Here is a 288,358-nt window from a genome sequence, read left to right as displayed (position 1 = left end):
AAACATTGCTTCTAAATTTATTTTAATCTTATTAAAATTAATTTAGTTAAGTTAAACCCAAAAGAATAACACTTGGGTAAATTGGATTACCGCACCGCAACTTACTAATATAGAATATGCGCTTCACGGAGGCAAAACCCACATATTCGATATTAGTCTTGAAGGGTGTTAAACTTTTGGAAAGCATTAAACTTAATATTTCATTTGAAGCAAATATATATATATATATATATATATATATATATATTTTAATCTTATTAAAATAATCTAGTTAAGTTAGATCCAAAAATAACAATCGGTAATTAGAATTACCGTACCACAACTTACTAGTATAGAAAGTGCACCTCGCGGAGACGAAACCTGCACATTTCGATATTAGTCTTGAAGTGTGTTATACTTTGGAAAACAATTTACTTCATATTCTATTTGAAGGGTTTTTATTTAGTTTAATCTTATTGACATGTATATCTCATACACGAGTCTTTAAAGATGCATGACATTCCTGCTCATAGAAAGCAAGTATATAAAACATACATGCTAACATACATCTAAAACATGTTAAGCATACATCACATACATGAGCTAAATAAGCATACATTTCATGCATCACATACATAAAATAAATTAGGTAGTATGGTTATGACCTCCTAATCCGTAAGAATTAAATAAACTACTTTATTACAATTCTTTGACCCACGAGCAAACTTTACAAGCTCTCCAATTGGAATCATCATTTGGCGTCATCTTCTCTTCAACTTGAGCAATTACATTATTTAACACTTAAATAAAATAATTAAAATAAACCACGACATGCAGGTCGTATTTAAATAAAATAAATCACGACACGCTGGCCATATTTAAATGAAATAAATCACGACACGCAGGTCGTATTTAACTAAACGCCAAAATTCTAAGGTCATAATCATGTACCATGCATTTTAATTAATTAAGAAAAATAATAATAAACTATTTTGTTATTATTTATCATCTATTAATTAAATAATTAAAGTGAAAGATATATAACGTTGTACGGAAATCGCAAAGCCTAAAGTCATTCAAAATATTTTGCTTTATTTATCTTATAACAATTTTGTAGCAAAATTTAGTTACTATGACTAACAAGGCAAGACCATTAAGCGGCACAATTCAACCGAACTGATTTTGCTCTTATTATGTAAAGCCAATCTCTGAAAATATCATATATTAAAATTTGGCAATATATTTCCCTCACATATATACTTTACTACGAGACCTTAGTGTTCACATTTGAGACCCAATTATAACAAAAAACATAGTTCTTCAATGCTGACAAGGGGGAACAACCGTGCACCCCTAGAGCACGACCGTGCTCGTGCCCAGGATGGAAAAGGGAATTTAGGCAGAGAAGGCAACATTCATGCTGCCCATGTGCACGACCGTGCGCCCCCTATCAGGTTTTACATAAATCACAGTTTTTCTACGATTTCAGTCGTAGGAGCCTTTTCGAGCTCCATTTTCGACCCCAAACTCACCCAATTTGTCCCTAAACATCACCCTAAGGTTACCCTAGCATTTAAACATTTTTTTTACACAATCCACCTATTTACAAAAAATTCTAATATGTTTAATTTTCTAATCAAAACAACTAATTAACTTCAATCTTCCTCTTACAACCTATACTCACCAACACCTCTCCTCAACACCATTCATCACCAATTCTCTATACATATTTTCTATGATAACATCATAACACCATAAGGTTCATATCAACTCTAAATTTTAGAATCAATAGGCACAACAAGACGAGGGTTCGAGAACCCTCTTCTCCCCTTTTTAATATTAAAACTCAAAGATGAAGAATTTCCCACCCTTACCTCGAATTCTTCAAAGATTGCAGTTTTGGCTTGATTCCTTGGCTAATGCTCTTCTCTCTTTCTCCTAAGTTTTCCCTTTCTTTTTTTTTTTTTTTTTTTTTTTTTTTTTTTTTTGTGTTCTGACTTCCTATTCTTCTTTTATAAGAAATTAGGTTACCTATTATTATTATTATTATTATTATTATTATTATTATTATTATTATTATTATTATTATTATTATTATTATTATTATTATTTTCCTCCCCTTCACTTATCACAATTTACTCCTTTCTCCACCACTTATTTTATTATTTATGTTTCTCACCTCCCACCTCTAATATTTATTATATTACTCCTCTTCCTATTATTATAATGCCTTAAAATCACTGAAATTCTACATTTTCTCAATAATGGCCTTTTACTTCAAGTAAGGTGCCTCATCGCCATAAGAAATAATAGGAAGCGTAATTTAATTTTATTAAATTAAATAAATGGAAAAATTGGGGTGTTACAGTTTGTAAACAATGTCCAAGGCCTTGTCGCAACATGATGTTGTAAATGCTGAGGGCCAAATGGTCAAACTAAAACATCATTTATTAATTTTTATCGTAACAAAGTATGATGTGTGACACATTAAATGAATATATGGTCAGCCCAAGTTGATCTCACACAAATATTACCACGTTAGAGACTAATTTATCTATGAAAATAATATATGTAAAAGATTAAATTGTCATTGTTGAGAAATATGCCTCTAAGGTAACCTGAATTTTTTAAACAAGTTAATTCATTAGGAACCGACACTGATGTGAGATCAATGTGAATTTCAACATGTCTTGTTGATGTGTAATATAATTGCCGCTAATGACAAAATTTAATTAAGAATTTATTTTAAACGACATTTTCAATTTTAATGATGTATTTGTCAATTCACAAAACCGGGACTATTTTGAGCGACACTTACAATTTCGAATATCAGTCGACTTAATTACTTAATATTTAAATCAAGTTATTGTTAAATGTTGGTTGTTAACATTGTTGTTGTTGGGTGGACATGTTTTCCTTACCATTGACATGACTAGGAAGGCGAAATAATATCAAAGAAACAAGATAAAGTATATGAGAGATTATTTTGGTGAGTGAACTCTTAGGTTTTCTGGTTGTTTTCTGTTTTGTTTCATTTTTGGGGTTGCTGGCCTTCTCTAGTTTTCATATCGGAAAGAACCAGCTTTTATACAGACCTTTATTGGTGCCTTCATATATATATATATATATATATATATATATATATATATATATATATATATATATATATATATATATATATATATGAGTCAAGATCCGTTGACACTAGGTGTCATCGAATTCATTGACACCAAATCACAACCGTCTATTTTTTTAATCCAATGGCTAACATTTATCCACTTAAAATCTCACGTGAGTGGTTTTTTTTTTTTTTTCTTTCTATTGCCCAATATATTTTTCTTCTTTCTTTCGCCAAATCCCTAGGTTGTTCATATGTGTTTGTTTCTCACCCATCATTGAAAACCTTGTACCGATTGATCTGGGGCTACATTTTTCTCCCAATTCTCAGCTACATCCACTCATCAATATTCTTTCTACGCTAATTATTCAAATAACATGAGTTTCCTCTTAGATTAATTCCTCATATTTATTGATTAAATTTATGAAATCAATAACAATTGGATGAAGGTAGGAAATCGATGGGTATTATTCTCGGATTTGCATCCTTTTGTGCAATTTTAGGTGAGAAAAAGAAATTGCATAATATAAAATAAAAAATTGTGGGCTTGTTAAAATGAAAAACTATGTAAATTAAATCGAATTGTCTCCAGTTTTTGGTGTACAGAAATCAAGAGTTGTTGCCTTTGCTTGGGTATGGATAAGGAAAAAGCCGCGTAGTTCATAACTGTGAGAAGACATATTTCCATCATTGTACACATATACTTTGTTCAGCAAGATTGAAAAGGAACAAAGATAAAACACTGCACACGTTACTGCGAGAAAGCCCATGTGAGTTGATTTAGTAAACAATTATTTGCCTTTATGATTTTAAAAAATAGACGGCTGAGATTTGGTGTCAACGGATCCTGACTATTTATATATATGATGCTATTCAAAATAAATATGAGAAACTATTATGTAACTTAAAAACTTTGCATTAGTGGCTAGTGTTTAACCTTTTGAGTTGTTAATTACAAGCATCATATGTGAAAATTGTAAAATTATTTTATATATCAACCCGCAATAGATTTATGTGTTCTTGTTTGTCAATAATTATGAATATATATATATATATATATATATATATATATATATATATATATATATATATATATATATATATATGGGAACCCCTAATATGGACCCTAAAAATAAAGGTCCACCAATGGACCCCTTCAAATGACCTCCTATAACCAGTTACCAAATTTAGTTTTTAATTTTTACTTTTTTTATCAAGTGGCCTCCACTGTTGGTTCTTCAACTATGCACCTCTCATTGCAGCCTCACCCAAAATCGCCATGGTCACAATGATACGCACACCTTGAGAAGCTTGTGGATCCAACAGGAGAGAATATTTCCAATGCAAGGGCTGCAATTCGATTCGATATGCGAGGTTGTGTTTGAGTGTGTATTTAATTTCAAGTTTATCAGGGTGGTTCTAATGGAAATTAGTAACTTAACCACCGAACTCATTTTTCTCAACTGTCGTTAAAATTAAAATAACAAAATACTGTTTTGTTGAGTAAATTTTTTTTTTGTTTGTCATGAAGCCAAGAGATGGTGGAAAAAAAAAATAATAGGCCTGGCATATACGATGTAAATGTTGCAAAAATCTCAACATCCATGGCAAATTTATGTACAAAATGATGAGCCCAGTAGATCTGTATAAAGAGACTTCGATGGTTATTTCCACTACTTGATTCAACCAAAACTCACAAACTTAGGGGAGGTTTAACAACAGTCACAGAAGCTTGAACATGAAAACCGCAAATCCAGGATATAGAATGAACATATGATAAGATTGGTACCATTTAGTATTCACACAGAAAACTATTAACCAAGTTTGAGGGCAACCGGTAATGGGAGGTCATTTACATAGGTCCACCAATGGACCCTTGTTTTTGAGGTGCATACTAGGGGCTCCCTATATGGGAACCCCTAATATATATATGTGTGTGTGTGTGTGTGTCAAAAAAATGAATATATATATATATATATATATATATATATATATATATATATATATATATATATATATATATATATATATATATATATATATTCTTCTGAAAAAATTATGAATATATTTTCTTTAATTCAAAAATTGATTGTTTGATGGAATGAGTGAGACGACTCTACTAAGACTGTTGGATCATGAGAAAAATTTAAACATTGAGAAAACATCCTATTAGACTAAAAGCCACATAAATGATTTAAATATCAAATGTTCATACAAAATCTTAAGGCACTATGTATACATGGCTCTCTACGTTCATATGTTTTCCCCGCAAACATTAGTTTTCTCATCCACAGAAAATTGCATTATCGCTGGCTCACATGCATCAATGAAATATGTTGTCGCACCACTGTTGTCAAAAAGACTTTTGATACAATGAATCGGTCACTTTTTTTGTGTCAAATCATTCATTATTTCATTTTGGCAATATCCTAATCAATGGAGATCATCATAACAGACTAGGGGCAACCACAAGAGTGATTTGGACAATATATATTCACTCAAAACTTTAAAATCTCTGTAAATAAATTTTTGTTGAACATCTTTTTTTCATACAATGTGAGACTCTTACTCACACTTAAAAATAAGCAAAAACATATTATCATACAAAATTATACTTACAATTTCTAATAGACATTGAAATATTTGATAAACAATTCAAAAAATACAAAAATTCTAAATGTTAAACATATGTAAGATTTTTTTTAAGTGCAAAGTTTTTAGTTGGATTTTTTTGTTGTAAAACATTGAAAAACTTATAGATATTGTTTCCAAATTAGATTGAACTTGTATGTAGAAGATACATAAGGGGGTTATGAAATTTCCTAGATTGATGTACTCCCTCCGGTCCTAAATATAAGTAAATTTGACTTTTTAGATTCATTCAATTAATGATGTATGTGGTCCATAATATGAACCACATACATTATTCATTGAATGAACCTAAAAAGTTAAATTTGCTTATATTTAGGACCGGAGGGAGTATTATTTACGTGAATGTGCTTGCACTATAAAGTTACAATTAAATGGATCGAGCATGTTCAAATTATTGTAACATTAAAGCTATTAAATCATGTATCAATATTAAATATCATTCCTACTGTCAAATGACAAGTTTGTAGCAATTACCCAATTAATGATGATGTTGTTCTTTTGCTGACTCAAAATTTAGTCATAAATTCAGTCATATTATGAGCGAAAAAGACCTAAGCTGTAGGGTAACTTAGGACGCCTACTAGTGACTAAAGACTAATATGAAGTATTAGCAACGAAAACAAAGATGAATCTATTGTCCAATCTTTAAATTTTTTTTTGAGCAACATGTCTTTTCTTTTCTTCTAAAATTCTTTATTTTTTTTAAAACATGTAAAAAATATAGAACCTACGTGACCAAATGACATCTCTAAAAAAAAAGTGACCAAATGACTCATTAATTGAGTACAAACATAATAAGATCGAACATTTAATTCTCACTACATACCAAATCAGAACTTTAATCAACAAATAAGATCAATAATTCTCAAACGAAGATACAAGAATAACAATAACACAAAAACTTTTGTAGCGGCCACCATAAAGTTTTTGTAAGTACTTTTGAAATTATAGCACATGAACTTGCAAACTAATCCATTCTTATTTTATCACAAAAGCAAAGCAAAATCATTCGTTGAATTATTTATTATTGATACCTCCAGTTTCCTCTGCAGTCAAACCCGAAGGAGAACATATTTCTACAATATAATCATCAGCTATCATTTGATTTTCTCGACATTTAAGAGAGCAAAATGCAGAAAAGTCGCTGCAATATTAAAATTAGAGCAATGCTATATCTCTAGAAAAATAACATCAAGAATTCTTCAAGAATAAAGAATAGCCAATCACAATGCACTATTTGCCACAATTCAAGGAGGTGTGGCTGAAAAATAGGAAGTTGACAAATAAATCATCCAATTAAAATTTGCCAACTATTTCTTGAAAAATTCTTGAAGCTATTTTTCTTGAGAAGTAGCATTTTCCTTAAAATTAATGAGTCAGTTGGCATACATGCATATAAGAAGTTTATAAACACCACTCATCAATATGATTGTGCGTGTGTTTGTATATAATCAAGTTGAAGACAACTATATATATATATACACACACACACACAATTGATATAAAAAACAGTTAATCTTGTAATCTAGTGATTGTTGTGGCCCTAAAATATTATCATGGAATGATATACAAATGTTATATGGCAATAAAAAGTTTGATAAATTTTTAATTAATAGATAACTATATATAAGGTTGAAATATTTTAAACTTAATATATATGTTATTTCATGAAAAATAGATAGTTTTCAAGTAGGAAATTTTTGCGATGAAGATACACGAGTGACTCACAATATTGCTTATAAATGATACTAGATTAAGTATTAATATATGGTTCACTCGTGTATGACCATAAAATACGTGATTGGAAGCATTAATTAAAAAATATGATTTTATATTATAAAAAAATAACTCAGAAAAATTAATTCCAAAACAATTCAGATCTAAAATGGCTTAACACATGCAACTCTTATCTAGAGTCCATTCAAGAAGTGCTAGGACAAGCTTTTGAGATAGATAGACAATGAAGTTTGTCTCTTAAATCTTTTGCTCTAAAGTGATTGATTACATAACAGAAAATATGAGAGATGTGGTTTTAGAATATGTATGATTAATTGTATAAATATTATTGTTATTATGTACATATAAATCGAATTTCCTCGCATTAGTTTTTGTTGGAGGGTTCGTTGGCGTTACATCATATGATTAGGTGGGCGAGGACATGTTAGACGCACAAAAAATGATAAGACTCTTAAATTTTCTAAAAAAAATAATTATATAAAAATTTATAAAATGTTTTACATATCACCCTCCAAAAATTTTCAATTTACTAGTCATTGATTATCTCAGATGATTTATCTTGATAATGGATACTTGGATTTGAATCACTGAAGTGAAAGAAAAAAAATGACGTAGTTAGTGTAAGTAATAGCTTTCTAGTATGGTAAAGATCACAATATATACAAAATTTGAATTAAAAAAAGATCATATTTAGAACGTATTAGGATCTTATTCCAACACCTGTAATTTATTGAACGTATGATTTGATTATTTCACAAAATTTGAATTTATAGAAATCCACAGTTTTTTGTATGGTAGAGATTAATTGATGTTTTACATGAAGGTAATTTTGGTGATGAGAATTTAACTTAGGATGGTTTTCATAACTAAAATATGTGATGATGATTTACAGAAATTCCCAAGTAGAACTTTCAGCCAATTTTTTGTGTGTGAAGATTTGATAATAATTATAATACTGGAATAGGTATTGTTGGAGAAGGATCTAATGATAATTACTAGTTTTTTTTTTTTTTGGTTACAAAGATAAATACTGGTTGTTTCTTTGGTGATTCAAAATACACAAAAAAAAAATAAAAAATACAAATCTAATGCTTTGTTGGAGAATTTGAAAATTTTGCTCTAATTAATATTCATCATTTATGCCTTTGATATTGGTGTTCACTTTTCACTTCACCTTCTAGATATATGCATGACTAATGATGTAAATCTATGAAATGTGGGAAGAATAAAGAGAAGAGAAACAATACATACCCATACATAAACCTATCCATTTCGATCTTCTTCTTGCACCAGCGGCAAGCTTGTAGGAATCCCCCTAGCAATGTTGATGATGACCTTTTGGTTGGAGAATCTAAGGCGGGCAAACCCAGTGAGAATAATCGTTGACCTAGTGGCGCCTTAACAAAGTTTGAGGTTGGTTTTTCAACGATTCTTTGATCATTAGTATTCACATCAGTAGCATTTTCATCTGAAGATAGACCATCGAGGCAAATGATTGATTGTGACTTATATAAACGACGACGTTTGAGACCAGTCTCCATTAGAGTTAAATGTTGAAGGTAGATCGTGAGGAGTTCTCAATGAATGAGAAGTTAGGTGTTTGTGATGATAAATCTATATGTTTTCAACTAGTATTTATAAACTCAAATGATTCCATTTAATTTTAGATTTTCAATAAATATTATCATTAATGACTGTTTGACCTACATGGTACATATGATCTTTTTTTTTTTTTTTTTGTGAACCAGGTATCTTCCACGCGCGTAAATGTGGAGACTAATCACTCGAGTCTTGTGGAACCCAAATGGGCAGTAAACTCTCCGTAAGAGTTTTAACAATGTTGCTTGCCCAATGATGGATTCAAACCCAGGACCTTGGTTAAGTAAGAAGAGACCCGTTTCATCTCATCTAAACGCTCTTGGGGTACACTAGATATTTAATATTGTAAAACTTTTAAAATTTATTTTTCATTTCAATATTAATATGCATTTAGTTTTTACGAAGTAAAATTAAATATTATTATATTTAATTATATTTAATAGTAATAATTAACTTCCTTTTAATTTTTCAAAAAAAATTCCTTTTATAAATTATAATTAGTTTAAGTTCTTAAATATGTGTGTATTAAATTTTAAAAGAATTATAAGAATGTGCATGAACCAAATTAAACAAAAAAACATAAATATAATAATATTATAAAACCTCTATTTTTTTTGTTACCCCATCTTCTTTTGAGGAAAATATTAATAATATTATTTTCTTTAATGAGTCCATATTAAATTTTAAAAGAATAATAAGTTTGTGCGTGAACCAAATTAAAAAAAGAATATCATACTATTATACTATATTCATTCACAAAAAACATAATAATAATAATAGAATTAATAATAATAATAATAATAATATGGCATATGAGAAGGTGTATTTGCTTAAATGAGAACATATTAAATTTTAAAAGAATAATAAGCTTGTGCATGAACCAAATGTAGGATTATTAATATAGATTCAAAATTTTAATAGAGGATAATACGAACAAATTGAGATAATACTTTCTTCGATCTTTTCTATATGAAAAAATGAGTCAAGAAAAATTAATGTATTTGGTCTTTATTATAAACCAAATGCATAAATTTGATTAACCGATTAGTCTCTTATAAAAAGAACCAAATAGATTATGATTCAAAACATAAAGATTATTAATATAAAATACAAAAACATATTTTAATTCAAACGATTTAAACTAATAATTTTTTATTAAAAAATTGAAAAATGTATTGTTGCAACAAATCCTTTATTTTTTTATAAATAAATCTAAGCATTTAATTCTATCTACGTTTTTCTTGTAACATCATATAAACTAGCGCCCAAACGGATACGGTGTGTTAACGTATGTATGTACTTGATTATGTTTCTTTGTATAAATTAATACTCACTCCGTCCCAAATTATACGTTGCTTTGAAAAAAAAATTGTCTCAAATTATAAGTCGCTTTACATTACAAATGAAGGATTAATATTAATTTTTCTGTTATACTCATAACTATTTATTACTCAATCTTCTTTCAGTTATTTAATTTATCTTTTTCGTATCATTTATTAAAGACATTTTTTGTTAAACAACTCGTAACATGTCTTTTTCATACGAAATTAATTACTTTTCTTAATACATGTAAAATGACATAAACGACTTATAATTTAGGATAGACGTATATAATAAGTCATATACAAATATAACGAAAGTTTGATATAACCCAACCCAACCACTCAAATATGCATTTCATTTAATTACCTTCAAGGAAAAGTATTCATATATTCATTTCAAATATATAGACGTAAAAATGTTTATTCTAAATGTGATTTATTGACTCATATCTCTTTCAATTTATACTCTCTGGGTTTGTATCCTTTAATTTTTTTTCTCGTCTATTCACTTTTTCCAATGTGTTAAAGTATTCATATACTTAACTATGTTTTTTTTTTATAAATAATAATAATATCCTCTTGTCATTCATATATCTTCATCCTATCATTTAAACATATACTTTTGACATAGTTACTTTTGACATTGTTCCCATGATACTTTATCATTTATATATCTTCATCCTATCATTTCTAGGCCTTTATCCTTCATCATGTGTTTGTTTTCCTTTTCTTTTTAAGAATGTTTTTTTTACTTTATATGCACCTTATATTCAAATTTTTAATTATCTAATTCCTCCTTTCTCAAATTTTCTCTCTCGCTCAAGAAAATTAAATATTATGACACCATTCAATTTTGTTAAGACCATCCACAACAGAGAATTGAGTGTTTAAATAGGTCCAATCTAACACCAATTTTACGGCAATACTTAATAAACACCAATTTTCTCCAATCTAACACTTCAAAATAAATTATTAAACATGTCTCACAAATAATTATATATAATTACATTTCAACAAAATTGATTTATTTTATTAAGATTTATTAAATGAGACCCGCAAAAAATAGAGAGAGAGAGAGAGAGAGAGAGAGAGAGAGAGAGAGAGAGAGAGAGAGAGAGAGAGAGAGAGTACTTCCATAACCACCCTTATCCATAGGCACCCATATATTATTCTTCACAATGGGCGTGCCTATTTAATGTAGTTCTAAATAGGTGAAGTACCCACCATTATGGATGGTCTAAGTTTCGATGGAAACAATGAATAAACCCCTGTCTCAACCTCTGGCGCAGCTTTCTCCCTTCCATCATCTTGTGTAACTTCCAAAAAAGTCTGAGTTTAGACCGTCGGAGGAAGATGACCTTCATGGTCATATATTTTCTGACCATTTTTCTTACTCACATGCCCATCTACCCACATTTTTTTAGTACGTTAAAATTTTAGAGCAATTTTGGTTTTGACATAAATTATTTATTTCATAGGCACGTAGACGTAGACTATAACATATACCTAGTCCTTCACCTCAAACTAGTATGAAACCTATGTCAAGCACGGGAAATTAACATACTTATTAAAAAATATTATTTTAAATTGAATTGAAAGTTAATTTTCTCAGTTACACTTAATTGTACCATCACCCTCTCCACCTAAAATTCAAATCAATTGTTACTAATGCAACCACTATTTCGTGGTGGTGTGATCGTTCCTCAAGGCTATGTCACCATCAAACCTAAATTGGGTTGCATAACACCTTATAAAGCTACGAAGATGCCTCATCGCCAACAATATCATTTTTTGCTCTAGTGGCTATCTAAATGTGTCTATGCTTGTTGGCTAGGTCACAATATATTTTTGTGTGATCACAAATCGGGCCAGTGTTCGTTCATGTTTATAGGTGTAGTTTGTTTCATATACGAGTTCATTATTATTCTTCTCCCATCTTGGGGTTACTTGCTACACTTCTGCTCTCTCATCTGATTTGATTTACCCCTTTTCTGATCTGACTTTTATTTGTGTTGAGAAACTGAGTTTTGGTTAATTATGATGACTTCATAACATGTAATTAAGGTTTTAGAGTAAAGCATCTCTGTCTCTGTAGCTCATGCCACCATCTTTAGTTAGTTTTTTTTTTTTTTTATTTTTTTTTTTTTTTTTTTATTTTGTTGGGATTGCAAGCTTCATGACTTGTACAATTATGTCGTGTTGTTATTTTGTTGTTCAGTTCGTTGTTGCGATTGTTGGGTTCCTTCCTTCATATTGACTTCAGACTCTTTGCCTCTAAAAGACTTTGGTTTCACTCTATGTATTTTTTTTCCCGACTCATTTGATGGTCGTTGATGCTTGTTGTTGTCTTTTTCCTAACCGTGAGTTGTTGGTTAGCGGGTCTGTTTCAATGTTGGTGGACGGGTTCATTCGATAATTTTAAAGATTTAGGTATAGTTTTTTTTGGGTTTGTCTCTAGTTTATTGATTGCGAACTTTAACAAGCCAAATTTTTCGCAATCCAGTTTCACGTCTGTATACGATTTTTTTTTAATCCTTCCTTCATATTACAGTTAATACCAAAGACTTAAGACTAATTAACTATTTTTAATATAAAATTATAATTATAGTATATATTTTGTTGGTGTAAATCCTCCGTACGCAATTGCTGAGAATAATCTCTCGAGCTTTGTGGGGCCCAAATGAGCGGAAAACTTTCCTTAATAGTTTTAACATTGTTGCATGCCCAAAGGTTGAATTCTCCGAGTACCTTGGTTAAGCTAGAATATATAATGTGCAAGAGTGGTCATAATAACCATATTTGAGGAGGTAATTCTCTAACAATTAACTATAGTGCAGTAGTTAGTCGCAAAGTTGTAGCCGTGCTTGTTTTATCCTTGAGGCGGCATATTTGATAGTCTGTCTTGCACAATTTCGGATAGTGTCACAAAACGTCTTAATTAGTAACAACTTTGGTAGATGAAAATTCCTTTTCAAAATAGATTTTGAAAATCCAAATATAACAATTAGAAAATCCAAAAACCAACAATTTTAAGACGGTTCAAATTCCAACAATTTTAAAACATTTCGTTATGCTAAGTCTACCAAATAAATTACTTATTGAGGTTTTGTTGTCCCTAATTACAACAAGGATAAATAAGGCTATATATATATATATATATATATATATATATATATATATATATATATATATATACACACACATATATACATATATATACATATATACATATTTAGACTGAAACGATGAAGTGCTTGTTGTTGTAAACAACATTAAGAAATTCACATACGCAGCTCTGAATTTGATTGAAATTTATTGTGAATAAGAACTCCAACGGTACCTAATTAAAATTATCATTGATAATGATAAAATTGACAAGTTTGTTACAAAACATAAGAAAAGGTTTGGACCGAAAAAGAAAACAATGTGAGGTTGTTATTTTTTGTTGTTGTTGAAGTCTAAAGTTTTTTTGGATGAAACTTAATGTCACATACTTACGTGATGTTTTTCATATCAGTACCATGAAATGCTTGTAATATCCCGCCTGACAGTATCGGTATATTACCCGTTGACCGTGTCAGATGAATTTAATTCATGGAAAGTAAGTTATTGGAAATATTTTATGAGATGTCAGCTTTTACAGGGAAAGTATCAGAGTCGTTTTAAACACGTTCAAGGCAAGGGCAAAATGGTAAGTTCACGAGGAAAGGATATTTATTTGGAATTGGCCCAAAATATCTCACTTTCTCCTTTCCTTTCTCACTCTAGGTTTTTGGGAAAGACTTCTCTCCTCCTTCTCTCTACCTCCCACGCCCTTTTCTCTCTTCTTCTCCACCAAATCTTCTTCTTTCCACTAGCAAGTGAACTAATATTGCTCTCTCTTAATTTCTTAAGTTTGAGGAAGCTTGGGTTTTGCTTGGTTACTATATTTCTTCTCTCAAGAATGGATCCAAGAAGTTAGGGTTTGGATTTAAGCAAGAAGTTATGGCTTTTGGTTGTTGATTTGGAGCTTATGTTGATTATATTTCATGGAAGTGGAGAGGGTTAAGCAAGGAACAACCTTGAGTTGAGGTCCTTTTGAAATCAAGGGTTAGGGTTGGTTCATGGTAAGTTGGAGGATGAATCAAGGTATGGTTTCTTCATGGTCAAGGATCATGATGCTTAGATGACAAGAAAGGACAACAAGTTTGAATGGTTTGAGCCAAAGAAGCAAGTGGATTAAGCTAGGGTTTTGGGCTAGTTGAGCTTGGGACTTGGAGATGTTGCAAGAACTTTGCTAGGTGAGTTCCATAGATAGCTATCCTACCCTTTGGGTTTATGTTTATATCTCGTAAGATAATATGAAAATTCTAGGGTTTATGAATGAATTGATTACCCCTTTTTATGCCATGCATGCTAAATATGTTTTATACTTGTCATATGAATGTTTTACAAGTTTTCTATGGCCTCTAGTGTCATGTTATGCATATGGATGTTTGGTTTTGAGGTTTTTGGGTCAAAAACACCAATTATGCAAGTGCTGGACTGTCATAACTCGCCTCGCGAGTAAGCTACTCGCCACAGCGAGTATGAATGTCGATTGGGGGGTGCTGCTCGCCCCAAGCTCGCCTCGCGAGCAAAACAACTCACCACAGCGAGTGATACTACTCGCCTCGCGAGTAAGTCTAGGCACAAGAGCACAGCTTGCTTGCCTCAGTCCCTGTTGTTATCCTTTGAGCTGGTGTTACCCATTCAATCTTTTATAAAAACAAACCCCTCAAACCAAGGTTTTATAGGATGATTTTTAAAAGAGTTTCCATACGAAATGAGGCAAGTATTTAATAGGTTTAGCAATGCATGGTACATGAAAAATTGGCATTTATGATATGATATGAGTTGGGGTAGCAAGTTATGAATTAAGCAAGGGAAAAACTAGAGCCTTGACATAGTTGTCAAGAACTAGCATGTTAGCAAGAATCCCTAGAATGTTCATACGCGAAGTATATATCTTCGCACATGATTAAGAATAAGATTGCAAGTATGTTAAGCCATGGATTGATTAGTTAATCTCTCCACTAAGACTAAGTATGTACAAGTATGAACATTTACCGCTAATCGGATCGATTAAGGTTCCGAGGTAAACATGTATGCATGATTAGGTTTAACCTATACGCACGACAAGACTATGATTATTAAGTAGGTGGCATGTCTCTTGCTATCCACATCAGGGGGATACAAGAGGTTCTCAATCTAAGGGGAACGATTCAAGCCGTAAGGGACCCGCATGCCACTGAAATTAACAAGACGTAGTGCTCGTGTCTCTTGTTATCCACGCCAGGGGGATACGGGAGGTTCTCGACCTAAGGGGAATGGTTCAAGCCGCAAGGGACCCGCACGACACCGAGGGAGTCCGATGTACGTACATCGGTCATGTATGGGATTGATCTCGAGGTTACTCCACCCGGGACTATCCGTAAAATGAATCAAGATAATAATTGTTTGTTCAACGCTAACCTAATGAATGAACTTAGATACGTTTATGCATGGTATGAATACGATTATGTTCCTTATGATTATGTTATGGCATGTAGTATGATTCATGCAAGACCATGTTAAGGACAAGAGCATTAGATGCTATAAGACAAGTACAAGTTATGTATAGAGCAATATATGAACATGATACCGATGACGATCTTAGGTTTCCCCTAATCGTCCGGTTTAGAATCGTGCCATGATTATGTTAGGTTTAGGCCTTGATACATAGAGTGTATTCGGCAATGCGGTTTTAGGTTCCTTCGACCGCCATGACACGTGTAGGAAGTGAAACCTATAACAAGTTAAGATAAGATTATGACGGCTCTAGTATGCACAACCGTCTAAGTATGCAAGTCCCCACACACGTATAATCAACCGTCAGGTTGTAATGTAGACACGTGGTGACCGTAGGTTTCCCCTTGAGGTTGCCCATAGCCTAGGATTTAGGGGAACTCACTGAGACATTATGTCTCATCCCAATCCTTATTTGTTTTAGATAAGCAGGACGTTATGCAAGCTTGAAGTCGGATGGATGTTTCAGCAACTGTGCGTTTGTGTCGCTGCAGGATGCTTTGGATTTTGAAGGATGGAATTATATGTATAGTTGAGATGTTTATGTGATTTATGTATGAACGCAATTTGTTGTATAAATATTCATTCGTGTGTAAATTATGTTGTATATTTTAATGTATCCAGTACTAAATTTCGACGCTCGTGCTAGACTTTCTAGATACGTCTAGTATGGGTGTTACAATGCTTATGAAAAGTTTTATACAATTATCATGATAAGAAACAAATGGTCTAAAGTTTTTGATCCATCATGTTATAATCAAAGCCTCTTTATTGAATAGTTGGAATGTAATGTGAAACAAGAGGACAATTTTACCATCCAAATGGTCCTTGCTATTTGTAGAAAAATGAGAACACTGAAAAATAAAAAAAAATGGATCAATTGAAAAAGTCTTTTTCTGGTGAACAAGAAATTATATGAGAAATATGTTCCAAATGTTTAGTACAAACATAAGAAAGAATTTGAATTTCAGATTTCTAAATAAGATTGAACTCACTCATACTTAAAGAGAGACTTATGCATCATTTATTCTTGTTGGGAGATACGACACCATTGAAGGAATTGAAAATTATTTCAAGATGAAAATTAATATTTTCATGGTGATAGTAGAGATGGTCGGATTTAGGCAAGTGTAGCAAATCGTTTACCAAGTAATAAAGTGTAAGTAGAGTATCATATCCACATGGATTATCGTTCCAACTAGGCAATTCATGTTACTTATTTGGGAGCAATAAACAAAAAAAATAAATAAAAGATAGGGAGTGTTTGAAATTTAGGCTTTGCTTGAGAGTTTGGAGGGGAGGGGAAGAGAAGGCTTTAGAGGGTTGGAATATAGGAAAAAAATGGTAAAATCCTTCACATTTTTTGAAAGAGTAACTTTTTAGAGAATGATAAATTAATGCATATGATTAATATATTTTTTAACTTTAAGAATATTATAATTACATAGATTAAATATCAAGAATTCATGTAAACCTTCCAAAACCCTCCTCTAATACAAATTTTGGGTTTCCCCAAATAGGAATGATTTTGTATTATGAAGAAAAATTAACCCCTCACAACCTTCCCCTATCAATGTTATCTATTTCTTCCACTTGCTTCTTCCTTTTTTTCGAAACTCCTCCATCCCTTGCCCTCCAAACTTGCACAAAACCTTAGTCTGTTTGCAGTAGAGCAAGGGTTTATGAGTTAGCATGTTTTTGATTGCAGAATGTTAGCAGTAGTTAGGATTCTTCGAATCCCTTATACTCATTTGTTTAAATTAATTAATGGTCAAACATTATTCAGTTTATTATGACTTCTATTTAACTGACGAGTTCATGGGGTTTTACTACCCACTAGCTGTCAAGTTGCACCTATTGATAACTCAAGTTTGTGCGTGTGGGGACTTACTCTCAAAGAAGTCTCGTTCATTTCCTTCTAGCTGTCAGTTGCAACCTTACACCATAGTTTCTACACGGTTCGGTGTTTAGGGCCGACAATCCTGTAGGGAGAAACACTTTCCCACATAAAGGTACATGTAGCTAGGTTCTTACTGTAACAGCCCAGGTGGGTCCCGGCTAGGCACTGTACCCCCGACACTGTTACTCACAAGCTTAATCACTACCCCCCTATAGTAGTGTTTTTGCCTTCCGTGGGAATAGAACATAGTACCTGGGGTGTAGTACTACTTCAATGCATTCCCACTACCAATTGAGCTTAGCTCAATTGGCAGTGGGAATGCATTGAAGTAGTACTACACCCCAGGTACTATGTTCGATTCCCACGGAAGGCAAAAACACTACTATAGGGGGGTAGTGATTAAGCTTGTGAGTAACAGTGCCGGGGGGTACAGTGCCTAGCCGGGACCCACCTGGGCTGTTACAATAAAAGGCAACTCAATTGGTAGTGGGAATGCATTGAAGTAGTACTTAACCCCAGGTACTATGTTCGATTCCCACGGAAGGCAAAAACACTACTATGGGGGGGGGGGGTAGTGATTAAGTTTGTGAGTAACAGTGCCGGGGGGTACAGTGCCTAGCCGAGACCCGCCTGGGCTACTACACTTACTTTCACAGAGGTATTTGAAACAATGACGGATATTAGGGTTCCTTAATTCTTAATGTCCTAAGGTATCCTCATCTATTGAATCTTAGAAGGACATTAACATACTCTCCCTCTCGGTAGTTCTATAAGCGGGCATTCCTATCTCGTCTAGCTTACCAAGGATGAAAGATGAATAAAGTTACTATGCTAATTTAATTCTTGTAGTCACTATATTTCCTTAATTACGTGGTCTGTTATTAGTTAATTCCTGATTTGGGTAGGTTTGCACCAATATTAGGTATGTCATCTTCCTAAGTACCGTTATCTCAGAGTGGTTCGCTTCAGAGGAGGCAAATCTTACGTTGTAGTAAAATTAAATAGGATTCTTAAAATAACTAGATAAAGAACTTAAATTAAAATAATCCAACAAAAAATTAAAGGTTCATCTTAGAACCCTACCTTAATAGGTTTTGTTACTCATGGTAAATAAAGACATGTTACAAAAGAAATAAAACATACCCTAGAGACTTAGAGTGAGAAGAGAGATTTCTTCCTTGAAGCTCTTAGTGATTGGCTTCCTCTTGAACCACTTCGTTCTGAATGAGAAATAATGAGTGAGAGGCTTGATATTTATAGGAAAATTTCCAATTGGGTCGAAAAACTGAGCTTTTTCCACTTAAAAAGTGGAAAAAGCAGTTCTGACCCTCCCCAGCATGCTTAAGGCGCATGGCTGGGGCACATATGACATTTTTGTGTGCTCAAGGCACATGATCAATGCTCATGGCACATGGCACACACTCAAGGCACCTTTCAGCATGCTCAAGGTGCATGACTGTGTGTTTCTAGGCATGACAATAGGGCGGGGGTGGGGACGGGTTTTACCTCCCTCGGCCCCATACCCTACTCACATATACTTACCTGTTACCCTACTCATATCCAACGAGGATGAGAAATCGAATCGCATCCTCGTCCCCGTCGGGTTCGGGTATCTCCGCCCCATCCCCACAATGGATAATTGTTTTTAATAAAAATAAAAGTATTTTTGAGCCCCGAGCACAATGTTGTAATGCATTATCCAACAAAGAGATGACGACAATCAATGACTATGGTGATTGAAAAGAGAGAAGCCGAGAGTGTGAGATATGGAAGGAGAAAAGAGAGAACTATGAGAAGTGAATGTCATCTAAAAGAATGAATGTATGATTGTGTGAATGAAATGATTTAGGGTTTGAGTTTTTATATAATAAAATGGGTAATAAATTGATTTTCTACATTTGGGATGAGTTTGGGTATGAGTTCGGGGTGGGTATCTATATCCCCGTTACCCATCCCGTACCCGTGTTTTGAAATCGGGGAAAACCCAAACCCACACCCAAACCCAGTCAAAGCGGGGAAAACCCGTCAAATTGGGTTTGGTTCAGGCGGGTTCTCGCGGGTATGAGTTTTGATGCCATGCCTATGTGTTTCTGTGCGTAATCGCTTGTTTCTTCGTCTTTTTTGTGTTTGCTTCCATATAAGATGTCTTGGGACTTTGGAACAAAATTCATCTCTTTGTAATGTCTTCTAAGGCCCTCTTAGATCTTCATTCATTGTCTTCCCAAGGTCTTCACAATTCTTCAATATGTTTTACTTTGCCGATATGCATGATTTCTTCTTGAATTACATCAAAACACCCTATAATTGCTATGTTTTGAGAAAAACTAGAATTACATGGCTCAAATAGAAAACGTTACAAATGTCCCAAAAACCATAGACAATTGTTTTAATACTAATTGAAAATTACTGAAAAACATGCTAATAATAACGTAAGATGACCTGTCATCAAGAAACACATAGTATAATCCCCACATTTTCAATGACTTTTATTTAGAGTACAAAATTATTCATGAAACAACTACATCTTATTATCCTAAAATGAACGGTAAAGCTGAAAAAGAAAAAAATTAGAACCTTTATCGAGCTAGTTGTTTAATCATTTCTACTTATGAAATTTTAATGAAAAGACGACCCAACTTGCCTTATAATCGAACTTAGGGTTGTCTGGACTATGTTCGGATTTCAAACCCAAGATAGTTAAACACATTAATAGAGCCTATGAATGTATATTCATTAAGTACTCCACAGATAGAAAAACATCTAGGTTTATGACCAAAATGCTAAAATGATCATAGAATCAAATGATATTGATATCTATGAAAAGAAATATCCCTCTAAATCAAAGAATAATGAGGGGCACTAGTGGGGGAAAAATAAATTCCCTTTTAAATTAAGAACTAGTGGGGGCACTATATATGATCACATTCCAGTAATTAGAAATAGTTATGAAAACATCGTACGAGATATTATAGAACCTCGAATAGGTAAGAAAGCAATAATTGATAAAGAGTATGGAACCTATTATATGGCTTATACATTGGAAGATGATCCATTAAGCTTTAAAGAAGCTATATCCACATATTGGATGTTGAATTATGGCAAAAAGCTATAAACGATGAAATGGATTATCTAGAGTCTAACTGAACATCACACTTAGTAGACTTGCATCATGGCTTCAAAACAATAAACTATTTTTGGATTTAGGAAAAAATGAACTAAAACCTGATGGCTTGGTTGCTAAGTACAAGGCTCACGTGTAGAAAAAGGTATAGATAAAAAGGAAAAAACATAGTTTTGTTTTACACTCATTCATCAGTCACTAAAATCATAAGGGTGCTAGACTTTTCGGCCGCTGTTCATAACTTGATAGTACACCCAATGGATGTGCAAGCTGCCTTTTTTTAATGGTGAACTAGAATAAGAAATCTATATGGAACAACCTACAAGTTTTGTGATTCATAGACAAGAAAACAAGGTCAGTAAGTTAGATAATTATTTGTATGGTCTAAAATAAACTCCTAAGAAATGACATGAAAATTTGACAACCTAATTACATCAAATGAAAGTGAATGAAAGTGACAAATGTATTTACTACAACATCATTTGCACGATCATATGTCTCCATGTAAACAACTTGCTCATATTTGGTTCAATGATTCATGCTATAAATTATTTGAAATCATAGTTTAGAAACAACACTAATAAGATGACCTGGGCAGAGTTGAAGTAATTATTGGTATAAAGATTATTAGATCATAAAAGAGAACCTCTTGGATCAATCTCACGATGTTGAGACGATCTTAAGGAAATGTAATCATTTTGATTATAAACTTGCAAGCACACCTTATGATCCAAGTGTAAAATTCTTCAAGAAGACTTTTGAGATGGTGTAAGACAAATAGAATATGCGAGCATCATTGGCAGTCTAAGGTATGCCACTGACTGTATTAGACCCGACATTTCCTATGTCATGGGGCTGTTATGCAAGTTTACAAGTAGACAGATTAAGGAGCAATGACATGCTATGTCATCGGACTGTTATGAATCTAGGATTACATTATGAGAAGTATTTTAATGTACTTGAATGATACGATGATACAAAATGGAACATCTTTTCAGGTCATTCCTATGCAACCAATGTCTATACATTGAGTATCTGGAGGAGTTATTTCTTGGAAAAAAAATATGAAATAGACAATATTGACCCAGTCCACAATGAAATTTGAGAAGAGATGACCTGAAAAAACTAGTGAAGAATCAAGTTGATAAGATTCTTGCTAGTTGAGATCCCCCTGTGGGAAAAACCGTTGCCATATGTGTTAATTCACTGTGATAGTACCGCAACTATTGAAAAATTGAGAATCATTACTACAACGATAAGAGACGAGAATTAAGGCACAAACACAAAACAATTAGAAAGCTAGCTATTCTTTCATGAAGTGGTTAAAATAGAGAAAATACGTTACTAATGATAAATTAGCAATTCCTTTGACGAAATGATTAGCTTGAAAGAAAGTCTTAAACACATCCAATAAGATGAGACTAATGCGTAAAGATCATGAGTGATGGTAACCCGACCTAAATGACTGGAGATCCTAAGAAATAGGTTCAAATGGGTAATAACAAGTCATGGAATGATACAATATGTTATGATAGATCTAGAGAAGCACGTGTCTTGCAGTCACAGAAGGATGAGATAATAAAAACTCTTAATGAGATCTATACTCTATTTGGAGTGGAATACATAGCTACAAGAGTACTCTTGATAGACTCACCTATACGAATGTGGAACTGAGGTAGGTTCCTATGAGATTTTGAGGCAGAATACCTAGAGCGTTCGTCAAACTGGGACAAACGTGCAAGTCCATAAACACACAGGCTTTTAGTATACACCTTAGGAAAATGTTGTGTGCGGGTTCTATGTCTAAGATTGAGTTCAATGATACGAGAAACTCTTGTTAATCAGAATTTTACTCGCTATGCAGAGGTTCAAGTTACAAGCAACACCTTTGTCTATTAGCAACCTTATAGAAACGTCTTTGGCGTTATTTCTGAAACTATTTTTTAAATTCATGTGGGGGATTGTTGGAACATTGATGTGAAGTTGGAAGAAAATTGGAAGGTTGGAATATTAAACACCGAGTAATTTGACTTTGATTTAATGTTCTGTGAATTGAAAAAATAGTGTGGGGGTCCCACATAAAATAGAACATACACATTGGTGGTGTTTAAATTGTGGTATTTAATTTTTAAATACCTAATAATGATAAAAGTAATAGTAATTATTATTATTTTTATCCATGGATATCACTTTCCACAATTTTAGTATAAGTTGATTGTGGTAAGATTTTGAATCCAATTGATTTCATATATTTTCCTTGATTCATATCCAATTAGTTTGTTTATTCCACTTTTATGAGTTTGTTTCCTTTTGAACTTATCTGATTCGTTTATTACTTGAGCTGAGATGTGGGTTGTGTAATTTTTAAGTTTACTCAATTCTCAAGTATCTCCAAATTAGTTACGAACTCTCTCTATAAAATGAGAGCTCACCTAGCTCATTTGACACTCTGAAAAGTATTATGAAACTTCAAATACTTTTCTTCTCTATCCCTCCCTCCTTTGACTTGTGTTGATGAGTTTTTTTTCTCTTCATATTTTTTTTTTCTTGTCTCTCGGAATTGAGAGTGTTCTTACGACCATAGTCACTTTTTTGGTATAATGTCCCTTCGGAATTAAGAATGGTCTTAAGAGCATAGTACCTTCGATAATTTATGCCCCTTTGAAATAAAGAGTATTTTTAAAATCATAGTCCCTTTTCAGGAATAACGGAATTAAAAATGATTTTAAAGGTATAGTTGTTGGAACAAAATGTGTTTAACAATGAACCTTAAAGAGTTTTGATGATAACATGGTATTAAAAATTGTAAATTGGATTAGCTAATATTTGTAAGTGTACAGGACCATAATTAAAAGTTACATCATTTATTGGTTCTGAATGAGCAAATAAAGAGCAAAAGGAATCAACAAAATTGAAGCTTAGACGCTCCTGAAGGCAACTTGCTTCTGAAGAGAATAAGCGCTCCTGGAGTAAAGCCGCTCCTGAAGTTAGTAAAGTGCTCCTGAAGAATAGTGCTCCTGAAGACAAGAGGTCCAGAAGCTGCATCATCAGAAGCTACATTATCAGAAGCTGCGTTATCAGAAGCTGCATCATCAGAAGCTGCGTTATCAGAAGCTGCCTCATCAGAAGCCATTTCACCAGAAGCTGAAGATCAACTGAATTTGAGAAATTCAATGATTCAAGAGCTGTGTCATGGATCGAAATTCATCAAAGGACAACAAAAGATCAGTGGAATTTTGCAACGGTTATTTCAAAAGTGTGTGAAGACATGTGGTTGCAATTTTGGACGAAAGCGTTGACATTGTACGAACTGTACAACCACCTTCTCCACTACTCTGTTTTGTGTCCACGCTACAAGATAAGAAAACAGCTCCAGAATACGGCTTCGCCTGCATAGATGTTCCTTTGGATAAGGAATGGATTTCAAATTAGTTCTTCATAGGACAACAACCAAATCAGGCAAAAGATCATTGGTGAAAGATCAAGCTTCAACAACGACTCTTTGATGTGCTGGCAATTTCACAACGTCTCTTTCACACCTCTATATAAAGGAGTGAAGACTTAGAGATTTGGTAATGCTGAACAAAAGACTCACAACATTTTTACAAGTGCCAAACCTCTGCTGAAATTGTTCTGCAATCACTTAGAATTTCTGTGTCTCAAAGTTTCATCTTAGAAATTCTTAAGTTATTGAGTGTGTATCTGATTTGTATTGGGAGCACCTCTGATTGTATATCAAGTGTTCAACCTTAAACAATTTTCTGTGTAATTTTGTTTAGTTAGAAGTCTCTTGCAGTTGTGCTTGAGCAGGGAAGTCTCTTGATTGTGTTCTTGAGCAAAGGAAGACTCTTGCAAAGTGTGCTTGAGCAAAGTAAGTCTCTTGCAGGTTTGCTTGAGCAATTGTAATCAGATATTACTCTTAGTGAAATCTCCTTGGAAGTGCAAGAGGGACTGGACTACTTCCGGATTGTGGAAGGAACCAGTATAATTGCTTTGTGTCGTTCTTCTTCTCTCTCTGTTTTATTCTGCTGCATTTAGATTCTGATTACCACTTCAGAAGCTGTTTCACTTAGCTTCTGATCAGTGTGTTCAGTTTTAGGAGAAACGAAGAATTTTTCAAAACACAATTCAACCCCCCTTCTTGTGTTTTTCTCACCTTCAATTGGTATCTAGAGCCTTGGTTCTGTTGATAACACCTAACAGTGTAACAGTCCAAGATCAGAGAAAAACATGTTTGACGAATCTGTTTCTGGAAATGGATCTGGCAACAACAACAAAAGTGTTGCATATGATTACAATGTTGACAAGAAATCCAGTGTTGGAAAGATTCCAAAGTTCAATGGAGATGCTGAAGAATTTTCTTGGTGGAAAACCAACTTCTATAGTTATATCATGAGCTTAGATGAAGAACTATGGGATATACTAGAAGATGGTGTTGGTGACTTAGTTCTTGATGAAGAAGGAGCTGCTGTGGATAGAAAGAAACATACTCCTGAGTTGAAGAAACTCTATAAGAAGCATCATATTATAAGAGGAGCCCTTGTCACTACCATACCCAAAGTAGAGTACATGAAGATGAGTGACAAATCCACTGCTAAAGCTATGTTTGCTTCTCTCTGTTCTAACTACGAAGGCAGCAAGAAGGTCAAAGAAGCTAAAGCTCTCATGCTTGTACATCAGTACGAGTTATTCAAGATGAAGGATGAAGAAACTATTTAGGAGATGTACTCAAGGTTTCAAACCTTAGTCTCTGGGCTACAAATTCTAAAGAAGAGCTATGTTGCTTCTGATCATGTGAGCAAGATACTCAGAAGCTTGCCTGCAAGATGGGGACCAAAGGTGACTGCCATTGAGGAAGCTAAAGATTTAAACACTTTAAGTGTCGAAGATCTTGTTCGTCTTAATGAACATGAGTCTACTAAGAAGAGTAAATCAATAGCTCTTCCATCCAAATGCAAGTCATCAAAAGCTCTCAAAGTGGTTGAATCTGAAGAGGAAGAACAATCAAGTTCAGATTCTGAACCAGATGCTGCTGAAATGGCCATGCTCTCCAATAGACTTCAGTATCTGGCCAAGAAGAACAGAAAGTTTCTAGCCAGAAGGAGTAACTCCAGAAGCTCAAGGAAAGAAGATCAGAAGGGATGCTTCAACTGTAAGAAGCCTGGACACTTCATTGCTGAATGCCCTGATCTTCAGAAGGAAAAGTCAAAGGACAAGTCAAAGAAGTCAACGTTCAAACCAAGCAAATTCAAGAAGCAGATCAAGCAGAGTTTAGTGGCAACCTGGGATGATTTGGGAAGTGAATCTGGATCTGATAAAGAGGAAGCTGATGAAGATGCAAAGGTAGCAGTTGGGTTAGTTGCCACAGCAACTTCAGAAGCTGGATCAGAATCAGATTCTGAAGATGAAAATGAGGTATATTCTAAGATTCCCAGAGATGAACTTGTTGAGTCACTTAAAGAGCTTCTTATACATTTTGAAGTAAGAACCAATGAGTTGAAGGATTTAAAAGAAAAATATGCTGATTTGGTAAAACAGCAAAAATCAACTCTATTGGATCTGAAAACTTCTGAACAAGGACTTAGGGGCTTTGACTTCATGTGTAAAACTTATAAAGATCAGCTCAGGTTCTTATGTCAGAAGCTACAAGAAAAGTGTAATGAAAAACCTTTAAGCAACCATGAAATTGCTCTTGAAGATTTTATCATATATGGCATTGACAGAAGCATAGTGGCTTCTATGATTTATAGCATTTACAAGAACAATGGCAGAGGAATTGGTTTTCCAGAAGTTAAACTTGAGAAAACCAATCTTAAATCTTGTTGTGAAAGCATCAAGGAAGGTCTGAAAACCTTTTTTGTACCTGAAGGTGCTGAGTTGGAAACTGTTGTTCAATCAGAACCTGAAGCTTCTGGCTCTAAGGCTAAGATTACTTCAAAGCCAAAAAACTCTAAGCCAAAGGCTATGATCAAATCTGAATCCAAAACTTCAAAGATCAGGATCCTGAAAAGATCAGAACCTGTTCCTCAGAGTCTGGTGAAACCAAAATCTGAGGTTCTGAAGTCTAAGTTTCAGAAGAAGACAGTTACTGCTTCTGAAGTACCAAAACCTATGGTGATGGTTAATCAGAAGCAATCCAACTCACAGCACAAGGTACAGGAAGTGAAGAGTAAAACCCCAAGTACTAACCTTTCAGGACCCATAGGACAATGGGTACCTAAATCTGAAAATGTCAATGTTGCAGGTATGTCTAAGAGCAGCACCAAAGAAAAAATCATGGTACCTAGACAGCGGTTGCTCAAGACACATGACAGGAGAAAATTCCAGCTTCCTCAGCCTAACATTGAAGGAAGGAGGAAGTGTGAAATTTGGAGGCAACCAAACTGGCAAGATCATAGGTACGGGAACTATTGGTAATTCCTCTACCTCAATTAATAATGTATGGTTGGTAGATGGTCTTGAACATAATCTTTTGAGCATTAGTCAATTTTGTGATAATGGTTATGATGTGCTTTTTGAGAAAACCAACTGTACTGTAATCAACAAGGAAGACAAATCCATTGTGTTCAAGGGAAAGAGAGTTGATAATGTCTACAAAATCAATTTTTCTAAACTGGCTGATCAGAAGGTGATTTGCCTTCTATCAGTGAATGATAAGAAATGGATGTGGTACAGAAGGTTGGGACATGCTAACTGGAGATTAATCTCTAAGCTTAGTAAGTTACAACTTGTCAAAGGGCTACCAGACATTGACTATCATTCAGATGCACTCTGTGGTGCATGTCAGAGAGGGAAAATTGTGAAATCATCTTTTAAAACCAAAGACATTGTTTCAACCTCCAGACCCTTAGAACTACTCCATATTGATTTATTTGGACCAGTAAGTACTGCATCCTTATATGGAAGTAAATATGGATTAGTCATTGTTGATGATTATAGCTGATGGACTTGGGTGAAATTCATAAAGAGTAAAGATGTTGCTTGTGATGTATTCAGTAGTTTCTGCACTCAAATTCAATCTGAAAAAGAATTAAAGATTTTGAAAGTCAGAAGTGATCATGGTGGAGAGTTTGAAAATGAGCCATTTGAAGCTTTTTGTGAAAAACATGGAATTGTCCATGAATTCTCTTCTCCTAGAACTCCACAACAAAATGGGGTTGTAGAGAGAAAGAATAGAACTTTACAAGAAATGGCCAGAACCATGATCCATGAAAACAATTTACCAAAACATTTTTGGGCAGAAGCAGTGAATACAACATGTTATGTCCAGAACAGGATCTATATCAGACCTATTTTTGAGAAAACAGCATATGAACTCTTTAAAGGAAGGAAACCCAATATCTCTTACTTTCATCAATTTGGATGTACATGTTACATTCTAAATAACAAGCTCTACCTAAAGAAATTTGATGCCAAGGTCCAAAGAGGAATCTTCCTAGGTTACTCTGAAAGGTCAAAGGCACACATAGTGTATAATTCAGAGACACTATGTGTTGAAGAATCTATGCACGTTAAATTTGATGACAAAGAGCTTGAAGATAAAACTTCAAAGCAAGGTGAAAGTGTTGCAGAGATACAGGTTCCTGAAGCTACTCCAGAACCTGATCAGATAGCTGAATCTGAAGAAAGTCCAGAAGCTGAACCCACATCAGAAGCGCAAGATGAAGCAACTTCTGATGAAGCACAAGATGGCTCATATCAAGCAGATCCCCCCAGAAACACATTCAAGCACAAGGCTTCACATCCTGAGGAATTAATCATTGGAAACAAAGATAGTCCAAGAAGAACAAGATCATACTTCAGACAAGAAGAATCAATGATTGGACTGATCTCAATGATTGAACCTACAACAGTTGATGAAGCACTTTCAGATGATGGATGGATCTTAGCTATGCAAGAAGAACTGAATCAATTTCAAAGAAATGATGTGTGGGATCTGGTACCCAAACCTCAGCACAAGAACATTATTGGAACAAAATGGGTATTCAGAAACAAGTTGAATGAGCAAGGAGAAGTAACAAGAAACAAAGCCAGACTTGTTGCACAAGGGTATAGTCAACAAGAAGGCATTGATTACACTGAAACATTTGCTCCAGTTGCAAGATTGGAAGCAATCAAGTTACTTCTGTCCTATGCAGTTAATCATGGCATAATATTATATCAGATGGATGTCAAGAGTGCATTTCTTAATGGTGTCATTGAAGAAGAAGTGTATGTCAAGCAACCTCCTGGATTTGAGGATATTAAATATCCTGACCATGTTTTTAAACTGAAGAAATCACTATATGGCTTGAAACAAGCTCCCAGAGCTTGGTATGATAGACTGAGTAATTTCTTAATCAAGAATGATTTTAAAAGAGGACAGGTTGATACAACACTCTTCAGAAGGACCCTTGGGAAAGATATTCTTGTGGTGCAAATATATGTTGATGATATAATATTTGGTTCTACTAATGCATCTCTTTGCAAGGAATTTTCTAAGTTAATGCAGGATGAATTTGAAATGAGCATGATGGGAGAGCTGAAGTTCTTCCTGGGCATTCAAATTAATCAATGCAAAGATGGAGTCTATGTTCATCAATCAAAGTATACAAAGGAGCTTCTGAAGAAGTTCAAGCTTGAAGATTGTAAAGTGATGAACACTCTAATGCACCCTACGTGCACCTTAAGCAAAGAAGATGAAGGAGCTAAAGTAGATCAGAAGCTGTATAGAGGTATGATTGGTTCTTTGTTATACCTCACTGCATCTAGGCCAGATATTTTATTTAGTGTATGCTTGTGTGCAAGATTCCAATCAGATCCTAGAGAATCTCATATGACTGTTGTCAAGAGAATCTTCGGGTATTTGAAAGGAACAACTAATCTTGGACTCCTTTATAGGAAATCCTTAGATTATAAGCTAATTGCAGATTGGTCCTTTTAGTTTTTAAATTTGCAGAAAGGTCCCTATGACCAAAACAATCCAAGGCCGAGCCATTTTCAATCCAGTCCAGGTGTCAAGTTGTTATTGGTCCAGTGGTACACATGGCAGCCTATATAAAGGCCACCTAATCAATGCAACAAAAAAGATCACCATTCATTCAGTGCCAACTCAACAAACACCAATCCCATCTCTCTCTCTTCTCCATAGAATCAAACCCTAACCGTTTTCCAGAAATCACCAAGAACACGATGAAGTTCATGAAGAACTTCATCCCCAAATCATATACCCTAACTGTCCAGAATCAAAATCCACACCAATTCATCACAAATTCGTATCAATTTCATCACAAACAAACTCAATTCAACAGTTATTGCACCAAACTAGTTCGAATTTACAAAAATTCTCAGAGATTCTCTGAAGAATCTTCATCATCGAATTTTTACCTTCGCAATTCTAGCGTAGATCCATCACCAACGGTGACGACTCCAACGCGATCACGAAGGATTTGGTAAGAAAAGAAGAAGAAGGATTGAATTCGAATTGAACCAGAGAAGAAGAGGAACGTGTTCACCTATTCATTTTCAGTTCGAAACAACAACGAAGCATTCACCAGAAGACCAGGGAAAATATTCAAGAAGCTTCTTTCATCTTCTCCTTCGAATCTCCAAATTAAATCACAGGTAAACACGTAAAACTTCTCAGTTTTTCTTTAAACACATCAACGAAGTTAGATCGAAGTAGATCGGTGCCTTTTGGAAAACATATGTGAAAAAGATTAAAAATCGAAAAGTTCTTGAAGAAGCCGTAAGTTTAAACCCCGATCTACTCCGTTTTAGTCGCAGTTTCAAAAAACTAATTCCAGAATCATAAAGAGGAGTCAAAGACGAACACAACGATGTAAATTTTTTTCAGAAAACGTTCAGGTGCGGCGGCGCCGCCGGCGAACCACCGCACCTCCGCCGTTGTGTTCGTCGGAGAAGATGAATGGAGAAGAAGATAGAAGTTGCAGAGCTTCTCTCTCTAAAAACACTTAGAGAGAGAAAGGAGAAGAGGAAATGAAACCAGACCGGTTTCAAACCCTTATAAAACCAGTGAATCGGCCTGGTTCACTCCTGGTTCACTCTTCTCTCAATCTTCACCGTCAGATCTAGGTCTGATCCATCTGGATCGATCTGACGGCTCCTGTAGTTCCCTGGTGATTTGGATCCGTTCTCCCTTGGGCTTGGGCCTGTTCGTTGCAGATCTTGTGGTTTGTTTGTTTTTTTTTTTTGCTATTTTCATACTGCTTGTTTGATATTTACACCACTGTTTACCAAAAAACTTTGATAAAGAGTTCCTAAAAAATTTCCTAATGTTTTTCTTGATATTTTTGTTGATTCTTGGTGATTTTTATCTGTTAATATTGGCTAGAAAAATATAGGTGAAAATGTTGATTTCTTGATTAGTTTAGTACTTTTAATTTTGTTGAAATCTTGTTAAAACTTCCAAAAATTGTGTGAAAGTTCTTGTGATTGTTATTGATACTTGAAACTTGTTTCTTGTGATATTTTTGCATGGTGGAAGCTATAAAAAATATATGTGATGTTTCTCATTAGTATTTTCACTTGTTTTGTTAAATTTTGGGGACTTTTGCTATGTTCTTAATTCTACTACTTTGATATATGATGGTGCTACTTGGTGAGCGATTCTATGATATATATGCCTCTGAATTTGTGGTTATTTTAGTGATTGGTGTGCTGATTTGTGACTTACTTGTGTTACAAGTTATGTAAATAGTTCTAAGTGGAATTAAAGTGTAAAATAGGTCTAAAAATGTATCATAATTGCTTAGTTTGATACTTTTCTCTAATCCTCATTGTTAAAACTGAAATGAAATCTTTGAAAATTAATTGAGATATGAGGATTATGAGTCATGTATTGGCTTTGCTTTTGTGGTCAAATTTTAGGTATATTTTACCTTTGTTTTGGTGTATTTTGAAGTTTTTTGTGATGTTTACTTGCTTACATTTTTCACCAAACCCTCTCATTCATGGTTCATTCATAGCATTCTCATCTCTTTCCTCTAGATTTAATTTTCTTGCAATTTATATTTCTTACAAAGAATTAGCACGTGAAAACTTAGGGTTTTTGTACTTTTCTTTGTACTATTAATTTCTTGCAAGACCATAGAATGTAAATTAGGGCATATGTAAAGGACAATGAACTCTAATGATGTACACCGACACAAGCACCGACACATGCACACACATCACATGGATACTTTAGATGTATGTTTAGGGAATGTATGCTTTAGATGTATGCTTAGGAATCACGATACCTAGAAAAATTCTCTTTTCCAAAAAACATGAACAACTTCACTCAAATAATTTTCTAAAGAAACCTTGGGATCAAAATCCCATTGAATTTTCCCTTTATTTTCTTAAACAAAAACTTTAATGAATTTTAATCATACTTAGACTCTTTTTTTTTTGCAAAATGACTAATTCCACCTCACATTTTCCAAATCTTATGCCCTTGAGGCCTCTCTCTCTTATTCTTCAAAATTCCATTTTCAAAATTAAAATCAACCAACAAAAACAAAAACATTTTTGGAAGAGAACTACATGGAGTTTGATCCCTTAAAAGGGTATGTAGGCAAGAAGTCAAAACTTCTCCAAGTCCAATAAAACAAAAATCCAAACACATTCTTCTCCCTCCAATTCTTAACCTAGCAAACCCTTAGGTGTAAATAACATTTTCAAATAGCATTTAAAAATAAAGCGCGTGCGTAGAAAGTAAAGACGGTTCCTATGGAATACTATAGTTGCTATAGGTGCCTAACACCTTCCTATGGCAAAACCAACTCCCGGACCTCAATTCTCAAGGGTTTTTCTTATTTTTCCCTTCCCAAGAAAAATGAGATATCAAAGGTTAAAAAGGTTCAAACTTAATCAATGTTTGACACCCAAAAAACCAAGATAAAACAGCTGGCGACTTCACTGGGGAGATTCGAGAGTTACGCCTAGTCTTTATTTCCACGCTTGCGCTTTTGTTTTAACTTGCTTCTTTTTGCTTTCTTTTGTGAATAAATGTTTAAATTCTTGCTAACGTGTGGGGGTGTGGATATCAAAAGACCTACACCCGGGCTGAGTGAACTTAGGATTTAGGGGGGATATAGTCGACAATTCATTCCGAGGGTTGCCTCGTGCATTGGATTATGCGATCAATCCCACATAGCTGAGGCATTTTGGGGGTGATGTTGTCGGCGCGTGTTGTCGCGTTTAGGTACTTTACTTCTCATTGTTCTATGATGCTATGAACCGTAGATAACCGAACCCATCCATGGCCATTTTCTAGGATGTAGTGCGGAGGCTAAACCGAGTGTTGTCTCGAATTTTAGTCGTCACGCGATACTACACTCAAGTTAGACCTTCTTACGGATAATCATGGAGCGAGTGTTTGTCTCGTGACACCATGATATACGTGAGAGAGGTTGCGACTTGGGAACTTTTTAGAACCCGGTTACTATTATCCAAAGCCCTAGTTTCACCGGACACCGTGTCCACCCATGACTCCTTGACTTTGAATCTCAACCCACCATGTTTTCTCCGTACTTGAATGTGATCATGCATACATGCATACATGCATACATGCATAAACTTTTTTCCATGCATTTATCGAAGGGCTTAGACAAATTGAATTTGTAAATATTGTAGGAATGGGGAAGACTAAGTCCTACAAGTTCAAGGAAGTGGATTTAGCTAGTTTGAGAGATTTGACACTCAAGATCAAGGATCCAACCGGTTTCCGACATCGTTACGGGGACTTACTTACTCTTCTTCGGACTAATGTGGATGAGAAGCTTGTGCACACTCTAGTGCAATTCTATGATCGGGATTATCGGTGCTTCACTTTTCCTGACTTTCAGTTGATGCCTACTCTTGAGGCTTATTCTTCCTTGACAGGTTTACCCATAGCCGAAGGGACACCTTTCGCGGGACTTGAGAATCCTCCTACACCTTTGGTTATTGCCCGTGATCTTCATCTCAAGACCACCGATGTCTCCAAGAATCTTGTCACTAAGGCTCACATCCGAGGGTTCACTTCGAGGTATCTACTTGAGAAAGCCAATCTCAAGACTACTTGTCAGGACACTCTTGAGGCTATTCTTGCACTACTCATCTATGGGCTTATTCTCTTTCCAAATCTTGATGACTTCGTGGATATGAATGCTATCATGATCTTCCGTTCCAAGAATCTGGTTCCTACTTTGCTAGCTGACACATACCATGCTATTCACGATCGATCCGGCAAGGGTCGGGGATACATTCTTTGCTGTGTACCTCTCCTCTACAGGTGGTTTATTTCGCACCTTCCGAAGTCTTTCCATGATAATCCAGAGAATTGGACTATTTCACAGAGGATCATGGCTCTCACCCCTAATGAAGTGGTTTGGCTTACTCCCGCTGCTAGAGTCAAAGAAATTATCTTCGGTGGTGGGAAGTTTCTTAATGTACCTCTTCTTGGTACCCGAGGTGGAATCAACTATAACCCAGAGCTCGCCTTGCGTCAATTTGGTTTCCCGACGAAAGAGAAGCCCATCTATCTTGCTACAGCTCCTTACTTCTTCCATTCCTCTAATGCTCCTACAGGAATAAGAGAAGATTTCATAGAGGCTTGGTCCAAGATTCGGAAGAAAGATGTGAAGCATATGGGTGTGAGATCCGGTATTGCTCATGAGGCCTATACTCAATGAGTAATAAACCAGGTCGAGAAGATTGGCATGCCTTACCCTGCCATGAGATATGTGTCTGTATCTACTCCAACCATGTCTATACCCCTACCTCTGCCTACTCAGGAGATGTATCAGGAGCATCTAGCTATGGAGAGCCGAGAGAAGCATCAGTGGAAGACTAGATACTATGAGGCTGAGAATTTGATCATGACTTTGGATGGAAAAGATGAACAGAAGACTCATGAGGTTTTGACGTTGAAGAAAGAGTTGGCAAAGGCTAGAGAAGAAATTGAAGAAAAAGATAAGTTGCTTATGAGGGATTCCAAGAGGGTTAGGGGTGCCCGTGACTTCTATGCCCGATACTGTAGCTACGAGTCTGAGTCTGAGGATGATCCTTCCACTTCCTACGCTTGAGGATTACTGTTTCCTGTTGTTGTTTCCAGTTGTTATTGTTATTTTACATTTCAAAGTCTATCCCTTGGCTTAGCATTTCAAATGGAATTATCTTGTAAGACCTTGTGATGTTTGATTGTGTCGCCTGGTTATGATGTTTCAGTTGTTTAGTAATGTTTACAAATTTCTAATTTGTCTAAAACCTTTCGATAACACAAAAAGAGTCTTTTGCATATGCATTTATACATCTCATGCATCATATGCATTCATTGGTCACAAAAAACTTCCCTCGTGCTCATTGCTTCCTGGTTTTCCCGCCGCAGTCTGAAAGGTGGCTCGTGCACGCAAGGTTTACCAACCAGCTAGAATTCATCATACAAGATTGTACAAGAGAAGAAACATGGCTAACTTTGAAGAGGAGAATGCTCAGCTCCGTGCCGAATTGGCTGCTATGAAAGAAGACTTGGCTAAGGCTCATGACGCTATGTCTACTCTGATGGCTGCACAAGAACAACCGGTCACGTCTGTTCCGGTTACTACTGAAATGATTTCATCCATCCCATTATCCACTGTGGCTTCTGATGCTCGGTTTGTTATGCCCAATGGGCGCCCTTATGGACTCTCAGCTTTCTATGCTCCTAATACTGCGGCTGGTATTTCTGGTATTGCTAATCAAGGACAGATTCCTGTGACAACTTTTGCTTCCACAAGTACCTCTATGCCTCAAGTAACTACTGTTGTTACCGATCCTGTTGTACACATTGTGCGACAGGTAATCGATGTTGATTCTCCGCGTGGACAGGACCCCATAATGGAGGCTATGAGAGAACAGTTAAGAGAGCTAGCTGGAGACCTCCATGAGGTCAAAGCTAGCCGTGGGAACGGTGTCTCTGCTAAGGCTCGTGATCTGTGCCTGGTATCCCGATTTGAGGTTCCTAAGAAGTTTAAAGTGCCAGATTTTGACAAATACAATGGATCTTCTTGTCCACATAGCCATGTCATTCGGTACATCCGGAAGATGGCCAACTATGCAGATAATGATGCGCTGATGATCCACCGCTTCCAGGATAGCTTGATGGAAGATGCGGCAGACTGGTACACTGGTTTGAGCAAAGACAATATCCATACTTTTGAAGAACTCGCTGCTGCTTTTGAAAATCATTACGAGTTTAACACCCGCTTGAAGCCGAATAGGGATTCTCTTAAGTCTTTGTCTCAGAAGTTAGATGAAACCTTCCGTGAATATGCTCAGAGATGGAGAGGGGCAGCTGCCCGTGTTTCTCCTCGGCTCGATGAGGAAAAACTGACACAGACATTCCTGAAAACTTTGAAAAAGGAATATGTTGAAAGAATGATAGTCTCTGCACCAAATAATTTCTCCGACATGGTTACTATGGGAACTCGTCTGGAGAAGGCTGTCAGAGAAGGCGTCATTGTTCTTGAAAAAGGCGAGTCCTCAGCCAGTGCGCCAAAGAAATATGGTAACGGCCACCATAAGAAGAAGGAATCCGAAGTAGGGATGGTGTCTGGTAATTAGTCTACAGCTGTTGTCGCTCCCATTAATGCTGCTCAGTTACCCCTACCTTACCAATATATGCAGTACTCTCAATATCCCTTCTTCCCACCATTCTACCAGCAATATCCTCTGCCACCGGGTCAACCACCAATGCCCGTTAATGCCATTGCCCAGCAGGTACAACAACATCCTCCTGCTCAACAACAGCAGCCACAACAACAGGGTCCTCGGCCCAGGCCTTATTTTCCACCCATACCAATGCGGTATGTTGATCTGCTCCCAACTCTACTTGCTAAGGGGCACTGCGTCAACAGGCCAGGTAAGCCTCCGCCTACGCCATTGCCTCCCAGGTTCCGACAGGACCTCAGATGTGAATTCCATCAGGGCGCTCAGGGCCACAATGTTGAAGGGTGCTATGCTTTGAAGTACGTTGTAAAGGATCTAATAGACAAAGGACGATTGACTTTTGAAAATAGTGTTCCACACGTCCTTGACAACCCGCTTCCAGATCATGCAGCTGTTAACATGATTGAGGCTTTTGATAAAGTTGAAACATCTCGGGTTTTTCGAGAAGTCCCCGCTTTAGATGTCTGTAATGTTGCTACTCCTCTGGTGCCACTACATGTCAAGCTTTGCCAAGCTGCCTTGTTTAACCACGATCATGCTTCCTGTTCAGAGTGTCTTCAGAATCCTATGGGTTGTTGGATTGTACAAAGTGATATACAGAGTCTAATGGACAACAAGCATTTGGTTGTTAGTGACGTTTGTATGATAATGCCAGTATTTCATGATACTCCTGCTGGGAGTGTGCCTCAGACAAGGAATGTTGAACCTTTGGTGATCAGGCTACCTGGCCCGGTATCTTATGCCTCCACTAAGGCAATCCCTTACAAGTACGATGCCACTATGATTGAGAATGGGGTAGAAGTGCCTCTGGTATCCCCAGCTGCGGTTGGTAACATTACTGAAGAAACTACAACTCTGAGAATTGGAAGGGTCCGTCCACCCTTGTTCCAAAAGAAGGTTGTTACACCTGCTGCCACAGTAACTCCACCAGTTGCTCCTCCTGTTGACAAGAATGCTAGCCCATCGGGCCAGTCTATTGAAGAGTCTAATCTGGACGAAATTTTGAGGCTTATTTAAAGGAGCGATTATAAGATTGTAGACCAGCTGCTGCAAACTCCATCAAAAATATCCATCTTGTCTTTGCTCCTGAGCTCAGAAGCTCACAGGAAAGTGTTGATGAAAGTGCTGGAACAGGCCTATATTGATCATGAAGTCTCTGTGGATCAGTTCGATGGAATAGTGGGTAACATTACTGCTTGTAATAACTTGTGGTTTGGTGACGATGAACTTCCTGAAGCAGGGAAATACCACAACTTAGCTTTGCATATCTCAGTGCACTGTAAGTCTGACATGATATCCAACGTGTTGGTGGACACCGGATCGTCCTTAAATGTAATGCCTGAGTCTACGCTGAGACAGCTGAGTCATCATGGAATTTCTCTAAGGGGAAGTAGTTATTTGGTTAAGGCTTTTGACGGATCTCGTAAAGATGTTCTTGGAGAAGTAGATCTGCCAATTACCATTGGTCCTGAGACATTCCAGATCACTTTCCAGGTCATGGACATCAATGCTTCTTATAGCTGCCTCCTCGGAAGACCGTGGATTCACGATGCTGGGGCAGTAACTTCCACTCTGCATCAAAAGCTCAAGTTTGTGAGGAATGGTAAGCTTGTCAACATGGTGAAGAAGCGTATCTGGTTAGCCAAGTGTCATCTTTCTCTTGTGTTGAAGCAGGGTCCGCTGAAGGGACGTCATTTCAAGGTTTGACTGTTGAAGGGGCAGAACCCCAGAGAGCTAATGCTAGTATGGCTTCATTGAAAGACGTCCAAAAAGCTGTTCAAGAAGGGCAAGCTGCTGGCTGGGGCAAAGTGATACAGATTTTGGAGAACAGGCGCAATGAGGGCCTTGGGTTTCCCCGACCTCAGGCATTTCAACAGGAACTTTCTATAGTGCTGGGGTTATCAATGTTATTGATGAAGATGCTGCTGAAAGTAGTTATGTGCCTACGTTTGTTGTGCCAGGAGGCACCGTGAGAAATTGGGAGGCCGTTGATATTCCTTTAGTCATGCATGCTTCCATGTAATGTGTCGTGTTGCTCATGCTTTTCTTTGTTTTCAAAATAACAATCCTTTCGCTCTGCCCAAGGCGAAAGTGATGTCTTTGTAAGGGCATGTTTGTTTCGGCATTGCCATTATCAATAAAAGTTGTCGTCTTTCCCACGACTCTTTGTTTTTTTTACTTTTTAGTGCCTTTTTCTTGGAAATAATGGTAATACCAGAAAGAACCAAAACATCTGTATTTTCTTATTAATTTCAAAAATCTGCATTAAAAACATTTTTCTAAAATCATCTCAATCATATTATGCAGATTGAACCATCATAAACCCGTTGAACACAGTGACCCTATGGTTCCTCCAAATTTTGAATTCCCTGTATATGAAGCCGAAGATGAGGAGGATGATGAAGAGATATCGTATGAGATCACTCGACTGCTTGAGCAAGAAAGAAGAGCCATTCAGCCCCACCAGGAAGAGATTGAGCTTGTCAACCTGGGTACTGAAGAGAACAAGCGAGAGATCAAAATTGGTGCTGCACTTGAGCCAGAGGTGAAAAAGAAGATTACTCAGCTTCTCCATGATTATCCAGATGTCTTTGCATGGTCCTATGAAGATATGCCGTGTCTAGATCCCAAGATTGTGGAGCATCGGATACCGACAAGACCCGAATGCCCTCCCGTCAAACAGAAATTGAGAAGATCTCGTCCAGACATGGCTCTTAAGATTAAGGCTGAGGTGCAAAAGCAAATTGATGCGGGTTTCCTCATGACAACTGCATATCCTGAGTGGATTGCCAACATTGTACCTGTACCAAAGAAAGATGGGAAAGTTCGAATGTGTGTTGATTACAGAGATCTGAACAAAGCCAGTCCAAAAGATAACTTCCCATTGCCTCATATTGATGTGCTTGTTGACAGTACTGCTCAATCAAAAGTGTTCTCCTTTATGGATGGTTTCTCCAGCTATAACCAGATACGGATGTCGCCTGAAGATAGAGAACAGACGTCCTTCATCACTCCATGGGGAACGTTCTGTTATAAAGTGATGTCGTTCGGCTTGATAAATGTTGTAACACCCCGTTCTCCCAACAAATTAATATTAATTATTAAATCAGAGTCATCACACAACGGAGTGTCACACTACTTTTCAAAATTTCATAAATAGAAAATATCTATTTATTTAAATCCAACATTTAGAATATCTTAATAAACTGCAGCGGAATAATTCTTTAAAAATATAATTGCAACCAAAATTCAACATCAATGAAAATCTTGGCACAAAGGCCCCAACATAATTCAACTTTATTTTCAACAACGATAAACTCTAATAGCAAGTCTTTTCCAAAATATGTGATACATAAAAGAAATGAGAAGACATTCGCAACGATTTCCCCATCCTAGTATGTATCAGAGCCCTAGACACTGAGCCGACCAAACCTACAAGTCATCAGTACCTGCACATTACCCACGGTCGAGGCAACATATACGCAGAAGGGGTGAGAAACTTATCCAATAATAATAATATATAATTCATCAAATTAATGAAAACAACAAGCATATCACAATAGACATCATTAATAACGTATATAAATAAACACATAAGCAACGACATAATTATTTTCAGCAAAAAGGTACAGCAACAACAACAACAACAACAACGTTATCCACAACGACACCGACAACTCGACAATGCGACAACGACAACAACTCGACAATGCTACAACGACAACAACTCGACAATGCTACAACGACAACAACAACTAATGCATCATGCAGGTGGTACCAATCTACGCGTGTTGAATGCTAAGCATTCAAGGGCATAAGCCCCCAACAAATTGGATGGTTAAAGCATCCCAGGGCATAAGCCCCCAACAGGTGAATGATAAACATTCCAGGGCATAAGCCCCCAACGGGTGAATGATAAACATTCCAGGGCATGAGCCCCCAACAGATGTGAGTATGCAAATGGACTCAACTTGTGTATATCAACATACAACTCCAACAACGACTACAACAACAACATATGTGCCTACAACAATTATGACACACTCCCCAACTTCGACATTAGATGATACAACAACGTCAACAACGGAGAACAACAACATATGTGCCTACAACAATTATGACACACTCCCCAACTTAGACATTAGATGATACAACAACGTCAACAACGGAGAACAACAACATAGCATATATATAAGATCAATTACATTCATCTCAAGGTTCAAAACATCCTTCAAAAGCAATTAAGTTTTGATCAATATCACATAATCCAAATACTCATAAAACATCTCAACTAAGTCCCTAACACTTAAGTTTGAAGTTGGGAAACCAACCATAAGTTTTGGACTAACTTGGGAATAGTTATGCTAAGTTTTCTTAAATTTTTCTGAAGACCCACCTGGACTATTTTTATCATAACTCAAAATCTACAAATCTTTTCCACTCCAACCCAAGGCCATTATAAAGCTAACTTAATTGTCTACAACTTTCATGTTTACATCAAAAGCCAATTCAAAACAGAAATGGGTGAAAAAGCACAAAAAACGCAGAAACCGAAGTTCTGTCAGCACGAAGGAAACAGAACGTTGGCACGGCCCGTGCCATGCATGGCACGGCCGTGCTCGATTGACAGCACAGCTTTTTCTTCATTTTTTTTGTTTTCACCATTTCGCGCATAAAATTCAAACCGTTAGGCGGATTTCAGTGCCGTTTTCGCCTACACGCTCCTGACATTTCCCTCTATCATAATCTACAGAAACATTCAATTTTCCACCACTCAAAAAAATCGATTTTCCAAACCTCACATAATCACTTGTCTGTAGAACATTCAGACACCGACGTTTCAATCGAAAATCCCAATTTTCAATCCCTGATTACCCAAAATACGTTTCAACAGAAGTTTTCAGGTTCAATTAGGCAATATAACAATCAAATAACATAGAAACATGCTTCAACATCACAACTCATCATATTAAAGCAATTTAACCTAAAACTTTCTAACCCTAATACCAAAACACCACAATCATCAAAAATCAGAATTATACATATTATTAGTGAAAGGAATCCCACCCTTACCTTAGTTTAGATGAATCAAAAGCTTACAGAATCGATCCTCCTCTTCTCTTTGCCTCTTTTAGGTTTTCTCTTCTTCTCCCAAAACTTATGTTTTCTTTTGTACGTGAAAAATGTTTCTGCCTTCTCTCTATTCTATTTCCCAATAAACAAAACCTCTCCTTTATTTTTCTTAACTCCCTTAAACTAACATAATTACTAATTAACTCCCATTAACCAAGATATTAATATTTTACTCCTATTTTTATTTCTCCTAATATTTCCACAAATAATAAAGTCATATTCATTTAAATAATATACAACTACATAAATCATATATTTCACATAAAATCACATATAGATATAACAAATAAAATTATATAAAAATACTCACACATCTACTAAAATATTAGAACAAAAATGGGGCGTTACAACTCTCCCCAACTTAGAGAATTTCGTCCTCGAAATATTACCTCAAGCAAACAACTCAGGATATGATTCTTGCATCTTACTCTCCAACTCCCAAGTAAGGCTTTAACCAGTTGCTCCTCCCCAAACAACTCTCACTAGAGGTATCTCTTTACCTCTCAACGTCTTCACCTTGCGATCATCAATCCTCAAAGGTAAAGTTTCTACCGTAAGGTTGTCTCTAACTTGCACATCATCTCTAGGAATGACATGTGAAGGATCCGCTACATACTTCCGGAGTTGCGACACATGAAACACATCATGCAAGTTTGAAAGATGTGGTGGCAAACCAACTCTATAAGCCACCGTGCCAATTCTCTCAAATATTTGATAAGGACCAATAAACTTCGGAGTCAACTTCTTGGACTTCAATGCACGACCCACACCGGTCATAGGAGTGACTCTCAAGAACACATGGTCACCCTCTTGAAACTCAAGGTCCTTCCTACGCTTGTCATGATAGCTCTTCTGTCGACTCTGCGACGCTTTCATATGCTCTCTTATCATCTTGACCTTCTCCGTAGTCTGCTGAACTATTTCAGGTCCCAACACGATACTTTCGCCCGACTCAAACCAACATAAAGGAGTCCTACACCTTCGACCATATAAAGCTTCGAAAGGTGCCATACCAATACTTGAATGGTAACTATTGTTGTACGTGAACTCTATCAATGGCAGGTGACTGTCCCAAGCTCCACCTTGCTCAAGTACACACACCCTCAACAAGTCTTCTAATGATTGAATCGTTCTTTCTGACTGACCATCTGTTTGCGGATGATAAGCCGAACTCAACTTCAACTGAGAGCCCAAAGCTTCTTGCAAGCTTTTCCAAAATCTCGAAGTGAACCTCGGATCTCTATCCGACACAATACTCGACGGGACACCATGCAACTTCACAATATTATGAATATAAATCTCCGCCAACTGAGCTACTGAATAAGTGATATTAATAGAATAAAATGTGCCGACTTCGTCAATCTATCGACAACGACCCAAATGGCATCATGCCCTCTTTGAGTGTTTGGCAAACTCGTCACAAAATCCATGGAGATGCTATCCCATTTCCATTCCGGCACATCTAATGGTGTCAACAAACCAGCAGGCTTCTGATGTTCAACTTTCGATTTCTGATAAGTTAAACAAGCATAAACAAATTGCGCGACATCACGCTTCAATCCAGACCACCAAAACAGTTTCTTCAAGTCATGATACATCTTTGTAGCTCCCGGATGGATACTCAAGCTACTTCTGTGACTTTCTTCTAAAATCAACTTTTTCAATTCATTATTATCAGGGATACAAATCCTGCCTCGGAATCTCAACACTTCTTGATCATCAACCTGAAAATCACCATCTGCAGTCTGATTACTGGCAACCATTAAGTCTACGAATTTCACATCAACCTCCTGGGCTTCTTTTATACTCTTCAAGAACTCATTATTAATTTTTAACATACCCAACTGCACACTCTGAGGTGCCAATTCACAAACAAGACTTAAGTCTCTAAACTGTTCCAGCAATTCAAATTCTTTCACCATCATAGCCGACATGTGCAACGTTTTCCTACTCAAGGCATCTGCAACCACATTAGCTTTACCCGGATGGTAATTCAAGCCAAAATCATAATCTTTCAACAACTCTAGCCACCTTCTCTGCATCATATTTAACTCCTTTTGATCAAATAAATATTTCAGACTTTTATGATCACTAAACACTTCAAATCTGGAACCGTACAAATAGTGTCTCCAAATTTTCAACACAAAAACCACAGCAGCCAACTCTAAATCATGCGTAGGGTAATTCTTCTCATGAATTCTCAACTGTCTAGAAGCATAAGCCACTACCTTACCATCTTGCATAAGCACACCACCTAAGCCCAACTTGGACGCATCACAATATACAACAAAAGGTTTATCTGGCTCTGGCAAAATTAAAATTGGAGCCGTCGTCAATCTTTGCTTCAACTCATTGAAGTTATTCTCACACTGAGCATCCCACACAAAAGCTTTACCTTTACAGGTCAACTGAGTCAATGGAAGTGCCAACTTCGAAAATCCTTCGATAAATCTTCTGTAATAACCAGCCAAACCAAGAAAACTTCTAATCTCCGTAACTGACTGAGGAGTCTCCCACTGTGATACCGCTTCAACCTTCGACGGGTCTACAGCAATACCACTACCGGAAATAATATGGCCAAGGAAACTTACTTCACTTAACCAGAACTCACACTTTGATAGTTTTGCATACAACTTCTTTTCTTTCAGCACCTGTAAGACAATCTTCAAATGTTCTGCATGCTCTTCTTCATTCTTAGAATAAATCAAAATATCATCAATAAATACAACAACAAACTTATCCAGAAACGCATGAAAAATTCTGTTCATATACTCCATGAACACACCCGGCGCATTAGTAACACCGAAAGGCATCACTTTATATTCATAGTGTCCATACCGTGTCCTAAAGGCCGTCTTCTGCATATCTTCATCCTTCACCTTAATCTGATGGTAACCTGACCTCAAATCAATTTTACTAAACATGCGAGCACCCACTAATTGATCCATCAAGTCGTCAATTCTCGGAAGTGGATACCTATTCTTTATCGTCACTTTATTCAGCTGACGGTAATCTATGCACAATCTCATGCTACCATCCTTCTTCTTAACTAGCAACACAGGTGCTCCCCAAGGTGACACACTTGGCCTTATAAACTTCTTATCAAGCAAGTCTTCTAATTGTTTCTTCAACTCTACCAACTCCGAAGCTGACATACGGTAAGGAGCCATCGACACCGGCTTCGTACCCGGCACTAGTTCAATCGAAAATTCAACCTCCCTCTCCGGTGGCACATCTGGAATCTCATCAGGAAAAACTTCAGGAAATTCATTCACAACGGGCAATCTATCAATTATCGACTGATTCTCTACAGACAAATACGCCATCAAGGAAAACATCAAGTTTCCATCATGCTCTAACTGCTTCAGCTGCTTGGTAGATAAAAATTCTGCTCCACTCTCTTCTTCAGCAGAAAAAAAGTACACCGTCTTCCTAAAACAATTAATATGAACATGGTTGTATTCCAACCAGTTCGTACTAAGGGTTACACAACAAACAACAAACAGGACAACAAGGACAATACAAAATTGTCACACAACACTACTAGGCTCGACACGACTCTACTAATTGGCCGGACGGACCAACTTGCTCTGATACCAATTGTAACACCCCGTTCTCCCAACAACGTAATATTAATTATTAAATCAGAGTCATCACACAACGGAGTGTCACACTACTTTTCAAAATTTCATAAATAGAAAATATCTATTTATTTAAATCCAACATTTAGAATATCTTAATAAACTGCAGCGGAATAATTCTTTAAAAATATAATTGCAACCAAAATTCAACATCAATGAAAATCTTGGCACAAAGGCCCCAACATAATTCAACTTTATTTTCAACAACGATAAACTCTAATAGCAAGTCTTTTCCAAAATATGTGATACATAAAAGAAATGAGAAGACATTCGCAACGATTTCCCCATCCTAGTATGTATCAGAGCCCTAGACACTGAGCCGACCAAACCTACAAGTCATCAGTACCTGCACATTACCCACGGTCGAGGCAACATATACGCGGAAGGGGTGAGAAACTTATCCAATAATAATAATATATAATTCATCAAATTAATGAAAACAACAAGCATATCACAATAGACATCATTAATAATGTATATAAATAAACACATAAGCAACGACATAATTATTTTCAGCAACAAGGTACAGCAACAACAACAACAACAACAACGTTATCCACAACGACACCGACAACTCGACAATGCGACAACGACAACAACTCGACAATGCTACAACGACAACAGCTCGACAATGCTACAACGACAACAACAACTAATGCATCATGCAGGTGGTACCAATCTACGCGCGTTGAATGCTAAGCATTACAGGGCATAAGCCCCCAACAAATTGGATGGTTAAAGCATCCCAGGGCATAAGCCCCAACAGGTGAATGATAAACATTCCAGGGCATAAGCCCCCAACGGGTGAATGATAAACATTCCAGGGCATGAGCCCCCAACAGATGTGAGTATGCAAATGGACTCAACTTGTGTATATCAACATACAACTCCAACAACGACTACAACAACAACATATGTGCCTACAACAATTATGACACACTCCCCAACTTAGACATTAGATGATACAACAACGTCAACAACGGAGAACAACAACATAGCATATATATAAGATCAATTACATTCATCTCAAGGTTCAAAACATCCTTCAAAAGCAATTAAGTTTTGATCAATATCACATAATCCAAATACTCATAAAACATCTCAACTAAGTCCCTAACACTTAAGTTTGAAGTTGGGAAACCAACCATAAGTTTTGGACTAACTTGGGAATAGTTATGCTAAGTTTTCTTAAATTTTTCTGAAGACCCACCTGGACTATTTTTATCATAACTCAAAATCTACAAATCTTTTCCACTCCAACCCAAGGCCATTATAAAGCTAACTTAATTGTCTACAACTTTCATGTTTACATCAAAAGCCAATTCAAAACAGAAAGGCTAAAATATGGTTTTGATCCCTGCAAAATAGGCCAGTTTTGGTTTTAGTCCCTGCAAATTTTTTTTATAGTTTTTGGTCCCTGCAAAAATAAGTCAGTTTTGGTTTTAGTCCCTGCAAAATTTTTTTATAGCTTTTGGTCCTTGCAAAAATAGGTCAGTTTTGGTTTTAGTCTCTGCAATTTTTTTTTTATAGTTTTTGGTCCCTGCAAAATTATGCCAGTTTTGCTTTTAGTCCCTGCAAATCTTTTATAATTTTTTTTATAAATTAAAAAATTCTGGAAAATTGAAAAATTAATAAAAAAATTATGGAAAAATTAAAAATTATTAAAAAATTGAAAAAAATATTAAAAAAATTCTGAAAAATCGAAAAATTAATAAAAAAATTTAAAAATTCTGGAAAAACTAAAAATTAATAAAAAATTGAAAAAAAATATTAAAAAATTCTGGAAAAATGAAAAATCAATAAAAAATCTGAAAAAAATAATAAAAAATTGAAAAAAATATAAAAAAATTCTGGAAAATTGAAAAATTAATAAAAATGAAAAAAAAGGAAAAAATTAAAAAAATCTGGAAAAAATAAAAAAGATTAAAAAATTCTGGAAAAAATAAAATTTCAAAAATTTTCTAAAAATATTAAAATTCTGGAAAAATGAAATTTTCGAAATTTTAAATTTTAATGAAAGTCTGGAAAATAAATTTTAATGAAATTTTAAATTTTCGAAAATAAAAGTGAAATTCTTGAAAAATGAAATTTTAATGAAAAATTTTCGAAATTTTCATTAGTATTTTTTCCGGGAATTTTTGTGTATTTATAAAGCGGGAACTTTTGGGTATTTATAAACCGAGAATAAGGGAAAAATACACTGAAAAAACCTAAGCTCGACATATATACTAATCAGAATATTTTTTATTTTCCAGAATTTTTTCATTATTTTTCATTTAAATAGATTATTTTATTTTTTTAATCATTTTTTATTTTTATTAATTTTTCCAGATTTTTTTAATTTTTTCCGTTTTTTTCAATATTTTTCATTTTTATTAATTTTTCAATTTTCCAGAATTTTTTATTATTTTTTTTTCAATTTTTTTTATTGATTTTTCATTTTTCCAGAATTTTTTAATATTTTTTTATTAATTTTTAATTTTTCCAGAATTTTTTTAAATTTTTTTATTTATTTTTCGATTTTCCAAAATTTTTAAATATTTTTTTCAATTTTTTATTAATTTTTAATTTTTCCAGAATTTTTTTAATTTTTTTATTAATTTTTCAATTTTCCATAATTTTTTAATTTATAAAAAAAATTATAAAAGATTTGCAGGGACTAAAAGCAAATCTGGCATAATTTTGTAGGGATCAAAAACTATAAAAAAAAATTGCAGGGACTAAAACCAAAACTGACCTATTTTTGCAGGGACCAAAAGCTATAAATTTTTTTTTGCAGGGACTAAAACCAAAACTGACCTATTTTTGCAGGGACCAAAAGCTATAAAATTTTTTTGCAGGGACTAAAACCAAAACTGGCCTATTTTGCAGGGATCAAAACCATATTTTAGCCAAACAGAAATGGGTGAAAAAGCACAAAAAACGCAGAAACCGAAGTTCTGTCAGCACGAAGGAAACAGAACGTTGGCACGGCCCGTGCCATGCATGGCACGGCCGTGCTCGATTGACAGCACAGCTTTTTCTTCATTTTTTTTGTTTTCACCATTTCGCGCATAAAATTCAAACCGTTAGGTGGATTTCAGTGCCGTTTTCGCCTACACGCTCCTGACATTTCCCTCTATCATAATCTACAGAAACATTAAATTTTCCACCACTCAAAAAAATCGATTTTCCAAACCTCACATAATCACTTGTCTGTAGAACATTCAGACACCGACGTTTCAATCGAAAATCCCAATTTTCAATCCCTGATTACCCAAAATACGTTTCAACAGAAGTTTTCAGGTTCAATTAGGCAATATAACAATCAAATAACATAGAAACATGCTTCAACATCACAACTCATCATATTAAAGCAATTTAACCTAAAACTTTCTAACCCTAATACCAAAACACCACAATCATCAAAAATCAGAATTATACATATTATTAGTGAAAGGAATCCCACCCTTACCTTAGTTTAGATGAATCAAAAGCTTACAGAATCGATCCTCCTCTTCTCTTTGCCTCTTTTAGGTTTTCTCTTCTTCTCCCAAAACTTATGTTTTCTTTTGTACGTGAAAAATGTTTCTGCCTTCTCTCTATTCTATTTCCCAATAAACATAACCTCTCCTTTATTTTTCTTAACTCCCTTAAACTAACATAATTACTAATTAACTCCCATTAACCAAGATATTAATATTTTACTCCTATTTTTATTTCTCCTAATATTTCCACAAATAATAAAGTCATATTCATTTAAATAATATACAACTACATAAATCATATATTTCACATAAAATCACATATAGATATAACAAATAAAATTATATAAAAATACTCACACATCTACTAAAATATTAGAACAAAAATGGGGCGTTACAAATGCGGGTGCAACGTATCAAAGAGGTATGACTACTCTGTTTCATGATATGATCCACAAAGAGATTGAAGTATATGTTGATGACATGATTGTGAAATCAAGTGATGAAGAGCAGCATGTTGTGTATTTGAAAAAGATGTTTGAAAGATTGAGAAAGTACAAGCTGCGGTTGAATCCTAACAAGTGCACATTTGGTGTAAGATTTGGAAAGTTTCTAGGCTTCATTGTCAGTCAAAGAGGCATTGAAGTTGATCCTGACAAAGTCCGAGCCATCAGAGAGATGCCGGCCCCTCAAACTGAAAAGCAAGTCAGAGGTTTCCTCGGACGCCTGAATTATATTTCAAGATTTATATCTCACATGACTACTACCTGTGGACCAATTTTCAAATTGCTCAGAAAGAATCAGCCTGTTGTATGGAATGATGAGTGCCAGGAAGCTTTTGATAGCATTAAAGAATACTTGTTGGAACCACCTATCCTTGTCCTGTCAGTGGAAGGAAGGCCTTTGATTATGTACCTGTCAGTGTTAGATGAGTCTGTGGGTTGTGTTCTCGGTCAACAAGACGAGACTGGAAAGAAAGAACATGCTATCTATTATCTAAGCAAGAAATTCACCGATTGTGAGACTCGGTATACAATGCTTGAAAAGACTTGTTGTGTTTTAGCTTGGGCTGCCAAACGCCTGCGTCATTATATGGTGAATCATACAACTTGGTTGATATCCCGAATGGATCCAATCAAGTACATCTTTGAGAAGCCTGCTGTTACTGGAAAGATTGCACGTTGGCAAATGTTGTTATCTGAATATGATATTGTGTACAAAGCTCAGAAAGCAATCAAAGGAAGTATCCTTGCTGAGCATATTACTTGTCAACCTCTTGATGATTACCAGCCGATCAAGTTTGATTTCCCTGATGAAGAGATTATGTATCTAAAAGCAAAAGACTGTGAAGAACCACTGATCAATGAAGGGCCGGATCCCAATAGCAAATGGGGATTGGTATTTGATGGTGCTGTCAATGCTTATGGTAAAGGGATTGGGGCCATTATTATAACTCCGCAAGGGCACCACATTCCTTTCACCGCACGAATAACTTTTGAATGCACGAATAACGTGGCTGAATATGAAGCATGCATCTTGGGCATTGAAGAAGCCATTGATATGAGAATTAAGCATCTTGACATCTATGGAGATTCTGCGCTTGTTATTAATCAGATAAAAGGTGAATGAGAGACTCATCATGAGAAGTTGATCCCTTACCGTGACTATGCAAGACGTATGTTGACATACTTTACAAAGGTTGAGCTGCATCATATCCCTCGGGATGAAAACCAGATGGCTGATGCTCTTGCTACTTTGTCTTCCATGTTTCGTGTGAACCACTGGAATGATGTGCCCGTAATCAAGGTGCAGCGTCTTGATAGACCCGCTCATGTGTTTACTATTGAAAGTATTCCCGATCAGGCCGATGAAGATGCGAATGATGGAAAACCTTCATATTATAACATCAAACATTTCTTGCAGAATCATGAATATCCACCTGGTGCTTCCAACAGGGATAAAAAGACCTTGAGGAGATGGGCTAGTAGATTCCTTCTGGACGGAGAAATCCTATACAAGAGGAACTATGACATGGTCTTGTTGAGATGTGTTGATGAACAAGAAGATGAGAAATTGATGCACGATGTACACGACGGTACTTTTGGGACCCATGCTACAGGTCACACTATGTCAAGGAAACTGTTAAGAGCCGGCTATTACTGGATGACTATGGAGCGTGACTGCTACAGACATGCCAAGAGATGCCACAAATGTCAAATCTATGCTGACAAGATTCATGTGCCTCCACATGCCCTCAATGTTATATCTTCCCCATGGCCTTTCTCTATGTGGGGCATTGACATGATCGGAAGAATTGAACCAAAAGCTTCTAATGGGCATCGTTTCATTCTGGTGGCAATTGACTACTTCACCAAGTGGGTTGAAGCTGCTTCCTATGTGAATGTGACCAAGCAAGTAGTAGTAAAGTTTATCAAGAATAACATCATCTGCCGATACGGTGTTCCCAACAAGATCATCACTGACAATGGTTCCAATCTGAACAATGGCATGATGCAGGCTTTATGTGAAGAATTCAAAATTGAACATCACAACTCTTCTCCTTATAGACCTCAGATGAATGGTGCAGTCGAGGCCGCTAACAAGAATATCAAGAAGATCGTTTAAAAGATGGTCACTACTTACAAAGACTGGCATGAGATGCTACCGTTTGCCTTGCATGGTTACCGTACTACGGTGTGTAGTTCAACCGGGGCAACTCCTTTCTCTCTGGTGTATGGCATGGAAGCAGTTCTCCCTCTGGAAGTGGAGATTCCGTCTCTTCGAGTGATCATGGAAGCAAAATTAACTGAGGCTGAATGGTGTCAAAGTCGGTATAATCAGTTGAATTTGATTGAAGAGAAACGTATGGATGCTATGGCTCATGGACAGTTGTATCAAGTGCGACTGAAGAATGCTTTTGACAAGAAAGTCCGACCTCGAGAATTCAAGGAAGGCGAACTTGTATTGAAAAGAAGGATAAGCCAACAACCTGACCCAAGGGGCAAGTGGACAACTAACTATGAAGGTCCTTATGTTGTCAAGAAGGCTTTCTCTGGTGGTGCTTTGATCCTTACACACATGGATGGTGTTGAACTTCCGAATCCTGTGAATGCCGATATAGTCAAGAAATACTTTGTCTAAAAATATGAAAAGAACAGCGTGGTAGGTCGAAAACCCGAAAGGGCGGCCTAGGCAAAAATGCGTTTCCCGGTGGATCGAAAACCCGAAAGGGCGATCCAGGCAAAAGTTAGGGAAAAAAATGAATATGAAGAAGCTCGCTGAGATTGTACGCAACTCAGGCAAAAATGAGCGTCTCGATGAGCCGAAAACCCGAAAGGGCGGTTCATGCAAAAATGAGATTGATAATAAAAGACAAGTAACTATATCTGGCAAATCACCATCACCCCTTGGGGCATCTGCAACTGTCAATGATCATCTTCATCAGAGGCTTCTGTACTTGTGAATTCAAAATTTCTATGAAATGTAGCGGTCATCTTGTTCAATGTACCACCAACCAATAAAATTACCATTTTCCAAGCTTTGTAAATCCGTGGAGTTATGCCTTTGGCTGACTCTCACTCTTATACATCGATTTGAGCCTATGCTGTTGTTTGAAACTCTACTTTCTTTCTATTTTCAATGCTATGTACAAAATATTTTCTTTCTATTTGATAATGTCAACGTCTGAAACAAACATTTTTGAAAATTGAAAAAATCTTTTCCGTCTATTTTGAAAGCAAACATGAGCAATAGGGTACATTCCAGTGAAACATGCACGAATAAATGAGTGTCAATGTCTATTTCAATACATGTTACAAGCAGGTTGTTCCCCAGGATGATCTGTGGTCAATGGCAAGAATGAAAAAACAGAATGAAAGTGAAAAATGAAAATGAAAGTGAAAAGCTCGCTAAGTCGAAAACCCGAAAGGGCGGCTTAGGCAAAAATGAGCACCCCGCTGATTGACAACCTATGAAGGCAATTCAGGCAAAAATGGGGCAATGAAAAGAATTTATTCCCGGTGAATTGAAAACCCGAAAGGGCGCTTTAGGCAAAAATGGGATTGAAAAATGAAAGAATGAAAAACGAAAGAATGAAAAATAACATGAAAAGCATTGACCACAGATGTGAACATCCAATTTACCCAGCACTGACACGCCTAACAATGGCGACCTGTATCAAAAAAATCTTCCAAGGTTCCCTCCTCTACAAGTTTTGTATATGGGATGTGAGATATTACCCTCAGCCATGGTTTCGATACGTCTCTCAACGACGGTCTCTCCAAAGAGGATGACCATGTATATATGTTATAGCACGAGCCACCACGTGCCCAATCTTCCAATGTTTTGTCTGTCTCTGTGAAACTTTCCTGCCAAACTATAAACCAATCATGCGTTTCCAAGCATTCATACATGCATAATCGTGCATTTTATGTGCTCATACATTCGATGATATTGTTATACCATACATACATGTTGCAATTCCAATCTCAATTTCAATTCAACCCAATCTCAACTTCCAATTCAATTCAATTTCAACTCTCAATTCAATGTCTATGTCTCTGTTAAACTCTCAGTTCAATTCCATGTCTATGTCTATGCTTGTGTCTCTGATTATTTTCAACTTTCAATGTCTCGTTCAATGTCAACTTTCAATCCAATTCAACGTCTCCATCAATGCTAATCCACTCTCAATTTGCTTTTGGACCAACAATAATGGTCTTGTCTATCTTCAAATTAAGTCAATGTCGATCTACCCTCAATTTGTATCTTGATTTAAACCTTCAATGTATCTTGATATATGTCTTGTTATTGGTCAAGTGGCTAGTTCGATCCAAAGAACAGCTTGTACCTGCTCATATGCCTATGTTTCCGGTCAAACGACAAGTTCGATCCAAAGAACAGTTTGTACCCGGCTTATGTTTTGTTACCGGTCAAACGACAAGTTCGATCCAAAGAACAATTTGCACCTGCCTGCATGTTGTGATATTGATCAAGCAGCAAGTTCGATCCAAAGAACAGCTTGTATCAGCCTTTTGTCAATGTCTCCAGGTCACACAGCAAGTTCGATCCAAAGAACAGTTTGTACCTGCCTATTTGTTTGTGTTTTTGATCAAGTAGCAAGTTCGATCCAAAGAACAGCTTGTATTTGCCTATATGTTTATGTTCCCGGTCAAGTGACAAGTTCGATCCAAAGAACAGCTTGTACCTGTCTTGTATTTCTATTCCCAGTCAAGTGACAAGTTCGATCCAAAGAACAGCTTGTACCCACCTCTTGTTTGTATTACTTGGTCAAGTGGCTAGTTCGATCCAAAGAACAGCTTGTACCTATCTTTTGTCCCCTGGTTTGTCTACCCTGTTAATGTCTACCTAGATCCCCAGTGATATGACATGCTCTGTAGACTCCAGTTGTTTGTCTTGCATTCATAATCGAAATGTTGCATGGCATTTATGTTTTTGAAAATGTGAGAGCGTATTTTTATGTCCAAAAACAGTGCAAATGTTAATATTTAAGTATCTTCGTCCTGTCAAATCAAAGACTTCGTCTCTTGACTCTCCGGACAAAGAAACTTAAATAGGGGCAGCTGTTATACCCTAATTTTGGACCTAAAAATACTTGCTCAAAATGTTTTTCCATCTCTGATATGTGTCTATTACTATTGAGTAATTGTCAATTTGATAATGTCTACCCTGATATTTTACTATGCTTCAGCTGCATGTCTTACTGTCTTTGTTTTGAAATTTTTTTTCAATTGTGACTTTGTCTATGTTTTCTTGCATTTCAAGCCATCCAAAATGTTTTCTTGCATATCAAGTCATTTGAAATTGTCTCTGATCAATTGCATATTTCTCTGCATCTTATTTCAATGTTATTTGCAAAATTCATGAAAAAGGGTATTTTAGTCATTTCCTGCATTCAGACTCATTCTAGTCCTTGAAAATTGTTTCTGAGTTTTTTCAATTTGTTTGTATAAATCCTTGTTTCAATTCCATGTTAAAGTCCATTTCAAAGATTGCATCTGAGCCATTTTGGGCCAATTTAGTCCCTAAGGGCATTTTAGTTATTTCCTGTGTTAAAACTCTTTTTAATCCCTAAAAATTGTCTCTGAGTCTTTTCAAATTGCTTGTATAAACTCCTGCTTTAATTCCCTGTTAAAAACCATTTTAAAGATGCCTTTGAGTCATTTTGAGTCATTTTAGTCCCTAGGGGTATTTTGGTCATTTCACACAAAAATTTGACAGAGAGAGGTTACTTTGAAGTACCTCATTTATGTAGTTGGTTCATTTTAGTCCATTTTGTGTTTTTTTATTGGTTTCACTTTATGTTATTTTCAAAATTACATTTTTGACCAATTTTATTAATTTTTCATTTTTTAGTCCTTTTTGATTAATTGCACTTTAGTCCTTTTTCCATTTTGTTTTCCTTTCAAGTCTTTTTCAATTTAGTCCCCTGACTGTTTAAAATTGTTTCTTTAGTCCTTTCTTAAAATTGCAGATTGGTCCTTTTAGTTTTTAAATTTGCAGAAAGGTCCCTATGACTAAAACAATCCAAGGTCGAGCCATTTTCAATCCAGTCCAGGTGTCAAGTTGTTATTGGTCCAGTGGTACACATGGCAGCCTATATAAAGGCCACCTAATCAATGCAACAAAAAAGATCACCATTCATTCAGTGCCAACTCAACAAACACCAATCCCATTTCTCTCTCTTCTCCACGGAATCAAACCCTAACCGTTTTCCAGAAATCACCAAGAACACGATGAAGTTCATGAAGAACTTCATCCCCAAATCATAAACCCTAACTGTCCAGAATCAAAATCCACACCAATTCATCACAAATTCGTATCAATTTCATCACAAACAAACTCAATTCAACAGTTATTGCACCAAACTAGTTCGAATTTACAAAAATTCTCAGAGATTCTCTGAAGAATCTTCATCATCGAATTTTTACCTTCACAATTCTAGCGTAGATCCATCACCAACGTGACGAATCCAACGCGATCATGAAGGATTTGGTAAGAAAAGAAGAAGAAGGATTGAATTCGAATTGAACCAGAGAAGAAGAGGAACGTGTTCACCTATTCATTTTCAGTTCGAAACAACAACGAAGCATTCACCAGAAGACCAGGGAAAAGATTCAAGAAGCTTCTTTCATCTTATCCTTCGAATCTCCAAATTAAATCACAGGTAAACACGTAAAACTTCTCAGTTTTTCTTTAAACACATCAACGAATTTAGATCGAAGTAGATCGGTGCCTTCTGGAAAACATATGTGAAAAAGATTCAAAATCGAAAAGTTCTTGAAGAAGCCGTAAGTTTAAACCCCGATCTACTCCGTTTTAGTCACAGTTTCAAAAAACTAATTCCAGAATCATAAAGAGGAGTCAAAAACGAACACAACGATGTCAATTTTTTTCATAAAACGTTCAGGTGCGGCGGCGCCGCCGGCGAACCACCGCACCTCCGCCGTTGTGTTCGTCGGAGAAGATGAACGGAGAAGAAGATAGAAGTTGCAGAGCTTCTCTCTCTAAAAACACTTAGAGAGAGAAAGGAGAAGAGGAAATGAAACCAGACCGGTTTCAAATGTAACACCCCGTTTTCCCAACGTGAAAATTTCATAATAAATTATCAGAGTAATTCACATAAACTGAATGCTACATCTCTTTATCATAAAATCTTAACAAAATAGATAATAATTTATCCTTCAAAAATTCATCAACATAATATTTAAAAAACTTCGTAGCGGATTTAGTTTAACAATAGAAATAGTCTCGGAACGCAGGCCTCATCATAAAAGTCTCATAAATCTTAATTCAATAATAATTCTTAAACTTCAAAAGCAATACGTAAAGGAACAAAAAATAGTATTAAAATCCCCATCCCGTTACGTATCAGAGCCCCTGAGGACACAGTGAGAGATAGTCACCCACGACCGCAGCTAATCTTGATTACCTGCAAGTTACCCATACGAAGAGCAACATTTTCAAGCAGAAGGGGTGAGATTTCTCAAACAATGATATTAAGCTTATAAATCATAAATTACATTTAACAACTTAAATATCATCACATATCTTAACAATAATCATGTAACATCATAGGATTATCTAAACATAGCATTATCATAAACATAACATTATCATAATCAACTTCATAATCAAATTCATAAACAACTTCATATTCAAATTCAGAATCAATTCCATATTCGTTCAGCAACATCACTTGATAAATCGGCTTAGCACTTGACTCGACAATGCAACTCAACTTGACTATGCAACTCAACTCGACTATGCAACTCTTACTCATCGTAAATCATCTTGATATGCAAATGCATGTGGTACCAATCCAGGGCATCAAGCCCTCAACATAATTGAGCGTAAAAAGGCTCCAGGGCATCAAGCCCTCAACATAATTGAGCGAAAGCTCCAGGGCATCAAGCCCTCAACATATTTGAACAATAGCTCCAGGGCATCAAGCCCTCAACTTGAATGAGTATGCATGGACTCAACATCTAACAACTTTGACTCGACATCTTAACATCTTATAACTTGAACTTCTTGAACAACTTATATGATTCCAAAAATTTGGACAACTTCTTACGACTTTACAACTTAGACCGACACTTACAACTTTATGACATTGACGACAACAGCGACGACGACAACAACAACATCTTCTCATGATAATATCATAATTCATCAATTATAGACAACATCTTAAACATCGCATCATCATAAGCATCATAATTAACACATATAGTGCATAAATAACAAGATCACATCTTTATATAACACATGGTCAATTATATTATTATTTACACATTGTCAAATAACACATCAATTACATTATTAAATAACACATCAATACACATCATCAACTAACACATCAATTGATTTCATCATAACATTATACACGACACATACATCCTTACGGTAATCTTAATATTTATTTAAATTAAAGATCCAATCCTTATAATAGTAATGACTAAATTCTCATTCTCGCTAAAGTTTCAATTACCTTCTCTACCTATATTCCCTCGTTCCTGGTTATGGTCTTTTTAATGTCTCTTCACTAACTTCGCCTAATTTCCTCGAAGCCTCGGTATATTATCATATTTTTCTTCATATAATCTAATTTATAAATCCAATAAAATACAAAAAGGGGTTAACATAGCGTCTAGGTCATGCTTCATGTTAATTCCTTAAGGTTATGTGAGTCCCTTCCTCAGCTGCGTCTTTGTACCTTTTTCTTTTCTTTTCCTATTTAATTGGAGGTAGTTTGCTAAAATTTCTAGTAGCGTGCCATCTATAACTCAAATTTATACTATTTTTCCTCAATTGCTCTAACACTAAATTGTCCAATTTCTATAATTAATTATAAAGCGGGTCACCTGTAACATAAGTTTCCAAGGTACAGATAAAATTCTTGGCCATCACTTTATAATGAAATTGTAGAATCTTACTAATTAATATGTTATACAGCCAGATATCAAATTTGTGGCTATAATAATTGGATATAGCAATCAGACTAATTTATAGCTAAGTAAACACATTAGTCCGTGATAGTGCAAAATCTTTCTCTTAGTTCACATCTCAGGTGCTAGTGTACTCGAAGTCTAGGGATTAACATGACTCACGCTTTCTTATAATCACATCGACATAGAAAACAAGAATTTAACGAAAAATCATCAAGAGGATAAAAAAAACACAACGGAGGTTAAGGACCCCTTCACTACCCACATAGATACACAACCCTTATGATGAATAAAATTTCTCCCTTACAAACTCATCCTAAAGCATGTTAGATGCAATCTAATGATTCACAAACCTAATATTAGTGAAAGATAGTCTCACCCTTACCTTAGATTGTTTTTCTGGAATCAAAAGCAGCGTTCTTCGTTCCTAGGTTCTTTCTCTCTGAGTTCTCCTCTTTCTTCACCGTCAGATCTATGTCTGATCCATCTGGATCGATCTGACGGCTCCTGTAGTTCCCTGGTGATTTGGATCCGTTCTCCCTTGGGCTTGGGCCTGTTCGTTGCAGATCTTGTGGTTTGTTTGTTTTTTTTTTGCTATTTTCATACTGCTTGTTTGATATTTACACCACTGTTTACCAAAAAACTTTGATAAAGAGTTCCTAAAAAATTTCCTAATGTTTTTCTTGATATTTTTGTTGATTCTTGGTGATTTTTATCTGTTAATATTGGCTAGAAAAATATAGGTGAAAATGTTGATTTCTTGATTAGTTTAGTACTTTTAATTTTGTTGAAATCTTGTTAAAACTTCCAAAAATTGTGTGAAAGTTCTTGTGATTGTTATTGATACTTGAAACTTGTTTCTTGTGATATTTTTGCATGGTGGAAGCTATAAAAAATATATGTGATGTTTCTCATTAGTATTTTCACTTGTTTTGTTAAATTTTGGGGACTTTTGCTATGTTCTTAATTCTAATACTTTGATATATGATGGTTCTACTTGGTGTGTGATTCTATGATATATATGCCTCTGAATTTGTGGTTATTTTAGTGATTGGTGTGCTGATTTGTGACTTACTTGTGTTACAAGTTATGTAAATAGTTCTATGTGGAATTAAAGTGTAAAATAGGTCTAAAAATGTATCATAATTGCTTAGTTTGATACTTTTCTCTAATCCTCATTGTTAAAACTGAAATGAAATCTTTGAAAATTAATTGAGATATGAGGATTATGAGTCATGTATTGGCTTTGCTTTTGTGGTCAAATTTTAGGTATATTTTACCTTTGTTTTGGTGTATTTTGAAGTTTTTTGTGATGTTTACTTGCTTACATTTTTCACCATATTACATATTATGCTACTAACCCTCTCATTCATGGTTCATTCATAGCATTCTCATCTCTTTCCTCTAGATTTAATTTTCTTGCAATTTATATTTCTTACAAAGAATTAGCACGTGAAAACTTAGGGTTTTTGTACTTTTCTTTGTACTATTAATTTCTTGCAAGACCATAGAATGTAAATTAGGGCATATGTAAAGGACAATGGACTCTAATGATGTACACCGACACAAGCACCGACACATGCACACACATCACACGGATACTTTAGATGTATGTTTAGGGAATGTATGCTTTAGATGTATGCTTAGGAATCACGATACCTAGAAAAATTCTCTTTTCCAAAAAACATGAACAGCTTCACTGAAATAATTTTCTAAAGAAACCTTGGGATCAAAATCCCATTGAATTTTCCCTTTATTTTCTTAAACAAAAACTTTAATGAATTTTAATCATACTTAGACTCTTTTTTTTGCAAAATGACTAATTCCACCTCACATTTTCCAAATCTTATGCCCTTGAGGCCTCTCTCTCTTATTCTTCAAAATTCCATTTTCAAAATTAAAATCAACCAACAAAAACAAAAACATTTTTGGAAGAGAACTACATGGAGTTTGATCCCTTAAAAGGGTATGTAGGCAAGAAGTCAAAACTTCTCCAAGTCCAATAAAACAAAAATCCACACACATTCTTCTCCGTCCAATTCTTAACCTAGCAAACCCTTAGGTGTAAATAACATTTTCAAATAGCATTTAAAAATAAAGCGCGTGCATAGAAAGTAAAGACGGTTCCTATAGAATACTATAGTTGCTATAGGTGCCTAACACCTTCATATGGCAAAACCAACTCCCGGACCTCGATTCTCAAGGGTTTTTCTTATTTTTCCCTTCCCAAGAAAAATGAGATATCAAAGGTTAAAAAGGTTCAAACTTAATCAATGTTTGACACCCGAAAAACCAAGATAAAACACTTATGGAAGACTCTTATCAGAAATATTCTATCAAGGAGGAGTTTTGGACAGGTTAAGCAGTGTTGAAGCCTTCACAAATAAGATGATTGACACTAAAACTGGGAAGTTCATCCATGCTCATACACTCTTGCATATGAAGCTAATCGGTGAGGTCACCAAGCTTCAAACTGATTTAAGTGAATCCCATGTCAGATCTGATCTTATGAGAGATTTTCCACCCATCTGCAAAAAGGATCATATTGAGGTGCAGATGTACTACATCAAAGATCACTATGAGGCAACCAACAAGGTCATCAGGTTGGATGAGGTACCTGAGGAAATGTATGGTGGTGCGGTGCCTCTAGCAAAAGGCAGAAGATCAAAAAGAAAAATGACTGCAGAAGAGTACATGGAAGTTGAAAAATCTGCAAAGAAGGCAAAGGTCACTTCTGATAAGCTTAAAATTGGTGGTTCTGCAATGCCACCAATTGAAGAAGCTATTGAAGACATGGATTCAAGGTTGATCCTGGATGATGGTATTGCTCTTGATCAACCTGCAATACCAAAGAAGGAGAGGAAGCCAGCAATAAGGAGGACCAAGGACTTTCCTCATGTTACTGAGAAAGCAGAAGCTGCTACTACTGCTTCTGAAGCTATTGGAAAAGCTTTAGAGATTGCTTCTAATCTTCAAGAGATGGTTATGCCAGAGGCTTCACAACTTCTCAACATACCTGGTACTGCTGAAGATGATCAGAAGAGAACAGCTGAACATTCAGAACCGGTAATACATGAGATATCCAATGACTCTCCTTTAACTTCCTTAGAAACCCCATTATCATCATCTTCTGATTCTGATGATGATATACCCATAGGACTTCTTTTTCGAAAACCAGTAAAAAGTCATCCAACATCAACCAAGACCAACACAAAACCCTCTCAGTCAAGCTCTTATGAACCAGTTAGTCATATAATCAATCAGAAGTTAGAAGAAATGGCTGAGCAGAGAGATAGAGTCATCGATACTATCCTCCGCCATAACCCTCAACCTCTTAACATTCAACCGCTCAACATGATCATACCAGAAAATGTTGAACCCACCTCAGAGAAAGCCTCTGAGACAACCTCAGAAGCAGTTGCTTCTGAAAAAGTTGTTTCAGAAAGCCCCCAACAACAAACACCAGAACCACACAAACCCTCCTCACCTCGACAACAACAATCACCCATAGCTGACATTGACCCCCAACCTAACATTCAAACTCAACAAACTTCACCACAACAACCACCTTAATCTAACCCACAACCAGAGCATACTGAACCATAAGAAGAACAAGCTTTACCCAAACCCACTCCCATGGATATTGACAACCATCAATTCAATCTCCAAGCTTCAACCTCAAACGCACACATTGCTTCTGACCAACCATCCTCTTCAACTCAATCTGATCATAACCTCACTATTATAACACCTGAACCTGTTCAGGATCTGTCCCTTAGTGAATCTGACCAATCCTCAGACCTAGAAATCCTTGAACAACCACCTCTAAATATACTAGAATCTGAGTACATTGACGTTGAGTTACTCAAGATACTCTCAGAGATGCAAGGTCTTGTACAGAACAGAAGGATGATTGATCTGTCATCAGCCTATGAGGAACAATGGGAATCCTTGCAGAAGAGAGCTACTGATCTGACAGCATCTGTAAGAAGAAAATGCATCAGAATCAAGACTTTTGCTGTAAGGAAGTTTTTGAAGAATGTGGAGTCAATCAAGAAAGGTTCTAGGCTGCTTCTGACAAATGAGCCGTTCTATTCAGAAGCTGACTACATGACTAGAGAGGCCAGGATGTTCAAGCTACTAAGACAGAAGATGGCACAGCAACAGCAGGAAGCTAAAGCAAGGGAACTGGAACTTCTCCAGAGGCAACAAGTTCTTGAAGATCTGTTGAAGAAACAAGCAGAACAAATGGAGAAGATGATGAAACAACAACAAACCAAACCTTAGTTGCACACCCTAGTGTTTATTTTTGTTTGTTGTTTGTTTTAACTGTTTCAGTTCTTGCTTCTGAACATCTTTTGTTTCTGAATGTTAGTAACTTGCTTAGTTGGTTCTGATCCATCTTGCTTGATATTCTGCTCATACATTGCTCATACTTTATATTCATGATTATATTTTTGATAAGTTTATAGGTTCTGATTATAGTTATACTCTCTTCATGTTTGAGTTTTTCTCAAATCTTTTTGTCTTTATTGCTTATTTGTTTTTTTTTTTTTTTTTGCTAATGACAAAAGGGGGAGTATATGTGATAGTATTTAAAAAGGCTCTGAGCCCCATTAATGATATTTGAAAATTTTGAAAAACTTCTATCCTTTCATTTTACCTAAAAATGGGTGTATCAAAAAGGGAAAGTATCAAATTTCAAATAAAAATTAATTGAACCATTATTCTTATCTATAAGTTAATTCTTTCAATTTTAAGCTCTGATATTATTATTGCGCGCTAAATGAATTTAATTAACCTGGATAGAAATTAGGGGGAGCTTACAAACCTCACCTTAAAGACTATCAGACTCAGAGGGAGTTTGAGCTTACAAACCTCAGATTCTGAGCTTACAAACCTCAGAACCCCAAAGTCAACTTGTTAATTAGATTAACAACAATTGATCAATTTTAAATACTATTGTTTGTCATCATCAAAAAGGGGGAGATTGTTGGAACAAAATGTGTTTAACAATGAACCTTAAAGAGTTTTGATGATAACAAGGTATTAAAAATTGTAAATTGGACTAGCTAATATTTGTTCAAGTGTACAGGACCATAATTAAAAGTTACATCATTTATTGGTTCTGAATGAGCAAATAAAGAGCAAAAGGAATCACCAAAATTGAAGCTTAGACGCTCCTGAAGGCAACTTGCTTCTGAAGAGAATAAGCGCTCCTGAAGTAAAGCCGCTCCTGAAGTTAGTAAAGTGCTCCTGAAGACAAGAGGTCCAGAAGCTGCATCATCAGAAGCTACATTATCAGAAGCTGCGTTATCAGAAGCTGCATCATCAGAAGCTGCGTTATCAGAAGCTGCCTCATCAGAAGCCATTTCACCAGAAGCTGGAGATCAACTGAATTTGAGAAATACAATGATTCAAGAGCTGTGTCATGGATCGAAATTCATCAAAGGACAACAAAAGATCAGTGGAATTTTGCAACGGTCATTTCAAAAGTGTTTGAAGACATGCGGTTGCAATTTTGGACGAAAGCGTTGACATTGTACGAACTGTACAACCACTTTCTCCACTACTCTGTTTTGTGTCCACGCTACAAGACAAGAAAACAGCTCCAGAATACGGCTTCGCCTGCATAGATGTTCCTTTGGATAAGGAATGGATTTCAAATTGGTTCTTCATAGGACAACAACCAAATCAGGCAAAAGATCATTGGTGAAAGATCAAGCTTCAACAACGACTCTTTGATGTGCTGGCAATTTCACAACGTCTCTTTCACACCTCTATATAAAGGAGTGAAGACTTAGAGATTTGGTAATGCTGAACGAAAGACTCACAACATTTTTACAAGTGTCAAACCTCTGCTGAAATTGTTATGCATTCACTTAGAATTTCTGTGTCTCAAAGTTTCATCTTAGAAATTCTTAAGTTATTGAGTCTGTATCTGATTTGTATTGGGAGCACCTCTGATTGTATATCAAGTGTTCAACCTTAAACAATTTTCTGTGTAATTTTGTTTAGTTAGAAGTCTCTTGCAGTTGTGCTTGAGCAAGGAAGTCTCTTGATTGTGTTCTTGAGCAAAGGAAGACTCTTGCAAAGTGTGCTTGAGCAAAGGAAGTCTCTTGCAGGTGTGCTTGAGCAATTGTAATCAGATATTACTCTTAGTGAAATCTCCTTGGAAGTGCAAGGGGGACTGGACTACTTCCGGATTGTGAAAGGAACCAGTATAATTGCTTTGTGTCGTTCTTCTTCTCTCTCTCTGTTTTATTCCGCTGCATTTAGATTCTGATTACCACTTCAGAAGCTGTTTCACTTAGCTTCTGATCAGTGTGTTCAGTTTTAGGAGAAACGAAGAATTTTTCAAAACACAATTCAACCCCCCTTCTTGTGTTTTTCTCACCTTCAATAGTCTATTTCGATATTTTCTTCCGTTGGAGAAATTATGTGTTAGAATGGTGGTATCACCATATTTGAGTGGTCTTAGTATCATAGTTGGAGAAGTTAAAAATTAGAATGGTGATAACACTATATTTGATTGATCATAATTCCATAGTAGAGTTATCACAACACCATATTATAGTGGTTTCAGTAGTAAATTAGAGTGGTCTTAATGGCCACATTTAAGGATGTAATTCTCTAACAATTAGCTATAGTGCAGTAGTTAGTCGCACAGTTGTAGATGAGCTTATTTTATCCTGGAGGCGGTGTGGTTGATAGTCTGTTTTGCATAATTTTAGGTAGCGCCACGAAACATCTTAAAGAGAGTGATCTGGTCGTGACTCAACCTAGTAACAACTTCGGTAGATGAAAATTCCTTTTCAAAATATATTTAGAAACTCCAAATATAACAATATGGAAATATGAAAACCAACAATTTTAAGACGGAATAAATTCCAATTCCAACAATTTAATAGTGATCAATTTATTGATCTAATGATAAAAACAACTTTGTGTATAATATAAGACATATGTCCCTTATGGACCAAAGACTTGACCTCAAAACATAACTAAACTCAAGGTGCATATAATTTTAGAGCTCAAATCATATGATTCAGTCCGATTCATTATAAGAAAATTTAAAATAAAAACTAAAACATTTTATTTAAGCCTTCTATGCGATTCAATACGTGACTGTTCGACTTCGACCAAAGACCTTGTGACCAAGTACTCTTTTCAAATTGATTATTGAGTTGATTTTCAAAACACAAGTACTAAACTCATGTTGCCCACATGAGCTGGAGAAGTGTCATGAAAGTGGCCTCTTTAAAGTTCAATGCTGAGTGTTGGCGATAAGCTAGCTGCAGTGTGTCATGTATGTCTCTCAAACTATATGCGATCCCACATAATGTCCACAACTACTCATAATAATTTAAGGAAAATCATATGATTTTTTTTTTATATATAAATAATATCTTCATGTAAGAGACAAACTACAATTCCAAAAAATTTCGTACTCTTTGTTCCCTATTCACTGCAAGCCAGCATGCTCAGTGAGGACTTGAAAGCTCAACTGGCTGATGATAGTTACTTGTAAAGGGTCCACAACCAAAAATAGAAACTATCATTAATGTACCTTACAAACCCATGAAACCTTTCCCTAATTAGTAACCTCTAACTACCCCACCTTCTATCGTTTTGCAATAGACCCTATACCTAAGGATAAGTAATTTGATATTTTTAACATTATTGGACCCCACATATAGAGAAAATTATGAGTCACTTTAATGTCATGTGACTTCTCACACTTTGTTTACTCCTTTTATCTTTTTTCAACTCTTTTCCTATTCTCACACCCTTTGTGGTAAAACCTTGTTCTTGGAGGTGGTTGGTTTATAGAGTTCTTGTGGATTGGAAAAGGTTTTGTTTATGGTAGTGCCTATTTTGTTATAGTCACAACAAATATGTCCCAACCATGTGACACCTCATAAAGAAGAAATGTGCTATGAGTGCATTTGACACTATAGCTAGGGTTAACCTTGCCAAGGTTATAAATCCATACTGATTACATTGTAAAAGAAAGTGTACCAAAGAGAGATAGTTTTTCTTCTCCTCTGATTTCTCTCTTTGTATATTCGTTTTTAGAAGAGGTGTTGGGTACACGTTTTTGCCTTCAGAATTGCATGTGTTGTCAGAACTGAATAAAAGGAGAAGCAAATTAAAGAAGAGAAAAGAAAATAATTATAGGACTCTTTTATTATGTCTCCATCGTTACACTCTATGATTTGAATTTTGATAACGTTTTATGCAATGCCTAGGATTGGTCTCATATTTTCACCCTTCTCTCTGCCAGTGTGAGTGTGTTTGGCTCATCCATATAAAAAAAGTTACCCCATTTTTTCAATTGAATGATAAAATAGTAAAATGTTAACCACACTCAAATTATAATCTTATTTATAAAAGGTCTTAAGTCTTTTGGACAACTTTTTGGAGCCAAAAATATTGTTGCACTTTTCCTTCTAATTTTTTGCCGTTTGTTTATATTTTTAGAAAATGATCGTGTATCTTATTTATAAAAGGTCTTAAGTCTTTTAGACATCTTTCTGGAGCCAAAAATGTTGTTCCCCTTTTCCTTCTTAATTTTTTGCTTTTTATTTATATTTTTAAAAAATGACGTGTATCTTATTTATAAAAGGTCTTAAGTCTTTTGGACAACTTTTTGGAGCCAAAAATATTGTTGCACTTTTCCTTCCTAATTTTTTGCCGTTTGTTTATATTTTTAGAAAATGATCGTGTATCTTATTTATCTTATTTATAAAAGGTCTTAAGTCTTTTGGACATCTTTTTGGAGCCAAAAATGTTGTTCCCCTTTTCCTTCTTAATTTTTTGCTCTTTATTTATATTTTTTAAAAATGATCGTGTATCTTATTTATAAAAGGTCTGGAGTCTTTTGGACAACTTTTTGGAGCCAAGAATGTTGTTGCACTTTTCCTTCCTAATTTTTTGCTGTTTATTTTTATTTTTAGAAAATGATCATGTATCTTATCTTATTTATAAAGGTTCTTAAGTCTGTTAGACAACTTTTTGGAGCCAAAAATGTTGTTGCACCTTTCCTTTCTAATTTTTTGGTGTCTCTCTATTTTTTTAGAAAATGATCGCGTATCTTACTTATTTATAAAAGTTCTTAATTTCTTAGACAACTTTTTGGAGCCAATCAAATTGTTGCACATTTCCTTCCTTTTTTTTTTTGTGTTTCTTTCTTTTTTTAGAAAATGATCGCGAATCTTATTTATATTATTTATAAAAGTTCGTAACTACAACTTTTTGGAAACAAAAAAGTTGTTGCACATTTCGTTCCGAATTTTTTGGTGTTTCTCTATTTTTTTAGAAAATGATTGTGTATCTTACTTATTTATAGAAGTTCTTAAGTCTCTTAGACAACTTTTTGAGCCAAAAATGTTGTTGAAGTCTAAATTACTTCGGGGTTTTTTTTATTTTTCTTTTGGAAGCATTATCAATGACTTTTATATAACAAGGATTGGACCAAGGGTCAACCCTAATCCCTATCATTGTATTTTTCATAACAAGGATTGGACCAAGGGTAAACCATAATCCCTTATCTTTTTACATTAGTTTTGGATGTAGTTAAAAAATACATCTGATAGCTAGCACCAAGATGTATGGGTTTTGTAGATGAAATAGTCTTATTTAGAGAGTCAATGGAAGAATTGAATGGGATGTTGGAAACTTGGAGCCAAGTCTTAGAAACGTAAGACCTTCGTTCCAGTAGAAGCAAGATATGGTATATGAATGTAATTTCAGCAAAAGATGAAGTAGAGGTGAAAGTTGGAGATCATTTCATACAAGTTACACAGTTTAAATATCTTAATTAATTTCATTCTTTCAACAAAAAAATCTTGGGTTCATAATACAAAATGACAGAGAAATAAAAGAAGATGTAAATCAATGTATTCAAGTTGGATGGTTGAAACGGAGAAAAGCCTCATGTGTTTTTTGTGATACAAATGTGTCGTTTAAGTTGAAGTGACAAAATACCAAACAGCAGTCAGAACAACAATGTTTTATGGAACAAAGTATTAGCGGCTAAGAACCAACGAGAAGAAAGTAAGTGTGCGGAGATGAGAATATTGTGTTAGATGTGTGGTAAGATTAGATGAGATAAGATTAGAAATGACAACATTGTAGAAATAGTTGGAGTAGCACCTATAGTATAAATGTTGTGGAAAATAGTTTTAGGTGGTTTGGACATGTATAGAGAAAACATGTAGGTTCTATAGTAAGAAGGGTAGATTAATTAGAGGATGGTCATATTACAAGAGGTATAGGAAGACTTAAAAGAACTATAAGAGAAACTATCACGAAAGATTTATAGATTAATGAGTTGGATCTAAATATGGTTTATGATAGAACAATATGACATATTTTGATCCATGTAGTCAATCCCAATTAGTGGGATAATGTTTGGTTGTTATTGTTGTTGTCGTCGTCTTTTCGAAGCATTAACTCATGCTAAACAACAACTACTATTTCATTTCATGATCAACTACCATATTTATTAGTCAATGAGATAATTAACTTCCTGTGCATCGCACGGGTCCAAATACTAGTCTTATTTATAAAAGGTCTTAAGTCTTTTGGACAACATTTTGGAGCCAAAAAAGTTGTTCCACATTTTGTTCTTAATTTTTTGTTGTTTATTTATATTTTTAGAAAATGATCGTGTATCTTAGTTATAAAAGGTCTTAAGTCTTATGGACAACTTTTTGGAGCAAAAATGTTTTTGCACTTTTCCTTCCTAATTTTTTGCTGTTTATTTATATTTTTAGAAAATGATCATGTATCTTATCTTATTTATAAAAGGTCTTAAGTCTCTTAGACAACTTTATGGAGCTGAAAAAGTTGTTGCACATTTTCTTCCTAATTTTTTGTTGTTTCTTTATATTGTTAGAAAATGATCGAGTATCTTATCTTATTTATAAAAGGTCTTAAGTCTCTTAGACAACTTTTTGGAGCCGAAAAAGTTGATCCGCATTTCCTTTCTAATTTTTTTCCTGTTTCCTTATAATTCACATATCTTATCTTATTTATAAAAGTTCGGAATTCATTTAGACATCTTTTTGGACCCAAAAATGTTCTTAAAGTCTAAATTACTTCGGGGGTTTTAGGATTTGTCTATTGGAACTATTATCAATTATTTTTTTTCATAACAAGGATTGGACCATCATCCCTATCAATGTATTTCTCATTACAAGGATTGGACCAAGGGTCAACCTTAATCCCTTATCTTTTTACGTTAGTTTTGGATGTACTTATAAAACACATCCAATAGCTAGCACTAAGATGTATGGGTTTTGTGGATGATGTAGTCTTAATTGGAGAGTCGAGGCAGGAATTGAATGGGATGTCGAAGACCTGGAGTCAAGTCTTAGAAGCGTAAGACTTTTGTTTGAGTAGAAGCAAGACATGGTATATGTAATGTAACTTCAACAAAAGACGAAGTAGTTCAAACTTAGAGGTGAAAGTTGGAGATCGTATCATAGAAGTTACACAGTTTAGATATCTTGGGTTCATTCTTTCAACAAAAAAATCTTGGGTTCATAGTACAAAATGATGAAGAAATAAAATCAGATGTAATTCATTGTATTCAAGTCGGATGGTTGAAATGTAGAAGAGTCTCATGTGTTTTTTGTTATACAAACGTGCCGTTTAAGTTGAAATGAAAAAATACCAGTCAATTGTCAGAAAAAAGATGTTTTATGGAACAAAGTATTGGCAGTTAAGAACCAACACGAGAATAAAGTAAGTGTGTGGAGATGGGGATGTTGTGTTGGATGTGTGGTGATATTAGATGGGATAAGATTAGAAATGGCAACATTGTAGGGATAGTTGGGGTAGCACCTATAGTATAAATATTGTGGAAAATAGGTTTAGGTGGTTTGGACATGTATAGAGAAAACCTGTAGATTCTATAGTAAGAAGAGTAGATCAAATAGAGGATAGTCATATCACAAGAGGTATAGGAAAACCTAGAAGAACTATAAGAGAAACTATCAAGAAAGGTTTATAGATTAAGGAGTTGAATTTAAATATGGTTTATGATAGAACAATACGACTTACTTCAATCCGTGGAGTCAAGCCCACTTAATATGGGATAATGTTTGGTTGTTGTTGTTGTCGTCATCTTTTGGAAGCATTAACTCATGCTCAACAACAACTATTATACATTTCATGATCAACTACCACATTTAATTGTCAATGAGATAATCAACTTTTCGTGCATCGCACGGGTCCAAAATCTAGTTTAGTTTAAACTATATTAGTGATCTTAAATTATTTTTTTTGTATGCAACAATGTAGTTATTTTTCTTTTAGAAAGATAACAACATTACATTGGCCTCATTTTCTATTATGTATGGTATAACAAATCTTACATTCTTACTTGATAACTTAAAGTGGCAAATTGCATCCTCAATTCGGCAAATAATATCTAAATTACACCAAAATATATGACAATTGTAAACCCTAATATCTCAAAATAACATTAACATTAATATGATCTCGTAAACCCACATTATGAGTTGGTTTAATGGTGTAGGCTTAACTTGTAGGTATCATCATTGTCATCTCGGGTCTAATAGTGTTGTTGAGTGGTTAAACATTTTTTGTACTCCCTCCGGTTTAGCAACTGTGTTGATGGCTAACATATACTCCCTCCGGTTCTTAAAATAAGAAAACTTAAAAAAAAATAAAAATTGGTCATATTTATAAAAAAAAAATGTCACAATTTTTAAGGTGTAATTATTGCTTACAAGACTTGTTTATCCCTTATCTAATGAGTGTTGCCATAAAAAAATAATAATTATATTTAAATCGGTTGTAAATATAACGGGTTTAAAAGAGTGTTAAAACAAGTATTTTTGAAGTGTGCGAAATTTTTGAAGTATTTTATAATTTGGGACGTGTCGGAAGTATTAATGTAGAAACTAGAGAGTAAGAATTCCTTTGACGTGTAACCATATCTCTCTTGAAAATGCACAGGAAAAACCCTTTCCTATTAAACAAAGGAACCATTGTTCTTAATGCAATTCCTAAATTGGGCACGATCATGACATGAAACCGTCCAACCAAAATTAAATACTTTTAAAAGTGAAAACCGACAATTTTACAATTGCACCAATATAAGAAAAGCATTCAACATTCGTTTAGTACGTAACATAACGAGTTGTGGGCCCTTAGTGGTTTTCCTATATCATGTTTGCTAAAAGTAGCAATTAAGAGGATAATAAAGCATAATGAAATTTTCAACAAAATAAATACACATCATACTAAATTGAAATTTTCTTTTGAAATAACAAACAAAATAGTTTTATTTTGAAGGTTTGAACTTTTATTTTTAAGATACTTTTTATAAAATTTGTTTTTAATGATAATTTCTTTTACTAAATTAATATTAATAAAAAAGAGTATCACAATCCCCGCGAGCTTAGCTCAGTTGGTAGAGATATTGAATATTATATGCAGGGGCCGGGGTTCGAACCCCGGACACTCCACTTCTCCACATTTAAATGTGTGAGCTTTAAATGTGTGAGCTCTAGCCACAAGGCTTCTTGACCAAAAAAAAAAAAAAGAGTATCACAAAATGAATTTGTTCATGACAAATCTATGTGGATAAGTTGGCGCATTGTGTCGAAGGTCTTCATGGCGAAGATGATCAGGCGGCGTGTTCCCTGATGTGGTGGGTACAGTGTCAACTATGGTGCAAGTACAAATACACAACCTAAGTGTATGTAGATGAAAAAGCTTTCGCTTTAAAGGAAACATTAATGAATTGATGAACTCATACTTAAGAGATATATTGCGTAGCTACTGTGAGTTGGAGGTCTCACATTGCTTGAAAATGCAGTGATTAAACACTTTATAAGTGAGATGATTTAGAAACTTAATATCTTAAGATTTAAGGTATAGTTGTGGCGTTTCGCTCATGACCCAACTAGCAATCCAAAGTTGTATATCCTTTTTAGTTTTCACCTGCATTTTCAATGATTCTTTTTCACAATCATAACTATGTTTTTTTTTTTTTTGGAGAAACTAAAATGATATATAAACAACAATGGTTTACCCTGCACAAGTAGTGCAATGGACAAACCACCCAACAATATTTACAACAGTCAAGGTGCCAGCAAACTCAAGCACCGTCCAAACCAGACTACAACGAAACAAACAGAATTACAAGAGAACTCCCATGCAAGGGAACGGGTTCTTACACCAATCATGATAACTATACGTGAAAGTAACCTGTCTTGCTTTAATCCACATAAAAGAATTTAATTTCACCTTTTCAAGTAACACAGAAGGAGTAGAGGCCACCTGTTGAAAGACCTGGTTGTTCCTTTCCTTCCATATTAACCACAAAGAAGCGAACCAAATAATTTTAAGAAACAAATGAGTAACTCTTGGTAACCCTGCCATATAGATAAATTGATGAAAATGTTGTCTAATATCTCCAGAACTAACAGAAGAGATTCCTAACCAATGCCAAACGTAATACCAAATAGAACTGAAAAACACACAATCAAGGAATAAATGTTTGGCCGTTTCTGGATGACTGCACCCTGATACACACGCTGCATTGGATGATGTAATAACACTCCGACACACCAAGTTGTCTTTAGTTGGCAACCTGTTACGAAGAAGCCGCCAAGCAAACACTGAAACCTTAGACGGAATATGATTATGCCAAACATTAACGTCTTGATTTTTGACCGCCGGAGCACCTGAATCAGTAAGAAAATGGTATGCACTCCTAACTGAATAACCATGAGTAGGATCTAAAAACCACCGCCATCTATCAGAAGCGCGATCCTGCAAAATAGTGTTATGAAATAAAGATGAACCCTCCCTCACACTTTCCTCCTCCCAGGCCAACAACCGCCGCCGCCATAACCATGCTCCACCCCCCTCCTCCCACCCGAGCCTACACATCTCCTCCACCGTGCACTCCTTATCCACTGCCAAATCATAAAGACGGGGGAATTTGTCATGCAATGGAATGTCTCCCAACCATGTATCATGCCAAAATAAAGTGTCCCGTCCGTCACCTAAAACCCGCTGAATGTTGTTATCAAACCACCTCCCAACTCCCTCACCAACCCCCTTACGAACCCTACACAACATCCTCCACCAAGGCGAGCTAAGGCTGCCCCCCTCTACCAACCGCCCCCCAACCTCACCATACCGGGATTTCAGAACACGATACAATAACCCCTCCTTATCTGACAACAACCTCCAACACCACTTCCCCAGCAAAGCTAAATTAAAAGCACCTATCAGCCTAACCCCCAAACCACCATCCTCCTTTGGAGTACAAATAGACTCCCATTTTATCCAAGCTATTTTCCTCACTACTCCCCCCCCCCCCCCCCCCCCCCCCCCCCAAAAAAAAATCTTATAAACAAAGATTCAATAGAAGAGATTATACCTGCAGGAGCCTTGAAGAAGGAAAGAAAGTAAACCGGCAGAGAGGATATGACAGATTTCAAGAGAACCAAACGGCCACCGAAAGACAGGAATTTATTGTTCCACGACGACAGGCGAGAGGAAATGCGATCGACAACAGGTTTCCAGAAACTGAGTTTCCTTGAATCACCGCCGATAGGCAAACCCAAGTAAGTAAACGGAACAGTACCCCTTCGACAATTCATAACCAATGCCGCCTCTGAAAACCAAGAATCGGAAATATTAACACCTGTCAACATACTTTTATTGAAATTAACCTTCAAACCCGACACTATGTTTGTATATTATTGAAAATGAACTACCCTTCCTCCCCATATTTATTTGGACCGCATTCCTTGGAGTCAGCAGAACCCTCATTCACACAGTTTATCAAGATTGAAAGGCTTAAATATTCAAGATCATTATTTTAATTTTTAAAATAATAAAAAATTCCTTTTCCTGAACCGTCCAATCAAGAATGAACTGCCCGAATCGTCCTGATTATGTGATTTCGGGTTCTTGTTGACTTCCAAGGATTATGGATTATATGTATTTCTTTTATTTATTTATTTTTGAAAAAACACGATTAAATGTATTCTACGTACTTGTATTAAAGGTGCTTATGAAGATGTTAGCCTGTGTTTTTAATGATTGTTTTTGACAAGAAATTATTTAGTTGAAGTTAGGTTCTATTCATGGTGTCAAGCTGGAGGCAAATTATGTTCAACAAATTGTGATGAATCTTGACATTTTGAAAGTATTCAATTTCAACAAGAAAGAATTCAGATGCTTTGTGAAGAGACAAAGTCAAGGGTTGAAGACACGTGAAAGCAAGTTGAATATGTTGAAGACTTATAGTTTAAGACCGTTTGTTTTAGTTATTTCTATTCGTGTATACATATAAGTTTTTCATAAGAAACAAGGGTCACAAATCATAAACAGAATTCTTACGCTCGAATTATCCAAACATACGGAGAGAAAAGATTAACAAGAATGTATGTACTTGATTGATGTACCATTTTACTTAATGCAATGCAAATTCATTCCTTTTAAATCTTGTGCTTTTATCTTTAAAGTCTAGTTTTACAAGTCAATTTCTAAAAACTTGTTGGATTCTGCCGAACAAGGCAACAATCTTCATCTTCTTCATGTTTAATCTCAAGAACATGATGAACATTCAAACATTTTCTAAAAAAATAATTGCACAACTTGTCCTAAGATTTCTAGTTTGATCCTGCAAGCAATAAACTTAAAACTAGCAGTTTGTTTACCAAAAACGACGGTAAACAAAAGGTTGGTACTTCTTTTCACAATACATGATCAGTCCAACAAGTTTAGAAGCTTAAAAGAGTTGACTACGTCAAAGAGAATATGGAGCCTTAACCTATATATATAAAGTTAACTAGGAAAATATTCATAATTTTTTTTTTTTTAAAGAAGGAAAATATTCATTATTAAATAGTCATATTATATATTTCCTTTAAAAAAATAAAAAGCCAAATTGAACTTTTTCAAAGCCTTTTTTGGCTCAAAATTATGTGGCTTAAAGCCCTATCTTGGACCGCTTGACCATTGGATGAGTCATGTACCTGTACCATTGCATAAAGACAACTCTAAAATTAACTATCATTTAATTACTTTTAGGTCAGATTTTTTCCTCGATTAATTTACTCTCAGCAACTCAGTTCTTTTTCAAATTAAAATTAAAATCTACACCAAATCTACACCGTGTGAACTCCTTTAGAGAGTAGAAACACATGAGGTGAACTTAAAGATGTTCAACGTATATGATAGAAGTTGTGGTCTTAAATATGACTCATTTATTTTTTTGCACATGAGATTCCTTAGAAATCGCACATATATACACTCACACACATCAACACATATTATGTAAAGGTATTGTCAATTCATGGATAGGTCTATGTATTAAGTAGTACCATAGCGTTTTACTTTTGAAGCCAAGTGAACATCTTTCATATTGCTTTCAATGCTTTATATAAGGCTTTGTGGGGTTGAAGTGACCATACTGTCAAGGAATCCCAACAATTTTCTTTCTGTGTTGGAAAGAGACCTAATAAATTAATAATAGTAGTCAATCACATATTATCATATATTAAGCAACATTTTATTTGAAATTTTAGATAAACTTGACAAGTGCACGGCTATGTTGTTTTAGTATAAAAAGGGATATCGTATCCACAGAGATCAATTTAACAATTACCAAAGTTCGTTGTTACTGTGTTTATCTAAGGCAAAATCAAAATAGTTTAGAATTTGCGCGGAATAAAATAGTTTTTAATTAATTAATAAATGAGTAGAGGCCAAAACGACGGTTTCCGTCGACTGTCGACTTCCGTCACTCAAGTAAATTGTTGCGCAAATTAAATGGTAACGAGAGAATTAAAGCTGCTTGTAAAATTTATTGAACAAGAGACAATGTTTGCTTTCACAACACGTTGGATTTTTTAGACGTGTAACAACCTACTTTCGTAGCGTATAACTACAGGCCTAAAAATTCCTTTTTCTAAATTCAATAAACAATTAATAATTAAAAGAAAAGAAGTGCAAAATAATTGAATATTACTTTTTGCTAGTTGATCTAATTATTTTAAATTCAAGACATGTGTATCATATGCTTATCGTGATTCATGTCTCATGATGCATACTATTGATGTTGCTATTATGATTGAAACAGATTCGTTTGTAAGATATAAATGTGTTGTTCTACTTTTCCTTTCATGTCTATCGAAATTTAGTTTTTTATTTTATTATGACTCTTTTATTTTTCTTGATTTATAGTTCAATATTCTTAGAATTTGAATTTAGGTATGATTTTATCCTACAAAATCATCATAGAAACTAAATGTGGTAGTTCTTTATACACTATTTACGATCCTTATTTCTGATCAAGGTTTGAGTCGTTTTTCAATAATATTTTTATTAAATCTCTCAATGTTTTATTTACGGCATAATTTTAATCATATCTTCTTTTTTCTCCTCTAAATTGGAAAAATGTAGGGGGATATAAGAATGGCTTGGGGTTGGGTGAGGAGTTAAAGAATAAACAGATAAGGAGTTCATGAATAAAGAAGGAATATGTATTAAAGGTACTCTTCAATAAACACATTATGAAGTTAAATTTCTTTTAAAAAGATTCACAGACAAATAATTTAGAGAGAAATGATATTTGAACAACTATTTTTTGACAATTTTTGTTGTGATAACTTTCCCTCTCATACTCACATTATGTTTTCAATTTCTCTCTCTATTGTCTTGGTTTTTCTGCAAATACACTTTAATTTTTGTAATGGTTGTCTCAAAAGTTGTCATGTAAATGAATGTTCAAATAACACAACTCTAATTTAAATAGTAGCTCCATTTCTTGTTTTTGATAGTTGCTAAAGGTTTAAAGATAGAGCTGTCAAACCATGTTAACTCATATGGATCAGTCTATCAATCTAGATAAAACACATGACTTGTGCTTTAAAATTTCATCTCGATTTTTTTTAGTGATTTTAGACCGATCATAAATAAACCCGCTACCCGTTAGGGCTAACATGTACGAGACACAAGTAGCCCATTTGGATGACATAGCTAAAAGTACTAAACTAAATTAGTAACATCTATGAAGCACTAAATTAGTAACATTTAAGTGTACTTTCTCTGATAGTTTTTCTTACAAAAAAAATGTGGCACAAAAACTAGACTTGTTACTTGTATATTGTTAAGAGTCCCACATCAGTTAGGAGTTGGCCTGACAATTTGTTTATAAGTGGGGGCAATCCTCACCTCACAAGCCGGTTTTGTGGGGTTGTGTTAGGCCCAACCACCATTTCTAATATGGTATCAGAGCCTCTTCACAATTCTTTGGGCCACCTGTTATCAGGTTTCCGTTATCGGACCACCCGTCATTTATGGTCACGCTTCAGATGTGCAATCCTGAGCGTGAGGGGGTGTGTTAAGAGTCCCACATCGGTTAAGAGTTGGCCTGACAATTTGTTTATAAGTGGGGGCAATCCTCACCTCACAAGCCGGTTTTGTGGGGTTGTCTCACCTCACAAGCCGGTTTTGTGGGGTTGTGTTAGACCCAACCACCATTTCTAGGTTTCCGTTATCGGACCACCCGTCATTTATGTTCACGCTTCAGATGTGCAATCCTGAGCGTGAGGGGATGTATTAAGAGTCCTACATCGGTTAGGAGTTGGCCTGACAATTTGTTTATAAGTGGGGGCAATCCTCACCTCACAAGCCGGTTTTGTGGGGTTGTGTTAGGCCCAACCACCATTTCTAATATATATCTTTTAATTTTGTATAAAAAATGACTTGTATTGTTATTTACACTTTTTAATTAATTAAACAATCATTAAATCTAGTGTAAATTCCTCTCTTTGGTGTTCTAACCCTTTGTCTTGTTTTCAAAGTGGTTAACACTACTTTGTAATGGGATTGAGTACCTTTGTATTATCCAGTGCAAGTTCAAAAACTACCATTATTTTTCCTCGTCTCATAGTCTTCAATGTTGTAATCCTTTGATTCTCTAACAATCACCATATAGATTGGTCCCAAGAGAGCAACATATATGGAACATGCATGGTCATGTCCACGTATCATAAAGTTGAAATAAGACTGGACATTTTGAACATAATCCATGTGTCAATTATAAATTTACTTCCTGGTCATATAAATGATGTGGTCACTTCAAATTATGGCATTGATCAACATCATGGTTCTTTATCAAACCAACTAAGTATAATTTTTTTGTTTTCCATAATTTTGCAAAAGGGAAAAAAAACAAAAAATTGTAAGCTTATAATAATTTGATACTTAATATCAAACATATAAAATAATAGCATCATGCAACAAAAAAAAAATTGCTAATCCACTTCTTAAAAAAGTGATCATGAGTTAGATCATGATTCTTGCATATGGTGATTAATACATATGAATCATACAAAGATATTGTAACCAATTTTTCTACAAAGATATTGGTCAAAACCTGCAAAATTTCATCATCACTATTGTAACCAGACTCATCAGAAGGTGGTTAGTACATTTCCACAAATACTGCCATCTGATGTTGAAATCTAAAGACCTATCACATGGGCGCGTGAACACACACAGGCGCGTGACTCAATGAATCATACACCTTATATAATTTCCTTGCCCTAAACTGCAACAATTAAAGTGTGCATCAAGAGAAAAATGAGATGATAGTAACTTATAACTTATATAAGAGCCCACATTATACTATAATTAAATAGGTAAAAGAGAATAATATCAAAAATTAAGAATAATTTTTGTTTCCATTTTTTTGTTAAAAAAAGTTCAAGTGTGTGTGTGTCCCTTTTTATATAGCACACAAACTTTCATTTCTCACTACAAAAAATTATATTCTCTCTCTTTTTTTCCATATTGCACTAACTCACACAACACAAGAAATTCCTAATATAAATAACAAAGTTAGAGTTTATTTCTTGGAGACACAGAAAAAGAGAAAGAGAGTGAAAAAATGGGAAGAGGAAGAGTTGAATTGAAGAGAATAGAGAACAAAATAAACCGGCAGGTAACTTTCTCAAAAAGAAGAAATGGTTTGCTCAAGAAAGCTTATGAACTGTCTGTTCTCTGTGATGCTGAAGTTGCCCTTATCATTTTCTCTAGCCGTGGCAAACTCTATGAATTTGGAAGTGTTGGGTAATTTTTTTTTCTCTCTCAACATTTTTTTATAGATCCATTTATTAATTTTTTGAAAGTTTCAATTTTATTGTCTATTTTTGTGAGGTCCAAATCCCAATGGTTAATAGAATCATTTTTTTTCTTTCTTATAGTTTTGTATTTTGGGTTTTGTGATGATGTGAACTAAGATATTGTCATGTATAACTTCTTCTTTCCTTTCTTCTTTGAATCAGTTTCTTTCACCAAAATGGTTACTGGTTTTCTGCTTCTTGTTTACTTGCCACAACTGAATTGTATGCTTTTAAGATTTAATTACACAAGTACTTTTGACACATTGAGTTTTTATTGATAAAAAATATTTTTCATTTTTTCATTCTTTTTCTTTATCATAACACATATGCATCAAACCCTCATCTCTCTCCTTTTCTGGATCAGTTGATGGATCTTAAATCCTCCATGACACATTAATAATTTTTTTATTAATTGTAGTTTTAGGGTTCTAATTTTTTTTAGGGGATTTTTTTATTTAGATTTGATAAGTTAGAGAATATATATGAATATTATGAGGTTTGGTATTTTCCAATCATAGATCGACATATTTAATTAATATATAGTCCTTTTTTTTGTTGATGAAAACGTTTAATAGTCCTTTACAACACCTGAAAGATAATGTAATGTTTAAAGGTTTCAGCTTAGAAATAATGGAACAGTACAACCTAGATATTTCTTGTTTCTCAGAAGAGAGTCAGAAAAAAGAAAAACAGAAAAGGAAGAAAACAATCATATGACAATATTAGTCGTACTAGACTATGCAATTTTGTATCATATGATCTATTATTATATAAAATAATATATAATTATGTGTTTGTGTGTTCACTCTTATGTACTGTTGTGTAAGATCTAGGGCTTTTTCCAAAATCATGTTTTAAATAATTGAAGGTTAAAAAAGCTTTAAACTTTTTAATTCTCACAACAAAATATGGAGTTTTTAAAGTTTTTTCTATAACCCTTTTAAACGTTTAATCTTTTGGTTCTATCACTGTGTCTCTCCACTAAAAAAATACTCTAATAATATCTTCCATCTTTATTTCCAGCTTTATTACAAGGTGGAGCAGGGTTTAGAATTTGGAAGTACTCTTTGGCTTTTTAGATCAATTTGAGGAATGACAAAATCTTTTTTTTTTTTTTTTTACTTTACAACTATCAGTAATTATGTGTAACTAAGTTTCTTTTGTCTCTCAATGAAAAAAAAGTTTCTTTTGTAAACAAAATTTAGTTTCTGAGCAAGATGATTTTGATGCTAAGGTCTTACAAATCATTGGTAAACTTTAATTTAAAATGTAAAACCATTCAAAAGTTTCCTTCCCTTTCTTTGGACCAATTTAAGACTAATTTCCATTCAAAAAAAGGAAAAGTATAAATTAAATTAAAAATATGAAAATTAAGACCAAATTAATCAGCTTCACTTTTTTTATTTTTTTTGTTTTAATTTTTTACATCTAACTTCTCATTGAAACTCATAACACATTATGGTGTGAATGTGTTGACTTCCATGGCATATAATTTTCATAGAAAAACATATATCTTGTAGAAAAGAAAAGCCCTATGAAATCCTTGTGGTTGAAATTTGGGTTATTTATCTAAGTCAGTATTTTGAGTAAAGTAATTAATTGTTCCTATGAAAGAATATTTCTTTTACTATAAGTGTTACAAAAAAGAAAATTTATAATAATCTGCACAAGAGTAAAGAAACACAGTAGGTACCTGGGTGTGTAATTTTGTCCACATATAAATTCCACTAATCCAGAAATATTTGAATTTTCCTAGTTTGTTCTTTTATTATGTACATTCTTAATTTATAGGTTATCATTTACATATATATGATTGTTGTTGTGTATATTTCATATTACATATCCCAAACTAAATTTTTTTTCTCACTAATACTTTTTTTAATGGTTATTTGTACTAATACTAAGCAAGTTTATTTGACAGAACTACCAAAACCATTGAACGATACCAACGGTGCTCATTTAATCCTCAGCAAGATGACCACCAAATTGATTGTGACACACAGGTATGTCATCAACAATGCTCAATAATGTAAGAAACTTAGTACATGTTTGAATGAACAATCAGATTCAAATTGAAAATCACGATGAACCACCGTGATTTTGTGAAGTTACATGCATGTTTAATACTACGGTGGTTTTGTTGAAATTATAGTGGCTTACTGTGATTTCGTCTAACCCACCATCTTACTAAATTAACAATCACATAACTTTTGTCAAAATCATAGTAGTTTGCCAATCTCAATGCACTAGAGAGATAAAAATGCAAAATTTGTTTCAATTTCCGTAATCTTTTTTTCCAACCCTAAAACGAAAATACTTTACAAGTCCCACATACTATGAGTATTATTTATCTAAATGCCCAAATTTCTCAAGTTTTTTTTTCGTTTTAGGAGCGGGACAACCATTAGATGACAAAAAAAAAAAAACTCGAGAAAGTGGGGAAATTAGAGAAATAACACTCATAGTATGTTGGACTTGTACATTATTTTTGTTTTAGGGTCGGCAAAAAAAATCAATTTCCGTTGCTAATTTTATTGCTTTTTCAACTTTTTTCGGTATGTTAAATGTAATATAAATTCTAAGTAATTCTGTTCAAAAAAAAAAATTCTAAGTAATTCTAGATGATATGATTTATCTATCAGTTCATAATTTTATTTTATAGGTTAATAATATTCTTAGTACTATATCAATTTATATAATTCTGTTTTGGCAAGCAGAGTTGGTACCAAGAGGTTTCTAAGCTGAAGGCAAAGTATGAATCTCTTCAAAGGACTCAGAGGTACTACTAACACTCACTTATGCCCCTTTTACATAAATATAGAACTTAGTTTTTTTTTTTTTTTAGGAATAAAATTTTAATTTATCTAGCTAGTAAATATATTGTCTTGTTTTTAATTCAATTGTCATATACTCCCTCCGTCCCAAATTAATTGAGCCCTTGGCTCATTTCACACTTATTAAGAAAAATGTATAAATAAAGGGGAAAGTGTAATGTATTGAATTGAGAATGATGAAAGTAGTATTAATTAGAGTTATAAAGGGGAAAAAGTGGAATATATTGAATTGGGAATGATGAAAGTAATATTGAAAATTAAAATGACTCAGTTATTTTGGGACACTTTTTTTTAGTAAATGACTCAGTTAATCCGGGACGGAGGGAGTATATGTTAATCAATGACAACAACTACAAACCAGTAACAATGATTGAAAAAAAATCATAACAAAACAAAATGTGAAACTTTACTTTCCAATATGTAATGTCATTTCAGGCAGTTGCTTGGGGAAGATCTTGGACCTTTGAACATAAAGGAGTTGCAGAATCTTGAAAAACAGCTTGAAGGTGCATTAGCACAAGCTAGGCAAAGAAAGGTGTAGTGTGCACGCATCTACATATATATATGCATGGTCTTTTATATACATATATATGGTTGCTCTTTATCTATTTTTGTTCATTGATATAACTATTAAAAATTGAATTAGGTCTTGCTTCTCTAGAAGTTTAATTAACTTTATTAAAATAAGATCAATATGGCAATTGCATTTGTGATACAATTTAGAACAATGGTTGTGAATGTATATAAAACAATGATTTGGGATGATCATAGCTGAATTTTTATTTAAATTGCAGACAGAAATTATGATTGAACAAATGGAAGAGCTTCGTAAAAGGGTAAGAGTAATCATCAATTTTATTTTTTTCAATAGCTGAATTCATGAAAATTTGTTTGGTCCTATGATTTTATTTCAATTATTATCCAAGTCAAAATTTATTAGTTAAGTTCAATTATTGTCCAAGTTAAGCACTTCAATTATTAGATCAATAGAATTTCTCAATTTTTCTTATTTTCAATTTCAACCATTTTCCAGGAACGTCATCTAGGAGAATTGAACAAGCAACTAAGGATCAAGGTTAAATATATAAAGGATTCTATACCATTATACATATATGCCTTTTTTTAATTTCAATTAGTATAGGTTATCCTAATTTCTCTAATAATTATCTGCTTTAAAACTCCATTTTCAGCTCGAGGGAGAGGGATTTAATCTTAAGGCAATGGAAAGTTTGTGGAGCTCTAATTCAGTTGCTGGAAATAGCAACTTTACCTTTCAGACACCTCAAACCAACCCTATGAATATGAGTATGGATATCCAAGCAGAACCCTTTTTGCAAATAGGGTACATGAAGTTTCCTTCATCTTTTTGCATATATTTATTTACTACATTTGGAATTAATTAGATGAGTATATATATGATCTTTAATATTCATAAAAATTGATGTAAGATAATGTTTTAGTAGCATTAAAACAATATTATTTGTTACTAATTTGTAAATTTATGTACTAAAAAAAATCCAATTAGTTTTGGGTTAGAGTTTTTAATGGTAAAATATATAATTCTAATGTTAACCTCTTTTATTGGACAGATACCAACAGTACCAGTATGTTCAAGCTGAGCCATCTAATGTTTCCAAGAGCATGGCTTGTGAGACTAACTTCATGCAGGGATGGATGCTTTGATGATAACTTTAATCAATCAAGTATAAGATTAATTTACCTTATTAATTATATGATTTCTAGATTTATGTTTTGGCAATTATTATAAGCACAAAATTGGAGTATCTTTTGTGACTAGCATGGGAAACTGCAGACTCCTATATATAGTTTCTTTTGTAATTGGATACAAGTATAGATAGTGGTATTTAACTTATATTTAAAACAATGTTTTTTATTACTACAATATTTAAAATAACATTACACACGCATGTGTATAATGCATCTATCTCTTTTCCTACCTCCCCACATAATCCCTTCTCCTATCTTCATATGCATTTTGAACTTGGATGTATGATCTTTTTTTTTTTTTTTTTTTTATCATTTTCAACATTTAAAGAAAATAAAAGAAGAAAAAAAAACAAAGTCGTGGTTCAAAAAAAGGAGAACACACATGCCTTGGTGGAGTTAGTTACCAGTGGAGAATGTACATGGGAATGGTTGATATCACAATGTCAAAATACCATTCTTTCCGAATGGTAAATACTTAGGGTTTAAGTGGTTAATTTAGTAGATTTGACAAAGAACCAAAAAGTTGATTAAAGTAGAGTTTGATGAGTCCAAGGTCTAATGAGATTAGGGGAAATGGATGAGGTCGTTGGATTATTGGACATACTCAAATGTGGAGTAATAAGCTAGTTTCTTTATGTGTGGAGGTCTATAGATTCAAAAGTTTGAATCGATGGACTCGAACACTCTACCACTTATCAACATCTTATTTTCTTTGTTCCGACCTATGTGAAACTTTTTAATTTCCAACACTCTTTAAATTGAAATGGGACTTTCTTTTTTCCTCTTTACTCGTTTATGACTTGTATAATATTCTTTTTATTTTAGTTTTTTCTCAATAGTATCAGCCGTTTAACTACATGAACCCTCTCTATTTATTTAGTAGTTGTTGAGTCTCAAGACCCAGTTCATTAATTAGTTTTTTGATTATTACTTTTCCCACCCTATGCCTTTCCTCGCACGCCCTATTTTTTTTTCCAATTTTACCCTCGGGACATTCCAGATTATATATTCCGGAATGCACCAGTGCACAGAACTGAAACAGATTTGCATGTCATTGTGGTTTTTATCTTTTTTTTTCAATAAACCATTATATATGTTTGTATAAAAGACAATTAACTTAAATATTATATCAAAAAATGATTATATATATATATATATATATATATATATATACCAAAAAATAGTTGAATTTATATCATTACACATTTCACCTAATGATATACATTTCAACTAAACTAATGATATATATCTAATCTATGGCGCCGAAAGATCAATGGGACTATTATCCATTTCAACCTTCACACCAGGAGCAGGACCAACACCAACCCTCTCATCGGGATCAAGATTTTCAACAGTACAATTCCTCATCATCTTCTATGACCGCTACACCCGCCGCCCGACTTAGCTCATTATAATCTGTCATCCGGCTGACATATCTATCAGGTCAGCTGTCTGCATCCTCTCGATGGTATTGTCTCCATAGAGCGGAAGTGGGAGGAATCGGACAACCATCCTTCAATTTCAATGCCATAAAATGGTTGTCATTCACATATGCCAGACACATCAACGGATCGATAGTTGGCGGCGGGGGTGGACCACATATAGGGAAAAAAGTTTCTGATTTCCCAATGGACAACACAACAACCGTTTGGCTGAATTTCTGTGCGATGAGGAACCCCATATCCGGCATTGTCATCCATTTATCCGGTGGTACATTGCCAATACCGAAGTAGGATAGAGCATCCAAGACCTCGTTATACCGCCTATCATCATTAATCATCCTCTAATATCGGTCATTTTCTACACCGATAAGCTCTTTGTAAAGGTTGTACCGGACTAATACGTGATCATCAATAGTCAAGTTACGTAGGACTACAACTACTCGGAACCCACAATGGCCATCACCGAGTACATCCGTAACCTTTTCAATAAAGCCATGCATCCAAATTGGGATTTGGTCTTTGTTTGGTATGTGGACTTCAACGGGTGTTGGCTTCTTCGATTTTTTGGAATTGGCTTAGGAGGAGTAGGAGACATGTTGTTTTTCCGTGCTCTCTTTCTACTTGTCCCTGTTGACCGTGTCTGTGAACCCTGTGTTTCTTGCTCCTAGGAGTCAACAATCTCCCATAGGGAAGAGGACCGCCTTGTCGATCGAATGCTTTGCTTATCTTTCTTTGGAGCTCCTTTGGTGGTGACCTTATTTGGCGGTGGACGCATAGAGGTGGTTTCCGGTAAAACAAATTGTCGGAACTGTTCTTTCAAATGCACCTTCATGTTGTAATCGGTGTCCTTGAACCGGGCCTACAATGTGTAAAAAACTGTCATTATTGTTGTTAATGGAAAACAGCTAGAAACATGCACTCTGGTACCACTACTGATATAGTCCGGATTTTATTTTCCGAAATACATACGGACATCCGGATTATAAAATCTGGAATTTCGCGATAAACCCTATGCATGAGTCTTAAATGCACTTGCATGGGGCGTAAATGCTACCTCTCCGGATTATATTTTCCAGAACCCATCAATTATGTCCGGAGTATATAATCCGGATTGCACTAGTACAGAATACAGAAACATAAATCCTGGGCAGAACTTAAACAGAGACAATTTTGAAAAAAAATACCTGGAGAATATCCCATTCTGGCAATAGAGAGATGTCTTCTTTTTGAAGCTTCGGGTCAACCTCGTACTCGAACCTCAACCTCTTCCAGTGGGTGTGAATTTCTTCCAAACGGATGGCGGTGCCGTTCTTGATCTTCAAAGCTATCATACATGCAAACGATAATCCGTAAGTGATCAAACTCAAACAACCACATCTTGATTTATCCGTACCAATTTCAAGTGCTTTATTGTACTCCACTACGAGATGATGCAAAGCTTCCCTTGAAATGTTCCGGATCAACCTAGACCACAACACCTTGTCTTTGAACCGATGTTCAAGCATGATAATGCTTGTCTGAAACGAAGCATGTATTGCGGTATGTTGCAACTCTAGCATGTCATGAACGGATTTCCAGTTTGTGCTCAAATCACCCATACTACTACTCAGATACTTTTTCAACCGAGCGTGTACAGATTCAACTCTATTTGTTGTAGTATTCCCCATATGAAGGTTTTTGTCAACCCAAAACCTCACAAACTTCTCCTTAACCGGATCCAAAATTGTTTTTTCAACATATTCCAAAAACTTGGGAAATTTTGCGCATACAACTTTGAACCGGGTCCAATTATCAATATATGCTTCCTCCGTTTCGGAGTCCACAATATCCATCCATGCAGCCATCACAGTCTTCACCACCGAAGCAGGCTTGATCGCTTTCCCATTCTTGCCTTTGAGATTCGTCACTTTGCAATCCAATTTACACTTTGCTCTCACATTTTGTCCAATGTGATATGAGCACAACAAAGTAGTAGCTTTAGGGAAAACCTTTTCCACAGCATTGATCAAAGCATTGTCCCGATCACTAACAACTACTTTGGGATAGAGATCTTTGGAGTGCAACATCTCACGACACCTCTCAAGAGCCAATACACATTGTCTTGCCTCTCAGACAACATATAGGCAAAAGCAATAGAGTATGTTTTCATGGTAGAGGTATTACCGACAAACTCAAGCAATGAAAGACGATACTTGTTTGTCTTGTATGTTGAATCCAACACAAGCACCTTGAAGAACGTGTTAAACAACTTGATAGAATCTGGATGTGCCCAAAAAACATCACTAACTTCATCAGAATCATGATACTTCCTACAATGATAAACATAACCATTATCAACCAAAGACTTCAAGAGATGTTGCATGTCAATCCTCGTACCCCTAATGGACCGCATATACCTGTAAGTAGCATTATACACATGTTTGATGGTAGTTGAAGTGGTACGGTTCCTCTTCTTTAAGTTGGTAAGCATTTGCCTCGGAGGAACCTTTGATTCCACCATCTCTTCAAGGTGAACACGTTCATTTGGGTTTAGACGACCGGCGGTTTTATGACCTTTCAACACATCTGTCATGTCATTGTTGTGTTTACCATCACCAACTTTGAGGCTCCAATCACCACCAGTCAACAAGTAACCTCTCAGCCTAAACGGACACTCGCATTTAACCAAACCAGCTATCTCGCGTCGACTCTTTCTCTTGTACTCGGTGTATGAACCTCCCCTTTCACATATCAAAGTAACAAATGTGTTTCTTCCGTTGCCACCGTTATCGGATTTACCAATAACAGTGGAAAATCCAAGCTTCCTAGCTTTCTCTCGAACCCACTCCAACAAATCACTGCGTGTTGCAAACCTGTGTTTGGTGGTAAAATGTTCTCGCTGGTCAATACAAACAGCAACAACTGGAGGTGGTACAACAGGAGGAATAGGAGGAGGAGCATCCTCTACTTTCGGGGGTGGTGGTGGGGAATTCTCGGATTTGGCATTTCCGGAATCATGCGCATCTTCAACTAAAAGAAGCGGCAACACAACAAGAGGTTCATTTTGAGGTAGATCATCATTTGGGGATCAACAGGAACATCCATGACTGAAAACAGTGTGAAGCAGAGTCAGAAAATAAACACAGTTTCTGCACTGGTACAGTTCGGATTACGAAATTCGGAACGCGTGAATACAATCCGGATTTCAAATTCCGAAAAAGTACAGTAAAGATCATACAACGTGATCAAATGTTAATCGCCTAAAAATCGACTAGGGAAAGGTTTATATACATATTACCTTTGCATTCAGACGAAAATGATGATGTTAACCCCCCTTGATGGCCAGATTGCTGCTCCAAACCATGATTTCGCCCAAATGGAGTGTTTTTTAGAGGTATAGGGAGTGTTTTTGATAAAGGTGGTCTGCTTCAGCTAGGTTCTGGAGAACTATATATAACCTAGCTGTCCGGATTACGTTTTTCGGGAATAAAACGACTACTTTTCCCGCCTGGTTTAAATACAGGGCGTGCGGACTTTCTACTCCAGAATACAACCATTGTGTTCGGATTATGTTTTCCGGATTGTATTTCACCCTGCCCAAAGCCAAGTTTCGCAAGTCCCATGGGGCAGGGTGATTTCCAAATCATTTCGGATTATATGATCCGAATATTGTCCGGATTACATAGTCCGGATAAAGGGTATTTTGGTCAAAAAAGCAGGGCGCGCGAGAAGGCCATAGGGTGGGAAAAGTAATACTCTAGTTTTTTAGTTAATTCTTGACTTTGATGCTAGTTGAAATATGACGCCGACCCAATTGAATGTACTTGAGTAATGAGCTAGTTAGGGTTCAAGTGCGGAGACCCATAATCCAAAAATTCGACCATGGACTCAAACACTTCACCACTTATGTTGGAGTTATCTATTTCCAAAGAGCGTGTAAATGGGAGTTATGCTGATGAATGTGTAACATAAAAGGAGATAGTGGCATCAAGACCCTTAACTCAATTTTTATTTGGCTTAATTTCACATTTAGGCCATCTATTTTATCAAATTTACAAAAATAGTCTCATTTTTGAAAAAAAATCAAACTTTTTGGTCCCTCTATTTTTATATTTGTTACAATTTTAATCCTAACCCATATTTTTATATTTACTGATTATTGGTCTCAAAAGTGATTTTTGGTCTGGATAGATTATGCGTGTGTTATCTAAAAGTGAATTTTCTAAACGTAAAATAATTGGTCTTGAACCTACAAGTAGGGATGGGAATAGGCTAGGCCGAGTTAGGCTTTGCAAGACCTAAGCCTGGCCTGCCATATTTTTTTAAAGCCTAAGCCTGGCCTGCGGCCTGTCATAGGCCTAATTTTTAGGCCTGAGCCTGGCCTTCTGAAAGCCTGTTACGGTCTGCTAGCCTGTTTAAAAGCCTATATCTTATGAACATCTTTAAATAAGCAATGTGATCTAATTTTAAATGGACTAGCGAACTAATAGTTCAATTAGTTAAACTCTCTTTTGGTAATCAACACAAGGTTTTAGAGAATTTGACTATATATTGTATCATATTTCTATTATAGTTTATAATAATACATTTATATATGCAACAAATTAATGTATACTAATAAAACTTAAATTATTGAAAAAGTTTACATATTTATATTTTAATTCAAAGTACAAAATATAATATAATAATAAATAATATTATTCATATTACTTAAATAGGCCGGCCTAATAGGCTTAAAAGGCTTTTTGAGAGGCCTGTGGCCTGGCCTATTAAGCTAAATAGGCTTAAAAAAAAGCCTAGGCCTTCTCTATTTAAGAAAAAAGCCTGGCCTGGCCTGGCCTGTCGTAGGCTAGGCCGTAGGCCCCTGTAGGCCGGCCTGACCTATTCCCATCCCTACCTACAAGATGTCACCTACTTAGTGGCTGCATCACTATTTTTGTCCTAAAGGTACATTTTAAGGAGTTTATAAAAAGAAATTATGTCTTCAAAGAAAAAATATTTTACATTTGGAAAAATAAATGCACAATTTTCCATCCTTAATACATAAGCATATGTCAGCATTTCTCAATATTTATTCTTGAAGGTGCTCGATGAAGCCTCTAGTGGTGGAAGTGATAAAAAATTGAATGGCCAGTTAGAAAAAATATTTTAACAAAAGTTTCATTGACTCTACAACGATTCAACATACAAAAAAATGTTCAGGTTCCTAGTTTACTTCCGTTTAGTAATATATATTTTTTTGGGGTTGACACATGGGGAATTAGCCTAACACCTCCATAGACATTCTACTAAGATGAATTCTACTACGTAATCTTCTAACTCCAAAATATATTCATTCATGTAAGAAAAAAAGTCGAGGATATCCAAATAACATATCTACCAGGCTTAATATTTAGTAGTAATTGTGAAGTTTATTATATACCCATTTTAATGTCAACGAACCTGTGAAGCTGGATGGTTTTCTTTTCATCTAGGTTTTGTTAATTATATACCCATTTTAATTGATTTTTATTTTATGGTTTGGTGTGGTTCATTTTATTATATTGTTAAGTTAATCATATATATTTGCACACCTCATCTGAAAAATGGTGCAAGTGGAGTGGATTTATTAAGTTTTTTTTTTTTTTTTTATACTTTTCTTTTTTTTGGAGTAGTAAGTGTACTTTGCTTTGGAGACAATTTATTTTTAAAACATGGATGGATTGTGTTTAGATAAAAAAAAAAGGTGGTGCAAAAAAGAACCGTCCACAATTGCTGTTGCTCATACTGAGAATTTTGGTCTACTTTGTGACTTTTGTAGCTGATTCTCCCGTCATGGGCCTGCCTATCCACAAAACCAATCAATTTTTGGAAATTGCTCTTTCGATACCTAGTGTTTGCTGATATCACCTCAAACTATAGAAAATACACTATCATCTTTAAGCATCTCTGGATGATAGACAATAGTTCATTTGTCGTTATTATCCCTCAGATCTATGTGTGGCACCTGAATACCAACATGACATGCGGTATGATTTTCACAAACATGAAAAAAATATTGGTTAAGTTGTATCTTCAACTCATCCAACTTGCCGGTGGTGGTTAAATGAGTGTAGAAACCCTATAACAATCCTTCTTTGATGATTTTTTGAACTTTTAGATATGGAAGGAATATGGTAGAAAGTTTGTGAGGGAGAAGTGAGGTTCAATTGAACCATGTCGGATATATGATCAATTTGGAACAACAAATAATAACTGTTCGTGAGTGAACAGAAATTAAATATCGTTTAGTAGCAAACAGTAGTTAATTGCCGGTGGGGTATTTTTGTTAGTTGATGCGCCTAAAGAGCAATTTCCTAAAAGAAAATTGGTTACAAAAAGTTTAGATGAATTAGGCTCAGGGCACTCACCAGGATTAATTAGGGGTAGACCTCAAGGCTCAAATAGCGTTTATAGAAGTACTAACAAATCATCCACCAAAGAGATCCTCACATTAGTAACGAGAGTTGAACCCACGACCTTTATGGTAAGTCAACTCTTTATCAACTGAGTCAACATTCATTGATGAATCAATAAATGATAGCGGGTCTTTTATTTTATTTTATTTTATTTTGTGTTATTTTATTATTTTACGGTTGTGAAAGATGAGATGAATACAAGCCATAGATGAAGAGAACAAAAACTATTGAGAAATACTACAATATCATTTCTTCTTAGCCAATAAATGAATTAAGATTAGGCTTCATTAGATCAAGATCGCACAAACTAGATTTCAAGTTTTTATCATAAAAACTAATCAATATTTACGTTGAAATCTAGATTTTCTGTTATCAATTCAAAGGTCACAAATGCACTAACTACATAAATGCGTCAAATTCCATCACATGGAGTCTCGTTTTTACATTTTAGGAGGGAAAACGTCAAATTTGTTCAAAATAAGATAAAAGATAGGGCAAATTTAACGATGATAGTGTAAGAAAAAAAAAACTTGTTCATTCAGTAATACTATATCACTTCTATGATGTCATACTATATTGAATTTTTTTTTAATTTTTTTATGGCAAAACTTAGGATTAGTCTAAGGATAAAGAGGTAGCTATGCTCGCCAATTCAACTGAAGAACAAGGGCACTTTGATCAATTGTTTTCAAGTAGGGGCAGGCATATCATTTTTTGGTGATAGGGGCAGAAAATTTTTTTCCCAAAGAAGACAACTTAATAGACAAGGGAAAGAACAATCACATCCAGGACTATCTTAGCAGGCAGAGGTTTTATTATCCAATGATAGAAAATGCAAGTAGACATTGATGACTTACCCAAAAATCATATCCAGAATTGAATTCAATATATTCTACCAATTGGTAGTATATACTTTCTAAAACATCTCAAAAATGAAATATCTATATGTTTATCTACAATTAGATGCATGTGCAAATTTTTTACATGGTCTCTGAACTCTTGACCTATAATCAACTTAATATTTATCTTTCTTTCTCCTCATTTAACATGTATTTTATTAATTCTATTAGTCATAGCATATTAAAATTTCTATATTTTTTTTAACGACAATTTTTTTATTAATAGCTAAATCTCTGCACAAGGCTAACAGATACCGACGGATAGAAACTACATAGCAAATAGCGCCGTATGTATATATGCGAAACAACCAAGATAAAATTCAAACACCCAAATTAAACTTTCTATTATGGAATCAGAAAAGTCCTACATTCAAACCCTAAAAGCCTTGCAACAATCATATAGTGCAATGGAAGTCTTTACTTATGAGTCTGACATAAAAGTATCAACACAACCACAGGTTTGAAAATACAACCATAAAAGTATCAATACTCTCACAATTCACCACTTATATGAATGAGAGCATAATCAAGGAAACATGATCCAATATACATTGATGAGACAATTTGCCTCACCCTTATTTTCAATTGCATAGTCATGGATTAATTAATCCTCAACTAGCTACACCTTTGGTGAAATGCGCCTTGATCTTGTTTCTGGAAGACCAATGAACAATTCAGTCTCCACATCTGAACTTGGACTACTTTGATCTGCATAAGGTTCAGCCTCAGCTATATTTTCTATCTGATCCTTTTTTTCTGCCGGTGACGAATAGTTACCATACTGCACACAAATTTGGTTTCTCATTCCATAATTTAAAGATTTGTATATTTCAGTTTCGAATTCAAATGTTAAAGTTACAACTAGAAAAAGTTTAAATAACGACAGAAATAGAGACAGAAGAAAATCAAACATGTCTCTAAATTCCGCGGTCTCTAACCCTTAACTATGAAATTAGAGACAGGTTTAGCCTTTTTACATGGCTAAGTTTCCGGCGTCATTTTAGCTTTTGCTAGAAGTTTCAAGAACTCTATGAACTTAGATGCTTCAAATGATTAAATTAGGGGGGAATAATTCCAGATAGAAAGTAAATTCACCTTCTCAGAGAGCCTGACATTTTCAGCTGCTAGGGCTTTTCCCTGAATTGTATTCAAATTCAAATTTGGTCAGAAATGTATATTAGTCTGAATTTGACCACATATATTATAAGATATTTGATGAATTTTATGCAGCTGTGGCCAGCTTGTTTTTGGGATTTCAGTTATGTACATGACTGACATTAATTAATACTAACTAGGGTTTTAAATAAAGGTTCAAAACCACAATCTATCCCATACATAATGGTTTTTTAGGTTGCCAAAACCACAAGGCAGCCGCGACTGAGTCCGCATTTGACTACGATTCTATGCAGTATCAAGGATCACGATACGACCACTATTTATCGCGACAACTATTTATAGAGAGAGAGCATACCTTTTCTTTTAGCTGATCAATTTTTTCCCTGAAAACCTGAGTCTGCAAGATAGAAAGTTCAGATTTAAAAACTACCTATAAACTTTAAAATTGTATAGGCTTTGATCATGCTACTAACCTTTTTGACTCGAATTTTGTTTATGCTTTTCTCCAACTGTTGTTCTATCTTTTGTAGTTCATCAATGGAACAAGACGCTAAACCTTCTCCTAAGAGTTTCCTGAGGGTATGAAATTATTGCAAATGCCAGCATATTCTTTTCAGAGAAATTAGACATTGAATATTGCAAAATGAAAAAAAATAGTCATCATGAATAGAATTCAAGATCTTTAATTAACCGTTTTGAAGTCTCAAGAAGGTCAATCTTCTTCCTCATGTTTTCTGCTTCTTCCTTCAATTGCTGTCATATATAAAGAAATTTTATTCAAACTTGAAGTCTCTTAAGTTGAATATGAGTGTTTAGATAAACTAATATAGTAAACAAATTAAAAAAAGAAAAGTGAACTCCAAATTTCAATGTACACTAATTAATTAGAATTAACATTTGGAATATAAATTACACTGAAAATGTTTCAAATTTTAGGAATTCTTTGTGCTAAGAAAGACAGCAATAATAAGAGGTATATGTAATAAACCTGAGTATTTTCAACTGATTCAGATGTTGTTGGAGTATTATTAATCCTGGTATGACTGTGGTATCGTTCAATTGTTTCTGGAATGCTGTAACATTAAAGCCATTGTTACGGACTAATTCAGGCTCCAAATATTAAGAAAATATATAGGTACTTGCTAAATAGTTAAAAAATGAGAAAACACACAAGGGTACATGTGAAAAAATGAAAATGGGAATTAGTTAAACATATATTTTTGAAGTAAAAATGAAATATCAATAGGATAAGTAAAATGAAGAGAAAATAGATAAGACAGATATTTTTCTGTAATTTAGAAAGGAATTATTAATGCCCTAATTTTATTTCATTTTTCGAGAGATTATATTATAGAGTAAGGTACTCATTTTCATTCCCTAGAGTCATTGGAGAAACAATCCAAATAATGAAATTCTAACATAGAGAGAAATGATTAATGCCTATATATATATATATATAGCTTTTAGGAAAACCAGTTACTTTTTTAATTAAAAAATAAATAAACAAGTCGAAAATTCTGAAAATCAGCTATTAATTAGTAATTGTAGCAGAAAACATGCACACTTATTCAAAGTTTCTGATAAGTTTGGTTGGGAGTTTATATGGATATAGACTAAGATCAATATACCAGTGAGTTTGGTAAATGTTATAATGCACTCTGTTACGTGTAGAGACTAATGTGAAATGGAATGGAGGTAGAACAAAGTATTTTCGTCCCCTACGGAGAATTCGCCAAGGTGACCCATTATCTCCTTACCTTTATGTTATGCTTAGAAAACTTTCATATCGGTACTTGGCGAACGCTTAGAGCAGGAGTAAATGGTCCGCTGATTTTTCACTTGATGTTTTCGGATGATTTACTACTATTTAGAGAAGCAACAGACCCTTAAACATGTCAGGGCAAGAAATCAATCAAGAAAAAACAAGTATTACATTCTCCAAAAATATGAATAGAACCATGAGGGAGCAAGCAGCTAGGTCAAGTATTGGGGTTTCGAGAAACTAATGATATTGGGAAATATCTTGGTGTTCCATTGACTGAAAAAGCACCAAAGTGGCATGACTTCCCATATTTAATTGACCATGTTAGTTCCAAACCTATGGCTTGGAAGGCTAATCAATTATCGCTCGCTGGAAGAGTGGTCGATGTTCACTAAAAGTGTTATTGCTAAAATCCCAAAGGTGTGTTTGGAGGAAATTCAACGAATGCACATGAACATTACCAAAAAATATCATGCAGTTGGTTGGGAGATGATAACTAAACCCAAAGAGTTGGGAGGTCTTGGTTTAAGAAGACTTGACATTATGAACCAAGCTTGTCTTCTTAAGTTAGGATGGAAATTTTTTTTAGGTGCTAATGATTTGTGGTTTGAAGTGTTGTGAGGCGAGTATACGTGTCACAATTTGAGAGGGGATGTTGTTGTTAGAGCCTAAGATTCTAGCTTATGGAAGTCAATTGTCAAACTGAAAACACATCTGAGCTACTATTGTTTCTGGTATGTTCGAGATGACAGAGATATTGAGGCGTGGAGTAATGCATGGATTGAAGCTATACAAAGAGAGAAAGTTTGTGATTTGGTTGATTCCAATGGTAATTGGAATTGGAGCATATTTGAAGGCTGATTACCGAGTGTTATAGTCCAAAAATTGCAAGGACTATGCCCCGACAATGAAAATGAAAAAAAAAAAATGAGATTGTAGGGGCTTATAGTGAACTTGGATAAAAGTCACACCAATACTTTGACGTGTGGAGCAAAATTAGTGCAACGAAAACCAAAGTAATTAAACAAACACAAACAATAAAATAAGATAAAAGGAGAAGAACACAACGATATTTGTTCACCCAATTAGGTCTAAATTTGACATACGTCTTGAGAAATAGAGATTTCTCCAATTCACTATCAATGAGTTTCTTACAAAGAGATTCAAGGGTTAGGACCCCTCAGTTTCTTGACAAGTATCTTTTGTAAAAACAAATTGTTGTTGTATATCTATGGATTGAGATTAGTAATCCCTCAAGGTTGAGGCAAGGAAATATAGGGAAAGGTTGTCTTAGTACGGTTGTTGTAATCAGGTTTTGATTATAATAAAAATTTCTTGAAAGTGCAAGGGGACTGAAAATAATCTCAGGTTGTGGGGTGAACCAAGATTAATTCTTTTTGTTGTGTCTTTCCCTTATCTCTTTACGTTTTGCTATCATCTGTGTTATTGAAAGAGTTGCAAAAGCGTCAAACACAATTCAAGACCCCCCCCCCCCCTCTCGTGTTCTTCTCACCGTCAGTTGGCATAACTGCAAGATCTTTGAAATTTCACTTAACCGTGTCAGAGAATAGATCCTGAGAAAAACATGTCTTCCTCTGTGTCTTCTTCCTCCACTTCCAAGAGTGATTCCAAGAATGATTCTTATCTGTCTAGACCACCTATGTTTAATGGTTATATAAAACAATTTGCTTGGTGGAAAAACAAGTTATACAGTTTCTGCATTACTCAAGATGGAGACATTTGGGATGTCATTAAGGATGATACAACTGTTGATGTGGATAATTATGTTAAATCAGTTAACAGGAAAGGTTTTACTGTTGATGAAAAAAATAATACAAAAAGCGTCATAAAGCTAGAAACATTTTGGTGAATGCTTTAGAATTGAAGGAATTCAACAAGATTGTTGATAAATCTACTCCCTAGAGTATCATTGATGCTATATGTGCTACTTATGGAGGAAATCAGGAAATCAAATAGGCAAAAGCCAATCTGCTGGTGCAGCAGTATGAAGCCCTCAAGATGAAGATGAAGATATTGAAACCATGTTCTCCAGGTTTCTAGTCCTGATATCTGGCATGCAGGTACTTGACAAGAGTTATTATACTAAGGATCATGTTAGCAAGATTCTTAGAAGTTTACCAGTCAAGTGGAGACCCAAGGTTACAGCCATTCAGAAAGCTAAAGATTTGAACAAACTAGGATTGTAGTCCCTCATTAGCAACCTGATGAGTCGGTAGCTAGAGCTTAATCATGATGAGGCTAAAATAATGTTTATAAAATCAATTTTTTGGCCTGGTACAAGATAAAGTAAAATGTCTCTTGTTTATGAATGAAGAGAAATGGGTATGGCACAAACGGTTATGCCATGCTAACATGAGGTTAATCTCCAAGCTTAGCAAACTAAAACTTGTCAGAGGCTTGTCTAATCTGAACTATAAGTCAGATACTCTTTGTGAGGCATGTCAAAAGGGAAAATTGGTTAAAACAACTTTCAACATCAAAAACATTGTTTCCACCTACATACCATTGGAGCTTCTGCACATTGATTTCTTTGGGCTATTGGATACTGCCTAGATCAATGGAAATAAATATGGATTAGTCATTGTTGATGACTTTAGCAGATGGACTTGAGTAAAATTCCTAAGAAGATACGATGAGGCTTGTGACGTGTTTAGTGTCTTCTCAAACAAATTCAAAATGAAAAGGAAACAACCATTTTGAAAATCAAGAGTGACCATGGTGGTGAATTTGACAACAAACCTTTAGAAAATTTATGTGAAACACATGGAATTTTCCATGATTTTTCTTCTCCTAGAACTCCACAACAAAATAGGGTGGTAGAAAGGAAAAATAAATCTTTGCAAGAAATGGTGTAACGCCCGTCTTAATTATTTAATTGATTCAATGAGGTTTAGAATATATTTGTAAATATATGCTTATACGATTTATGATTTAAGTGATTTACATAATTTATATGTGTGAATTATATGATTCATGAAGCTGAGTGGTTTATATGAATTATAGATAATTTATGTGAAGAATATGTTTTGTGAAGTTATGATGTTGGTGTGACTTATTTTATTATTAAATAAAATAAGATATGAGAAATAAAATAAAAATATTAGAATTTGGGCTATGATGTGAAAAGAGTATTCTCAGAGGTGTAAAGAGAAATTAGAAGTGAGGTTATAAATAAAAGGAGTTAGGTTGAGAAAAGTTTTAGGCAGAACGTACGTTTTTGGAGAAAAAGGGAGAAAAAGTCAGAAGAGAGGAGAACAAGAGGAGAGCTGCGATTTTCTGCAATAACCAGGTAAGGGTGAGACTAATTTTCAATATTATTAAGGGTATAATTCTATAGGATGAATTTAGCATGATTAGGTTAAGTTTTGGTGAGAATTGAGAATTAGGTTAAAGATCAATTTTGATGATTGAATCATGAACAGATGTTAGATTGATGCAAAATTAGTGTACAGACCTTAGATATTACTCAAGATGATAATTAGATGCTATTTGGATGAAAGAATCATGAAGTTAGGTGAAAAGTTGTGATTTTTAGGTTTCTGGCCGTACTGACATTCATCGCTCGCATCTGCGAGCAAGGACACTCGCAACTGCGAGCTAGAACCCAGAGCTCGCAACTGCGAGCAATGCAACTCACAACTGCGAGTGACCTGTAAGCTCGCCATTGCGAGCAAAATAACTCGCCACTGCAAGTAAGGACTTAGGAACCCAGAATGCACGCTTTGCTCGCCATTGCGAGCAAAGTTACTCGCCACTGCGAGTTAGGCTGATAGTTGCCCAAAATTGTCCCGATGCGATCCTTTTCGCACGTGTAGTCTTGAGTTGACCTTAGAAGTAAGTAAGAGAGCTGTTTAGGATACTTTCATAAGCTCCAGAAGTTTGTTCAGGTGACTGAGATTAGTAGTGTTGTTGCATGAATGTTATAATGATGCTTTATGATACTTATGTTGCTGTAATTTATTCCTAGATGATGTTAACGCATTCAAGTGTTATTAAATGCTGTATCTTGTTGTTGTTCCCTGCTATTGACTGTTAATGTCTTGAAGTTGCATGAGTCGGTCTATGTTGTTGGAATTTAAGAAGTTGTCCATGATTATGAGTCGTATGAGTTGTTCATGTTGTTGTCTAAGTTGTTGGAAGATTTGAGTTCATTGCATACTCATTAAAGTTGGGGGCTTTAGGCCCGGCAGCCCTTGTGCTCATTAAAGTTGGGGGCTTTAGGCCCGGCAGCCTTTGTGCTCACACGTTGAAGAGCCTAATTACGCTCATTTATGTTGTTGGCTGGTACCACATGCATATGTACGATGTTAAGTTGAAGTTGTTGTCGTTGCATTTGTCGTTGATGTTGAAGTTGTCGTCGTTGCATTTGTTGTTGATGTTAAAGTTGTTGTTGTTGCATTTGTCGTTGATGATAAGTTGTTAAGTTGATAAGAGTTGTTTTGTCAAGTTGGGTCGTGTTGTTGAGTCAAGTGTTAAGCTGAACATGATGTCTTATGATGATTATTAGGTGATAAATGATAATTGTTGTTGATGTTCATGATGCCCTGATGATGATATTTTGATGATGATGTTTGATTATGATTTAATGATGATTTTTGCTTATGAATTAGAGTTGATAATTGTTTACGAACTAATGATGATATTTGAAAATGATAATTGAATATGATTTGATAAAATGCTAAATGATAAATGTTTTATATGTAAATGATGATTTATGTTGTTAAATGCACTTTGATGAATTATATGTTTAATTTATTGACTGTGAAATCTCACCCCTTCTGCGTATATGTTGCCTCGACCGTGGGTAATGTGCAGGTATTAAAGACTAGAGGCGTTCTTGAGTGGACTCCTCACTTTGTGTCTAGGTGCTATGATATGTAACGGGATGGGGCTTGCTTTCATGAACTTTTATGAAAAACATTAACTAAGACTTATGAGATTTCTGATAAGGCCTGTGTGCCAAGATTTTTATTATGTTGAACTATTTTCCGCTGCAACAGTTTAAGATTTTTATGATGTTGAATTTGAAGGATAATTATTATTATCTGTTTTTAAGATTTTTAAGTAGTATGTGACATTCCGTTATGAATTAAATACTCTGATTTAAATGAGATTTTCAAGTTGGGAAAAACGGGGTGTTACAATTGGTATCAGAGCAGGTCGGTCCGTCCGGCCAAGTAGATGAGTCGATGTGTCGTTTTACAGTTTTGCACTGTATTTGAGTTGTATTGTTTGTTGTTTGTTGTGTAACCCGTCGTATGGACTGGTTGGAGTACAACCATGTCTATATTAATTGTTTTAGTAAGTCGGTGTAATTCTCTTCTGCCGAAGAAGAAAGTGGAGCGGAGTTTGGTCTATTAAACTGCTGAAGCAATTAGCACGTGATGGAATTTTGATGGTTTCGTTGATGGCGTCACTATCTATTGAGAATCAAGCAGTGAGTGATAAGTTGCAAATTGTGTGAGGATTTCCCGAAGTTTTCCCGAAGAGATTGTTGTTGATCTTACTGGCACATCAGGAAGTGTCTGCCGCCAGAGAGAGAGAGGTTGAATTTTCCATTGATCTTATTCTGGGAACGAAGCCTGTGTCTATGACACCTTACCGTATGTCGGCATCTGAATTAGCTGAGTTGAAGAAACAGTTGGAGGATTTACTTGATAAGCAGTTTATAAGACCAGGTGTTTCACCTTGGGGAGCGCCGGTATTATTGGTTAAGAAGAAGGATGGTAGTATGAGGTTATGCATTGACTATCGACAGTAGAACAAAGTAACTATAAAGGATAGATATCCACTTCCAAGAATTGATGACTTGATGGACCAGCTAGGGGGTGCACGTGTGTTCAGCAAGATTGACTTGAGGTCGGGTTATCACCAGATTAAAGTAAAAGATGAAGATATGCAGAAGACGGCCTTTAGGACGCGATATGGACATTATGAATATAAGGTGATGCCTTTTGGTGTTAGTAATGCACCTGGTGAGTTTATGGAGTATATGAATCGCGTTTTCCATGCATTTTTGAATCGCTTTGTGGTTGTGTTCATCGATGATATTTTGATTTACTCTAAGACAGAAGAAGAACATGCGGGACATTTGAAGATTGTTTTGCAAGTGCTGAAAGAGGAGAAGTTGTATGCTAAATTGTCTAAGTGTGAATTCTGGTTGAATGAGGTTACTATCGAAGATTTATAGAAGGATTTTCTAAGTTAGCACTTCCGTTAACACAGTTGACGTGTAAAGGTAAAACCTTTGTGTGGGATGTTCATTGTGAGAACAGTTTTAATGAATTGAAGAAGCGGTTGACGACGGCTCCAGTTTTGATTTTGTCGAGACCTGATGAACCTCTTGTGGTGTATTGTGATGCGTCCAAGTTGGGCTTAGGCAGTGTGCTTATGCAAGATGGTAAAGTGGTTGCTTATGCATCAAGACAGTTGATAATTCATGAACGAAACTATCCTACTCATGATCTTGAATTAGCTGCAGTTGTATTTGTGCTTAAGATTTGGAGACATTACTTGCATGGTTCGAGATTTGAGGTGTTTAGTGATCACAAGAGCTTGAAGTATTTGTTCGATCAGAAGGAATTGAATATGAGACGGCGAAGGTGGCTCGAATTGTTGAAAGATTATGACTTTAGTTTGAATTACCATCCGGGTAAAGCCAATGTTATTGCGGATGCCTTAAGTAGGAAGACCTTACACATGTCTGCTATGATGGTTAAAGAGTTTGAATTGCTTGAACAGTTTAGAGATTTGAGCTTAGTTTGTGAAATGTCGTCTCGGAGTGTTAAGCTAAGAATGCTGAAAATTGATAATGATTTCTTGAAAAGTATTAGAGAGGCGCAGAAGTTGATGTTAAGTTGTGGACTTGTTGGTTGCTAGTAATCAAACTAAAGATGGTGACTTTAAGGTCGATGATCAAGGTGTGTTGAGGTTTCGAGCTAGTATTTGTATTCCAGACAATGATGAGATGAAGAAAATGATTCTTGAAGAGAGTCATAGGGGTAGATTGAGTATTCATCCGGGAGCTACAAAGATGTAACATGACTTAAAGAAGTTGTTTTGGTGGTCTGGATTGAAACGTGATGTAGCACAATTTGTGTATTCATGTTTGATTTGTCAGAAGTCGAAGGTAGAACATCAGAAACCTGCTGGGTTGATAACACCGTTAGATGTACCAGAATGGAAATGGGATAGTATATCCATGGATTTTGTGACGAGTTTGTCTAATACTCCTAAAGGGAATGACGCTATTTGGGTAATTGTTGATAGATTGACGAAGTCAGCACACTTCATCCGATTAATATTAGTTTTTCTGTAGCTCAGTTGGCGGAGATTTATATTCGGGACATTGTGAAGCTGCATGGTGTTCCTTTACGCATCGTGTCAGATAGAGATCCAAGATTTACTTCTAGATTTTGGAAGAGTTTGCAAGAGGCGTTAGGCTCTAAGTTGAGATTGAGTTCGGCTTATCATCCTCAAACAGATGGTCAGTCGGAAAGAACGATTCAGTCACTCGAAGACTTGTTGAGAGTTTGTGTACTTGAGCAAGGTGGAACATAGGATAGTCATCTTCCGTTGATAGAGTTCACATATAATAATAGTTATCATTCAAGTATTGGGATGGCACCTTTTGAGGCTTGGTATGGTCGGAGGTGTAGGACTCCGTTGTGTTGATTTGAAACAGGTGAAAGCTTGACGTGGAAACTAGAGACTAAGATGCTGAAGTCTTATCCAGAGTTGTTTGCTTGAAGTAAATTTTCGAGGACGAAAATTCTATAAGTTGGGGAGAGTTATAACGCCTGTCTTAATTATTTAATTGATTCAATGAGGTTTAGAATATATTTGTAAATATATGCTTATACGATTTATGATTTAAGTGATTTACATAATTTATATGTGTGAATTATATGATTCATGAAGCTGAGTGGTTTATATGAATTATAGATAATTTATGTGAAGAATATGTTTTGTGAAGTTATGATGTTGGTGTGACTTATTTTATTATTAAATAAAATAAGATATGAGAAATAAAATAAAAATATTAGAATTTGGGATGTGATGTGAAAAGAGTATTCTTAGAGGTGTAAAGAGAAATTAGAAGTGAGGTTATAAATAAAAGGAGTTAGGTTGAGAAAAGTTTTAGGCAGAACGTACGTTTTTGGAGAAAAGGGAGAAAAAGTCAGAAGAGAGGAGAACAAGAGGAGAGCTGCGATTTTCTGCAATAACCAGGTAAGGGTGAGACTAATTTTCAATATTATTAAGGGTATAATTCTATAGGATGAATTTAGCATGATTAGGTTAAATTTTGGTGAGAATTGAGAATTAGGTTAAAGATCAATTTTGATGATTGAATCATGAACAGATGTTAGATTGATGCAAAATTAGTGTACAGACCTTATATATTACTCAAGATGATAATTAGATGCTATTTGGATGAAAGAATCATGAAGTTAGGTGAAAAGTTGTGATTTTTAGGTTTCTGGCCGTACTGACATTCATCGCTCGCATCTGCGAGCAAGGACACTCGCAACTGCGAGCTAGAACCCAGAGCTCGCAACTGCGAGCAATGCAACTCGCAACTGCGAGTGACCTGTAAGCTCGCCATTGCGAGCAGAATAACTCGCCACTGCGAGTAAGGACTTAGGAACCCAGAATGCACGCTTTGCTCGCCATTGCGAGCAAAGTTACTCGCCACTGCGAGTTAGGCTGATAGTTGCCCAAAATTGTCCCGATGCGATCCTTTTCGCACGTGTAGTCTTGAGTTGACCTTAGAAGTAAGTAAGAGAGCTGTTTAAGATACTTTCATAAGCTCCAGAAGTTTGTTCAGGTGACTGAGATTAGTAGTGTTGTTGCATGAATGTTATAATGATGCATTATGATACTTATGTTGATGTAATTCATTCCTATATGATGTTAACGCATTCAAGTGTTATTAAATGCTGTATCTTGTTGTTGTTCCCTGCTATTGACTGTTAGTGTCTTGAAGTTGCATGAGTCGGTCTATGTTGTTGGAATTTAAGAAGTTGTCCATGATTATGAGTCGTATGAGTTGTTCATGTTGTTGTCTAAGTTGTTGGAAGATTTGAGTTCATTGCATACTCATTAAAGTTGGGGGCTTTAGGCCCGGCAGCCCTTGTGCTCATTAAAGTTGGGGGCTTTAGGCCCGGCAGCCTTTGTGCTCACACGTTGAAGAGCCTAATTACGCTCATTTATGTTGTTGGCTGGTACCACATGCATATGTACGATGTTAAGTTGAAGTTGTTGTCGTTGCATTTGTCGTTGATGTTGAAGTTGTCGTCGTTGCATTTGTTGTTGATGTTAAAGTTGTTGTTGTTGCATTTGTCGTTGATGATAAGTTGTTAAGTTGATAAGAGTTGTTTTGTCAAGTTGGGTCGTGTTGTTGAGTCAAGTGTTAAGCTGAACATGATGTCTTATGATGATTATTAGGTGATAAATGATAATTGTTGTTGATGTTCATGATGCCCTGATGATGATATTTTGATGATGATGTTTGATTATGATTTAATGATGATTTTTGCTTATGAATTAGAGTTGATAATTGTTTACGAACTAATGATGATATTTGAAAATGATAATTGAATATGATTTGATAAAATGCTAAATGATAAATGTTTTATATGTAAATGATGATTTATGTTGTTAAATGCACTTTGATGAATTATATGTTTAATTTATTGACTGTGAAATCTCACCCCTTCTGCGTATATGTTGCCTCGACCGTGGGTAATGTGCAGGTATTAAAGACTAGAGGCGTTCTTGAGTGGACTCCTCACTTTGTGTCTAGGTGCTATGATATGTAACGGGATGGGGCTTGCTTTCATGAACTTTTATGAAAAACATTAACTAAGACTTATGAGATTTCTGATAAGGCCTGTGTGCCAAGACTTTTATTATGTTGAATTATTTTCCGCTGCAACAGTTTAAGATTTTTATGATGTTGAATTTGAAGGATAATTATGATTATCTGTTTTTAAGATTTTTAAGTAGTATGTGACATTCCGTTATGAATTAAATACTCTGATTTAAATGAGATTTTCAAGTTGGGAAAAACGGGGTGTTACAATTGGTATCAGAGCAGGTCGGTCCGTCCGGCCAAGTAGATGAGTCGATGTGTCGTTTTACAGTTTTGCACTGTATTTGAGTTGTATTGTTTGTTGTTTGTTGTGTAACCCGTCGTATGGACTGGTTGGAGTACAACCATGTCTATATTAATTGTTTTAGTAAGTCGGTGTAATTCTCTTCTGCCGAAGAAGAAAGTGGAGCGGAGTTTGGTCTATTAAACTGCTGAAGCAATTAGCACGTGATGGAATTTTGATGGTTTCGTTGATGGCGTCACTATCTATTGAGAATCAAGCAGTGAGTGATAAGTTGCAAATTGTGTGAGGATTTCCCGAAGTTTTCCCGAAGAGATTGTTGTTGATCTTACTGGCACATCAGGAAGTGTCTGCCGCCAGAGAGAGAGAGGTTGAATTTTCCATTGATCTTATTCTGGGAACGAAGCCTGTGTCTATGACACCTTACCGTATGTCGGCATCTGAATTAGCTGAGTTGAAGAAACAGTTGAACGAAGCCTGTGTCTATGCACTTTGATGAATTATATGTTTAATTTATTGACTGTGAAATCTCACCCCTTCTGCGTATATGTTGCCTCGACCGTGGGTAATGTGCAGGTATTAAAGACTAGAGGCGTTCGTGAGTGGACTCCTCACTTTGTGTCTAGGTGCTATGATATGTAATGGGATGGGGCTTGCTTTCATGAACTTTTATGAAAAACATTAACTAAGACATATGAGATTTCTGATAAGGCCTGTGTGCCAAGACTTTTATTTTGTTGAACTATTTTCCGCTGCAACAGTTTAAGATTTTTATGATGTTGAATTTGAAGGATAATTATTATTATCTGTTTTTAAGATTTTTAAGTAGTATGTGACATTCCGTTATGAATTAAATACTCTGATTTAAATGAGATTTTCAAGTTGGGAAAAACGGGGTGTTCATAACTGTCACCCACTTGATTTGGTTGCTTGATTATTTTGCTCCACACATCAAGTATTTTATTGGTGTGATTTTTTCAACAAATTAACAACAATTGGCGCCCACCGTGGGAAAGGATCAAACAATAATCAAGTACCATGGGTTCGAAGTGGGATATTGTGAAATTTACCGAAGATAATTATTTTAGGTTATGGAAGGTAAAGATGAATGCGGTTTTAATACAGGAAAAGTGTGAGATAGCTTTGAAGGGTGAAGGTGTGTTACCGGTCACCATGTCACGAACGGAGAAGACTGAGATGGTGGCCAAGACCAGGAGTGCCATAGTCTTGTGCCTCGGGGATAATGTTTTGAGATATGCAGCAAAGGAACTAACCGCGACATCGATGTGGTCAAAGTTGGAGTCTTTGTATATGACAAAGTCTTTGGCTCATCGACAATTCCTAATAGAGCAACAACTTTACTCATTCAAGAAGGTAAATTCAAAGGCCATCATGGAGCAACTTATGGAGTTCAACAAAATCCTTGATGACTTGGAGAATATTGAAGTGCATCTTGAGGATGAAGATAAAGATATACTCTTGTTGTGTACTCTACCGAGATCTTTTTAATCTTTCAATGATACCATGCTCTATGGCAAAGAAGACACTGTTACCTTGGAAGAAGTTCAAGCGGCTTTGAGAACCATGGAGTTGACCAAGTCCAAGCACTTGAGATTTGATGAAAACGGTGAAGGCCTAAGTGTTTCAAGTGGGAATGGTGGAGGTAGTGGTTGTAACGCCCACTTTGATATTTAATTATTTTTTATTAAGTTAGAATCTATTTATGTGATTTATTTATATATATGAGGTGTTAGTATTTTATTATGTGGCATTATTCTATTATTTATTAGAATATGAGAATTATTTGTGTAAGTAGAATTGGAGGTTAGAATAGAAATAAGAATAAGTTATTGGGCCTAAATAGATTTAGGAAGAGTGATTAGTATTATAAATAAGGAAGCTTAGGTTAGAAAGAGTTTTTACGTTAAACCGCTTTTTGGAGAAAGAGGAGAAAGAGGAGAACTCAGAGAGAGAGAACCCTAGGAACGAAGAACGCTGCTTTTGATTTCAGAAAAACAATCTAAGGTAAGGGTGAGACTATCTTGCACTAATATTAAGTCTGTAGATCATTAGATTGCATCTAACGTGTTTTAGGATGAGTTTCGTAAGATTATGAGAATTAGGGTTTGAGTGAGAATTGATGATTAGGTGATGAAAAACCGTTGAATTGATGTAAGGGGGGAGTCTCTATTCACCATAAGAGTTGTATGATCATATGGGTTGTGAAGGGTTTTGTTTTTCATTATTTTCGACTATCTTTTGATAAATTCATGTTAAATCCGTGTTCTAATTTACTCCTATGATTGTATGTTTGATTTATTGAGATTTATGTTCATATTATATTTCAGTGGCTTTATTTTATCTATCAATCGATTAATATAATTTATGCCCGATTGATAATTTCATCTATAGTTTTGCTTGATATACATATATGTTTATCGAATGCCTACATATATTTCTAATTTTATTAATCGATGTCTACTTGTAAATTGATGAATCCAATCCTTACGTGACTTTGTTTTAGGACATTGTTTTCATATTTTCTCATAGAAACTATACATGGTGGTACCGCATGCATATTGAAGATGTCTAAGATGATTTAAGATGATTTAAGATGTTGAGATGTCAAGTTGCCGAGTTATTAAGTTGTTAAGATGTGAAGATGTCAAGTTGTCGAGTCGTTAAGATGTTAAGATGTCAAGTTGATGAGCTATTAATGAAGTGTTTTATGAATGATTATGGTGTTTAAGATTAGTAATTGATGATATATGAAGATGTTTATGATTAGTATTATGATAGTTTTATGACTAATATAAGAAGATTAATGATACTAGTTAAAAAAGTTAAGTTGTTAGATATAATTAATGAATTATATATGTTGTTAAATGTAGTTTATGAGTTACCTGCTTAATATTATTGCTTGAGAAATCTCACCCCTTTGCTTGGAAATGTTGCTCTTCGTATGGGTAATTTGCAGGTAACCAGGATTAGTTGCGGTCGTGAATGGACTCCTCACAAGTGTGTCTTAGGTGCTCTGATACGTAACAGGATGGGGATTTTGATACTATTTTCTGTTCCTTTACGTATTGCTTTTGAAGTTTAAGAATTATTATTGAACTAAGATTTATGAGACTTTTATGATGAGGCCTGCGTGCCAAGATTTTTTTATTGTTGAACTAATTCCGCTGCAAGGTTTTTGAATTACTTATGTTAAATGATTTTGAAGAATAAATTGTTATTTATTCAGTTTATGAATTTTTAAGAAGTGTAGCATTCCGTTTAAAGTTGTTAAACTCTGACTTATATTTAAGAAATTTTTATGTTGGAAAAAACGGGGTGTTACAGTGGTAACCGAGGAAAGAGTGGTACCAAGTCAAAGTTTAAGTGTTTTAACTATAACAAGATGTGTCACTTCAAGAAGGATTGTTTGGAGATTAATGGTAACTCCGCACAAATTGTCTTTGAGGGTTATGAGGATGCAAGTGCTTTGGTGGTGTGTTGTTGGGAGGATGAAGAAGGTGATGTTTCTCACCTTGGGAATGATGCCTTGTAGAGCGGTGGTCATCTGGAGAGACGTTAAACACTCAACATCAGCCTGGAGAGGCGGTGGTAAGAATACTCATGGTCAGCCTGGAGAGGCGGTGGTAATAATACTTGTGATTTACCTTTGAGGTGGAGTTTCAAGGTGGAAGACATAGTGGGATGTACACATTTGCTAGTTGAGGTAGAGAAAGCTCAGCTTGAGGTGGAGTTGAACACACCGGGAATGGTACAACTATGGAGGACCTTTGGTGCTATGCTCTAGTGGTGAGCAAGGGAATTCTTCATGAAGACGGAAGACATTCCAGAGTTTGAAGAATGTATAGCATGCATGGCTTGTGGGATTACCCTAAAAGACCAAGGGTGATTGGATGCAAGGAGATCTTCAAGGAAGCGGGAGATGTTCCGTGGTTGAAGAGGTTATGGTGTATACTTGTGGAACTACCTAAAATTCCTAATGTAGTTGGATGCAAGGATCTTCGAGAAGGCGGAAGACATTCCGATGGCTAAAGAGGTTAATGTCTAGACTTGTGGAACTGCCTAAAATTCCTAGTGTAGTTGGATGCAAGAATCTTCAAGAAGGCGGAAGGCATTCCGATGGTTGAAAAGGTTAGGTGGAAACTTTGTGAATATATGCCTTGACAGGAACACTTTAGTTTTGATGATTGACAAATGAAATCCTGCAAGAGCATCGATGCCAAAAGCGGAAAAGAAGATTCAAACTTTCTAGTCTTGGATTTTATTTTTATTTATATTAGGACTTTATGTAAGTAGTGGAAAAAGCTCTCATGAAAATAAATCACACACTCAAATAATTTTCATATAAATGTGATTTTACATGAAAATATTTTTCCATGAAAAACCATAAGTTATCATGGAAATTGCATAATTATTTTTTTGACCATTAAAATCATTTTAGCATGCATTTGTTTTGTTCTCTAAATGGTAAACAATATGTTGATGCTTTCAAAGGAAGATGCTAACCATGTTTTCAAAGGACAGAGTATAATTGATTATGATTTCTATACAATCAATTATCATTAAAATTGTTTCAGCAAGCTTCCTTTTCATATAAATGTAATCGATTATAATAATGGATTACATAAGTCATAGGCTGCAACGTGATTTATTTTCATAACAAAATTGATTATGCATTGACACAATTAATTATGGTCAATCAAATTTGTTTCCCTTGGAGTTAATTATTTCTTACCGTTGGAAACATTTTGATATGCCATAAACGGCTAGTTTTCTTTTAAGACATCTCATTACCTTTTTTCCTATAAATAGGTGTCTTGCACTAGCTCTTTGAACAACTAATATCTGCACTAAACATTGTCAAACATATTATTCACTATTATTATTTTTACACTTGCTAATTTATTTTATTGAGAGCTATTTTATACTACATAGTTGAGTTGTAGTACTTGTGCTTTAATTTGTTATATTTACACATTTGGGGTATTATTTAATTATTGTAACTCTTATTTGTATTGGGTGTGATCCCAAGGTTTCAAGAGAGGTGATATTTCTTGGTTTTAGAGACTCTTCTAGAAAGGATTGTTTTGTTTGGAGAGTGCTCGTTATTTGTAAAGGTTACCAGCTTATCCTAATTAAAAGCTAGAGCAGTGAAAATCTCAAGGGACTTTTCCTTGGGGACTAGACTAGGCCTTGTTGTTTTAGGCCGAACTAGTATAAATTTCTTGTGTCTTTTCTCTCATCCGTTTATCTCTTTTACTTTGTTTGTCATTTATTTTTATCTCATCATATATATTTTTATATTTATTTAAACCTTTTATAAGCACTTTATTTTCATTGGTTAAAACATTTTTTAAGTGCTTATTTTAAATCGTTTTCTAAAGAATACAATTCACCCTCCCTCTTGTGTGTTTGAAGTCGCTTGTTTGACAAGTGGCATCAGAGCTTGAACTCTTGTTAAGGACTAATCGTCTCAAGAGGCAAGTTGACTTCAAACATCAATTCCATTAATTGTCCCCCATTTTCAATGGTGAAGGGTATGATTATTGGAAAGAGAGAATGAAAATTTTCATCGAGGGAATTGATTGTGATATTTGGGATGCTATTGAAAATGGTCCATTTATTCCCACTCATTTAGTCAATAATGTTGTGGTGAATAAACCAAGATCCCTTTGGACCAAAAATGAAAAGAAAAAGGTTCAATACAATTTGAAAGCTAAGAACATTATCACAACTTCATTAAGCATTGATGAATTCTATCGTGTATCAAATTGTACAACTGCCAAAGAAATGTGGGACACATATAGTGTATCATATAGTGACCATATAGTGACCATATAATTGTACAACTTCATTAAGCATTGATGAATTCTATCGTGTATCATATAGTGACCATATAGTGACCATATAATTGACCTATGAAGGTACTACCGAGGTTAAAAGGGCTCGAATGAACACATTGACTCATGAGTATGAATTATTTAGGATGAAATTTGGAGAAAGCATTCAAGATATGCAAAAATGATTTATCCATATCATAAATCATCTCAGAGATCTTGGAAAATCTTTCGATAATGAAATTTAATTAATAAAGTTCTTAGATGCTTGAGTCGAAGTTGGCTACCTAAAGTGACGGCTATTTGTGAATCTAAAGATTTATCTTTTATGTCTTTGGCAACTTTGTTTGGAAAATTGCAAGAACATGAGCTTGAATTGAATCGACTCGTTGAAAGTGAAGAAGGTGAAAAGAAGAAGAATGGTCTTGCACTCAAAGCTAGGAACAATGAAGAACTTCCTTCAATCCAAAATGCTATAAGTGTGGTGAAAAGGGTCACATAAAATCCAGTTGTCCTTTAAGTCAAAAAAGATATACAAAAGGAAAGAAGGCTTACATCGCTTGGGATGACAAAGACACAAACTCATCCAATGAATCAGAAAATGAAGTAGCATATTCATGTTTCATGGCAAACCATGAGGAAGATGAGGTAAATTCTATTGAATCTGAATATGATTTAACTTATGATGAGTTATTTACTATTTGTAAAGAATTAAATGATGAGTCAAATAAGCTTAGAAAAATTGTTTCTTCCTCTAAGAAAACTATTTATACTCTTGAATCAAAAATTGATATTTTAAATAAGGAAATATAAATTCTTAAAGAGAAACAAGTTTTTGTAAGTGAAGTTTCTTCTTGTACCTCTTGTGAAAATAAAAAGGAAAATATTTTAAAGTGCAATGATTGCAATATTTTGAAAATTGAAATTGAGGATTTGCAAAACACACTTGCAAAATTCACAATGGGAAGAGAAAACTTGAACATCATTTTGGCGAATCAAAAGGGAACTTATAATAAAGCCGGTTTGGGCTATCATCCGAAAAATCATGAAAAACTTTTTAGAAAATTCTTTCGTCCAAACAAAACATCAAGTTCCCCTTTTGTTAAATGTTTATTGTGGAAGAGATGGTCATACATCCTCTATTTGTAATTTAAGAAAGAACAATGATATGAATGGTAAATGGAAGTGGATTCCAAAGGGCACTTTGCCTAATGCTAACTCTCAAGGACCCAAAATGTTTTGGGTACCAAAAGCGAAAATTTGATTTTGTTTTTTAGGTGTGCTTGAAGGCCAAGAACTAAAATTGGTACAATTATCGAGGCTATTCAAAGCACATGAAAGGGGGGAGAAAAAGAAATTCTCCTATTATTACTACAATATTGGCTATGCATCATATGGTGAGCTTATCAAAAGTTCTTCTCCAAAATGAAATTGCAAATTCAAGAGAAGCAAATATGGGTTACACTTTTCGCTTAATTCTTTTTTGGCATATGCTTTAAATTTTCTTGAATATATGCCTTGCCATGATTATTTCTTTCCCGCTTTTTGATAATGCCAAAAGGGGGAGAGTTATGTGATTTGCATGTTTAAGGGGGAGTAGATTTTACTCCCTCCGTCCCTATATGTAAACACCCTTTTATTAGAGGGAAAGGGTGGTTACATATAGGGACGGAGGGAGTAATTGTTTGCATATAGTGAGGGGGAGCTAAATTTGCGCTTATCTCTGTCATATATTTTATTACTGATTGTTATTGAACTAACCCCTTCATTAAACAAATCAATCCAAGAGATGTTTGTCATCATAAAAAAGGGGGAGAATGTGAATATATGCCTTGACAGGAACACTTTAGTTTTGATGATTGACAAATGAAGTCCTGGAAGAGCAACAATGCAAAAAGCGGAAAAGAAGATTCAAACTTTCTAGTCTTGGATTTTATTTTTATTTATATTAGGACTTTATGTAAGTAGTAGAAAAAGCTCTCATGAAAATAAATCACACACTCACAATAATTTTTATATAAATGTGATTTTAACAGAAAATATTTTTGCATGAAAAACCATAAGTTATCATGGAAATTGCATAATTATTTTTTTGACCATTAAAATCATTTTAGCATGCATTTGTTTTGTTCTCTAAATGGTAAACAATATGTTGATGCTTTCAAAGGAAGATGCTAACCATGTTTTCAAAGGACGGAGTATAATTGATTATGATTTCTGTACAATCAATTATCATTAAAATTGTTTCAGCAAGCTTCCTTTTCAAGTAAATGTAATCGATTATAATAATGGATTACATAAGTCATAGGCTGCAACGTGATTTATTTTCATAACAAAATTGATTATGCATTGACACAATTAATTATGGTCAATCAAATTTGTTTCCGTTGGAGTTAATTATTTCTTACCGTTGGAAACATTTTGATATGCCATAAACGGCTAGTTTTCTTTTAAGACATCTCATTACCTTTTTTCCCATAAATAGGTGTCTTGCACTAGCTCTTTGAACAACTAATATCTGCACTAAACATTGTCAAACATATTATTCACTCTTATTATTTTTACACTTGCTAATTTATTTTATTGAGAGCTATTTTATACTACATAGTTGAGTTGTAGTACTTGTGCTTCAATTTGTTATATTTGCACATTTGGTGTATTATTTAATTATTGTAACTCTTATTTGTATTGGGTGCGATCCCAAGGTTTAAAGAGAGGTGATATCTTTTGGTTTTAGAGACTCTTCTACAAAGGATTGTTTTGTTTGGAGAGTGCTCATTATTTGTAAAGGTTACCAGCTTATCCTAATTAAAAGCTAGAGCAGTGAAAATCTCAAGGAGCTTTTCCTTGGGGACTAGACTAGGCCTTGTTGTTTTAGGCCGAACTAGTATAAATTTCTTGTGTCTTTTCTCTCATCCCTTTATCTCTTTTACTTTGTTTGTCATTTATTTTTATCTCACCATATCTATTTTAATATTTATTTAAACCTTTTATAAGCACTTTATTTTCATTGGTTAATTTTTTTTTTAAGTGCTTATTTTAAATCGTTTTCTAAAGAACACAATTCACCCCCCTCTTGTGTGTTTGAAGTCGCTTGTTCAACAAACTTGTGGAGCTACATGGTGTAGTGGGAAGCAAGAGAAAGAGCAGCAAGGTGTTTGATGGTTAAATTGGCATCTTCACTAATTTAGAGTCAATGTGGAGAATGTTGTGAAAGTGACTCAAAATTGAGGATCAGAAATCTGTTAAAACCGAGCCTCGATTTGGAGAAATCGAGCAACGATTTTGGGTGTTGTTTTGGGAGTTTTGCTTCTACGAAAATCGAGCCACGATTTGCAGAAATCGAGCGTCGATTTTGCGCTGATGCATAAAAATAAAACGTATTTTTATGGGTGAGATTTGTTCCAATTTTTGAGGGATTCTTTTACTATAAATATAGACCTTGTATCAGATGAAACCTTGAGAGAGAGGGGGCTGAAACAAGGGTTTAGAAACAAACAACAAACTAGGGTTTAGAGAGAGACACTAGGGTTGGGATTGTTTGATTCACCTTGGGAAACACTGTTAGGATTGAGTCTCTTGGTCATATGAAGAGATTGAGACTTTGGGTAGAATTAGGTTTGAAAACTAATTCTTGTAACCCTTCGATATCTGTTTTGTAAAGTTACTCATCATTATAGTGGAACGGAGAGTATCTCTCTCCCCTTTGATGTTTTTCTACCTTTGCTTGTGTTTATAAGTGTCACCCACTTGATTTGGTTGCTTGATTATTTTGCTCCACACATCAAGTATTTTATTGGTGTGATTTTTTCAACGAATTAACAACATGATCTACTAATAATACTCTATATCGAGAATTTTCCAAGATAATTCACTACTAAATAGCGGTGGAACTACGTACCATACCATGGTAACCCTGATTATTTTTGGAGTTATGAGCATGAATGATGACTTGTTCATAATCTTTGCATTTTCCAACAAAAACAAAACGATAGATGACTTGGGATTACATGAAAACAATAATCATCAAAAAAAAAGTTATAAAACATATGCACTTAGAAAATATCACTATATTGTAACTAAAAAAAATAATCACTATGAAAGATATGTACATGTCATTGTAAAATAAAAACAAAGGTATGCACCACTCACGTTTTTCTTGGTGCTGAAAGATGTACAAATATAATATGTACTCTAACAAAGTTTTAAAAGCAGAAATTTACTATTTTTAATAAATTTTTAAAACATATTAAATTATTTATCTTTTGTTACTATTATAAAATTCATATTTTCCCAAAATTGATATCTTTGAGTGGTTCATAACAAACTCAATTTCTAATGTAACAAAATTGGTCATTTTCATTTGAGATTTTCTTTTTGTTGATAATATATCAGTTGAGACTTGTCACTCATGCATGTAAAAAGGAACAAAAGAATATCATAAATAAGTTTAATTTAAGTACATTATCAAAGTAAAAAACTGTCTTACATGTATCAAATAATGTATTGTCACGTCAATTAATGAGTTAAAAACATGATATTTTTTAGGGTAAATTACATTCACCTCCCTCGAGGTATGCTATAATGTCATTCACATCCCCTCTAGTTTTACATTTAACAATAACCTCCCTTCCCCTTTCACGGTGTTAAAGTACTGTTCAGAAAAAGTAATGAAAGAAAAACTCAATTTTCTATTGCCTTTATCTACACAAATTTTCAGAACCAAAATTTGCATATTTGTTGTTTGCATCGTTCTTAATAGAGCGGTGTAATAGCGAAATAGATAGAGTGAGAGAGATTGCAATCGTTCCCTCACCTCACTATAACTCTACCTCTTTTTCTCACATCCATCACTCAATTTTTGTCTCAGTTATTATCAAATGCAATTCTCAATCTGAAACAGAATTGGTGATGCTACTCCAACTTGTCTTTATTTAATTCAAAAGCATTATTATGTATTTTTTTTCTTGCATTATGCATTTTCAGATTTATTTCACAGTAATTGTATTTTCTTTATTTCGTATTGATGTGGGTAGCATTTTCGAATTTGAGGAACAAAAAATAGATTCATGGATTTATTTTATGGTCTCATGAAAATGTAATTTTTTCATTACAATATGTCTTTTTGGCTTTGCTTCCATGGGTGGTGCATGGTGGATCATTGAAGGAGAAAAGATGGGGTTGAGATAGATTGAATCTTTGGACTGTTAATATACTTTAACAGAGCATGAACGGAGTTAACTTATAAGGGATGCGTGTGACACATGTGGAAAGAAATAAGGGAGGTTTGTGTTGATGTTAAAACTAGAGGGGGTCTCATTGTCATTTAGATAAACCTTAAGGGAGGTGAGTGCAAATTCCCCTATTTTTTACTCATAAAATGAGTGACAACATATTATTAAATGGATGCATAATTTTTTTACATTAATAATGTACGTAAATTAAATATTTATTCAATTGTTTTTAGGGTTTGAAACAGGTTAAGGGAAACCGCCCCCCCCCCCCCCCCCCCCCCCAAAACTAAGACATAACAAGAGACTATTAATTAATTAAAAAAATGGACGTTTGTGATCAATTGAAATAAACAATGTGTTACTAAATATTCATATTCATATTCATAATTTTTCTTTCCAAAGTCAGTTTTCTGACAAATTAAACTAGTATATCACTAATCCAAAATACACAGCACCTATAAATCCAATGGATCTGAAACAGAAACAAATCCCTTAAAAAAAAAAAAATCCAATGGTTCTTAAAGGTGAAGCTCCAAGTTCAAATTTCAGCTAGAATGTATATTGTCTCTTGACACTAATATTTTTAATGGCGGATTAATTTATCAAAGAAGATAAAAATGAAGTTCAAAAAAGTCAAGAGCTAACAGAAATGGCTGCCTCAACAAGGGCAAGAACGGTGAGCAAAATTACAAAACAACATGAACTAACAAACAACTATACAAAGGAGCCTAAAGCATTGGACAACCACTTAATTGATTCCGATATCACATGTTACCCAAAATCTTAAGTTATCTCAATATGTAATTTCATTTATATGTGTTCAACATCCATTTTTATCAAATGGAATGGTCCTCTATAAAGATACACCCAATCCAACGGTTGATTTGATTGAATGAGAAAGAAGAAATTATTAAAAACAAAAATCGTATACCATACGTTGTTGGGTGTCAAAGTAACATTTTTTATGAATATAATAATGGAATTCAAAATCACATGTTCAAATAATTCATGTTCATTTGCCTCAAACTAACAAATGATGGTTAATTATTTTATTTTGTTAATTTATAAATGTTGTACGTATATGTCATGATGATAGCTTCATGCCTTCACCAATATTGTTACTATTAATGATATTGATCCCCATAGTTTAGGTTATGATTAATTTCAACCTAATAATACAAGAGTATGATTGTAATACATGACAACATAAAAAAATTACATTGTCAACACATTACAACAAATTATACATATGACTTTTTGAGAATAATTATTATTAAAAACAAACTATACTATTTTAATGATCTGACGATTATGATTAATTGAACGTGTATAAAGATTCTTTACATTTACGGTGTTTATCAATTAAATCCATAATATAATAAAGGAATTTGATATTAAAATTAAAGGTAACAGAATTATATAACAACCTTTGGAAATGAGGTTATTATTTGTGATCTCTTGTTATATATGCTAAAAAATGTTTTGATCACACTGCACATTATTTAAGTTACATTTTCATTTTGGAACACCGCATTATATCTGTAATGGTAAAAGAAAAGTACTAAAGTACGACCCTTTACGAAAACCAAAATATAATAATTACAGTATTGATCATACGATATTGCAGGAGGTGCAAGTAATTATATATTAATATTACACTTTTTTTTTTGAAGAAACTATATTAATATTACACTTATAAGAATAGTAACTCTCTTAACTGTGTATATGATCTCTCATTTTATTCTAATATAGTGAACATTGTGTGTCAGTGCTTATAATACATATATATGATACACCAAGTACACATTATTTTTTAAATGCAAATATATATATCAAAGGTAACAACTACAAATGTTCTCCTTCAAAAAAAAAAAAAAAGTACAAATGTTCTAGTGCTTTCCGTGCTACTTCAACCCTATATAACTTAATGTTATCAGAACAGATATAACTTGATGTTATGGTTGGGGGTGCAAAGGGTACTTTTGATTTTATTTATGTGTTTGATGCATATATCAAGTTTTGATTTCGGTCTTCGATTGTGTGAAAAGTTAGTAGCTTCATGCTAATCTTTTATTGTTGGTGTGACCTTAGGGTGTGTTTGGATGAGGGTTTAGGAGGGGAAGGGATGGGAGGGTTTATTTTTCATTTTTAAATTACGGATATTATGAAATGTTTTTTAAAAAGTTAACATATTAACATGATAAATGATCATATAATACTTCAATCACACTAAATTTATTTTAGAAAAACATGTTATATAGTATGGAATTTAAAAAAGAAAAGTAAACTCTCCCCTTCATTCCCCTCCTAAACTCTCAATCCAAACACACCCTAAGAGATTTATTTGTGATTTATATAATCGAAGGAAATTTATATATATGAGTTGGAGTGTTGTATACTCCTATTTGTTTAGTCAATAAAAAAGATTATATAGAAAGATAATGATATATATCATCTTATGATTCCAATATAACATTGGAATTAGAAAAGCCACAAAAAATTTCAGGCTCCTCTTATTAGCCCTCTTAAATATTTAATCTAACAATTTAGTTTTAAAAATAGATATATATACACACAAAAACAAAAATGATTGCAAAAAATTACTAGCTCAATCAAAATTAAAGAAACCCTTGATGTATAAAATTATTATTAGATGCAATCACACAATTTGAGGATAAAAAAATTAATTAAGTCGAAAAAAAAGGACTTACCTAGAGCTAGCAAATTCATAAAGCCTCCCTCTTGGTGAGAAAACAATAAGAGCAACCTCAGCATCACACAACACTGATAACTCAAAGGCTTTCTTCAACAAACCATTTCTCCTCTTTGAGAATGTTACTTGCCTACTTGTTGCGTTCTCTATACGCTTCATTTGTGTCTTTCCTCTCACCATTTTTTCTTTTCTTTTCTCTGCTGAAATCACAACACAACAACAAAAATTAGGTATACAAATACTTATAGCAAAAAAAAATTTAAAAAAAAAATCGAAGCCTATTTCAATTCATAACAAAAAAGTCCTAACCAAGAAGGAAAAACACAATTTAAACCTTGTAAGGAAAAGGGATGAAAATATTGGCCTTTTTAAGATCTAGAAAACTATAAGGAAATAGAAAGAAAAAGATTAGAATCACTTACCACTCAATAAAACCAAATGGACGGAAAATTTTAAGGGTGATTATATGAATGATGGAAGAAACAAAGAAATGAGAAAATAAATATTTTTTATACAGATTTCAATGAAAAGAAAATGACACAATTGTCAAAGTATTTTCTTGAAAAAATTAAATGGTGTAAAATAGATTCCTAGAAAAAGGGTCTAAACACCTACCAAGAATTATATCTCATAAAAGAAGGTGGGTTTTCTGATTAATTGATATAGTTGAACTTACCAGCAACAAAATGAAGCAGATTTGCACCAAATTGGAAAAATAAAAGAAAAAATGAACCAAGGTACGGATAGGAGGAATAAAGGGTTGTGCCTAGAAAAGGAAAAGAATGGAAGAAAAGGGTAAAAAATAAATAAGAGTCAAGGAATCAAATGAAAGTATAAACTAAGCACACCCCCAAAAAAGTAGTGATACATAATTGAGGTAAATTCAAGGAAAAGGATTGGATTTGGAATTGACTATCTTTTTTAGCTAAGATAGAAAGCAATGACACAAACCTACCTTTCCTCATTAATCAACCTGACCCCATCTTACCCCACCATATTAAGAAATAAATGATTGTTTCGTATTAGAAAATCGAAACCTCATAATTGCTTGTTTTGGTAAAATCAGGCTCTACTTGCCCAAAAAGAGAAATTTCTAGATTAAAGTCAATAAATTTGAAAATGAAAGGAAAAGGAAAATATATTTTGTGGAAAGAAAGGACAGGTATTTGGTAGTAGTGTTATTAATAAATTAATCAAATGCCAGGTTTCGACTTTCAATTGCTTGATGGAGAATTGTCATTTGTACTTTTACCAAAAATAGAATCTACTAATACTATACTATGCATCTGATTGGTATTTAAAATTGTATATAACTGCTATAGCTACATTCGCTCACTACAATTCAAATGTGATTATATAAAGAATTTAAAGTACAAACCATTATTTTGGGTGTTTATATTGCAAGTGTCTGACAATTCAAGTATATAAAATGTCAAATTGTTCTCATAAATTTCCTAAAGTTAGTTACAACATTCTTCAGTCGAGTAATTCTAATAAAGGTGATGATGTGTTATGTAATACATCACCACCTCTAATAGAGATATTATACAGAAGAGTATTTTGACCGATGTTAGATAATTTGAGGAGAAATTTGCTTTTTCATAAATTTAGGGTTTCAAAACCCCATAATGACGATTTTCTCTTTATTAAACAAAAATTGATTTGGAATTTCATGAATAAAAGTATGGTTGGGTGAATAGAATTGGGTATCATAGTCAATTATGGCAATTTTAACAAAACTTATTCATCAAGTAACATTTATAATAATATATTTAAAATGCTAAAAATACTAAGTTTAACAAGAAAAATCTTAATTTTTTTTTATAGGATGGACTATAGGTTATGTTCTTTTTAAAAGGCTAAAAATACTATATTTACATAATTAAGATAGTAAAATATAATAAATATTTATTAGAAAAAAGATGGATTAAATTAAGAAGGAAACGATCAGAAATACCTTAGTTCGATAATACTTGGACAATGATTGAACAAATTTTACTTACATTCAATAGAATTGCTAATTAGAGCAGGTGACACATTATCGCCCCTAGATAGCTAATAGTGGCGGTTCTATGACTATTTGCGGCAGGTGTGTCAACATGACTACTAATTGCAACCGGCTATATAAACAAAATTTGGTCAATAAAAATTAATATATTTGATTTTTAATTTAATTATAACAAATACATGTTGATCTATTTTTGTTTATATTTTGGAACGGAGAAAGTATGTATCTACTTTCACCGGCATGGTTTCTTTGATCCAGCCACTACATATTCATTTTCCTTGTTTGCATAACTTCTATTTTTATTTGACACTTGGCAAAGTTTCTTTGAACCTGGTTTTTAGAAAACCAGATCTAAGTTTAACATGAGTTTACGGTTCATTAGTTCAACCGGGTTATAACTTTTTTTTTTTAATATTGGTGAACACAGTAACTGTACTTCACTTAATGATCTAAAGAACCTTTAAATACATGTAGGGATGGCAATTGGACCTAGGCCCGATGGACATCCGCAAAAAATACCCACAATGGGTAGGGTAAAACCCCGTTTTTATGGGTATGGGCTTGGGTCCGGGTAATTACCCGCAAATGTAGATGGGTATGGGTGCGGGTTATTGCACTATACTACTCAGCCCTGCAACCCGCATATACATATTTATATAATATAATAAATATTTTATTTAATTTTGGTGCACAATTATTTAATTTATTTAGCTATTTAAGCATAAAGCTAAACCTAAAAACTAATACGGTGGTTGTCTCATCCTTATCTTCATAAGCTCACGAGCTACAAATTTATGATTTAAATCAATTTGATGTTTATTTTAGCATGCACTTGTTTATATGTATTTTGAATGTTTTTATTTTAATTTTCAAGGAATATTTTGGATGTCTTTTTATTTGGCTAAATACTATAATTTCTACTATTTTATGAGTTGCTTTTAAAAAAATTGGATCATAGTTTTATTTCAATTGTGATGTTTTTTATTGTCTTTTTATAATTAAAGTGCGAGTAATGGGTACGGGTATGGACACTTAGGTGCCCATAGGGTATGGGGAAGGGCACTGAAGTTGTTACCCACGAGGGTATGGGCTCGGGTACGGACATTTTTTACAAACACGGGTATGGGGATGGGTACTATAGTACCCTATCTATTGGGTACCCATTGCCATCCTTAATTATACAAGAGAAAAATTTATTTAACAAAGGAAAGATTTTAAAATAGTGGTAGTGGTGCCAAAACTGTGCGGCAAAAACAAAGGAAAATGGTACAACGTTTTTTTTTTTTTTTTTACGTTGGGAAATAGTACAATTTTAGAAACATGTCATTGTCGTTCGTACAACAACGTACGTGAAGTAACCAATAAGAAGTCGTAAACGAAGCACCTTTGTCTTCAAGTGTTATCATGACTATTATGTCCCATCGAGATACCTCTTGTATTTTTTTTCATCAGTAATGCCTTTCCTGTTTTCTTAGGAATAAATACTTTTAAATTCTTATATACTCGTCGCGTATCTCATTTGAGTTTTATAAAGTTATTAAGAAAATGATTAGTAATGTTAATTTTAATAGTAAATCCATAAAGTTAGGTGGATTCCGGCAAACTATTAACAAAGTCTAGTGAATTCTGGCAAATTTCCATAAAGTCCGGTGGATTCCGACAAACTTTTAACAAAGCCCAGTGCATTCTAGTAAATTTCCATAAAACCCGGTAGATTCAGGCAAACTTTTACAAAGCCCAGTGGATTCTGGCGAACCTTTTACAAAGTCCGATGGATTCCAACAAACTTTTTACAAAGCCCGGTGGATTCTGGCGAATTTCCATAACGCCCAGTGGATTTTGGCGAACTTTTACAAAGACCTGTGGATTCCGGCAAACTTTCACAAAGCCCAGTGGATTCTGGCGAACTTTTTACAAAGCCCAGTGGATTCTGGCAAACTTTTTGTAAAGCTCGGTGGATTCCGCAAAACTTTCACAAGCCAAGCGGATAGCTTGCAAATTCTTATCTTATCAAAAGTGTCATCCCAGTGTGTCTAGTCAAATGGTGCCACTAAAAAGTTTTGTCTCTCGATTAAGCTATCTTCACCGATAGTAGACAAATTTCAAATCATGTGTTGTCTCTCGATTAAGCTATCTTCGCACCGATAGTAGACAATATCATCATCTTTTTACATTTTACCTCGATTAAGCTATCTTATACTGAAAGTAGGTAAAACCTATCAAACTCTTGTCTTCATTAAGTTATTGCTCTGAACCGATATGATAGTAGACAACCATTTTCCCCAGTGAAACTACATTACCCTAGTAGAGTCGGATCCCTTTCTCAACAAATTTGGGTATCCCGTTGTTATCTCCCGTTACAGTCAAATCATCTTTGTCGTCCTGCATTATACTTGCGTCACGAGCATTTCACATCATCTTAGGTAAAAAAATGGTGTACTCTGTATTTAAGTCTCTTCGGCCCGTCAACTCAAATATTCCATCTTCAAATCTCCAGACGAAGAAACTTAAATAGGGGCATCTGTCATACCCCAATTTTTGACCTAAGATCCAACATTCATACGCCATTTAACCCTGAATAGTCTTTGACTTTTCAAAGAAATTTTTTGCAGAGAGGTATTTTAAAATACCTCATTTTTTGTTCCGATTCGGGCCCTCTTCTCACTTTATTTTTATTTATTTCCACCTTTTATCTTTATTTATTTTTTTATTTTATTTTATTTTCTCTTTATCATTTTAGTTTATTATTTTATTTTTATTAAAATGTCCAAAAGTGGCTAATGGGTCAAGATACGTCCATGGGGTCCAAAATTTTTCTCAACAACATGCTACAATTCCAGGAATCAGTCAAAAGGTCAGCTTATTGTTTCTATTTTCATGAAGAATGCGTTTCACCATTCAATGTCCTCTTTATTCTCAATAAACGTTTTTCTTTTTGGAAAATTGTTATGGCCTTAAAATGGGTTGACAGGAACAGAAGAAAAAAAACAATTTTCTTTTTTCCTTTGATCACCACTTTGATTCCATTTTCTACGCAAGTAAGTTATAACAAAAAATGAATAAAATCAAGAGTAGGGCTGACAATGAACCGAACCAAATCGATTAAAGTTCGTAATTTGATTCGACAATTGATTCATTGAACTTGGTTCATGAACCAAATGAGCCGAACTTGAGGTAAAAATTAAGGTCGTCAACTAATTGAGTTGAACTTGACTATATGTAGTTCGACTCGTTTGGTTCACGAGATTACTCGATTATATATATATATATATATATATATATATATATATATATATATATATATATATATATATATATATATATATAGGACATATCTTTATATGAGAATGGTGAGAATGATTATGTACCATTAGATTAAAATAGAAGGCTTAGATTAAAAGGATCCACTTAATGAGTAACGTGGACATCATCATTTTTCTTACTGTCGTGAAAAACCACCTCACCAGTTCCTTCGGACCAGGAGTTGCTGCTGTTAAAAAATAACGCAGTTACACGCTGTTTTTCATTTAAGCCATTGGATTAGATTACAACATTGGGAAGTTTTATGGCACAACTTCATCCAACGGCTGACATTAAAACTACGGGAAAAGTTAGAGCACCAAATCCCAATCCAGTTCCTCTCTATCAGTTTCTCTTACTCTTAGTATCCCAAATAAATAAATCTCTCTTGAATTGCAATCCTTTTAATTTAAACCAGAAAATTGTCGAATGGAATGAAGCTTTGGAAAATCAATTCTATTTGAAACAGAAAACTGTTGTGTTCAGTACAAAATCAAAATTGTTCTTGTTTGATTTTGAATTTTGGATTCAATTTTAAATTAGATTTTTCCTAAATGTTTTATTGAAATGGAAACTCCGATAGGACAGTCGACGGACAGTGATGACAGAAAGTGGATACACAGTGGGTGCGAATGGAAGACAAAGTTGGGATGAGTGATTCCTTGTTTGCCGATTTCGTTCTTCGCCTAGATAAGATTTTAGATCTCCTCCAACTAAGAAAATAAATTTAAAAGTAAAATTTGGTTCAGTTTTTGTTTTGATTGTTTGGACGGCAAAATCAAACACTGAGAATTTAAAAAAAAAACGAATTGGGACTTTCGCCGGAACTGGTGGGGTTGTGGGTTTCGCCAGAATCAATGGTGGAAGGTGAGGGAAATAAGAAAGCGATGAAGCAGGAAAAGGAAGATCTATAACGCGCTAAGAGGAAAATAGAGGCAAATTTGCAGTTTACATTGTTGGCTTATGAAATCTTATTAATTACCAAATTCATTTGTGTTTTCTGAACGGGGATGTGGTAGGTAGATGAAGATGGTGGGTTTTAGAAGATGAAAAGGTGTGTGTTCACTAGAAGTGAACTGATGGATATGGTGAGTCGATGCACATGTGTTGCTAAAATTGAAATTTTTAATCTAAACCATCTATTTTTAATCCAAAGGTTGATAATTATTTCCACCATTCTCATATAACATAGTCATTCTCATAAGATATGTCCTATATATATATATATATATATATATATATATATATATATATATATATATAAAATACTTTAAAAACTAAGGCAAACACTTAGCAATAATAGTCCCGCATCGTAATATGCGTGAAAAATGGAGGATATGATTATCTATAATAAGACACACATATGCCACAAGAAGGAAAAACTGGGTTTAGTGGTTGCATAGCGGTGTTAATCACTATGTATAATAATAGCCTCATCCAGTCCATTAAAAATTGATATAAATTCCAATATATTTATGGGTCAAAAATTTAAATTCTTTGACTTTTTAGTTGTATGGTTCAAGTGACTTTACTCATTTCCATACCTAAAGTTATGTGTTTTGAACAAACGAATTGAACCTAATGAGCCGAACCAAACTGTTCGTGAACTTTAAACGAGCCGAACTTGAGCTGAAAAAAAAGTTCGTGTCAAACTCAAACCGAGGTTCGAATCGAGCCAATTCTTAACGAGTTGAGTCGAGCTCAAACAGATTCGATTCGACTTATTTCCAACCCTAATCAAGAGGTTCCCATAGAATACCATGGATATTTAGGGTGCTAACATCTTCCCTAAATATAACTAACCCCCGAACCCTTAAATCTTTTAAAATGTGGTATTCGAACTTTTTCCCATTCTTTTGAAAAAATTAAAAGTTCAGTGATGAAATAAAAATAGTGAGTCTATACTAATTAAATAGTTTGACCTCTAAAAAATGACGTGACACATGCATTGCCTCCTTAGAACATGTCTTTGTGTCAATATTTGCTTCCATTAATGGCGCAATAAACATGAAACACACTAAATTGTCAAATTCCATCAAATATTAATTGATTCTAACATTTCTACGACCTTTATGAATCTTTGTAAACTTGAGAAAGTTTCAACTATCTCATATTCAGTTGCTTAATACTTACTTAACTTTCATTCTCCTAAAAAAAATTGACTGACCGTAAATTCGAATGTCGGTTCTAGAGTAACAACTTTTTTAATTTTAGATGTAAAGTAAGCCCATTAAATATGTTTTTGGTCCCTATAAATATACCAACTTTTCATTTTAGTCCCTATAAAATTTTCCTTCAACTTTTAGTCCCTCAAAAATCTTCCGTCTTTAGTTTTGGTCCCACTTTTAAAGCAAACTCATATGTAGAATAGATATTTTTGAATAAAATTTTGCAGAAAAATTCATAATATTATAAGAATCTCTCTCAAAAAAAATTAGATTTTTTTAACAAAACGTGAATTTAATATGAATTTTTATATGTTTGACGTTTAAAAATTCATAATTAATTTATGTTTTGTTAAAAAATTCTAATTTTTTTGGCGATTTTTTTTTTACAATATTCTACACATTTCTGTACAATTTCATTAAAAAATACAAAAATTAACTTAAAAATAAGGACTAAAAATAGTGATTGAAAATTTTATAAGAACTAAAAGTTAAAGAAAATTTTTAGAAGGACTAAAATGAAAAAGAGGAGTGATATTTTGACAACCAAAATCAAACAACTTTAATGACAACCTTTTTTTCTCTCTTCTTATTGGACAATAACAATAGAGAGAGAAAAAGGAAGAGAGAGAATAAAAGTATAATGTGAGTATGAGAGAGAAAGTTGTCACAAAAGTTGTTTAAAAGTGGTTGTTTAAATATCATTTCTCAATGAAAAATTGGTATATTTATAGAGATTAAAAACATTTTTAACCCTATTTTTTTTTTTTTTTTGACATATTTTAACCCTATTTTTTATGAGTGCTCGTGGTGTAATGTTATTTTAAGAGCACTAGTGCCCTAGATGTATATTTGTGGAAAGTGGAATTGGCTGTCATGTCACGTGTCATACAGTGGGAATGGCGAGGGCAGAAAATACCATTTATGTAAAACTACTAAGGTTTCTTCTCCTATCGAAACGTGTCAGTGTGACAGCACGCAAAACTAATCAAGTATCAAATTAATCTAACGAAGGAACAGTGAATTTTAATGCCTTTTGTTGTGTGGAGGGGACCACTGAGCGTGCATGAGCTGTTTCCTTTCCATACATTTGAAAATGTTAGATCAATCAGATGATGATATAGTTGCACAAATATGTGTGCTTCTTATTAAACCTGCTGCTGTTGTTACCTTTTCTCATATGCAAGCATCCTTTTATTAGAGACAAAGGGTGCTTACATATAGAGACGGAGGGAGTAATTTCTACTTAAGATTGGTTTTGGGAATAAGATTCTCTGCTGTAACAGCAGGGTGCTGTAATCAATTACAGCCATATGATCACAATTGAATGATCAGGATTGTTTTAACTAAAAAAACACAGTTTCAATCTCAACCGTTTGATCTGAGATGAACAACTGAGATTGGAAACTGTGTGTAATTGTGGGCTTTTTCTACAGCAGGGAAACCTGATCCTTCGTTTTGTGCACACAACCAATCATATTTCAAAGACACATCTTTAAAATATTAGTTAAGAAGATAAAAAAATTATATTAAAAATAATATTTTTCAAACTTTTAAATATTTGATAACATAATATTTGTTTTTCAGTTGAGATGAAATAATAGTCATTTGGAATATTATACCTAAAAATGTACTCTTTGGAATATTGTCCACCCATATTCCTTTATGGGACACGCATTCTATTCAATGATGACATTGACATTGATAACATATGATAAAATTGAGAGAATTTTTTTGAGAGAACTCTTTTTTTCTCAAGTTTTTTTCTTTCATATTACTTACGTGTTATCAATCTCACCATTAAATTGTTTCATTACTCTCATTTTTATATTGATAGTTTTTCTGATCTATTCTATTCAATCGTGAAATTGATAAAACTGGAGAAAATTGAGAGAATCCATTTTTATGTTTAATGATATATGTGGTGAGACCTACATTATCCCTCGATGAATCGGGATAATTGAGAATTTGATTTTGAAACATAAAAGATGGAGATCACACATTGAAAAGGAACTTGATATAAGTTTGTTGTTTTTGAGATGAAATTGATAATTGATTGTGAGAATAAAGATGAAAAAAGAGGATTTTTCTCTGATATGGTAAATTACCCCCAATTCATCAAGGGGTAATGTAGAAAAAACCAATATAATATAAAATAAAGTTAAATTGTTTTCATGTAATTAGCTATAACTTGTTTTCATAAACTATCTTAGATGATTTATGAAAAAAAGCTGAAAAGAGCTTATGAACAATGTCATGACCTATTTTCATATGTTTTTCACAATAGTCTCACAAGACGTATACCAATTTTTTTTTTTTTTTAAGGAAATACTTATACCAGCTGATAAGCTCAAATAAACCATTTCCAAACAAGTCCTTAAACCCTCAACAAATAATGCTAATAACACATTTACTAATACAATTTTTCATTTAAATGTGGACACACCAACGAGGATTCAAATATTGGTTAACCACGTTGTGAGAGTCTGACCTCTTATGTTAAACTCAATATTTGTCGCGTTCTAATACATTTTTTTTACCAAACTGTTTTTAGCTAAAATTCAAATAAGTCCCACGATTTTCAAATGGACTTCAGTAAATTTGTTGATTTCACATAATATTGATATTACTCGTTTGAATTACTCTCTCCATTTTAGAAAGAGTATCGTTTAAGTATTTTACACACTTTTATTAAACTAATCTTATTATCTATTGATGGGTACCCAGCATTAGAAATGTAAAGTAGACATAATATTTTAAAAGTAGTATACATGGAATTAATTAGAGAACACAATTGAAAAAAATTTATAATTTAAATTAAATAATAAAAATGACTTTCATTTTAAACAATTATTTTTTACTAAAATGACACTCATTCTAAAATTAACCAGATATGCATACAATATTGGACCTCCATTTTTCAAACAATGTTAATATCCTTGTAATCTATTAATTATTTTACAAATTAAATTCTTTAAATCAAATTTATCTCAATAAAAAAATTAATTTATATAATTTTTTTAGGGAAAGATTATCACTATAGTTTACATGTATTTAATCATGTGTTGTCAAATAAATTAATAAATATATGAGAGACCGTGTAAGTTAATAAAGGAAAACAAAAAAAAAATAAGGTCTCCGTCTTCCATTGGGTGTATTATATGTTGGTTTTAGGTTTTGATGTTGTATCCTGCTTGATTTGTATTGTGTTTTTTTTTTTTTTTTTTTTTTTTGCACGTGTCGTCGTCTGATCTTTATTCTGAACTTTTTGTATTGGCTCGAGTACTTCTTATACTCATTTTTCTATATTATTTAAGCCAATGTCATTTAGATCATAGGTTTGAGAATATTATCAAACAAATAACTACTCTTACAATTCACCACTATTATCTATCTGAATGATAGCATACATTGTGCATACAAGAAACAAATCTAAGATACAATGATGAGACATTTTGCCTAACCCTTATTTTTCTTTTGCATAGTCAGAGGGATTAATTTAGTCCTCAACTAGCTACACCTTTGGAGAAATGCGCCTTGATCTTGTTTCTGGAAGACCAATGAACAATTCAGTCTCCACATCTGAACTTGGACTACTTTGATCTGCATAAGGTTCAGCTTCAGCTATATTTTCTCTCTGATCCTTTATTGCTTCCTGTGATGAATAGTTACCATACTGCAGACAAATTTGGATTTCCATTCTATAGTTGAAAGATTTGTATATTTCATGTTTGATGTCAAAAGTTAAAGTTACAGCTAGCAAAAGTTGAAATAATAACGGAAATAGAGACGATAAAAAATGAAAAAGGTGTCTAAATCCGACGTCTCTAACTCTTAACAACGAAATTAGAGATAGATCTAGCCTTTTTACGTTGATAAATTTCCGTCGTCATTTGAACTTTTGTCTAGAAGTTTCAAGATTTCGATGAATCTGGATGCTTTGAATGAGCAAATTTAGGGGGGAATTAATTCTAGATAGAAAGTGAATTTACCTTCTCTGTGAGCATGGCATTTTCAGCAACTAGGGTTTTTTCCTGAATTGTATTCAAAATAATTGTCAGAATCTTTTTGATGTAATGCTAGCTGGGAACATTTTCAATGTGCATTACTTATGAAGCTTTTTTTATTTTCTTGGTATGTATCATGTAACTAAACAGTAAACACAGTTGTACAGTAGAAAAATGTTCCCTAAAAAAAAAGTAGAAAAATGTTAGCATTTCAAGTCATAATTGTATAGTAGTCTGAATTCGACCACAAATCTTATAACAAATTGATACACTGTAATGCAATTGATTTTGGGATTTGAATTATATTTACTGATAAAGATGCAATCACAATTGTGGCTGCTATTCTCTTCAATATCAACGATCGCAACCTTAATCGCGACTGCTATTTAAAACCCTAATAAAGTGATCCTAATTGATAACAAACATTTTTTGTTCAAAGAAGCAGATGCAAATGTTAACCATCCTGTTAAATATATAAACAGCTTACCTTTTCCTTTAGCTGCTCAATTTGTTCCCTGAAAACCTGAGTCTGAATAATAGAAAGTTCAGATTTAATATCATCCGTAAAATTTAAAATTATATAGGCTTGTTGATTTATCATGCTAACCTTTTTTGCGCGAATTTTGCTTATACTTCTCTCTAACTGTTGTTCAATCTTTTGTAGTTCATCAATGGAACAAGACCCTAGACCTTCTCCTAAGAGTTTCCTGAGGGAATGCAATATAATCTGTTCATTATAAGTAAGGGAAATTAATAATTAAATGTAAAGATATTTATCAACATGAATAGAAATTCTAAATCTTTCACCGTTTTGAAGTCTCAAGAAGGTCAATCTTTTTCATCATGTTTTCTGCTTCTTCCTTCAATTGCTGTAATATATAAAGCAATTTCATTCAAATTTCAAAGTCTCTTAAGTTGAAATGGAGTGTCTAAATAAGCAAGTATACTAATTGAACTCCAAATTACAATGTCCATTATTAGAATTAACTATTAGGATATACATTATACTGGAAATGTTTCAAATATGAGGGAGGGATATTTATCTTTCACAAGTCTTTTGCATTTTTTTAGTGTACAATCTATTGCATCTTTATTTATTAATAGAAAATTAATATATATAGAATAAAAGGAGTCACAGATAGAAATAAATGAGTATCAACAGAAACAAAAAACTTAAAATTCCCTACACCCCTAGGAAATACCAAAAAGGCAAAAAAAAGTGCAGAAAACACCCAAACAACACCTAAACCAACAACACCAAAAGAAGAAACCACCCAGAAAATTGCTCTTCTAACATCCAAAGCTTCCTAATAACACATGGAAATGACTAAAAACACCCCTAGCGGTAGTTAACTACCGCTGGGTATAACTAAAAAAACCGGCGGTAGTTAACTACCGCTGGGTATTTTGGTCATTTCCATGTATTATTAGAAAGTTTGGGCCGTGAAAACAGCAACATTCAACCACCCAACCCCAACATTAGGGCTAGCCTAGAAACCCGCCAACAAAGAGCCCAGACCCAAGGGGAGATGGACCAAGCTTACTACCCCAAGAGTGTGGCACAAACATGAAAGATACTGACGCAAGACCCCGCTCAAATGCACCGAAGCACGACCCCTACTCAAGAACCTACTGATCCTGGCAGAGGATCGGTTCCACCAGCCAATCACATTAGACACAAGAGTGACTAGAGTCCTCTCAAAAAACCAATACAAGTATTGAACTAGATTTTATCAACCAGTTGCTCAACATCTAATGACATGTCAGAGAACACCAGATAAATGTGAGCAGACCAGATGGGCCACACCACTAAATGTCAGATCAAAAGAAAACCACGCCTTCCCTCAAAAAAAAAAAAAGAAAACCACGCCTTAACTTCTCACGCCCAGATAACCCAAGTCAACCCTCAAAAGACACACCAAATCCCTTTGCAGAACTGACTCCCATCCTAACCACATAAAAATCATATACCAAACCCTAGAAGCTACCCCATAGGCAACAAATAGGTGACTAACCGATTCTGGCTCCTCCCCACAAAAGAGTAAATATTAATCTAACAATTAATTAATAACGTTTATCATTAAAAATAACCTAGAAGTAGAATACAATTTCATTTCTATATTATGTGTCTATTTATAGGTGCTAGATGTTCCTAGAAGTAGAATAATTTAGACTTTTGTTTGTCTTTTCTACGTTATATTATTATAGATATTTCTAGATTATAATTTAACCTAGACAATAATAGAACAATCTACAAATATTTAACAGAAATACATACTTTTTAGCATATAAAATATCAAACTTTAAAAAAGTACTATTTAATTTCTGGATGATGAATGGGAAGACAGCAATAATAAGAGGTATATGTAATAAACCTGAGTATTTTCAACTGATTCAGATGTTGTTGGAGTATTATTAATCCTGGAATGACTGCGGTATCGTTCAATTGTTTCTGGAATGCTGTAACATTAAATCCAATGTTACATTTAATTCAGAGTCCAAGTATTAAGAAAATATATAGGTACTGGCTAAATAGTTAAAAAAAATTGAGAAAACACACATGCTGTAACACTAAGGAATTATTAATGCCCTAATTTTCTTTCATTTTTGGAGAGATTATATGAGGGTAAGGTATTCAGTTTCATTCTCTTGAGTCATTGGAGAAGCAATCCCAATGTGCATCTAAAGGATGCTATGATACTATCTATTATAATTAGGGTTTTTCTATCTGCATTATTATACAATCAGTTATTAAATTAGTAATTCTGTCAAGAATTGTGAGTCTGGTAGGAAAGTGGATATAAAGTTATTGTTAGAAAATTAGGAGTCTTGGATAAGTGTTTGACGTAATCGCTAGATTCCGGTGTGTATGAGTATCGAATTTATATCATCAAAATTAAAAAGTAGGAATATTGTGTTATAAACTAATTAACGATTTACATAATATAGTTGGTCCAGAATTGCCGCTCCTAGGGTTCTTGCCGCCGCTACCCTTGTGAGGGATTTTGCTGTCGTTCGCTGAGAAATCTTCTCTCCTGAACGTTTTGATTTGCCTTGTGCTATTTCCTACCATAATTTTCCATCATCTTATTGTTGATTCCATCGTGGTTGATTCCATTTGCCGTTATGTGCTTGATCGCAAATTTCAAGGTGACATTTCTTTAATTGCACTTGTTATTAGAAGTAAAGGTAGTCATGAAGATAAAGGTACATGTTGCTGCTTTATTCTTTTTGGAATTCCACATAACACCAAAAAAACGCAAATGAGTATAATCAGTTGGAATTGCCGAGGTCTAGGGAGCCTGAGCGCAATTCCTAATTTAAAATTCCTAGTTCGGTATTATAAACCGGATGCCCTCTTCTTATGTGAGACACTAGTCTTCAGAAATAAAATCGAAGAGTTCCGTTACATTCTTGGCTTTGATAATTGTTTTGCTGTTGATAGGCAAGGTCGAAGTGGTGGCTTAGCTTTCTTTTGGCGTAATTCATTTAATTGCAGTATTACTAATTACTCTCAAAATCATATAAATGTTGAGGTTGTTGAAGATGTTCAGGGCAGGTGGCAACTAACAGGGTATTATGGCTTTCCAGAGGGTAGACGAAGAAGAGATTCGTGGAATTTTTTGCGGCAACTGTCAAATAGATGTACTCTTCCGTGGTGTATCATCGGTGATTTCAATGATATTTTATATGCCAATGAAAAGAGAGGAAGAACTGATCGGCCAGTTTGGTTAATCAATGGTTTTAGGAAAGCTATTCAGGATGCAGGTTTAATTGATATCAATCTTGATGGCTACCCGTTCACCTGGTTCAAGAGTTTGGGAAGTGACAGAGCGGTTGAAGAAAGACTTGATCGAGCTTTAGCAAACGAAGCCTGGTATCAGATATTTCCAAATGCCACGCTGGATAATTTGGTAGCTCCGGTGTCGGATCATTATCCTATCTTACTGAACCGTGTCCCCGTTGTTCGGCCTACGAGAGGTCCAAAAAATTTTCGTTTTGAGAATGCATGGAGGATTGAACCAAGCCTAGAAGATGTAGTTCATTCTTGTTGGCAGCAGTATAATGAGGGTGACATAGTCTCAAAATTGGAAGGATGTGCTGAAGATTTAAAACATTGGAGCAAGACTCACTGCAATAAATTGAAGATTGACATAGAAGAGTGTAAAAGAGATCTTACCAGATTTCGTGGGTCAAGTGATATGGTTTTTTATGAAGGTTTGCAACGTCGAATGACACATCTGTTGGTGCAAGAAGATTTATATTGGAGGCAGCGAGCGAAGGTTCATTGGTACAAGGACGGGGACCTTAATACAAAGTTTTTCCACTCGTCAGCCACAGCTAGGAAAAAGGTGAACAAAATTTCTTCACTGGAAACAGATGACGGTTTGAGAGTTACAGAAGAGGTTGAGATGGCAAATGTGGCTAAGAATTATTTTCATGAGATATTTCAAGCCAAAGACAGTGTGACAACACCGGTGATAGACGCTTTAAGGCAAGTGGTAACAGAAGAGGATAATATTAAGCTAACGGCGCCTTTTCAGATAGAGGAGTTCAAGGAAGCGATGTTCTCAATGCAATCAGACAAGTGTCCAGGGCCGGATGGTTTCAATCCAGGTTTTTACCAGCACTTCTGGAAAATATGTAGTCCAGATATTTTTAAAGATTGTGTTTCTTGGCTAGCCAACGGACAATTGCCGGCATCGTTAAATGCTACTAATATTGCACTTATTCCAAAAGGATCCGAGCAACGGACAATGAAGGATTGGAGGCCTATAGCACTTTGTAATGTGTTGTATAAGGTGTTATCGAAGGTGCTCGCAAATAGATTAAAGAAAATTCTTCATAAATGTGTCGCAGATAATCAGTCCGCTTTTGTTCCTGGGAGATCCATCTTGGATAATGCGATGGTGGCTATAGAGGTGGTTCATTCTATGAAACTGAAGACTGGTGGTAAGAAAGGAAATGTGGCCCTAAAACTGGATATCAGTAAAGCCTATGACCGAATAGATTGGTTGTACTTAAAAGAGGTGATGATTAAATTGGGTTTTTGTGAGCAATGGGTGAAGTGGATAATGATGTGTATAGAAACTGTAGATTACTCGGTGTTGGTGAATCAGAAGTCGGTAGGCCCTATAATTCCAGGTAGGGGTCTCCGTCAAGGGGACCCGTTATCCCCGTACTTGTTTATTTTATGTGCTGAGGGACTTTCTGCTCTCATCAAGCAAGCTGAAATTCGAGGTGAATTGCATGGAGTCAAAATATGTCGGAATGCGCCTATCATAACTCATCTGTTATTCGCCGATGATTGCTTTTTGTTTTTCAGGGCTACAGAAGAGGAAGCTCATAGAATGAAAAGTATTTTGACAACTTACGAGGCTGCCTCGGGCCAGGCCATCAGTTTACCTAAGTCAGAGATATATTATAGCAGGAATGTGGATGTCAACATACAAAATACTATTACTTTGATTCTGAATGTGCAGGCAGTACTAGGAACAGGTAAATATCTTGGCTTACCTTCTATGGTAGGAAGAAACAAGCAAGCAACTTTCAACTTTATCAAAGATAGAGTTTGGCAAAGGATAAATTCTTGGAGTAGTAAATGTTTGTCTAAGGCTGGACGAGAGGTAATGATAAAGTCTGTTCTGCAATCTATACCTTCATATGTTATGAGTATTTTCCTGCTGCCCTCTACTTTAGTTGATTCTATTGAGAAAATGATTAATGCGTTTTGGTGGGGAAATGGAGGAAATAATGCCAGAGGGATTCGATGGCTGTCTTGGGACAAACTCAGTGTACACAAGAATTATGGAGGGATGGGATTTAAAGACTTAACAGCTTTTAACATGGCAATGTTGGGCAAACAGAGATGGAAGTTTCAAACTCAGACAGAGAGTTTAGTAACAAAGTTGTTTAAGGCGCGGTACTTCCCTCGCTCTGATTATCTTGGTGCAAAAATTGGTCATAACCCAAGTTTCGTGTGGCGAAGTATATTTAGTGTCAAGAGGGTTGTTCGTGATGGAGCAAGATGGAAAATCGGAAATGGTATGAATATTCCAATTTTTGAGGCGCCATGGTTGTATAATGGAGGAAGTATCTCAGGGGTGGGGCAATCTGATGTAGTCATTGAGCAGTCAAAGATTCATTCTCTCATTGACCATGGAAATCATTGTTGGAACAATCAGTTAATCAATTATTATTTTGACAACACAGTGGTCCAGGAGATACTTAGAACGCCTCTGATCAGTCAAGTAACAGGAGATCAATTGATTTGGAGGTTGGAGAAGAATGGTCATTATTCAGTTAGAAGCGCTTACAGACTTTGCATGGAAGTCATTGCGGATAATTCTTTTCTACATTGTCCTGGTAATTGGACAAGTCTTTGGAGGTTGAGGGTCCCTCCAAAAGTTAAAAATTTGTTATGGAGAGTGTGTAGGGGGTGTTTACCAACGCGAGCAAGACTGTTAGATAAAGGGGTAAACTGCCCATCTACGTGTGCTATGTGCGAGGAAAGTTATGAGGATGCATCTCATGTGTTATTTGACTGTCCGAAGGCAAGAAATGTATGGCTGAACTGCTCTTTAATAGACAAAGTGAACTCGGTAATGCGTAATAACAATACAGCAGCTGAGATCATTTTTGCTCTATTACATGAGTTATCAAAGGAGGAAGCTGAACAATTTGCTATGAATTTATGGAGTTTATGGAAAAGCCGTAATTTAAGAATATGGCAGAATGTATCTGAGACTTGCCAGGCCATTACAATTCGTGCTAATCAGCTATTACAACAGTGGAGGACAGCAAATGAGAGGAAGCAGATCAGTGGTGTAGCAGGAGGCTCAGTGGGGCTGGTAACAGCAGCTGCAGCGCAAACAGCAAGTGGAAATAGGGGGCTAGTACAAGTGCAGTGGACAAAACCGCAGCAAGGAAGGCTTAAGTGCAATGTTGACGCGTCATTCTCGGAAACTTTAAACCGTGTTGGTATTGGTCTATGCATTAGGGATGCGGCTGGAAATTTCATGAAAGCAAAGACGTTGTGGCTTAGGCCTATGTGTACACCGGAGGTTGGGGAAGCGTTGGGCTTATTTCATGCTATCCAATGGATGCAAGAATTGCAACTTACAAACGTGGATTTTGAACTGGATGCTAAGAAGGTTGTAGACTATTTTCATAAGGGCAGCAACGATGTTTCAGAGTTTGGTGCAATACTAGAAGAATGTAAAAGATGTTGCAATTTATATTTTGAAAACTCTAAGGTGGAGTTTAGTCGGAGACAAGCGAACGAGGTCGCTCATACTCTTGCTAGAGAGGCCTTATTCTTAGCTAGTCCCCATGTCTTTAATGATATACCTCTTTGTATTTTGACATTGATAAATAATGAAAAGCTATAAGATATTTACCCTCAAAAAAAAAAAAAAAATTAGGAGTCTTTGGTGTAAATTTCTCGAAGAAAAATAAGGTGATGATATTTGTAACAGTCCAGGTTTGTTTTAATTGAGAAATTTAATTTAATTTTTTTTTTTTTGTGGAAAGAAATGTGCCTTATCTATTGGGAGGTGTAAAGGCTTGGAGGCTTATTAAATAAAGGAAATGAGCCCTTAGTGTCATTTTGGAAGGGTGTTAAAATTGGCTACTCTTCATTGAAAGATTTCTTTCCTCGACTGCATATAAATATTTGTGAAAATAAAGACTGTTTTGATTTCAGAAGCAAGAAAAAAGTTGGATAACTTTTAGGTTTTCTTGATTGTTTGGAGGAGGAAGCTTATGGTGTAGAAAGAAAATATTTTGGTTGAACTAAATAATTTATGCAATTTTTGTCTTAATCATTATGAGGATTTATAGTTTTGTTTTAAAAAAGAAAAAAAATTATTTAAAACTGGACTTGAAGGAAATGGTTATTAACGTGTTGTCCAAGAGTTTAGCTTTTAGGTCAAATCTTTTTCGTGGGAAGCTCTTATTAGAAAATTTTCTTACATGTGTGACTGATATTCAAGTGTGTTTTAATGCCCCGTATGATGATTTTGCTCCTCTTTTTGGAGTTCAAATGTGAGTTGTCAATTTTATGTTAATTATGAATGAGTTAAATGAATTAATGTTATATAAGAGAGCTGAATCTTAAATTCAATGTCCTAAGGTTTTGGACGGAGATGTGATTTTAAGTCCTCTTGGTGTTCCTGATCATTTGTCTCTTATTACTCCTGCTCCTCCGTATTTTCCAACAAGAACTATTAGAGTTTGGTTTGACTTGATGAAGGAGAAAGACTGGACCCATATGTAATGGATCAAAGTAAAGTGATGTGGGAGACTCACTTGAGACAGATCATTGAGTACAAGTGTGAGTAGTTACTCCATCATCAAGCATGAATGCATTAAACGAATGATATATAAAAGATATGATGATTCATATACTCAATGTCCTTTTAGTGGAGTTATGATCCAATCTCTTAATTGTCTTGATCGTTTAGTCTTTTGTTGCTTTTGCTCCTCCAGACAACCCTAAAACTTTTTGACATTGAAATTTTTCTTTCAGGATTTGATTTGGTGTGTTGGATTGTTGGGTTATGTTCATTTATGTAAGCTATGTTTGAAGTTTTATTCCCTTTGTCTATTAATTCTCGGAAGACTTTCTATTCTCAGAAACATAACTAGAAGGGGAGTGTTAACGGATGGAGCAAGTTTGATTGAATTGTGTGTTTTGTTCGGACCAACTTGAGGTAGAGGACCATTAGTTTTTGTAGATATTGTTTTTGTTGGGAGGGTTTGGTATTCGATTTTCAAGTGCATCAGAACGAGAGTGATTCTATCCAGAAATGTGATCTCTATTTTTTATTATTTTTCAACAAAAACAACAAAAAAGGTTAACTCTTATTTGGCATGCTACAATTTAAAAATTTGGGAGACACTTAATGTGGTTATTTTTTTATACAAATAACCCGGAGGTGGAAGAGATAGTTGACGTCATTAAATCAACCTCTTGGAGGTGGTTTCTAGCTAAGAAAAAGGGGGGTCTTGCACGTATTACGAATGATTTTAGAACCCTCTTATTTGTTTTAATTCTTATTTAAAAAATTGGGAGGCGCCTAATGTGGTTATTTTTTATTCAAATAACCTGGAGGTGGAAGAGATTGTTGACGTCATTTTTTTGTTCTCCGAAAGATATATATTTGGATTTGATTATACATGTATGCGTTTGTACTTTTCTTTCAAAGGGTATATTTGTAACTAGCTTAAATCGATCAATTCTAAACTCCACTTGAACCTTGCTCTCCATCCTTAAACTACTCTTCAAGACAAAACGGATCAAGTTCAAGCCCCATTTGAACCTTGATCTAGACATCGACCTCCACTTGCATCAAACCACATTTGATAGTCCCACAAGCATCTAAGTTTGATCATTCTTCTTGTATCCAACTATACTATGTAGTCCTACAAGCTTTCACATTTAACTCTTCAGCCCTCGCAATGCCTTCTCCCATCTCGAATTAATATTTTGTGCCTAACTACCTCAGGAAATTGTCAAAATCGAGATCCCACTAAAGATCGTTAGGGTATAGAAAAAGCGTAGATCGTAGGATCGTAACAAAGATTGTAAGATCCCACGTAATAGACAATATTATACTAAAAACTAAGAAAAATAACCTTTCATTAAAAAAAAAAATTCCATTAAACATAATTCTCATTGTCTTAAGCATCTTCTAAAAATGTTCATAGAAAAATAAAGCATCATCTTAAAGCATGGGGGTTGCAGACGAGGAAGCACAAGCAAGAGGATAGATGAAGACACATTTTGGTTGGGAAAAAACATGAGAAATATGAGAAATTGTTGGACTGTTATTTCTTTCTTTTTGGAATTGCTATGTATGAACATGAGATATGATATGAGAAAGGGGGAGGATGTGATAGGAATTTATAGATGAATGAAAGATGAAAAAAATGAAGAAGATGAGAAAAATTCCGAATTTCCTAACCTAATGATTCAATTAAACACCAACAAGTCCCAAAACTGAAATTAATGATTGAATCTGGCCTTTAGAGTGGAAAATGGGTCAATTTCCGGCAGAACGGACTAGTTCCGTGGTCAAAAGTTGCGGGTCGAAACCGGGTCGGATTATCAGACTGTAACCAGACAAACCACATTCCCTGACGTGAAAAAAAAGCGCAAATTCCGCAATCCGGCGCTCTTCCGCGGTGCGCCACCTGCTCCATTGTCTTCTCCGATCTTGGACCCGCTCCAAATTGGTGGAGGCATCATGACTCGTAAGATCGTACGATCTTGGGATCTAGATCGCGATCTTGACAACAATGATTGGGACGTCTATTGCCACTTTGATGCAAGTTCATACTCTTATTTTATGTAAAAGATAGCCTTCGGAGATTATGGTTTGTGACCTTGATCATGCCATGCTAAAAAAATTGTGATCACACTATTAATTATTTAATGTGGAACACCACAAAATCAGCAGAGATCTTTCCATTTTTTTTAAACCCTGCATCATATATATGTTATAGGAAAAGAAAAAAATGCTAGAGTACGAACTAAAACAAAAATATCCTTAAAAAAATAAAAACTAAACCCAAAATATAAAAATATCCTTACTAAGAAAAAATAAACCCAAAGTATAAATATTCACAGATATTGTAGGAGGAATCAACTCTTCCTTATGTAGTGCAGATAATAATAAATAACTAAATTAATATTTCATAGATATATAAGGATAGTACCTCTCTAAATTAACTGTGTATGATCTCTCACTTCATCTTAATATACTGTATGTCAGTACTTCTTACATATGATACCGTAACTACATGTGATGTGCTGCTTCTTCCTGTGCTAGTTTAACTTAATGTAACTTAATGTTATGGTGTGGAGGTACTAGGATACTATTTAATTTCATGGAGTTAAAATTATCTCTATTTGATGGTTGTTTTGATTTTATTTATGTGTTTGATGTTGTTAAATTTTGATTTTGGTCTTGGATTGTGTTAAAAATAGTAGCTTTATGTACTTTTTTTAATGGTTTTGTTGAGTTTATGGATAAGATTTAAGAAATCTGGAGTTAGAACCCTGGAAACTAACGTAAACACTAGTCACGGAAGAGGAGTGTTAGAAATACGTTCTATTTTTAAATCGAATTTAACCCCATCTTTCTTGTTGAGTGTAATTAATATGTATGTCTTACATGTTGGAAATAAATCTCACATAAAATGGTAAGAGATCCACATTAACTTTAGAGTTTAAAAATATAATGTTCATAACACTTGTCATGTCAAAAATTAGACCGTTGTAATCTTTGTAATCGTATCTTTTGTTTTTGTTTATAGGCTTAAATAGGTATTTCGTCCCTGCAAATATAGGCTATTTGAATTTTCGTCCCTGAAGTTACTAATCCTTCCAATCTGCCACTGCAAATATTAATCATTTGAAAAATGGTCCTAATTACATCTGATTAGTAACTTCAGGGACGAAAATTCAAATGACCTATATTTGCAGGGACGAAAGACCTATTTAAGCCAACCACCTCGCCCAATCATCACTTGCCACATGGGCACCACGTCGCTAATGACAGCCCACCTCAGCAAAAAAAAAAAAAAAACCTAGTTAGGACCAAAAGTCAAATGATTAATATTTGCGGTGGCAGATTGGGAGGATTAGTAACTTCAGGGACGAAAATTCAAATGGCCTATATTTGCAGGGACGATAGACCTATTTAAGCCTTGTTTATAATATTAAAAGGAGATAACATATTTAATAGAAGGAGTACTAAACATAAACTGAAAACATACAAGTTTGCAAGAAATTTATTAGATCTATTAAAAATCAAGGCTAACTTTACTTTGTGAAAACGTTATTTATTTTTATTATTTATTTTTACTTTCTTAACATTTATGTCAGTTTCACTTGATAACATCTAAAGTGAGTCGCTTTGATAGTGTAAAGATATGTTAGTAAGGTATGTATTTTAGAAAATAATGACTAGTTCAGTTCTTTAGCATTTTCATTGTTTCAGAAAATAGAAAATAGAATTCCTATTTTCTTTCTCTCACTTCTGAAAAACAAAACAAACATAAATTTTAAAAAATAAAAATAAATTGAAAAAAATTTCACATAGAGTAAACAAACTCTAAAGAAACCCTTGATAAATAAATTATACCAGATGCAATATAATCACACAATTTTTGAACAAATAAATAAATTAATTAATCAGAAACAAGTACATACCTAGAGCTAGCAAATTCATAAAGCGTCCCTCTTGGTGAGAAAACAATAAGAGCAACCTCAGCGTCACACAACACTGATAATTCAAAGGCTTTCTTCAACAAACCACTTCTTCTCTTTGAGAATGTTACTTGCCTACTTGTTGCGTTCTCTATACGCTTCATTTGTGTCTTTCCTCTCACCATTTTTTTTTCTTTTCTTTGCTGAAATCATAAAAACAAGAACAACATAAATTAGGTATACAAACACTTATAGCATGAAATTTAAAAAAAAAAAAATATTGAATCCTATTTCAATTCATAACAAAAAAAAGTCCTCACCAAGAAGGAAAAACACAATTTAAACCTTGTAAGGAAAAGGGATGAAAATATTAGCCTTTAAGATCTAGAAAGTTATGGAAAAAAATATTGCAAGAGATTAGAATTAGAATTACTTACCACCCAATAAAACCAAAGGAACAAAAATTCTTAGAAGGGTGTTTGAAATATGAAGGATGAAAGAAACAAAGAAATGGGAAGTTAGTGAAAAAATTCTTAAAAAGTATTTGATGACTAAATTAAATGGTGTAAAATAGCTTCCTAGAAAAAAGGGTCTAAACACCTATAAAGATTTAAGAGCTTTTCTGATTAATTGATATAGGTTGAACTTACCAGCAAGAAAAGCAATTTCAAAAGGAAACAGATATGCACCAAATTGGCAAAATCAAAGAAAATATATGTATAAAGGGTTGTGCCTAGAATAGGAAAATAAGGAAGGGAAGGGTAGAAAATGAATAAGAGTTAAGGAATCAAAAGAAAGTAGAAACTAAGCACACCCAAAAGTAGTGATCCATAATTGAGGTAAGTTCAAGGAAAAGGATTGAATTTGGATTTGACTCTCTTTTTTAGCAAAGAGAGAGAGCAATGACACAAACCTACCTCACCATATTAAGAAATAAATGATTTTTTTTGAAGGAATAAGAAATAAATGATTGTTTCGTATTAGAAAATTGAAACCTCATAACTGCTTGTTTTGGTAAAATCAGGCTCTACTTGCCCAAAAAGAGAAATTTCTAGATTAAAGTCAATAGCAATTTGAAAATGAAAGGAAAAGGAAAATATATTTTGTGGGAAGAAAGGACAGATATTTGGTAGTAGTGTTACTAATTAATTTAATCAAATTTTTAGTAAAATATATATGTATATCATGCATCTCATCTCCCAATGCCTGGTTTCGACTTTCAATTGCTTGATGGTGAATTATAATTTGTACTTTTACCAAATATAGAATCTGGTTAAATATGTTATTGGTCCCTACATTTTGCGCAACTTTAAAGAATAATCCCTACATTTCAAAAAATGTTTTTAAAATCCCTACATTTTTGCTCCGTTACTGCAATTAGTCCTTGACGTCAAATTTTGTTGTCTGGACAAACAGAAGTTGCCACATAGACAACACTAGGATGCTACGTGGCCTAATTAATGACATGGGATGCCACATGTCAAATATTATTTAAATTAAAATTTTAATATTTTTTATTTATTAAATAAAACAATAAAAAAATTATCAAAAAACATGTAGTCTTCATGTTCCTTCTCCTTCCTTCACACTTCCTTTGCCTTCCTTCAACATCAGCTACCACCACAACATCACTCCCTCTGTCTTTATCTTCTCTCATGCAACTCCATTGCTTCCACCTTCAAAATCTACAAAAAAAAAAAAAAAACCATGAAAATGAAGAGAGAGAAAACCCTAATTCCCCTTTACCCCCTTCCTTTCCATCAAGTTCAGCCACGATTTTTTTCCTTTGTTGTTGTTGTAACACCCTATTTCTAATAAGCGGTAAAACGCGCGAATACATCAGAAATATTCTAGAAATAGATGCTACGTCTCCGAATAAACCACAATACATACATGCATAAAGATCATGTTACACAACATAGCAGCGGAACAGACATATAACTCACAAAACATCCCCACATCTCAACAAAATACACTTGTATTCTCTAAATCTCAATTAACAAATAACATCTCAACTCCAAAATACATGGTCCAAAAATAAAAACCAACTTGCAAGAACTATCCTAGATCAGAGCCCTAATCTAGACACTTGCATGAAAAAGAGGAACTCCACTCCTCGGCATCAACAAGCAAACAACTAAGCATCCTGCACGCCGTCTACCCGTCCATACAGAAAGGTAGGCGGTCCACCACAGACCACTGAGGGTTAGCATTACATCATCATAATCCACGAAAAACATTTATCATGAACATTGGAAATGAAAGAATATATTCAAGAATAACAATCCATACATATATTCATAAGTAATCACAACACATGCATATTATCATTCCAAGTTCATCTCCACAAGTGTATCATACACGTATCACATATACATAACTCTTCCTCCTAGAACACTAGCATCACATGATTATTATCATCCCCCATCACTTACATTTCAAGCTATCACATTATTATCATAACATAGCATGCATATTCAACCTCTAATCAAGTCATCAACAAAAGCTCATCATTTATCAACATCAATCAATGATCACATCACTTACCTCATTACTCAATTCAGCATGCTTAATTCAACAAGTACAATTCATCATTTCAAGTTACAAGCAATCAATCATCATCATCAAAGAAATCACCACATCTTATGTATATACATATACAATTCTCACCTCATCATTATCATCCAATCAATTATCATCAAATAGGTTCACCAAGTGTATAAGTACAAACAAATAAGACATACAATTAGAGCATAATCAATTATTCACAACCATCCACAAAATCCACCAATGTACATATACACCAATCCACATAATCACAACATTCACCAAATTTCACCAACACACAATTCACCAAGTCATATATTCAATTATGACACAACTCATCAATTATTCAAATGCATACAATGTTCTAGACTCTTCTCTAGATGCATGTGGTACCAAACTCCTCCAAGGTCGTCACCTTATGATGCAACAAAAACATCATTATCAACGGCTATAATCAACGGCAATATGGATACAAGTATCCGGTCAACGGCAATATGGATATAACATCTGACACGACATATAATGCATGAACATATGACTCATTTCACCATGCATATGTTCACAACAATTCAACGGCTATAATCAACGGCTATAAATCAACGGCTATCATCAACATTCAACTATATCATATAGTTTAACAACTTCATACAATTCCTCGTAATCAACGGCTATATATGCATTCCTCTCCAATCACATCCAAATTAGCATGTATAAACTCATCACCAACACTAAACATTTGACATGTTCAACAACAACATATCATAAAAATTTTCATCACCATTCAATTAGTATATATGCATCGACAACAATTCACCACCACTTGACATATATACAATCACCAACAATATTCACTATTCAGTCAACATATAACTGTCACATATATACATCATCAATCATTTCCACATAAATCAACATATAGTTGCCACACTTCCACATAATTCCTTACAATCCAAATAAAGGAACAAATACAACATATGATCACAAACATCATATTCATCACTCAACAACCATTCATACATCATCTCATAATCATATCAATCTAATCATAAAGGGTTCATAAGCAATTGGCTCTCAAAAATCATTTTATACCAAGTTCGTCTCCAAAACTCACAACATTAAAAATAGTTGAGCACCTAAGCCGAAACCAAGTAAACGAGTTCAATTGCCTATGCCATGTATCCTCACAAGTCACACATATGTGCAGTAGAGATTACATAAGCATTTCATCGGCCAAATACGATGAATTCATAAAAATCACAAAGTTCGTCTCTTAATTAATTCATTTCAATGCCAAGCAACATAAGAACTCAATAGACCCCTTTAAACAAAGTTATTTCCTTCATAAAACACCCCTAGATGGTTAGGATAAAGCCCCTACACTTTGGAACAAGTTTGGAAGCAATTGGATTGAAGAAAAATGCATTTTTAGGGTTCCTTGTCAAACAGGATCGTGGCACGTGGGTCTCCCATCGTGGCACGATTTTTCCAGAGTCAAAAACACTAAAATTTCTGGGCAGCATCGTGGCACGTTGGTCCCGCATCGTGGCACGTTCTTAGTTTGACAGACAGCATCAGATTTTTAACCTTCACGTTTTCGAGCATAAAAATCAAACCGTTAATCCGTTTTCGATGCCGTTTTCGCCTACATTCTCCTAACACTTAGCTCTATCATAATGTACATAAAAATTCCAGTTTCAAGCATCCCAAAATCATTTTCCAAAACCTCACATCATACTCATTTTTCAAAACGGTTAACACTCGAATTTTCACACGAAAATCCCGTTTTCTCCCAAACGACTCGACTAACAAAATCGCAACATGAAAACAGAAATTCTACCAAGTTCAATTCATCCATCAACATCAAAAACTCAGCCAACAACTTCATATATCAAAATTTCATTTTGGTCCTTCACATGAACAACTTAACACAACTTCACAAATTTGAACCACAACAACAAATCTCATCATAATTCTCCAATTCATGATACCCAATGCATCAATTCATCAACAACACATCTAAAAACAACAACAACAACATCTAATCATGAAATCATCCACAATTTAACAACCACAACTTCATTCTTCATCAATTTCACACAAAATCATATCATATTCATATATATCCATTTTGACATACAAATTCAACAACAACAACACAATTATCATACAAATCATGTTCTCAAACATAACAACAACAATTATGCACGAATTTACATCAATTAAAACCAATTCATCAATTTCATGAAAATGGGTAAAAGAGAAAAGTTATGAAATTATGAGTGAAGCCTAACCCTCTTACCTTAATTCTCCACAATCAATAGCTAGTGCCTCACTTTAGCTCCAACCCTTGATTCTCTAGCCTCTTCTAGCTCTCTCTAGTCCCTTCTCTTCAAAACCCTTTTTCTCCTCTTGAGCTTTTCTCTCTAACTCTCTCTCTAATTGTGAAATGAAATGAAATGAAAATGTTTGTAACCCTATCTCTTCACTAACACAAGTTTATAAAGGCTCACTTAATGGGCTTATCTCACAAACCTTAATGGGCCTAACCCATTTCTAATTCAACCTCAAAAATGTTACTACTCACTTACCGGTAAAATATAACACTAACGGTCACTTAACGGTAAATAAAATAATTACTACACTCTCCAACACTTAGTAAAATAAAACCCTCACTAAGCACTAAAAATAACCTTCGGCAAAAATTACAAAATTACCCCTGCCCTCAAAATGACCAAAATACCCCTAAGTCCAAAATGACTAAAATACCCTTCTAACACCGAATTCTACGAACCCCAACCAAAAATACACACAGAGGCAATTAATCACATAAGAGCACATATAACAAACACAAATAAATAATAAAATAAATCTAACGAAAATCGGGCTGTTACAGTTGTTGTTTCATAAACCCATAAAAATCACAATGCATGTTGCCTCTCACTTTTCCTCCTTCAACTTTCAATTTCAATTCAATTTGCAAGAAATCAAGATATTAAAATCAAAATCAAAATAAAAATCAAATCTTCTTCCATATTTACCGGAAAATCCAATATGCGAACCAATCAAACGAGAATAGAGGAACCAAAATCGAAAGTGCTCTGAACAAAGTTTGCGGCGAAAGGGATGGTGGCAGTTACAGAACAACGGCGACGCACGGACAAAAGGGTCATTGAAGGGAGATGGGTTGTGATACGGGTAATGAAACGAATCTAAGATGCTCTAAGGAGAGTTGGTGGCGAGCAGTGGTGGGTGTTGGAGGATGGTGACGCACGACGGAAAACAACAAGCTGAAGAGAGAGTGATGAAGGGTGAAGACGTGAAGTCCTTGAAAATGGGTTCTTTGTAACGGGTTAAAGGCATGGGTCGGGTCCTATTTTACCCATTCCCAATCCATTTAAAAAAGTAAAATAAAAATGAAAATTGCCACATCACCATTCCGTTTGGTGACTGGATACAAAATTGACGGCAGGGACCAATTGCAGTAACGAAGTAATAATGTGGGGATTTTAAAAACATTTTTTAAAATGGAGGGACTATTTTCAAAATTGCGCAAAATGTAAGGACCAAAAATATATTTAACCCTAGAATCTACTATACTATGCATTTGATTGTTAGTATTTAAAATTGTATATACTGCTATAGCTACATTGGCTCACTACAATTCAAATGTGATTATATATATAGGATTTAAAGTACAAACCTTTATTTTGGATGTTTATATTGCAAGTGTCTGACACTTCAAGTATATAAAATGTCAAATTATTCTCATAAATTACCTAAAGTTAGTTAAAATGTTCTCCGGTCGAGTAATTCTTATAAATGTAATGATGTGTCATGTAACACATCACCATCTTGTTTACCGCTGTTTTCGGTAAACTACGGGCTAGTTTTGATAATTACAAGCGAGACTGAACTAGAAATCTCAGGACATGTTGTGCAAAGATTTTGATCGAAAACGGTTTGAAAAAAGGCCACGAAATGCACTCAGGTTACTTAGAGAGCATGACAGATGCACTGTCTCTCGACAGGTTTGAGATTGCGAGTAAAAGCAAGATAAAATTAAAGGAAAGGGTAAAAGTTAAAACACATAAGCTTAAAGGAATGTAAAATGCATTACATTAAAAGTAAAGTGGTCTACAAATCAGATTACATACATTCTGTATAACTCGTTTCCCTAGACGCCGGTAGTTTGAGTGTTGTAGAATTTCTATAAATGATTTGCGATCCATTTTTCGACTAGGAAACTCTTATTTATACATAAAGAAAATAATTGGCAAAAGCCTAATCCCAAGATCAGCACTTTCTCCATCTTGGACAACCGCTTGCCCCCACGTTCCCACTAAGGAAACCGCCTTTGAACTTGAAATCGTGCATTTCCCGCCTTGTCTGCTTGACCTCGACGCAACCCCACTTTTAGCCTTGTTCTATCGAACTCTTGATCATGCGTGTTAAGTTTGATATCTTGTCGAAATCCTCATATTAGAATGAAAAAGTCTTCGATTCCTGCAAAGTTAAAAGTCAACTAAATGTTGACCACATTAAATGAATCTATCGAAATTACAGGCTAACAAGATGCCCCCCAAAAATGCCATTTTCGACGAAATATCTTCAAAAGGAGAACTTGGCATTTTTGAGAAACTCAAAACATTATGGCAGTGCTTTTCGTCTGATGGTTAACACCATTTCATATCTTAATGGGCCACCTTTTACGGACGTGTGTTAATGCCTTGATGAACCGTTATCCAAAACTTCTTTTGTGGTGATAGTGAGGTACCATTTTTTCAGGGAAACATGGGCTTTAAACACCTCTTTAAAGGAAACCTCCCTTAACTCCCCTTTGTTTGGAGAAACTGCTCTATAGTTAACTTCCCGCTATAAAGCCTATGGGTCTTTCCTTCCAAAGCGTTCCCCCATTAGCGTCTCACAAAGTTTTATCTTTCTCATCCCCTAAAATGGAAATGCTTCCAAACGATCTCCTTATGGTTATCACCAAAAAGATTGCTGCTTTTGGGACTCAAGATCTTATGAATCTTGGTGCCAAGCTCCGCCATCAACTTGCCAACAAAAAGGCGGCGTTCCATCATGGTTGGATAACCGGGTAAGTGATGGGAGTAATGGACTTAGAAAATATTAGTGCTTCATGAAATCTTGTGGTAGATATTCTGAGTACTAGTATCGCTGGTTATAATGAAGGAAGTCGATCTTGTGGAGACGACAACGTCACTTTGGATATGGTGGGCTCAACTAGCCATCATGTAAATTGTGAACAAGTATAAAACATATAATGTCATTATCTCTCTCATACTCTTAATGTTTTATACTATATCTTTTTTTATGCCTTGTTCTTTATGGTTTAACGTCATCTTGTCCCTCTTACCTCTCAAATGAAGCTAAATATTTTGATAAAGAACATTCATATTTTATTAAGTAGTAATAAAACCTTTTATAATAAAGACCTCAAGTTGGAACTCTTCTCAATTCATGTGTTTTTTTCACCTTCGAAACTTTGGCATTACTCTGAACTCTTCTCAATTCTTATTCACTTCATACTTGCCATTTCAAGACTATTTCATCTCAATAAAATCAGAGGCACTTTTCGACCACAATCAACTAATATTATAGGTTCAAGATACTTGTTTTTTTTTTTTTTTTTTACTTAGGTGCTACATCACATCAATAGTCAATAGTATATATATAAAGTAAGGTTTTTTATGCCACGTGTCACTTCCACATTGATTCTCAATATTTTTATTATTTCTTCTATACCAATATTTTATTTAACAAAAATATCTCAACAAATTTTTGATCTTATGCACTCATTATTTTTTTTTTAAATTTTTATTGAATTTCTAATATTTTATGTTGCAGAAATATCTCAATAAACTACACATCAATCAATCAATAGTATATATATAAAGTAAGGTTTTTTATGCCACGTGTCACTTCCACATTCATTCTCAATATTTTTATTATTTTTTCTATTTTTGAAAACCAATATTTTATTTAACATAAATATCTCAACAACATTTTGATCTTATCCACTCAATATTTTGTTTAAATTTTTAATAATTTCTAATATTTTAAGTAGCAGAAATATCTCAACAAACTAGTCATTATACTTTCAACAAAGTTTACATTTACGATCTTATTTTATGATTAAAAGACTCCAATTTGTTTATTTGTTTTTAGGAAAAGAAGCTTCAATTAGTTATTACTAAAGGTTCGATTAGTTATTATGTTATCTTTTAACAGCATATTCTAATGCAAATGTTAACTATCAATAAATAAATTTTTGTTAATCACATATTTACATATTTTGAGCACAAGCAGAAACCCCAAACCTTCTTTTCATCTAACATTTTTTCTTATTCACATTTGCCAAACACCAATTTATTATTTCTCATACATATACTTTGATATATATATATTTCAACCACTTTATTTCCTTTCAATCGATTTTTCTCTCTCATACGCATGGGCCATGAAACAAACCCATGACCACATGTTTAATAAAGGGACCCAAAACTCTTACAACTTGGACTAATTCATTATTAATTTTGTTACACTTTTTATTCTTGCATTGGACATTCATCTCATCATTTATATTTATTTTTACGATATTATTATAATTGTAAATTTAAATAAATTCAATCTAATATACTGACACGTGTATTGGTACACGCAAACTGACTTATAAAACTTATTTAATATCTAATCCGGGCAACGTCGGGTCTCTAAACTAGTTATTTCAATAAAGAAACAATCAGATTTCTTAGCATAAGTTGTTTAACCAAAAAAATAAAATAAACCACATAGCACATATGGACTCCAATCATTTATGTCCTCTAAACCCAACTCTTAATCAACTTAGGACAACCAGCTCATTGCCCTTCAAGATAATATATAGTCATGCTCTGATAACTACAATGCAACATCATGGTTTTTAACAAGGGTTTTTTTTATTAAAAAAATAACCAATGAGTTTTATAAATCATTTTTCAACGATGGATTTTCAAAATACAAGTCATATATATACTATGTACAACAAGGAGACAATCCAATAATGTTGCAAAATTGGTGTGAAGTAGGAAGGAAATTGAAAGGTTGGAAGATTAAACACTAAGTAATTAAACTTTGATATAGTGTTGTGTGAATTGAAAAAATAGAGTGTGGGGGTCCCACATAAAATAGAACACACACATTAGTAATGTTTAAATAGTGGTGTTTAATTTTAAATACCTGATAATGATGAAAATAATAGTAATTATTATTTTTATTCATGAATATCACTTCCCATGATTTTAGCTTATATTCGTTGTGATAAGATTGAGAATCCAACTGAATTTCCTATCTTTCCTCTTCATTAGTTTGTTTCATCTAATTTTGTGGGTTTGTTTCTTTTTGAACTTATCTGATTAGTTTGTTACTTGAGCTGACTTGTAAGTTGCTTAATTTTTAAGTTTAATTAATTCTTAAGCTTCTCCAAATTAGTTACAAACTCTCCCTATAAAGGAGAGCTCACCTAGTTCAAAAATCACACCAAAGAGTTTCTATTGAGTTGTCGAGAACTCTTTCTCTCTTCTCCCTCCAGCTTGTGTTGACGAGGCTATTCTTTTCCTCATCTCCTTTTTCTTTCCCAACGAAATTAAGAGTGTTCTTAAGACCATAGTCCCTTTTCGGTATAATGTCCCTTCAGAATTAAGAATGGTCTTAAGTGCATAGTCCCTTCGATATTTTTATGTCCTTCGGAATAAATAATACTTTAAGATCATATTCCCTTTTTGGTATAATGTCCCTTCGAAAAATTATGAATGATCTTAAAATATATTCTTCTTCAATTCTTGAAGAAGTTAGACGTTAGAATGATGTAAAACCATATTTGAGTGATCATAGTATCATAGTTGGAGAAGTTAATAATTAGAATAGTGGTAACACCATATTTGAGTGGTCTCAGCACCATAATAGAGTGGTAACAGTACCATATTAAAGTGGTTTCAGTATTAAAGGGTGGTCTTAGTACCATATTTGAGGGTGCAAATCTCGAACGGTTTTCTACAGTGCATTAGTTAACTGCACAGTTGTAGCTGGGCTTGTTTTATCCAGGTGGCGGTGTGGTTGATAGTCTGTCTTGCACAACTTTGGTCAATGCCACGAAACGTCTTAAAGAGAGTGACCTGATCTTGACTCAACCTAGTAACAACTCCGGTAGATATTCTTTTTCAAAATGGAATTTGGAAATCCAAATACAACAGTTTGGAAATCCAAAAACAACAATTTTATGACGTTTCGTTCTGCCATGTTTACCAAAGTTATTACTGTTGAGATAAATTCCAAAAAGCCCTTTTAAATTGTTTTAATGATAACAAAACATTTAAATTATATTAAATGAATTATGAGATTATTTGTTATTTAACATGTGCTCTTGAGTGAATTTTAAAGATAGGTTACAAAGCAAGCAAATGTTTTCAAGAACATTCTCAGAACAAAGCTCATCACCATTCTCTTGACATGCCACGCCAAAGACAGCTCAAGCAAAGACAAAGTAGAAGATCTTGGTATTTAAGAAGAATTTATGTGTCAAGGATCTTTGTGGAAATATGGAACAAAAGGATCAAGAGTTCTATGCTACAAAAGGAACATATTTATTTTGATATACCTTCAAAGGAATGAAAAGAAATAAATAAATATAGATCCTATGAGAAAACAAAATGGAACTCATAAGCATTAGACAACACATCAAGAATGAAGTACAAGAGCCAATAGAAGATGGACAACATACCAAGCTAAAAGGAATGGATAAAATGCAATCACTTGTACTTGCTTTCTTTCTCTCCAAGGCGTGTAGGTATGACAACACAACAAAAGCAATCTTGGTTGCCAACTAGCAAACAAGAAATCTGCATGGTACTATTTATGATGTCACACTTTATTGCAAGCTGTCCAAGCAGATTTTTGAAAACGTTCAGAATTTCAAGAACAATCTGCCAAGCAATTTTTCATAAGAGTTTTTCACTTTGATGAGTTGGCAAACTTTCCTCTCCCCATTTTACCATGAGGAGCGTGTGTTTATTACAACAGCAAGGGACTCCATTCATCTATAAATACAAGGGCTTGCAAAGAGGAAAGGTATTGAGTCATTAAGCAAATATAATCATACTTGATTTCAAAAGCATCAAGAATACTTCAAAGGCTCTTTCATTGAGAACAATAGCCAAAAATCCAGCAGCAACTCTTTTTACTTGAGTTCTTTTCAAAGGCAAAAACAATGTATATAAAAAGTAAAGATATTGAAAAGAATCACTAAAAGTGTTTAGTGATTGTTGTTTGTAAAAAGCTAGTGAGTGAAACTAGTGTAAATCCCAAGGGGTGAAAAGAAAGAAATTGTAAGGAAGTGATCTAAAAGAAAAAAGAGGAGTTGAGGTTAAGTTATAACTTAACTATCTAGTAGATAATCTCACAGTATTGTGGGGACTGGACTGATCCACATTGGGGGGAACCAGGATAACTTCTTGTGTGTGATTTTCTCTTTCCCTATCTCTTTTATTTTAAACAATATCACACACTTCACAATATTACTATTTTATTAACTAACGCACTAACCTAATGTTGTTATAACAACAACACTAAGAAATTCACATATGCAACTTTGAAATTTATTTTTAAAAATCAGAACCGCACCGTGAATAAGTAAACAAACTGTCAACATAATAACAACCCCAAAAGGTTCTATATCAGAAATCAGCAGCCACCATCAAGAAATGGCATGGTTCAAACCTTATTTTAATACAATTGTGAGAAACCATGTCATATGACCAGCAAGTATATGAACAAGTAAGTTGTTGCTCCGCTGTCTAACCTAACTAAAAAGAAATTCACTAATATGACTAGTTAAATCAATATAGTTGATGAATTAAGTGAATGGTGGATAAAAATTAGTGCCTCACACTAAGTTTGCTATGAGTATGTTATGTTATAAAACATACGCTACTGCTGCGAATAAGAAAGTGTTGTTAGAATCTTCTTAAACCACTAAAGTTGTTGGCATTGGAGATATGAAGTCGCAATCCACGTCCAAAAAGAAAATTATTCTCTAGGACGTGATGCATGCTCCAAAATGAGAAAGAATCTGAATTTCAGATTTTTACTAAATAAGACTGAGTTGTCTAAGACTTAAAGAGAGACTTGTGTATCATGCATTCTTGTGGGAAAAGACTGCGCCTTTGATGGTATGTTTAAAATTAAATTCTTCTTCTATTTTATAAGTTGTGTGATTTTAATATTTGACATATCAAAATTTATCATTTGAACAAGCTTTTAATTTTAAACTTGAGTAACTTGGACTTAATTCCAAAGTTATATGGTTAGACAATTTTATTTTTTGCAGTCAAGATAAATGAACCAAAAGTTCATATAAATCAGTGTTTAGAGAATTTGAATCTCTAAATTTAATAAATTATTATGTGTGCCAACTTGATGACACATAATCTTGAAATGATAAAATGATCTTTTATCATATTTATTGATGACTGTGAATTTTGAAAAAATAAAATTGTTATGTTTGATATGTTCAATTTCTATAACGAAAATTGCAATATATGTTGGACAGAGTACCCAACTTTAAGAACAAAAATTCTAATTAAGAAGTTTTTGAAGAAAAGACAACCCAACTTGTCTTATTTTTTAACTTGAGATGGTATGGACTATATTTGAATACTGGACCCCAAGAGAGTTGAACTCACTAGTAGAGCATATGAATGTATATTCATTGGGTATGTTATAAATATCGAAGCATATAGGTTTTATGCCCTAAATTCTAAAGTGAGCATAGAATTAAACGATGTCGGTTTCTATGTAAATAAATACCCCTTCAAATCAAGAATAGTGGAGGCGCTAGTAGGAACACGACATTAGTGAGGGCAAAATAATTTCCCTTTAAAAATCAAGAACTAGTGAGGGCACTATATCTGATCACATTCCAATAATCAGAAATAGTTATGAAAACATCGTATGAGATGTTATTTAACCTCAAGGAGGTAAGAAAGCTATAATTGTTAAAGAATATAAATCTAATTATAAGGTTTGTATATTGGAAGAGGATCCATTTGGCCTTCAAGAAGTTTTGTCTTCATTGGATGCTAAATTTTGAAAAGAAACAATAAATGATGAAATGGATTCTCTAGAGTCTAACGAAACATGACTCTTAGTTGACTTGCTTCTTGGTTGTAAACAATCGGTTGTATTTGAATTTTGGAAGAAAAAAAAAACTAAAACCTTATGGTTCATTGCTAAATACAAGGGTTGCCTTGTAGAAAAAGGTTTTAGTTAAAGAGCAAAAATGTAGATTTCTTCGACACTCAATCACCAGTCACTAGAATCATATTCATGAGGGTACTAGTCCCTTTAGCTGCTCTTCATAACTCGATAGTACTCCAAATGAATGTGAAAGCTACCCTTTAAATGGTGAAGTAGAAGAAGAAATCTATATGGAACAAACTGAAAGTTTTGTGATTCATGCACAATAAAACAAGGTCTGTAAGTTAGATAATTCTTTGTATGGTCTAAAATAAACTCCTGAGGAATGGCATGAAAAAATTGGCATTCTAATGTTATCGAATGAGTATAAAGTGAATGAAAGTAACAAATGCATTTACTACAAATATGGAAATAATATTTGCACGATCATATGTCTATATGTAGACGACTTGCTCACATTTTGTTCAAATATTCATGTTGTAAATTATGTGAAATCATTGTTTATCAACAACATTGATAAGAAAGACCTTGACAAAGTTGAAATAATTCTTGGTTTCAAGATTACTAGATCAGAAAATGGAACTTTTTTGATGAATCTCACAAAGTTAAGAATATATTAAGGAAATGTAATTATTTTACTATAAACTTGCAAGCATATATTATGATCCAAGTTTAAGAACACTTGAGATGGTGTTAGACAAATATAATATGCAAGTTTACCAGTAGTCGGATGAGAAGCATTGATATGCTATTGAAAGAGTCATGAGGTGCCTTAAAGAGACTATGACTCTAGGATTACATTATGAGAAGTATCCTATTGTACTTTAATAGTACATGGTACAGATGAGGAGTAACCTATTGTACTTAAATAGTACAAGATATAAAATAGAACATCCTTCAATAGCGACAAGTGGGTTCTATGTCTGAGATAGAGTTCGATGCTGTAAGCAACTCTTGTTAAATCGGAATATTATCCGCTATGCAAAGGTTCAAGATGTAGGCGACACCTTTGTTTATTAGCAACCTTATAGAAAAGTTTGACGTATTATTGAAACCATTTTTCAAATTCAAATGGGGGATTGTTGGAACATTGATGTGAAGTTGGAAAGAAATTGGAAGGTAGGAAGATTAAACACCAAATAATTAAACTTTGATCTAGTATTGTGTGAATTGAAAAAAATAGTGTGGGGGTCTCACATAAAATAGAACACACACATTAGTAGTGTTTAAATACCTGATAATGATGAAAATAATAGTAATTATTATTTTTATTCATGAATATCACTTCCCATAATTTTAGCTTACATTGGTTATGATAAGATTGAGAATCCAACTGAATTTCCTATATTTCCTTCATTAGTTTGTTTCATCTAATTTTGTGGGTTTGTTTCTTTTTGAATTTATCTGATTAGTTTGTTACTTGAGCTGATTTGTGAGTTGCTTAAGTTTTAAGTTTACCTAATTCGTAAGCTTCTCCAAATTAGTTACAAACTCTCCCTATAAAAGGAGAGCTCACCTAGTTCAAAAATCACACCAAAGAGTTTCTATTGAGTTGTCGAGAACTCTTTTTCTCTTCTCCCTCCAGCTTGTGTTAATAAGACTATAATCCCTTTTTGGTATAATGTCCCTTCGATATTTTTATGTCCTTCGGAATAAAAAATACTTTAAGATCATAGTCTCTTTTTGGTATAATGTCCCTTTTAAAAGTTATGAATGATCTTAAAATATATTCTTCTTCAATTCTTGAAGAAGTTAGACGTTAGAATGGTGTAAAACCATATTTGAGTGATCATAGTATCATAGTTGGAGAAGTTAATAATTAGAATGATGGTAACACCATATTTTAGCGGTCTCAGTACCATAATAGAGTGGTAACAATACCATATTAAAGTGATTTTAGTATTAAAGAGTGGTCTTAGTACCATATTTGAAGGTATAAATCTCGAACGGTTCTCTACAGTGCAGTAGTTAACCACACAGTTGTAGTTGGACTTGTTTTATTCTGGAGACGGTGTGGTTAATATTCTGTCTTGCACAACTTTGGGTAGTGTCACAAAATGTCTTAAAGAGAGCGATCTGGTCGTGACTCAACCTAGTAACAACTTCGATAGATATTCTTTTTCAAAATAGAATTTGGAAATCCAAATACAAAAGTTTGGAAATCCAAAAACAACAAATAACATTTATTTTCTCGTAAATAATGTTATACACCATAGTACAGTTACAAAATGGAAAGAAGGAAATAGATACAATCTACAACTTAACCCTAAATTGATCTCGAACCAAAATGACAAGGTACAAAGATCCACATGTGGCATCGAACCATTTGCTTCTGATCACCAAAAAGTCATCTCATTGCAATGTGAGTAACATTTTGGACCAACTTGAAACTTTTAAAATGTAAAGGACCAACTTGAAACTTTTAAAACATAAGGGACCAACTTAAAAATTAAAATAAACATAAGGGATCAAACATGCAATTAAACATTTAATTTTCCATGCGAAGAAGCCCATATTTTTGACGAGTGCTCATGGTGTAATGTTATTTTAAGAGCACCAGTGCCCTAGATGTATATTTGTGGAAACTGGAATTGGATGTCATGTCACGTGTCATACACTGGGAATGGCGAGGGCAGAAAATACCATTTATGTAAAACTACTAAGGTTTCTTCTACTATCGAAACGTGTCAGTGACAGCACTCAAAACTAATCAAAGTATCAAATTAATCTAACAAAGGAACAGTGAATTTTAGTGCCTTGTTGTGTGGAGGGGACCACCGAGCGTGCATGAGCTGTTTCCATGCCTTTGAAAATGTTAGATCAATCAGATGATGATATGTACTATAGTTGCACAAATATGTGTGCTTCTTATTAAACCTGCTGCTGTTGTTACCTTTTCTCTGATTTTTCTACTACTGCTTTTGTGCACACAACCAATCATATTTTAAAGACATGTCTTTGAAATATTAGTTAAGAAAATGAAAAAAAATATATTAAAAGTAATATTTTTCACACTTTAAAATATTTGATAACATAATTTTTAAGAAATTTTGAATATAATTGTTTCTTTAACTAGTGCCTGAGAGACGATAGTCCGATTTTGTTTTTCAGTTGAGATGAAATAATAGTTATTCGAATATTATACCTAAAAAAAGTACTCTTTAGAATATTGTCCACTCATTCCTTTATGGAGCACGCATTCTATTCAATGATGACATTCAAATTGATAACATATGATAAAATTGAGAGTTTTTTTTTGAGAGTATTCATTTTTCTCTAAAAATTTTCCTTTCATAATGCTTATACCCTCTGGTCAATAATATAAGTTAAAATTTATTTTTAAAATTTATTTAATAAATGATATATGTGATCTATATACAGACTATATACATCATTTTTTTAAAGAATCTAAAAAGTATATTTTTGTTTATAATAGCAAGTGACCGGAGGGTCTATGTGTTATCCATCTCACCATTAAATTCTTACTCTCATTTTTATATTAAAAATTTATATGATCTGTTCTATTCAACGGTGAAATTGATAAAACCTTGAGAAAATTGAGAGATAAAATTTGAGAGAAACTATTTTTATGTTTAATGATATATGTGGTGAGACCTGCATTCCCTTGATTAATTGAGGATAATTACCTCTAATGACAAGTAGAATTCGATTCTGAAACGTAGGAGATGGAGTACACCCATTGAATGAAAGAAATGGATAAGTTTGTTGTTCTTGAGATGAAAATAGTAATTGATTGTTTTTTCTTTGATATGGTAAATTACTCCCAATTCATCAAGAGGTAATGTAGAAAAAACCGATATAACAAAATATAAAATAAAGTTAAATTGTTTTCATGTAATTAATTAGCTGTAATTTGTTTTCATAAGATATCTTAGATCATTTATGAAAATTAGCTGAAAAGAATATTGTTTAATGATTTCACATAAATTGATGATTTCACATAAATTAGCTGAAAAGAATATTGGTTAATGATTTCACATAATTTGTTTTCAAATGGGCTTCACTAAATTTGATGATTTCACATAAATTGATATAACTCGTTGAATTACTCTCTCCGTTAAAAAGAATATTGTTTAATGATTTTAAACACAGATTAAGCAATAAAATTGTCAAAAGACATCATAATTTTACTAAACTAATCTTATTATCTATTGGTTAGGCATGACAATGGGGCGGGGTGGGGACGGGTTTTACATTCTCCATCCTCATACCTGATTCTCATATACTTACCTGTTACCCTACCCATACCCAACGGGGATGAGAAATTGAACCTCATCCCCGTCCCTAACGGGTTGGGGTATCCCCGCCCCATCCCCATCCCCACATTGAATAAATTTTTTTAATAAAAAATAAAAGTTTTTTTTGCAATCCTTAGAGAAATGTTGTAATGCATTATTCAACAATATGTTCATTTTAACATTTGTTAGACCGCTTGATTTAGTTGCTTCTTTAAATATGAATGGTAATTTTTATAACACGGCAATTATCAAACAAAATAACATGATATATGAACATAAAGTATTTTTCTGCATTCGGGACGGGTTTGGGTACGGGTTCGGGTGGGTACCTATATACCCGTTACCCGTCCCATACCCGTGTTTTGACATCGGGGAAAACCCAAACCCATATCCGAACCCGGTCAAAACGGGGAAAACCCGTCAAATTGGGTTTGGTTCGGGTGGGTAACCACGGGTATGAGTTTTGTTGCCATGCCTACTATTGGTAGGTTTCCCACCATTAGAAATGTAAAGTAGATATAATATTTTAAAAGTAGTATGCATGGTATTAATTAGAGGACACAATCGAAAAAAATTATAATTTACATTAAAAAATAAAAATGACTTTCATTTTAAACAAATTTTTTCACTAAAATTACATTCATTCTAAAATGAAGAGACTATAATCGGTAGGAGAGACTAGAATCAATAGGAGAGATTCGGTTGAAAGAGTTCAATTAACCAAATGGATACAATATTGATCCTCTATTTTTCCAACAACGCTAATTCTCAATGTTTGCTATTAAGTTACCCCATCCCCTACAATTCATTTAAAATCCTTGTAATCTATTAATTATTTTACAAATTAAATTCTTTAAATCAAATTTATCTCTATAAAAAATTAATTTATATAATTTTTTTAGGGATACATTATCACTATATTTTACACGTATTTAATCATGTGTTGTCAAATAAATTAATAAATATATGAGCCATCGTGTAAGTTAATAAAGGAAAACAAAAATATAAATAAGGCTTCCGTCTTCCATTGGTTGTATTATATGTTGATTTTAGGTTTTGATGTTGTATCCTGCTTGATTTGTATTGTGATTTTGTTTTTGCATGTGTCGTCGTCTGACCTTTATTCTGAACTTTTTGTGTTGGTTCAAGTACTTCTTATACTCATTTTTCTATATTATTTAAGCCATTGTCATTTAGATCATAGGTTTGAGAATCTATTCTATATATAAAAGTTACGCAACGCCATAATTTTTGCCCTAATTAAACCTAAACCCTAGAGAATAAAATTACTGTTTTGACCCTAACCTTAACCATAATCACGAAAAAGCTATAGTAACAAAAGAAGAGAAAAAGAAGGCACGGCAAATCAAAGAAAATCAAGGAAAAAAAATTAACGGATAAACATAAGAACAAAAAAAAGCCACGAAACAGTAACAAAAGAAGAGAAAAAAAGGCACGACAAATCAAAAAAATCAAGGAAAACAAATAATGCCATAGGAAAACAAATTTTTCCTCTCTCTCACGCGTTTCTTCTTCTTCCTCTTACCATCATCACCACCGCCAACCCTCTCCCTCTCTCGCCGCAAATTTCTTTCAAAGCCGCAAATTCCTGTTTTTCCACTCTTTCTCTCACGCGTTTCTTCTTCTTCCTCTTATCATCATCACCACTGCCAACCCTCTCCCTCTCCTTCTCTCTCTCTCTCTCTCTCTCTCTCTCTCTTTCCTTTGTATCTTTTTTTCATTAACGGGTTTCGTGTTTACTCCACTGTAGTTCCTTTCTTCTCTGCGATTCCACCGATGCCGTTTCGCCGCCGATGGGTATCTCAAAGGAACAGCTTCTGCATCAGTTAAAGGTTAATTTTATTCAATTTCGTATATACCCCTAATTTCACTACCGTTGACTTCATGATTCTGATTAACTGCAATGTTTATTTTACTTTTTATTTTTTTCAGGGACTTCAAATTGAATTTTCCAATTATGAACATCCAGTTGTTTTAACTGTTGAGGCACAGGTAAATAAATTACTTTTTATCCTTTAAAATTTCTATCATTTTTTTATCTGATAACATATAGTGTCTGTTTTTTCTTCAGGCAAAGTATGTTGGCAATGATGGCCTCGGTAAAAATTTGTTTTTGAAGGTACATTTATAATATAAGTAAAAAAAGTTACTTTTTTTTTATGGTTATTGTTATTGAATGTGTATGATATATGATACCTGATAATTAATATTGTTGCGAAATAGGATAAGAAGAACAGGTTTTACATTGTTTCTGCTTTAGCTGAAACCAAAGTAGATTTGAAAGGTATGCATAATTTTGTAAACCTGTGTATGTAGTTTGTTTGTTCAATTGCTTTTATTGTCTCAGATATTAATGAGTTTGCTTTGTTGCGTCGAAGCTGAGCAGTGTTATCTCAGCGGCTTGGTTTGGGAAAGGGTGGACTAAGAATGGCGCCCGAAGAGGCTTTAGGTGAATTACTTCAGGTCTGTTTGTTCCTTCGCTATTTGAATATGTGTGTATGTGTGTTAACTGTCATTGAGATGTGTAAGCTACGTACATTCTGAAAATGTTTAAGATGTATGGTCAACTATTTTCATTGCTGCACATCATATAGTGTATAAGAGAATTAGTAATTCATATTGAAGCATTCACCAATTGAATTGGCAGTGCAAATTGTTAATTCAATTAATCTGGTCAAATGATTTATCCAATCTTTGTTATAGAAACTGTTTTTTCATAGGGTTTTCACTGTTTCTAATTTTCTTCAAATTCGTTCTGATCATCATCATATTATCACAATTCTACTAAGCTTCTTGCTTTCTTTTTGTGATCTGTATGTTGTGTATCACAATTCTACTAAGCTTCTTACTTTCTTTTTGTGATCTGTATGTTGTGATATGTGAGTTGGGATTGAGCGCACATGGAGGATTTTGACGATGAACAGTACACCATATCTTAACTGGCTTTCCTTTGTTCTGCATAGAAACAAAAGAAAAGAAGTGGTAATCACAAACTTCAATGGTGCCGGCATCGGATTTGGTATGCTAATTTCATTATCACCATTCATTCATTCACCTTCCCCAATCTCTATCTAATTCACACTGTTTTTTTTTCTTTTGCAGGTTTTGGTGTTGGTTGCGGTTTCGGTGTCATTGATTGGGTATCGGAGGTCCGTTTCTATCTTCTATATGCTTCAATTTCATTCCTCAATTATTTTAGGCTGCAATTTGACGTTGGATTTTGTTAACTCAGAAGTCATTTTTTCATTTCATTTTATTCTAATGTTGTCACTTTAGACAAATTCGTTAAGTATGCTTGCTTATATAACTGATTGTATATTGGTATTTAGTAGAGGATGGAAAGTTTTAATTTCATTAGTTGTTTTTTCTCGGTAGAGGATGGAAAATGGGTGGACTGGAACTTTCTTAGATTATTAGAGAGTTAATCAATAAGAGCTGAGAATTGGAACGCATGATTTAGTATTTGAAACCATACTCCTGCTTTTTAGATTCCTTATATTCACTCGGCTTCTCAAAGAAACCATGTAACTGTCAAAATGTCAACTTACTTTCATTTTACAGCTATAAAAATTGTTTTTTTCTTTCCATAGGCTATGAGTTTTTAATCTGATATGAGAAAGTCTAATGGCTATCAAGAAAATCAGTCACAACTTACTGTGAAGTGATTGCTTGGCAAGCTCCTTTCTGTTGATTTGATCTATGTTTAGTTGTTTTATTTTCTTTTTACTGCAGTTGTCAGAAGATTTGTTATGTGTTGTTGTTCTTCCCTGCGTTATGATTTTTCTCAATCCAACTCTACCAAACCCATATTCTTCTCAATCCATTAACTATGATGTCTTGAAAGTATCTTATTCAAATTTCACATTTCTGTTTGTTATTGTATAGAAAATAAGATTTTTCATTGACGCAATCAGAGATGTCAATGATTTGAAGGAGGCGTGGAGGTTTGATGTGTGTATTCTTGATCTGTGGAGCATGGTCAACAACAAGGTAACGAGCATTTGATAATCGAATTTCACTGTTATAGTTTGTTTTTTACATGATTTATTTATAGTGATAAGAATAAAGTTTTGTTCCATATTGTAATATGGTTTTTCAAAATATAACGAGAAAAAAAAATGAAATTTGTAAAAAATCAACTTGAATGAAATCGTGTTGAAAGGAAAAAGCAATTTTGTGTTTATTGTAGTGAAAATTGTGAAATTTGGTTTTTACAACTGATTTGTAGCTTTATTTTACCATTCACAGACTTTTGTTGATGGAAATGTGGACTTTGGATTTGCAGGTATGTTTATTTCACTATCAAGTTTTTCTAGAGTTCTAAGTCTACCCTCACTTCTTTCAAATGATTAAATGATTTTGCCGATGATACTGTTTTCTTCTTGAATGTGAAGTCGATGCTTGAACAAATGGGTACTTTTCTTGCAGAGAAGCTAATTCTTTTATTTTATTTGCTGCAACATTATTAGTCATTTATTAATTAAGTACTACAATTATAATTCCCTTCATTTGAGTCATTACAATTATCATTCCCTTCATTTGAGTCATTACATGTTTTTTCTTCAAGAAGTTTCTAACAGTTTTTGTTAATGGTGAAATTAGAAAGGGGATTGCGGTGGCGCAAACGGATGGAGACACGGGCTCGCTTGGCCATCCAACAAAGTCTCAGCTTCATTAACACATGGTAATCAATATTTACAGGTTTTTGATTTCCATATTTCCTTCTTTTCAGTCATTTGATTTTTTTTTTCTTCATTTTCATTATTTCAATGGATTGATTCATTCTCGAAACTTTGATCTGTTCTTAAATGAATTTGTCTTAAATTTGGTCTAAAAGGCTACGGATATTTCGGAGCGACGATGAAAGTGAAGAAGGTCGAGTGATTGTTGATTGAATTTATTGAACGTGAATTTGATAGATCCAAGATTATAGCTGAAGGTGACTAAATGGATTACATATGTATGGTTTATTGGTTCCTCAAAGGATTTCATGTTAACCATTTTTTTTAATTATGTGATTAAATAATTTGAATTTGTTTATGGTTTCTTCAGTTTATGATTTTGTTCCTGTAATTTTTTAAAATTGTATTATTCCATTTTAAACTGCTGGACCTTCAGGCGCCAAAACCTTACCCTTTTATTCTGCTGAAATGACATTATTACCGCTCTGCTGGAAAACTGAAATCCCATACATTGTGCGCCATGTTGGATCATTGGAAGAATGAACCCCATATCATACGTTTTGTAGATATAGGCATCATGATGATTGCATAATGTAGCTCATTTTGTTCTACTTATGTGGCTAGAGTCATAAACCATACCATTCTATTCCTTCATTCCCATATCAAAAGCTTGAATCATCCTTACTGATAGAGCTGTCAATGGCGCGATTGGAGAACTTTACTATGCACGTTAAGGACAGTGCTGCTGCTGCTGCATTGGTCTAATATAAAGGTATGGTTATACTAATAATGGAGCATGTTTTTGTGTTTAGTTTGCAGTTGAAGGTGAACATGTTGTGATGGTTATAATGTTTATGTTTAAAATAGTGATCTTATTTGTGCACTTTTGATCTGGTATTGGCAGTTCAGGGTAATGTTGGTCCGACTATTGACAGTGCTTTTAGAAGGGACTTGGTTAATCTGAGGACCTGTCACATGGACTATGATATCTGCAGTGTGAGTCGTGATATCCTTGATCCATTTTTCACTCAATGTGTGATGTACTCTGTTATAAGAATCATCTGTGTTGCATGAACAAAATGATCGATGCTTTATTGGACATATACAACACTCGGTTAAACTCTTAGTCACTCAATCATTGTGTTTTTTCAATCACATACATGAAGCGCATATGTATTTGTTTATTATATTATATATTATTCTTTTGTGATCTCATGACTGTGTTCATTTGGTCAATCACTTTTTATTGTGTTGTTGTTTGGTGACAAACCAATGTTTTTATGTAAAAAGGGAAGGCTGTCTGCTTGCTTTGCAAGAGGGTTTGGCTTAGAGGTGGATCCTTTCGTGATGCTACGCGATCTAAATCAGAATGCGATTGAGGAGGCCGTTGAAAAGAAGAATGGTAAGGTTTATTTTGCAGATGGTTGGGAGATTTTGAAGAGGTTTTATAAGATTTTTGCTGTCACGTAGGTTACATTTGTACATGCAAACCGACACCTTTTCCTGCTTGAAGTTCGAAATATGCACGGAGAGGAATTGATGTATCCTCAATTCATTCCTCCAGAGAGACTGCTACTGCCAAATCAGAGTGCTCATGAGTACATAAATCCCTTCATTCGATATGGTTATAATGCCCTTTTTCTTCCCACTAACTTCTGTCATGTAATGGTCAAGGGTTAACCCACGCTGATGTTACTATTGGAAAGTTGGTGAGTTTATTGTTAGCGTTTTCCTTTTTCAGTGTGTTGGTATAATTCTGTTTATATTTAATTCAAGATGTTTTTTGTATGTAATCAGAAGATGAATTGGCTTTGGTTCTTCCAAGCTGCATTTCCTCATAAGTCATCTGAATTTACTGTCATTGATTACCTTGGGTACACTTGAAAATTGTTTATGGACTTCTGTCATGATGAAGGAGTGTCGTGCGTATTTTCCGGATAGTGGAAAGCACTGTGCGATGCCCGTAAGTTGACTAAAGGAATGACTATCAAATTAGGTGTTACTGGAACAACCAATAATAGGGTTGTCTATCTTTGTGCACCTCTCATGTTGGTTCTGAGAACCAAAATGCCTCCGTCTGCATGTGCAGGTGAAGGTGGCCCGTGTTATCGATTTGAGGAGTAATTCTAGAAAAATTAGTTGAGTTCATTCTCGCAGCTCAGATGTGATGTGTTTCTGTTAGTTTTTAGGTGTGTACTTTGTTGGTTGTTTGTATTTTTTTTTGTTGCATTTCAGTGGCTTAGTGTTTGAGCAATGAAGGAATTATTAGAGGAGCTCTTATCCGTCGTTATGTGTACTACTTTGTTATGTCAGCTACTTATGCGTACTGTGTTGTATTCCAGTGACTTGAAGATTAAGCAATCATAAATCTGTGTTGTTCATTTATATTTTGGCTATGTTTTCATGATTAAGACTTTGGAGTCATTTTGGATGAAGTTATGAATCATGTGTTAATTGAACTTAAAGCATCTTCTAATGAAAGAATTTGCACTGTTTTACCTTTTGATAATTGAAGACCAAAATATGTCATTAGTTAGAGCCTCTGCATTTTCGGCCTCTGCATTGTAATTACTTGATGAATAAGCAACCCCTAAAATTGATTTGGAACATTATTATGCAGACTTGCCCTTCACTATATTTGTTTGGTTGAAAGCTGAAAAAAAGGGACTAACAAAGGATATGTGCCATATTTAACTTATAGGATGTCGACCAATGTTTGAATGTTAATAACAAGACTGTATTTACATTGACAGCGTGCAGATTCAGCCTTTCAAATTGTTCAGCTATATACCATTCAACAATGATAGTACATAGGTCTATTATAACTACTCAATGCAGTCATTGGTTTTACTTGCCAGATTAAGTTACTTATGGCACTATACTCGAAAAAAACAAGAATTGATGCTAAAAAAATCTCATAATTCACTATAAAGGTTTTTTTTTCAGTATAGAAGTTTGTCATTATAGTTTAAAATAGTTTAAAATATGAGCCATCATTCCTAAATAATATCAACATTGGCTGTCAAGTTTGCCTTATTTATGCAAATATATCTGGACAAAATAAGCTACCTGAAGTGTGATTTAACTAAGTGTAATCATAATACTATATTAGCTATAGGTGATACCTTTGTTCAGATGGTTAACTATATTAAATATATTTGTGTATATTTTGTTGTTTTTTGGGCTGGCTATGTTTTCTGTTTATATATTTTCTGCATATTTAGTTATATTGGTTTTGGACGTTTTAGGTTCTTTGCATACAAGCTTTTGGTATTTTAAACTTCATGTATCCTTAAAAACTTGAATCCTTAACAAATGATATATCTTTATACATTTATAGTTAGTTGCCCTTTCTTTTGTGCATCGTTAAAATTTTCCAAGGACTCATACCATACATTGTTGAGTTTGCTTCTCTCATTTGAATTTGTCAAAAATTGTACCATATTGAAAAGTTACTAATTTCTTTTTAGTACTTTGGATATTTTTATTCTCTTTGTTATGAATACTCAAAAGTGCACATTAAGAGAGTCCTACTCTTTTTTAGGAATTGGAGAATTTTCTTGGTAGTATATCTGCACTTTTTCCATTTGAGAGGTCTGCTACTAATGCTATGTCATGTTTTGCTGACTTGCTGTTGTAGAGTTTTTGGGCCATTTTTTCTGCTTCCGGTGTTGTTCTATTGCCGATTCAACTCACGTTTTTCTGGTCTCGGAAGATAATTTTGAAGCCCGCTTTGGTATGAGGCAGCTAGAGTTTGTGTTCTGCTGCAGATGTTCCAATCCATATATTCTGCATATGTTAAAATCCATATATTCTTTTCATGTCCTAATCCATATTTTATGTAAAAACGACAGTTATCAAGAATATAGATTAAAAATGCAACATCTCATGTTCTATTGTATTATGAATGTCATTTTTATCTTGCCAATTTATGATAAAAAGTCTCACTGTGGGATACTTTGAATTTGCCGAGTTTGAAAGGAAATAGGGTGGACTTCATGAGTTTAATTTCTTCACTGTGGGATACTTTTCTTCACCTACTTCATGAAGATGGTGTTTGCATTGATAGTACTTCAAATGTAGTGTTTAAAGAAATTTTCTAAAATGTGTAAACTCGAAAAACTTCAATTACTTTTGATTTTAAATAACATTTGAATATTAAGTTCGAACTATACAATGAATTTTTGCTTTTCCTTACTACATTTGCATTGTATATGACCCGTGCGGTAGCACAGGTGGAAAGTCTAGTATTATCAAACAAATAACTACTCTTACAATTCACCACTATTATCTATCTGAATGATAGCATACATTGTGCATACAAGAAACAAATCTAAGATATATTGATGAGACATTTTGCCTAACCCTTATTTTTCTTTTGCATAGTCAGAGGGATTAATCGGTCCTCAACTAGCTACACCTTTGGAGAAATGCGTCTTGTTCTTGTTTCTGGAAGACCAATGAACAATTCAGTCTCCACATCTGAACTTGGACTACTTTGATCTGCAGAAGGTTCAGCTTCAGCTATATTCTCTCTCCGATCATTTGTTGCTTCCTGTGATGAATAGTTACCATACTGCACACAAATTTGGATTTCCATTCTATAGTTGAAAGATTTGTATATTTCATGTTTGATATCAAAAGTAAAGTTACAGCTAGCAAAAGTTGAAATAATAACAGAAATAGAGACGATAAAAAAATGAAAAAGGTTTCTAAACAACGAAATTAGAGACACATCTAGCCTTTTTACATTAATAAATTTCCGTCGTCATTTGAACTTTTTTCTAGAAGTTTCAAGATTTCTATGAATCTGGATGCTTTGAATGAGCAAATTTAGTGGGGAATAATTCCAGATAGAAAGTGAATTTACCTTCTCTGTGAGCATGGCATTTTCAGCAACTAGGGTTTTTTCCTGAATTGTATTCAAAATAATTGTCAGAATCTTTTTGATGTAATGCTAGCTGGGAACATTTTCAATGTGCATTACTTATGAAGCTTTTTTTATTTTCTTGGCATGTATCATGTAACTAAACAGTAAACACAGTTGTACAGTAGAGAAATGTTAACATTTCAAGTCACAATTGTATAGTCTGAATTTGACCACAAATCTTATAACAAATTGATAAATTGTGATGCAATTGATTTTGGGATTTGAATTATATGTACCAAGTGGCATTAATACTAATCAAATTTTGAATAAAGGTTCGAAACTGCAATCTGGTCGCAACATAATGGTTTTTTGTCGTCAAAGAAAGATGCAATCTCAATTGTGGCTGCATCTCTCACATTTGACTGTTATTCTCTGCAATATCAACTATCACAACCTTAATCGTGACTGCTATTTAAAACCCTAATAAAGTGATCCTAATTGATAACAAACATTTTTTGTTCAAAGAAGCAGATGCAAATGTTAACCATCCTGTTAAATATATAAACAACTTACCTTTTCCATTAGCTGCTCAATTTGTTCCCTGAAAACCTGAGTCTGAATAATAGAAAGGTCAGATTTAATATTATCCGTAAAATTTAAAATTATATAGGCTTGTTGATTTATCATGCTAACCTTTCTTGCTCGAATTTTGCTTATACTTCTCTCTAACTGTTGTTCAATCTTTTGTAGTTCATCAATGGAACAAGACCCTAGACCTTCTCCTAAGAGTTTCCTGAGGGAATGAAATTACAAATGCAATATAATCTGTTCATTATAAGTAAGGAAAGTTAAACATTAAATGTAAAGAAATTTGTTAACATGAATAGAAATTCAAAATATTTAACCGTTTTGAAGTCTCAAGAAGGTCAATCTTTTTCATCATGTTTTCTGCTTCTTCCTTCAATTGCTGTAATATATAAAGCAATTTCATTCAAATTTTGAAGTCTCTTAAGTTGAAATGCCGTGTCTAAATAAGTAAGCATACTAATTGAACTCCAAATTACACAGGAAATGTTTCAAATATGAGGGCATGTATTTCAGGCATTGATTATTAGGGTTATTTATCTTTTTCTTTTATGCAAATCTTACTTTGGTGTATTTAAACATGGTCTCTCTTTTCTCCTTTTTTTTTACAAAAAAAAAATCTTACTTCCACCATTTTCATAGAAATCTTTGGAAAAAAAAATATCTAAAATAGATTAATTAGAGTGACAATTTAATAATTATAAATGAAAATAAGAAATTACAAACACAAACTATTTTATGTCATTATAAGGGTAAAGCAAATCCTTTCATGTAATTGGATCCTCTACAATTGCAGTATGGTGTTGCATCTGTAGAGATTATTAAATAATTTTTCTTTCCAAATTGGGAAGTTTCTGCAGTTGCAGCATCATACTGCACTTGTATAGGTTCAAATCCCTCCCTAACAAATGAGTTGATCAGAGAGCTTCCACTTCCACAGGTTTTTTGCATTTTTTTTTGGTGTACAATCTTTTGCATCTTTATTTATTAATAGCAAATTAATATATATAAGTAAAAGGAGTCAAGACAGAGATAAATGAGTATCATCACTACCATAAAACAAAAAACTGAAAAACCCCTACACACCTGTGAAATACCAAAAAGGCGATAAATGTGCAGAAAACAACCAAACAACACCTAAACCAACAACACCAAAGAAGAAACCGCCCAACACTAAGGCTAGCCTGGAAACCTGCCAACAAAGAGCTCAGACACAATGGGAGATTGACCAAGCTTACTACCCCAAGAGTGTGGCCCAACCATCAAAGATACTGACCCAAGACCCCGCTTAAATGCACCGATGCAAGACCCTTACTCAAGAACCTACCGGTCCCAACAGAGGATCGGTTCCACCTGCCAGTCATAATGGAAACAAGAGCGACCAGAGTCCTCTCAAAAACCCAGTATCCAGAGGTGAACTGGATTTTTGCAATCAGTTACTCAGCATCAAATGACCTGTTAGAAGCGACCCCACAGGTAACAAATAGGTGACTAACCGATTTTGGCTCCTCCCCACAAAAAGTGCATAACGAAGCAGCCCGATTGATCAAAACCCGACACTGAAGCAGGTTCACTCTAGTCGGGATCCTATCAAGAATGAATTGCCATGAGAAAACTTGAACCTTGGATGGATCCCGATATTCCAGAGTAGAGAAAGAATATTGGAAAGGTCTGCAAGTCTTTTGAATCTTTTTATTCTTGCAAATGTTACAAATATATAGTATAGGAACTAGTAGTGGATTATTTAGTAATGTGGGACAAGAGGAGACACGTTAGTAATTAACTTATCATTTCATCTCAAAGGTGTGAATACAATTGCATATGTTTCTATAAGTAGAATCGAGGTGTTGGTTAGCTCAATCAGTTTAAGCTTAAGGTTAAGAAGTTAAAGGTCCTATGTTCGAATCCGGACGAATGAGTAAATATTAATATAACAATTAATTAATAACAATTATCATTAAAAAAAACCTAGAAGTAGAATACAATTTCATTTCAATATTATGGCTCTGTTTGGTAAAAATAGCGGATAGCTGATAAGCTAGCTGATAGCTTATTGCTGATGGCTAATGACTGATAGCTTATAGCTGATGATTGATGACTGATAGCTTATAAGCTAACTGAAGTGTTTGGTAAAACTAGCTGTTCAACTAGCTGATAAATGTAAAATGACATAAAGGACATTCTTAATTTATAATAAAATTATATCAAATAATATTTAAGTATTTGTAATTTCGTAATCTAAATTTTCTTTAAAAAATACTTTAAAATAATGAAAGGTATAATTTCATTAAAATGTAACACAATTGATGGTATATTTTTCTAAATTTTCTTTAAAAAAAACTTTAAAATAATGAAAGGTATAATTTCATTAAAATGTAACACAATTGATGGTATATTTTTTAAAGAACAATCAAAGAATAAAGAACATGTCCGTGAGCTTAAAAAAAATAATAAAGAACATAACACTAAGGTATATTTTCATAAAAAAAAAAAAAAAAAAAAAAAAAAAAAAACTGAAGGTATATGTTGCGTTGCGTCAATTTTTTTTTAAGGCATATTGTATAAAAAAAATAACAACGAAAGCCATAGACTAAAAAAATAACACTAATAGTATATTGTTCCTTAAAAAAAACTATTAGTATATTGCTCTGTAAAAAAACAGAGAATTACAAAGAAAGCTGTTTGGTGTATTTATTAACAAGGGCTAGTAAAGTAATATTTTCTAAAAAAAAAATAGACAGTGGTATTTATTATGGAGCTGTATTATAATAAAATTGTAGTAGGTAAAAATGGAATTTAGATGAAATAATAAGGGTAAAAGTGGAAGAAAAAGTGAGAAGCTATAAGCTCGAATGCTACTCGGAATAACTTCTGAAAAATAGCTTATAAGCTCGTGAAATAAGCTATAAGCTCATGGTGAAAAAGTGTTACCAAACAGAGCTTTTTTTGTCAAACGAGCTTATAAGCTATAAGCTATAAGCTAATTTAGGTGTCTTACCAAACAGTGCCTATGTGTCTATTTATAGGTGCTAGAACATGTTCCCTAGAAGGTGAATAATCTATACTTTTGTTTGTCTTTTCTACGTTATATGATTATAGATATTTCTAGATTACAACTTAACCTAGACAATAATAGAATAATCTAGAAATATTTAAGAGAAACACATACTTTTTAGCATCTAAAAAAAAATCAAACATTTAAAAAAGTAGTATTTAATTTCTGGATGATGAATAGGAAGACATCAAATTTCTTTTGAGAGGAGGAAGACTACAATAATAAGAGGTATATGTATTAAACCTGAGTATTATCAACTGATTCAGATTGTGTTGGAGTGCTATTAATCCTGGTATGATTGCGGTATCGTTCAATCGTTTCTGGAATGCTGTAACATTAAAGCCAATGTGACTATTAATTCAGAGTCCAAGTATTAAGAAAATATATACGTACTTGCTAAATAGTTTAAAAAAATGAGAAAACACACAAGGGTACATGTGAAAAAATGAAAATGGGACTTAGTTAAACATATATTTTTGTAGTAAAAATGAAATATCAATAGGATAAGTAAAATGAAGAGAAAATAGATAAGACAGATATTTTTCTGTAATTTAGAAAAGAAATATTAATGCCCTAATTTTATTTTATTTTTCGAGAGATTATATTATAGAGTAAGGTATTCGTTTTTCAATTTGCATCTAAAGGATACTATAATACTATCTACTATAATTAGGGTTTTTCTATCCGTATTATTATACAATCAGTTATTAAATTAGTAATTCTGTCAAGAATTGTGAGTCTGGTAGGAAAGTGGATATAAAGTTATTGTTAGAAAATTAGAAGTCTTTGGTGTAAATTTCTGGAAGAAAAATAAGGTGATGATATTTGTAACAGTCCAGATTTTTTTAATTGAGAAATTTAATTTTTTTTTTTTTTTTTTGTGGAAAGAAATGTGCCTTATCTATTGGGAGGTGTAAGGGCTTGGAGGCTTATTGAATAAAGGAAATGTGCCCTTAGTGTCATTTTGGAAGGGTGTTTAAATTGGCTACTCTTCATTGAAAGATTTCTTTCCTCGACTGCATATGAATATTTGTGATAATAAAGACTGTTTTGATTGCAGAAGCAAGAAAAAGGTTGGATGACTTTTAGGTTTGCCTGTTTGTTTGGAGGAGGAAGCTTTTGGTGTAGAAAGAAAATAGTTTGGTTGAACTAAATAATTTATGCAATTTTTGTCTTAATCACTATGAGGATATATAGCTTTGTTTTAAAAAGGTAAAAAATTATTTACAACTGGACTTGAAGGAAATGGTTGTTAACGTGTTGTCCAAGAGTTTAGCTTTTAGGTCACAACTTTTATATGATCCGAAAGATGATTTCGCGCCTCTTTTTGGAGTTAAAATGTGAGTTGTCAATTTTACGTCAATTATGAATGAGTTAAATGAATGATATATAAGAGAGATGAATCTTAAATTCAATGTCCTAAGGTTTTGGCGGAGATGTGATTTTAAGTCCTCTTGGTGTTCCTGATCATTTGTCTCTTATTGCTCCTGCTCCTCCATATTTTCCAACAAGAAGTATTAGAGTCTAGTTTGACTTGATGAAGGAGAAAGACTGGATCCATATGTAATGGATCAAAGTAAAGTGATGTGGGAGACTCACTTGAGACAGATCATTTAGTACAAGTGTGAGTAGTTACTCCCTCATCAAGCATGAATGCATTAAATGAATGATATATAAAAGATATGATTATTCATATACTCAATGTCTTTTCAATGTAGATATGGTCCAATCTCTCCATTGTCTTGATCGTTTAGTCTTTTGTTGCTTTGGCTCCTCCAAACAACCCTAAAACTTTTTGACATTGCAATTTTTCTTTCGGGATTTTATTTGGTTTGTTGCATTTGTTTTTTGACATTGCAATTTTTCTTTCGGGGTTTTATTTGGTTTGTTGCATTTGTTGGGTGTTTTTATATCCATTTATGTCTTCTATATTAGAAGTTTTATTCCCTTGTTTATGGGTCTAAGTAGAACATTTGTGGGTAATGATTAATGTCATTGTTTGGTCTATTTGGGAGTGTTTACTTCATTGTAAAGCATAAATATTTTTAAATGGATAAATATTATTTATAAATTTTTAAGACTGAATTATGGTTGGTCTAAAAATATATAAATAAATAAATAAATAAATAAAAAAGAAGGATACTGGGATAATGACTTTTGAATAAATTTACTTTATAAAACCAATTAAAACTTATTGAAATAAAAAATAGAAAAAAATAATAAACTCACATCGACAGAGACTAGTTGACATTTTAAGAGAAATTTGGACTAATTTTGTACCACAAAAGGTCTAAATATTCTCGTGACAATTAATTCTTGGAAGGCTTTCTATTCTCGAAAACATAACTAGAAGGGGAGTGTTAACGGATGGAGCAAGTTTGAATTGTGAGTTTTGTTCGGACCAACTTGAGGTAGATGACCATTAGTTTTGTAGATGTAGTTTTTGTCGGAAGGGTTTGGTATTCGATTTTCAAGTGGATTAGAAAGGGAATGATTCTACCCAGAAATGTGGTCTCTCTTTTTGACTATTTTTCAACCTTCTCTCGAACTAAAAAACATCATAAAAGGTTACCTCTTATTTGGCGTGCTACAAAAGTTAACTTGTTTACTAAAGCGAAAATTCACATAAAAGTTAACTTGTTTTTGTGATCTATATTCGTAACTTGTGAAAGTAAAAGTTAACTCAAGAGTTTGACAACCTACAACAAATTGATATGTTGATTAAATGAGTAGAAATGCACTAAAGTTAGAACACATAATGGTGTGCAAGATAATAGAATTTATTTTGTACAATCAATGGATGGTCGATTATTATTAAAAAAAATTAGGGCACTAAAGTTAGAACACATAATTTTTTTTAGGGCCGATTATATCTACAGTATATATTTCCGTATGAATTCTTACATGTAAAGTATATTCCAAAGATCAACTAATGCATTAGGAATTCTTACATGTATAATTGAGTTCATTCTTTGGTTGTTCCTTTCTCCTCTCTCTATTTTGGCATTTGGGGTTTTTTAGTTTTTTGTGGCTTGTCAATTGTCATCTTGTGTTTGGTTTGAAATTTAACATTATCGAATTAGTTTGGCATTCTTCATTGTATGATTGTTTGACATTCTCCAAAAGATATATCTTTGAAGTTGATATACATGTCATGTGTTATATTTTTCTTTTAAAGGGTATATTTGTAACAAGCTTAAATTGATCAATTCTAAACTCCACTTGAACCTTGCTCCCTGATTATACATGTCATGTGTTATATTTTTCTTTTAAAGGGTATATTTAACAAGCTTAAATTGATCAATTCTAAACTCCACTTGAACCTTGCTCTCTCCATCCTTGAACTACTCTTCAAGACAAAACTGATCAAGTCCAAGCCTCGTTTGAACCTTGATCTAGACATCGACCTCCACTTGCATCAAACCACATTTGATATAGTCCCACAAGTATCTAAGTTTGATCATTCTTCTTGTATCCAATTATACTATGTAGTCCTACAAGCTTTCATATTTAGCTCTTCAGCCCTCGCAATGCCTTTTCCCATCTCGAATTAATATTTTGTGCCTAACTACCTTAGGAAATTGTCAAAATCAGGATCCCACTAAAGATCGTTGGGGTATAGAAAAAGTGTAAATCGTAGAATCATAACAAAGATTGTAAGATTCCACGTAATAGACAAGATCCCACATAGTAGACAAGATTATACAAAAAACTAAGAAAATTAACCTTTCATCAGAAAAGAAAACTTCCATTAATCATAATTCTCATTATCTTCAACATCTTCTAAAAACGTTCATACAAAACAAAGCATCATCTTAAAACATGGGGGTGCAGACGAGGAAACACCAACAAAACGGATAGATGAAGACACATTTTCGTTGGGAAAAAACATGAGAAATATGAGAAATTGTTGGACTGTTTTTCTTTGTTTTTGGAATTGCTATGTATGAACATGAGATATGATATGAGAAGGGGAGAGGATGTGATAGGAATTTATAGATGAATGAAAGCAGAAATAGAATTGATTCATCAAAGAATATGAGAAAAATTCTCAATTTCCTAACCTAATGATTCGATTAAACACCAAGAAGTCCCAAAAATGAAATTAATGATTGAATCTAGCCTTTAGAGTGGAAAACGGGTCGATTTCTGGCAGAATGAGCTAGTTTCGTGGTCAAAAGTTGAGGGTCGAAATCGGGTCGAGCCAAAACCGTGTCAGCTATCAGATTGTAACCGGCCAAACCGGGTCTTCTCCGATCTCGGACCAGCTCCAAATCGGTGGAGGCATCATGACTCGCAAGATCATACGATCTTGGGATCTAGATCGCGATCCTGACAACCATGATTGGGACCTCTATTGCAATTTTGATGCAAGTTCATACTCTTATTTTATGTAAAAAATAGCCTTGGGAGATTATTGTTTGTGACCTTGATCATGTCATGCTAAAAAAAATTGTTATCACACTATTAATTATTTAATGTGGAACACGACAAAATTAATAGAGATATTTCCATTTTTTTTAAACCCTGCATCATAAATGTTATAGGAAAAGAAAAAAGTACTAGAGTACGAACTAAAACAAAAATATCCTTAAAAAAAAAAAAAAAAACCTAAACCCAAGTATAAATATTTACGGTATTGATCAAATATTCACAAGATATTGTAGGAGGAATCAAGTATTCGTTATGTAGTGCAGGTAATTATAAATAACTAAATTAATAATTCATATATAAGGATAGTACCTCACTTAATTAACTGTGTATGATCTCTCACTTCATCTTAATATACTGTATGTCAGTACTTGTTACATATGATACCGCAACTACATGTGATGTACTGTGCTAGTTCAACTTAATGTTATGGTGGAGGTACTAGGATACTATTTAATTTCATGTAGTTAAAATTATCTCTATTTCATGGTTTTTGTGATTTTATTTATTTATTTATTTATTTATTTATGTGTTTGATGTTGTTATGTTTTTATTTTGGTCTTGGATTGTGTTAAAAATAGTAACTTTTTGTACTTTTTTTAAATGGTTTTGTTGAGTTTATGTGTTAGGACTTTGATTGTCTTGGCTTAAGAAATTTATTATGATTTCAATATCATGGGTTGGAGAGCTGAGAAACAACAAATAAGATTTAAGAAATCTAGAGTTAGAACCCTCAAAACTAACATAAACACTAGTCACGAGAAATACGATCCATTTTAACACCCACTTTTTTTATTGATTATATGTTTGTCTTACATTTTGAAAATAAGTCTCACATAACGTGGTAAGATCTACATTAATTTTACATGCGGTGAGTTTGAAAAAATAATGTTCTTAACACTCATTAAGTCAAGAGTTACAACGTTATAATCCTTTTCATTATATCTACTATGTTTCATAAGAGGAGTACTAAAATACACTGAAAAACACAGAAGTTTGCAAGAAATATATGAGATCAATTAAAAATTAAGGCTAACTTTACTTTGTGAAAACGTTATTTATTTTTATTTTCTTAACATTTAATCTAAAGTGAGTCGTTGTGATGGTGTGAAGATATGTTAGTAAGGTATGTATTTTAGAAAATAATGACAATAGTTCTTTAGCATTTTCATTGTTTCAGAAAATAGAATTATTGCTTACTAGAAGTCCTATTTTCATTCTCTCACTTCTAAAAAATAAAAATAGATAGAAATTTTTTTCTCTAGAGTAAACAAACTCTAAGGGTGTGTTTGGATTGAGGGTTTATGAGTGGAAGGGAGGGGAGGGTTCATTTTTCATTTTTAAATTACGGACACTATGAAATGTCTTTTAAAAAGTTAACACATTAACATGATAAACGATAATATAATATTTCAATCACACTTAATTTATTTTAGAAAATCATGCTATATAGTCCGTAGTTTAAAAAAGAAAATTAAACCCTCCCCTCCCTTCCCCTCCTAAACCCTCAATCCAAACACACCCTAAAGAAACCCTCGATGAATAAATTATTACCAGATGCAAGTAATTTTCAGAAGTAAACACGATTTGTGAACAAAGAAATTAATTAATTAATTAATTAATCAGAAACAAGTACATACCTAGAGCTAGCAAATTCATAAAGCCTCCCTCTTGGTGAGAAAACAATAAGAGCAACCTCAGCATCACACAACACTGATAACTCAAAGGCCTTCTTCAACAAACCATTTCTCCTCTTTGAGAATGTTACTTGTCTACTTGTTGCGTTCTCTATACGCTTCATTTGTGTCTTTCCTCTCACCATTTTTTTTCTTTTCTTTGCTGAAATCATAAAAACAAGAACAACATAAATTAGGTATACAAATTCTTATAGCATAAAATTTTAAAAATAAAAATAAAAATATTGAAGCCTATTTCAATTCGTAACAAAAAAAGTCCTCACCAAGAAGGAAAAACACAATTTAAACCTTGTAAGGAAAAGGGATGAAAATATTAGCCTTTAAGATCTAGAAAGTTATGGAAAAATGGAAAAAAAAATATTGCAAGAGATTAGAATTAGAATTACTTACCACCCAATAAAACCAAAGGAACAAAAATTCTTAGAAGGGTGTTTGAAATATGAAGGATGAAAGAAACAAGGAAATGGGAAGTTAATGAAAAAATTCTTAAAAGTATTTGATGACTAAATTAAATGGTGTAAAATAGCTTCCTAGAAAAAAGGGTCTAAACACCTATAAAGATTTAAGAGCTTTTCTGATTAATTGATATAGGTTGAACTTACCAGCAAGAAAAGCAATTTCAAAAGGAAACAGATTTGCACCAAATTGGCAAAATCAAAGAAAATATATGTATAAAGGGTTGTGCCTAGAACAGGAAAATAAGGAAGGGAAGGGTAAAAAATGAATAAGAGTTAAGGAATCAAAAGAAAGTAGAAACTAAGCACCCCCAAAAGTAGTGATCCATAATTGAGGTAAGTTCAAGGAAAAGGATTGGATTTGGATTTGACTCTCTTTTTTAGCAAAGAGAGAGAGCAATGACACAAACCTACCTTTCCTTATTAATCAACCTGACCCCATCTTGCTTCTACAGCTACCCCACCATATTAAGAAATAAATGATTGTTTCGTATTTAGAAAATTGAAACTCATAATTGCTTGTTTTGGTAAAATAGGCTCTACTTGCCCAAAAAGAGAAATTTCTAGATTAAAGTCAATAAATTTGAAAATGAAAGGAAAAGGAAAATATATTTTGTGGGAAGAAAGGACAGGTATTTGGTAGTAGTGTTATTAATAAATTAATCAAATGTTTATAAAATATATATGTATATCATGCATTGCGAACTCATCTCCCAATGCCAGGTTTCGACTTTCAATTGCTTGATAGTGAATTGTCATTTGCAGGGGCGGTTCCTTTCATATAGGAGGGGTAGCTTTGGCTACCAAAAAAAAATATATTCTTCGATCGGTATCTATTCATATTCGGCTACCCCAAATAATAAACATTGAGCTACCCCAAACAAATTCAGTTGTCGAAAATTTAGATAAATAAAAAAGTAAAAATATTACTACTTGATTGATAGATTTATTTATATTGGTTTGATACTTTCGGTCTCAATAACAGTTATAGACAATAGTCTTAAACAAATAAAATGGACAATGGGTTTATTGCAAATAAACTATTAGTTTACATTGGAAAATACATTATTAATCTATTTAATAAACACTCAATTATGGATAAAATTGGTTCTGAAATGCATTTTGTCTAAATTTTCTAATAGCCGTTGTCAATTTTTATCCTTTGTTATTGCTTTAATTTACATTTCAAATAAGTAAAAATTATTGTGATTTTTGTCATGTATAGATTAATATATTGTTTTTTGTTTAATTTTAGTCCTTAATTTTTTGTTATAGAAATTAAATCCAAGACTAAAATCATTTTTGTTGTGAAATTTTAAAAAAATCGAGGCAAAAATTGCATAAATTACCCGTAAGAACTAAACGTTAAAATTATAATCTATGAGACTAAAAACATACTTTATCTTTCAATTTAATATGTTGGTTTTAAATTTTTTTTTTTTTAAAGTTGGCCCCGGCATAAATTTTTTGCTAGCTTCGCCGCTGGTACTCATTTGTACTTTTACCAAAAATAGAATCTACTAATACTATACAATGCATCTGATTGGTATTTAAAATTGTATATAACTGCTATAGCTAAATTCTCTCACAACAATTCAAATGTGATTATATAAAGGATTTAAAGTACAAACCAATATTTTGGGTGTTTATTATATTGCAAGTGTCTGACACTTCAAGTATTTAAAATGTCAAATTTTTCTCATAAATTTCCTAAAGTTAGTTACAACGTTCTCCCGTCGAGTAATTCTAATAAAGGTGATGATGTGTTATGTAATACATCACCACCTCTAATAGAGATATTATACATAAGAGTATTTTGACCGACGTTAGATAATTTGAGGAGAAATTTGCTTTTTCATAAATTTAGGGTTTCATAAATTCCAATTTAAATATGTTCATACTAACTTGCTGTTTGTTGGTTATGTTTTAGAGAGTGTAATTGGATAGAGAACCAACATGGTTTGAAATATATGACAAACTTCATAGACCAAAAGGGAAGCCAGATGAGTGGTTTAATGAAACACAAGCTAAGATAGTTGTATGTATACACACTTTTTTTTTATCTTTCATAAATCTAAATTATATTACTAATAGTAACTCTTTTTTGCAGGAAATGTACCAAACTCAAATGTTTGAGAAACACTCTCAAAGTGGTGAGATTAGTAGTCAACAACCTACCGAAGAAATTGATAATGATATTTATACGGAAATTGTTGGAGGCATTAACAAGAAGGGGCGCATATTTGGATTAGGATCTCAAGCTGTTGTTGTCAAAGAATCTTTGAGACCATCGTCTTCAATTTCTACCGATGTAGCTTCTTCGGAAAAAGTTGCTGCTATGGAGGCTAAAATTGAAGCATTAACCTCTGAACTTGAAAAGAAAAATCTTGAACAAGAAACGCTAAAACAGAAGATGGAGCGCTTGGAGCAAATGATTGGGAATATTATGCCTAATATGAACACTTCAATTCAGCCTGAAGGAGAGGGTGATTATGGTAACAACGAGATAGATGAATTTTAGCATGGTTGCTTTTATTTTGGTATCTTTTGTTAGATCAAACATATCATGGTCTTTTATATTTTAGACAATTTTATGTTGGTAACTAGTAAGTGGATTGACGGTAAACTTATCTTGGTAACTACTAGGTGGATTGATGATAAACATTAGTTTGGTTACCTTTAATATTTTGATGTTATGTGGTGATATTTTGTTTTTATGAGTGTACTTTGTCCCTTCTCCTAACTTGGGTATCAAAATATATTCTTGAGAGTTAGAGTTAAATGTAGCAAACACAATGAATATTGTAAACATTGTTTTAGCCTTGAACAGTGGGAATATTGAGGCAAATATATATAAAAAAAATAAAAAACATTTTAGAGACGGAATTTTAGTTTGTCTCTGTTGAGACGGAATATTAATTAATAGAGACGGAAATTTTAACCTTTATAACAAAAGTTTAGAGACGGTATTTTCCGTCTCCACAGAGACGGATTCTTCTTAACTTTCTGAAAAGCTTGGGTGACGGATTCTATTTGTTAGAGACGGAATTACTCCGTCTCTGGTCAGAGACGGAAATTGAAAATATGTCGCTAAAGTGTTTAGAGACGATAAAAACAACGACAGACCTTGTTCCGTCTCTGATTCTGTCTCTGACACGTATAGAGACAGATTTTTTCCATTTTAGAGACGGATTTTACCCGTTTCTATTCCCAATTTTTCTAGTATTGAAGGAAACGATTAGAAATACCTTAGTTCGATAATACTTGGAACAATGATTGAACAAATTTTACTTACGTTCAATCAAATTGCTAATTAGGGCAGACGACACATAATCGCCCCTAGAGTAGCTAATAATGGCGGTTCTAAGACTATTTGCGGCAGCTGTGTCAACATGACTACTAATTGTAACCAGCTATATAAACAAAATTTGGTCAATAAAAATTAATATATTTGATTTTTAATTTATAACAAATACATCAATTTATGTTGATATATTCTTATTTATATTTTGGAACGGAGAAAGTATGTATCTACTTTCACTGGCATGGTTTCTTTGATCCAGCCACTACTCGTAGCGTATCTCATTTGAGTTTTACATAGTTAGTAAGAAAATGCTAACATGTGCCACTAAGACACAAACTTGTGTAAATTTATTGCTAAAAAGATTAAAAATTAATTCTTTACAATAAATATTTGCTATTGTAAAAACCTTAACATGTGCCCTCAGGACACATGTTAGCATGACCCTTTACTAAAACACCAAATTAATAGTTAGTGAAAAAATTAGATGATTGAAAAACAATAAATAAGGGTATGCTAGTAGAAGAAAAGGTCAAATAATTTGAGGAAAAAAAAAAGTAAAGATGACATCTGTTATAAAACGGTGTACACCCTCCGGTCACTATTATAAGCAAAAATTAACATTTTAGATTCATTCATTAAATGATGTATGTAGTCTATAATAAAGACTACATACATCATTTAATGAATGAACCTAGAATGTTGATTTTTGCTTATAATAGTGACCGGAGGGTGTATATTTTTACGAGGAAATGTTAAAGACGGCTTCTAAATAATTGTTAAAGAAATTAAAATAACAAATGTGTACCTATTTATTTAGACAAAAAATAATTCCACTACCAAAAAAAAAAAAAAGACAAAAAATAATTTATCTTTATTATTTAAAAGGGTCAGTTTTGTATCATTAAAAATGTTTGTTAACTTGCACCGAATTTACTAATTTAAACTCACTTCATTAAAAACGTTTTATAAACATTAAACAACCTAAAATAACACAACATTATAGGTTGGTTCATAAACAAAAACAAAGAAAAATATGCATACAGACATAAATATCCACCTTGCGGATTTCAACCCACTTTGATCAAAATTTTATAAAATTTTCCTTGATTTTATAGCGACTTCAAATAGTGAAAAATGGTTTTACCATCTAAATAAAATGGTGTACACATGTTAATTTACACTTTAATATTTTTATATGAGTGTAAATTAACAGTCTTATATATATATATATATATATATATATATATATATATATATATATATATACTAGCTTGGAAACCCGTGCCAAGCACAGGCTAGAATTACGACTATTTTTTTTTATTTTATACACAATATGTAAATAGAACGCATCGTTATCGTATTTTCGATTGCATATTATATACAAATATCAACGTTTATATAGTTATTTGGATTTTCGTATCGTTAAACAGGAATGATTTAACGGATGTAACGTCGAAACATTAGTATTTAATGATGAAATATTTTACACGGATGACTAAAATTAATCACGGAGACATGAGTTTTTTTTATGTTTTGCATATAATTGGGGGTGTTGGAGTCTCGAGACCTACCACTGCATATACAATTAATTGTCCCTACCCGATGAATTGTCTCTACCAGATGCCCTTATATACGGTTTCTTTCAAATTCCATGATTTATATAGCGGATACCCTTATATATACAAAGTTAATATCGTGCATACACTTGATTCATCTTATAAAATAAATATTCAATCAATGTAGCAAATAAGTATAACAAACAACGACTAAGACACCAACTATCTATCACATTTTTTAACTTAGCATATTATAAAATAACCCATCAACAAAAACACAACAGAAAAGGCTTAAAAAAGGGACTACAAAATTGTCCTCTGCATGCACATAGACATAGGCGCTCCAAAGAAGAAAAAAAAAACGGATATATAACATATTGATAAAAAATGAAGCAGAACATATAGTTGATGATATGGTCACTGAAAGAGTACGACTTACATTAGGAAAAAATGAGAAAGATCAGATGGATACTGACATTATAAATAAAATTAAACAGAGTATGAGAATATTGGAGTTGCTCTATCAGATAATAGAAAAACCGAAGTCTCAGTAAATAAACAACTTAATGTATCAGGCAATGTTAATTTCAGAGCCTAAGAGAAGGTATTGCACCTATTGCAATTGGTCAATGATATTTCAATACCATAAAAATTTCATTAACGTCAGCTTGTGTACATATGAATGATATCACGTCACTTGAGGCACAAAACCATTACCTGAAGGTACATGAGACCAAAAATATTGTTAAAAAGGGATCAAAAATATTACTCCATATAACATATTAGTCCCTATAACAAATTGATTACTCAGCCTGTTCTTTGCACAACAATAAATGTCATTGGATTTTATAAAATGAAATAAGAAGTGTGATCTCAATTGTTAGTTGCAGAATTGTAGTTTATCTACATGACCAATCCATTAATCTTTCTTTACGCAACTATTAGAATGGTTCCAAGTAGCAACAACCAATACATATCCAAATAAAAAAATATATATTACAACGAAGTTTAAAAGAGAAAAAAAAATACTCATACCCATCTGCGTCATCAGGAACGACCGGTTAAACATTCCGAAAAACTTCAAGTTACACAACAATAGTGGTCTCAGTACACACACAATTTTCTTCATCCAGTATAAGCATTTTCAATCCCTTTCTGGAAGTGATTCTCGACACAGCGACATACATTTGTCCATGAGTAAAAACCGGTTTAGAAAGATAGATTCCAACATGAGACAACGAATGACCCTGAATTTTATTTATTGTCATTGCAAAATACAAAGCCAATAAAGTCAGTTCAGGATCACTCGGAACTAAGTTCATTCTAGGAATAATTATATTTCACCAGCATTTTTTTCGGTAATAACAATTGCACCAATAAAGTTCTTCCCAAGATTGTCGACAATCAACCTAGTCTCATTGCACAATTCAATTACTTGGTCAATGTTCATCATCAACATAACTGGACATCCAACTTTAAATCTAAACTTGTGGTTGGAATACCGGAAAACATGATATTGTTTAAGAATTTGGTGGTAAACCATTCGCTTTGTACCTCACTATGCTCGTCTGATTTGCAAACCGAATCAGAACTGGTATATGTCTTTTCGTCTCATGGAACCAATGATAGAAGGAATTTGTTTACATTCTCAACTACGTCCAGTGTGGGAGCAAGTATCCCCCGCTCTTGGAAAAAATCCGAGATGTTCATGTTTTGCAAAAAATTCGGATATACAAAATCAACCAGAGAACACGATGAATCAGAAGAATCTTTTATCAGCAACTCATAAAAAATGGGTACATTAATTTATCCACTCTCGTTAGCGGATCCTATTCCATCTCCAATTGAAAGCATCCAATCGACAAACTTTCTTATCTCATCTTGCTCGGCACGAACGGTTGAAGCCCATAAATACATATTTGTTGTAAATGTGAGAACCTACAGTGACTCCAAAACTTTGATGAGTTGATGGATGAAGCAAGTATATCTTGTATGCATCCTTTTCTTATGACTGGCAAAAAAATTCTTAAACCACCACCTAAAACAACAGAAACACTCCCAAATGGTTTGTCTATATTATCGACACCATCATAAGACATTATATCGCGCATGGTTCGGTCAAACGCCTCAAAACAATAACGATGCATTATCAGTGTATCATCCCATATTATTAATTTTGCTTTTTTGAACATAGCAGTTTTGTCGCTCTCTTTATCAAATCCACAACTTGACACTTTGTACCTCACTATTCTCGTCTGATTTGCAAACCGAATCAGAACTGATATATTCCTTTTCGTCTCCTGGAACCAATGATAGAAGGAATTCGTTTACGTGCTCAACTGCGCCCAGTGTGGGAGAAAGTATCCCCCGCTCTTGGAAAAAATCCAAGATATTCATGCTTTACACATGTTTTTTTCCATTGTTTCTTCTATTGTTATTCTCATGCTTAAAGGATGTGAATCTAAAATTTTCATGGTAATAAAACTCAACTTGCTATAAATTCTCACTACCATTAACATTTATTTTCATTTTAATTTTTTTAATTAATTAATTTCTAAAATATTTCAGGAAATATAAATTTTTACCAAACAAATGGGTAGGAATGTCCTTTCAAGGAATGTAATTTCTAGCCTTGAAACAAACACACCCTTAATTTGTCATAAATTAAATTGAGGCTTTTCAAAGACTACTATCATAATCTACAATTTACAATTTAAAAAAAATTGTTTTTTTTATTATAAATATTTTAGGTGAGTTGCACTCTGGAGGACACATCAAGATCAAGATATGTCTCATGACTTAATGAGCACTTACAAAGTTACTCCCTATCAAAGAGATCCTCACGCTAATAGTAGGGATTGAATCCACGCCTTTAAGGTTGAGTCAACTCATTATTAGCCGAGCCAACCTTGATTAGGAATGTTATTATTAGTATTAATAGCAAAAATAGCGATTCAAAACCTGATATCATATAATGGTATCATTTAAATAACATTTTTTTTCATCTGACCCAATAAATGAGACATTTAATAGAATCGTTTTAATTTAAATGGCCACATCAATGACTCTTAATTTATTTTATCATGATTATATTCAATAACATGAAAAAAATCACAAAAAAAAAGAAAAATATTAAATTATTCAAATTGAAGTATTCGAAATTTAATGATATTTTTTTTTGAAAATTTAGCGATAATTTTTTTAAGTACATGAAATATTCCATTTAAAAAAATAGATGTGAAAGAATAATAAAAACTTAAAATATATCTATTTTTAGTTTATTTAAAAAAAATATTCAATAGTTTTTTTTCTAAGTAACCTCGATTATTTAAATCTTGAGAGCACGTCATTTTTTCTTTGCAATATAATTAATATTTTTTATTTCGTTTAATTAAGGGCCAATTTTCTTGAACTTTCTTATTTTTTGAACTTTCTTTGCAATATAAAAGTTTCTTAATATATTCTTTCATGATTAGTGCAAATTTGGTTGAACTTTCTAATTATTTAGTTGCTTAGTATAAATTTCCATAATTTATGCATATTTGAGTAACCTCTAGTCATCCAAAAGTGACAATTAATGTTTTTAATTACATGTTATTAATCATATTTATCATGTTACCAAATAATAACTTGGCCACATAAATAGAATTTTGCATACGTTTGTTGGCAACAAAAAAAAGTTCATATGTTGATTTAGAGATTCATAAAATTCAATAATATAATTATTAATCCTTGTGAATCCTGCAAAAATAAAAATTTCATTTGCACGTTATTACTAAGCTACACAATAATGATCTTAAGAATAGTTCATAACAAAATAAATCATATTTTCATATCCAGGTTAACTAATATATGGAACAATAGCACAAAAAGTCAAATTTTTCATAGAATGAGTGAAAACGGGAATCAAACGCACATCATAAAAGAATATGCAAAGAGGAATGAGCAAAAATCTAAACTACAATAGAATATAAAATTGGTCGATACAATCAGCTTAAATGTAAAAACGCCAACAATAGACTTATCAAATAAACATTCTTAATTTTTCTCTTGGTACATAAACCTTCTTCAAGTTACATTACATGATTAGATCTATGTGATAACTCGTTAGAACTTGAGTTTCATATGACGATCTTGAGTATTTGGACAACATACATGGAGATGTACAATATATAATGGATTTATATGAGAAATTGAATAAATTTTCAGAATATGGAGCCATATGTTCTCCAATGGAAACTAACATACAAATAAAAAAAAAAAATCAACCTCAATACATTTTTTTTTGGGAGAAATAAAAATACACAATACATTTTTTTTTGAGAGAAATAAAAATACACAATACCATTTTTTATGGGAGAAAGATGAAAATGATGAAAAACAAATTGTATATATATATAGGAAAAAAAAACCATGTATTAATTTACAAATGAGTTATGATCCATTTTGATTGGCTCATGAAAAACAAATGAGTCATGATCCTCTTTTTATTGGTTGATATACAAATAAATGTGTCATAATCAATTTTGATTAGATGATAAGAAAGTATTAAATGAAATGAGAAATATGAAGGTGCCACGTGTACTATCAAAATAAAATAAGGAAAATATATATAATAGATATATATATATATATATATATATATATATATATATATATATATATATATATATATATATATATATATATATATATATGTATATATATATGGGAGCCCCTAATATGGACCCCAATATTAAAGGATCATTGATGGACCTCATAATAATACCTGCCACAACCGGTAACCTCACTAAAAGAAAAAACAAGTTTGAGTTTTCTGTTGGTAGTTTCCTCTTTTAATATTACCTTTTTGTCCTTCTTCCACACACATCTCATATCTGCAATTGAGTTTCTCTTCCAACAAATTGTTTGCTTATACACTGAAGCATGTGGTGATTAGTGTTAAGATAATTATAGTTATCTTAACAATTCGTAACAACTGGATCTTGAGACAATGCAAAATCTGTGAAGTGATTAGTATTTCATACAGTGTAGAAGTTTGAGATGGGAAAGATCGGAACTTGTTTATCTCTCACATTAATTGTTACACGGATCTGATAAGATGTTACTTGGTCATGGTTTGCCCTTAGATATTTGACTTTATTGCTAACCAATTTGAACGAAGACACAAAAAGTCTGTTAAATAGGAATTTGCATGGTGAAAACATTCTTCTTGCACATAATTAGAATGCAAACTAAACTAAATGAATGTGGAAGGAGAAAAACTAATTGTTTTTTTATTTGGTAAAAGAAATTCACAGTGGTTGGTGAATATAGCAGAAAATCCACGACTAATTGCAAAAATGTTTCACAAACTCATAGGGATAGAACTTCATTGTTCTAAAAAAAATGGCACAGACATCAATGAAAATGACATAAGAGAAAAAGTTAAAAAAAAAAAAAAAACTAATAGCTTCACCGAGGAACATATGCTGCATATACATGCTATAGCCGGTCATTTAACGAGGTCCATCATTGGACCCTTATTTTTGGGTCCATATTAGGGGCTCCCATATATATATATATATATATATATATATATATATATATATATATATATATATATATATATATATATATATGCTATACAGTGCGTTTAGGATATCCCTTACGGAAATAAAAATATTGTTTTTGGGAAATGGTAAGAGAATGTAAATTTAACTTCTTCTTTTGTGTGTTAACCATATGATTTTTAGGTGAAAGGCGTCTCGGTAATCCGGTGTTCGATCGAGTTGTAAATAAAGTCTACCTAAGAAATATTTCCACTAAGAATTAAAGTCGGGTTCATCCGAATAATTCGTCATAGAATGAGCTCATCAACCAACCATTTGAATGTTTAAAAGTTGTTATTTTCAATGTGAAATTTATATTTTCTGCTTTCTTAAAAATGTCTAATTAAGAACACTTATTAACAAGACTCGTTTTTATTATATATATTTTTTTGGTACAAGACTCACTTTTATATTTACTCGATAGGTAAAAATTTGAAAGACAACAATTTTGCTGTCAATTATGCATTGTCTAAATAGATAAATATATTTGCCCATCGAGTAAATACTAACCGTGGCTCATATATTTTGGGTTCATTCTTAATATTTAACTTGGGTCTCCAATTTGATTGAGTCGGCTCTCTCTCTCTCTCTCTTTCTCCAATTTGAGAGAGTTTAATTGTTATGCGTTAAGGGTGTAAATTTTTGTAGGCATACATCCAATCAAATCACACTACATGAATTCTTGCTGAGATATTTTAAAAACTATCCTATCAAAGTGGCCATATACATTGATTTGATTGGATGAATACAAATGTGTGTGTGAAGTACAAATACAGTATCAAATACGTATTAGATATCAATACTTTTAGTGTATTTTGGTTTTAATATTGGAAAGGGAAAAATTGATTCTAGAGAAGTATAATTGGTTTTGAAATTTTTGGATGTTTTAAAGTATAATTGATTCTTCTTAAAACTATAATTTGTAGTTGTTGACTTCTATAATTGATGTTAACCTTAAATTTACTCGCCAACTCACTTTTATTTAAATATATTCAAACATAAATCACTTTATGTTCAACTCACTTTTAATTGCAATCAATTATACAAAATTAATTGTCATTAGCGTAAATCCAAATAGACACTAAGAATATTTTCAGAATAAGCATTCTAGAAGTATTTGATAGTTTAAACATTATCATTGGATACCTTTGAGACATTTCATGGATTCTTCTAAAATACATTTAAATATGTATTAGTTTACACCAAAAATTAATTATCATGATAGCCGACATCGAAATATAGGTGGTTAAGGTTTAGGCGAGGAACCTCTTAACTGATGCAATGTTAGGTGAAGGCTAGAACAAACAAGTGAGGGAAAGTTTATGCTATCAAGTCTATTGACTAAGTACATAGATCTTAAGGATCTTATACCGAGTCCAACCTCACTAGAAATGCACAATGATGTTTAAAACTCACACTTCATGCCTATATAACGCTACTAACCACAAAGGGCATTGAGAAAGGAAACATGTTTGTGGGTGAGTTGTGCACTAAATACCTTATCAACGGATCATGTTGTGAAAAAAGAAGTTGCAAGGCAAACGTGCGGCACCACATGAAACCCCTCAACAAGGGAAAAATAATGCAACACCCACCAAATTATGTGTTTTTTTCACCTTCAAAACCTTGGTAATACTTTGAACTCTTCTCAATTCTTATTCACTTCATAGTTGTCATTTCTAGACTATTTCGTCATAACAAAATCAGAGACACTTTTCGACGACAATCGACTAATATTATAGGTTCTAGATACGTTTTTTTACTAATGTGCTACATCACATTATTTCAATAAAGAAACAATAGATTTTGTAAGCATAAGTTGTTTGAAAAAAAAATAAAATGGGAAATGTTAACGAGTACTCCGGGGTACTCTTTAAGACTTTTAAATAGTATATTTTTATTAGAATTATTGTATTTAATTCATTGGAAATCGAAACAATTAACTTTTTTAATGAATAATTTCTTGAATTAGAATGCTTAAAGAGTGTTCCGAAGATACTCGTTACTAAGACCCAAATAAAATAAACCACGTAACACATATGAACTCCAAACATTTATGTCCTCTAAGCCCAACTCTTAATTAATCTAGGACAACCAACTCATTGCCCTTCAATCCCTCAAAAAAAAAAAAAAACTCATTGCCCTTCATGAAAATATACAATCATGCTGTGATAACAACAATGCAACATCATACTCCCTCCGTTCTACAGTTGACTCTGATACATATCAATGCATATTTTTTATCTTTAATATCTTCAATTATCTATTAGAAAAAATTATGAAAATTTAATATTTTAAAAATACTCATCGAGACGTATCCAACAACATCTTACATGATACTGTTTATCTTTGTATATTAGTAGAAAAATACGATTAAAGTATGTTAAGTCAATATCTTACATTGTCAAATAAGTCATCTATTGTGGGACGGAGGGAGTAGTTTTTAACAAGGGTGTTTTTTTATTAAAAAAACAACCAATGAGTTTTATAAATCATTTTTCCAACGATGAATTTTCAAAATACATGTCATATACTATGTACAACAAGAAGACAATGCAAATCCCTCAAAAAAAAAAAAAAGAAGACAATGCAATGGCATTTACTTTCTCATAAATAATGTTATACACCACAATATAATTACAAAAGGGAAAGAAGGAAATAGAACTCTACAACTAAACCCTAAATTGATCACGAACCGAAATGAGAAGGTACTAAGATACACATGTGGCATCGAACCATATTGATTTTGATCGCCAAAAAAGTCATCTCATTGCATGCATGCATTGCCTCCTTAGAACATGTCTTTGTGCCAATATTCGCTTTCATTAGTGGCGCAATAAACATGAAACACATTAAATTGTCAAATTCCATCAAACTTTAATTGATTCTAACACTTCTACGATCTTCATGAATTTTTGTGAACTTGAGAAAGTTTCGACTATCTCATATTCAGTTGTTTAATATTTACTTAACTTTCATTCTCCTAAAAAAAAAATTGACTAACCATAAATTCGAATGTCGGTTCTAGACTAACATCTTTTTTAATTTTAGATGGAGCAAATAGTCACTTTGGTCCCTGACTCTGCACCTCGCTGTCACATAGGTCCATGACTCAGGATTAAATACAAATAAGTCCCTGACTCTGCACTTCCGTTATCACTTTAGTCCCTGACGTTAAAAAAATCTGTTAAGTGATGTGGCGTATATGAGGTGTCACATGGACCAAAGTGAAAGTAGAAAATGGTGACTTTGGTCCTTGAACCAAAAATCAATATCCCCAAATTGAATATCAAATCCCTAAATTTTAAATCCTTAAATGTCATCTAATTATCTTTTTTGTTCAAAATCAATCTTCCATTAAACACCAACCTATTGTTAGGTCCCTAACTGTGCATACTTACTATCAGTTAGGTCTCTGACAATGAATTAGCAAATCCATTAGCATCTATTACTCTTGATTATCGTTATATTCACATGATAATTCATATCTCTACCCCGTAGGTCTGAGCATACAATAATCAAGAGCTCAAGATATATTTAAATGATAATTCATTTCTATTAAATTTCTTTTAACATAATTTCTAACTCAAAATTTGTTCTACTTAGTAGGTACTAGTGCTACATCGAACATAAGTTGTTTATGTTTCCAAGTTTATTATCAAATTTCTCACTTTAATTTTTTCTTTCATGAGAAGCTAAAGCAACTAAAGCATAAGTTTTTTCATGTAACTTAATAGCATGAATATGATATTTGATACTATTGAATCAACACCTTCTTGCATAAATCTGCACAATGTCTTAAACTATGGTAATAATAATCACAACAGGCAAGCATGTGCATTAGTAAATGAATTTATGCATTAGTTATTCAAATCTCTCCACCAAAAATTGGATATTGTTGTTGAAAGACACATCAAAAATCAAGCTATGACTCTAAAATACTTACAGGGATTATAATTAAACACATCATTCATAATTCATTTCTCTATATATGTAATCTTGATGTCATTATATACTAAAGGGAGAAAGAGGTAACAGAACCACAACACTATGGCACTATTATAAAACTCCAAACCTTAGCCCAACATATCATTGCCTCAAGATCAGCTTTCAAGCCAAAAAGGTCCCTAATAGCCAGGGACTTTAGTGAAATTTCGTGTTTACTGTCAGGGACCTAACTGATAGTAAATATGCACAGTCAGAGACCTAACAGTAGGTTGGTGTTTAATGGAAGATTGATTTTGAACAAAAAAAAATAATTAGATGACATTTAAAGATTTAAAATTTAGCGATTTAGAGATTGGATATTCAATTTGGGGATATTGTTTTTTGGTTCAGGTATCAGAGTGACCATTTTCTACTTTCATTTTGGTCCCTGTGACACCTCATATGCGCCACATCATCACTTAACAGATTTTTTTAACGTCAGGGACTAAAGTGATAACAGAAGTGCAAAGTCAGGGACTTATTTGTATTTAATCCTGAGTCAGGAACCTATGTGACATCGAGCTACAGAATCAGGGACTAAAGGGACTATTTGCTCATTTTAGATGTGAAACAAGCCCATATATTTTACGAGTGCTCATGGTGTAATGTTATTTTAAGAGCACTAGTGCCCTAGATGTATATTTGTGGAAAGTGGAATTGGCTGCCATGTCACGTGTCATACACTGGATTGGCGAGGGCAGAAAATACCATTTATGTAAAACTACTAAGGTTTCTTCTACTATCGAAACGTGTCAGTGTGACAGCACGCAAAACTAATCAAGTATCAAATTAATCTAACGAAGGAACAGTGAATTTTAATTCCTTTTGTTGTGTGGAGGGGACCACTGAGCGTGCATGAGCTGTTTCCTTTCCATACCTTTGAAAATGTTAGATCAATTAGATGATGATATAGTTGCACAAATATGTGTGCTTCTTATTAAACCTGCTGCTGTTGTTACCTTTTCTCATGTGCAAGCATCCTTTTATTAGAGACAAAAGGTGCTTACATATAGAGACGGAGGAAGTAATTTCTACTTAAGATTGGTTTTGGGAATAAGATTCTCTGCTGTAACCGCAGGGTGCTGTAATCAATTACAGCCATATGATCACAATTGAATGACCAGGATTGTTTTAACTAAAAAAACACAGTTTCAATCTCAACCGTTTGATCTGAGATGAACAACTGAGATTGGAAACTGTGTATAATTGTGCACACAACCAATCATATTTCAAAGACACATCTTTAAAATGAAACCTGATCCTTCGTTTTGTGCACACAACCAATCATATTTCAAAGACACATCTTTAAAATATTAGTTAAGAAAATAAAAAAAATTATATTAAAAATAATATTTTTCAAACTTTTAAATATTTGATAACATAATATTTGTTTTTTAGTTGAGATAAAATAATAATCATTGGAATATTATACCTAAAAATGTACTCTTTGGAATATTGTCCACCCATATTCCTTTATGGGGGACACATTTTATTCAATGATGACATTGACATTGATAACATATGATAAAATTGAGAGAATTTTTTTGAGAGAACTCTTTTTTTCTCAAGTTTTTTTCTTTCATATTACTTACGTGTTATCAATCTCACCATTAAATTGTTTCATTACTCTCATTTTTATATTGATAGTTTATCTGATCTATTCTATTCAATCGTGAAATTGATAAAACTTGAGAAAATTGAGAGAATCCATTTTTATGTTTAATGATATATGTGGTGAGACCTACATTATCCCTCGATGAATCGGGATAATTGAGAATTTGATTTTGAGACATAAAAGATGGAGATCACACGTTGAAAAGGAACTTGATATAAGTTTGTTGTTTTTGAGATGAAATTGATAATTGATTGTGAGAATAAAGATGAAAAAAGAGGATTTTTCTCTGATATGGTAAATTACCCCCAATTCATCAAGGGGTAATGTAGAAAAAACCAATATAACAAAATATAAAATAAAGTTAAATTGTTTTCATGTAATTAGCTATAACTTGTTTTCATAAACTATCTTAGATGATTTATGGAAAAAAGCTGAAAAGAGCTTATGAACAATGTCATGGCCTATTTTCATATGTTTTTCACAATAGTCTCAAAAGACGTATACCAATTTTTTTTTTTTAAGGAAATACTTATACCAGCTGATAAGCTCAAATAAACCATTTCCAAACAAGTCCTTAAACCCTCAACAAATAATGCTAATAACACATTTACTAATACAATTTTTCATTTAAATGTGGACACACCAACGAGGATTCAAATATTGGTTAACCACGTTGTGAAACTCAATATTTGTCGCGTTCTAATACATTATTTTTACCAAACTATTGTTAGTTAAAATTCAAATAAGTCCCACGATTTTCAAATGGACATCAGTAAATTTGTTGATTTCACATAATATTGATATTACTCGTTTGAATTACTCTCTCCATTTTAGAAAGAGTATCGTTTAAGTATTTTACACACTTTTATTAAACTAATCTTATTATCTATTGATGGGTTTCCCAGCATTAGAAATGTAAAGTAGACATAATATTTTAAAAGTAGTATACATGGTATTAATTAGAGGACACAATTGAAAAAAATTTATAATTTAAATTAAATAATAAAAATGACTTTCATTTTAAACAATTATTTTTTACTAAAATGACACTCATTCTAAAATTAACCAGATATGCATACAATATTGGTCCTCCATTTTTCCAACAATGTTAATATCTTTGTAATCTATTAATTATTTTACAAATTAAATTCTTTAAATCAAATTTATCTCAATAAAAAAATTAATTTATATAATTTTTTTAGGGAAACATTATCACTATATTTTACATGTATTTAATCATGTGTTGTCAAATAAATTAATAAATATATGAGAGATCGTGTAAGTTAATAAAGGAAAACAAAAAAAAAATGAGGTCTCCGTCTTCCATTGGGTGTATTATATGTTGGTTTTAGGTTTTGATGTTGTATCCTGCTTGATTTGTATTGTGTTTTTTTTTTTTTGCATGTGTCGTCGTCTGACCTTTATTCTGAACTTTTTGTATTGGCTCGAGTATTTCTTATACTCATTTTTCTATATTATTTAAGCCATTGTCATTTAAATCATAGGTTTGATAATATTATAAAACAAATAACTACTCTTACAATTCACCACTACTATCTATCTGAATGATAGCATACATTGTGCATACAAGAAACAAATCTAAGATACATTGATGAGACATTTTGCCTAACCCTTATTTTTCTTTTGCATAGTCAGAGGGATTAATTAGTCCCTAACAAGCTACACCTTTGGAGAAATGCGTCTTGTTCTTGTTTCTGGAGGACCAATGAACAATTCAGTTTCCACATCTGAACTTGGACTGCTTTGATCTGCATAAGGTTCAGCTTCAGCTATATTTTCTCTCTGATCCTTTGTTTCTTCCTGTGATGAATAGTTACCATACTGCACACAAATTTGTGTTTCCATTCTATAGTTGAAAGATTTGTATATTTCATGTTTGATATCAAAAGTAAAGTTACAGCTAGCAAAAGTTGAAATAATAACGGAAATAGAGACGATAAAAAAATGAAAAAGGTTTCTAAACAACGAAATTAGAGACACATCTAGCCTTTTTACATTCATAAATTTCCGTCGTCATTTGAACTTTTTCTAGAAGTTTCAAGATTTCTATGAATCTGGATGCTTTGAATGAGCAAATTTAGGGGGGAATTAATTCCAGATAGAAAGTGAATTTACCTTCTCCGTGAGCATGGCATTTTCAGCAACTAGGGTTTTTTCCTGAATTGTATTCAAAATAATTGTCAGAATCTTTTTGATGTAATGCTAGCTGGGAACTTTTTCAATGTGCATTACTTATAAAGCTTTTTTTATTTTCTTGGCATGTATCATGTAACTAAACAGTAAACATAGAAAAATGTTCCCTAAAAAAAAAGTAGAAAAATGTTAGCATTTCAAGTCATAATTGTATAGTAGTCTGAATTCGACCACAAATCTTATAACAAATTGATACACTGTAATGCAATTGATTTTGGGATTTGAATTATATTTACTGAGAAAGATGCAATCACAATTGTGGCTGCTATTCTCTTCAATATCAACGATCGCAACCTTAATCGTGACTGCTATTTAAAACCCTAATAAAGTGATCCTAATTGATAACAAACATTTTTTGTTCAAAGAAACTTACCTTTTCCTTTAGCTGCTCAATTTGTTCCCTGAAAACCTGAGTCTGAATAATAGAAATTTCAGATTTAATATTATCCGTAAAATTTAAAGGGTTAATTATGTTTCTTGTCCCTATAAAATAGCGACCTTGTAAGTTTAGTCCCTACTTAATTTTAATAGCATTTTTAGTCCCTATAAAAAAAAATTTACTTATAATTTTAGTCCCTGCTAAAACAAAGTTTGATTAATTATCCTTAAACTCTTAAATTTTTGAACGATTTTTTTAAGACAAGATTAGAACACTATGAAAGGTTCGTTTACTAAAATTTAGAATTTTCTGACATGAAATGAATTAAATATGAATTTTTTAAAACGACAAAAGTTAAAGATAAAAAGTAATAAAATTTGGATGTAGAAATCAAATTTTGCGATAATTTTTTGCGGACGAACTTTTAGTAATGTTCTAAACATGTCTGCAAAAAATTGTTCAAAAATTTAAGAGTTTAAGCATAAATTAAACAAATTTGAATTGAGTAGGGACTAATACTCAGTGCAGAAAAACAAAATTAGGGACTAAAAATGCTATTAAAATTAAGTAGGGACTAAACTTACAAGGTCGCTATTTTATAGGGACTAGAAACATAATTAACCCAAATTTAAAATTATATAGGCTTGTTGATTTATCAGGCTAACCTTTTTTGCGCGAATTTTGCTTATACTTCTCTCCAACTGTTGTTCTATCTTTTGTAGTTCATCAATGGAACAAGACCCTAGACCTTCTCCTAAGAGTTTCCTGAGGGTATGAAATTACAAATGCAACATAGTCTGTTCTAAGTTAGGAAAGTTAAAACTTAAATGTAAATAAATTTGTCAACAATGAATAGAAATTCAAAATATTTAACCGTTTTGAAGTCTCAAGAAGGTCAATCTCTTTCATCATGTTTTCTGCTTCTTCCTTCAATTGCTGTAATATATAAGGCAATTTCATTCAAATTTTGAAGTCTCTTAAGTTGAAATGCAGTGTCTAAATAAGTAAGTGGCTCAGAAACCAAGAGAGAATCCACTCTCTAATTCTCAAATGAGAAAACTCAAGTTTTGTATATTTCAAATTGTGAGAATACATGAAGGAAATGGCCTTATTTATAGCAAGCTTAGAGGCCATGGTAGTTGAAATAGTAATGGAAACACAATCTAGTAAAAATAGAAAATGTCAAAGATGGTGGCATGTTGGCCTTATTGTCAATAGTAGGGTGGTGGAATAGGGTGCTAGCATGATAGGGTGGTGGCTGCAAGGTTCAAGCTGTCATAATGTCATGCTCTGTATCATCCTCCCCGGGTTGAACAGAACTCGCCCTCGAGTTTATATCTTGTTTGTCATCCAGATATTATGAAAGGTCGGCAACATTGAAGGTTGCTGAGACACCATAGGTTCCTGGCAATTCTACCTTGTAAGCATTGTCATTGATTTTTTGTACTATTTTGAAAGGACCATCAGCTCTTGGTGACAACTTGGCATTTGGTTGTTTTGGAAATCGTTCTTTACGCAAATGTATCCATACCAAATCTCCAACTTTAAAGATTTGTTGCCTTCTGTGCTTTTCATGATTTGTTTTGTATCTTGAATTTTGCTTGATTATCCGTTGTCGAACCTGTTCATGTAGTTTCTTGATCTCTTTTGCTCTGCTTTCTGCATCTTCACTATACTGATGTTTATCTGATGATGGAGTCAAGTCTAACGGACTGTGTGGTCGAGTTCCATATGCCACTTTAAAAGGACATTTTTCAGTAGCTTGATTAGTTGAATTATTGTATGCAAATTCAACTTGTGCCAAGATGAGATCCCACTGTTTTAGATTTTTACCGACAAAGCTCCGAAGTAGGTTTCCCAAAATCCTGTTAACAGCTTTAGTTTGTCCATCTGTCTGGGGATGACTAGCAATACTGAACTGTAGTTTAGTACCCATCTTCCTCCATAAGGTTCTCCAAAAATGACTTAAGAATTTAACATCCCTATCAGAAGTGATGGTTTTTGGAATTCCATGAAGACGAACAATTTCCTTGAAGTATAAGTCAGCTACTTGAACGACATCATTAGTCTTTTGGCATGGGATGAAATGAGCCATCTTTGAAAATCTATCCACAACTACCATCACATAATCCTTCTGGCGTTGAGTCCGAGGTAATCCAAGGACAAAGTCCATGCTAACATCTTCCCAAGGTGCTTCTGGAACAGGGAGCGGCATATAAAAACCAGTGTTTTGGCTTTTGGCCTTGGCCAAATGGCAGACTCGACATCTTTGAATATGTTTGTAGACATCTCTTTCAAGTCTTGGCCAATAGAAATTTTCTTTCACTAAAGCAACAGTTTTATCTCGTCCAAAATGACCTGCTAATCCTCCATCATGGGCTTCCCAAATAATGGCTTCTCGTAGAGAGCACCGAGGAATACATAAGGTTTTTCCTTTGAACAAAAATCCCTCATGCCTGTAGTAGTCCTGAGAGGATTGTGAATCAGTGGCATTCCAAAACTTTTGAAAATCTGGATCATCTTTGTATAACTCCTTGACTGTCTCAAATCCAATTACTTTCATTTGCATAGTGGCAAGTAGGGTATGACGCCTGCTAAGAGCATCTGCAACAACATTTTGAACTCCCGCCTTATGTTTAAGTAAGAAAGGATAAGCTTGTAAAAACTCACTCCAAGTGGCATGTCTGCGATTGATCTTTTGTTGAGAATTCAAATGCTTGAGGGCTTCATGATCAGAACAAAGAATAAATTCTTTATTCAACAAGTAATGACTCCAATGTTGCAAGGCTCGGACAATGGCATAAAATTCTTTATCATAGGTTGAGTATCTAAGTTTACCATTGTTGAGCTTTTCAATAAAGAAGGCTATAGGATGACCTTCTTGACATAGAACTGCGCCAATTCCTGAATTGGAAGCGTCACAACTTACTTCGAACACCTGGTCAAAGTTGGGAAGGGCTAGCACTGGTGTTTCAGTCAAAAGTTGTTTTAGGTTGTCAAAACTTTTTTGTGCTTGCTCGGTCCATTGGAATTGATCTCCCTTTATGCAATCTGTAAGCGGGGCTGCAACAGAGCTAAAATTCTTGATGAACCTTCTATAAAATGAAGCTAATCCATGGAAACTTCTCACATCATGAATTGACTTTGGAATAGGCCAACTATTGATGGCTTCAACCTTGCTGGGGTCAACTCGAATACCTTCAGTAGTGATTATGTAACCCAGAAAAGTAACCTCATTGGTTAGGAAGGATCATTTCTTCAAATTTGCATAGAGTTTTTGTTCGCGCAGAGTTTGTAGTACTTGTCGAAGCTGCTCTAAGTGTTCCTCTTTGTGTTTGCTGTAGATTAAGATATCGTCAAAGTAGACCACTACAAATTTGCCAATGAATGGTCGAAGTACTTGATTCATTAGACGCATGAAGGTACTTGGAGCATTAGATAACCCAAAAGGCATCACTGTCCATTCATATAAGCTATCTCTGGTTTTAAATGCAGTCTTCCATTCATCTTCTGGCCTAAGCCTGATTTGATGGTATCCACTTCGAAGATCGATCTTTGAAAATATGGTGGCACCATGCAACTGATCTAATAAATCATCAAGTCTAGGTATCGGAAATCGATACTTGATGGTAATCTTGTTGACAGCTCGACTATCAACACACATTCTCCAGCTTCCATCCTTTTTGGGTACTAAAATTGCAGGAACAGCACAAGGGCTAACACTTTCCTGTAGTAGTCCTTTCTTCAGCAATTCTTCAACTTGACGTGTGATTTCAGCATGCTCTTGTGGACTCATTCTATAAGCTGGTCTATTAGGAATGACAGCTCCAGGAATAAAGTTAATAGCATGTTGAATGTCTCACATCGGCGGCAATCCTTGTGGAATATCTTCTGGTACAACATCTGGGAATTCACTGAGCATTTGTTCAATTTCTACTCGAAGGACAGTTTCTGCATTTTCCTCGAACATTAGAATAAAGCTCATGGTTTGGACTTCATCCATAGCTTCTTTGAACTGAGTCTTAGTGATTAAAGACACTAATGGCTTGGACTCATTTTTGTTTTTATCAAGTCCACTCGGTGGTAATGGAGTCAACTTGATTTTTACTCCATCTTTTACAAAGGAGTAGGTGTTGGCATAACAATCATGATGGGCACGACGATCGTATTACTAGGGTCTTCCAAGGAGAAGATGACATGCATCCATTGGAACGACATCACACCAAACTTGATCTTGATACTTCTGACCAATGGAAAAAATTCACAAGGCAACGCTTCGTAACCTTCACTTCACTACCTTTGTTGAGCCATTGTAGTTTGTAAGGATGAGGATGACTTTGTGTTGGCATCTCTAACTTCTCTACCATGTAGTTTGACACCACATTTTCACAACTACCACTGTCTATTATAACATCACAAACTTTTCCAGCAGTGGTGCAACGAGTATGGAAAATGTTTTTCCTCAACCAATGCTCTTCTTGAGCTGACATCGCGTGTAGGCTTCGTCTGATCACCAGAGACTCGCCATGATCAGCAACAATGAGCTCTTCATCATAAATTGGCTCTAACTCTTCTTCTTTTTCAGGTTCATCTCAGTTTGTTTCCTCATCAACTTCTTCATAAGCTTCTCCTTTGATGATGGTGATGGTTCTTCATGTTGGACAATTTGAAGCTATATGTCCAAAACCTTGACATTTGAAACACTTGGTAGCTTTGAGTTTATTTTCTGTAAAGGAGAAGGTTTTGTAGAAGTACTAGGCTGATCGTTGTCTGTTTTACGGGGATAAGAAGAATTCTCAGTGGAGGAAAAGTTCCTATAAGAATGCTTCTTGGGTAAATGTTTCTCCACTCGCATGGCCAAACGAACAACATCGTCTAATGACCAATATTGCTGGAGCTGAACTGGATGAACAACGTTAGTGTTTAATCCACCAAGGTAACGAGCTATTGTCTACTCCTCCCTTTCATGAATGTCGCACTTCATCATTAACTTCTCAAATTCTCTAGTGTATTCTTCTACAGACAAGTTTTTCTGACGAAGGTTTTGTAGTTGAATAAAACTATCATGATAATAATGAGAAGGCAAGAACTTTTTGCTTAGTTCTCGACGCATCTTTTCCCAAGTCTTGATCTTGCTTTTTCCTTCACGGGCTCGCTTCGTTTTAGATTTTCCCACCAAATGGAAGCATGCTTCTTCAATTTGACAGCAATGATCTTGACTTTCTTTTCTTCAAGTTATACTCAAAGACTCGTTCAACAGTTTGGAGCCAATCAACGAACTCATCTGGATGTAGCTTTCCTTCAAAATCAGGAATATCTACCTTGATGTCGTTGTCTCTGAATGATTGTCTTTGTGGACGACGACTTCTTAATGATGATGATTCGCTACTTGATTCATCAACGTCTGATTGCATGTGTTGAGCTTCCAATTGTGCTTGTTGTGCATTTACAGTTTCTTGTAACTGTTGGATTTGTCTTCTCATTTCTTCCATTTGAATATCTCTAAGTGTTTGGTCGTTTTTTCTTGGAGGCATTTTTTTTTAACGGCAAAATGAGTAAAAGTACTAAAAAAATAGAATATTTTTTTTTCTGATGTGGAAGATCAGATTAAACTGCAACCACAGAGCATAATAGGAATTGTCTATTATAATAGCACTAAAAAGGAAGGATTTCCTGAAAAATCACAATTTTTGAACAAGGGTAAAACTGTAATTCCAGAAAGAATAGGGGCAAATTTGCAAGTTCACAAAGTACAGGGGTAGTTCTGCAATTTTTGAAAGTTGAGGGGCAATTTTGAAATTTTTTGAAAGTTGAGGGGCAATTTTGTAATTTCAGAAAGTGTTGAGCCAAATCTGCAATTTCGGAAACGTTTTGGGGCAAATTTGTAATTTCTGAAAATTTGGGTGACTGGGTGATGACGTGGCACATGGGGTGACACGTGGCAACGATGTGGTGGTTGACTTGTCGATGACTGGACATGCCAAGGGTGATGTGTCAGGTTGACACGTGGCGGTAAGTGATTAGCTGGAAGTGACACGTGGCAGCTGAGGTGGCTGCTGACTGGTCGTCTTCAACCTCTGACTTCCGGCAACTGTGGTTTATGGCGGCGGGTGTATCAGTAAGCTACTAATTAGTAATTTCATTATTAATTAGTTGAGGGGCTTACTAATTAGTAGCTTACTAATTTGGTCCGGCGAGAACTCCGGTGAGGCGTTTGGCGGCTCGTGGAGGCTCCGTTGGTGACAAAAACCTCCAGGCCAAGGTTTTTCGGCCTTCCGAACGCAATGGAGGCGTTAGTTTTGCGAAAAAATGGCCGCAAAGTAGAGTTTCGAGGGTGGCAGCTCTTAAACTCTACGAACACCCTTAGAAAACTCAAACTTTCCGTTGATTTTTTCACTCAAACTCAACTCCGGATTTGAAACCTTGCTCTGATGCCAAAATGGATCAGAAACCAAGAGAGAATCCACTCTCTAACTCTCAAATGAGAAAACTCAAGTTTTGTATATTTCAAATTGTGAGAATACATGAAGGAAATGACCTTATTTATAACAATCCTAAAGGCCATGGTAGTTGAAATAGTAATGAAAACACAATCTAGTAAAAATAGAAAATGTCAAACATGGTGGCTTGTTGGCCTTATTGTCAATAGTAGGGTGGTGGAATAGGGTGCTAGCATGATAGGGTGGTGGCTGCAAGGTTCAAGCTGTCATAATGTCATGCTCTGTATCAGTAAGCTACTAATTAGTAAGCATACTAATTGAACTCCAAATTACATAGGAAATGTTTCAAATATGAGGGCATGTATTTCAGGCATTGATTATTAGGGTTATTTATCCTTTTCTTTTATGCAAATCTTACTTTGGTGTATTTAAACTTGCTCTCTCTTTTCTCCTTTCTTTTTACAAACAAAAAAAAAATCTTACTTCCACCATTTTCATAGAAATCTTTGAAAAAAAAAATATCTAAAATAAATTAATTAGAGTGACAATTTAATAATTATAAATGAAAATAAGAAATTACAAACACAAACTATTTTATGTCATTATGAGGGCAAAGCAAATCCTTTCATGTAATTGGATCCTCTACAATTGCAGTATGGTGTTGCATCTGTAGAGACTATTAAATAATTTTTCTCACAAAATTGGGAAGTTTCTGCTGTTGCAGCATCATACTGCACCTGTATAGGTTCAAATCGCTCCCTAACAAATGAGCTGATTAGAGAGCTTCAACTTCGACAAGTCTTTTGCATTTTTTTTGGGGTACAATCTTTTGCATCTTTATTTATTAATAGCAAATTAATATATATAAAATAAAAGGAGTCACAGACACAGATACCAAAGAACTGAAAAACCCCTACACACCTGCGAAATACCAAAGAATAAACTGCCCAACACTAAGGCTAGCCTAGAAACCCGCCTACAAAGAGCTCAGACACAATGGAAGATTGACAAAGCTTACTACCCCAAAAGTGTGGCCCATCCATCAAAGATACTGACCCAAGACCCCGCTTAAATGCACCGATGCAAGACCCTTACTCAAGAACCTACCGGTCCCAACAGAGGATTGGTTCCACCTGCCACTCATAATGGAAACAAGAGTGACCAGAGTCCTCTCAAAAACCCAGTACCCAGAGGTGAAGTGGATTTTTGCAATCAGTTACTCAACATCAAATGACCTGTTAGAAGCGACCCCACAGGTAACAAATAGGTGACTAACCGATTTTGGCTCCTCTCCACAAAAAGTGCATAAGGAAGCAGCCCGATTGATCAAAACCCGACACTGAAGCAGGTTCACTCTATTTGGGATCCTATCAAGAATGAGTTGTCATGAGAAAACTTGAACCTTGGATGGATCCCGATATTCCAGACTAGAGAAAGAATATTTGAAAGGTCTGCAAGTCTTTTGAATCTTTTTATTATTGCAAATGTTACAAACATATAGTATAAGAACTAGTAGTGGATTATTTAGTAATGTGGGACAAGAGGAGACACATTAGTAATTAACTTATCATTTCATCTCAAAGGTGTGAATACAATTGCATATGTTTCTAGAAGTAGAATCGAGGTGTTGGTTAGCTCAATTGGTTTAACCTTAAGGTTAAGAAGTTAAAGGTCCTACGTTCGAATCCGGACGAATGAGTAAATATTAATATAACAATTAATAAATAACAATTATCATTAAAAAAAACCTAGAAGTAGAATACAATTTCATTTCAATATTATTTGTCTATTTATAGGTGCTAGAACATGTTCCCTAGAAGGTGAATAATCTAGACTTTTGTTTGTCTTTTCTACTCCCTCCATTTCTTTTTTTTTTCTTTTTTAATTTTTAGGTGATTGCACAAGTATTAAGGAATCATTTAAGTATAGAAATAGTTGTAAGGTTTAGACTAAAATGCCTTTATTTATGTTTTTTGTCTACTGTCCAATCTCCTTAATTATCAACACTCACCACACAAATTGAAACTTCAATTGCATAGGGTAAAATTGGATAAAAAATATTAAAAATCCTAAAACATCAAATATTTTGAAATAAAGTTGAAGTCCTAGAACATCAAAAGAAAAGAAATGGAGGAGGTATGTTATATGATTATAGATATTTGTAGATTACAACTTAACCAAGACAATAATAGAACAATCTAGAAATATTTAAGAGAAACACATACTTTTTAGCAACTAAAAAATTAAACAATTAAAAAAGTACTATTTAATTTCTGGATGATGAATAGGAAGACAGCAATTTTTTTTTGAGAGGAGGAAGACACAATAATAAGAGGTATATGAAATAAACCTGAGTATTTTCAACTGATTCAGATGGTGTTGGAGTGCTATTAATCCTGGTATGATTGCGGTATCGTTCAATCGTTTCTGGAATGCTGTAACATTAAAGCCAATGTGACTATTATTAATTCAGAGTCCAAGTATTACGAAAATATATAAGGTACTTGCTAAATAGTTTTAAAAAAATGAGAAAACACACAAGGGTACATGTGAAAAAATGAAAATTGGAATTAGTTAAACATATATTTTTGTAGTAAAAATGAAATATCAATAGGATAAGTAAAATGAAGAGAAAATAGATAAGACAGATATTTTTCTGTAATTTAGAAAAGAAATATTAATGCCCTAATTTTATTTTATTTTTCGAGAGATTATATTATAGAGAGTAAGGTATTCGTTTTTCAATTTGCATCTAAAGGATACTATAATACTATCTACTATAATTAGGGTTTTTCTATCTGTATTATTATACAATCAGTTATTAAATTAGTAATTCTGTCAAGAATTGTGAGTTTGGTAGGAAAGTGGATATAAAGTTATTGTTAGAAAATTAGGAGTCTTTGGTGTAAATTTCTGGAAGAAAAATAAGGTGATGATATTTGTAACAGTCCAGATTTTTTTAATTGAGGAATTAAATTTTTTTTTCTGTGTCTTATCTATTGGGAGGTGTAAGGGCTTGGAGGCTTATTGAATAAAGGAAATGTGCCCTTAGTGTCATTTTGGAAGGGTGTTTAAATTGGCTACTCTTCATTGAAAGATTTCTTTCCTCGACTGCATATGAATATTTGTGAAAATAAAGACTGTTTTGATTGCAGAAGGAAGAAGCTTTAGGTTTGCCTGTTTGTTTGGAGGAGGAAGCTTTTGGTGTAGAAAGAAAATAGTTTGGTTGAACTAAATAATTTATGCAATCTTTGTCTTAATCACTATGAGGATATATTGCTTTGTTTTAAAAAGGTAAAAAATTATTTACAACTGGACTTGAAGGAAATGGTTGTTAACGTGTTGTCCAAGAGTTTAGCTTTTAGGTCACAACTTTTATATGATCCGAAAGATGATTTCGCGCCTCTTTTTGGAGTTCAAATGTGAGTTGTCAATTTTACGTCAATTATGAATGAGTTAAATGAATGATATATAAGAGAGAGATGAATCTTAAATTCAATGTCCTAAGGTTTTGGTGGAGATGTGATTTTAAGTCCTCTTGGTGTTCCTGATCATTTGTCTCTTATTGCTCCTGCTCCTCCGTAATTTCCAACAAGAAGTATTAGAGTCTAGTTTGACTTGATAAAGGAGAAAGACTGGATCCATATGTAATGGATCAAAGTAAAGTGATGTGGGAGACTCACTTGAGACAGATCATTGAGTACAAGTGTGAGTAGTTACTCCCTCATCAAGCATGAATGCATTAAACGAATGATATATAAAAGATATGATTATTCATATACTCAATGTCTTTTTAGTGTAGATATGGTCCAATCTCTCCATTATCTTGATCGTTTAGTCTTTTGTTGCTTTGGCTCCTCCAAACAACCCTAAAACTTTTTGACATTGCAATTTTTCTTTCGGGAATTTATTTGGTTTGTTGCATTTGTTGGGTGTTTTTATATCCATTTATGTCTTCTATATTAGAAGTTTTATTCCCTTGTTTATGGGTCTAAGTAGAACATTTGTGGGTAATGACTAATGTCATTGTTTGGTCTATTTGGGAGTGTTTACTTCATTGTAAAGCATAAATATTTTTAAATGGATAAATATTATTTATAAATTTTTAAGACTGAATTCTGGTTGGTCTAAAAATATATAAATAAATAAATAAATAAAAAAGAAGTATACTGGGATAATGACTTTTGAATAAATTTACTTTATAAAACCAATTAAAACCTATTGAAATAAAAAATAGAAAAAAATAATAAACTCACATCGACAGAGACTAGTTGACATTTTAAGAGGAATTTGGACTAATTTTGTACCACAAAAGGTCTAAATATTCTCGTGACAATTAATTCTTGGAAGGCTTTCTATTCTCGAAAACATAACTAGAAGGGGAGTGTTAACGAATGGAGCAATTGTGAGTTTTGTTCGGACCAACTTGAGGTAGATGACCATTAGTTTTGTAGATGTAGTTTTTGTCGGAAGGGTTTGGTATTCGATTTTCAAGTGGATTAGGAAGGGAATGATTCTACCCAGAAATGTGGTCTCTCTTTTTGACTATTTTTCAACCTTCTCTCGAACTAAAAAACATCATAAAAGGTTACCTCTTATTTGGCGTGCTACAAAAGTTAACTTGTTTACTAAAGAGAAAATTCACATAAAAGTTAACTTGTTTTTGTGACCTATATTCGTAACTTGTGAAAGTAAAAGTTAACTCAAGAGTTTGACAACCTACAACAAATTGATATGTTGATTAAATGAGTAGAAATGCACTAAAGTTAGAACACATAATGGTGTGCAAGATAATAGAATTTATTTTGTACAATCAATGGATGGCCGATTATTATTAAATTTTTTTAGGGCACTAAAGTTAGAACAAATAATTTTTTTTAGGGCCGATTACATATACAGTATATATTTCCGTATGAATTCTTACATGTAATGTATATTCCAAAGATCAACTAATGGATTAGGAATTCTTACATGTATAATTGAGTTCATTCTTTGGTTGTTCCTTTCTCCTCTCTCTATTTTGGCATTTGGGGTTTTTTAGTTTTTTGTGGCTTGTCAATTGTCATCTTGTGTTTGGTTTGAAATTTAACATTATCGAATTAGTTTGGCATTCTTCGTTGTATGATTGTTTGACATTCTCCAAAAGATATATCTTTGAATTTGATTATACATGTCATGTGTTATATTTTTCTTTTAAAGGGTACATTTGTAACAAGCTTAAATTGATCAATTCTAAACTCCACTTGAACCTTGCTCTCTGATTATACATGTCATGTGTTATATTTTTCTTTTAAAGGGTATATTTGTTACAAGCTTAAATTGATCAATTCTAAACTCCACTTGAACCTTGCTCTCTCCATCCTTGAACTACTCTTCAAGACAAAACTGATCAAGTCCAAGCCTCGTTTGAACCTTGATCTAGACATCGACCTCCACTTGCATCAAACCACATTTGATAGTCCCACAAGTATCTAAGTTTGATCATTCTTCTTGTATCCAATTATACTATGTAGTCCTACAAGCTTTCATATTTAGCTCTTCAGCCCTCGCAATGCCTTTTCCCATCTCGAATTAATATTTTGTGCCTAACTACCTTAGGAAATTGTCAAAATCAGGATCCCACTAAAGATCGTTGGGGTATAGAAAAAGTGTAAATCGTAGAATCATAACAAAGATTGTAAGATTCCATGTAATAGACAAGATCCCACATAGTAGACAAGATTATACAAAAAACTAAGAAAATTATGTTGGATTAATTATTTAATTAATCAATTATGGATTGACAATAATCAATTATTATAAGTCGGTGTCATAATATAAATTATGGTCTATTGTGTTAAGCACTAATTATATGATGAATTTGAGTGATTGGGCTTTTGTAACTAAATGGACCGTGATGGGTTGGACCATTTAGATAAGCCCAATGAGAGGTCCCTGCCCTCAGCCGTTTAGCTATTTAAACGTCATCCCATTAGACGGTTAATTATTCTGAATGTCATGGTGAAAACCTAGAGCTAGACGGAATGAGGGTAGTTACCCCTCTCATAGTTGTCAGCGTTGTCTACGGTTATCCTCATCAACCTAATTCAAAGGTACACAATCTCTTGTTCTTTCTTTGTTATTGATGATATGCTATAATTTGTATCTAGTGATCTATGGTTAAACACTAAAATTTTTATCAATTGGTATCAGAGCCAATTAGATACTTTTATAGCTATTGCTGTTAATCGATTGATTTTAATATTCCATAACCGCAATCGATCGTATTTTACCCAAAAATAAATTTGTTGATCGGTGATGCACTGTTAATGGATTAGAAACATGTATTATGCACGTTAAATCACTGACTGAATTATATATAATATTCTTCATTGAATACATGAATCGTATTTATTGTGTGCCTATCATGATTTGTTAAAATCACATCTTGTATCCATGTCATATGCTACTTTACAAATTTGAAACCGTAATATACAAATTCAACTATGAATCTGTGATATGGATGATCATCAAAATTGATAAGTGTCTTCTTCTAATCTCCCAATCGCGGTGAATTCCGTTGCGTGTTACAAAGCCGGAATAGAGAGAAACCGTCAGGTCCATTCTCGGGCTTCCGACCTGTTTTAAGATAAACCGACCCAAATATTTTAACCAGACGTGTGTTAGCGCGTGCCATTTTCTAAAGTTCCAAACTTTATTTGCTTTAAATGCCAAATAAATGTTGTTTACTATTCTTATAATTTTGGCACATTTATTTGACACTTATAAATATTTTTTATATGTTATTATTTGGGGGATAATTAAATTATATTCTCATTTTTTTTTTTTGTGTGTGAAAATTATATGAATATTCCTTACTCTTGTTTGATATTTATGAGAAATCTCAGTCTCAAACTTGAGATTGATGTGTCAATGAGGAATTTTACATCCCTAATTAACTAGTAAATATTATATTATATTATTTTGGGATATAAATATAATTTATCTTGTGCCCAAAATATTCAGAAGATTTGATTTATTTTATACCCTTAAAATTTGGGATTTAAATTACTTTTGTTTTTTTTTTTTATGTAAATTGATATGAGAATCATATGTTCTTTTAAATCATGCATTCTTTAGATTTGAGTCTAAAATATAACACTTATGTAAATTATTCTTTTAAAGTGTTAGTATTGTGAAGAATCTTTAGACTCAATATTATATTCTTGTCTCAAATATCTTGTATAAACTAATATATTTTTTGAGAATTGTTGATATTGTATTTTTTGATGCATGAATTTCAAAATTTTGTCAAATCTTGAAAAGATCATATATCGATTAAATTGAGAATAATTTATTTCAAATCATGTATTCTCAATATTTGAGCTTAAACTGTTTTTGAAAATTCTCTCTTATATTTACTATTGTGAATTTATAGAAGGCTTAATTTTGTTAATTTTAATGCCAATTATAATTAATTTATATTTTACGTTTTTAAATATTCTTGGCATTATAAATATTCTAATGTAAGATATTGTTGAATTCATATTGTCTTAGCATAAAGATCCAAAGTTCACTAATTGATCATTCTTTTGGCGACATATTTAAACCAAGACACTTGTCTTTGATTCTTGTCACAAATTGTTTTGAAGGGTCCTCGTAATATTTTGTTTTCAAAATGAGTATAGTGAGTTGTATATATATGTCATTTATATTAATTGAATATAATATTGACATATTTCTCTTTAATATACATTATGCTTTCTGCTATACTCTCTAATCTAGACCCGTAATTTATTACTCTAAATTTTGTGATAAATACTATTAGTGTGTCTTGTCGCAATTAAGTATTTGGATCACAATTATGTTAAACTATGTATTTTTGTATATAGTAGTAATGCATTATTGCATTTTTTATGCTAAAATTATAATGATGAATTAAAATTTGTAAGCCTCTCTGTTGTTTATCTGTTAACTATTATCAAAACAACTTATGAAAAATGGAGGCAATTTTTGAAATATGTATCATCCTTACATCTGAATTCTTATATAAATCATATTGATTTATAATTAGAGTCTCACATATGCTTATTTATAATTGCTTATTCTCTATTTATGAATATTTTTGAGATGACTATATTATAAGATATTCTCGTTAAGTCATCAAAATTCAGTGGCTCTAAGTATAAGGATGAATGTCACACTCTGCGAGGTAAGTTCTTATTTAATTATTTTATCCTCTTGTGACTTATTGCTTATTATTGCACATATGAAGAAATTTAGTTCTTCTTCTCTTTTGTTGTGCAATTATGATATCCTATATAGAAGTGAAATTCTTTTTCGGAATATTCTAAACAGAACTCTGTCGTTATATACTATTTTCTTACTATAATGCTCCATTTTGTATTTGTGTTTTTTCTAATTTATAGTGGGAGTATTGAAAAATTTTATTCAAGAGTTCTTTTCTGGATAAATTAGAAAACTATTTGACACACTTCTATTCCAAATAACAACTTTTGTTATTATACTACTTCATATAAAAGAAATTCTAAAGTCATATTTATGATGTGCTAATTTAAAATATTGTTAAGCACATTTTTCTATCATTTGAATATGACCGAAGTTGAGTAAATTTAAGTATAATTGTTTATGCATGATATTATTGTATCATATTCTCTTAAGCATAAACATTATTTATTTGTATAATTATAATCTCACCTATCGTGGGTACAATTATGCAAATTTTGTTAAATAGATTAACATTATATTCGTAACAGTCATACCCTATCGGTGTGTTGTTATTAATATAATTGTTATTATTCAATGTACCTAAAATGTTTATACTTATGTCAATTATAATTAGAATACTCAATCAATGTTTAAATTTTGTAAGACATAAGAATGGTACATTGCGATGATATAGTTCTTACTTATTATCGTTAAGATCCTTGAATGAGATTAATATAAGTAAGTTACTTTGTTAAAAGACATGTAGAAAATTGTATAAATTTTGCAATCCAATATTATTACATTTTGAATTAAATTTCTACCTAAATGTGTTTTATATATATATATATATAAATATATCGGATTGCTACTATCCCTTTGTTATGTGAGTGACGGACATACCCTATCGGTGTGACGTTACTTAACATATCATTTTGTGATAGAGAAATAGTTGAATATTTTATTTAAAATATCTTTCAAACCTTTTTAATTCAACTATCATTGTCTATTCTCTATCAAGTGGGAGAATCATTGCTATGTATTCTGTAACGTGATGGACATACCCTATCGGTATGACATTACTTAACATAAGTGAGAAAAATTCTACATGTCAACTAACTATATCTCATAAACAAATATATTTATTTGTTTTCATATTTTAGATATGAAATAGAGACCTATATTGAGGATATTAATTATGTTATTGCTATTCTTTAATACTTATGGAAGCTTATGACTATTTTCTCTTATATCCTCAATAATAATAAAATATAAGTCTTGTGTATTTCCGCTGCTTGTAACCTAATTGTTTCTCAAATTTGTGTAAGTATAATTGTAGCGTTTGAGTTTTGAGTGAGTTATTAAAATTGTGAACAGAGTCTTTTATCCTATTTTTAGAGACTCATCTCACTCATATGATGATAAATTTTTATATAATCATCATACTCTGTCATATAACGGTTACTATGTTTATAAAATTCTGTGGAATTTTAATTGTGAAAAGGAGATCTTGTGTTATAAAATTCTTAAATGAAAATTTACGTTCTCCTTAATTGTAAATGCAGAATATGTGGTTAACTATGAAACCCAATTCTTGATGATATCTGCCATTGATAAAATATGTATTTAAGGGATTTCATATTATCTTTGAGTTACCACTTGTGTTAATAATTCTGCTATGCTCATGTGCAAAATATGTGGTTGAGTTCATGAAACTCTATTGGCTAAAATTATATAACCACTTATGTTGATGATCTTGCACTAGTAATTGAGTATCCCACTGTTGAATATTACATTATTATAATATTTTGTATCAGTGATCACTAATGAGAATTCCACTTACTCTTGTTTATATATATGTGGGATCAGTGGGAGTGTGTACACAATATTATATATTATGAGCTCAAATGAGAAATCTCACTCTTGTTTATATATATATGTGAGATCAAGAGAAATGTGTACACAATATTATTGTCGTTATCGCCATATACTCTTGTGCACACTATAAAATATGGCATAGCTTAAGAGACTTTAAACTTTAGTCTCATTCTATTATATTGAGATATATGTTAAAATTCTATCGATCTCAATGAGCATCATAATTGGATGCTTAAGTCAATTTTGTTGGAATATGCACAATAATTTCTTGGCATGCAAATATACATTGTGCTTCTGTTTTACCAACATTCCACATTTTATGAGGTCATAAATAGTAAGTACAATGTATAATATCAATACTCCTATCGAGTATGATATTGTGTTTTTGTGGTACTTATAATTTGAGATAATCATAAATGTTCTTTTGTTAATTGACATTCTAGTGGCCACATTAATCCACATTTTTTTCTTTAAACTAAGTGTCTATGTTAATCCAATTTGGGGATTATTGAATTTCCTATTTTGCTTTTATGGATTTTCATAGTCACGTTTTTTTTTATAAAACTTGGATTAATTGAATGTCGTAGAACATTTATTGATTTTGACTATATGTAATTACACTCTCTTAATAGGCTATCCCTATAAGTAATTACTATTCGTGTACCTATGTGGATATATGACTTCTGTAATATTGAAAACTCATTGGCAGAACCACTAACCACAGACTTATATATATGAGTATTGTAACTCATAATGATTTGATTAAGTCTATGTTATTTTGGGTTAGTGGGAGTTTGTTACATCATTTTTTAAAATGCTTGGGCTATTTAGTGACATATTCTTTTTAATTCAAACGTGTCACTATAGATTAATCATTTGTTAGAAAAGTGAGTATTTGATCTGTATGATTTGTTTTCCCTATCGGATTCAATTTCTGCAGCATTAAAGCTTACTTCTCTTTTTGAATGATTAGTGCTTTGACCATACATGTAATTTTAAATTTTAAATTCTTTATGACAAGTGAATTTTTTTATTCTTTCAGTAATTGAGTATTGTCATCCAAGTGGGAGATTGTTGGATTAATTATTTAATTAATCAATTATGGATTGACAATAATCAATTATTATAAGTCGGTGTCATAATATAAATTATGGTCTATTGTGTTAAGCACTAATTATATGATGAATTTGAGTGATTGGGCTTTTGTAACTAAATGGACCGTGATGGGTTGGACCATTTAGATAAGCCCAATGAGAGGTCCCTGCCCTCAGCCGTTTAGCTATTTAAACGTCATCCCATTAGACGGTTAATTATTCTGAATGTCATGGTGAAAACCTAGAGCTAGACGGAATGAGGGTAGTTACCCCTCTCATAGTTGTCAGCGTTGTCTACGGTTATCCTCATCAACCTAATTCAAAGGTACACAATCTCTTGTTCTTTCTTTGTTATTGATGATATGCTATAATTTGTATCTAGTGATCTATGGTTAAACACTAAAATTTTCATCAAATTAACCTTTCATCAGAAAAGAAAACTTCCATTAATCATAATTCTCATTATCTTCAACATCTTCTAAAAACGTTCATACAAAACAAAGCATCATCTTAAAACATGGGGGTGCAGACGAGGAAACACCAACAAAACGGATAGATGAAGACACATTTTCGTTGGGAAAAAACATGAGAAATATGAGAAATTGTTGGACTGTTTTTCTTTTTTTTTGGAATTGCTATGTATGAACATGAGATATGATATGAGAAGGGGAGAGGATGTGATAGGAATTTATAGATGAATGAAAGCAGAAATAGAATTGACTCATCAAAGAATATGAGAAAAATTCTCAATTTCCTAACCTAATGATTCGATTAAACACCAACAAGTCCCAAAAATGAAATTAATGATTGAATCTAGCCTTTAGAGTGGAAAACGGGTCGATTTCTGGCAGAATGAGCTAGTTTCGTGGTCAAAAGTTGAGGGTCGAAATCGGGTCGAGCCAAAACCGTGTCGGCTATCAGATTGTAACCGGCCAAACCGGGTCTTCTCCGATCTCGGACCAGCTCCAAATCGGTGGAGGCATCATGACTCGCAAGATCATACGATCTTGGGATCTAGATCGCGATCCTGACAACCATGATTGGGACCTCTATTGCAATTTTGATGCAAGTTCATACTCTTATTTTATGTAAAAAATAGCCTTTGGGAGATTATTGTTTGTGACCTTGATCATGTCATGCTAAAAAAATTTGTTATCACACTATTAATTATTTAATGTGGAACACGACAAAATTAATAGAGATATTTCCATTTTTTTTAAACCCTGCATCATAAATGTTATAGGAAAAGAAAAAAGTACTAGAGTACGAACTAAAACAAAAATATCCTTAAAAAAAAAACCTAAACCCAAGTATAAATATTTACGGTATTGATCAAATATTCACAAGATATTGTAGGAGGAATCAAGTATTCGTTATGTTGTGCAGGTAATTATAAATAACTAAATTAATAATTCATATATAAGGATAGTACCTCACTTAATTAACTGTGTATGATCTCTCACTTCATCTTAATATACTGTATGTCAGTACTTGTTACATATGATACCGCAACTACATGTGATGTACTGTGCTAGTTCAACTTAATGTTATGGTGGAGGTACTAGGATACTATTTAATTTCATGTAGTTAAAATTATCTCTATTTCATGGTTGTTTTGATTTTATTTATTTATTTATTTATTTATGTGTTTGATGTTGTTATGTTTTTATTTTGGTCTTGGATTGTGTTAAAAATAGTAGCTTTTTGTACTTTTTTTAAATGGTTTTGTTGAGTTTATGTGTTAGGACTTTGATTGTCTTGGCTTAAGAAATTTATTATGATTTCAATATCATGGGTTGGAGAGCTGAGAAACAACAAATAAGATTTAAGAAATCTAGAGTTAGAACCCTCAAAACTAACATAAACACTAGTCACGAGAAATACGATCTATTTTAACACCCACTTTTTTTATTGATTATATGTTTGTCTTACATTTTGAAAATAAGTCTCACATAACGTGGTAAGATCTACATTAACTTTACATGCGGTGAGTTTGAAAAAATAATGTTCTTAACACTCATTAAGTCAAGAGTTACAACGTTATAATCCTTTTCATTTTTTTGAGCAATAATCCTTTTCATTATATCTACTATGTTTCATAAGAGGAGTACTAAAATACACTGAAAAACACAGAAGTTTGCAAGAAATATATGAGATCAATTAAAAATTAAGGCTAACTTTACTTTGTGAAAACGTTATTTATTTTTATTTTCTTAACATTTAATCTAAAGTGAGTCGTTGTGATAGTGTGAAGATATGTTAGTAAGGTATGTATTTTAGAAAATAATGACAATAGTTCTTTAGCATTTTCATTGTTTCAGAAAATAGAATTATTGCTTACTAGAAGTCCTATTTTCATTCTCTCACTTCTAAAAAATCAAAATAGATAGAAATTTTTTTCTCTAGAGTAAACAAACTCTAAGGGTGTGTTTGGATTGAGGGTTTAGGAGTGGAAGGGAGGGGAGGATTCACTTTTCATTTTTAAATTACGGACACTATGAAATGTCTTTTAAAAAGTTAACACATTAACATGATAAACGATAATATAATACTTCAATCACACTTAATTTATTTTAGAAAATCATGCTATATAGTCCGTAGTTTAAAAAAGAAAATTAAACTCTCCCCTCCCTTCTCCTCCTAAACCCTCAATCCAAACACACCCTAAAGAAACCCTCGATGAATAAATTATTACCAGATGCAAGTAATTTTCAGAAGTAAACACGATTTGTGAACAAAGAAATTAATTAATTAATTAATTAATTAAATAATCAGAAACAAGTACATACCTAGAGCTAGCAAATTCATAAAGCCTCCCTCTTGGTGAGAAAACAATAAGAGCAACCTCAGCATCACACAACACTGATAATTCAAAGGCTTTCTTCAACAAACCATTTCTTCTCTTTGAGAATGTTACTTGCCTACTTGTTGCGTTCTCTATACGCTTCATTTGTGTCTTTCCTCTCACCATTTTTTTTCTTTTCTTTGCTGAAATCATAAAAACAAGAACAACATAAATTAGGTATACAAATTCTTATAGCATAAAATTTTAAAAATAAAAATAAAAATATTGAAGCCTATTTCAATTCGTAACAAAAAAAGTCCTCACCAAGAAGGAAAAACACAATTTAAACCTTGTAAGGAAAAGGGATGAAAATATTAGCCTTTAAGATCTAGAAAGTTATGGAAAAATGGAAAAAAAAAATATTGCAAGAGATTAGAATTAGAATTACTTACCACCCAATAAAACCAAAGGAACAAAAATTCTTAGAAGGGTGTTTGAAATATGAAGGATGAAAGAAACAAGGAAATGGGAAGTTAATGAAAAAATTCTTAAAAGTATTTGATGACTAAATTAAATGGTGTAAAATAGCTTCCTAGAAAAAAGGGTCTAAACACCTATAAAGATTTAAGAGCTTTTCTGATTAATTGATATAGGTTGAACTTACCAGCAAGAAAAGCAATTTCAAAAGGAAACAGATTTGCACCAAATTGGCAAAATCAAAGAAAATATATGTATAAAGGGTTGTGCCTAGAACAGGAAAATAAGGAAGGGAAGGGTAAAAAATGGATAAGAGTTAAGGAATCAAAAGAAAGTAGAAACTAAGCACCCCCAAAAGTAGTGATCCATAATTGAGGTAAGTTCAAGGAAAAGGATTGGATTTGGATTTGACTCTCTTTTTTAGCGAAGAGAGAGAGCAATGACACAAACCTACCTTTCCTTATTAATCAACCTGACCCCATCTTGCTTCTACAGCTACCCCACCATATTAAGAAATAAATGATTGTTTCGTATTAGAAAATTGAAACTCATAATTGCTTGTTTTGGTAAAATAGGCTCTACTTGCCCAAAAAGAGAAATTTCTAGATTAAAGTCAATAAATTTGAAAATGAAAGGAAAAGGAAAATATATTTTGTGGGAAGAAAGGACAGGTATTTGGTAGTAGTGTTATTAATAAATTAATCAAATGTTTATAAAATATATATGTATATCATGCATTGCGAACTCATCTCCCAATGCCAGGTTTCGACTTTCAATTGCTTGATAGTGAATTGTCATTTGCAGGGGCGGTTCCTTTCATATAGGAGGGGTAGCCAAAAAAAATATATTCTTCGATCGATCGGTATGTATTCATATTCGGCTATCCCAAATAATAAATATTGAGCTACCCCAAACAAATTCAGTTGTCGAAAATTTAGATAAATAAAAAAGTAAAAATATTACTACTTGATTGATAGATTTATTTATATTGGTTTGATACTTTCGGTCTCAATAACAGTTATAGACAATAGTCTTAAACAAATAAAATGGACAATGGGTTTATTGCTAATAAACTATTAGTTTACATTATTATTGGAAAATACATTATTAATCTATTTAATAAACACTCAATTATGGATAAAATTGGTTTCTGAAATGCATTTTGTCTAAATTTTCTAATAGCCGTTGTCAATTTTTATCCTTTGTTATTGCTTTAATTTACATTTCAAATAAGTAAAAATTATTGTGATTTTTGTCATGTATAGATTAATATATTGTTTTTTGTTTAATTTTAGTCCTTAATTTTTTGTTATAGAAATTAAATCCAAGACTAAAAACATTTTTGTTGTGAAATTTTAAAAAATCGAGGCAAAAATTGCATAAATTACCCGTAAGAACTAAACGTTAAAAATTATAATCTATGAGACTAAAAACATACTTTATCTTTCAATTTAATATGTTGGTTTTAAATTTTTTTTTTTTAAAGTTGGCCCCTGCATAAATTTTTTGCTAGCTTCGCCGCTGGTACTCATTTGTACTTTTACCAAAAATAGAATCTACTAACTATACAATGCATCTGATTGGTATTTAAAATTGTATATAACTGCTATAGCTAAATTCTCTCACAACAATTCAAATGTGATTATATAAAGGATTTAAAGTACAAACCAATATTTTGGGTGTTTATTATATTGCAAGTGTCTGACACTTCAAGTATTTAAAATGTCAAATTTTTCTCATAAATTTCCTAAAGTTAGTTACAACGTTCTTCCGTCGAGTAATTCTAATAAAGGTGATGATGTGTTATGTAATACATCACCACCTCTAATAGAGATATTATACATAAGAGTATTTTGACCGACGTTAGATAATTTGAGGAGAAATTTGCTTTTTCATAAATTTAGGGTTTCATAAATTCCAATTTAAATATGTTCATACTAACTTGCTGTTTGTTGGTTATGTTTTAGAGAGTGTAATTGGATAGAGAACCAACATGGTTTGAAATATATGACAAACTTCATAGACCAAAAGGGAAGCCAGATGAGTGGTTTAATGAAACACAAGCTAAGATAGTTGTATGTATACACACTTTTTTTTTTATCTTTCATAAATCTAAATTATATTACTAATAGTAACTCTTTTTTGCAGGAAATGTACCAAACTCAAATGTTTGAGAAACACTCTCAAAGTGGTGAGATTAGTAGTCAACAACCTACCGAAGAAATTGATAATGATATTTATATGGAAATTGTTGGAGGCATTAACAAGAAGGGGCGCATATTTGAATTAGGATCTCAAGCTGTTGTTGTCAAAGAATCTTTGAGACCATCGTCTTCAATTTCTACCGATGTAGCTTCTTCTGAAAAAGTTGCTGCTATGGAGGCTAAAATTGAAGCATTAACCTCTGAACTTGAAAAGAAAAATCTTGAACAAGAAACGCTAAAACAGAAGATGGAGCGCTTGGAGCAAATGATTGGGAATATTATGCCTAATATGAACACTTCAATTCAGCCTGAAGGAGAGGGTGATAATGGTAACAACGAGATAGATGAATTTTAGCATGGTTGCTTTTATTTTGGTATCTTTTGTTAGATCAAACATATCATGGTCTTTTATATTTTAGACAATTTTATGTTGGTAACTAGTAAGTGGATTGACGGTAAACTAATCTTGGTAACTACTAGGTGGATTGATGATAAACATTAGTTTGGTTACCTTTAATATTTTGATGTTATGTGGTGATATTTTGTTTTTATGAGTGTACTTTGTCCCTTCTCCTAACTTGGGTATCAAAATATATTCTTGAGAGTTAGAGTTAAATGTAGCAAACACAATGAATATTGTAAACATTGTTTTAGCCTTGAACAGTGGGAATATTGAGGCAAATATATATAAAAAAAATAAAAAACATTTTAGAGACGGAATTTTAGTTTGTCTCTGTTGAGACGGAATATTAATTAATAGAGACGGAAATTTTAACCTTTATAACAAAAGTTTAGAGACGGTATTTTCCGTCTCCACAGAGACGGATTCTTCTTAACTTTCTGAAAAGCTTGGGTGACGGATTCTATTTGTTAGAGACGGAATTACTCCGTCTCTGGTCAGAGACGGAAATTGAAAATATGTCGCTAAAGTGTTTAGAGACGATAAAAACAACGACAGACCTTGTTCCGTCTCTGATTCTGTCTCTGACACGTATAGAGACAGATTTTTTCCATTTTAGAGACGGATTTTACCCGTTTCTATTCCCAATTTTTCTAGTATTGAAGGAAACGATTAGAAATACCTTAGTTCGATAATACTTGGAACAATGATTGAACAAATTTTACTTACGTTCAATCAAATTGCTAATTAGGGCAGACGACACATAATCGCCCCTAGAGTAGCTAATAATGGCGGTTCTAAGACTATTTGCGGCAGCTGTGTCAACATGACTACTAATTGTAACCAGCTATATAAACAAAATTTGGTCAATAAAAATTAATATATTTGATTTTTAATTTATAACAAATACATCAATTTATGTTGATATATTCTTATTTATATTTTGGAACGGAGAAAGTATGTATCTACTTTCACTGGCATGGTTTCTTTGATCCAGCCACTACTCGTAGCGTATCTCATTTGAGTTTTACATAGTTAGTAAGAAAATGCTAACATGTGCCACTAAGACACAAACTTGTGTAAATTTATTGCTAAAAAGATTAAAAATTAATTCTTTACAATAAATATTTGCTATTGTAAAAACCTTAACATGTGCCCTCAGGACACATGTTAGCATGACCCTTTACTAAAACACCAAATTAATAGTTAGTGAAAAAATTAGATGATTGAAAAACAATAAATAAGGGTATGCTAGTAGAAGAAAAAAAATATGGTGTATTGATATTGTAAAAAGGTCAAATAATTTGAGGAAAAAAAAAAGTAAAGATGACATCTGTTATAAAACGGTGTATATTTTTACGAGGAAATGTTAAAGACGGCTTCTAAATAATTGTTAAAGAAATTAAAATAACAAATGTGTACCTATTTATTTAGACAAAAAATAATTCCACTACCAAAAAAATAAAAGACAAAAAATAATTTATCTTTATTATTTAAAAGGGTCAGTTTTGTATCATTAAAAATGTTTGTTAACTTGCACCGACTTTACTAATTTAAACTCACTTCATTAAAAACGTTTTATAAACATTAAACAACCTAAAATAACACAACATTATAGGTTGGTTCATAAACAAAAACAAAGAAAAATATGCATACAGACATAAATATCCACCTTGCGGATTTCAACCCACTTTGATCAAAATTTTATAAAATTTTCCTTGATTTTATAGCGACTTCAAATAGTGAAAAATGGTTTTACCATCTAAATAAAATGGTGTACACATGTTAATTTACACTTTAATATTTTTATATGAGTGTAAATTAACAGTCTTTTATATATATATATATATATATATATATATATATATATATATATATATATATATGCTATACAGTGCGTTTAGGATATCCCTTACGGAAATAAAAATATTGTTTTTGGGAAATTGTAAGAGAATGTAATTTTAACTTCTTCTTTTGTGTGTTAACCATATGATTTTTAGGTGAAAGGCGTCTCGGTAATCCGGTGTTCGATCGAGTTGTAAATAAAGTCTACCTAAGAAATATTTCCACTAAGAATTAAAGTCGGGTTCATCCGAATAATTCGTCATAGAATGAGCTCATCAACCAACCATTTGAATGTTTAAAAGTTGTTATTTTCAATGTGAAATTTATATTTTCTGCTTTCTTAAAAATGTCTAATTAAGAACACTTATTAACAAGACTCGTTTTTATTATATATATTTTTTTGGTACAAGACTCACTTTTATATTTACTCGATAGGTAAAAATTTGAAAGACAACAATTTTGCTGTCAATTATGCATTGTCTAAATAGATAAATATATTTGCCCATCGAGTAAATACTAACCGTGGCTCATATATTTTGGGTTCATTCTTAATATTTAACTTGGGTCTCCAATTTGATTGAGTCGGCTCTCTCTCTCTCTCTCTTTCTCCAATTTGAGAGAGTTTAATTGTTATGCGTTAAGGGTGTAAATTTTTGTAGGCATACATCCAATCAAATCACACTACATGAATTCTTGCTGAGATATTTTAAAAACTATCCTATCAAAGTGGCCATATACATTGATTTGATTGGATGAATACAAATGTGTGTGTGAAGTACAAATACAGTATCAAATACGTATTAGATATCAATACTTTTAGTGTATTTTGGTTTTAATATTGGAAAGGGAAAAATTGATTCTAGAGAAGTATAATTGGTTTTGAAATTTTTGGATGTTTTAAAGTATAATTGATTCTTCTTAAAACTATAATTTGTAGTTGTTGACTTCTATAATTGATGTTAACCTTAAATTTACTCGCCAACTCACTTTTATTTAAATATATTCAAACATAAATCACTTTATGTTCAACTCACTTTTAATTGCAATCAATTATACAAAATTAATTGTCATTAGCGTAAATCCAAATAGACACTAAGAATATTTTCAGAATAAGCATTCTAGAAGTATTTGATAGTTTAAACATTATCATTGGATACCTTTGAGACATTTCATGGATTCTTCTAAAATACATTTAAATATGTATTAGTTTACACCAAAAATTAATTATCATGATAGCCGACATCGAAATATAGGTGGTTAAGGTTTAGGCGAGGAACCTCTTAACTGATGCAATGTTAGGTGAAGGCTAGAACAAACAAGTGAGGGAAAGTTTATGCTATCAAGTCTATTGACTAAGTACATAGATCTTAAGGATCTTATACCGAGTCCAACCTCACTAGAAATGCACAATGATGTTTAAAACTCACACTTCATGCCTATATAACGCTACTAACCACAAAGGGCATTGAGAAAGGAAACATGTTTGTGGGTGAGTTGTGCACTAAATACCTTATCAACGGATCATGTTGTGAAAAAAGAAGTTGCAAGGCAAACGTGCGGCACCACATGAAACCCCTCCACAAGGGAAAAATAATGCAACACCCACCAAATTATGTGTTTTTTTCACCTTCAAAACCTTTGTAATACTTTGAACTCTTCTCAATTCTTATTCACTTCATAGTTGTCATTTCTAGACTATTTCGTCATAACAAAATCAGAGACACTTTTCGACGACAATCGACTAATATTATAGGTTCTAGATACGTTTTTTTACTAATGTGCTACATCACATTATTTCAATAAAGAAACAATAGATTTTGTAAGCATAAGTTGTTTGAAAAAAAAATAAAATGGGAAATGTTAACGAGTACTCCGGGGTACTCTTTAAGACTTTTAAATAGTATATTTTTATTAGAATTATTGTATTTAATTCATTGGAAATCGAAACAATTAACTTTTTTAATGAATAATTTCTTGAATTAGAATGCTTAAAGAGTGTTCCGAAGATACTCGTTACCAAGACCCAAATAAAATAAACCACGTAACACATATGAACTCCAAACATTTATGTCCTCTAAGCCCAACTCTTAATTAATCTAGGACAACCAACTCATTGCCCTTCAATCCCTCAAAAAAAAAAAAAAACTCATTGCCCTTCATGAAAATATACAATCATGCTGTGATAACAACAATGCAACATCATACTCCCTCCGTTCTACAGTTGACTCTGATACATATCAATGCATATTTTTTATCTTTAATATCTTCAATTATCTATTAGAAAAAATTATGAAAATTTAATATTTTAAAAATACTCATCGAGACGTATCCAACAACATCTTACATGATACTGTTTATCTTTGTATATTAGTAGAAAAATACGATTAAAGTATGTTAAGTCAATATCTTACATTGTCAAATAAGTCATCTATTGTGGGACGGAGGGAGTAGTTTTTAACAAGGGTGTTTTTTTATTAAAAAAACAACCAATGAGTTTTATAAATCATTTTTCCAACGATGAATTTTCAAAATACATGTCATATACTATGTACAACAAGAAGACAATGCAAATCCCTCAAAAAAAAAAAAAAAAAAAAAAGAAGACAATGCAATGGCATTTACTTTCTCATAAATAATGTTATACACCACAATATAATTACAAAAGGGAAAGAAGGAAATAGAACTCTACAACTAAACCCTAAATTGATCACGAACCGAAATGAGAAGGTACTAAGATACACATGTGGCATCGAACCATATTGATTTTGATCGCCAAAAAAGTCATCTCATTGCATGCATATGCATTGCCTCCTTAGAACATGTCTTTGTGCCAATATTCGCTTTCATTAGTGGCGAAATAAACATGAAACACATTAAATTGTCAAATTCCATCAAACTTTAATTGATTCTAACACTTCTACGATCTTCATGAATTTTTGTGAACTTGAGAAAGTTTCGACTATCTCATATTCAGTTGTTTAATATTTACTTAACTTTCATTCTCCTAAAAAAAAATTTGACTAACCATAAATTCGAATGTCGGTTCTAGACTAACATCTTTTTTAATTTTAGATGGAGCAAATAGTCACTTTGGTCCCTGACTCTGCACCTCGCTGTCACATAGGTCCATGACTCAGGATTAAATACAAATAAGTCCCTGACTCTGCACTTCCGTTATCACTTTAGTCCCTGATGTTAAAAAAATCTCTTAAGTGATGTGGCGCATATGAGGTGTCACAGGGACCAAAGTGAAAGTAGAAAATGGTGACTTTGGTCCCTGAACCAAAAATCAATATCCCCAAATTGAATATCAAATCCCTAAATTTTAAATCCTTAAATGTCATCTAATTATCTTTTTTGTTCAAAATCAATCTTCCATTAAACACCAACCTATTGTTAGGTCCCTAACTGTGCATACTTACTATCAGTTAGGTCTCTGACAATGAATTAGCAAATCCATTAGCATCTATTACTCTTGATTATCGTTATATTCACATGATAATTCATATCTCTACCCCGTAGGTCTGAGCATACAATAATCAAGAGCTCAAGATATATTTAAATGATAATTCATTTCTATTAAATTTCTTTTAACATAATTTCTAACTCAAAATTTGTTCTACTTAGTAGGTACTAGTGCTACATCGAACATAAGTTGTTTATGTTTCCAAGTTTATTATCAAATTTCTCACTTTAATTTTTTCTTTCATGAGAAGCTAAAGCAACTAAAGCATAAGTTTTTTCATGTAACTTAATAGCATGAATATGATATTTGATACTATTGAATCAACACCTTCTTGCATAAATCTGCACAATGTCTTAAACTATGGTAATAATAATCACAACAGGCAAGCATGTGCATTTTAGTAAATGAATTTATGCATTAGTTATTCAAATCTCTCCACCAAAAATTGGATATTGTTGTTGAAAGACACATCAAAAATCAAGCTATGACTCTAAAATACTTACAGGGATTATAATTAAACACATCATTCATAATTCATTTCTCTATATATGTAATCCTGATGTCATTATATACTAAAGGGAGAAAGAGGTAACAGAACCACAACACTATGGCACTATTATAAAACTCCAAACCTTAGCCCAACATATCATTGCATCAAGATCAGCTTTCAAGCCAAAAAGGTCCCTAATAGCCAGGGACTTTAGTGAAAATTCGTGTTTACTGTCAGGGACCTAACTGATAGTAAATATGCACAGTCAGAGACCTAACAGTAGGTTGGTGTTTAATGGAAGATTGATTTTGAACAAAAAAAGATAATTAGATGACATTTAAAGATTTAAAATTTAGGGATTTAGAGATTGGATATTCAATTTGGGGATATTGATTTTTGGTTCAGGGATCAGAGTGACCATTTTCTACTTTCATTTTGGTCCCTGTGACACCTCATATGCGCCACATCATCACTTAACAGATTTTTTTAACGTCAGGGACTAAAGTGATAACAGAAGTGCAAAGTCAGAGACTTATTTGTATTTAATCCTGAGTCAGGAACCTATGTGACATCGAGCTACAGAATCAGGGATTAAAGGGACTATTTGCTCATTTTAGATGTGAAACAAGCCCATATATTTTACGAGTGCTCATGGTGTAATGTTATTTTAAGAGCACTAGTGCCCTAGATGTATATTTGTGGAAAGTGGAATTGGCTGCCATGTCACGTGTCATACACTGGATTGGCGAGGGCAGAAAATACCATTTATGTAAAACTACTAAGGTTTCTTCTACTATCGAAACGTGTCAGTGTGACAGCACGCAAAACTAATCAAGTATCAAATTAATCTAACGAAGGAACAGTGAATTTTAATGCCTTTTGTTGTGTGGAGGGGACCACTGAGCGTGCATGAGCTGTTTCCTTTCCATACCTTTGAAAATGTTAGATCAATCAGATGATGATATAGTTGCACAAATATGTGTGCTTCTTATTAAACCTGCTGCTGTTGTTACCTTTTCTCATGTGCAAGCATCCTTTTATTAGAGACAAAGGGTGCTTACATATAGAGACGGAGGGAGTAATTTCTACTTAAGATTGGTTTTGGGAATAAGATTCTCTGTTGTAACCGCAGGGTGCTGTAATCAATTACAGCCATATGATCACAATTGAATGACCAGGATTGTTTTAACTAAAAAAAACACAGTTTCAATCTCAACCGTTTGATCTGAGATGAACAACTGAGATTGGAAACTGTGTATAATTGTGGGCTTTTTCTACAGCAGGGAAACCTGATCCTTCGTTTTGTGCACACAACCAATCATATTTCAAAGACACATCTTTAAAATATTAGTTAAGAAAATAAAAAAAAATATATTAAAAATAATATTTTTCAAACTTTTAAATATTTGATAACATAATATTTGTTTTTCAGTTGAGATGAAATAATAATCATTGGAATATTATACCTAAAAATGTACTCTTTGGAATATTGTCCACCCATATTCCTTTATGGGGGACACATTCTATTCAATGATGACATTGACATTGATAACATATGATAAAATTGAGAGAATTTTTTTGAGAGAACTCTTTTTTTCTCAAGTTTTTTTCTTTCATATTACTTACGTGTTATCAATCTCACCATTAAATTGTTTCATTACTCTCATTTTTATATTGATAGTTTATCTGATCTATTCTATTCAATCGTGAAATTGATAAAACTTGAGAAAATTGAGAGAATCCATTTTTATGTTTAATGATATATGTGGTGAGACCTACATTATCCCTCGATGAATCGAGATAATTGAGAATTTGATTTTGAAACATAAAAGATGGAGATCACACGTTGAAAAAGAACTTGATATAAGTTTGTTGTTTTTGAGATGAAATTGATAATTGATTGTGAGAATAAAGATGAAAAAAGAGGATTTTTCTCTGATATGGTAAATTACCCCCAATTCATCAAGGGGTAATGTAGAAAAAACCAATATAACAAAATATAAAATAAAGTTAAATTGTTTTCATGTAATTAGCTATAACTTGTTTTCATAAACTATCTTAGATGATTTATGGAAAAAAGCTGAAAAGAGCTTATGAACAATGTCATGGCCTATTTTCATATGTTTTTCACAATAGTCTCACAAGACGTATACCAATTTTTTTTTTAAGGAAATACTTATACCAGCTGATAAGCTCAAATAAACCATTTCCAAACAAGTCCTTAAACCCTCAACAAATAATGCTAATAACACATTTACTAATACAATTTTTCATTTAAATGTGGACACACCAACGAGGATTCAAATATTGGTTAACCACGTTGTGAAACTCAATATTTGTCGCGTTCTAAGACATTATTTTTACCAAACTGTTGTTAGTTAAAATTCAATAAGTCCCACGATTTTCAAATGGACATCAGTAAATTTGTTGATTTCACATAATATTGATATTACTCGTTTGAATTACTCTCTCCATTTTAGAAAGAGTATCGTTTAAGTATTTTACACACTTTTATTAAACTAATCTTATTATCTATTGATGGGTTTCCCAGCATTAGAAATGTAAAGTAGACATAATATTTTAAAAGTAGTATACATGGTATTAATTAGAGGACACAATTGAAAAAAATTTATAATTTAAATTAAATAATAAAAATGACTTTCATTTTAAACAATTATTTTTTACTAAAATGACACTCATTCTAAAATTAACCAGATATGCATACAATATTGGTCCTCCATTTTTCCAACAATGTTAATATCCTTGTAATCTATTAATTATTTTACAAATTAAATTCTTTAAATCAAATTTATCTCAATAAAAAAATTAATTTATATAATTTTTTTAGGGAAACATTATCACTATATTTTACATGTATTTAATCATGTGTTGTCAAATAAATTAATAAATATATGAGAGATCGTGTAAGTTAATAAAGGAAAACAAAAAAAAAAAATGAGGTCTCCGTCTTCCATTGGGTGTATTATATGTTGGTTTTAGGTTTTGATGTTGTATCCTGCTTGATTTGTATTGTGTTTTTTTTTTTTTTGCATGTGTCGTCGTCTGACCTTTATTCTGAACTTTTTGTATTGGCTCGAGTATTTCTTATACTCATTTTTCTATATTATTTAAGCCATTGTCATTTAAATCATAGGTTTGATAATATTATAAAACAAATAACTACTCTTACAATTCACCACTACTATCTATCTGAATGATAGCATACATGGTGCATACAAGAAACAAATCTAAGATACATTGATGAGACATTTTGCCTAACCCTTATTTTTCTTTTGCATAGTCAGAGGGATTAATTAGTCCCTAACAAGCTACACCTTTGGAGAAATGCGTCTTGTTCTTGTTTCTGGAGGACCAATGAACAATTCAGTTTCCACATCTGAACTTGGACTGCTTTGATCTGCATAAGGTTCAGCTTCAGCTATATTTTCTCTCTGATCCTTTGTTGCTTCCTGTGATGAATAGTTACCATACTGCACACAAATTTGTATTTCCATTCTATAGTTGAAAGATTTGTATATTTCATGTTTGATATCAAAAGTAAAGTTACAGCTAGCAAAAGTTGAAATAATAACGGAAATAGAGACGATAAAAAAATGAAAAAGGTTTCTAAACAACGAAATTAGAGACACATCTAGCCTTTTTACATTCATAAATTTCCGTCGTCATTTGAACTTTTTCTAGAAGTTTCAAGATTTCTATGAATCTGGATGCTTTGAATGAGCAAATTTAGGGGGGAATTAATTCCAGATAGAAAGTGAATTTACCTTCTCCGCGAGCATGGCATTTTCAGCAACTAGGGTTTTTTCCTGAATTGTATTCAAAATAATTGTCAGAATCTTTTTGATGTAATGCTAGCTGGGAACTTTTTCAATGTGCATTACTTATAAAGCTTTTTTTTATTTTCTTGGCATGTATTATCATGTGTTGGATAATAAACTTGATTTGGTCCATTGGACTAATCAAGTGTTAGGCCCAATTAGCTAATAAGTGATGTAGCCCATAGAAAGTTCTAGAGTCATGTAGAACTAGATTGGTAGAAATATCATTAAGTGTAGTTGAGAGAAGAGTGTAGAACTCTCATGAGAGAAGTGTGTAGAACACTCTCTTGAAGTGTGTAGAAAGTTATCCTAGGATGTGTCTAGAACTCTCCATTGGAGCCTATAAAAAGAGGAGAGCTTGTCATTTGTAAATCAAGCAAGCAAACAAGAATCAAAGTATCCTTTCAAGTAATAGAAATTGTTCGTCTCTCAAATATTCTCCTCCTAAATTCCTCACAAAGTTCTCACCATAATCTTCTCCTATTTTCCAACAAAGTGGCATCAGAGCTTAGGTTCTGAGAATAAATTATTCCATAGTTATGGCGGTCAATGGAGCAGCATCCTTCCAAGTTCCACTTCTCAAAGGGAGTACCTATGATAATTGGTGCATCAAAATGATGGCTCTTCTTGGAGCGCATGATGTTTGGGAGGTTGTTGAAAAAGGCTATACGGAATCACAAGATGAGGATTCCTTAACTAAAGCACAAAGAGACTCTTTGAAGGATTCAAGAAAGAGAGACAAAAAAGCTCTCTTCCTCATCTACCAAGCATTGGATGAAGATGAGTTCGAGAAAATCTCAAATGCAACATCCGCTAAGGAGGCATGGGAGAAGCTTAAAACCTCTTGCCAAGGAGAAGACAAGGTAAAGAAGGTACGTCTCCAAACTTTAAGAGGCGAGTTTGAATCCTTGCATATGAAAGAGTCAGAGTCTATTTCAGAATATTTTTCTAGAGTTATCTCTATCTCAAATCAATTAAAAAGAAACGGTGAAAAGTTAGAAGATGTGAGAATTATGGAGAAGATACTTCGATCATTAGACCCCAAATTCGAGCATATTGTTGTGACAATTGAAGAAACCAAAGATTTAGAGACTATGACAATAGAGCAACTTCAAGGATCTTTGCAAGCTCATGAAGAGAAGCACAAGAAGAAGAAAGAGATCACCGAGAAACTCTTCAAGATGCAACTAAAAGAGAAAGATGAAGGTCAACGAAATGATAGGAGCCAACAAAGTCAAGGTAGAGGTCGAGGACGGGGTCGCGGTCGAGGCCAATTTGGACGTGGCCACGGTGCGCGTGGTTCAATTTTTTCTGGAAGCAGTTACGAGAAAGGAGAGACCTCAACTAGAGGACGTGGGAGAGGATACCCAAAATCAAGGTATGACAAATCTCAAACTCAATGCTACAATTGTCACAAGTTTGGGCACTATGCTTCAGAGTGTAGATTCTCCAAGAATCTAGTAGAGGAGAAGACCAACTACGTGGAAGAAAAAGACGAGAAATTTGAAACAGTGCTGCTAGCACGTGGAAGTAATGAAGGCATCCATGAAAATTCATGGTGCCTTGACACTGGTGCAAGCAATCATATTTGTGGAAAAAGGAGCATGTTCGTGGAGCTTGATGAGTCGGTGCATGGAAATGTCTCATTTGGAGATGATTCTAAGATTCCAGTGAAAGGCAAAGGTAATATCTTAATTCGCTTGAAAGATGGAAGACATCAATTTATTTCAAATGTCTACTATGTCCCTAATATGAAGAGCAATATTTTGAGTCTGGGGCAACTGTTAGAAAAGGGTTATGATATTCGCATAAAAGATTCAAGTCTCTCCATCAAAGATGAAAAAAATAATCTCATCACCGAGGTACCAATGTCAAGAAATAGGATGTTCTTCTTGAATATCCAAAATGATGTTGCAAAGTGTCTCAAATCTTGCTACAATGATGCTTCATGGCTTTGGCATCTCCGATTTGGGCACTTAAATTTTGGAAGTTTAAGCTTGATGGCAAAACAAAATATGGTGAGAGGTCTTCCATCTATCAACCATCCAGACCAATTGTGTGAAGGATGTTTACTTGGGAAGCAATTCCGGATGAGTTTTCCAAAGGAGTCAAACTCAAGAGCCAAGAAGCCGCTCGAACTTATACATGCTGACGTATGTGGACCAATCAAGCCATTCTCACTAGGTAAAAACAATTATTTCCTCCTTTTCATTGATGATTTTTCAAGAAAAACATGGGTCTATTTCTTGAAACAGAAATCGGAAGTCTTCGTAACCTTCAAGAAGTTTAAAGCTGTTGTGGAGAAAGAAAGTGGTCGACAGATAAAAGCTATGCGGACTGACCGAGGAGGAGATTTCACTTCTAAAGAGTTTCAAGAGTTTTGTGAAGAGAATGGAATCAGACGTCCATTGACAGTTCCAAGATCCCCCCAACAAAATGGTGTGGCGGAAAGGAAGAATCGGACAATACTAGACATGGCTCGAAGCATGCTCAAAAGTAAGAAACTACCAAAAGAGTTTTGGGCTGAAGCTGTGGCGTGTGCAGTCTATCTATCTAATCGATCTCCAACTAGGAGTGTGTGGGGAAAGACACCACAAGAAGCATGGAGTGGAAGGAAGCCAGGTATCTCACACTTGAGGGTCTTCGGGAGTGTAGCCCATGTTCACATTCCAGATGAGAAAAGAGCAAAGCTTGATGATAAGAGTGAGAAGTTCATCTTTGTTGGTTACGATCAAAGCTCAAAGGGTTACAAGTTATACAATCCAGACAACAACAAGATTGTAATTAGCCGAGATGTGGTCTTTGATGAAGAAGGAGAATGGGACTTTGGAGCACACAAAAAGGAATACAGTTTCTTTCCCGAATTCGAAGAAGATACGTCTCAAGAAGTTCAGCAAGTGCCCCGTTCACCAACATCACCCACTGCTGAAGATACAAGTAGTGAAAGAATTACAGCGCGCACACGGAGTCTTCAAGATCTTTATGATAACACGGAGCCACTATCACAACGAAGGCTTGAAGATCTCTATGAGGAAACAGGAGAGACAGATAACATCACACTATTTTGTCTCTTTGCAGATTGTGAACCCATGAATTTCGAAGAAGCTACACAAGATAAGAAATGGAGAGATGCAATGGATGAAGAAATCAGATCCACAGAGAAGAACAACACATGGGAACTCGTATCCCTACCCAAAGGGCATAAATCCATCGGTGTCAAATGGGTGTACAAAGCAAAGAAGAATTCAAAGGGAGAAATTGAAAGATATAAGGCAAGACTAGTCGCAAAAGGCTATAGTCAAAAGGCGGGGATTGATTATGATGAAGTGTTTGCCCCAGTCGCTCGTCTGGAGACCATAAGACTCATAGTCTCCCTAGCAGCTCAACAGAAATGGAAAATTCACCAGATGGATGTGAAATCTGCCTTTTTAAATGGAGTTTTAGAGGAGGAAGTGTACATCGAACAACCTTTGGGTTACAAGGTGAAAGGACACGAAGATAAAGTTCTCAAACTAAATAAAGCACTGTATGGTTTGAAACAAGCCCCAAGAGCATGGTACAGTCGAATTGATAACTATTTCAAAGCAAACAACTTTACAAAGTGCCCACACGAGCATGCCATGTACGTCAAGATCAAGAATGGAGATATCTTGATTGTTTGCATATATGTGGATGACTTGATCCTCACGGGAAACAATCCAAATATGTTTGAAGAATTCAAGAAAGCTATGATCAAGGAATTCGAGATGTTTGATATTGGGCTCATGTCATACTATCTTGGCATAGAGGTAAGGTAGAAAGAGGATGGAATCTTCATTTCCCAACAAAGATATGCAAATGAGATGCTAAAAAAGTTCAAGATGGATGGTTGTAAACCAATTAGCACACCAGTGGAGTGTGGATTGAAGCTATCAAAGTTTGATGGAGCAGAAAAGGTGGATGCTACCAACTTCAAGAGTTTAGTTGGGAGTTTGAGGTATCTGACATGCACAAGACCTGACATCCTCTATGCTACAGGGATCATCAGTCGACACATGGAGAATCCAACTATTACCCATCTCAAGGCTGCAAAAAGAATTCTTCGCTATATCAAAGGTACAACCGACCTTGGCTTATGGTTCTCATCAGATAAGGACTATAAGTTAGTTGGTTATAGTGACAGTGATTGGGCTGGAGATGGCGATGATCGGAAAAGTATTACCGGATTTGTGTTCTTCATGGGAAACACATCTTTCACTTGGATGTCGAAGAAGCAGCCAATTGTCGCACTTTCGACATGTGAGGCAGAATATGTAGCAGCTACATCATGTGTTTGTCATGCAGTTTGGCTTAGGAATCTATTGAAGGAATTGGGAATGTCACAGAAGAAGCCGACCACGATTTTTGTGGACAACAAGTCATCCATCGCTCTTGCAAAGAATCCAGTATTCCATGATCGTAGCAAGCATATTGATACTCGTTACCATTACATAAGGGAGTGCATCGAAAGAAAGGATGTACAAGTTGAATGTGTGAAGTCTCAAGATCAAGTAGCTGATATCTTCACCAAGCCACTCAAGCATGAAGACTTTATCAAGTTGAGAGGTTTACTAGGGATGACAAATCAAGTTTAAGGGGGGATGTTGGATAATAAACTTGATTTGGTCCATTGGACTAATCAAGTGTTAGGCCCAATTAGCTAATAAGTGATGTAGCCCATAGAAAGTTCTAGAGTCATGTAGAACTAGATTGGTAGAAATATCATTAAGTGTAGTTGAGAGAAGAGTGTAGAACTCTCATGAGAGAAGTGTGTAGAACACTCTCTTGAAGTGTGTAGAAAGTTATCCTAGGATGTGTCTAGAACTCTCCATTGGAGCCTATAAAAAGAGGAGAGCTTGTCATTTGTAAATCAAGCAAGCAAACAAGAATCAAAGTATCCTTTCAAGTAATAGAAATTGTTCTTCTCTCAAATATTCTCCTCCTAAATTCCTCACAAAGTTCTCACCATAATCTTCTCCTATTTTCCAACATCATGTAACTAAACAGTAAACACAGAAAAATGTTCCCTAAAAAAAAAGTAGAAAAATGTTAGCATTTCAAGTCATAATTGTATAGTAGTCTGAATTCGACCACAAATCTTATAACAAATTGATACACTGTAATGCAATTGATTTTGGGATTTGAATTATATTTACTGAGAAAGATGCAATCACAATTGTGGCTGCTATTCTCTTCAATATCAACGATCGCAACCTTAATCGTGACTGCTATTTAAAACCCTAATAAAGTGATCCTAATTGATAACAAACATTTTTTGTTCAAAGAAACTTACCTTTTCCTTTAGCTGCTCAATTTGTTCCCTGAAAACCTGAGTCTGAATAATAGAAATTTCAGATTTAATATTATCCGTAAAATTTAAAATTATATAGGCTTGTTGATTTATCAAGCTAACCTTTTTTGCTCGAATTTTGCTTATACTTCTCTCCAACTGTTGTTCTATCTTTTGTAGTTCATCAATGGAACAAGACCCTAGACCTTCTCCTAAGAGTTTCCTGAGGTTATGAAAATACAAATGCAACATAGTCTGTTCTAAGTTAGGAAAGTTAAAACTTAAATGTAAATAAATTTGTCAACAATGAATAGAAATTCAAAATATTTAACCGTTTTGAAGTCTCAAGAAGGTCAATCTTTTTCATCATGTTTTCTGCTTCTTCCTTCAATTGCTGTAATATATAAGGCAATTTCATTCAAATTTTGAAGTCTCTTAAGTTGAAATGCAGTGTCTAAATAAGTAAGCATACTAATTGAACTCCAAATTACACAGGAAATGTTTCAAATATGAGGGCATGTATTTCAGGCATTGATTATTAGGGTTATTTATCTTTTTCTTTTATGCAAATCTTACTTTGGTGTATTTAAACATGCTCTCTCTTTTCTCCTTTCTTTTTACAAAAAAAAAAATCTTACTTCCACCATTTTCATAGAAATCTTTGAAAAAAAATATCTAAAATAAATTAATTAGAGTGACAATTTAATAATTATAAATGAAAATAAGAAATTACAAACACAAACTATTTTATGTCATTATGAGGGCAAAGCAAATCCTTTCATGTAATTGGATCCTCTACAATTGCAGTATGGTGTTGCATCTGTAGAGACTATTAAATAATTTTTCTCACAAAATTGGGAAGTTTCTGCAGTTGCAGCATCATACTGCACCTGTATAGGTTCAAATCCCTCCCTAACAAATGAGCTGATCAGAGAGCTTCTACTTCCACAAGTCTTTTGCATTTTTTTTGGTGTACAATCTTTTGCATCTTTATTTATTAATAGCAAATTAATATATATAAAATAAAAGGAGTCACAGACACAGATACCAAAGAACTAATAAACCCCTACACACCTGCGAAATACCAAAGAATAAACCGCCCAACACTAAGGCTAGCCTAGAAACCCGCCAATAAAGAGCTCAGACACAATGGGAGATTGACCAAGCTTACTACCCCAAGAGTGTGGCCCATCCATCAAAGATACTGACCCAAGACCCCGCTTAAATGCACCGATGCAAGACCCATACTCAAGAACCTACCGGTCCCAACAGAGGATCGGTTCCACCTGCCACTCATAATGGAAACAAGAGTGACCAGAGTCCTCTCAAAAACCCAGTACCCAGAGGTGAAGTGGATTTTTGCAATCAGTTACTCAGCATAAAATGACCTGTTAGAAGCGACCCCACAGGTAACAAATAGGTGACTAACCGATTTTGGCTCCTCCCCACAAAAAGTGCATAAGGAAGCAGCCCGATTGATCAAAACCCGACACTGAAGCAGGTTCACTCTATTTGGGATCCTATCAAGAATGAGTTGCCATGAGAAAACTTGAACCTTGGATGGATCCCGATATTCCAGAGTAGAGAAAGAATATTGGAAAGGTCTGCAAGTCTTTTGAATCTTTTTATTTTTGCAAATGTTACAAATATATAGTATAGGAACTAGTAGTGGATTATTTAGTAATGTGGGACAAGAGGAGACACATTAGTAATTAACTTATCATTTCATCTCAAAGGTGTGAATACAATTGCATATGTTTCTAGAAGTAGAATCGAGGTGTTGGTTAGCTCAATTGGTTTAAGCTTAAGGTTAAGAAGTTAAAGGTCCTACATTTGAATCCGGACGAATGAGTAAATATTAATATAACAATTAATAAATAACAATTATCATTACAATTTCATTTCAATATTATGTGTCTATTTATAGGTGCTAGAACATGTTCCCTAGAAATGTGTCTATTTATAGGGGCTAGAACATGTTCCCTAGAAGGTGAATAATCTAGACTTTTGTTTGTCTTTTCTACTCCCTCCATTTCTTTTCTTTTTTTTTATATATATTTTAGGTGATTGCACAAGTATTAAGGAATCATTTAAGTATAGAAATAATTGTAAGGTTTAGACTAAAATGCCCTTATTTATGTTTTTTGTCTACTGTCCAATCTCCTTAATTATCAACACTCACCACACAAATTGAAACTTCAATTGCATTTATTATTGAAACTTCTAATTAAATGGTGTGTTTTTCAACAAGGGTAAAATTGGATAAAAAAATATTAAAAATCCTAAAACATCAAATATTTTGAAATAAAGTTGAAGTCCTAGAACATCAAAAGAAAAGAAATGGAGGAGGTATGTTATATGATTATAGATATTTCTAGATTACAACTTAACCTAGACAATAATAGAACAATCTAGAAATATTTAAGAGAAACACATACTTTTTAGCAACTAAAAAATTAAACAATTAAAAAAGTACTATTTAATTTCTGGATGATGAATAGGGAGACACAATAATAAGAGGTATATGTAATAAACCTGAGTATTTTCAACTGATTCAGATGGTGTTGGAGTGCTATTAATCCTGGTATGATTGCGGTATCGTTCAATCGTTTCTGGAATGCTGTAACATTAAAGCCAATGTGACTATTAATTCAGAGTCCAAGTATTAAGAAAATATATACGTACTTGCTAAATAGTTTAAAAAAATGAGAAAACACACAAGGGTACATGTGAAAAAATGAAAATGGGACTTAGTTAAACATATATTTTTGTAGTAAAAATGAAATATCAATAGGATAAGTAAAATGAAGAGAAAATAGATAAGACAGATATTTTTCTGTAATTTAGAAAAGAAATATTAATGCCCTAATTTTATTTTAGTTTTCGAGAGATTATATTATAGAGTAAGGTATTCGTTTTTCAATCTCTCGAGTCATTGGAGAAGCAATCCCAATTTGCATCTAAAGGATACTATCTGCTATAATTAGGGTTTTTCTATCTGTATTATTATACAATTAGTTATTAAACAAGTAATTCTGTCAAGAATTGTGAGTCTGGTAGGAAAGTGGATATAAAGTTATTGTTAGAAAATTAGGAGTCTTTGGTGTAAATTTCTGGAAGAAAAATAAGGTGATGATATTTGTAACAGTCCAGATTTTTTTAATTGAGAAATTTAATTTTTTTTTTTTTTTTGTGGAAAGAAATGTGCCTTATCTATTGGGAGGTGTAAGGGGTTGGAGGCTTATTGAATAAAGGAAATGTGCCCTTAGTGTCATTTTGGAAGGGTGTTTAAATTGGCTACTCTTCATTGAAAGATTTCTTTCCTCAACTGCATATGAATATTTGTGAAAATAAAGACTGTTTTGATTTCGGAAGCAAGAAAAAAGTTGGATAACTTTTAGGTTTTCTTGTTTGTTTGGAGGAGGAAGCTTTTGGTGTAGAAAGAAAATAGTTTGGGTTAACTAAATAATTTATGCAATGTTTGTCTTAATCACTATGAGGATATATAGCTTTGTTTTAAAAAGGTAAAAAATTATTTAAAACTGCACTTGAAGGAAATGGTTATTAACGTGTTGTCCAAGAGTTTAGCTTTTAGGTCACAACTTTTATATGATCCGAATGATGATTTCGCGCCTCTTTTTGGAGTTAAAATGTGAGTTGTCAATTTTACGTCAATTATGAACTAGTTAAATGAATGATATATAAGAGAGATGAATCTTAAATTCAATGTCCTAAGATTTTGGGTGGAGATGTGATTTTAAGTCCTCTTAGTGTTCCTGATCATTTGTCTCTTATTGCTCTTGCTCCTCCGTATTTTCCAACAAGAAGTATTAGAGTCTGGTTTGACTTCATGAAGGAGAAAGCCTGGATCCATATGTAATGGATCAAAGTAAACTGATGTGGGAGACTCACTTGAGACAGATCATTGAGTACAAGTGTGAGTAGTTACTCCATCATCAAGCATGAATGCATTAAACGAATGATATATAAAAGATATGATGATTCATATACTCAATGTCCTTTTAGTGGAGTTATGATCCAATCTCTCAATTGTCTTGATCGTTTAGTCTTTTGTTGCTTTTGCTCCTCCAGACAACCCTAAAACTTTTTGACATTGAAATTTTTCTTTCAGGATTTGATTTGGTGTGTTGGATTGTTGGGTTATGTTCATTTATGTAAGCTATATTTGAAGTTTTATTCCCTTTGTCTATGGGTCTAAGTAGAACATTTTTGGCAATTATAAATGTCATTGTTTGGTCGTCTATTTGGCAGTGTTTACTTCATTGTAAAGCATATATATTTTTAAATGGAGATTTATTGTTTATAAAATTTTAAGACTAAATTTGGTTGGTCTAAAAATAAATAAATAAATAAAAGTATATACATACCGGGATAATGACTTTTAAATAAATTTACTTTATAAAACCAAATAAAACTATTGAAACAAAAAAATAGAAAAAATAATAAATTCACATCGACCGAGACTAGTTGACATTTTAAGAGGAATTTGGACTAATTTTGTACCGCAAAAGGTCTAAATATTCTCTTGGCAATTAATTCTCAGAAGACTTTCTATTCTCAGAAACATAACTAGAGGGGAGTGTTAACGGATGGAGCAAGTTTGAATTGTGTGTTTTGTTCGGACCAACTTGAGGTAGAGGACCATTTTTTTGTAGATATTGTTTTTGTTGGGAGGGTTTGGTATTCGATTTTCAAGTGGATCAGAACGAGAGTGATTCTATCCAGAAATGTGATCTCTCTTTTTTATTATTTTTGTTCTCCGAAAGATATATCTTTGGATTTGATCATACAGGTATGCGTTATACTTTTCTTTCAAAGGTATATTTGTAACAAGCTTAAATCGATCAATTACAAACTCCACTTGAACCTTGCTCTCTCCATCCTTAAACTACTCTTCAAGACAAAACCGATCAAGTTCAAGCCCCGTTTGAACCTTGATCTAGACATCGACCTCCACTTGCATCAACCCACATTTGATGGTCCCACAAGCATCTAAGTTTGATCATTCTTCTTTTATCCAACTATACTATGTAGTCCTACAAGCTTTCACATTTAACTCTTCAGCCCTCGCAATGCCTTCTCCCATCTCGAATTAATATTTTGTGCCTAACTACCTTAGGAAATTGTCAAAATCGAGATCCCACTAAAGATCGTTAGGGTATAGAAAAAGCGTAGATCGTAGGATCGTAACAAAGATTGTAAGATCCCACATAATAGACAATATTATACTAAAAACTAAGAAAAATAACCTTTCATAAAAAAAATAAAAAAAAATAAAAAAAACTTCCATTAATCATAACTAGATATTTGACCTGTGCTCTGCACCGGTTTATTGTAAAGGGATAGACATACGAATAAGGATATAGCCAACAAGATATGAATGAAAATGGTGCGATGCATTTTTTTAGTATTAAATAAGTGTACAAAAAAAAAGCAAGAGGATAGGAATGAAATTGGTGCGATGCATTTTTTTAGATGGAATTTGTTAGGTTAAATTACTGCTAACCTAATACAGCAAATGAGCGGGAAAATATTAGGTTAACTTGCTGCAGACCTAACAAAATTAATAAATAAGGATTCTCATTGTCTTAAGCATCTTCGAAAAACGTTCATAGAAAAATAAAGCATCATCTTAAAACATGGGGATTGCAGACGAGGAAGCACAAACAAGAGGGATAGATGAAGACACATTTTGGTTGGGAAAAAAACATGAGAAATTGTTTGACTGTTATTTCTTTCTATTTGGAATTGCTATGTATGAACATGAGATATGATATGAGAAAGGGGGAGGATGTGATAGGAATTTATAGATGAATGAAAGATGAAAAAAAATGAGAAAAATTCCGAATTTTCTAACCTAATGATTCAATTAAACACCAATAAGTCCAAAAACTGAAATTAATTACTGAATATGGCCTTTAGAGTGGAAAATGGGTCGATTTCCGGCAGAACGGACCAGTTCCGTGGTCAAAAGTTGCGGGTCGAAACCGGGTCGGATTATCAGACTGTAACCGGACAAACCACCTTCCCTGACGCGGAAAAAAAAAAGTGCAAATTCCGCAATCCGGCTCTCTTCCGCGGTGCGCCACCTGCTCTAGCTTCTTCTCCGATCTTGGACCCGCTCCAAATTGGTGGAGGCATCATGACTCGTAAGATCGTACGATCTTGGGATCTAGATCACGATCTTGACAACAATGATTGGGACGTCTATTGCCACTTTGATGCAAGTTCATACTCTTATTTTATGTAAAAGATAGCCTTGGGAGATTATTGTTTGTGACCTTGATCATGCCATGCTAAAAAAATTGTGATCACACTATTAATTATTTAATGTGGAACACCACAAAACCAGTAAAGATCTTTCCATTTTTTTAAACCCTGCATCATATATGTTATAGGAAAAGAAAAAAGTGCTAGAGTACGAACTAAAACAAAAATATTCTTAAAAAAATAAAAACTAAACCCAAAATATAAAAATATCCTTACTAAAGAAAAACTAAACCAAAAGTATAAATATTTACAGTATTGATAAAATATTCCCAAGATATTGTAGGAGGAATCAAGTCTTCCTTATGTATTGCAGATAATAATAAATAACTAAATCAATATTTCATATATATAAGGATAGTACCTCTCTAAATTAACTGTGTATGATCTCTCACTTCATCTGAATATACTGTATGTCAGTACTTGTTACATATGATACCGTAACTACATGTGATGTGATGCTTCTTTCTGTGCTAGTTTAACTTAATGTAACTTAATGTTATGGTTCAGGTACTAGGATACTATTTAATTTCATTTAGTTAAAATTATCTCTATTTAATGGTTGTTTATGCGTTTGATGTTGTTAACTTTTGATTTTGGTCTTGGATTGTGTTAAAAATAGAAGCTTTATGTACTTTTTTTAATGGTTTTGTTGAGTTTATGGATAAGATTTCAGAAATCTAGTGTTAGACCCTGATAACTAGCATAAACACTAGTCACGAGAAGAGGAGTGCTAGGAATACGATCTATTTTTAAATCGAATCTAACCCCCTCTTTTTTATTGAGTGAATTTTTTTTTTTTTTTGAATCAGCATATATATATGAAAAGCCACGAACAAGAAGTGTTAATATGGCAAGCTGTTACAATCAAAAAATCACCCCTGCAATCTAAAACGCGCAGCAGCCTAAGGTGATAGCAGGAAACAACAAGGCCAGCATGACATGGGAAAAACACAACAAACAAACCAAAGGAACATGTATAAACAAACCCCCCATGCCATCGGGCAGCAAAACCAAAAACCTGCTACAAACAGCTGAAAGGAGAGAGAAACAAACCCCTAGCAGATTCAAAAAGAGCATCCTTCATCTTGGACAAAACTTGGGTGCCATTAAATCCTAGACATTGATGGCACCCAACACACACATCACACACACACACACTTGGGGCAATGTGTGGCCCTGATCTAATGGCATGGTGCCATTAATGACACCAAAGTGCCACCCATTCATCTTCTATTTAGGCACTCTCTAGGATTCCAAGTCCACTCATAGAAGAGGAATGAAGCTATCCTTAGTCTACTCAAAGCCCAAAACCAAGACACCGCTTTGATTTCATCCACAATATCCTCCACCTCTTTCCTTTGAGTGAAATTAATATGTATGTCTTACATTTGAAAAATAAATCTTACATAAAATGGTGAGATCCACGTTAACTTTACTAGTCATGGGTGAGTTTAAACATATAATGTTCATAACACTCCTCATATAAAAAATTAGACCATTATAATCTTTTTCATCATATCTTTTGTTTTTGTTTATAATAGCGACGGATGATAATATATTTAATAAAAGGAGTGCTAAACATAAACTGAAAAACACAAAAATTTGCAAGAAATATATTAGATCAATTGAAAATCAAGGCTAACTTTACTTTGTGAAAACGTCATTTATTTTTATTTTCTTAACATTTTATCTAAATTGAGTATTTTTTATTTTCTTAACATTTTATCTAAATTGAGTCGTTGTGATAGTGTAAAGATATGTTAGTTAGGTATGTATTTTAGAAAATAATGAAAATAGTTCTTTAGCATTTTCATTGTTTCAGAAAATAGAAAATTATTGCTCACTAGAAGTCCTATTTTTATTCTCTCACATCTGAAATATAAAACTAAAACAAATTTCAAGAAAATATAAATAGATAGAAAAAAATTTCCATAGAGTAAAAAAATCTAAAGAAACGCTTGATGAATAAATTATTATTCCAGATGCAATATAATCACACATTTTGTGAACAAATAAATTAATTAATTAATCAGAAACAAGTACATACCTAGAGCTAGCAAATTCATAAAGCCTCCCTCTTGGTGAGAAAACAATAAGAGCAACCTCAGCATCACACAACACTGATAACTCAAAGGCTTTCTTCAACAAACCACTTCTTCTCTTTGAGAATGTTACTTGCCTACTTGTTGCGTTCTCTATACGCTTCATTTGTGTCTTTCCTCTCACCATTTTTTCTTTTCTTTTCTTTGCTGAAATCACAACAACAACAAAAATTAGGTATCCAAATACTTATAGCATAAATTTTTTTTTTAAAAAAAAAAATCGAAGCCTATTTCAATTCATAACAAAAAAAGTTCTCACCAAGAAGGAAAAACACAATTTAAACCTTGTAAGGAAAAGGGATGAAAATATTAGCCTTTAAGATCTAGAAAGTTATGGAAAAATGGAAAAAAATATTGCAAGAGATTAGAATTAGAATTATTTACCACCCAATAAAACCAAAGGAACAAAAATTCTTAGAAGGGTGTTTGAAATATGAAGGATGAAAGAAACAAAGAAATGGGAAGTTAATGAAAAAATTCTTAAAAGTATTTGATGACTAAATTTGAATGGTGTAAAATAGCTTCCTAGAAAAAAGGTAAGGGTCTAAACACCTATAAAGATTTAAGGGCTTTTCTGATTAATTGATGTAGGTTGAACTTACCGGCAAGAAAAGCAATTTCAAAAGGAAACAGATTTGCACCAAATTGGCAAAATCAAAGAAAATATATGTATAAAGGGTTGTGCCTAGAATAGGAAAATAAGGAAGGGAAGGGTAAAAAATGAGTAAGAGTTAAGGAATCAAAAGAAAGTAGAAACTAAGCACACCCAAAAGTAGTGATACATAATTGAGGTAAGTTCAAGGAAAAGGATTGGATTTGGATTTGACTCTCTTTTTTAGCTAAGATAGAAAGCAATGACACCTTTCCTTATTAATCAACCTGACCCCATCTTGCTTCTACAAGCTACCCCACCATATTAAGAATCAAATGATTTTTTCATGTTACTTTATAATTTGCTTGTTTTGGTAAAATCATACTCTACTTGCCCAGAAAGAGAAATTTCTAGATTAAAGTCACTAGTAATTTGAAAATGATACTGCCAAATTTTCTATGAAAGGAAAAGGAAAAAAATATATTGTAAGGAAAAAGGACAGATATGGGTTTTCTTTTGGACGCAAGGACAGATATTGGTTGTAGTGATCAATGAATTAATGAATTCTTTGGTAAAATATATATATCATGCAATGCCAACTCATCTCCCAAGGCATATAGAAATAAGAATCTGGTAGTGATATGGGTTTCAATTGCATGATGGTGAAATTGTCATTTGTACTTTTGCCGAACACATATAGAAATAAGAATCTGGTATGCATTTAATAAGAATCTGGTATGCATTTGATTTGTGATTAAATTTGTATAACTGGTTCACTACAATTTAACTTGGGTTAAATATATTTTTGCTCCCTATAAATATGTTAATTTTTTGTTTTAGTCCTTCTAAAAATTTTCTTCAACTTTTAGTCTCTATAAAATTTTCAATCACTACTTTTGATCTCTATTTTTAATTTAATTTTTGTATTTTTTAATAAAATTGTGCAAAAATGTGTAAAATATTCTAAAAAAAATTCCTAAAAAAAATTAGAATTTTTTTAACAAAACACAAATTAAATATGAATTTTTAACCGTAAAAACTATAAAAATCTATATTAAATTCATGTTTTGTTAAAAAAATCTAAAAAATTTTGGGAGTGATTCTTATAATATTTTGAATTTTTCTGAAAATTTTTATTAAAAAATATGAATTCTACATATGAGCTTACTTTAAAAGAGGAACCAAAAATGAAGATTGAAAATTTTATAGGGACCAAAAGTTGAAGGAAAATTTTAGAGGGACTAAAACGAAAAGTTGACATATTTATAGGGGCCAAAAACATATTTAACCCATTCAACTTTGGTTATTTAAAGAATAAATCATCATATTTTTGGTTAATTATTGCAAGTGTTTGACAATTTAACGATCCAAGACACATTATCACCTTTAACCAATTGCTTGTTAGAGATTATTTTGACCAACGATGGACAATTGAAGTGATCGAGTTCAAATTTCATGGATAAAAATGTATAGTACATTTGTTCTTGCGCCCGAACCTGATTTCTCGTGTCCGAAGGCTTCTTTACTGTGATTTACTGATGATTGACATTCAAACTTCTCACTTAACTTGTAGTTGGACGAAAAGAACTTGATATAGATAGTCAATTAGGTTTTTTAGCAAAAATTATTCATCAAACCACATTTATAATATGATTAACAAAAATATCCAAATTATTTTCATAGAATGGACCACATGTTTTATTATTTGTAAAATGTTAAAAATACTATATTCACATAATTATGATAGTAAGATATAATTCATACTTATGCAAACAAAGATTGATTCAACCGGGATACATGAGTTTGAATATTGTTCTTACCTCCTAAATGAATTTCTAAGTGTGTGTTTGAAATGACGTTGTATTTCTCAAAATTGTGGCAAGAAATCACGTTGCCGTGAAAGCTAGGAAAGCAAGCTTCCTCATTTCCACGAAAGTTACTCTTTAAAATATGAGTTTTGCTTTCCCACCGCCAAACCAAACAGGTCATAAGAATCGCCCTCTTTCTCTAGAGAGTGGGAAGGTTAAAACTAAAAATACCAAGATTTATTTTTAAATAATCTTTTTGTAGTAAATATTTTTATTTTGTGGGAAAGAAAGTGCGTACATAGCTATCATTCTCTATAAACTCCCAATATTTTTTCTCCACAATTGGATGTCTATTTGGTTTGATGTTAAATAAGCATTACACATCATTACTAACATATATTGGGTTATAATCCCACTCATAAGGAGAGGGCTTAGCAAAACACATATTTACAACTTATAAGTACTAATTTTTTTCTCCATAGTAGAAGTATGGGAAATGTTAACCAGTGCCCCCGGGGCACTGGTTAAGGAAGCATATATAGTAATACTGCATTGGTACTTGTGAAGTCAACTCTTTAAAGGTTTAAAAAGTGTTATTTTTAAACTAAAACTTTCTTTTTTGGTTTCCTTAACCAGTGCCCCGGGGGCACCGGTTAACACAACCCTAGAAGTATTTAATCGATGTAAAGTATGTTATTTGAACAACCATTTTTGCCACATATTATGGAACAAACAAAGATAAACAAATAAATGTAGCTATTGGGTTTTAACTTTTATTGAATTTCAAAAGTTATCAGAAAAATAGTCCTACAAATATCGTTTCTCATGTGATGTAATTTATTTTTGGTTACAAAGCTAAGAACAACAAAAAGAAAGGAAGCAGGAAAAAAAAGAAACTATAAGCTCTTAAGAAGCAGGTTCCCATAGCATCAATTTTAAGCTTGTCGATTAGATCAAGAGGAGGAGCCTGATGTTCCAAGAAATCTGCATTTGACGAAGCTCCAAGCTTGGCTAAAAAATCGGTGCAGTGATTTCCCTCTCTAAGAGTGTGAAAGATTCTGAAATTATGGGAAGCTATTATATCCTTGATATCTTGGATTAACACCGCATAGGCATGGAATTTAGATACCTCTCCTGAAACAAGATTAACTGATAGCTGAGAGTCTGAGAAGCAGACTAGTTCCTCAATTCCCATGCTCATTGCTAGGCAAAAACCTCCATAGATGGTTGTGAGTTCAGCTTGCAGAATGCATGTTGATCCTTGAATAAATCCGGAAAATCCCTTCAGAAAAAGGCATGCGCTGTTGCGAATTAAGCCTCCGTATCCAGCACGAATTGGTGTGCCATGACAGCTGCCATCAACATTGAGGATGGGGCAGTTGTAATTGTCGGTATTCCATGAAATCCAGCGCTCAGGACTAGCAACAATGACAGCAGATTGAAAACTCCTTGTGATTGTTTCGGCTGAGTTGTTGATGCTGATATTTAACCGCGTGAGAGACCAGACTTCGTTATTGAAGCACATGTTGTTACGGTGCAGCCAAATCCACCAAAGAGAAGCCAGGAAGATGGTTGAACGATTGCTGCCAACGTTATTTTTTAACCAATCTTTTGCGCCGTTGATAGAGAAAAAATTGGAGTCTGAGAAATTAAGCTTCTGCCAGATGAGTTTTGAGAATTTGCAGTCTCGAATGCAATGCATAAAAGATTCATCATCTTCCCCACATCTTCCACAGGTTGCCGATACAGCCATGTTTCTATGATGAAGCACAGATAGCGTTGGCACCGCGTCGTGCATAGCCAGCCAAATCAAAAATTTGTACTTCTCTGGTACCTGCAGTTTCCAAATCCAAGACCACGAATTATCGTTGTTAATAATATCTGGCGCTTCCGTGAAGGAGAGAAGCCAAAAATAACCACTTTTTGCAGAGTAAACACCATTCTTGTTGTGATTCCAAATAAAGGCATCATCAACCGTTGAATTGAAACTAGCTTGATATATAGTTGTTAATGGCATCAACTATTGGTTGAGGAAGGGTAGTGTATAGGAGATGAGTGTGAAGGCCATTGGAGCTTATGACATCTCTAACCGTTAGGTGAATGTCATGTATATCTATAACTGGAACCAAAGAACCAAGAAGACCATGGGGACACCAATTACTGAACCAAAAAGAGGAGGAACCCGAGCCTGGCCGCCAAGAATAACCATTTTTGAAAATATCTTTTGCACGAATGATAGATGCCCAAGAGGGTGAGCTGTTGCTTGAAGCTTTCGCATGAAGAACTATAGGCCCTGATGAGTATTTAGCAGAAAGAAAATTCACCCATAACTTATTTGTGGATTGCACCATATCCCAAACTAACTTTCCAAGAAGGCAAGTATTGGCGTTAGGCGCTGTTCTAATACCCAAACCACCAACCCGTTTTGGAGTAGTAATTTTTTTCAACTTACCAAGTGAACCCCCTTGTTACTAGAACCACGCCAAATAAAATTGCGAGTTGTTTGATCAATGGAATCACAAATGTTTTACTAGAACAGGTAGACTCGCTCTAGCAACTTCTGTATTATCTTCCATCCCTTCCTTCATGTGATGTAATTAAGTCTTATTGAATTTTTTTTTTAATCAACAAATCTTATTAAGTTAAGACTCTTCCATTTGGAAGGTTTCATTAAACAATGGGTTAAATATGTTTTTGGTCCCTATAAAATTGCGACCTTCTAAGTTTAGTCCTTACTTAATTTTAATAGCTTTTTTAATCCCTACAAAAAAAATTACTTATAATTTTAGTCCCTGCTAAAGTAAATTTTGTTTAATTATCCTTAAACTCTTAAATTTTTTAACGATTCTTTTTATACAAGTTTAGAACACTACGAAAGGTTCATTTACTAAAATCAATAATTTTTTAACATGAAATAAATTAAATATGAATTTTTTAAAACGACAAAAATTTAAGATATAAGTAACAAAAATATGGACGTAGAAATCAAATTTTTGCGATATTTTTTTCGGAGGACCTTTTAATAACGTTCTTAACACGCCTGTAAAAAATTGTTGAAAAACTTAAGAGTTTAAACATAAATTAAACAAATTTGGATTGAGTAAGGACTAATATTGAGTGCAGAAATTTTTTGTAGGGATTAAAAATGCTATTAAAATTAAGTAAGGACTAAACTTACAAGGTCGCAATTTTGTAGGGACCAAAAACATAATTAACCCTTAAACAATTAAGAACCTTTGAATACATTTTGGGTTATGATAGAAGACACCTTTTATGAAGGTGTCTTTTATCAAGTTACTCTATGAGCATTTGCGAAAAGACACCAACTTACTTTTAGGAAGGTGTCTTTTATCAAAGTTATAACTAAAAAGTGAAAATCACATCTTAAGGTGTGACTTGATAAAAGATAACACCAAAGGGTGGCTTGTAACCTAATCCATACATTTTTATTTTATTTTTTGAGAAAAAGAACCTTTCGTGAAGTGAAAGATTTTAAGATAGTGGGGACCAATGTCTTTCAAAAAAAAAAAAAAGATAGTGGACCAATGCATGAAATGTGCGGCAAAAACAAAGGAAATGGTACAATGTTAGAAACATGTCACTGTCTTCCGTACAACAACGTAAGTGAAGTAACCAATCAGGAATCGTAAACGAAGCACCTTGTCTTTAAAGTGTTATCATGACTTTTATGTCTCATTGAGATTCCTCTTGTACTATTTGATCAGTAAAGTAATCCTTTCATTCATCCTTTAAAAAAAAAAATTGGTAATCCTAAAATATTGATCTAGTTTATATCTAGGGTTAAATATGTTTTTGGTCCCTATAAATATGTCAACTTTTCGTTTTAGTCCCTCTAAAATTTTCCTTCAACTTTTAGTCCCTATAAAATTTTCAATCTTCACTTTTGGTCCCTCTTTTAAAGTAAACTCATATGTAGAATTCATATTATTTAATAAAATTTTTCAGAAAAATTCAAAATATTATAAGAATCACTCCAAAAAATATTCAGAATTTTTTAACAAAACATGAATTTAATATGAATTTTAATATGTTTTAAGGTTAAAAATTCATATTTAATTTGTGTTTTGTTAAAAAATTCTAATTTTTTTTAGGAAATCTTTTTAGAATATTTTATACATTTCTGCACAATTTCATTAAAAAATACAAAAATTAAATTAAAAATAGGGACCAAAAGTAGTGATTGAAAATTTTATAGGGACTAAAAGTTGAAGGAAAATTTTAGAGGGACTAAAACGAAAAGTTGATATATTTATAGGGACCAAAAACATATTTAACCCTTATATCTATTATCGCTATTTTTTTTAAGGAAGCCCCTAATATAGACCAAAAAACAAAGGTCCACCGATGGACCTATGCATATTACCTACAGTAGGTTACTTTTAGTTTAGTAAGAAATTGAATTTTATTATATTCATCACTTCATCTTTCTCAATTGAATATCACCCAAAGTCATTTCACTCTTCTCCAAGCACTAGCCAGTATGACACATTCAGTAAAATTGTTTTAGATTTGATAAGCAAGCGTATGGAATCAACAACTTAACCAGCTATTTTCTTTTTTAATGCTTCCTGGGAATCCCTTTTTTATATTTAAATGGAATTGAAATTAAAATAACAAAAATTAGTTGGTTTTTTTGTCTCTGTTATGTAGCAAGAAATTACCCAAGGCAGGTAAAAAAAGGATTGGCATATGTGAATTAAAGTTAGTGTTTACGAAAAAAAAAATTAGCTGCCGAAAAGGAAAGAAGAAAGAGACGAAGAAATAAGCTCAAAGTTCTCAACATCCATAGAAAACTTATGCGTAAAATGCAATAGTGAGGATGAGGGATAGTGAGGATGAGGGTTCAAAATTCAATCTCGATAGTGAGGATGAAGGTAAAAAACTCATTCCTCCAGATTACCACACCTGTCATGAATCTTTGTTGTTCTTGTGGAGATCATATGGAATCCAATAAACGGGATAGGATTGGTATTAGTATTTAGAAACTTAAATTTCAATAATTATTATTAACTAAATTGACTTAACTTTTTGTAAAAAAAATAAATTTGAGGGTGACCTGTTGTAATAGGTAATATGCACAGTGTTATACCCTAATTTTGGACCTAAAAATACTAGCTCAATTCTTCTATTCTTGCATTTCAAGTCATTTGAATTTGTCTCTGATCAATTGCATCTTTCTCTGCATTTTATTTCAATGTTATTTGCAAAATTCATGAAAAAAGGGCATTTTAGTCATTTCCTATGTTAAAATTTCTTTCAATCTTTGAAAAATTGTTTGAGTCTTTTCAAATGGTTTGAATAAGTCCTTATTTCAATTCCATGTCAAAATCCATTTTAAGAATTGCATTCGAAGTCATTTTAAGTCAGTTTAGCCCATAGGGGCATTTTAGTCTTTTCATGTGGTAAAGCCCTGTTTAATCTCTTAAAATTGTCTCTGAGTCTTTTAATTTGCTTGTATAAATTCTTGTTGTAGTTCTCTGTTAAAAAATCATTTTAAAAATTGCATCTGAGTCATTTTGAGTCGTTTTAGTCCCTAGGGGGCATTTCGGTCATTTCACATAAAATTTCTGATTCGTTTTAATCTGCTTTGTTGCTTTTAATCGTCTCGCTTTACGTTAATTTTCAATTTACTTTTTCAATTCAATTTTAGTTTTAATTTTCATTTTGGTCCTTGTACTTTTGTTATTTGCATTTTAATCCTTTTTCAAGTTTGTTAGAGTCAAAGTCAAGGTTTGTTAAGTTCAAGTACACATGGCATTGTTTCATTGGTCCATCAATCCCATTCATCACCTATAAATGGATGAGTCATGGTCAAGGTCAAAACACACTAATTATTTTCACAAATACACAAAAAAAATCACAAAATCATTTTTCTTTTTTCCCTCTTTCTTTCTCCACCGTAACAAACTATTTTCCACCACTTTCTCTTCCCTAACTAACTTCTTCAACAACCTTCAACCACCACAAACCACCATGACAAACTTTTTTTTTTCACTTTCTCTCTCTTCTAACCACCACAACTTCATCTTCAACCTCCATAACCACCACAACACCTCCATAACCACCACTCTCCTCCACTCTAACAACCTTCAACCTCCACCAATTCCACCACCGTAACCACACAAATTCACATGATATTTTTGATCCACACATAATCACAAACACTTCACAATTTCCCCAACCATTTTCGGATTCAATTTCTTCACACTAACAGTGGTACAAACAAAAACCATAACAACAACTCCTTCATTTTCGTCACTAGCAAGCAAAACCGCGAAACAGATCGGAGTAAGAGAGAGTAGGATTCAGTTCGAAATTGCAACGAAGAAGCAAGCAAAACTGAGTTTAAACAACAACTTTAAGTAGCAACAACTTTGGACCAAAGCAAGAAGAAGAGCAAAACCGAATTAAAGGATCGTTCCAAATCCGAAACAGCAGAGAGGAAGGTGAATCCGAACTAGTTTGTGAGAGGAGGAAGCTGAGTTCAAGGCTCTAAACAACCTTACCGAGTCCAGATCGAAACGTGAAGAAGAAAACGAACCGTTTCAGAGATTCAAAGAGGTAGTTCTTCACTTTTATCTACATATTTGCTTGTTAGATTTATGTTGTTTGGTGTTTGATCTTGTATTTTTAAGGCTGGATTTGGATTTATCTTTGAAAAGGATGCTTAAAACGTAAACAATTTTTTGGAAACGGCGGAGTTTTAAGTTCTGACGCGGTGGTGCCACCACCGGCCACCGCGCTGGAAGTTGCAATCTCGCCGAAGAAGATGAAGTGTGGCGGCACTGTTTTGAACTTGATAAAGAGAGAAGAGTTCTCACGTTTTTTTTAAAGAAAGGAACAACAAGCAATATATTTTGTCTACCATCTGTATCATTTTTATGCCATAACCCATATCAATGACCCATACCCATCAGTACACACTAACCCGCTCCATCTACCCATAACTCAGCCCAAATGCTTGTATTCTCATGAGCTTTCTGTGGCTGTTTACACCTCCCAGTGCTGCTTACTGCACCCCCCTGTTTGCCTCAAATTGCATGAAAAATTCCACAAAAATTCTAGTAGTTTCTTGACGCATTTTTGATAATTTTTGATATATCTTACATGCCAAATCTTGATCACAACATGTGAAAAATATTTTAATTCTTGATTAATGCTTTGTGTCAATTTTGGTTCAAATCTTGATAAAAATTTCTAAAGGTTTTTTGTGAAGTTGTTGTGATCAATTTTTTTTGCATTTGATACTTGCTTGTGGAATGTAATTACCTGTTGAAACTTGCTTCCAAAATATATGTGTTCGTGTTTTGTTAATTTGTGCACTTTTTGTTATGTTTCTTGTGAAAATTGTGATGTGATTTTATTCTTGAATCTTGGTGCATAAATATGGCTTTGAATATGTAATCTTTGGGGTGAGCTTGCCTATTAAATGTAGTGTATGCTTGCTGTCTTGGTATAGCTCTTTGTGTGAATTTTATGGTGGTGAATAATGTGAAACTATCTTGTGAAATAAGGTGTATAAAGAACTTGCAACCCTTATGATCTTTGGTATAGTTAATGACCTTAATTCTCATGTTTTTTTTTTGAACTAAGTCACTCAAAACTTCTCTAGTATCATGAGGATTTAGGCCTTTAACCTTACCTTAGAATGGTATTAAAATGTCAAGTCTCTTTTATCACTTTTAGTTAATTTTGCTTGTTACTTCATTTTCAAGTTACATTTACTTTACTATGCCTTTAGTGTGTTGTTTCTATTTCATTTGTGCTACTAACTCCTTTTGTTTCATGTCCCATATCCCATAGCATCTTGCATATTCCCTTTGCATATTTCTCTTTTTTTTTTTCTTTCTATATTTCACTTGCAAGCAAATAGAATGTAAAGTTAGGGCTTTGTAATTCTTTTTTATTTTCACACTACAAAAAAATGCGTTTTTTCCGGCGGTTTTGTTCCGGCGGTCATTGTTGACCGCCACTATATCCAGTGCATTGCGGCAGTTTTTATAGCCGCCGCTTTTTACGGTACATTGCGTCGGTTTCGACCGCCGGTATTAACAAGATTTAATTGAATAATATTCCTTGTATGTTATGGCATTTTTGACTGCCGGTATAACCTCTTTAATTTTTCCAGCCACGCGCACTAACTTCCCGCTATTGTTTTCCAATTATTTAGAAAATCCCTCCATCTTTTTTGTTCTCAACACATAATATTTTATTTTATAACAAAAACCTAAACTTTCATCTTTTTCTCTCAACACATAACTTTTTTTTTCTCAATCCAGAAAGAACATGATGAAAACACAGTAGGACCCTCAATTCCAAACCCTCAAACACCATCAATTCATCCAAAACCCATCGATTCAAACACCGAAACCCTCAAATCCAAAACTTCAAACACCCAAATCGAAATACCCAAAGCTTCAATCACCATCGATTGATTAATCCAATACCCATCTTCAATTGAAATTCCAAAACCCTAACTTCCAAAACCCTCAAACCTTCAGCTTTGAATCCAGTGAAATATTTTTTCGGATCTCACATTCTCTTCCCTCTCTACCTTCACAAATTTCGCTGATTCTCGGTATTGCGATAATGCTTCTTTTTTCTTTTTTCTCTTTTTTATTTTAATTTTTGTTTAATTTCACGAAGCTTGTATCTGAAGTGTTATTAGATTCTTTGATTTTTTTTTTATAGTAATACTGTTATTATTTACTGATTTTTTTTCTCTTCATGATTTTAAAATGCTATTTATGAATTTATTAATTTTGGATTAGTTTGTGTTTTTTTCTTAGTCATGTATAACGTTTGTCTTTTATATTGATGAATGAGTCAGTGAAAATGGAGTAAAGAGATAAATTTAAGATAATATATGTATGCTTAATCTTTGGTTTGCTTAGGTTAATCTTTGCTTAATCTGGAACCTGAAACTGAGTATGAAGTTTGCTTTTTCTTTGCTCAATCTTTGGTTTGTATTATTCTTTATTTTAGTTTGTGCTTTAATTCATGCAGTTGAAAATTACCCCTGTCTCCTGTTGTTGAAGAGAACAAAGGTAAAATAGAAAGAACCCTTCATCCAGGTTCTTGAACAAATATTGTGTATGTTACCACTTCTGATATGAACTTTTGATTCGGTGTATTTTTGGATTTGTTACTTTATGTTTAGTGCAATTTCAATTTAATATTTTTAGTTTGGAAGCTATTTGAAGTTGTATCATATGGTCGTTTGAACTCATTTGATCTTGTCAGCTGATTTGTGATTCAAATTTTAGTATATTAATTAGGTTGGATTAATAGTTTAATGATAAACAAACAAAGAGAAAGAAAGTTGCGGTGTACTGTAATAGTGTATTGTTGTAAACAATGATGTTTGAATATTAGTCAGTTAAGTAATCTTCAGGTTGTTTTCTCATGTTAAGCATCAATACATTTTTGAACTTGTATTGATGAATACTAAACACTATCATATTTTTTGTGAAATTGATATGTACTACATATCAGTTTAACTCTTATATTAGTTATGTTATTTCTTATTTTCAAAGCTTGTACTTAATTGACTAATTTCTTTTACCTTAATTCCATAGTTTAATTAACATTCTCATAATTCCTATGCAATACTATTTGAAAGTTGTTTTTGGTTTTAACAAAAATCAGTTCTCAGAACTTCTGATGATGGTCGAAATTGGTTCAATCTTTTCTGAGAATTTCTTCCTTTGATCCTTCCATACTAATGATTGTAATGATTATAGTTAAAGAAAGCTAGCTAGTTTGTTATGTGATTCTTCTTTATAAGGATAAGTGTGTATAACAGAATTTTCTCATAATAAATCTAGGTTGAATTGAATGTACCTTTCTTTCCATAGTCATGTTGGTCTCTTTTTCTTTGCTCTATATCAGTTTTTTCATTTCTATAACTTTTGAGTTTTCTTTGCTTTATATTTTGACCAAAATTATTCTGTCAACGACTGATTTGTGTGACTTAGGGCCTTATTAGCTTACTTTGATTTGGTTTTATGCATCCATGTATTTGATTTGATGATTGAGCCTAACTATAATGTAACATTTTGCCTTATGGTAACAGATTTTACCTTATGGAATTGAAACTTGGATTAGAGATGGTTGTGGTTGGTAGGGAATTGAAACTTGGATTAGAGAGCTTGAGATGATTCACTTCACATTTGTCATTAAATGATTAGTTTGAATGATTAGTTTGAATTGGTAGGGAAGGGAATTGAAACTTGGATTAAATGATTAGTTTGAATTGGTAGGGAATTGAAACTTGGATTAGAGAGTTTGGTGTTTTCCTGTTCTTCATATAGTTTTGTTTTTCGGTTAAGTGCAATGTATTACAATCCTGTTCTATAATCTATGTAGTTTTGTTTCAGTACTTTGGGAGAGTTACTGATAGAAAAGACAAGTGATAATCCATATGCAGGAATCTTACAAATTGACAGCAATTAGAAATGTAATATTTTTGGAACTTTTAATAAAGTATTGATGAGGCGTGATGGTGGTTTTGCTGCTGTATTTGTTACGGCTGGCTGGGAGTTTCCGCTAAGGGCCTGCTTGTTTTTTGGTGCCTACATGTATCTTGGTGCCTGTGTGTTTGTTTTCTAGCCTTTTTCCTGTTTGCTGGACTGATATTTCCCTCCTGGTGTGCGGTTTCCTGCCATCAGATAGAAATTGCACTTCAAATGATGAGTTAGTTTGTATTGAGGATCTTGTTGAGCTGTGAGAAATAGGTAATAATCATTATCATTGTTTTATCATATTTGTTTGCAAATGCATTAAGATTTGTTGCAGAGATGTTGCGTAAATTGACCCGGTATATATACATTTTATTTTTCTGGAACAATTGGATTAGATTTGATCATTGAGATGTATACTACATTCTTCTCTATACGTGTTCACATAGTTATTGATAAGAATTTTTTTTGATTGATTAATTATAGTTTAGTACAATCTGTAGTTGTCCCTTTACATGATCAGGATTTCATTTAATTCCATATCTCTTTGTCTTACACTTATAGAAGCACCATGACTCTCAAATATTTCAATCCTAATTATTATTATGCTTATAGTTTTCTGATTGACTCTTTAACTAGCAGTGGGACTGCTCCTTTATGAGGAATAAAACTTTTTGCAAGAGGGAGGAGCAAGCATGGAGAGGGAAGTTCAACTATACTACATGTATACAATGTAAATTCAGTTTCATATTGTCATAAACCTAGCAACTAGTTCATTGTTGAGTAATAGAATGGCTAGATTATCTCATTGTTGAGAATTTCTCATCATTTTTATATGTTATCAACATTTGTATATATGTTTCTTATCAATTTTTATCAATGTATTATATTATTTTTGGGCCATAAAAATTCCTACTATCTATCTAATAATCATTATTTATATTAATTATTATTTTTTTGTAAAAAAAGTGGTAATTGTGGCGGTTAAAACTGCCATAATTACCAGTTCTTTTTTAATCCAAATGCGAGAATTCTGGGGGTTTAAACCGCCACTAATAACAAAAATATAGCCGCCAGTTTAAACATTGTGCATTGCGGCGGTTGTACGGGCGGTCAACTGCAAATTGCCAGTTTACACCTAGTGGCAGCAAAAATAACGGCAGTTTTGAAACTGCCAGTGAAGTTTATAGTGGTGGCTAAAACCGCCGCAATAAGCAAAAATTAGCCGCCGGAAATTACGCGTTTTTTTTGTAGTGTCATGTCTTTAAATTCTTGCAAGACCATAGAATGTATCTAGGCCAATGATGTAAAGGACAATGGACTTTAATGATGTACATCGACAAAAGCACCGACACATGCACACACATCACATAGATATCTTTAGGTATATGCTTAGGTTATGCATGTTTAGATGTATGTTTAGGATTGAATGTTTAGATGAATGCCTAGGATTTACACTTAGGAAAAATCATTTTTCAAACAAACATGAATAATATCACTCAAATCATTTTCTAAATAAACCTTGGGATCAAAATCCCATTGTATTTTCTCTTTATTTTCTTAATCAAGTTTCAATGAAAATTAATCATACTTGACCTTGTTTCCAAAAATAACTAATTCAACCTCACAATTTCACAATCTTATGCCCTTGAGGCCTCTCTCTCTCATTCTTCAAACTCCAATTTTCAAACTTAAAATCAACCAATAAAAACAAAATCATTTTTTGGAAGAGAACTACGGTGGGTTTGATCCCTTAAAAGGGTACGTAGGCAAGGAAACAATATTCCTTCAATTCAAATAAAATAAAAATTCAAACACTTTCTTCTCCCTTCAATTCTTGACTTAGTAAACTCTTAGGTGTAAATATCACTTTCAAATAGCATTTAAAAATAAGGCGCACGCGTAGAAAATAAAGACGGTTCCTATAGGATACTATAGTCGTTATGGGTGCCTAACACCTTCCCGTAGCGAAAACAACTCCTGGACCTCGTTTCTCAAGGGTTTTGCTTATTTTTTCCCTTCCCAAGAAAAAATGAGATATCAAAGGTTAAAAAGGTTCAAACGTAATCAATGTTTAACACCCGAAAACCAAGATAAAACAGCTGGCGACTTCACTGGGGAGATTCGAGAGTTACGCCTAGTCTTTATTTCCACGCTTGCGCTTTCGTTTTTACTTGTTTCTTTTACTTGTTTCCTTATGTGAATAAATGTTTAAATTCTTGCAAACGTGTGGGGTGAGAATATCAAAAGTCCTACACCCGGGCTGAGTGAACTTAGGATTTAGGAGGGATATAATCGACAATTCATTCCGGGGGTTGCCTCGTGTTTTGGATTATGCAATCAATCCCACATAGCTGAGGCATTTTGGGGGTGATGTTGTCGGCGCGTGTTGTCGCGTTTAGGCACTTTACTTCTAATTGTTCTATGACGCTATGAACCGTAGATAACCGAACCCATCCATGGCCATTTTCTAGGACGTAGTGCGGAGGCTAAACCGAGTGTTGTCTCGAATTTTAGTCGTCACGCGATACTACGCTCAAGTTAGACCTTCTTACGGATAATCATGGAGCGAGTGTTCGTCTCGTGGCACCATGATATACGCAAGAGAGGTTGCAACTTGGGAATTTTTTAGAACCCGGTTACTATTATCCAAAGCCCTAGATTCACCGGACACCGTGTCCACCCATGACTCCTTGACTTTGAATTTCAACCCACCATGTTTTCTCCGTACTTGAACATAATCATGCATACATGCATACATGCATAAACTTTTTCCATGCATTTTATCGAAGGGCTTAGACCAATTGAATTTGTAAACATTGTAGGAATGGGGAAGACTAAGTCCTACAAGTTCAAGGAAGTGGATTTGGCTAGTTTGAGAGATTTGGCACTCAAGATTGAGGATCTGACTGGTTTCCGACATCGTTACGGGGCCTTACTTACTCTTCTCCAGACTAATGTGGATGAGAAGCTTGTGCACACTCTAGTGCAATTCTATGATCGGGACTATCGGTGCTTCACTTTTCCCGACTTTCAGTTGGTGCCCACACTCGAGGCTTATTCTTGCTTGATGGATCTATCTATTGTTAAGGGGGTACCCTTCGCGGGACTTGAGAATGCTCCTACCCCATTGACTATTGCTAAGGACCTCCATCTCAAGACCACCGATGTCTCCAAGAATCTTGTCACTAAGGCTCACATCCGAGGGTTCACTTCAAAGTATCTACTTGAGAAAGCCAAACTCAAAACCACTTGTCAGGACACTCTTGAGGCTATTCTTGCACTACTCATCTATGGGCTTATTCTCTTTCCACACCTTGATGACTTCATGGATATGAATGCTATTGTGATCTTCTGCTCCAAGAATCTGGTTCCTACTTTACTAGCTGACACATACCATGCTATTCATGATCGATCCGGCAAGGGTCGTGGATATATTCTCTGTTGTGTACCTCTCCTCTATAGGTGGTTTATTTCGCACCTTCCAAAGTCTTTCCATGATAATCCGGGGAATTGGACTATTTCAAAGCAGATCATGGCTCTCACTCCTAATGACGTGGTTTGGCTCACTCCTGCTGCTAGAGTCAAAGAGATTATCTTCGGTGGTGGGAAGTTTCTTAATGTACCTCTTCTTGGTACCCGGGGTGGAATCAACTACAATCCGGAACTTTTTTATTCCTAATAATGTTTACAAAAGCTCTAATTTGTCTAAAACCCTTCGATAACACAAAAAGAGTCTTTTGCATATGCATCTGTACATATCATGCATCATTTTACATTCATAGTTTCTCGTCCGTGTTCTCTTTCCTACAAAAGGGTCGTCTCTGCCGTCTAAAGTCAAACTACAACTGCAAAACGCTCGGGCTAAACAAGAAATCAGAATGAGTCCATTTGAACAAGAAATCCAGGAGCTTCGCGAAGAAGTAACAACACTCCGTGGGGAGGTGGAGAGGTTAAGCGCCTTGGTGACAATATTGGTAGCCGCACAGGGTCAGCCGACACTCTCATCACCAGCCAGCTTTCAAGCTCAAATACCTGATGTTACTGTTCCGATTCTGACGAAGGTTGCCAATACTCCCCAACATATGCCTGTGCTCTATGGTCTTGATGAAGTACCTCTTCCCCATGTCTCTGAGGTTCCAATGCCTACGCACCTGGTCAGAAGAAGTGATCCCACTGATGGTCCTGAAGAGAAAGAATAAAGAGCGAGTATGGTGAACTTCAATGTTGCTACTGTTATACCTATTATCAAGGCTGCCCAAAACCTGGGTCATCAATCTACTGCAACTGTGATACCTGTCTTCCATGCTGCTCAGAAACATGTTGCTACTGTTACACCTGTAATCAAAGTTGCTCAAAGTCCCAGTTATCAGACCCAGTTTCAACTTTACCAGGATCGAGGACAACAGAATCTCCAACAATCTCAACAGCCTCAACGGCAACATCAGGGTCCCCAACCTAAGCAAATCTTCCCTCCTATACCGATGCAATATGCTACACTGCTCCCATTTCTTATTGCTAAAGGGCATTGTCAGACTAGGAAGGGCAAACCTCCACCCAATCCTATGCATCCCGAATTCCGTACCGATCTCAGGTGTGTTTTTCACCAAGCTGCTAGGGGCCATGATGTTGAGGGATGCTATGCTCTGAGGTATATTGTGAAGAAGCTGATAGACAAGGGAGAGTTAACTTTTGAAAATAATACTTCTAATGTCCGAGACAATTCTCTTTCAAATCATGCACCTGTTGTTGGCAAGACACGACCATTACTACACCTTGCACCAAGGGGGACGAAGCCTTGAGCTCGAGCATTGTTTTTTCTATAAAAATGGAAGTCCAGAAATTGATTGAGGATAACATCTTTCTGTCCATATGTGGAAGTCAATTTGGAACAAGGGGCATGGCGCCTACTGCTGATACATGGGATATTCAGCCGCAACTGAGATGTTTTGTTGATGTTTTCTACTGGTTGTTTGTTTGATAATTGTGTTTGTTTGCTGTTTTTCAAAAATAAAAAAAAACCTTTCGTCTCGCCCGAAGACGAAAGTGAACTTATTTAGGGCACTTTGCTTCATGTGTTTGCATCACTAATAAAAAGTCGTTTCTATCGCGGCTTTGTTTTTTACTTTATGCTTTCTTTGGAAAGAATGGTAATACCAAAAAACCGTAAAAAAAAAAAATTCTTCACTTTGATCATTTCCGAATACCTGCATAATCATAATTTCTATTCAAAATCAAAGCATGCATTGATAAACCCATTGAACACTGTAACACTGTGCTCTCTCTCGACTTTGAGTTCCTATGTTTGAAGCTGAAGGAGCTGGAGATGAGAAGTTTTCCAATAAGATCTCTCGTCCACTAGAACATTCTAGTCATCTGAGCTGCAAATGTGAGCATCAAGAAGATTGTCCCGCAGGGACATTTGCTTACAAAAAACTGATTCAGGGAGCTACCACTAGTCTGGCATGGATATCGTACTTCAATACACATCAACAAGGGCAAAGGGATGCCTAGTTCCAAATGATAATGACAGGTTCGCATGTCTATGAACCCCAATGCAGTCAATGAACGCTTTGTCAAAAAAAAAAAAAAAAAATAAGAAAAAATTCAAAAAAGCTCGACAAGTCACACACCTAAAAGGTGGCTTGGGAAAAAAAGAGCGTCTCGATGGACTAAAGCATTCCATGCAAAAGTTAGAGACACAAAAAGTGTATCCTGATAGATCGAAGACCCGCAAGGGCAATCTATGCAAAAATTAAGGATTTATGACAAAGCAACTGCATCGGGTCCGACAAGATTCACCTGGGGCAATCCTTTTATCTCTGGTATATGGAATGGAATCAGTACTCCCGGTGGAAATCATGATCATGTCAGTGAAAATTCTCATGGAAATCGAGTTTGTCTGTGTTTAAATGATGCTCAAACAAATGTGATCTGCTGGATTTGAATGTTAATGCTTTGTGCCATGGTCAACTATATCCAGAGGAGGATGGATCAAACTTTCGACAAGAAAGTCCACCCCGGTGCTTTTCAAGAAAGAGATCTCATGTTCAAGTATGGTCTTATATTTTCAAGCCCACTCCAGGGGCAAGTGGATGCTGAGCTATGAAGGCCCATGTATTGTCAAGATGTTTTTCTCCAGTGGTGCAATGACTCTTACAATCATGAATGATGTTGAACTTCCTCATCTTGTGAACACTGATGCAGTTAAGAAATACTTTGTCTAGATATATGAAAAGAACATCCTGGTAGGTCGAAAACCCGAAAGGGCGGCCTAGGCAAAAATGCGCTTCCCGGTGGATCGAAAACCCGCAAGGGCGATCCAAGCAAAAACTAGGGACAAAAAATGAATATGAAAAAGCTCGCTGAGATTGTACGCAACTCAGGCAAGAATGAGCGTCTCGATGAGCCGAAAACCCGAAAGGGCGGTTCATGCAAAAATGAGATTGAAACGAAAAGACAAGTAACTGTATCAGTCAGTCACGACTCACTTGGGTCATCTCAGCTATCAAAGGACCCCGATTCAAAACGTCATCTATCAGAGGACTCCAGTTCGGAATACCTCTAATATAAAGTCTCTGCTATGCAAGGCATATCAAATTCAAGACATCTCCAATGCAAAGTCTCTGTGGTTCAATGTATCTGTAAATTCAAAGCATCTCCAGTTCAACGTACTTACAACTCCAAAACATCTGTGTTTCAAAGCATCTGCGATCCGGAAGTGTCTACCATTCAAGCGTTCGAACAAAGGAATTCAAAGTTGCCAGTGAGAACAATGTTATTGTGTTCAATGTATCCTTTCAAATATGATTGCCATCTTGCAAACTTTTTAGATCTGTGGAGCTGCGTCCTCGGCCGGTTACCACTCTTCTACATCCATTTGAGCCTGTGCCCATTTATTTGGAACTCTCATTTCTTCTACTTGCAAAATTTCTTCTATTTGATATGCTAATACTTAAAGCAAAATTTCAAAAAATCTTTTTTCAAAAAAAATCTTTTTATGCAAACAACAAACATGCACTATCTTTGAACTTATGAACAGGTGAAACATGCATCAACATCCATCTCAACATGCAATATGTATATACAATCTCTCCAGGAAAAACTGTGGTCAATGGCAAGAATGAAAAAACAGAATGGAAAATGAAAAAATGGAAAATGGAAAAATGCAAATGAAAAGCTCGCTAAGTCGAAAACCCGAAATGGCGGCTTAGGCAAAAATGAGCACCCCGCTGATTGACAACCTATGAAGGCAATTCAGGCAAAAATGGGGCAATGAAAAGAATTTATTCCCGGTGAATCGAAAACCCGAAAGGGCTGTTCAGGCAAAAATGGGATTGAAAAATGAAAATGAAAGCATTGACCACAGGTGCGACATTCAAAGTCTATCCAACACTGGCTCTGGAGAACTGGCGACCTCTGCCAAAGTCTTGTCCAAAGGACTTCCATGCGAAACATCCAATGTATATCCATTACTAATTCCTGAAAAATGGCGACTTCTGCCCGAGTTTATTCGAAGAATTTTCAGGGGCAATTTTCAAAGTCTATCCAGCTTGCGACTTCTACCAAGGTTTTGATCAAATGGCTTCCCCCAAGAAGCATGTACTATTGCAAGAATGATAGGATCAGGTTCTCTCAGTTATGGTTTTGATACGTCTTTCAACGACGTCATCCCCTTTGAAGATAGCCGAGTGCGTATGTTTTAGCTCAAGTCACTACGTGCCCAATCTTCCAATGTTTTGTCTATCTCTGTGAAACTTTCTTGCCAAATTGTAAACCAATCATGCATTTCCAAGCATTCATACATGCATAAGCATGCATTTTACGTGCTCATACATTCAACGATGTTGTTATACCATACATACATGTTGCATTTCCAATCTCAACTTTCACTTTAACCCAATTTCAACCGTCAAATTCAATCCAATCTCAACTTTCAATCCAATATCAATGTCAATTTAACTCAATTTCAATTTCCAATTCAATTCAATCTCAAATTCCAATTCAATTCAATGTCTATGTCTATGTCTCTGATTAATCTCAATTTTCAATCCCTCATTCAATCTCAAACTTTCAATTCAATGTCTTTGTCAATGTTAATCCACTCTCAATTTGTTTTTGGGCCAACCATAATGGTCATGTCTATTTTCGAGTCAAGTCAATATCAACTTACTCTCAATTTGTATCTTTCCAAATCAAACTTCCAATTTATATCTTGTTATTGGTCAAGTGGCTAGTTCGATCCAAAGAACAGCTTGTACCTGCTTATATGCCTATGTTTTCGGTCAAACGACAAGTTCGATCCAAAGAACAGTTTGTACCCTGCTTATGTTTTGTTACCGGTCAAATAGCAAGTTCGATCCAAAGAACAGTTTGCACCAACTTACATGTTGTCATACTGATCAAGCCGCAAGTTCGATTCAAAGAACAACTTGTATCAGTCTTTTGTCTATATTTCTAGGTCAGACAGCAAGTTCGATCCAAAGAACAGTTTGTACCTGCCTATCTGTTTACATTCTCAGTCAAACGACAAGTTCGATCCAAAGAACAGTTTGCATCAACCCACATGTTGTGATATTGATCAAGCGACAAGTTCGATCCAAAGAACAGCTTGTATCATCCTTTCTGTCTATGCCTCCAGGTCAAATAGCGAGTTCGATCCCAAGAACAGTTTGTACCTGCCTATCTGTTTGTGTTTTCAATCAAGCGACAAGTTCGATCCAAAGAACAGCTTGTATCTTTCTATATGTCTATGTTTCCGGTCAAGTGACAAGTTTGATCCTAAGAACAACTTGTGCCTATCTTGTGTTTCTATTCTCCAGTCAAGCAGCAAGTTCGATCCAAAGAACAGCTTGTACCCATCTCTTGTTTGTATTCCACGGTCAAGTGGCGAGTTCGATCCAAAGAGCAGCTTGTACCTATCTTTTGTCCCCTGGTTTGTCTACCCTGTCAATGTCTACCTAAATCCCCAGTGATATGACATGCTCTGTAGACTCCAGTTCGTTTGTCTTGCATTCATAATCAAAATGTTGCATGGCATTCATATTTTGAAAATCTGAGAGCGTATTTTTATGTCCAAAAACAGTGCAAATGTTAATATTTAAGTATCTTCGTCCCGTCAAATCAAAGACTCCGTCTCTTGACTCTCCGGACAAAGAAACTTAAATAGGGGCAGCTGTTATACCCTAATTTTGGACCTAAAAATACTAGCTCAATTCTTCTATTCTTGCATTTCAAGTCATTTGAATTTGTCTCTGATCAATTGCATCTTTCTCTGCATTTTATTTCAATGTTATTTGCAAAATTCATGAAAAAAGGGCATTTTAGTCATTTCCTATGTTAAAATTTCTTTCAATCTTTGAAAAATTGTTTGAGTCTTTTCAAATGTTTTGAATAAGTCCTTATTTCAATTCCATGTCAAAATCCATTTTAAGAATTGCATTCGAAGTCATTTTAAGTCAGTTTAGCCCCTAGGGGCATTTTAGTCTTTTCATGTGGTAAAGCCCTGTTTAATCTCTTAAAATTGTCTCTGAGTCTTTTAATTTGCTTGTATAAATTCTTGTTGTAGTTCTCTGTTAAAAAATCATTTTAAAAATTGCATCTGAGTCATTTTGAGTCGTTTTAGTCCCTAGGGGGCATTTCGGTCATTTCACATAAAATTTCTGATTCATTTTAATCTGCTTTGTTGCTTTTAATCGTCTCGCTTTACGTTAATTTTCAATTTACTTTTTCAATTCAATTTTAGTTTTAATTTTCATTTTGGTCCTTGTACTTTTGTTATTTGCATTTTAATCCTTTTTCAAGTTTGTTAGAGTCAAAGTCAAGGTTTGTTAAGTTCAAGTACACATGGCATTGTTTCATTGGTCCATCAATCCCATTCATCACCTATAAATGGATGAGTCATGGTCAAGGTCAAAACACACTAATTATTTTCACAAATACACAAAAAAAAATCACAAAATCATTTTTCTTTTTTCCCCCTTTCTTTCTCCACCGTAACAAACTATTTTCCACCACTTTCTCATCCCTAACTAACTTCTTCAACAACCTTCAACCACCACAAACCACCATGACAAACTTTTTTTTTCTTCACTTTCTCTCTCTTCTAACCACCACAACTTCATCTTCAACCTCCATAACCACCACAACACCTCCATAACCACCACTCTCCTCCACTCTAACAACCTTCAACCTCCACCAATTCCACCACCGTAACCACACAAATTCACATGATATTTTTGATCCACACATAATCACAAACACTTCACAATTTCCCCAACCATTTTCGGATTCAATTTCTTCACACTAACAGTGGTACAAACAAAAACCATAACAACAACTCCTTCATTTTCGTCACTAGCAAGCAAAACCGCGAAACAGATCGGAGTAAGAGAGAGTAGGATTCAGTTCAAAATTGCAACGAAGAAGCAAGCAAAACTGAGTTTAAACAACAACTTTAAGTAGCAACAAGTTTGGACCAAAGCAAGAAGAAGAGCAAAACCGAATTAAAGGATCGTTCCAAATCCAAAACAGCAGAGAGGAAGGTGAATCCGAACTAGTTCGTGAGAGGAGGAAGCTGAGTTCAAGGATCTAAACAACCTTACCGAGTCCAGATCGAAACGTGAAGAAGAAAACGAACCGTTTAAGAGATTCAAAGAGGTAGTTCTTCACTTTTATCTACATATTTGCTTGTTAGATTTATGTTGTTTGGTGTTTGATCTTGTATTTTTAAGGCTGGATTTGGATTTATCTTTGAAAAGGATGCTTAAAACGTAAACAATTTTTTGGAAACGGCGGAGTTTTAAGTTCCGACGCGGTGGTGCCACCACCGGCCACCGCGCCGGAAGTTGCAATCTCGCCGAAGAAGATGAAGTGTGGCGGCACTGTTTTGAACTTGATAAAGAGAGAAGAGTTCTCACGTTTTTTTTAAAGAAAGGAACAACAAGCAATATGTTTTGTCTACCATCTGTATCATTTTTATGCCATAACCCATATCAATGACCCATACCCATCAGTACACACTAACCCGCTCCATCTACCCATAACCCAGCCCAAATGCTTGTATTCTCATGAGCTTTTTGTGGCTGTTTACACCTCCCAGTGCTGCTTACTGCACCCCCCTGTTTGCCTCAAATTGCATGAAAAATTCCACAAAAATTCTAGTAGTTTCTTGACGCATTTTTGATAATTTTTGATGTATCTTACATGCCAAATCTTGATCACAACATGTAAAAATATTTTAATTCTTGATTAATGCTTTGTGTCAATTTTGGTTCAAATCTTGATAAAAATTTCTAAAGGTTTTTTGTGAAGTTGTTGTGATCAATTTTTTTTGCATTTGATACTTGCTTGTGGAATGTAATTACCTGTTGAAACTTGCTTCCAAAATATATGTGTTCGTGTTTTGTTAATTTGTGCACTTTTTGTTATGTTTCTTGTGAAAATTGTGATGTGATTTTATTCTTGAATCTTGGTGCATAAATATGGCTTTGAATATGTAATCTTTGGGGTGAGCTTGCCTATTAAATGTAGTGTATGCTTGCTGTCTTGGTATAGCTTTTTGTGTGAATTTTATGGTGGTGAATAATGTGAAACTATCTTGTGAAATAAGGTGTATAAAGAACTTGCAACCCTTATGATCTTTGGTATAGTTAATGACCTTTATTCTCATGTTTTTTTTTTGAACTATGTCACTCAAAACTTCTCTAGTATCATGAGGATTTAGGCCTTTAACCTTACCTTAGAATGGTATTAAAATGTCAAGTCTCTTTTATCACTTTTAGTTAATTTTGCTTGTTACTTCATTTTCAAGTTACATTTACTTTACTATGCCTTTAGTGTGTTGTTTCTATTTCATTTGTGCTACTAACTCCTTTTGTTTCATGTCGCATATCCCATAGCATCTTGCATATTCCCTTTGCATATTTCTCTTTTTTTTCTTTCTATATTTCACTTGCAAGCAAATAGAATGTAAAGTTAGGGCTTTGTAATTCTTTTTTATTTTCATGTCTTTAAATGTTGGAGTAAGCCCTAATAGCCAATCTATATTGATTGGGTTTGGCTTTGTATCATGATATTGATATAAATATATATATTGTGAAAATATAAATTAAAAGGCATTTCTTTATTGATTTTGTTTTGTTTCAAAATAATGAAGTCCCTAGAATAGTTAGTCCGTTTAATGGAACATTAAGTATAACTTAATTGTGAGACCCCGTTAAACATAAGGAAACTATTCTAAAAGTATCCGTAGTCAAGCTTTATTGAGAAGTGGGATATCATTAAAGCATAGAGACTATTATGTGGGTAGACTGATGATCACATCTCACAGATCATGGATAAAGAGTTATCAAGTCTTCACATAGATATAAATATTAGGAGTAATATTTATATTGGATTGACCCGCCGTGAGAATACTACATAGTAAGTTATGTAATTGTCATAAGATATTCTCACAATGATAATAATGTATATCGCTCTTGGACCTGAAACCACTATGATCCCTAGATGTGGACTCAAGTGCTTTGTTGCCATTCTAACGTTGTCTGTAAAAGGATAACCATAACGTTGGTTGATGGGTACTTGATGAAGCATGCTTAGGGACACGAGTGTCCTAGATGGGATTTGTCCCTCCTCATAAACAGGAGATATATCTTTAGGCCTCTTGATGAAATATGACTGTAAAACTGCATGGCCATGCCGAACTAAGTCAATATAAGATATTGGACTTATTCGTTATTCAGTATATTTTGGAATCAAGAAATATAAATATTGATATATACAAGGGTGACAAAATATCTATGCCTTGGGATCAATGAAGATATCGAGACAAAGGAGTAATTATACACATGAGTATTATCATGGAAAGGTTTCGTCAGATCACTTGACATTCTTGTCACTTGGGTAGCAATGATGTGTTGCTAGATACCGCTCATTGTTTATAATATTAAATATTAGATTTAATATTATTGCCAACGTGAATAGAACCTATAGGGTCACACACAAAGAACAGTCAAAAGAGAAATATATAAGTATGACTTATATAAGGGGTGCGTTTAGTAAATAACGCTAATTAGTTAGCAAAATTACTAAACTCGTTGTTGGGCTTACTGAAGCCCAATAGTGACTTATGACTTGCAGAGCACACTAGAAGTTCTATAAATAGAACTCTGGTGATGAAATTTTTGGTTACACGTTTTTGAAGCAACCCCTTTCTTCTCTGCACTTCCAATTCATTGGCTAGCACCGAGTTTTGGAGGAGCACTGTTCGTGTGGACTTGCTAGAGGCTTTGCTGCTTGCTGCTTGCTTGGCTGTGATCGAGATTCCAGTTTCCATTTCCAGCTTTCAGATTCCACAGTTCAAGGTAACAATCGAATCACTGATTCATATCAAATTCGTAAGGATCCAAGGAAAGAAAATCGAAATTCTTCTTCTTCTTCTTCTTCTTCTTCCGCTGTGTATGATATCTTTCGATTTTCCTTCAGTGGTATCAGAGCCAATTACGAAACCATGAATCAGACTGCTTTGTTACTTCTTTATGTTTTAATATGATTAAACATTTTGAATCGGAATTAAATAATAAAGAGAATTAAAATTGGCATCGTATCATGTTTTCTGTGCATGGCTTTTCGATTTGTTTGATGTTTCAGAAACCGTTTCTGGTGAAGTATCGACATATCGATTATACATATCGACGGGAACATGATTGGAAACAAATCAAATTAGATTATCTTTTAAAATTGTTTTAAGGGATAATAATATTTTCGCAAATATTTGATTTGCTAATATTTTGATATTCTATAAGGAATTAATTTGGAATGCAAATCCGTTAATAAAATAAAATATTAAGTGTTAATATTTTATTATTTAAATTTAAATATTAATTAAAATTGATTGATCAATATCATATATGTGATATATGATTTTAATACAACATCATTATATGTGATATATTGATGATATCATTCGTTCAATAGGTTTTATATAATTGATTGTGAATTTGTAGTCAACTCGTGAGATTGAGCTTCGAATACCGATTCTGGTGAAGCATCAAAGATCCGGTTGTCCATACTGAACAAACAATTGTTAAAACTATTGATGTTTGATTGTTGTATTAGGATACCTAACTATACAAGCGTTGTATTATTATGGTTGTATCATTTGATCAATTGTTTTCAAAGAGATTGTTGTGAATTTGAACAATTCGTGAGAGTGAGCTTCAATATCCGAATCCGGTGAAGCATCATAGATCCGGTTGTTCATGCTGAACAAACAATCCTTGAAAATATTTATGTTTAATTAATTTATTTAATTGAAGAAAGGTAGTAAATTTAAAAGATCATGATTTTGAAAGAGTTTCAATATCAGATATGATTTTTGAATTTGGTAATAAAATATTTGCTTAATTTTAGCCCTGTAATTTGTTTTGGAAACAAATTGATTGCCTAAATAAAGCAGATTTAATTATAATAATTATTGAGTGTCAATATTACTATAATTAAGTAAATAAAAATTCTACCTTTTGGATTGTTTTTCAAAAGTTGTTTGAAAGGTAATAAACGATCCTAAATTGATAGTTAATTTAAAAGATCATGATTTGAAATAGTTTCAATGTCATATATGATCTTTTGAAATTATTTAATCGATTTGCATGACTTTAACTTGATTTGTTTATAATTTAAAAGAATCATGATTTGAAAGAGTTTCAATATCATATATGATCTTTTGGATTTGATCATAATATTTGCCGAAACGATTTGGGTGTTCATAAACGTGTCAAGTGTTGATGCGAAATACGCAATCTAGAATATTTTGGAACACAATCTGAGATATTTTGGTATGCAATCTAATATATTTAGTACTTGATCTGAAATATATTTTGGTACATAATATAATATATTTTGGTACTCAATAAAATATATTTTGGTACATAATATGAGATATTTTTGTACTTAATATAATATATTTTTGTACTCAATATAATATATTTTGGTACTCAATTAAAACCCCAGCTAATCTGCGTAGTGTGATCATATGTCAAATTTTAATTTAATTTATTTTAATTATAAGACCTTAATAATAATAAAAGTGTGTTTGTTATTATTATGTGTGTGAATGATTATGGCCTTAGTCCTTTTTATTTTATTTTGTTTGGATTTTGAAATACGGCCTGCGTGTCGTGCCTCTCTCTCATATTCTATTTGTACATTCTCTTCTCATCCACTCCCTCGTATGTAAAACGAGTTTCTTATTATGTAATGTAAATAGAATACAAGTAGGTAATAGGGCTGAAGGCGTTAGGATAGTCCTGGAGGTCCAGCTTGGAGAAGCAAGGTCGTTTCTAGGATTAGTTTAGATTCTCTCATTGGCTTGAGAGAGTCATAACGTTAGGAGGCCATAATCATGTCACTTTTATTTTGTATAATTGTTATGCATGCTTTAATGATTGGAGTGCAAATATATATGATATATAAGCCGTGGTGAGGTGAGATCAAACTTAATAAAAATCCTTCAATTCAAAATATTAAGTTTAATGCTTTCCAAAAGTTTAACACCCTTCAAGACTAATATCGAAATGTGTAGGTTTCGCCTCCGCGAGGTGCACTTTCTATACTAGTAAGTTGCGGTGCGGTAATCCAATTTACCCAAGTGTTATTCTTTTGGGTTTAACTTAACTAAATTAATTTTAATAAGATTAAAATAAATTTAGAAGCATTGTTTGGGAACATCTATATGATAGATTAGAGTAAAAGGAGTTATTCACTCAAATGATTTGAAAGTTGTATGAGATACAATTGGAAGGAGTTCCTACCTAAATAACTGAGTTTTGAGTACAGCCTCCGTTGACTTAAAGCAAGGTGAAATATGGATTTCAACCCACTAGAAAATCTTCCAATGAGATTTTCCGATTCAAATGTTGAAGGTCATTTGTTTTGAGTAAAATAGTGGGAGCATATTTAATTAAAGACCTAATTAATTATGTTTTTATATCATGATACAATTTTATTTTATTTTCTGTATTTAGAATTTCTTCGGCATATATAATTTTATTATACTGTTAAATGTTCTTATGAAGAACAAAATCTTCAGAAAAGAGTTTCTGAATTGGTACAAAATTTAAGAATTGTTCTTAAGAATGAGAAAAACTGTATATTCTCGAGCAGTTATTTCCTAGCAACTTTCTATGTCTATATTTGAAAAACAACGCTTATCAGAAGCATTGGGTCAAATGAGTAGATATAGGATATCTCATAGTGGTAACGACGATGGAGAATGATATGATCATTCAACCTCAATGTTATAAGATGAATAGTTTAATCCTATCAAGTAGATGTACATGGATAAGAATAAAATTCAAATTCTGTTTTTTCTACCTTTGAAAGGTTAAACACGGTTGCAAAAAGGGGAAGCAATTATTTCAAAAGTTGAAAAACAAAAATTGCTCGTAGTTTTGAAAGGGTCAAAATATAAGAAATAAGTAAGACTTCTTATTTACCCATATAGTTATAGAAAGTTAAATTTCTACTTCTTCATCATAAGTATATGATACTTGATGATTAATCTCATATTTGTTGAAATATAGAGAGTTTTAAAGAAGCAGAACATTAACTATAAGTGAAGTTCACCTACGTCTGGAATGGAACAAATTGTTTCATTGACTATAAGAGCTTATGCTTGGACTTAAACTTAACTTGATATGGAACCAAATAATTGTTATTAAATTCCATATAAAATAGAAGCATTAAATCATAAATCTTGTATTGACAAGAGAATGATTGTGTAGTTGAATAATAGACAAACGTTGTCCTATTATGCAAATTATGTTCTCTATAGAAGTATGCTAATCAAGTAATGGATTTGAGTTCCATGATCTTGATAAGCTGGTCTATAACTTATGTGAAAAGAGGATCAAATGAGATTTGAACCTTTTGTAGATTATTGGCATCAACGTTTAGTACAAACAATTGTGATTCACATTTCAAAAAATCCATGGATATGGACTATTGGACTCATTTGATTTTATATCATTTGAAGGATGTGAGCCCCACTTTTCAAAATAGATTAGTACACCGGTCACCAACAAAGGTGAAAGGACACATAATTTATTTGAATTGATATACATATGAGATGTATATGGAGAACTAAACATATTTGCTAGATATTGTTTCTATTACTTCATCTAACATTACTAAATCATTTAGTAGATAAGCAAAGTGTATTTGACACGATTCAAGAAAACTTTGAAATTGTTCAAAGATTTTAACAATGAAGTAAAAGGAAAGTATAAAGACTATACGAGTAAATCGTGATGGTAAATGCTTGATTAATGAGTATAATGATTATTTATATCGCTTCATGTTTGACATAACTCGATCTAAAATAGTTTGATTATAACTCAATGACTCTTGAAATTAACTAAATTACAGTTATTCTTCACCCACAACAAAGTTCCAATTAAGTAATCATAAAGACACCATATTAGATATGGAGGTAAGAGTACCTAGTTTTGACTTTATGATAAATTGAGGTTATATGGTTTATTAGATAAACTAAACTTCGAATTTAATGAATGTATAATTGTGTAACTATCCTTAGGAAACTAAAGGATATTATTTCTACATCTTCTTTTTGACAAAATTTGTTTGTCGCTAGAACTGGAGTATTCCTTTTCAAGGAGTATGTCTCTACAGGAGCCAGTGGGAGTGATGTAGAACTTGAATTAAGACAAGTAACACAAAATACACATCTCTCTAAAAATGGAACACGAGTTGATTCAACAAAGGGTTGTTGTTAAATCATCAGTTTGAGTAGCACAAGATCTAAATGGCTTGAACTTTGAGAAGTGGCTATATGTCATGGGATCTTATAAAGGATCTATGTACACAGACCATATATGGATGTTGGAATGTGAGTTTTCTTTTAGAATACTAACATGGATGGTATTATGAATACCTTTAAGATGTGATTGATTGTATATGGTTTCATGCAACTCATGATGCAAATTATGACGAAACCATTACATCATCGTAATGCTTAAATCAAACGATCCCAATTGCCATTGTTGTATAAAACATGTTCTAGAAGATGGATAACGAGGTTGTATTCCTTAATTGGAATAACCTTATATATGTATTTGACATATGTAGGATTTCGTTAATCCAAAGGATGCTAGAAAGGTATATATATTACAAAATTCATGTATGAATTGGAGCAAGCTTCTTGAAGTTGAATTATTTGTTTTATTAGTGAAGTTTTATGAAAAACTTTGATTAATAAAAATCTTGTGCACACAAGGAGAATAGTGGGAGCATTGATATTAGTTTGGTGGAGTATGTGGATGACATACTAGTCACCAAAACAATTTATCTACACATGTGAGACATGGTTAGAAAATTATTTTCAATATGTACCAAAATTGATTGTAGTGTTCGACACTAGAATACTTTCAAGAATATCCATGGATGTCTTAAAGGACTAAGGATTGTTTCTTGAACACATATGAAAGAAACATTGTAAATGAGTTACAATGGTGTTGACTTTCATATCGGTGTACAGTATATCCAGATCGTAATTTGGAATAAATGTTATGCTAGGATATCAACTATGAAATTTGTAAAAGTACAAGCTTCAGATAGTAGTTGTTTCTATTACAGATGTCAAATAAATATGATTTGGATTGTTTAGCTCATAAAAGAGTGAAAACACGTGTTTCTTGCGTTGCGGATTCCATTGATCTCTTCTGAGGTAAAATTGGTTTAAATCTTGCAAGCAATGAAAACTTGATCTCACCAATGATCCAAATGTATGCTTTGACACTTCAATTTCTTTTCGATAGAAAATCGAAAGTGTAAATTGAAAGAAGTATGACCTACCAACATAGAAAAGAGTTCCTTATCTGCTAGTAGAGTATCTTGCCCATAGTGTGCTTGATGCTAACACTTGACCAATAGATATTGAGTTAATATTTGATTGGCTTTTAGTGCTAGTGGGAGATTGTTGGAGTAAGCCCTAATAGCCAATCTATATTGATTGGGTTTGGCTTTGTATCATGATATTGATATAAATATATATATTGTGAAAATATAAATTAAAAGGCATTTCTTTATTGATTTTGTTTTGTTTCAAAATAATGAAGTCCCTAGAATAGTTAGTCCGTTTAATGGAACATTAAGTATAACTTAATTGTGAGACCCCGTTAAACATAAGGAAACTATTCTAAAAGTATCCGTAGTCAAGCTTTATTGAGAAGTGGGATATCATTAAAGCATAGAGACTATTATGTGGGTAGACTGATGATCACATCTCACAGATCATGGATAAAGAGTTATCAAGTCTTCACATAGATATAAATATTAGGAGTAATATTTATATTGGATTGACCCGCCGTGAGAATACTACATAGTAAGTTATGTAATTGTCATAAGATATTCTCACAATGATAATAATGTATATCGCTCTTGGACCTGAAACCACTATGATCCCTAGATGTGGACTCAAGTGCTTTGTTGCCATTCTAACGTTGTCTGTAAAAGGATAACCATAACGTTGGTTGATGGGTACTTGATGAAGCATGCTTAGGGACACGAGTGTCCTAGATGGGATTTGTCCCTCCTCATAAACAGGAGATATATCTTTAGGCCTCTTGATGAAATATGACTGTAAAACTGCATGGCCATGCCGAACTAAGTCAATATAAGATATTGGACTTATTCGTTATTCAGTATATTTTGGAATCAAGAAATATAAATATTGATATATACAAGGGTGACAAAATATCTATGCCTTGGGATCAATGAAGATATCGAGACAAAGGAGTAATTATACACATGAGTATTATCATGGAAAGGTTTCGTCAGATCACTTGACATTCTTGTCACTTGGGTAGCAATGATGTGTTGCTAGATACCGCTCATTGTTTATAATATTAAATATTAGATTTAATATTATTGCCAACGTGAATAGAACCTATAGGGTCACACACAAAGAACAGTCAAAAGAGAAATATATAAGTATGACTTATATAAGGGGTGCGTTTAGTAAATAACGCTAATTAGTTAGCAAAATTACTAAACTCGTTGTTGGGCTTACTGAAGCCCAATAGTGACTTATGACTTGCAGAGCACACTAGAAGTTCTATAAATAGAACTCTGGTGATGAAATTTTTGGTTACACGTTTTTGAAGCAACCCCTTTCTTCTCTGCACTTCCAATTCATTGGCTAGCACCGAGTTTTGGAGGAGCACTGTTCGTGTGGACTTGCTAGAGGCTTTGCTGCTTGCTGCTTGCTTGGCTGTGATCGAGATTCCAGTTTCCATTTCCAGCTTTCAGATTCCACAGTTCAAGGTAACAATCGAATCACTAATTCATATCAAATTCGTAAGGATCCAAGGAAAGAAAATCGAAATTCTTCTTCTTCTTCTTCTTCTTCTTCCGCTGTGTATGATATCTTTCGATTTTCCTTCATTAAATTCTTGCAAGACCATAGAATGTATCTAGGCCTATGATGTAAAGGACAATGGACTCTAATGATGTACACCGACACAAGCACCGACACATGCACACACATCACATAGATATCTTTAGGTATATGCTTAGGTTATGCATGTTTAGATGTATGTTTAGGATTGAATGTTTAGATGAATGCCTAGGATTTACACTTAGGAAAAATCATTTTTCAAACAAACATGAATAATATCACTCAAATCATTTTCTAAATAAACCTTGGGATCAAAATCCCATTGTATTTTCTCTTTATTTTCTTAATCAAGTTTCAATGAAAATTAATCATACTTGACTTTGTTTTCAAAAATAACTAATTCAACCTCACAATTTCACAATCTTATGCCCTTGAGGCCTCTCTCTCTCATTCTTCAAACTCCAATTTTCAAACTTAAAATCAACCAATGAAAACAAAAGCATTTTTTGGAAGAGAACTACGGTGGGTTTGATCCCTTAAAAGGGTACGTAGGCAAGGAAACAATATTCCTTCAATTCAAATAAAATAAAAATTCAAACACTTTCTTCTCCCTCCAATTCTTGACTTAGTAAACTCTTAGGTGTAAATATCACTTTCAAATAGCATTTAAAAATAAGGCGCACGCGTAGAAAATAAAGACGGTTCCTATAGGATACTATAGTCGTTATGGGTGCCTAACACCTTCCCGTAGCGAAAACAACTCCCGGACCTCGTTTTTCAAGGGTTTTGCTTATTTTTTCCCTTCCCAAGAAAAAATGAGATATCAAAGGTTAAAAAGGTTCAAACGTAATCAATGTTTGACACCCGAAAACCAAGATAAAACAGCTGGCGACTTCACTGGGGAGATTCGAGAGTTACGCCTAGTCTTTATTTCCACGCTTGCGCTTTCGTTTTTACTTGTTTCTTTTACTTGTTTCCTTATGTGAATAAATGTTTAAATTCTTGCAAACGTGTGGGGTGAGAATATCAAAAGTCCTACACCCGGGCTGAGTGAACTTAGGATTTAGGAGGGATATAATCGACAATTCATTCCGGGGGTTGCCTCGTGTTTTGGATTATGCGATCAATCCCACATAGCTGAGGCATTTTGGGGGTGATGTTGTCGGCGCGTGTTGTCGCGTTTAGGTACTTTACTTCTAATTGTTCTATGACGCTATGAACCGTAGATAACCGAACCCATCCATGGCCATTTTCTAGGACGTAGTGCGGAGGCTAAACTGAGTGTTGTCTCGAATTTTAGTCGTCACGCGATACTACGCTCAAGTTAGACCTTCTTACGGATAATCATGGAGCGAGTGTTCGTCTCGTGGCACCATGATATACGCAAGAGAGGTTGCAACTTGGGAACTTTTTAGAACCCGGTTACTCTTATCCAAAGCCCTAGATTCACCGGACACCGTGTCCACCCATGACTCCTTGACTTTGAATTTCAACCCACCATGTTTTCTCCGTACTTGAACATAATCATGCATACATGCATACATGCATACATGCATAAACTTTTTCCATGCATTTTATCGAAGGGCTTAGACCAATTGAATTTGTAAACATTGTAGGAATGGGGAAGACTAAGTCCTACAAGTTCAAGGAAGTGGATTTGGCTAGTTTGAGAGATTTGGCACTCAAGATCGAGGATCCGACTGGTTTCCGACATCGTTACGGGGCCTTACTTACTCTTCTCCAGACTAATGTGGATGAGAAGCTTGTGCACACTCTAGTGCAATTCTATGATCGGGACTATCGGTGCTTCACATTTCCCGACTTTTCCCGACTTTCACTTGGGGGGGGGGGGCATTTGCAAAACATCATGTTCACTAACAGAAGAATTTGACGAAGAGGGTAAATTGATTAATGTTGTGAAATTTCAGGGGGGTAATTGAAGTTTTGTTAATGTCAAGGGGTAATTCACGAAACTTACAATTTTGGGGGGTAATTGCCTATTTACTCCAAATTTATTAATGTGTTTTTAGTTAATTTTTAAATGACTTTAATTTAATGAATTACATGATTATTTGTGATACATAATCCTTAAAAATCGATAACGAACATAAAGAAAATGAAAAATTTACTTCTTGTTTCCTTCAGAAAAAGTAAAATAGTTGGATATTATTAACAACTTCAATATACATACTTCTACTACTTTTTTTTAATGGCAATATACATACATATATATATATATATATATATATATATATATATATATATATATAGATAAAAAGATAATTGTACAAGATACGTGAATAGAACATCGAAAGATGAACCTAGAAAAACCCCAGGACCCTCCCCCAGCTAACAAGCGCGCCAAAGGAGAGGCCCAAGGCACCATCAAAAAGGAAAAAAAAAATAGAACACCAAATAAAAGTCACTAACAGCCAAAGATCCGCCACCGCCCACCGACGAGGAACCTGCAGGCAAGGAAAGCCAAAAAGAACCCAGGCAGCCCAGTCGGGAAGAAGGGGCCAAAGACTCCCACCCAACCCCCGAGCCACCCCAGGAAAGCCACCACCACAAAAACCTACCGGATCAAACACAAGACGAGCTGCACCTCCCACTCATGATAAGAGTAAGAACTAGCAGGGCACTTAGCCACGAACCACTTCCAAGCTAAGAGTTTCGCTCTATCCACCACTGGCTCCTCTCGGAGGGTGCCACTAGCAAAAATCAGGTCATTCTGGGACGTCCAAATGGTCCAAATGACAACATGCTAAACAACAAGCAGACCTAACCTAACTCTCTTACCCCTCCCTAAGCCCAAAAAAGCCTGGAAATGTTGAGTAAGGCCAAGAGGAGGCACAAACACCCAACCCAACCACCTAGACACCTGATAACAAACCGGGAAGATAGAGGGGCGCAAGAGGAACATGTGTATCGACGATTCAGACGGCACACCACAGAAAACACACCCCAAACCCCCATCAGAAAGCGGGACCCCGCGCCTCACAAGATTCTGCCTGGTCGGGATCCTATCTGGGATAAGCTTCCAGGAGAACAACCATCTTAGAAGGAGCCCACGACTTCCAAACCCGAGAAACGGCCTGCAAAATCTCGCCATCTGGGGCATCGGGGACCGACATACTCTTAGAATGATAAGAGTAAGCCGACTTAACCGAGTACCAACCATCAGGACTATGGGTCCAGGACTAAACATCCTCCCTACCCTCTCGCGGGCTGGACACAACCTGAAGCAACTCGTGGAGCAACTCAGCCTCTCAAACAAACAGAGGTCTCCTCCACCTAAGATCCCAACTCCAAACATTGTCCTCCCACCCCCTAATTCCCCCACTTTCCCATCGGCCTGAAGCGACAACCTAAAGAGCCGACTAAACCTAACTCTGAGGATAACCGGCACACACCAAGGATCGTTCCAGAATTGGGTCGAAAGACCGTCCCCAATAACCTTAGCAACTCCCTCCGAGAACCAATCCCCCGCCTCCTCCCTCTCCCCCCAAGAAGAGAAATATTCGACCACTACGAGGACGCCCCACGAAGGCCAGAAGGCCTACCACCAAGGTACGGGGAGGGAAGACAACCACCATACCGGGCAAAGATGATATTTCTCCAAATACCACCGTCACCCAAAAGGTACCGCCACCTCCACTTGGCCAGAAGGGCAACGTTAACCTGACGAAGATCCATCCCCCAACCCCCTCTCTCTTCGGTTTACAAACCACCGACTAGGACACCCAAGGAATGCTTCTACTCCGCTTCACACACCCCCCCCCAAATACTTCTACTATTATTTACTTACTATATTAAAATCAACCTACTTACTATCAAACTAATTTACTAATGTTTCTCTGGACAATTTCTTTTTTTATTGGTCTAATAACCTAGTTGCTAGAGCTCACACAATTAAATGTGGAGAAGTGGGGTGTTCGAAGTTCGAACTCCGGCCCCTGCATAAATTATGCAATGTCCTTACCAACTGAGCTAAGCTCACGGGGACTCCCTGGACAATTTCTTAATGACCCTAATTTTTTTTCCTGTCAATACTTACTTTTTCTTTGTAAATCTTGGTTGTCCCATAAGTTCTCAACCAAATGGTTGTTCAAATAACACACTTCTACAAAAAGGAGCAATTTTTTTTTTTTTGGTTTACAAAAACTTGATTGCATGCTATATTCTCTAATTTTATATATATATATATATATATATATATATATATATATATATATATCCTACTAAGTAAAAAAATCCAACTAGGGATTGAACCAAGTATCACATGCTTCCAATTAACAACTCTTACCACCAGGGCACTAATGTTTTTAATAACATGTGATTGCTTCAATGTTATGTATTCAACACAAATCTTGGGTCCTATTTCTTTCAATCTCACAATCTCTAAATCATTTCTCACCATCATGCAATTGAACCTAATAACCATAACCCCGCCCTTTTTGGCGGACCTAATTAATTTTTATGAAAAAAAAGGTCTCCAAGGAATTGAATCAGGTAGCACATGAAAAATTCATTTTTTTTAAGTCACTAACGCCATTGCAATTCCTTTTTTTGTATAGCAGTTCTTTTTCATTATTATTTTTTCTTTCAATTACCACACAACTGTTCCTTTTCATTATTATTTTTTTCTTTCGATTACCACATAGCAGTTTCTTTTCCTACTAAGTCTTCAAACCCTATTCTCTAACCCTAATACTCAATTTGTCTATTTTACCCTTATTTTTACAACCTAATTCCAATTTTGTCCTGTCACTCACAATAAAATTATATTGAGCTCATCATGTCCATAAGGTAAAGAATGAAAATAAACGTTTCAATAATGGAGAGACAATAACATTAGACTTCCACATCACAATGAGCTCCAAGTCTTGGGAACTAGATGTTCCACATCGCTGCCACTTCCCAGCTCAGGAAAATTCCTGTATCAGAATATTTATTTTTTTAAAATTTTTTCATGCTTAAAAGTTTTCTTGACTCATTACCTATTAAAATAGCTAAAGGTCTAAGAGTTTGTGTGATGTTATGGCCTATGAGGCCCAACCCAAATATATTATGGATTGTATACCAAGGAAATCCATTTAAACAGATCAAATAGGCTAAAATACGATGTCCAAATACTTATAAAATTTGAGGAGGTTACATCATCTAGAAAAATGATGCAGCATGGAAAACTACCTTTCATGTCAACCCATAAAACTTATCCGCCCGCAGTTAAAGAATCTAGAAGCACCAACGTACTCTTACTATTTCGATGATCATGGAGCGTATTAAAATCAAATTAACACCACAGCCTATCTCATATACAATTACGATAACAAATTGCACTTATCCAGTAACAATCTTAGCGATCGTTGCGGTGAGAATAACAACGACAAGGAGTGTATCTGAGTCTAATCACTCTATAGATAGAGGATCCACGACCCCTAGGTATGAACATTTTTTATCCAATCTCATATTCTCAATCTGCATACATCCAGTGTCGGTCCAACACATTTTGAGGCCTAAAGCGGGTTATGATATGAGGCTTTAATGAGAGTAATTAATATAAATTCATAGGTTTTATAAAAAAAACATTACAATAAAAACAAAAAATAAATATTGCATTATATAGTGGAAGTGTTCTAAGTGCAGCACTAGCAGAAAAATAGTGCGTAGTGTAAAGCTGTATGAGAAAAATAGTGCGTAGTGTAAAGCTGTATGAGAAAGTGTTGAACCCATATCATAAAGCCTCGTGTCTGCCATCTTTGCTTCTTGACAAAGTTGTATAATTCATTTGTTGTGTATCCTTTATTCGTTTGTATATATATACATAAATTTGTCTATTGTGAGGCCTTTATTCTAAGTCTAAAATTCGGGGGTCTAAAGCGAGGGTTTGGGTCGCCTTACCCTTAGGCCAGCCCTGCATACATCTTGCCTAAATTTGGCATTAAAGTGTATTTGCAGGTACACCGTCCTTATTTGGAGAAGGAACGTACAACCGGAGAAATGGAGATGACATCCACAAACGTAAAGATTACATCACCAACTCAAGTAATATACCTCTCGTGTTCATACAAAACAACAAACAACTAGGTTCTTTAGATATGCGATAATGAATTCAATCTCTGAATAGCATGTATATATAGAAGATGACTTGAGAGATTAGTTTATGTCGTTAGGCTTCAAATACTTTGCGGAACCAAAATTTAAAATTTAATTATCCATAATTTTTTTTGACTTAATTAAACCCACATTTTTGACCTATATTTTGATTAGTGTTCATTGCTTTATGGTGTAATGTTATTTGCCCTAGATATATTTAGTGGAAAGTGCAATTGGCTGTCATGTCACGTGTCAAAAATGCCATTTATGTAAAAGTACTAAGGTTTCCTCTAAAATCGAAACGTGTTGGGTTCTGACAGTACTGCAAACAGAGTAAACAAACCAAATAATGAAATTAATCCAATGAAGGAACAGTGAATCGTAATGCCTTGTCTGGAGGGGACCACTGAGCATGCTGAATTGTTTCAATGCCTTTGAAAATGTGAGTACATAAATCAGATGACATAGTTGCACAAATAAATGGGGTTTGCTAGGATACACCCACTAGTTTTTATTAAGGTGTGTTTTAGCAAAGATATAACTAAAAAGTTGTTAAATACACCTTAAGGTGAATGTTGCTAAAACACACCTTCTAAAAAATAAGTGGGTGTATGTTAGCAACTCCTTTAGGCATTTGCTAGGATACACCCACTTATTTATTAGAAGGTGTGTTTTAGCAAGTTATAACTAAAAAGTAGTTAAATACACCTTAAGGTGTAGCTTGCTAAAACACTCCCACATAAAAATTAGTGGGTGTGTTCTAGCAAATCCCTGATATTTATCCACAAATAAATATACCTGGTGGATGTTGCTGCTCTTTCTCTGATATTTATGCCTTTAATTTCGTGCACACACGTTATTTTTTATTTTCCGGTTTTGGGTGGAGAAAAGTCTTTGGAATATTGTACCAAAAAAAGAGTATTTGGTATATTCTTCCCGTCATTATTTTATGGTGACTTATGGAGGAGGGCACACATTTTTGTATTTTACTCGTTTATAATTATAATCTGTACATCATGGAGCCTTCAATGTTGAATTTAAAAGAGGGGGTAAATTAACCATTGATTAAACTCATGTGGTTAATGCGTTTTTGAATTGAGTTTGATTTTTGGTTGAAATTTTTTTTATTAGATTTTTTTATGGAATTTTAGATTATTATAACTCTTTCATCTTAGAATCGAAGCGTTAATACTCAAAAGAGAGTAGATTTATATTGAAAAAAAGTAAAAGGTTATTTTTGTCGCTTTGCGTAAGATATCATCATCTCTAGATTTATTTTTTGTTATGAAGAAATTGTATTGAAAACACAAAAACTTCGTTGTTTGTTTTATTACTACATTCGTTCATTTTTAATTGTCACTTTTGACATTTTACACGAACCAAGATAATCAAATAAATGTTAGTACTTTCATATATTTTTCTTTCAGTAATAAATAACTAAGAGTAATATTGGTAAAACAACATTTAATATTGCATATAACTTTGAAAATGACAGTTAAATAAAAACAAAACTTTTATACAAAAGAGACATTTAAAAAGGAACTGAGAGAGTAATAATTTTACGCACTTATGTAAAACACATTTAAGGACATTTTGCAATATTAATGCATTCAAGAATTGTAGTGACAAAGTATAACATATCCAAGGACCAAAATAATTATTTATTCCAAAACATAGTAAAGGATGAAATTGTGCAACTTGTGTGAAGGATGAAGCTACAACTTGTACCACTCAAGGCTCTCCCACTTCAACCTCCCTCACACTTTCTTTTTGTTGAGTGTCTTGACATAAAAACCCTAGACCCAATTCAAGAGAAAATGCCAGTGATGATACTTTTGAGAATCAACATTCAAAATGAGAATTAGTAACAGGTGTCAATCAATCATCTACTTATTTTTGTTTTTAATGATCTATAAAGAAATTTTTTTTCTCTACAATTTGCAGCAATTTATTTGGTTCATGGCTGTTTAAATTGTTTACTTTTGAATTGATCACTCTGAGAGGGTGAGAAGAATTAATTTTGCACATATAATCACTTATAGATGATCAAAAATAGATTTATGGATAACACTCTTGACCATCGATTAATAAATGAGCATAACTAATCTTTGCACTATGAACCATTGACACCAAATGCAACACCGACACGACACTGATAATAATTTTAGAAATTTAATAACTGAATGTAACCACGTATATTAGTGTTGGATACCGGAC

The 288,358-nt window shown here is 33.6% G+C and overlaps 9 protein-coding genes, 1 long non-coding RNA gene and 3 pseudogenes across 64 annotated transcripts; 6 read left to right on the top strand and 7 right to left on the bottom strand.

Moving 5' to 3' along the window:
- Positions 1-35,540: 35,540 nt before the first annotated feature.
- On the top strand, positions 35,541-38,709 carry LOC146898048 (uncharacterized; annotated as a pseudogene).
- Positions 38,710-79,216: 40,507 nt separating this feature from the next.
- Positions 79,217-84,379, top strand: LOC146898047 (agamous-like MADS-box protein MADS3). Of its 2 annotated transcripts, none has more exons than XM_085734341.1 (8): positions 79,217-79,535; positions 81,510-81,591; positions 82,303-82,367; positions 82,858-82,957; positions 83,217-83,258; positions 83,456-83,497; positions 83,613-83,764; positions 84,012-84,379. In XM_085734341.1, exons 1-8 carry the CDS (start codon positions 79,354-79,356, stop codon positions 84,103-84,105), a joined length of 759 nt encoding a protein of 252 aa, XP_085590467.1. In that variant the 5' UTR covers positions 79,217-79,353; the 3' UTR covers positions 84,106-84,379. The 2 variants fall into 2 exon arrangements, with proteins under 2 accessions (XP_085590467.1, XP_085590468.1); XM_085734342.1 differs by having other exon boundaries at positions 79,219-79,535; positions 82,306-82,367.
- Positions 84,380-85,404: 1,025 nt separating this feature from the next.
- LOC146898046 (uncharacterized) lies at positions 85,405-88,682 on the bottom strand (annotated as a pseudogene).
- Positions 88,683-93,221: 4,539 nt separating this feature from the next.
- On the bottom strand, positions 93,222-120,876 carry LOC146898045 (MADS-box protein SOC1-like). Of its 6 annotated transcripts, none has more exons than XM_085734348.1 (8): positions 120,146-120,876; positions 119,722-119,923; positions 95,012-95,096; positions 94,715-94,776; positions 94,497-94,596; positions 94,379-94,420; positions 94,003-94,044; positions 93,222-93,688 (listed from the first exon to the last, which is right to left on the bottom strand). In XM_085734348.1, the coding sequence occupies exons 2-8, from the start codon at positions 119,901-119,903 to the stop codon at positions 93,527-93,529; spliced, it is 675 nt and encodes a 224-aa protein (XP_085590474.1). In that variant the 5' UTR covers positions 119,904-119,923; positions 120,146-120,876; the 3' UTR covers positions 93,222-93,526. The 6 variants fall into 6 exon arrangements, with proteins under 6 accessions (XP_085590474.1, XP_085590470.1, XP_085590469.1 ...); XM_085734344.1 differs by having other exon boundaries at positions 119,722-119,920; positions 120,400-120,684; XM_085734343.1 differs by having other exon boundaries at positions 120,400-120,616.
- Positions 120,877-130,461: 9,585 nt separating this feature from the next.
- Positions 130,462-181,619, bottom strand: LOC146898043 (MADS-box protein SOC1-like). Of its 8 annotated transcripts, none has more exons than XM_085734363.1 (9): positions 144,071-144,539; positions 143,858-143,886; positions 143,424-143,623; positions 133,579-133,663; positions 132,011-132,072; positions 131,811-131,910; positions 131,691-131,732; positions 131,189-131,230; positions 130,462-130,872 (listed from the first exon to the last, which is right to left on the bottom strand). In XM_085734363.1, exons 3-9 carry the CDS (start codon positions 143,603-143,605, stop codon positions 130,711-130,713), a joined length of 675 nt encoding a protein of 224 aa, XP_085590489.1. In that variant the 5' UTR covers positions 143,606-143,623; positions 143,858-143,886; positions 144,071-144,539; the 3' UTR covers positions 130,462-130,710. The 8 variants fall into 8 exon arrangements, with proteins under 8 accessions (XP_085590489.1, XP_085590494.1, XP_085590487.1 ...); XM_085734368.1 differs by having other exon boundaries at positions 130,462-130,851; positions 144,071-144,479; XM_085734361.1 differs by lacking the exons at positions 143,858-143,886; positions 144,071-144,539 and adding an exon at positions 181,423-181,619.
- On the top strand, positions 162,662-170,146 carry LOC146898044 (uncharacterized). 10 transcript variants are annotated; one of them, XM_085734378.1, is made up of 11 exons: positions 162,662-163,332; positions 163,433-163,492; positions 163,578-163,619; positions 163,724-163,784; positions 163,887-163,963; positions 164,464-164,519; positions 164,603-164,649; positions 165,386-165,490; positions 165,895-165,913; positions 166,103-166,184; positions 169,823-170,146. In XM_085734378.1, the coding sequence occupies exons 1-7, from the start codon at positions 163,294-163,296 to the stop codon at positions 164,634-164,636; spliced, it is 369 nt and encodes a 122-aa protein (XP_085590504.1). In that variant the 5' UTR covers positions 162,662-163,293; the 3' UTR covers positions 164,637-164,649; positions 165,386-165,490; positions 165,895-165,913; positions 166,103-166,184; positions 169,823-170,146. The 10 variants fall into 10 exon arrangements, with proteins under 10 accessions (XP_085590504.1, XP_085590501.1, XP_085590502.1 ...); XM_085734375.1 differs by having other exon boundaries at positions 163,572-163,619; XM_085734373.1 differs by lacking the exons at positions 162,662-163,332; positions 163,433-163,492; positions 163,578-163,619; ... (2 more) ...; positions 165,895-165,913; positions 169,823-170,146 and adding exons at positions 165,749-165,785; positions 166,338-166,375; positions 166,807-166,954; ... (2 more) ...; positions 167,653-167,891; positions 167,980-168,567 and having other exon boundaries at positions 164,052-164,519.
- On the bottom strand, positions 170,315-181,863 carry LOC146898042 (MADS-box protein SOC1-like). Of its 10 annotated transcripts, none has more exons than XM_085734351.1 (10): positions 181,423-181,619; positions 181,211-181,239; positions 181,084-181,108; positions 180,764-180,962; positions 174,936-175,020; positions 171,958-172,019; positions 171,746-171,845; positions 171,626-171,667; positions 171,053-171,094; positions 170,315-170,758 (listed from the first exon to the last, which is right to left on the bottom strand). In XM_085734351.1, exons 4-10 carry the CDS (start codon positions 180,943-180,945, stop codon positions 170,597-170,599), a joined length of 675 nt encoding a protein of 224 aa, XP_085590477.1. In that variant the 5' UTR covers positions 180,946-180,962; positions 181,084-181,108; positions 181,211-181,239; positions 181,423-181,619; the 3' UTR covers positions 170,315-170,596. The 10 variants fall into 10 exon arrangements, with proteins under 10 accessions (XP_085590477.1, XP_085590484.1, XP_085590476.1 ...); XM_085734358.1 differs by having other exon boundaries at positions 170,315-170,737; XM_085734350.1 differs by lacking the exon at positions 181,084-181,108.
- A 425-nt stretch (positions 181,864-182,288) lies between these two features.
- LOC146898041 (uncharacterized) lies at positions 182,289-183,995 on the top strand. The gene is made up of 3 exons (XM_085736502.1): positions 182,289-182,299; positions 183,223-183,313; positions 183,386-183,995. Exons 1-3 carry the CDS (start codon positions 182,289-182,291, stop codon positions 183,794-183,796), a joined length of 513 nt encoding a protein of 170 aa, XP_085592628.1. The 3' UTR covers positions 183,797-183,995.
- A 14,798-nt stretch (positions 183,996-198,793) lies between these two features.
- On the bottom strand, positions 198,794-247,544 carry LOC146898038 (MADS-box protein SOC1-like). 12 transcript variants are annotated; one of them, XM_085734319.1, is made up of 10 exons: positions 220,988-221,184; positions 220,776-220,804; positions 220,648-220,672; positions 220,328-220,526; positions 208,712-208,796; positions 200,796-200,857; positions 200,587-200,686; positions 199,916-199,957; positions 199,465-199,506; positions 198,794-199,170 (listed from the first exon to the last, which is right to left on the bottom strand). In XM_085734319.1, the coding sequence occupies exons 4-10, from the start codon at positions 220,507-220,509 to the stop codon at positions 199,009-199,011; spliced, it is 675 nt and encodes a 224-aa protein (XP_085590445.1). In that variant the 5' UTR covers positions 220,510-220,526; positions 220,648-220,672; positions 220,776-220,804; positions 220,988-221,184; the 3' UTR covers positions 198,794-199,008. The 12 variants fall into 12 exon arrangements, with proteins under 12 accessions (XP_085590445.1, XP_085590447.1, XP_085590441.1 ...); XM_085734321.1 differs by lacking the exons at positions 220,648-220,672; positions 220,776-220,804; positions 220,988-221,184 and adding exons at positions 247,130-247,158; positions 247,348-247,544; XM_085734315.1 differs by lacking the exon at positions 220,648-220,672.
- Positions 204,139-205,205, bottom strand: LOC146898040 (uncharacterized; annotated as a pseudogene).
- LOC146898039 (uncharacterized) lies at positions 221,847-223,489 on the top strand. Its single transcript, XM_085736501.1, has 3 exons — positions 221,847-221,857; positions 222,785-222,875; positions 222,949-223,489. The coding sequence occupies exons 1-3, from the start codon at positions 221,847-221,849 to the stop codon at positions 223,357-223,359; spliced, it is 513 nt and encodes a 170-aa protein (XP_085592627.1). The 3' UTR covers positions 223,360-223,489.
- On the bottom strand, positions 232,287-247,887 carry LOC146898037 (MADS-box protein SOC1-like). 13 transcript variants are annotated; one of them, XM_085734331.1, is made up of 10 exons: positions 247,348-247,544; positions 247,130-247,158; positions 247,005-247,029; positions 246,691-246,892; positions 240,888-240,972; positions 238,685-238,746; positions 238,476-238,575; positions 238,356-238,397; positions 232,991-233,032; positions 232,287-232,696 (listed from the first exon to the last, which is right to left on the bottom strand). In XM_085734331.1, the coding sequence occupies exons 4-10, from the start codon at positions 246,870-246,872 to the stop codon at positions 232,535-232,537; spliced, it is 675 nt and encodes a 224-aa protein (XP_085590457.1). In that variant the 5' UTR covers positions 246,873-246,892; positions 247,005-247,029; positions 247,130-247,158; positions 247,348-247,544; the 3' UTR covers positions 232,287-232,534. The 13 variants fall into 13 exon arrangements, with proteins under 13 accessions (XP_085590457.1, XP_085590465.1, XP_085590456.1 ...); XM_085734339.1 differs by having other exon boundaries at positions 232,287-232,675; XM_085734330.1 differs by lacking the exon at positions 247,005-247,029.
- Positions 247,888-254,990: 7,103 nt separating this feature from the next.
- Positions 254,991-260,518, top strand: LOC146898036 (uncharacterized). The gene is made up of 2 exons (XR_015023070.1): positions 254,991-255,727; positions 258,173-260,518. It is a non-coding gene; the product is annotated as an uncharacterized LOC146898036 (long non-coding RNA).
- Positions 260,519-288,358: the final 27,840 nt, after the last annotated feature.

Source organism: Medicago sativa, chromosome 8 (genome assembly GCF_051527215.1).
Source record: "Medicago sativa cultivar Bolivia chromosome 8, Bolivia_mono, whole genome shotgun sequence".
Classification (NCBI taxonomy): Eukaryota; Viridiplantae; Streptophyta; class Magnoliopsida; order Fabales; family Fabaceae; genus Medicago; species Medicago sativa.
This window is presented reverse-complemented; position numbering and strand designations above follow the sequence as displayed.

Bases quoted from the DNA above. Each gene is read 5' to 3' on its own strand.
- LOC146898037 (XM_085734335.1), bottom strand. From the start codon at position 246,872: ATGGTGAGAGGAAAGACACAAATGAAGCGTATAGAGAACGCAACAAGT. The intron at 233,033-238,355 runs GTAAGTTTCTTT...AATACAATTCAG, and splicing joins TTGAGCAGCTAAAGGAAAAG to GAAAAAACCCTAGTTGCTGA. The intron at 232,697-232,990 runs GTAAATTCACTT...ATTTGTGTGCAG, and splicing joins ATGCCATGCTCGCGGAGAAG to TATGGTAACTATTCATCACA.
- LOC146898045 (XM_085734348.1), bottom strand. From the start codon at position 119,903: ATGGTGAGAGGAAAGACACAAATGAAGCGTATAGAGAACGCAACAAGT. The intron at 94,597-94,714 runs GTTAATTAAAGA...TCATACCCTCAG, and splicing joins CTTCTTGAGACTTCAAAACG to GAAACTCTTAGGAGAAGGTT. The intron at 93,689-94,002 runs GTGAATTTACTT...ATTTGTGTGCAG, and splicing joins ATGTCAGGCTCTCTGAGAAG to TATGGTAACTATTCGTCACC.
- LOC146898044 (XM_085734369.1), top strand. From the start codon at position 164,417: ATGAACAGTACACCATATCTTAACTGGCTTTCCTTTGTTCTGCATAGA. The intron at 164,520-164,602 runs GTATGCTAATTT...TTTCTTTTGCAG, and splicing joins TGGTGCCGGCATCGGATTTG to GTTTTGGTGTTGGTTGCGGT. The intron at 166,185-169,822 runs GTAATCAATATT...TTGCTGTTGTAG, and splicing joins CTCAGCTTCATTAACACATG to AGTTTTTGGGCCATTTTTTC.
- LOC146898038 (XM_085734321.1), bottom strand. From the start codon at position 220,509: ATGGTGAGAGGAAAGACACAAATGAAGCGTATAGAGAACGCAACAAGT. The intron at 200,687-200,795 runs GTTAAATATTTT...TCATACCCTCAG, and splicing joins CTTCTTGAGACTTCAAAACG to GAAACTCTTAGGAGAAGGTC. The intron at 199,958-200,586 runs GTTAGCCTGATA...TCTATTATTCAG, and splicing joins GCAAAATTCGCGCAAAAAAG to ACTCAGGTTTTCAGGGAACA.
- LOC146898039 (XM_085736501.1), top strand. The intron at 222,876-222,948 runs GTATGTATACAC...TCTTTTTTGCAG, and splicing joins AAACACAAGCTAAGATAGTT to GAAATGTACCAAACTCAAAT.
- LOC146898042 (XM_085734353.1), bottom strand. From the start codon at position 180,945: ATGGTGAGAGGAAAGACACAAATGAAGCGTATAGAGAACGCAACAAGT. The intron at 175,021-180,763 runs GTATGTACTTGT...TTAATGTTACAG, and splicing joins TATGAATTTGCTAGCTCTAG to CATTCCAGAAACGATTGAAC. The intron at 171,095-171,625 runs GTAAGTTGTTTA...AATACAATTCAG, and splicing joins TTGAGCAGCTAATGGAAAAG to GAAAAAACCCTAGTTGCTGA.
- LOC146898047 (XM_085734341.1), top strand. From the start codon at position 79,354: ATGGGAAGAGGAAGAGTTGAATTGAAGAGAATAGAGAACAAAATAAAC. The intron at 81,592-82,302 runs GTATGTCATCAA...TGTTTTGGCAAG, and splicing joins AAATTGATTGTGACACACAG to CAGAGTTGGTACCAAGAGGT. The intron at 83,765-84,011 runs GTACATGAAGTT...TTTATTGGACAG, and splicing joins GAACCCTTTTTGCAAATAGG to ATACCAACAGTACCAGTATG.
- LOC146898041 (XM_085736502.1), top strand. The intron at 183,314-183,385 runs GTATGTATACAC...TCTTTTTTGCAG, and splicing joins AAACACAAGCTAAGATAGTT to GAAATGTACCAAACTCAAAT.
- LOC146898043 (XM_085734361.1), bottom strand. From the start codon at position 143,605: ATGGTGAGAGGAAAGACACAAATGAAGCGTATAGAGAACGCAACAAGT. The intron at 132,073-133,578 runs GTTTATTACATA...TATATATTACAG, and splicing joins AATCAGTTGAAAATACTCAG to CAATTGAAGGAAGAAGCAGA. The intron at 130,873-131,188 runs GTAAATTCACTT...ATTTGTCTGCAG, and splicing joins ATGCCATGCTCACAGAGAAG to TATGGTAACTATTCATCACA.